This window comes from Siphateles boraxobius, unplaced genomic scaffold (genome assembly GCF_051911475.1).
Source record: "Siphateles boraxobius isolate OS27281-9 unplaced genomic scaffold, OSU_SipBor_1 12, whole genome shotgun sequence".
Lineage (NCBI taxonomy): Eukaryota > Metazoa > Chordata > Actinopteri > Cypriniformes > Leuciscidae > Siphateles > Siphateles boraxobius.
The window spans coordinates 6895010-7121193 of record NW_027508722.1 but is presented as its reverse complement, the minus strand read 5'-3'; the positions used below and the strand labels follow the sequence as shown (position 1 = coordinate 7121193).

General features: G+C 40.5%; 2 protein-coding genes across 2 annotated transcripts; both read right to left on the bottom strand.

The window, feature by feature from the left end:
* Positions 1–60979: 60979 nt before the first annotated feature.
* On the bottom strand, positions 60980–85905 carry slc6a3 (solute carrier family 6 member 3). Its single transcript, XM_077207145.1, has 15 exons — positions 85760–85905; positions 84477–84821; positions 82764–82895; positions 78544–78757; positions 77798–77936; positions 76374–76508; positions 72614–72717; positions 72268–72392; positions 70161–70273; positions 69841–69969; positions 69572–69671; positions 64793–64893; positions 64500–64667; positions 62483–62554; positions 60980–61348 (listed from the first exon to the last, which is right to left on the bottom strand). Exons 2-15 carry the CDS (start codon positions 84763–84765, stop codon positions 61325–61327), a joined length of 1845 nt encoding a protein of 614 aa, XP_077063260.1. The 5' UTR covers positions 84766–84821; positions 85760–85905; the 3' UTR covers positions 60980–61324.
* A 23221-nt stretch (positions 85906–109126) lies between these two features.
* On the bottom strand, positions 109127–190676 carry LOC143715591 (lysophosphatidylcholine acyltransferase 1). The gene is made up of 14 exons (XM_077207377.1): positions 190329–190676; positions 135968–136107; positions 128301–128515; positions 124681–124793; positions 122582–122642; positions 122119–122177; positions 119291–119325; positions 119004–119058; positions 116863–116945; positions 115798–115923; positions 114648–114801; positions 113720–113818; positions 113469–113610; positions 109127–112791 (listed from the first exon to the last, which is right to left on the bottom strand). The coding sequence occupies exons 1-14, from the start codon at positions 190440–190442 to the stop codon at positions 112631–112633; spliced, it is 1557 nt and encodes a 518-aa protein (XP_077063492.1). The 5' UTR covers positions 190443–190676; the 3' UTR covers positions 109127–112630.
* Positions 190677–226184: the final 35508 nt, after the last annotated feature.

Here is a 226184-nt window from a genome sequence, read left to right as displayed (position 1 = left end):
GTACAGACTGAAATGGTCAATGTTGAAATATGGGCTAATAGAACTAAAATCAAAGTAGTTAATTTTTACACCCCCTGTCAAAAGTTAACAAAAGTTATGTTAGAAGGTTTATGGGAAAGAGGAAATGATAAAGTAATAATATGTGGAGATTTTAATGCACATAGCTCACTCTGGAGCAGTACAAGAACAGATGAAAATGGGATGATCATTGAGGAGCATATGGATGAACACAATCTAATATGTTTGAATGATGGAAGAGGTACAAGATTTGATGTGGGCAGAGGAGCAGAGTCAGCTATAGATCTGACTTTAGTGTCAGAACAAATAGCAGGCAGGAGTCAATGGGAGGTTTTTAATGATAATAGTTTGGGAAGTGATCATTACCCTATTTGGATAGAGATGAGGGACCAACGTATACAATTAGAAGGTAATTGGTTCCCAAGATGGAAAATGAAAGAGGTTAACTGGGCACATTATAGTATGGTAGCAAGTGGAAAGTTGATGGGGATTATGTCATATTCAGGTGATGATGTTGAAGAATTTAACTCTATGATTACTGGTATATTGTATGAGTCAGCAGAGGAAACTACAGGTAAATCTACCGGGATGAGGAAAAAGAAAATGGTTCCATGGTGGTCAGAGGGGTGCAAAGAAGCAGTTAAGGCAAGGAACTTTTAAAGTCATTAAATCAAACTTTTAATAATTTAGTTGAATATAAAAAAGCACAGGCCAAAGCTAAAAGAGTAATTCATGAGGAGAAAAGAAAATACTGGAGAGACTTTTGTAGCAATATTGGGTCTGAAATCAAGGTTAGTGAGGTATGGGGAATGATAAGGAAAATGGGAGGTATTAGAAGGGACTTTGCATTACCAGTAATAAGAGGAGATGACATTGAGGCAGTAACTAATGCAGAAAAGGCAGAGGTACTGGCTAGGGCTTTTAAGGTACATAGTACACAGAACTTATCTAGTGAAGAATTAGTGTGGAGAGTAAAGGTGATTGAGGAAAACAGAGGAGTATTGGGGAGGAAAGTCACAAGTGAATGTGCAATTGATACAAACTTCTCATTATTTGAACTGAAAAGAGCTTTAATAGGTGTTAAGAGTACCTCGCCAGGGTAAGATGAAGTGTGTTACAAAATGATAGAGCAGCTATCAGATGAGGCTAAGAGTGTTGTTTTAATATTGTATAATAAGATATGGGAGCAAGGGAAACTGCCTAGCATGTGGAAACATTCTGTGGTAATCCCTATAGGTAAGCCTGGCAAGGATAAAACAGAGGTTAAAAGCTATAGACCAATAGCTCTTACATCCAACTTATGTAAAATTATGGAGAAAATGATTATCATGAGCTTAGGATATATAATTGAAAAAAGAGGAATGCTCTGCCCTCACCAAAGTGGATTTCGAAATGGGCGCACAACAATGGACCCAATTATTTGTTTAGAAAATGAAATTAGGAAAGCTCAAGTAAGTATAGAAGCTGTTTTGGTTATATTATTTGACATTGAAAAAGCATATGACATGCTGTGGAAGGAGGGGCTTTTAATTAAGTTAAATAAGATGGCCAAAGGTGGCAGGATGTTTAATTGGATTAAAGATTTTTTGAATAACGGAACTATAGAGGTAAGAGTAGGGATGGAATTTTGAAGTATATATCCAATAGAGAATGGTACCCCACAAGGAAGCGTATGTAGCCCAATGCTTTTTAATATAATGATTAATGACATTTTTGATGGAATAGATCAGAGGATAGGTAGAGCTTTATATGCTGATGATGGGGCATTATGGGTGAGAGGAAGGAATATTGACAACCTGAAGGTTAAAATGCAAACAGCAATTGTTAAGGTTGAAAAGTGGTCATATGAGTATCTATTGAAAAGACACAATTTATATGTTTTTCTAAAAAAAGAATGAATCCTACTATAGATCTTAAATTGTATGGGAAGCATCTTAAGCAAGTTGATAGTATAAGATATTTGGGGTATGGTTTGACGTTAAGGTAAATTTTAAAACGCACATTCAAAAAATTATAGATAAGTGCAAAAAAAGTATAAATACATTGAAGTGTTTAGCAGGGTTTAGATGGGGAGCTTCAGGAATGTCCCTAAAAAGGATTTATACTGCACTGATTCGGTCTGTTTTTGATTATGGAAGCATAGTTTATAGTTCAACAACTAAAACCTTAATGCAAGAACTAGATAGAGTACAGGCTAAGGCACTTCGGATATGTTGTGGTGCGTTTAGGACAACACCTATTCCATCATTACAAGTAGAAGTAGGAGAAATGCCTTTAGATCTAAGTCGATTACAACTATCCATGTCTTACTGGACAAATCTGCAAGGTCATGAGGAAACACACCCCACAAAGCAGGTGTTATTAGAATGTTGGGAATATGGGCGCCCATCATGCAGTTTTGGGTGGCATGGGAATACAAAGGCAAAGGATATGGAAATTGACAGTATTGCGTGTTGCAAAACGGTTAGCACATCAACAATCCCACCATGGATGTTTTGTTCTCCCAGGGTAGATCTGGAAGCTAAGAACATAATCAAATCAGGGATATATCAAAACGTTCAGCAATATATTGATATAAATTATGAAGACACAGTTCAAATTTTTACAGATGCATCGAAAGATCAGAATGGGAAAACAGGGGTTGCAGTTCACATTTTAAAATATAATGTTAATATTAAAAAAAGGACAACAGACCGTCTGGCCATTTTTACAGCAGAAATGGTAGGAATAATTCTGGCTTTACAATGGGTGGAAGAAGTTAAACCCAATAAGGTGATCATCTGTTCAGACTCAATGTTATCACTAGAATGCATTCAGAGTGGAAAGACTAAATGTAGACTGGATCTATTTGATGAAATTAATCAACTCATTTTTAAAATAAACCAAGAGAGCATAAGCGTAGGGTTTATATGGGTTCCTGCACACAGGGGAATAGAGGGGAATGAGAAGGCAGACATGATGGCAAAGGAAGCTGTTACATCAGAATTGGTTGAACTGGATATCAAATTAAGTAGGTCAGAAATTAAAAGTATTATTAAGGACAAAATTAACAGAATGTGGCAGGAGAGATGGGATAAGGAGGAAAAAGGCAGACATTTATATAACATACACAAAGAGGTTACAGCTAGTAAAATCAGTGGATTGGAAAGGCAGGAGGAAACATGGATTACTAGACTGAGGATGGGACATACAAGTTTAAATAGTGGATTACATATTATAGGGAAACATCAGACAGGAGTATTTACAAATTGTGGAGCAATAGAAAATGTAAAACATACTGATAGATTGTATACAATACACCAGACAAAGGGAAAATATGAAGAGAGCGGTAAAGAAAGAATTAACAATTAAAAATGTAATGCGTATAACCAGCACACAGTCCACAGTTAGGGCGGTTATAACTTTTCTTAAAGAAACCCAATTAGAATTTAGTTTTTTATTTTATTTTATTTTATTTATTTTTTTAAGCTGGAGGAGCTGAACACGCAGCGCCAGCTGAAGCAGGTTTTTATTTATTTAATTATTATTATTATTTTATGACATCCCAATGTGATCACTCCTCAGTCCAGTAGATGGCGGTAATGCACAATGATTGCAAACTGCCAAATCTATCGAAGAAGAAGAAGAAGAAGTTCATTCTTTGTGAGTTCTTGATGTTGTTTGTTGGTTGTCCTGTTCCCGATTCCGAGTTTATTTAATAAAGTGTGCTGCACGTGGATCCTGCTTCCTCCTATGTTCCAACCGCTAGTGGTGGGCAGATCGAGGCTTCGTGAAGCAATGAAACAGTTGAACTAAATGTGCCATATTAGGTGTTTCTCAATGTCAAGGAAGGATCCTCAGAAGCCGTTATTTCGAGGATGCTACGTCATCGACATCCGTCGAAGGACTGTTCCAATGTCGAGGATCCTCAGAATTTCAACCAAGGACTGAATCCTTCGTTCGAAAAATATCCCATACACAGGAAAGGATGCATATGTGTAGTCTTCGCTTCTCAAATCACCCACAATCCTATGCGCCAGCTTTGCTATCTTGTTCAAAAAATAAAAAATGTCAGACGTTAGCGGAGTCGGAGCAATAACGGGGCACTATGCTTGTACATTTAAGTTACCATACATTTGTTATAACCGTTGTACATATAAGTAAAGTTTAACGTTTAAATGCCAGTACAAATAACTACCGTATTGATATTACAAATTATACAAATATATACAAATTACGTTATTGATGGCTAACTGAACCGGACCTATCATTTAGCTTGGTTGCCGTCACCGGCATTTCTTTTATAAATAACTAGTTAAGTTGTACAAAGTAATTTAACATGATTAGCAGAAGAGAATTCTTTTAAAAGCATTTAAAATCGTAATGGCCCCAAACTTTTGAACGGTAGTGTACATCACAACTTTTTGATCTTTTTGAATTTTTGCAGCGCCAAAAGCGGACCTTTTCACTGACGTAATGACGCAATGACGCACTTGCTAGCCTGTTCCATTTACGTGTTCTCAGAATGCTAAAGAGGAGCCTCGCCTAGCCTCTGAAGGAAATTACTTGGAAGGATCGAGCCGTTATTTCGAGGATGCTACGTCATCGACATCCGTCGAAGGACTGTTCCAATGTCGAGGATCCTCAGAATTTCAACCAAGGACTGAGTCCTTCGTTCGAAAAATATCCCATACGCAGGAAAGGATGCATATGTGTAGCCTTCGCTTCTCAAATCACCCACAATCCTATGCGCGCGGCTTTACTATCTTTTTCAAAAAATATAAAATGGCGGACATTAGCGGAGTCGGAGCGATAACGGGGCAATATGCTTTCAAATGTAAGTATATTTACTTTACCGTACATTTGTTATAAACATAGTACATATAAGTAAAGTTTAACTTTTAAATGCCAGTTCAAATTACTACCTTATTGATATTACAAATTACGTGATGGTTAACTGAAACGGACCTGTCATTTAACAATTGTTAGCATGGTTGCCTTTGCCGGCATATCTTTTATAAATAAATAGTTAAGTTGTACAAAGTAATTAATTTAACGTTAATATTATAGCAGCTGTTTACCGGGGGGAGAGACACCGCGGCGAACGGATATCGGTGAGAAGCAAATAATTTAATGTTCAGAAGTGATAGCTGTGTAATCTTCTTTTTATTTCTTCCCCCGTCATTCACATAGGCTTATTTTGGAGAAGATGGGGTTCGAAGGGAGGGTTTCCCACGCCCAGGCAAAAAAAAGTGGGACAATTTAAAAACCAAGTACAAGGTGGGAGACAAGTATGGAAATAATTGTCTATGCACATTTTAATGTAACTTGTGATTTTTTTTTTTTTTTTTTAAGTAAGCCTTGAATGTAAACCTGACAGGCTTGGGCCTGCTTCCAGTAAGTATAGAAGCAGTGTAGTGTACAATATTACTAATACACTACCGTTCAAAAGTTTGGGGTCAGTGAGAATATTATTTTAATTTTTTGAGGAAAGAAATCAATACTTTTATTTATCAAGGAATAATTAAAGACATTTATAATGTTGCAAAATATTCTATTCCAAACAAGTGCTTAGGGCTGGGCGATATGGCTAAAAAATCATATCTTGGTATTTTTTGGTTAAATGGTGATATACGATATATATCTCGGTACTTTCTACGTTTTTCTATTTGGATAAAGAAAATGTATTTATTTAAAAAAAATGTTATTTCACATCCTGCTGAATGATATCCAAACAACGTTGATATTGAAGGATATGGAAACAAATAGGGAATGTAATGTAGGCTATGCAAAATATTATGTGCAAAAAGGTGGTTAAAATCCCATTACATTCTAACATTGTAACATTACAAACTAAAAACAAAAATAATGCTTTTGTTTTTAAAAATGACTAAAGGCTAAACTAAAAATGAAAATAAAAACAAAAGCACAAACTAATTATATTAGCCTGCATTTGATTACCCCATTATAATGGTCACTTTCATAAAAATATACTTGTAGTTTTAAAATTCCACATATGGCACATTTATTGTCTCCAACAACAAATATTTTAGTAATAATTATTGCGCTAAGGTTCTATTGTGCTCCATCTGTTTGGCGCGCATGCGCGCTGCGGCGCTCATTCACGGGAGCTTGAATTTTAGCGGAGATTCATTTGCAGAAGCTCGTCCTCTCCTGACAGTGAACTGGACATATTTGTTTGATTTGTTCGAACATTTACAGATGGAGAATATACCTGTGAAATCTAAGTTAAGCACTGAGAAAAGCACCACGTCTCAAACGCATTAAACAGCGCCAGTCTTTCAGTCACTAACAGTAGGCTATCTGTCCGAGCATCTGACAGGGCAAGCTGCTTTAAACCTTGTTAACTATCTTACCAGTTATTTTGAAGCGCTTAATAAGCTTGTGTCATGTTTAGGACAAATTGTACTGTTCTTTCACTGCTGGAGCTCACACTGCGTAGGCTACTCCACTATTTTTCAGATGTGCTCGTATCAAACTACTTTATCGATATAAACGGCATTCCATATCGTGGGGAAAAAAAATATCGATATATTGTACAAACTCGATATATACCGCCCTGCCCTACAAGTGCTGCTTTTGAACTTCATATTCATCAAAGAATCCTGAAAAAAAAAACTGTTCAACTGACAGACCAACAATTATTTTCAACGTTGATAATAATAATAATAATAAATAAATAATGTTTTTTTCTTGAGCATCAAATTCTCATTATACTGATTTGTGAAGGATCATGTGACACTGCTGGAGTAATGATGCTGAAAATTCAGCTTTGATCACAAGATTAAATTACACTTTACTATATATTCACATAAACAGCTGATTTACATTGGAATATTTAATACTATGACTGATTTATGTTGTATTTTTAATCAAATAAGCGCAGCCATGGTTAGCAAAAGGGAATTATTTTAAAAGCATTTAAAATCGTACTGACCCCAAACTTTTGAAAGGTAGTGTACATCACAACATTTTGATCTTCACTGTTTAAGAATGTAAGTGTCCTGCCACCGGTCAAGGGACAGAGGATGGCAAGGCGGCGGCAGCAAATTGGCCCTGGTTTGCCCTCATGGACGAGGCATTAGGGCAGTCTGCAGCAGTTTCACCCCCTTGCCTTATTGCCTCGATCCAAGTGGAAAAACCAGCGCCAAGCACTGCACAAGAGGTAGATGAAGGGAGAGATGAGGATGAGGAGAGAGTGAGAGACAGCAGCAAAGAGAGAGCAGGGCACAGAGGAAAGAAAAGGAGAAGGGAGCGAGAGGATCCAATCCTACAGCTACTTAAGGAAGATATTAAATACCAGAGGGAGGCAGATGAGAGGAGGGAAGCAGAGGCCAGAGAGAGGTCAAAACGCTTTTTTTTTTTTTTTGCTGTTGGAGAGGTTGGCAGAAAAATAAAAAATAAAGTCAATTAAATTGAACTGGTTTTGTCTTTGCCCCTTAATTATTTAAGTTAATATTAATATCCATTTTTTTTAAAACCATGTTCTTTAGACCAGGAAAAAAAAACTCGGTAACAAATAACTAGCATGTGAAGCCTAAAACAATGTATTGAACAATATTTTCACACTTATTTACGTTTTGTGATTAGGTATTCTAAGCTCTACAAAAAACATTAATTTCATCTTTGTTACATACATTTTATTTTATTTAAACATTTCTATATTGACAACTATATACATGAAGCAGCAAATTCATTTGAACAACATTCTCATATCTACAACTATATACAACAACTTAAACATTTACAACTATATACAAAAATAGTCATGATCAAGAGGTGCCTCGTGGAGTGCAGACACCTCGTTGGTCAGCGCAGCCCGCCAAGCACTCCGGCACTCCCCACCATCAAGCTCCACAGGTGGCTGGTTGTCCTCCTCCACAACCTCTTCCAGCACATCCCCGACACCAACACAAATGTTGTGCAGAATCACACATGCCGTCACCACCTGTGCACAAGGCAGAGCAAAAGGATACAAGACTGTTGAGATGTGAAAAAACATGAACACAGAAGATAGTGTGACTTTAGCAGTTGCAGAGCCGGCCCGAGCCTTTTGGGGACCCTAAGCAGAATTTGATTTGGGGGCCCCCTCCCACTACGTGGAGTCACCTGTGCTTGATGATTATTGACACAAATGTCATGCAATAATGATACATTATAAATTAATACAGTGAGGTTATGTATTAATACAAAATAAATACTTAATAAAAAATAGATAGCCTACTTAAATAAAAAAGTTTTAACTTTTACTTTACTCTTTTACTAACTCTTTGAAACTTCTTAAAACAAACTGTCTCAAAACATATCAAATAAATGATTTGCTAAAATAATGACAAAACTGAGAAATCAGAAACATAATAAGAGCAAGGGTTCAACAATGACAATTATTGTTGAAAACTGTAAAAATATTATTATTTCTCAACTGTCTCAATACAGTGTAACTGTCCTCAAAATATATATATATATTTTTTTGATTATTATTATAACAGACTTTGTTGGATTGTACATGACAGAATCCAACAAAGTCTGTTACTATAATAACGGTAATGATGTACTGGCGCTCGTTGTATATGTGTGTATGCAATGTATTTTCCCCCTCGGGGCTTGCCGTAGATAGGAATGGGTCAATTGCTGCATAAAACATACAGTAAATAATCATGCAAACATACAGAGCAAACATCTTGCTCTTTTTTTCTCCTCTTCTGTCATTTTCTTCTTTCTATTTTTGGCATCAGAGGGATACGTCCTTTTTTGTGACATGGCTTAACATTACCGCGACTGTGCGCAGTTGCGCACGAATTGTCTATGCACGCGCGAGGTGTCTAGATTATGCGCGTGACTTAAACGCTGGCAGACACAGCAGCAGTTGTAGCAGGCAGGTATATTGATCATGAAATCAGAATTTTCTTGTCTTTAATTATTCATTCATTCATTCATTCATATTAATTCATTCATTTATGTCACTTGTTTAAGTCATCTAAAAAATTTTTTTTCGATTTTTCTACTCGATTGGGGGGCCCCCTGGTGGCCAAAGGGCCCCAAGCAGCCGCTTAGTTCGCTTATGCCTCGGGCCGGCCCTGGCAGTTGTTAAGCATTAACTGTTATTTTGAGTGGATACTATGATTTGTTTAAGAAATTCACTACAGAAATATTGTAATGATTTATTACCTTATAGGGACAAACAGTGAATGTACTTCAAGTGCTTCTAAAAAGATGCAGGTTTTCATCATTCCAAATGCACACTCAATGATTGCGCGACCTAACGCGGGTTTTCATCATTCCAAATGCACGCTCAATGATTGTGCGACCTTTGGAATGATGGTAGTTAAACCTTTGCTCTGCCATGCCTCTCTGGCCTCTTATATGGTGTGATAAGGGCCAGGGGTTCCTGTAGACATGGGTATCCACCATCAGCTAGGAGAAAATACCCAGGCGGAGGTTAAGTTCCCCTAGTGTAGATGGGGCTGTTCTTGATGATGCGTGCATCATGCACACTTCCTGGGTAACCCACAAAGATGTCAATAAAGCGATTCTGATGGTCACAGACTGCCTGGAGCACCACTGAAGGGAAGAGCTTTCTGTTGTTATAATCGTGATCATCAGGGCCGCCGGGACATTTTATTCGTATATGGCAGCAGTCTACTGCCCCTGCTGCCTTGCCAAATGCTTGGTGATTAGCCAAGCAAGCAAAACCACCACCAACCACTTGGAGCTCCTCCTGTGTGTGGGGGAAGTGAACAAATTGGGGGAGCACATCCACCACCTCATCCACCATCCTGTGGATAACCCTGTGCACTGTTGGAAGAGGCATGCTGAAGACCCCAGAGACAACTCTGTAGGCTGAACCATTGGCCAGCCAGAACAGGAACACGAGTGTCTCCAGGGTCGGGCCCCATCCATGCTGCCTGTCGGTCTTCAGGGCCACCATCAGCTGCTGCATAGCCTCTGCCCAGCCTGAAGTCTGACCGTGTGTCCTCCCCTCCGTAGTACCGCTGCAGTACTGGCACTGTGGCATTGATGGAACAGTAGTGCCGAGCCTGTACAACATGAGGAAGAGAAGAAGGCTTAAGTATAATTTCAGTTTTGCCATTTATTTAATGTTTGTTAAACTATTAAACATATCGGCTCAACTGATTTGCAGAGGGGGGATTTAAAGCTGTTTCCTTTTACTGGTGATTCACCTTGTAATTTTTACTTCATATAGCTTTTTTTTGTTGCTCACATATTTTATCATTGCATGTGTTTTAACAGCTAGAATGTTGCTATAGACGCAGTTCTGTACACTCAGGCAATATAATTGTTTTTAAATCAATAAATTCCTTTATAAATCAATATTTGACAAAATATTGATTTAAAAAGGATTTTATTTATTTAAATCAATAAATTTGATTTATTGCCTTGCTATACATTATCCCTTACTTAATTTATTTATTTATTTCTATGAGGGCTGACAAGAAAATAAGGACTGTCAAGTGTGTTTAAACAGTGCGGGTCAATTTGACCCAATTTGACCCATATTTTACCATTGCATGTGTTTTAACAGCTAGAATGTTGATATGGACGCAGTTCTGTTCACTCAGGCGATATAATCGTTTTTAAATCAATAAACTCCTTTTTAAATCAATATTTGTGTCAAATTATTGATTTATTTGTTAGGTAGCCATGTAATAGGCAGGATAATGTATAGCGAGGCGGTTTTTATAGCGAATACAAACCCTTCAGGCTGATTCAAGACCCCCCTACCCCGCGTCCCGCGTTAGAGTTCGCGGGGTTGTATTCGCTATAACAACCACCTCGCTATACATCCCTTACTTAATTACTTTATTTATTTATTTATTTCTATGAGGGCTGACCAGACAAAATAAGGACTGTCAAGTGTGTTTAAACAGTGCGGGTCAATCTGTCCCATAACATAATGTATATAATTATTTTTACATTAATGATAGGAGCGTTAACGTTACTTACCATCCCACGCCTTTGACGGCAGAGGTGGCGACAAATGAACGTTCTCCTCCTGCGAGCCTGACGCTGATACCACACCATCTCCATCTCCATATCAGCAAAAATGCTGTACAACAACCAGATCAATAGCTTCTCCATTTTTAAAGCGCCGAAAGCGGACCTTTTCACTGACGTAATGACGCAACGACGTGCACTTGCTAGCCTGTTCCATTTACGTGTTCTCCGAATGCTAAAGAGGAGCCTCGCCTAGCCTCTGAAGGAAATGACTTGGAAGGATCAATCCTGCCAAGGAAGCATCCTTGACATTGAGAAACGGCTAGAAGCTTCATTTAGCCGTAGTCACGTGACATGGGTGTTTTGAATCACGCTTCGGATCAGTGTTTCGAAAAAATCTGCGCTTCGTGATCTGGTAAATCTTCGGAACGACTGTTTCGCGTCAGCCATCCCTATCAACCGCATCGTCACACAAGCAGAGGGACAAAATATGAATGTAATTTCACAATTTTTTACGCGTTTCCCAGTGAAATACTGTCATTAAGTTTTTCAAAAATCAAAAGCTTTTGGCATTATTTTACTTCCATATTAATCTTTTGATTGATACACTAAATCATAATTAAATATTCTAATTATTTTTATTGAGTAGCCTATTAAATACTATTTCACATAGTTTTACATACTGTTTTGTAAACTTATATACAGTGCTTTGAAAATATTGATTTATATAGAAATCAAATGTACACTTTTATCCACTACAAGTGGGCCAATTTAGTCCCAAGTAGTACTGAAATAGTACACTTATAAGTATACTACTAGTACATTAATATTAGTATTCTTACTGCTAGACTTCAAAATATGCTAGACGCAGCCGCTAAGTTCTTACCAGAACCAGGAAGTACGACCATATTAGCCTGGTTCTGTCAACACTGCATTGGCTCCCTATTAAACATCGTATACATTTTAAAATATTGCTGATTACTTACAAAGCACTAAATGGTTTAGCTCCCCAGTACTTGAGCGAGCTCTTAAAGGGTTAGTTCACCCAAAAATGAAAATGATGTCATTAATGACTCACCCTCAAGTCGCTCCAAGCCCGTAAGACCTCCGTTCATCTTCAGAACACAGTTTAAGATATTTTAGATTTAGTCAGAGAGCTTTCTGTCCCTCCATTGAAAATGTATGGACGGCATACTGTCCTTGTCCAGAAAGGAAATAACGACAGCATCAAAGTAGTCCATGTGACATCAGTGGGTTAGTTAGAAAGTTTTGAAGCATCGGAAATACATTTTGGTCCAAAAACTACGACTTTATTCAGCATTGTATTGTCTTCCGGTTCTGTTGGGGATCCGCGTTCAGTGACGCTGCTGATATTAGACGCTGTTGACGTGTGTCTGGTGCGCCCGAGCTTCGTTTACAGTTTGAGGGAGACGCACGCTGGAAACAAAACAATCTTCACCAACATGTCTACAGATTTCCACACAGAGGAAGACTTGCATTTTTTTGCCCAGCCATATTTATTTGAACCCGAATACACGGACGCACCAGATACACGTCAGCAGCTTCTTACGTCATCAGCGTCACTGCAGACTCGTGAACGCGGATCCCCAACAGAACCGGAAGACAATACAATGCTGAATAAAGTCGTAGTTTAGGTATTTTTGGACCAAAATTTATTTCGAATGCTTCAAAACATTCTAACTAACCCACTGATGTCAAATGGACTACTTTGATGATGTCTTTATTTCCTTTCTGGACAAGGACAGTATACCGTTCATACATTTTCAATGGAGGGACAGAAAGCTCTCGGACTAAATCTAAAATATCTTAAACTGTGTTCTAAAGATGAACGGATGTCTTACGGGCTTGGAGCGACATGAGGGTGAGTCATTAATGACATCATTTTCATTTTTGGGTGAACTAACCCTTTAACGCATTATAGTCCTTCACGTCTATTGCGATCTCAAAGTTCAGGCCAGTTGATAATACCTAGAATATCTAAATCGACTGCTGGCGGTAGATCCTTTTCCTATTTAGCACCAAAACTTTGGAACAATCTTCCTAACATTGTCCGGGAAGCAGACACAGTCTGTCAGTTCAAAGCTAGACTAAAAACACATCTCTTTGACCTAGCATTCACATAACACTCTATAGACTTCTATAATTCAATATTAGGCTGCTTAGATTAGGTCAGCAGGAACTGGGAACACTTCCCTTAAATCCTGATGTACTCGTTACATCATAAGAAGAATGGCATCTACGCTAATTTTAGTGTCTTTGTTTATCCCGAGGTTTTCCAGCAGCCTGCCGGATCCAGGCCGTTTCCAGATCTGACGAAGGATTTTCGCTGGACCTGATGACAATGCAGTGCTGAAGTGCCAACTAGCCTCTCCCTATGGAGGATCCCTATACCACTCTACAGATAAAGCGTTGTGGAATTTTTCGGTTCGCGTACCTACCCAAAGTGATAAGATAAAATAAAATTCTGCATCAAAATGTATAGACAAGACAAGTAGTTTGTTTAGGCATGGTTTGTAAGGAATTACAAACCTGCGCACATATATTCAAACGCACATAACTATAGAATCAATTCTTAATGCGCATGTGAACGCCATCAGCGTCTATCACAGGTTCACGTTTAAAGTCTGTTTAGAGAGAACGGTGTCGTCTTAGCGGCCCCTAATTTAATAACAAATGATTATTTAGACGGAAGTGAATCAATCCAAACTAACTTTAGCTGGAAAAAACATTCTTCAAGAACCACTATAAAACCAAACCAATCTCTGTTTCCTTAAATTATATCTTTATCTCTGTAAAGCTGCTTTGAAACAATCTACATTGTTAAAAGCGCTATATAAATGAGGATGACTTGACTTGACTACAGAGTGCTCTTGCTAACAGGTCAGTGGGAGAACAGACTACTCCACGGTAACACCTCTCTTGTTCTTACCTCTTCACTTGAGGCTGCAACTGTATTTGCTTAGCGTTCACTAATGTCTCACATTCACGTCTTTATATATATTTTTTTATTTTTTGCATTTACCAAGAAATATTTAATGACATCTATATGATGTCATGATGTTGATTTTAGATCATACTGTAATTTAAAACTTAGTTAGCACTGCATAATTATCATTGACCACAAGATGGCGAGATATATCAAACTAGATATGGAATGGCGGGCTGGAGTAACTCAGTCTCATAAAAAGACAGGTCGATTTGGTCAAGTTTAGCCATTTTCAAAAGGCTACATGTTAATTTGTTTAATAGTCAATCCAACCATGACATGTGGGGATGAGCTGTATCAGCTCAACATCAGATGGCTTAAAACCTTTGCACAGGACTGAGATGGCTTGGCTAAAGATGGCTAAAGTCCCTGACATGATATCTGCATTACACTTGTGAAAAAAAAAAAAAAACTATACCAAAATATATTTCATATACATTAATTTCATACTAAGTATACTACAAACCATTAACATATTTACTGACATATCACTTGAGACTTAATGATATAATAGTATAATTAAACTTTATTTGGAGTATTTCTTTAATGCACAATGCACATTTCTTAATATTAAGCCTAAAATGTTTTTTTTAATACCCCTATTAGTAAGGATAGTAAGGATTAAAATGCAAGATATTTAAATTTGACCTAAAGTATACTTGCAGTAGTTCCATTTTAGCACAATCAAAAATAGCTATCTTTAATTGGACCTCAGCACCATTTCCGGTTAACTAAAGTGCATTAAGTACAAAATGAGTTGCTCCAATTTGGCAGACTTTTAGTAAACCAATTTAGTATACAAAAAGTACAATTGCAGTGTATTTATAGTAAGTACATTAATATGTAAATATACTTAGCATAATATAAATGTATTTCAAATAGTGTAATTATAAAAAATAGTGTAAAGTGTAATTATTTTTCACTAGGGTATTCATTTACTCGCATTATATAGTTGGAAACCTATGAATTGCGGTCTTCTGTGGAACATAATAAAGATATTTGAGGGATGTCTCACATTTTTGTCCTATACTTTAAATTTTTTAGATAATTGGAATATTTTTTACAAGAAAATACTAGTCAAGTCTTTCTATTTCAAACTTACATGTTTAATTCAATGTGTCACTTGCTGTTTCTTTGTAATTATTTATGAAATGTAGTATGCACTATCAATTTCAGAGCGAAAATTGTTTCAATTTGTTTGTTGTGTCTGTTTGGTTTCAAACCTTTTTCAAAATATCTCATTTTGTGTTCAGCCTGTCCTATGCATGTTTTAAACCATTCTTAAGAAATAAACACATTTATATGTAAAGACTAAAACATCAGCTTTTCAGTTCAATCTAGTTTCAGCCTTTTTGTAAAGCTGTATATTATGGCAGATTCATACAGTACATCAGTCTGCTCTGAAATGTGCCCCTAAAACTGTTCAGATCAGCCTTAAATGATCAGGGATCTTGTTGAAAATAAACTTGAGCCACTTCTAACACTGGGATTACAATTATGATACAACCAATTTAGTTCACACGCCTGTGTTCAATTTGAATTGACCATTAGAGAACAAAAATATGCTTGAGTTAGGGTTAGGGTTAAAAAATATGAGTTAATATGCATCAAATCAGAGTGCAAAAGAAAAACAACAACATATGTGCTCAGTTTGTTAATTGGTAATGTGGGCATTAAGGTAATGTAAAGCTGTAGTATGTGTCTGTTCATGACTGAGAGAGGAACAGAGACTGAGGTGGGGGGCTTTGCACTTGTTTTTGGCCCTTGTCAAATATGCTTTTAGATTCAACCACCGCAACATGACATGAAATTTCGGGTAATTGCTGTTGTTTATTGGCTGTAGTAATCGCTGCGTTTACACCGTGTCCTTGTGTAGCCCAAAGTGCTTCATAATTGGAACTCTTTGACAACAGGAGTGCTGAGACGACACTATCTGAGTGGACACTGTCAGCACACACTGTTTTCCATACACCTCTACAATAATGTTTAGTCTTCAGAAACGGCCTGTGATTCCTCTCTCTAATTTAAACATTCAGTAAAGATACCTTTTTGGACATTAGAACGATTCAGTCAACTGATTCACCAGTGAAGAAGACAATTGATTCAACTGAAGCACAAATAATTGCAGTGTGGCATACACAGATGAGGAAAACAGTCTGAGACGTGAACTAGTTTTGCTGTAAATGTTCACCAGCCCGAGTAAGATAGTCCGTCCTGACTTCTTGTCAAACATGTCTTAACAGGACAACATTTTAATCTAAATTTAAAATGTAAATAAATTCTGTTAGTTTTCTGTTGTCATAATATCACAATTAATTGAACATGGAGGTGAATTTTAAATTATTTAATTCAATGTACCTGATGGCGTGTTTACTGGCACAAGAGCGGGACAGCCTGTCACTCACATGAGATTGACCATGAGCTAACAACAACCATCCAATCAATTCCCCATGGTCAAAAATTATTTTTTACTACTTTTTTGTCTTCTTCCAGAAGGCGCTTCACTCGGATATACAATGAAGACCAGGAGTCTTAAAGCTATAGTTAAATCAGTTGAGAATTTACTGAAGAGAAGGTTCTCCACACTTCCAAAAGCCTTAGAAATTAGTAAATAAAAATGAGTTAGCCTCAAACTAACTGATAGGTTAACAGTTCAGATCATTCTAGTATCTTCCAAACATGGAATTGTCGGTAACACTTCATTTTACAGTATGTGCACTTTCAATGTACTTACAGTTTTCTTACCACAAAAGTAATGAGCAGTGTAAGGTAACTACATGGGTTAAGTTAAGGTTTAGGGGTAGGTTGAGGGTTAGTACCTAGTTAGTGTCATTACTATAATAAGTACATATGTATGTTCATGCGAAACAGGACTGTAAAACAAAGTGCTACCGAATTTTCTTCTTTGCTCAAATTATGTTAGTATTATGAACTTATTTAATTTGATTCCACTAAAAAGAACGTATAGGGTACTAATGTAACGTCTCGGTTACGTATGTAGCCCTTGTTCCCTGAGTAGGGAACGGAGACGTTACGTCGTGACGACGAATGGGGTTTCGCTTAGAAAGGCTATCAACTTCGAGAATATAAAACGAGACAATGGCAGGAAAATGCCATGGGTCTGCGGAAATGGCATAGTGTAACTCGGCCCCACCTCGTGGGTATAAAAGAAAGGACGCTGGCAACATGCCGATATGTTTCTTCGCTGAGGAGACAAGACTGAACTCAGGCAATTCCTGCGGTACAGCGGAAGTGGCAGGAAGATGTAACGTCTCCGTTCCCTACTCAGGGAACGAGGGTTACATATGTAACCGAGACGTTCCCTTTCGTAGTCACTACGAGTTACGTCGTGACGAGGGGGTTCCCAGTCTAATCACACCACCTTCTCGGCTGTCTTCCAGTGCCCTTCGTAAGTCTGAGCTCCCTGTCGTGAGACTTGCACGGACGAAGGACTCCTACTTAACACAGGAATACCAAGGTACACTGGGAAGCATATCTCAGTGGAAATATGCAATTACTGCCTGCCCGAAGTGAGGACTTAGGAATACACATATGGCCCGAAGGGGGTAACATATGGAGAAACACTGGAGTATCCAGCTCGTAGGGTGGAATGTTTCAACTCCAGGGGTGGCAGGGTGGCTTGCCAAGGGAAAAACACATGATCAGAGAGGCTTACAGTGGAAATACACATGTGGCGGTCACCCAGAGGGGGAACCATGCACATGGAGGCATCTAGCCAATGCGAAAGCTGCCGGAGGCATAGACTCTGCCGTTGACGTCAGTAGTGCTGAAGGAATTTAGGGCTTCAGGGAAACTCACCTGGGAGGAGGATTGAGTCTCCTTGCTCCTCTCAGGAACCTGATAATCAGGTCATGCTTTCCCAAGGACTTACCTTCGACTGCGTCATGATGTGCGGCGATAGCGGCAACATACACTTTCACGGTGGAGGGAGACAGCCTTCGCTCCAACCCATCTTGCAGGAAGGAAAGCACGACACTGATCGGGCATTTTCTGGGGTCTTCTCATTGAGAAGAACACCAGTTGATGAAGAGGTTCCACTTCAATGCGTAGGCATGTCTCGTGGACGATGCTCTAGCGGAAGTGATGGTAGCCACCACCGCTGGTGGTAGGGTACTCAAGCCTGCCTCGTCCCATCCAGGAGCCACACATGGAGGTGCCAAAGATCGGGACGAGGGTGCCATAGGGAGCCCCGTCTCTGTGAAAGAAGGTCCTTCCTGAGAGGAATTGGCCAGGGAGGTGCTGTCGCGAGGAGTACAAGTTCGGAGAACCCGGTCCGGGTGGGCAAGAAGGCTCACTGGAGGAAACGCATACTTGCGGAGGCCCCGCGGCAAGCTGTGTGCCAGTACATCCGTGCCAAGCGTGCCCTCGGTCAGGGAATAAAACAGGCTGCAGTGGGAAGAGTCGTGGGAGGCAAACAGATCTATCTGTGCTTTGCCAAACTGTTCCCACCGACTGGGGATGGAGTCGCCATTCTCCAGGAAGAGGCTGAAACCATGACAGCTCGTCGGCTGCACAATTCAGGGTTCCCGGAATATAAATGGCTCGAAGCGACCTCAGATGCTTCTGACTCCATAGGAGGAGGTGACAGGCGAGTTGCGACATACGGCGGGAGCGTAGACCACCTTATTGTTTGATGTATGCTACTGTTGTGGTATTGTCTGAGCGGATTAGTACGTGTTGGTTCTTGAGCAGCGCAAGAAAGTGAGGAGGAGATCGCACAAACTGAATCGCATAGCCGAGCCTGACGGTTCTCGCGACCCAGCGGGACAGGTTGGGAAGCTATGGCAGAATGGCTTGTGGAGTGAAGAATATTCTTGGCTCCAAAGCGAAAACATATCTGCATGTTGCCAGCATCCTTCCTTTTACACCCACGAGGTGGGGCGGAGTTATGCTATGCAAATTCCTCAGACCCATGGCATTTTCCTGCCATGGCTCGTTTTATATTCTCGAAGTTGATAGCCTTTCTAAGCGAAACCCCATTAGTCGTTACGTTAGACATTAGACAATTAGACATTACGTTGGACTGACATCATGGGGTTTAGACTGGGAATCCAATCAACTCCAAGTGGTAACTAAACAAGCCAATAAACATTGGCCAGAGTCACATGCGGAGTCACACCCACCCTGACATAAGGGTATAAATATGACCGGCTTTACTCACTTCATTCATGTTTTGATGAGCAGCTGCCATTCAGCGTTGGTTCAGGGCTGTTGCAGAGGGTACATAACGTCTCCCTTTCCTCCTTCAGGGAACGGGGGTTGTATTCGTAACCTAGACGTTCCCATTTAGTCAGTCACGTTCGATGTTTAGTCAAAATGACGTGATGGGTTACCTATGGAACGCGCCATGTACAGCCACTAAACAATGTTATGAGTTTTGGAGATGTAGATGCTGGCAAGTGTCTGACTGCCGAAGGATTCTGGAGGAACTCGATTCAGGGTTTGCCAATTGGAGAACTCACCTGAAGATCAAGTAGGTGCTCGTATCCCCCCTTTAGAGGTGAATGGCACTGCAAGCGAGACATCTAGCCAGCCTTCTCGCACATTACCTATTTGTACCCAACACACAGGGAGAAACTGGCTCCACTCAGACATTGTAGAATCTTGCAAATGTGTTAGGTCTTGCCCACCCTGCAGCTCTGCAGATGTCTGCCATAGATGTGAGTGTATCCCTCACTACGAGGGGGCACGACTCGCCTTAGGACTGATACGCCAAGGCCATGACATCCACTATCCAGTGGGCCAACCTTTCCCGTATGCAGCCTTTCCCTTATGCTGACCTCCAAAGCAGACAAATAGCTGCTCAGAGCTTCTGAAGCTCTGCATGCGGTCCACGTAAACACTCAATGCGAGGGCTGGGCCTGCTTCCTCTGGAGGCAGTGCTTGCAAGTTCACCACCTGGTCCCTATAGAGAGTGGTGGGAACTTTGGGCACGTATCTAACAGAGCGGGCCCATACTCAAGACACGATTCAGTGACCAAAAATGACCACTGTTTTTAGAGACAGGATTTTAAGCTCAACTGACTTGAAGGGAGCTCTTTGTAGACCAAAATGGACCACAAAGAGGTCCCAGGAGGGGAATAGGCACGGTTTGGGAGGATTTAACCTCCTGGACCAGGACGTGCTTCCCCAGTGACCTGCTGTCAATAGCACCGTGATGCGCTGTGATGGCGGACACATACACTTTCAAGGTGGAGGGGAACAGCCTCCACTCTGACTTATTAGGACAGAGCTAATCAGGCATTTTAGGGGGCATTCCAGCCGGGAAGAACACCACTCAGCAAACAGACTCCCCTTCAAAGCGTAAGCGCGCCTGGCAGAGGGGGCTATAGCTTGAGTGATAGTGTCTACCGATGCCAGTGGTAGGCCACTTAAGTCATCTACGTCCTGTCCAGAGACCACACGTGGAGGTTCCAGAGGTCTGGATGCAGGTGCCAAATGGTTGCCCCATCCTTGAGAAAGTAGGTCCTTCATCAGGGGAATCCTCAATGGAGGGGCTGTTGTGAGGAGCATCATTTCTGAGAACCAGGTCCAGGTGGGCCAGTGAGGCGCAACCATCAAGACCTGCTCCTCGTCCTCCCTGACCTTGCTCAGTGTCTGTGCAAGCGTGGGAAATGCATACTTGACTTGAGTGACTTGGCCAGTGACTTGAGCTGCCGCTGACTCCAGAGGAGATAGCGGTTGAGTTGTGATATACGACGTGAGCGTACTCAACCTTGACGGTTGATGTACACAACAGTCGCAGTTTTGTCCGTGCGGACCAACACATTCTTGGCCCGAAGCAGCGGTCGACGGGCAAACAGCAATGACATTAACTCTTGGTATGCCAGAACAGTCAAGGTCCCATCCAGGAGCTTGCTCTTTTCCCAGTTGACCTGAAGCCACAGATGGCTGAGGTGCCTGAGCACCAGGTCCCTGTGTTCGCATACCTGATCCCGAGAGACTGCTATTTTATTGACACACTGAAGATTTTCCTCCGGGGGAAGGAGTGGTGCGTTCACCATCTCCTGGTTCAGAGCAGGTCCCTCCATCTCTGGGCCACCCGTCTCAGGGCCGGTTTGATGTATGCTTCAAGGTGGTCTGGACGGGCTGTGTTGCCTTCCTGTGGGAGGCTCGACGGAGTGGACGGGATGACATCGGTCGCCCCGGAGCCACTGCAGTCGCATGGGGACGCCATCAGCAACGAATGAGACACAAGGTGCCTCATGTGAGGGACACACACCAACATTCGGCAACTTGACAGCACATGGCTTGCTAGAGGAGGGGGAGGTCCGTGGGGGCTGGCCCGACGGAGAAGCTCCCACTGTAAACCTCATGTCTCCCAAAGTGTTACCCAAACCCGCAGCTCGGCTCTGAGAAGCTCCGGCAGGCTGGGTAACAGAGGGGAGTCGTGCCTCTGTATTAAAGAAGAAGAGTCGCGACCGCAATGCCAACTGCTCTGCTCCAAAGCAAAATATGAATGAAGTGTGTAATGCCGGTCATATTTATATCCGGACGTCCGGGGGTGTGTGACTTGGCATACAAATTTTACTGACCAATGTTTTATTGGCTCGTTTAGTTACCACTTGGAGGTGATTGGGCTCCCAGGCGAGACCCCATTACGTCAGTTCTACGACACCTGCAATAAATTTATAGCATAAAGAACATAAATGAATTCAAAATTAGTCCAACTGTAAAACACTGACACTGTACAACCGTTTTTAGAGCGCAGAGATTTCATCTTTTCTTTACATATTGAAGTGAGAAAACAACACAAGGATCAGTGTCAGTTGTGAGTTTATGCCATTAAATATTAATGGTCATTGTTTTACTCATGGCATAATTTTGAATTAATTTCTGCTCTTTATGCTATCTTATGCTCTTTATGCTATCGTGCTTAATTTTTTATTATGCAAAATTATGTAGTTACCGGTGCCATTACTTTAGAAGTGTGTGTGTGTGTGTGTGTGTGTGTGTGTGTGTGTGTGTGTGTGTGTGTGTGTGTGTGTGTGTGTGTGTGTGTGTGTGTTTTTCAGGTAAACCCTACATTATGGGGATAAATGTCCCCACAAAGATTGCAGTATCCGAAAACCTTGTCCTTGTGGGGACAAATAAACACTTCCAAATAGGCTATAATAACCTGAAATATTATTGTGTTCATTCATTTATCTTTTTCTGTTCAGTCCAATGCACCTTTAATAATATTTGTGTGAAATTAACTAACTTTATTCAGTAAAGCCTCAGTATAATCACTAGATCTGATGATGTTTTGCAGTGTTAGATAATTTGGTAATACTGCTCCGTCATTAATGAATAACTACACAGGAACAAATGGTAATGCACTGTTAACCATTCTAGTAACTGATATAGACTAACAAGACACTCTGATTAACGAATTAGTTAGTAATAGTGCTTACTAGAATGTGGTGGTTCCCTATTAGCAAATCAGTAGGCTAACTACTATTTTTTAATACCTCTCAGAGGACTACTAAAAACTACTATTTACAGGTTTATAATTAATTTTTATAAAACGTAATGTATAATAAATTAATTCTAAAGTGAAGATCATAACCCACTAGTAATGACTCAAGTATGACCAAATCCTTCATAAGGATTGGATCTGTATTCTAAAGTGAAAAGCATGATAACTCCCTAATATTAACTAAAAATCATTGTAACCTTTTGAAGTTGTTGTAAGGATTTTGATAGTAATGGCTCATGTGTTGCTACATACTTCTAAAGGAATTATGACTTCAGTAATTACTATGGAGTTATCATGCTTTTTGTACTTTAGGGTAAGTTTACATGGCAACGATATGTTTAAAACGGAGAAGTTTTTCCTTTGAGTTTTCGGCATACAAACGACACCATTGTCAAAATGATCCCCATTCACAAGGATCCATGAAAATGACTTAACGGAGAACTCCGGGCAATTTTTAAGTTAATCTTGATCGTTAGACCTTTGTGAGTACTGACTATAGAAAAAAAAAAAAAATAACCGGATTGGTGCTTGCTACGCGGAGCTGCGACCGCGAATGCCCAGAGCTCCCACCCAGCTAAAACGGCAGCTATGGGGGCATGGACATAGAGAGCGTTTTTGAGCCTCTTAACAGACACAAAATGCAATTAAAATGTCTGTCCAACATGAACAGGGACCCTTACATGTGAACAAGATACGTTTAGCAACTTAGCCATTGTTTCAACTCACCTAAATAGTCTTTTAGACGGCAAGCTGTAGTCTCGCACTGCAGTCCCGTGCTGTAGCCGGAAAAGGTAAACAATGAGCTTTATTTACAACGCTTATTTACAAAGCTTTAATTATTTCACTAGCTTCTTCGACTTGAATTGTAATTGTATTGTAATTGTATTCGCTGCAAATGCGGTAATCTTTAGCGCGTAGTACTACGGGAGTTTGCATATCAAGTTGAAGTACAACTAGCCACAACTGCAGAATCTCGAGGTCATGAAAAGGAAGACAATGAAAATTTAAGCTCTTATATTTTCGCATTCTGTTGCCACAATTTGGAAAGGCACAAACACGAACCATTTCTTCTTCACTTGTAAGCAACTCTGATCTTAACTTGTCGCACATGATCAACGCTCCTCCCACCTGGACATTGTTTACCTTTTCCGGCTACAGCACGGGACTGCAGCGCGAGACTACAGCTTGCCATCTAAAAGACTATTTAGGTGAGTTGAAAGAATGGCTAAGTTGCTAAACATATCTTGTTCACATGTAGGGTCTCTGTTCATGTTGGACAGACATTTTAATTGCATTTTGTGTCTGTTAAGAGGCTCAAAAACGCTCTTTATGTCCATGCCCCCATAGCTGCCGTTTTAGCTGGGTGGGAGCTCTGGGCATTCGCGGTCGCAGCTCCGAGTAGCAAGCACCAATCCGGTTCGTTTTTTTCTATAGTCTTGTCATTACAAGAGATATCGTGTTTTTCACTTTAGAATACTTATCCAATCCTTGTGAAAAATTCGGTAATACAACTTGAGTCATTACTTGTGGGTTACCATGACCTTTACTTTAGAATTACTTATAAATTATGCATTATTCATGTTAATTATGAACCTGTAGTTCTTAGTAGTCCTCTGGAAAGTATGAAAAAATAGTAGCCTACTTACTGATTAGCTAATAGTGAACTACCAAATTCTGAAATTGAGCAATGACTTCGAATTTTTTTATCAACATCCTGTTCATTTTCAAATTTTATCTTGAAGTTATAGTAGCTGTATTTATAAATGATAAAGTTGAAGAGCTGGAATGAAACACAAAAATGAAATGAAAATGAAACACAACCATACTGTATTAATTTTTAAGTACCAGAGTTCAACAGGTGTATCATATCCAGCTCTGTGCTCTTGATGGTCACATTTATGCCAAATTGTCTCATAAGTGTCAACAGCTGCTGATCAGCTTCAATCAATGACGGTTAGTGTTTCGTTTGCACGTCTAAATCAGCTCATTTATTTTCCTAATACGAAGCTTTGCCTACTTGACACCACTGAAGTGATCAGATTTTCTTATCTGTCCTCAGGTGTGTGTCTGCGTTCGTCTCCGGTTGGCTCACCAACGCTTGTCCTCAGCCGGGAAATCTTCCTCAGATTGAGGCTGTCGCACATAATCAGAAAGCAGGATTCGGGAACACGCAAGTCATCTCGATAAAGGCCAAAACAATTATTTACCCATAAGGTCACTGGGGCCTCTGCTTTTACCTTTATTAAGTGCTAGATGATTTGTTATGTAATATTCTGAACTTTCCTTCTAAGGGTTTATTGACTGCCAAAACGTCTCAGAAAATATGCCAGCCAGAAAAATGGAAACTTATCAACAATCAGAGACTCATTGTTCCGTTTCTATGAGCGCAAATGATTCAAACTTCTTAAAATCACCATGAAATCAATATTCAGAATTTATGACAATCTTGCAGTTGCATATTTATTCTAAAAGATTTATCCGTATATTATTATTATTATTTTTAAATGCATGTGTCTCAAAATCTTTAATCAAAATATCATATATCCTCCCTCTTGCAATGACATATCTTCTCTGATGATGTGTTTACTGGTGCAATAATGGGACAACCTGTTACTCACACGAGATAGCAATCTAATAGCAAACCAAATCCATCCAACCAGTTACCCACGGACAAAATCAAGTCCTGCCCTACATTTTTTCTTGTTCCAGAAGCCGTATATGTCACAATAGGGAAGAAAAAATACCACAACTTCCATTCCAATTAATGCTGACTTTAATGTGCACAAGTTTCCCTTGAGCGGAAGAGGTCTTTCCTGTTAGGCAGTATCTTAACAGTTGCATTACATTTGCATGCAATATTTCAGTGCAAAAACATCTTATCACAACCACCAGAAACAATTTGAATTAACACATGTAGACCTTGCTAGGTGCTTGATCTTTAATCTTTGTAATGATTATGACTGATTTTTGCTTAGTGCAATGCCGAAAAGTTGCTGTGTGGTGTTCTGCACCCCTAATAAGTAAAAAAAAAACTAAAAAAAACAGATCTTAAGTTTTATATACTGCTGAATAAACAGACTGAACCGATATTACGGTTTAACTGTTACCGTGTTAAGTCAGATGTGAAGCCTGTGCAATACGTCCATTACAATTAAACATTTGGTTAACACTTTATTTCGATAGTCCACTTTAGACATTCTACTAACTATAAGTAACTTTGCAACTACATGTCAACTAATGTCTCTGGTTACGACTGTAACCCTTGTTCCCCGAGAAGAGAATGAGACACTGCGTCGTCGTCGTGACGACACTTTGGGGAATGCCCCCAGCGTAGCGTATCTGAAGCATGAATGAAATCTGTCCAATCCTGATTGGTGCTGCGTCATGACGTAGTAGATGACAGCACAACCGGAAGATATAAAGGGACGCCGGCACACATTAGCTCTTTTGTGATGAAGCAAGTGCTCTGCCCGTGATAGTTGTGGCGACGAGACGCAGTGTCTCGTTCCCTTCTCGGGGAACAAGGGTTACAGTCGTAACCCGAGACGTTCCCCTTCGAGGGAACTTGCACTGCGTCGTCGTCGTGACGACACTTTGGGGAACGTAATGCCCACTATGCCACACCGTAATCACGCCCTCCTTAGTGTGAAGCTGGGAGACCAGGAACACTTTAGAACGCGAGCACTCTGGCGCCAGGCATCACAGGGAGTTGCAGACAGTAGAAACGTATGAAGGTGTGCGGGGTGGCCCACCCGGCCGCCTCGCAGATCTCCTGAAGTGAGACACCAGAAAGGAGGGCCACCGAGGAGGCCATGCTCCTGGTGGAATGTGCCCTCACGGCCATAGGTGAAGGCAAATTGCGCACCTGATAAGCCGTGGCTATAGCCTGGACAATCCAATTGCTGATTGTCTGTTTAGATGCAGGCAGCCCTTCCTTGGGTGAACCAAAGCTTACCAACTACTGGTCTGACTCTCTCCACTGAGAAGACTTCTCCGAATAAACCCTCAGGGCTCTGACTGGGCAGAGCAGGTGAAGTCTCCCCTCTACCGCCGTCCCATGAGGTGGAGGATGGAAGGCCTGAAGAACCACTGACCGTGCCGCACTAGACGCCTTGGGCACATAGCACGGTCTAGGATGTAAGATGGCCTTAACTCCGCCAGGGGCAAACTCCAGGCAAGTTGGCGTTATAGTTGGGACTCTGGAGTGAGCCAGACAAGTTGTATCAGCAAGTTGTGGGCCTCAAACGTAGAGCCAGATGGTGCTTTCCCAAAGGCCCATCACCTAAAGGCGAGTTGAAAGCCGCAATGGCAGCCACATACATCTTAAAGCCTTGTTTATAATCCGCTGACTGCGCGCGCACCTCTCCAAACAGACGAGGCGTTTATACTTGACGTGCTCGCCGTTGTGCTATTCTGTGAAACAACAGGGGACGACTCGGAGTTATTCTCCTCTAAACCACCAGGAATCAGCAGTGAAGAAGTAGTTTGCCGTTTATTAGTAGTTTATTAATAGCTGATTCATATTAAAAGAGTAATAAATGCAGTAGGTTTATTGTACTTTTTTGTACAAAGTAGTTAAACAACTGAAGCCTTATTAAAGAGTGTTTAAACCTTAATTTCATCAGCAGGGCTTACTTCTGCTATTGTAGGCATATTTTTTAAATGTAAGCAGTTACTTTAGACAAGTGCAAACTGGGTCCTTAATGCAAATGTGATCCTATTCACAAAATGAGAGGCTTTTATGGTCGCCCATCAATGCAAATGTCTCTGTGTATAGAAGGATCATAAACATGCTGGTACAGACGTACCAGTTCGGCCAGATTCGGCTCGAAGTCGTTCATCTTCGGATGCGGCGCCGCGCGCGATGTTACAAAAAGTGCCGTGCACACCGCCAGGCGAAATGGGGTCTCGCGCACCCAAAGCGCACGACCGCCCACACCGCAATGACATAATTTTGCCGCGCGCACCTTCGCGCGCTTGTGGACGGGTCGAGTATAAACAAGGCTTAAGTGTGGACGGAGTAAGACCGGCGGAGAAACGATCTTGGAGGAACTCCAGCACTGAAGCCACTGGGCAGTTAACTGGGTCCACCTCACGCTCTCTACACCAAGTGGAAAACACATTCCACTTCAGGCTGTACAGTCCCCTGGTGGAGGGAGCCCTAGAGCTGAGTAAGGTCTCAACAACACCTGTTGACAGGCCAGCCTCTAAGTACCGAGCCCCCTCAGGGGCCAGACCCAGAGGTTCCACAGCTCTGGCCTGGGTTGAAATATTGTGCCCTCTGCCTGCGACAGCCACGGGAGCCGTCCAGCAGTGCCACAATGTCCGAGAACCATACCCGGGTCGGCCAGCGGGGTGCTACTAGAAGTAGGCTAATCCCCTCCCGGCGGACCCGCTCCAAGACTCCCGGGAGCAGAGCGATCAGGGGAAATGCGTGCAGACGCACCCTCGGCCATGTCTGCATCATGGCGTCCAGCCCCAGCGGAGCTGGATGCCTGAGAGAGAACCACAGTGGACAGTGGGACGTCTCTTGAGACGCGAACAGATCCACTTCCACTGGGCCGAATCTCACGCACATGGCCTCCACCACCTCTGGGTGGAGTCGCCAGTCCCCGGGCCTCTGCCCCTGCCACGACAGGACGTCTGCTCCCTGATTTTGGTCCCCAGGGACATACATCGCTCTGAGAGACGACAGTTTCCCCTGGCACCACAGAAGGATCTGGTGTGATTGAATAGAGCATATTTTGGCTACTTGCTGATCGATTGCTGATCCTGATCGATTGCTCCTGTCTGCCTAGCTGCCTGCTGTGTTTTGTTTGCGTCGAGGCTGTAAGCTCCGTCTAAGCCCGGTATTAGCTTTGTATTAATTCTGTTTTGAACCATCATTTACTACCATTTCTAGTTGTTTATACTACTAAATACAGTTTAGACAACATCTCAGATTAACCTGACATCACTAGCTTCCGTTATTGTTAGCACAACACGCTAGTAACTCGCTAGCCTGTTAACACGCCACCCGTGCGCTCAGTTATTTATTTATTTTTCTCTCGCGCGCCCACGCCCCTGAGTTCATAAAAAGCCCAGGTGAGTAAGAATCAGTCAACAAACACGGTGAGCAATGTCTTGTCCTGTTATTGTCACCTGCAATTCATGTTACATGTTTAGCATAGCCTTCCCCGTCGGCAATATAGGGTTTTATGTGATAAATGCAAGGAAACAGTCAGGCTGACGGAGAAGATTTCAGAATTAGAAACACGCATCCAAACATTAATTGAGGATAGTAAGTGTGCTAGAGCTTTAGATTCTATTTTGGATGCGCCTAGCATAGTGAACTCTTTACAACTCTGGCCCCCTTCCTGTTCGAAGGAGTGATGAGATAGTTAGCAGATCGTCATCACTCAATGGCTGGCTGTCTAAGTGGTGTCCGGAAAATAATATAGAATTCATAGACAATTGGAGAAGTTTTTGGGGCAAACCTGACCTGTTGAAAAGAGATGGTATTCATCCCTCCTGGGATGGTGCTGCTCTTCTCTCTAGTAATTTGGCTCATAGTCTTAGAGAAAAAACATGACAATCTGGGGCTCAGGTCAGGAAGCAGACAAACTGGCTAAACCGACCGTCTGCTAGCGGCCTCGCGTCACCAAGGTCAGATAAATCCCATCACATAGAGCCTCTTTCACCTAGATATCATCATATAGAGACTGTGTCTGTTCCCCGAATTTGGAAATCCAAAAAACGTCCAAACCGATCTAAGGTTAAAAATGTAATTGATATTCAACAAATAAAAAATAGATATAATACAGATGAGCAAACGATAAAGCTTGGGTTGCTGAATATTCGATCCCTTACTTCAAAAGCGCTCATAGTTAATGATATGATTTCAGATTATAACCTAGATGTGCTGCGTATGACAGAAACCTGGCTAAAACCAGACGATTACATTACTTTAAATGAGTCCACCCCCCATGATTACTGTTATAAACATGAACCTCGCCTGAAAGGCAAAGGGGGAGGTGTTGCTGTAATTTATAGTAATATTTTCAAAACCACTAAAAAATCTAGTTTTAAATATACTTCTTTTGAAGTGTTGGTGCTTAATGTAAAAATATATAATGTAAACGATAAATCAAGTTTGAGAATTCTGCTGGCAACTGTCTACAGGCCACCAGGGCACCATAAAGATTTTATCAAAGAATTTGCTGACTTTCTATCAGAATTAGTATTGACTGCAGATAAAGTCCTAATTGTTGGTGATTTTAATATACATGTAGATAATGGAAAAGATGCAATGGGATTGGCATTTAGTGACATTCTTAACTCTATTGGAGTTAGACAACACGTTTCAGGACCTACTCATTTTCGTAATCATACTCTAGATCTAATATTATCACATGGAATCAATGTTGATGCTGTTGAAATTCTGCAGCAGAGCGATGACATCTCAGATCATTATCTAGTCTCATGTAAATTACATTTAGCCAAGGCTGCAAAGCCAACTCCGTGTTACAAGTATGTTAGACCTATCACTTTTGCCACTAAAGATTGCTTTAACAATAATCGTCCTAATCAGTTTCATCGTCTCAGCATCCCAGATAGCTTCTAAGAACTTGATATTGCAACAGAAACTTTTAACTCTCTCCTTTCCAGCACTTTAGACAAAGTTGCTCCGTTGCGCTTAAAGAAGATTAAAGAAAATAGTCCAACGCCGTGGTACAACGAGCACACCCGGGCCCTTAAGAGAGCAGCCAGAAAAATGGAGCGCAACTGGAAGAAAACAAAACTAGAGGTATTTTGGATTTCATGGAAGGAGAGCTCGATTGCTTACAGAGAGGCTTTAAAAGCTGCAAGATCTGCTTATTTTTCAACCCTATTAAAAGAAAATAAACATAATCCAAGGTATTTATTTGAAAAAGTGGCTACACTAACGATTTTTAACTTTCTTGTTAAAAAAACGCAACTTGATCCTACAGAACTAGTCAATTACAAACTCAAATCTACCTTTTCTGTCAAAGTTACTAGAAAAGGCAGTATCCTCACAACTATGTTCCTTTCTTGAAAGAAATGGTATCTGCAAGGATTTCCAGTCAGGATTTAGACCGCACCATAGCACTGAGACAGCTCTCATTAGAGTGACAAATGATTTGCTCTTATCATCCGATCGTGGTTGTATCTCTCTATTAGTGTTACTTGATCTTAGTGCTGCATTTGACACCATTGACCACAACATTCTATTAAATAGACTAGAAAACTATGTTGGCATTAGTGGAATTGCATTAGCATGGTTTAAATCATATTTATCTTACCGCTATCAGTTTGTAGCAGTAAATGAAGAGATGTCTTATCGATCACAAGTTCAGTATGGCGTACCACAAGGCTCAGTACTAGGACCGCTGCTGTTCACTCTGTACATGCTACCTTTAGGAGATATCATTAGGTAAAATGGAAACTCACCAATTCACAAAATTATCGGAATGCATAGTTGATATCAAAAATTGGATGACTAGTAATTTCCTACTACTAAATTCGGAAAAAACAGAGATTCTAATTATTGGACAAAAAACTTCCACACATAATAACCTAGAATACCGTCTAACACTTGATGGCTGCTCTGTTAAGTCTTGGTCGTCAGTTAGGAACCTGGGTGAGCTCTTTGATACCAATCTTTCATTTGAAAGTCACGTGTCTAGTGTCTTTAAAACCACATTTTTCCATCTTAAACATAAATCTAAATTACGTCATATGCTCTCATTGACAAATGCGGAACAACTAGTTCATGCGTTCATGACATCAAGGCTAGATTATTGTAATGCTCTACTGGGTGGTTGCCCTGAACGCTTAATAAACAAACTACAGCTAGTTCAAAACGCAGCCGCTAGAGTTCTTACCAGAACCAGGAAGTACGACCATATTAGCCCGGTTCTGTCAACACTGCATTGGCTCCCTATTAAACATCATATAAATTTTAAAATATTGCTGATTTCTTACAAAGCACTAAATGGTTTAGCTCCCCAGTACTTGAGCGAGCTCTTAACGCATTATAGTCCTTCACGTCTATTGCGATCTCAAAGTTCTGGCCAGTTGATAATACCTAGAATATCTAAATCGACTGCTGGCGGTAGATCCTTTTCCTATTTAGCACCAAAACTTTGGAAAGATCTTCCTAACATTGTCCGGGAAGCAGACACAGTCTGTCAGTTCAAAGCTAGACTAAAAACACATCTCTTTGACCTAGCATTCACATAACACTCTATAGACTTCTATAATTCAATATTAGGCTGCTTAGATTAGGTCAGCCGGAACTGGGAACACTTCCCTTAAATCCTGATGTACTCGTTGCATCATAAGAAGAATTGCATCTACGCTAATTTTAGTGTCTTTGTTTATCCCGAGGTTTTCCAGCAGCCTGCCGGATCCAGGCTGTTTCCAGATCTGCGAAGGACTTTCGCCTGGACCTGATGACAATGCAGTGCTGAAGTGCCAACTAGCCTCTCCCTATGGAGGAACCCTATACCACTCTAAAGATAAAGCGTTGTGGAATTTTTCGGTTCGCGTACCTACCCAAAGTGATAAGATAAAATAAAATTCTGCATCAAAATTTATAGACAAGACAAGTAGTAAGGAATTACAAACCTGTGCACATATATTCAAACGCACATAACTATAGAATCAATTCTTAATGCGCATGTGAACGCCATCAGCGTCTATCACAGGTTCACGTTTAAAGTCTGTTTAGAGAGAACGGTGTCGTCTTAGCGGCCCCTAATTTAATAACAAATGATTATTATGACGGATTATTTATCATTTCAATTAATTATTAAACAGCAAGCACAAACTATGCAGAAGCGGCAGCCCTTCCAGAACACTCATTATCTGAATTCACTCTCTCATTTTCATTCACTCCGTCAAGTGGACTATATTAGTGGAGTAATGTAGGGAATATGGAATGAGGTTATAGGGGGCAAATTCGAACACAGCATTTCACATTTACTAAGGTCGCACTGGATATTTAATACTACACATAATATATAGTGTTACTATATATATAATTTTTACTTCTTACCTGCTGGGGGCAGTATGACATGAGAATGTGAGAAGGCTCCTGTGTGTAGACTCACTGTTAATTAATTAATATATGGGTGGAGAGTATAAAAGTTTGTATTAATCTGCTCATCAGTACTTCATCTGGTGGAACATAGTTCTCCAGAGAAGTCTTTTGCTCCAACTTGATTTCTTTTATTTTGTTTATTCTTTATCAACGTCCATCACTCCATTGGATTATCTTCCCTTTATTGTTTAAATCCTTAGACATGGTGTTATATTTCTGTAACATAATTTTCTACTTAATAAATAATCTTCAAACAATTCAAGCAATTCATTTGCATGTGTGATCCTTAATATGTGACGTTAGGGAACGAGCTGGCCGTGACAATAGTCTACTACTATAAAGGTTTACATTTCTGGAGTGCAATACTCACACACTCATTGCGTTACACTCAAATCTACTAAATTAAATTTTTTTACAAACATTTTAGATTTGACTATAATTAATGATATATCTTTCTCAGCAAACATAAAAGTACTGATGACTTACATTTCAAAACTTTGAAATAAACTCTACAATAGGTCAAAATAACCATTGGTTACATTGTCCATTGTCCCACAATTATATATTTCCAGCAACAGTAATCACTTATCTGTCTTGTAAACACTGTTTTGTAATAGATTCTAAATTTCAGCCAAACAATTCTTTAGTCTACTACTCCATTCATTTTGCTTTGTAGAGTAAGTGAAGAATGTCCTTAGTTGCTTATTTTTTAGCAATTGTAGAATTAGTTCCCTTTCGAGAGGTCTCTCCTATTGCGTAAGTAGCTTACGCTATGGGAAAACTCCTTTTCTAGAGAATATTGAAGTCTTTATGTAAAACGCATTGCAGCTGCACAGCAGACAGCAATGAGTGAAGGAGCTCGGTCATTGGCTGTGCTGCGGCAACTTGCTCGAACCAATGACGGGGCGACTCTGAATGCGCGACCAATGAGCGCGCCTCGCGCCCGCGCGCGTCAGAGCCCGCCAAGATGGGCGTGGCCAAGAGCTATATATTGGGCGCCCCGTCATGAGAGTTCTTTAGATTTAATCTCCTTCAGCGAACAACTTCTTCGCTGAATCCTCCGGATTATTGAAAGCCTTCGCCGCTGTGGAAAAGCATACCAGCGGGATTGCTACGAGGACGTCGGCATCTTCAGCCGCCTTCGAACGCCATCCTACTGAGCCATCCGGCGCGCTACAAGCTACACGCAAGTATTTAGATCTGTTCGCCCCGCGACATTTGTAAAAGAGCAGATTTCTGAGGCGTTGTTTCAAATGCCTTCCTGCGCGTCGTGCAGGGACCTTCTTCCGGACGGGGATCGTCACATCATTTGCGCTCGCTGCCTGGGCCGGGACCACGCAGAAGCTGCTTTGACCAAGGGCGGATGCCCGGAATGTGACGACCTGGGTCTCTCCGCACTGCGGGCTCGCTTCGCCGCTTTCGCCGCGAGCGAGCCCATCGCTGACACCCCTCTGTTTGAGCCGCGTGTTAAGAAAAAGCGCCGCTCACAGAGGCTTCCTGAACCTGAGCTCAGTGACGTCACGCCGAGCCAGTCTCCGCGTGCTTCACCGCCGCTCTTGTCTTCCCCACCGCCGGTTCAGTTCACTCAGCCGGACCCACACCCCTCTAGCAGAGCGGTGGGCCTTGTGACTTTCGGCGCGTCCGAGGACGACGGGGGAGTAGATGACTCTTTGTCCATCGATGCTGCATCTGACGACTGGCCGGGCTCCACTTTTGACCCCGCCCCGTCGACGCTAACTAGCACGAGTGGGGGCTCCTCTATGGATACAGAGATTGTCCGCATCCTCTCGAAGGCCGTGGAGGACCTCGGGCTCGATTGGTCTTTTCCCGAAGAACCAACCCTAAGCCGACTGGACGAGTGGTTTCTGCAGGGGCGCCAGCAGGCCCCTCGGCAAAGGCCTTCTCCTTTCTTCCCGGAAGTTCACGACGAACTCACCAAATCATGGAAAGTCACCCACTCAGCGCGTCTGAAGCCTTCTTTTTCTTCGTCGCTCTCCTCTGTGGACGGCGCGAAGGAAAGAGGCTACGAGGGAACGCCGCCCCTCGAGGAGGCCGTGGCCAATCATCTCTGCCCGCCCTCCACCACCGGATGGAAAGCCAAGGCTTCCCACCCCTCGAAGTCCTGCCGCACTACTTCGGCTCTCGCTGGTCGCGCCTACGCCGTCGCCGGCCAAGCTGCGTCAGCGCTTCACTCAATGGCGGTACTTCAAGTGTTCCAAGCCAAGCTTCTCCGCTCCCTGGACGAGTCTGGCCTCAAACCCGGAGCCTTCAAGGACCTACGTAGCGCGACTGACATAGCCCTGCGAGCCACGAAGGCCACCGCCCAGTCTATTGGCCGCGCCATGGCTAATTTGACTGTTCTCGAGCGCCATTTGTGGCTGACTCTGACGGAGATGAAAGACGCGGATAAGGCCCCGTTTCTCGACGCGCCTATCTCTACCAGCGGGCTGTTTGGACCGGCAGTTAAAGGTTTCGCCGAACGCTTCACTGAGGCCCAGAACGCTTCACAAGCTATGCGCCATTTCCTGCCTAAACGCTCCAGCTCATCGCAGAGCAGACAAAGGCCGCCACAGCCGCAGCGGGCTAGAGCAGCCCCCACCGCCTCTCAGCCCGCGCATCAGACTGACGATCGACGCCGCTTGCGCTCCCACAACCGCAAGCCGCCTCCTGAGCGACGGGGTTCTCGGCCCAAGATTGTGCTGAACCCTTAGCCTCGAAAGCCTTCCTAGCCACAGGAATGAGAAGAGAGAGTGCGTGTCTCGCAAAAGCCGGACCACTCTCTCGGCAAAATCTCAAACATTACCCAGTCCCCGTACAGGTGGCTGGAAATGTCTATACAGCAGTCAATGGGCCAGTAACAGAGCTCGCTCACCTGCAAACAAACGCCGTTTTTACGGCGACACACAGAAAACACAAAAAGAGTCTTTTTCTGCCTGTGTCACTAAGGGTTCACATGTCCACAAAGTGTGCATTCCCAGATACTGTCAAAACAGTGCCAAATTCATTCCCAGCGCAGGCTGCACGCCCCATGAATGTAGATCACGTGCCTACGGTCATGTACGCACCACTACACACAAGCACTGTTCACACAGTTATGAATTCATCCCCAGTAAAAGCGGGAAACATTATAAAAGTGACGCGTGTGCCTACCACTGTCTATGCACCCCCACTTATAAACACTGTCCCTACAGTGTCAAACACAACCCCAGCTCAGGCTGCGAGTCTTACAGACATATCGCGCGCTGTTGTAATCAACCGCGCCTCTGAGAGCTACGAGCTCAGGCGATTCGCTGGCCGGGTCCCTACGTCACAGCGGCCCGCCCCTAGCCTGTATTCAGCCCATATCTGTACACAGCGGCATGGGAAAACATTCCAGATATGCCGAAATGGGTGTTGAATATAATAAAGCAGGGATACTCGCTCCAGTTCGCTCGCAGACCACCACGTTTTACGAGTGTTCGCATGTTCTACGCACCGAGGTGCGCAAATTAATCGAAAAGGGCGCTGTGGAAACTGTTTCCCCCTCTATGAGCGGGGCAGGTTTTTACAGCCGCTATTTTCTCGTCCCGAAAAAGGATGGCGGTCTCCGCCCCATCCTAGATCTCAGACACCTGAACAAAGCACTAATGATTCGCTCGTTCAGAATGTTGACAACCAAACATATCCTCGTGCAAGTACGCCCAGGAGATTGGTTTCTCTCAGTGGATCTGAAAGATGCTTACTTTCACATTCCAATAGCGCCTCATCACAGGCCTTTTCTGAGATTCGCTTTCGAGGGACAGTCTTACCAGTACACAGTACTTCCGTTGGGCCTGTCCCTGGCTCCCCGTACATTCACGAAATGTATGGATCCAGCACTTTCCCCCCTGAGATGAAGGGGAGTGCGAATACTGAATTATCTCGACGATTGGCTGGTCCTATCACAATCAGAGAGTCAGTTAATAACAAACAGATCTTGGATTATCAGCCATCTAGAATGCCTGGGTCTAAGAATCAATTTTGCAAAAAGTATACTATCTCCCAGCCAGAAGATTTCTTTCCTGGGAATAGTTCTAGACTCGATGCAAATGACAGTTCGTCTCTCATCAGCGCGCGCGCTCACCATCCGGCGCCTTGCAACATCATTCAGGGCGGGCGCGCGCGCCCCCGTCAAGCGGTTTCAGAGGATGCTGGGTCTCATGGCCTCAGCATCGGCCGTACTCCAGCTAGGATTGTTGCATATGCGTCCTCTCCAACGCTGGCTCAAGAGGCGCGTCCCTGCTCACGCGTGGCGTTCGGGCCACCTTTTAATCAGAGCGAACCACGGGTGTATAAAAGCCCTGACGCACTGGAAAGCCGCGGACTGGTACCAGTCAGGCGTGAGTCTGGGTGTGAACACAAGGAGAAAGATGATCACAACAGATGCCTCCAAAATTGGTTGGGGGGCCCTTTACGAGGGCAGGCCTGTCTCCGGCTTTTGGTCAAACCCGGAGAAGCGCCTACACATAAACTGTCTGGAGATGAAAGCGGTCGCTTTGGCTCTCAGGGCCCTGCTTCCACATCTAAAAAACGAACACGTCCTGGTCCGAACGGACAACATGACGGTAGTGTCGTATATAAATCGCCAGGGTGGACTCAGGTCGAGCTCCATGCATTCAATGGCCAGGAGATTCATCTTATGGTCCCAGCACAACTTGCGCTCGCTGAGAGCAGCGCATGTGCCAGGCACGCTGAACCAAGGCAGACATGCTATCCAGAGACAAGATTCTCCCAGGAGAATGGGCTCTCAACCCGCTGACGATTCAGTGGTTATGGAAAATCTTTGGCGAGGCGGAGGTCGACCTCTTCGCCTCCAAGGAGAATGCACACTGCTCTCTTTTCTTCACGAAAAGCACGGACGCGCTCGCCCAGAGCTTTTCCCCCGATCGCGATGCTGCCACAGGTCATCAGTCGGGTCAGAGAGGAGAAAAACGCAGTGCTCCTGATAGCCCCACTCTGGAAGAACCAAACATGGTTTCCAGAAATGATGCAAATGCAATCTGCACCATGGCCGATTCCACTGAGGCCAGACCTCCTCAGTCAGGCCAGCGGGATGATATTTCATCCCCGCCCCGATCTGTGGGCCCTTCATGCATGGCTCCTCAACGGGTTCCCAGGAACCTCACGAGTGGAGCGCTAAAAACCATCGCTGAGGCCGGGCGCCCTCCACGAGACTCTTATATGCCCAGAAATGTAAAGTGTTCAGTGACTGGTGTAACGCCGAGGGCCTGAACCCTGAAACATGCGAGATTACGAACGTACTCGCTTTTCTACAAGGGCTTCTGGAGGCGGGCCGCTCCCCCTCCACGCTCAAAGTATATGTGGCGGCCATCACAGCGTCACACGACCCTGTGATGGAACGTCCATTGGGAAGAAACGACTTAATTATTCATTTCCTAAGGGGCGCTAGGAGGATGAACCCTTCACGCCCCCCCTCAGTGCCGATCTGGGACCTAGCTACTGTCCTAGACGTTCGAACCACTCTGAACCGTGCACCTTAAGCAGCTCTCGCTCAAAACTGCGCTCTTGCTGGCACTCGCCTCGGTCAAGAGAGTGGGCGATCTGCACGCGCTTTCGGGAAGCGCTGCCTGCTTGGAATTTGGACCTAACTACTGCATTGTCGTCCTTAGGCCAAAACATGGGTATATTCCTAAAGTGCTCACCACTCCCTTCAGAGCACAGGTTATCTCTCTAACTGCGCTATCGTCTCCAGCAGACGAACACGACGCTAACCTACTCTGCCCCGTTAGGGCTCTCAGAGTGTATTTGGAGCGTTCTGCCCCATTCAGACAGACAGTACAACTGTTTGTATCCTTTGGCGGCCGTACGAAGGGTTCTGCCATTTCAAAGCAGAGAATCTCTCACTGGATAGTTGAGGCTATAGCTCTGGCTTATGAAGCCAAGGGACTTCAATGCCCCTGGGGAGTCAAAGCACACTCCACCAGGAGTGTGGCTTCTTCCTGGGCGTGGTCGAGCGGGATACCGATCGAGGATATTTGTGCGGCGGCAGGCTGGGCCTCACCGTCCACATTTATCAGGTTTTACAACCTACAGGTCCCAACATTGCATTCCAATGTACTATCAGCATGATGCTAGTAGAACTATGAGTTCGTATCTAGATTATGTATGTGCTTGTGTCACACTGAGCGCCTTCTGGCCGCTCTTTACTTTTTTCCCACATATAAAGCTTGCCTCTCCCGGCTAGTTGGATGATAACTTTGCTTTTTAGCTCAGGCACCTGCCTCTGGCTATCATAAGGCGAAGTTCAGCACGCACAGCGTTTTGCATGGTGTTCCCATAGCGTAAGCTACTTACGCAATAGGAGAGACCTCTCGAAAGGGAACGACTATCGTGAGTATTGCTTAAGCTGCCGTGCTTGTGCTTGGTTAGTTCGCTTCAGTCGTTTTAACCTAAAGAACTCTCATGACGGGGCGCCCAATATATAGCTCTTGGCCACGCCCATCTTGGCGGGCTCTGACGCGCGCGGGCGCGAGGCGCGCTCATTGGTCGCACATTCAGAGTCGCCCCGTCATTGGTTCGAGCAAGTTGCCGCAGCACAGCCAATGACCGAGCTCCTTCACTCATTGCTGTCTGCTGTGCAGCTGCAATGCGTTTTACATAAAGACTTCAATATTCTCGAGAAAAGGAGTTTTCCCATAGCGTAAGCTACTTACGCAATACTCGTTCCCTCCTCTCAGGGAACCGAGGTTACGTTAGTAACCGAGTCGTTTACCTCCAACATTGTCCAGGGTGGCCACAGTCTTTGAAATGCAGACTCTTTAATCCCATTCAGTCTGTCCATTGCAACTTCCACCACAGATGGCTGACCCAACAATAATAAGTCATCTTTGGATGATGGCTTTCTCTCCTTGGATAACATTGAACAGGTGAATCAGAGTCATCATCCTCACTCTCAACTGATGCTTGTTCTTCTGACTGCCCCACAGGCATCCCCAGGATACTCCTCCATTCGCTCATCTAGCATATCATCTACAATCTCCTCAATCCTCTTAGGCTCTCGTTCCCAATGCTGCTCTACACTTGGCATGAACAGTTCTGCTTCAGGGTTGAGACAAAGAGGATTCTGCCTCTATCTCAAGGAAGTAGGAAACTGTAACACCAGCTCACCATCTTGGAAGTCTTTGTTTTCTGACACATCCCTCTGAACTTCTCTCAAGCAGTTTCTGTCTTTTCTCCTTACTTTTGTCTTTCTCACTGCCTCTGGTTGTGGTGTTGGTTCTGAGTTGTCCAATGGCAAACTATCACAAGTGAGAAGTAGATTCCGATGTAACACTTTCATTTTACCTCCTCCTTCAGGTACGACTTCATACACAGGACTCTTTTCACTCCTTTTGACAATCACATACACTCTTTTTCCCAGTACGAGCGGAGTTTAACAGGTCCTCCTCTTTTGGATAGATTCCAAACCAGCACTCGTCCACCAGGCTGAAGATCTACACCATTAATTGTCCTGTCATACCCCTGTTTACTCCTTGAGGTTTCCCTGTCAGCTGTTCTGGAGGCAATCTCATAAGCTTGACGCATCTTCTCTTGCCAATTCTTCACAGACTCAGCATAATTCTCATTACCTTCTGTTGGCTGTAGGTTGAAAACCTACCTTCCTTACAGATTTCCAGATGTAAAAAGTCTAGACACTAGCTAAAATGGTCGTGTGGGGACGATTGAAACAAGAGGAGCTCTCGTGGCCTTGTGTGGATTCTTCTGCATTAAACACTCACATTTATTGGCAATGAAATGCTCTGTCTCACTCTGCATACTAACCCCAGCCAATTACGAATCAAATTCACTGTCCTCTCTACTCCTAAGTGACCCATTTCTTTATGAAGCTCATTGAATATAGTCTAGTGATACTCTTTTGGCAAAACAAGCTGATCTCTTCCATTAGCTTTTCTGTAAAGTGTACCATGCCAATTGATGTACAATTTTGGCCACTTTCTCAAAAGCATTTTCACATCTGTCGGCTCTGTTTTGAATACTTGTCTCGATGGTCTCCAGTTATTAACTTTATACTGTAGACCTCGACCGATAACAGGATCTTTCCTCTGACTTTCTAAGATCTAATTCAGTGAGAGTGGTTTGTCTGATGTAGACACAGCAGCATCACTCACCAATCTGGAGAGTTTGTTCTTGAGTTGCAGTAGTAGAGCTGCCTACCAACAGACTCTGAATAGACACACTGATGACTTCATGACTCACTCTTCCAGTGCACTGCTTCACGAATTGATCAATGTCCACTGGCGTCTGCGACAGTCCATCAGCGCCCGCGTTGCCAAAATCCTCTCAATAGAAGGCCATCTTTGAAACGCCTCTCGGGCATACAAATGCAGCTCCTATCTCTTTGAATGGGGTAACATAAAATGCTCCAAAACTGTTTGCCAAACTTACGATTGAATTTCATTTTTGAAATCACCTGTCTCATACATTTTGTTTCTAAATGCTCAAATCATGACAAAAAGCTAAATTTTTCATTGAGAAGGCGGGGCTTATTCACCATATTTGTCGTTGCACTTTTTCCCTTTCATAAGTAATGAAGTGCATCGTCTTCCTATATATATATATATATACATATATCTTGCCAGGACAGTACTTTATGAAGAAGTTGAAATCTGCCAGCTGAGCCACCCATCTATGGCCTGTGGAGTTGAGCTTGGCTGTGGAGAGAACATATGTCAGAGGATTATTGTCAGTATACACTGTAAAAGGTGGAGCATGGTACAGGTAGTCTCAAAAAAATTCACATATTGTCCACCAATTTACTGTTCTGCCACTGGTACAACACAGCCCCTCTTACAATGCATCACCGTGCAGAATGAACACTTGGGTGAGATCTGGATATCCTAATAATGCTGTGGTGGTCAGTTTGTCAATGAGAAAGTTCAATGTCTCTTGATGGCTTAGAGTCCACTATTTCAGTGTGTTTGATGGAAGACAACCTTTGCGTCGTCTGTTGATAAATTTTCCTCTTACTCTTTTCTCAACAGGAGATGCTTCCTCGGTAGGTGATGACAAAAGCAGGTTCAGGGGTTTCGCCAGACTGGAAAAATCAGGTATGTACAGTATGCACGTTAATATGAGATTAATCCAATTTCTATAATCACCTACTTTAGCTGGAACTCAATCTTTTAAGACATGCATGTGAGCCACATAAGCAGGATCCATGGTATATTCATCTCCTGACATGAGGCATCCAAGGAATCTTACCTTCCTCTTAAAGATCTCACATTTACCAGGACTGAGCTTTACACCATGCTGCTGATATCTCTGTAACACAGCTCGGAGGGGATTGACATTGTCTTCAAAATGTCTCTGGTTACGTATGTAACCCTAGTTCCCTGAAGGGAACGAGACGCTGCGTGACAACGCTTTGGAAACGCCCCTGCGTGAGTGCGTCATGAAGCACGTATGAAATCAGTCCAATGGCGAGACGGAACGTCATAGGCGGGTGACGTCATCGACCAGGAAACTATATAAGCACCCCAAAACACAAGCGCGTCAGCTTATGATAAGACTGAAGCAAGTGCGCACGGGCATGCTGGGAGTATGGCATAGACACGCAGCATTTCGTTCCCTTCAGGGAACTAGGGTTACATACGTAACCAGAGACGTTCCCTATCAGGGAACTCGAGCTGCGTGACAATGCTTTGGGAACGCTAATACCAACGTCGCCATACGAGCAAGTGTCCGTCGTGTGAAGTCAGAGCGCACATTCGGACGAAAGCACCTGCGCCCCTGGAGTGGAGCTGAAGTCGAGATGATAAAACTTCACGAATGTGTGCGGTGAGGACCAGCCTGCCGCATCACAAACATCCTGGATTGATACTCCTGACAGGATAGCCTTAGAGGCAGCCATACTCCTGGTTGAATGAGCCCGGACAGCCAAAGGAGAAGGCTGACCGGCAGACTCATAGGCAAGTGAGATCGACCACCCACTTGCTCAACCTCTGCTTAGATACTGGACAGCCCTTCTTAGGGGGTCCAAAGCAAACAAATAGCTGTTCACTCTTTCTCCACAGGGCAGCTCTGTGGGCGTACGCATCTAGGGCCCTAACAGGGCAAAGCAGATTTAGTTTATCTTGGTCCGACGTCAGAAATGGAGGAGGACAGAAAGCCTGCAGTACTATAGGCCTGACACATTGGTTGGTACCTTGGGAACGTATCCCGGCCTAGGGAGGAGGAACGCCTTCACCATGCCTGGTGCAAATTCCAAGCACGAGGGAGAGACCGACAGAGCTTGGATATCTCCTATTCTTTTTAATGAAGATATAGCCAGAAGAAAGATAGTTTTAAGAGTGAGGAATTTCTCAGAAACTTCTTCAATGGGCTCGAACGGTACTAGAGAGAGACCTTCTAGAACAACCGCCAGGTCCCAGGTCGGCACCCTCGTGCGAACTGCTGGCCTCAGCCTCAGAATGCCACGAAGGAAACGGGTTACAAGTGGGTGTCTCCCGAGAGAAGCACCACTCAAAGGGACGTGGTAAGCAGATAAGGCCACCACATACACCTTCAGTGTGGAGTGGGATAACCCTGTGGAGAAACGCTCCTGAAGGAATTCCAGCACTGCACCCACCGGGCAGTTAACTGGGTCCAGCTGGTGTTCTCCACAACAAGAGGTGAACATTTTCCACCTCAAGGCATATAATTTCCTAGTGGCCGGAGCTCTGGAGTGGAGGATGGTCTCCACGACCTCAGTCGAGAGACCAGATTCTATGAGCTGGGCCCCCTCAGAGGCCAAGCCCACAACCTCCATAGATCTGGGCGGGAGTGAAGTATCGACCCGCTCGCCTGGGAGAGAAGGTCCCTCCTCATCGGAATCTCCAGAGGAGAGCCGTCGAAGAGAGAAATTAGGTCCGCAAACCAAACTCGGGCCGGCCAGTACGGGGCTACCAACAGTAGACCGACCCCGTCCCGGCGAACCCTCTCCAGAACTCCTGGGAGCAGAGCAATCGGGGGAAATGCGTACAGGCGTGACCTCGGCCACTCCTGTCACATCGCGTCCAACCCCAGAGGGGCTGGAGGACTTAGGGAAAACCACAGTTGGCAGTGTGATGTTTTCCTGGATGCAAATAGGTCTACCTCGGCACGACCAAAATGTTTCCATAGGAGCTCCACCACCTCGGGGTGGAGTCTCCACTCCCCGGGCCTCAGCCCCTGCCTCGACAGGATGTCTGCCCCCTGATTCCGACCTCTCAGGTCTGGGAGGAAGTGTTTCAGAGCCTGAAACACCGCCATCATTTCTAGACAACCAATGAAGATGATGGTCCTGCCACTGACCCTGGGCCGAGCGACCACTCATGATTGCCCCCCAGCCTGTGAGAGAGGCACCCGTCGTTAGTGTTACATGACGACACGGTGCCCCCAACACAGGACCTAGGGGCAGGAACCAAGGTTCTTTCCACATAGCAAGAGAACGGAGACACCGTCGCGTGACCCTGATCTTGCGGAGCGAGTTTCCCCTCGGGGAGAACCCCTTGGTCCTGAGCCGTCACTGCAGTGGTCTCATGTACAAACGGAAGAACCCGATACTGGTACGCTTCGCCCCCGAAAGCGAACCTCAGGAACTTCCTGTGTTGTGGAAGGATGGAAATGTGGAAGTACGCCTCCTTTAGATCTATCGTGACAAACCAGTCCTCGGACCTGATCTGTGACACGATCTGCTTGAGAGTAAGCATTTTGAATTTGAGCTTCCCTACTGAGCGATTTAACAGGCGCAGATCTAAAATTGGACGCAACCCCCCATCCTTCTTTGGTAAGATGAAATATCGGCTGTAATAACCCAACTCTCTGCTGGGAGGAAGAACTCGTTCTATAGCCTCCTTCAGCAGGAGAGTTTTCACCTCCTGTTCCATAACCAGAGCCTGCTCGGGGCCCACCACTGTGGGCAGAACCCCTCTGAAGCGAGACGGGCGTGATCTGAACTGAATCGCGTACCCCTTCTCGATAGTCTGCAGGACCCAATGAAATACATTTGGAAGGCTTTTCCACTCTGCCAAAAATTCTACTAAGGGTACCGGTCTCTCGAGACTGGCCTCTGGAATATTTTGAGTGGCAGACACAGTGCCCTGTAACGGCGCACCGGCAGGGAACAACTGGTCTGACCACTCTAAACCGCTCTTCAGAGCGTGCGTCCCTCGGGAAAGCGCTCGCTGGGACCGTCTACGCCCCGGCACGCAGTCGGGTTTGGCAGAACGGGCCCCTGAGGGCACCGAGAGAGAACGGGCACTGTGTACTGCAGCGAACACCTTTCTCTCTTGGTGGGGACCACTCTCAGTACCCTGGCGTTTCTGGCGTCAGGGCTTCTTCTTCGACGAAGCCTTCCTGGCGACAATAACCGTCCTCAGATCGGCCTTGCCCCTGGAAGACCTCATCTGAGAGTGCCGCGCCTCGGCCCAGTCTTGCTGGGGAGGAGCACGAGACGCGACACTCCTTTTCTGTTGCGCCCGGTGTGAGGAGCTACTCGACGGCCGGGGCTGCTCCCGCCCAGCAGCCCCGGAGACATGAACACGTAGGGGGAAAAATTTCTGGAGCGCCGCCGCCTGCTTTTTCTCTTCCTGAAACCTCTCGATGACCGAATTCACTGAGTCACCGAAGAGGCCAGCAGTTGCAAGCGGGGCATCCAGGAGAAAAGATTTTTCCTTAATGTTGGATAAATTCAACCATAGGTGTCTCTCCGTTGCCACCATGGCTGCCATAGAACAGCCCACTGATTTGGCCGTCTCCTTGGTGGCACGGAGAGAAAGATCTGCTGCCTGACGAAATTCTCGAATTACGTCAGCACTAATTTCATCCCCCTCACTCATATCTTTTAAAAGGTCTGCTTGATATGCTTGTAATATCGACATAGTATGTAAGCATGCTGCCGCTTGACCTGCCGCCGAATAAGCTTTGCCCACCAAAGCCTAGGTATTTCTTAATGACTTTGTAGGCAATGCCGGTGTCTTAAATGACGATGCCGTATCTGGAGATAGATGGCTCGCTAGCGTTTCTTCAGCCTTAGGCATCGCCCCATAACCGTAATTCTTAGCCCCAGAAATATTTGAATAAACAGATGTTTGCTGGCTAAATATTCTGGAAGACACTGGTCTTTTCCATGACCTCCACACCTCGGTGTGGAGGTCAGGAAAGAATTGAAGACACCGGCGTGGAGGTGCAGCACGAGACGGCAGAAATCTTTCATCTAGTTTACTTTTTGAACGAGATTCCTGTCTATCAGCTGGCCACTCGATGCTTAATTTTTCTACAGCACGAGTGAGCACCTCCATAAGCTCCTCACTAGCAGGAGACTGAAGTGACAGGTCCCAAGTCTCTGCTGTATCAATACTTTCAACATCCAGATCCTCAGAACTGGATAATTGAAGTGATGGTGCCTCAGCCTGGGGGAAAGAAACCGCAGCGCGTGCTTCCACACCCGGATCTGAGGCACTGGATCTACCAGGTAAAGGCTGAGATAAGGCAGAGCCCGTCTCAATCCCCACTGATAGATCCATTTGCGATCCCCACGATTGAAGCCTCGGCAGCAGCGGGACCCGAACCGCGGGGAGCGCGCACCGAACCACTCTCCTTGAAGAGGGCTCGGCCGGAGCGGAGCGTTTTCATTGACATAAGCTTGCAATGCTCGCAACCAGCTCTCTCTCTCGAGAGCTGACTGGGCATGCTGCACTCCCATACAAACAACACACAGATCTTGAGTGTCCCCACCCGTGATATAACGTGGGCAGGCATGAACACACTTTCTGAACTGCTGTTCGCTCGCCATATTATATTTATATATCGTCTCTTTATAGTTTTTTTATATTTGAAAAACTCCTGCCTAGCAATTTCTAAGGACAGACAAAAACACTTTGAGACACAGACTGATATATTCATACACAGAACGCTTGCTGAAGACTCAGAAGCTGACGCGCTTGTGTTTTGGGGTGCTTATATAGTTTCCTGGTCGATGACGTCACCCGCCTATGACGTTCCGTCTCGCCATTGGACTGATTTCATACGTGCTTCATGACGCACTCACGCAGGGGCGTTCCCAAAGCGTTGTCACGCAGCTCGAGTTCCCTGATAGGGAACTAGGGCTATGGACAAGATTATTGTCAAGGTAAGGTTGACACACAACATCTCTAAGACCTACCAGACACTCCTCCATAATCTGTTGAAATTTGGCTGATGCCGAACTGAGGCCGTAGGTAGTCAAGGGTTTGCTTTCCTCGTCCAGGAACCCCTGGTGATATGCTTTTTCCTGATCCAAAACTGAAAACCAGGAACTGCCAATTAAAGAGTTCAGCATGTCCTGAATTCTTGGAATTGGATATCGATTAGGTACTGATTTTCTGTTCAGTTCTCTGTAATCATAGCCCAGTCTCAATGTCTCATCTTTATTTCTTACACAGACCACCGGTGATGCATAGGGTGACTGGGACTTTTCAATCCACCCATAATTCAGTAAGCACTCTTTTACTTCCTGATGCACTGACACATATTTTTTCTTCACAGGTGTGGCATCGTGAAGTGTAATGTGCAGGTTCAATGAGGGAATACAGTCAATGTCGTCCTCGTCAAAGGCGAAAGCATGATACTTCTCCCTCAACAACGGTCTCACAGTCTCTCACTGTGTCCCACTCAGATGATCCAGGAAGACTGGAGGATCCCATTGATGAGGTTTTTGTCTCTTTGAATCACGTTTACTCACATTTCCCTTTCTTTTACCTGCTGCAAATGTTATCCTGGTCTTTGCTCTCTGTGAAATCGTCCCTGTTTATCTGTTCTGTAGCAACAGATAAAGCAGACTTGAAGATGACTCAGGACTATTCAATGATCTAAGGTAACAGCATAGTTATTGGTGTTAGCAATCGGCACTGGTACAACTGCAAATCTGCTAGAGGGAACAGTAACTAATCCTTCTTCAATAGCGACCCCTTCTGGCAGTGAAGGCTCTTTGCTTGGAACTAAGAGTAGACATTGACATTTAAATTGAGACCCTCTATTGGTTTTAACCAATGCAGTCATGACTTGGTTAGCTGCTAAATAAATGTGTCTCTATCCCGTCTCCACAATACCCGATCACTTCCAGAATCTATAGACTGAATTACCTTTAGCACCAACTTTGCTGTCTTAAATGGCACAGAAAAAGCTCTACTCACTTCGCAGTTGGTATCTCTTTCTGACTTGTGGCCCCTCTTTTGACTGAGAACTGCTTCAATTACATTGAACCCTATCATAGGCTGTTCTGCTACATGTGGGTCAGTGGATACTAACATTGGAACCAGTAAAAATGGGGTAGCAGTCGAGTTTTGGCCTAAACTGAACTCAGCTTCAATCCAGCCCAAGAATGGTATGACAGTCTGGTTTGCAGCTAACCCAACCAGGGTAGTGGACTCCAGCAGTTTGTGAAGAGTTCTCACCGTTCGATGAGGTATGTTTTTTTTTTTTTTTTTCATTCCTCATTGATAACATTTGCCTGTGCACCTGTGTCCCACAAAACCTCCACATGAACTCCCTCCAGCAAACAGTGAACTAGACATTTGCTACCAATGTGGTTTATCAGTTTTCGATTTTGGTAAAGTGTCATTAACAACATTTTTCAAACCATTCTGTTTCACAGTCTGCTTCGAGTAATCGAGGATGACTTCCTGCTCAGCTACTGTTCGGACGCTCTCGCTTACTGCTCCGCACTTTGCTCTATCGCTTTTATATTTCTATATTTTATCTCCTTTTATCACCTAATTTTAACTTCAGCAAATCAGCACAGTGCTCAAACGCTTGGATTACTACAAAAAAAAAAAGCAGAATTATTTTATTCGACCAGCCTCCCACTGAAAGATTACATTCCGGGGAAGAGAAAACACAACTGCCTACATTCATAAGGATAAGAAAATGCCTCCTCTGGAATCTACTTGCTGCTCCAACTGCCACAGACTTTTACAAAGGATTGCAATTCTTGAAACAAAGTTAATTGCGGGACCACCAAACCAGACGGAACACACAACAGAGCTTCGTCATGGATGTCCTCAGCATACAGCCGGTGAGTCCCATGAATCTAGTGCTTCTCGACAGGCCATACTGAGTGTAGAGAAACAAGCCAATCGACTTACTAATCGATGGCACAAACAGGGTGCGAGACCCAAAGGCACTCGAGACATCAGATTGTCACGAGCATCATATATTACTGCAGTAGCATCCTCTACCTCAGATACGGCTCTGACAAGGACTGCAAACACTGGTCTCCTACCACCGCCTATACATCTTGAGAACAGATTTGAAGTATTAATGAATGAGGAATCCCCAAATTTGATGAATGTGATCGAACACAGACTGAATCAGCCAGTAGCTAACACTGATGCTAACTGGGGCTCAAGGTCGAGCAGACAGCGGCACTCAGCTCAGAGCGCAGCCGGGCCCAGGACTCTGATAGTGGGCGACTCCGTAATCAGAAACATTAATAGCAGGGATACAACAACGTGCTGCCTTCCACAAGCAACAACATCTGATGTAAACAGAGAACTTCAGAACATTCTGATGAAACATAAGACTGCAAATCGACTCATCATTCATGTGGGGAAGAATGATATTCATAAAGAGCAGTCGGAACTTCTTAAAAAGGATTTCAATGAACTTTTTGAAACACTTAAAAGACTGAAAGTTCAGACATTCATCAGTGGACCACTCCCAGCAAGAGGAACAAACAGGTTTTCACGGTTGCTTGGGCTTAATACATGGCTGCAAAAAACCTGCAATATAAAAGGAGTGAACTTTATTGACAACTTCAATCTTTTCTGGAGTCAGAGGCAACTGTTTCAACAGGATGGCCACCACCCAAACAAACTTGGTTCAAGAGTGCTAAAGGACAATATCTACTTCTCCCTCCATCATCCTTCTGCAATGTGTGCCAATCCACTCAACCTGAATGGCACACACACACCTGGATACAGTATGAATGACCACAGGATTTCACTTCAGCACCTGAATGGACATGCGGTTGACACATCACACAAGGACAGTGATAACACTACTCAGCCACAACAACCTCTGCTCACGGACACAATCTCAGCTGAGCCCTGCCCACAGAGCTCACCACAGACAGACTGTGACTTACTAGCACTTCTCCAAGATACAGCACCCAAGGACGACTTTCTGGAAAACACCCAGGGAAACCAGGACAGCATATTACAGCCTCCAATAACACCAGAGCAAACACCCCACTCACGGGAAACGTTATCTCTCTCTCCAGCATCTCCACTTCTGTGCTTCTCAGAGAAAATGGAACAACTAGTGCATGCTGGAACTAGACTATCCCACTCTTTTGCTGCGAGCCCCCAGATACCAACCAAAAAACGCCAGGCCCCACAACCACCAAAGCCTGCGGGCCCAGCTCGCCCTCCCCCTCCTCCTGTGAGAGCTCTTCGGCCTCTGCCACAGCGCCAGGGCCCACACCCTCCTCCGGCGGCTCGAGGTGAACCAAAAACAACTGATAACAGCTCTCAGTGATATGTGTCGGGTCCCCGCTATGATAACAATAACTTTCTCAAATGTTTACAGAACAAGCGGGAACCCAGTGTGCCTGTAACTTTTTCTATTGCTGTTCGATTACATGATAGAAAGTCTAAGGCCTTCAAAAGCCGTACAACAAACCCATCTAATCTGGTGCCTATTACACGACATACTAAGATTGTTGTGGGGACAAAAAGTAAGACTGTTAAGTTAGCACTTTTAAACATCCGCTCACTTAAAAATAAATCACTTATATTCAATGACTTAATAACCACATACAACCTGGATTTTATGTTGCTAAATGAAACTTGGCTAGAAGAAAGTTGCAGTGCAACAGTCCTCAATGAAACAGCCCCTCCTAACTTTACTTTTATGAGTGTCTGCAGAGCTGTCAGAAGAGGCGGAGGTTTAGCTGCTCTTTATAAAGATGTCTATCAATGTAAGCAAATATCATTTGGGGAATACCCGTCTTTCGAATATCTGGGTATTGTGTTAAAAGGTGCTCCACGCATTTTACTTATCATTGTTTACAGGCCTCCAAAATACTCTCCAGCTTTTGCTGAGAACTTAACAGAACTGCTATCAACAATTTCCTCAGAGTTTGACTGCTTTGCCATTGCTGGAGATTTTAACATTCACATAGATAATGCAGAAAACAATATGGCAAAAGAAATCAAAACTGTTTTAAAAACTTTTGATCTGACTCAGCATGTACATGGACCCACACATAATCGTGGACACACTCTAGATTTACTTATCAGTAAGGGTCTGAATATTTCATCAATTGTTATTAAGGATGTAGCACTGTCTGATCATTTTTGTATTTTCTTTGATATATTGATCTCTCCTGCCATTGAAGCTAGATCTGTGTCTGTCAAGAAGAGATGCTTAAATGAGAACACTAGTGTACTATTTATGAAGGCTATATCTTTAACACCAAGCTTATCTGCTGACTCTGTTCATTTTCTCCTTGATTCTTTTAACTCAAAAGTTAAGAGTGTAATTGATGATATTGCTCCTGTGAAAGTCAGGAAGAAGAGTGGCAGACAAAAAGCACCTTGGAGAAACTCAACAGCAGTGCAAAATATGAAAAGACAATGCAGAAAAGCAGAGCGCATGTGGCGGAAGACAAAACTTGTAGTCCATTATAACATCTACAAAGACAGCATCCATGCTTTCAATAAGGAACTAGGCAAAGCTAGACAGACTTTCTTCTCGAATATTATAAACAGCAATATAAACAACACGCGCACTCTTTTTGCTACTGTAGAGAGACTGACAAACCCCCCAAGCCAGATTCCCAGTGAAATGCTCTCAGTGAGAAAGTGCAGTGAGTTTGCTTCTTTCTTCTCTGAGAAAATCAATAATATCAGAAAGGTGATCAGCTCATCCTTGAGTTGCGCTGGGGTCAGGCAGATCAGACAACAGCCTGAGAAAGTAGCCACTATGTCTGATTTCGAAGAAATTGATGGCAAAATTTTGGAAGAAACCGTACAGCACCTAAAAACATCAACCTGCGCCCTTGACGCACTTCCCACATCTTTTTTCAAAAATGTGTTACACAGCTTAGAAGCAGATCTCCTAGAAATGGTAAATGCCTCACTTCTCTCTGGGAGTTTTCCGACCTCCCTGAAAACTGCTGTTGTCAAGCCCCTCCTTAAAAAGAGCAATCTGGATAAGACCATATTAAACAACTATAGACCGATCTCAAATCTTCCTTTCATAGGCAAGATCATTGAAAAAGTTGTCTTCAATCAGCTGAACAAATTCTTAAGCTCGAATGGATACTTTGACCATTTTCAATCTGGTTTCCGACCGCACCACAGTACAGAGACAGCGCTCATAAAGATAATAAATGATATTCGCTTAAATACTGATACAGGCAAATTATCAGTGCTGGTACTACTCGACCTCAGTGCTGCATTTGACACTGTCGATCACAAAATACTTCTTGACAGGCTGGAAAACTGGGTCGGGCTTTCTGGGATAGTCCTAAAATGGTTCAGGTCATACTTAGGAGGCAGAGGTTATTATGTGAGTATAGGAGACCATAAGTCTGAGTGGACATCCATGACATTCGGAGTCCCTCAAGGCTCAATTCTTGCGCCACTCCTATTCAACCTGTACATGCTCCCAATGAGCCAAATAATGAGAAGGAACCAAATCGCTTACCATAGCTATGCAGACGACACACAGCTCTACTTATCCCTATCGCCTAACGATTACAGCCCCATTGACTCCCTTTGCCAATGCATTGATGAAGTAAACAATTGGATGTGCCAAAACTTTCTTCAGTTAAACAAAGACAAAACTGAAGTCATTGCGTTTGGAAACAAAGTGCAAGTTCTCAAGGGGAACGCATACCTTCAGTCTAGGGGTCAAACAACTAAAAATCAAGTCAGGAAACTGGGTGTGTCTCTAGAGTCAGACCTTAGTTTCAGTAGTCATGTCAAAGCAATAACTAAATCAGCATACTATCACCTGAAAAATATTGCAAGAATTAGATGCTTTGTTTCCAGTCAAGACTTAGAAAAACTTGTGCATACTTTCATCACCAGTAGGGTGGATTATTGTAATGGACTTCTCACTGGCCTTCCCAAAAAGACCATAAGACAGTTGCAGCTCATACAGAATGCTGCTGATAGGATTCTGAGCAGAACCAGAAAATATGAACACATCACACCAGTCCTCAGGTCTTTACACTGGCTGCCAGTTACATTTAGGATTGATTTTAAAGTATTATTACTGGTATATAAATCATTCAATGGCCTAGGACCTAAATACATTGCAGATATGCTCACTGAATATAAACCCAACAGATCACTCAGATCATTAGGATCACAGTGGCTAGAAATACCAAGGGTTCACTCTAAGCATGGCGAGTCTGCTTTTAGCTATTATGCCAGCCGCAGCTGGAACCAGCTTCCAGAAGAGATTAGATGTGCTCCTACAGTAGTCACATTCAAATCCAGACTCAAAACACAACTGTTTGGCTGTGCATTTACTGAATGAGCACTGTGCCACTGTTCGTCCGACTGTTTGCACTGTATTTTATTTTATGTGATTATTTCTGTATTTTATCTTTTATTCTAAACTGTTTTAAGTATTCTGATTTCTTTTGATTATTTTAATTTCTTCTATGTAAAGCACTTTGAATTACCATTGTGTATGAAATGTGCTATATAAATAAACTTGCCTTGCCTTGCCTTGCCTATCTTATAGGCTACTGAGGTTCCTGACGCAGGAGCCCCCTCCCATTTCCCCGCTATTCTCTGGGTCGCCGACAACGGAAACAGTGTTTGCACTGCTCACTGACGCATCCTTGCAGTCTGTTGGCGTTTGCAGGTATTACTCGTTATATTCTGTCATCCACCTTAGGTGTCTACATTGTCTCAGTAACCATCTTATTAATTTCTAGGACTTCTGTTCTGCTTACATTTTTGTTGTTGCTCTTGCTTGCCGCTTAATTCAGTCGCTCTATCAGCTCTTCATCTTTGATTCTAGGGTTGCTCAGGTAAGGCTTAAGTTGCAGCTTCACAGCTTCACTTAAAGTAAGATAAAAAAATTAAAAAATAAAACTTACTTGGAATTTGATTCCTGCTTCCAGTGAGATGTGCACAATGTGGCCTGACAATTTTGTACTTATATATCAATATGACTAATAATAATTATTATTATTATTTTTTATTATTATTAGTACTGAAAAAAAATATTTAAAAAAAAGAAATGTTCACTATATTAATAAAATTTTCTCAGTATTTAAGAATAAATATAATAATATAGTAATTACAATAATAATAATTTTACATGAAAGAACTTATTTTATTGGGAAAATGTAGGTGGGCTATAACTATAAAGCACTAGAAAGGAGTACTTCAGTACACTACACTAGAGAAAAACATATGTATTATCATATATACTTAAAAAAAATCTTTTTTTTTTAACCAAAAATAGGGTGGAGGGAGCATTATTGAGCGCTATAAACATGTTATGTCTGTTTCATCCATACTTCAGGCCGGAGGGCACCATCGCGCAGAAAGTCCAAATATGCCACACAGAAGTAATATAACTTTTGACTTTCCAGGAAATCCCTGATATGGAGAAAAGCATCCAGCTACTATATGAACTATCGCTGTAGCTGAATAAAAAGGAAATAGAAACACTTTGACTTATAAAACATGAAGACAATAAACACACAACTGCGACAATATATGTTTTATATGTGTTCTTCAAGCCATTGCAGGTATTTTAATAAGCATAAAGTATATTTTAAATGCTAATCAACATAGCAATAAAAGGTTGTCTACCCGCCCTTATAATTTCATATTTCAACATGTTTTTGTTGATTTTATGCATTTTAGTCTGGCAATAGTTCAATTAGTAAAATGTTAACTAATGTAGGTAAGAATAAATAACTTACTCAAGTTCTTCTTCTTCTGAGGTAAATTCAAGGATTAACTTCAAGCTTTCTTAAGATATCTATCTCATGTCTGTGTGGAAAGTATTCGTTGAGTTTCAGTTCATTTTTGTAATGCATTTTAGAAAGAAGTTCAAAGAGATTGAGATGGCAGAAAGCACACCCTCTTTGTTTTCATTATTTTACAAAAGCACAAAGTATTGTTGTTATTGTGAATGTACACAAATAAAAATACTTAAGTACAAGTACATTGCTGAAATAACACTCAATTACTGATGTCAAAAATGTACTTAAGTAAAAGTACAAAGTACTCTTCTCAAAAGGTACTTGTTACTCATTACGTTTCAGCCGGAGATATTAAATTAATTACCAATATATTCAATCAAATCATAGATCTATGTAGAAAATACCTACTTTCAACAAAACACGATTTTGCCTTATTGACAAAGTACATGAATTGGTGGTCACGATACTGGAATTACTAACTTCAATACGACACCATGAAAAATATCAATATACAGTATAATTTTCGATACCATGGGGAAAACTGCCACATACTGTGCTTCCATATAGATATTTTAATATCTAAATGTATGTCCATCCATTTTGTCAAGGCAATCATTATTTTCAAGCTTCAAAAAGCACAAAACTCATTGTATCAGTAATCTATTTGAATGGAGCAGTTTAATTCAAGTCTTCTTAAGAGACACGCTCGCTTTATGCGATGAACAGATTTTAATTTAAGCTTTTGTTACATATTTAAACATTGATCAATTAACCATTAAAATAATCTCACTTAAACATTTGATCACGCAGTGTATTTGTGTCTTTACAATAGGGTAACTTTGTTGTAACCTGTAATACAATGTAGTGATGCAGTTAGACAGACTGGGGGAGTGGCTTGGCATGCAAATTACAATCACCAATTCCATTGTCAACGCACATAACTATAGAATCAATTCTTAATGCGCATGTGAACGCCATCAGCGTCTATCACAGGTTCAGGTTTAAAGTCTGTTTAGAGAGAACGGTGTCGTCTTAGCGGCCCCTAATTTAATAACAAATGATCATTTAGACGGAAGTGAATCAATCAAGACTAACTTTAGCTGGAAAAAACATTTTTCAAGAGCCACTATAAAACCAAACCAATCTCTGTTACCTTTAATTATATGTTTATCTCTGTAAAGCTGCTTTGAAACAATCTACATTGTTAAAAGCGCTATATAAATGAGGATGACTTGATTGTCTGTTTATCTGTCAAGGGTTTTTTCTGAAGTTTTACCTCTGAACTGTACCTATTTTAACTCTCCACGGCTCACGGGACGAGGAGGTGGAGTACCAACTATTTTTAAAGAACATTTAAACTGTAGGTGTCTGCCATCTTCCTCCTACTCCAGTTTTGAACTGAGTGTTTTTGAATTAAGTCTGAGTTATCCAGTGTTATGCACTGTTGTTTATCGTCCACACAAATATAACAAGGACTTTATTGATGATTTTTCGGATTTTTTAGCCGGAATCATGAATAAATACGACCGGGTTTTAATTGTGGGGGACTTTAATATCCATGTTTGCTGTCCCGCCAGGCCTTTGGCCAAAGCTTTTTTAAATCTTGTGGAGTCCTTTAACTTAACCCAGTTTGTCGTTAGTCCCACACATACATGTGGTCACACACTAGATTTGGTTTTGACATATGGATTGCCTATTAGTAACATTGAAGTCTGTGATGCCACTTTTTCTGATCATTTGCCTGTTTTATTTGAGATATGTATTTCTCGTGATTCCAAAGTGACTGTTCCACAACGTCGCTGTCGGGCGATAAACCCTTCAACTGCTCAATTATTTTCTGCAGCATTTATTGCAAATGAAGTTGATTATTCAATGCCCTCATGTGGGCTTAATACCGAAGAACTAACTACATCGTTCTTTTTCACTTGTCAAAATATTTTGGATACAGTTGCCCCTTTCAGGACGATTCGTGAAAAAATTAGAGTTCAACTGTGGCTGAATGCTACTACTCGAGCTATAAGGCTGGAATGCAGAAGGAAGGAATGCCGCTGGAAGAAGGATAAATTACAGATCTCATTTGATATTTTACAGTATAATTTGTCTAAATATCATAAAACTGTTAGATTAGAGAAATCAAAGTATCTCTCTAATGCTATCTGTAACAATTCCCATAAGCCAGCTGTGCTGATCAGTACTATTAATGCTATTCTGAACACTCCCCAAGCAAATAGTTTAGAGCCTTCTGCCGAGTTGTGTGAACATTTTTTACACTTTTTTTATTGATAAGATGGAGGCTATTAGATCTAATATATCCCCCCCCCCCCTTTGACTTTTTTATTTGTTTCCTCTGAGTGCCCTGCTGTTTTTGATCATTTTGTGCCGGTGTCTCTGGTCTTTCTGAGGGAGTTTTTGTTGAAATGAAATTATCCTCATGTTGCATGGATATTGTTCCTCCACGTCTTCTAAAAGACTCATTTGAAGCTATTGGTCCTACTGTTCTTGCGATTATTAATAGCAGCCTGGCCTCAGGAGTTGTACCTAAGTCTTTTAAACATGCATCAGTGGAACCAGTAATCAAGAAATCTAACCTGGATCCCACAGCCTTTGCTAATTTTAGACCTATCTCGAAACTTTCGTTTCTGTCTAAATTACTGGAGAAGGTTGTATTTGGACAATTGAATGCATTCATAGATCTACATGCTATCCATGAAGTGTTTCATTCTGGTTTTAAGTCCCAGCATAGTACGGAAACTGCACTGTTGAAGGTTTCTAACGATTTGTTACTTACTACTGACTCGGGGAACTGTGCGATTCTAATTTTACTGGATCTGTCCGCTGCATTTGATACCATAGACCATAAGATCTTGGTTACACGCTTAGAAACATGTGTTGGTATTGAGGGTACTGCGTTGGCATGGTTTAAATCATATTTGTCTGAAAGAAGTATCTCAGTTCGCCTTGGAGAATTTGCCTCCTCAATGGCTTCTTTTTCGTGTGGGGTCCCCCAGGGCTCCATTTTGGGGCCTATTTTATTCGCCTTGTATTTTCTCCCTCTAGGACATATTTTCAGGAAGTTTGGTATCTCTTTTCATTGTTATGCAGATGACACGCAAATCTATCTGCCTTTGAAAAGGAGAGACACTCCTACATTAGCGCCTTTATTACAGTGTCTTGAGGAAATTAAGGCCTGGATGGCACTGAATTTCCTAAGTTTTAATGAAAGTAAAACAGAAGTCATGCTGTTCACGCCGGGTGGCACTTATGAATCCCTACAGGTGGATCTTGGGGAATTTAATCCACTAGTGAAACCATATGTTAAGAATTTAGGTGTTATTATGGACTGTGATTTTAAATTGGATAAACAGATTAACTTAGTAGTTAAGTCTAGTTTTTTCCAATTGAGACAACTCACTAAGGTTAAATCTTTCCTGTCCTTTATTGACTTTCAAAGACTGCTTCATATTTTTATCTCATCGCGTCTGGACTATTGTAATGGCCTCTATGTAGGCATTAGTCAGGCCTCTCTCTCCAGACTGCAGAGGGTCCAGAATGCAGCAGCTCGCCTGTTGACGGGTACACGAAAGCGGGAACACATTACCCCTATTCTCTCCTCTCTTCACTGGTTGCCTGTCCATTTTAGGATTAGTTTTAAGATTTTGATGTTTGTTTTCAAATCTCTTAATGGTCTTGTACCGAAGTATCTGTCTGAACTGATCAAGCAGTATGCGCCGTCAAGAGCGCTTAGGTCTGCTGACCATTTGCTTTTAGTTGTCCTTCGGGTTAAGCTGAAGAGCAGGGGTGAAAGAGCATTTGCAGTAGCTGGACCAAAGCTTTGGAACAATTTGCCCTTGTACATCAGACAGGCTCAGACACTTGCAGCTTTTAAATCTAGTCTTAAAACCTATTATTACAGTTTGGCATTTGATGCTATGTGAGAGTTGTTTTATTTGCTTTTGTTTTATTGTTTTTATTTTTGTGTCATTGATTGTTTGTAGCAGTGATATAGGCTATAAGTGTACAGCACTTTGTCAAACACTTGCTGTTTTTAAAAGTGCTTTATAAATAAACTTTGACTTTTCTAAAACTCAGTGAGATCACAAGTGAGACCACATTTGTCAGTTGACATAACACAAAAATGATTGACATATAGGAAAATATTCTTTAGATTATTCAAATGTTCTTCACACTAAGACAAACAAGGATATCTGCTGAAAAGATCAGCTTAGGTCAGCATTTAAGGTAGGTTTATGCTATTTTGTTTGTGTGGTTCTGGGTCAGATGAAACACACTGTAGAAAGATGAGATGAGATGTATAAGTTATAATGTATAAGATCTATAAGATGAGAAGTTATATATATATATATATATATATATATATATATATATATATATATATATATATATATATATATATATATATATATAGGGATGTTTTAATCATATAAGCTATTTAAGACAGAATAAATGTATCTTTAAATCTGGCATGAAACGCAAGTTGTGATAGTCTTTTCTATATATTTTCTGTATATCTGAGTGAAGCAGCTTGCAAGAAATAATGAAGGGCGGGACTTGATTTTGTCCATGGGGAATTGATTGGATGGATGTGGTTTCCTATTGGTCAGTCTCATGTGCATGACAGGTTGTCCCACCCTTGTGACAGTAAACACATCATCAGAGAAGAGAAGAGATATTGCTGCAAGAGGGAGGGGAAGTTATTTTGATTAAACACAAATAAAAAATAAGGATAAAATAATTTATAATAAACACATTTTGTGGTGACTTTAACATCATGTTTAGGGTCCATGTTTGTAATATTATATTATGGCAGAATATATTAAGTCAGGAATTCAATCACCAAAAATGTAAGCTTATACCACAGATTTTCTACAGCCTGTGAGGGACAGTTTTAGCAAATGAGATTGCCAATAATAACACATTTTAGTTTGAACCTTGCTATCTAATGGTATTGTCAACATTCTAGATTCAATACAAGTTCAACGTTATTGACAACATCTGTGGCATGCTGTCGATTATCATAGACAAAAATTTTGTGCAAGATAAAATTATGTTTACACCAATGCTCTTTCAATAGAACTCAGTTCCAATTACAGTTGCATTTACTTTTGTGTCTGTTGCCATTTATCTACAGACTGACACCAATGTTTTCCTGTGGTCACTTACACTGTAGGAAGAGTTGGTTTTGAATCTGTTACATTCCTCTATGTGGCATAATAATGCTATCTAGTTCCTGCTTTTGTGTTAAAGGTCTAGAACATTTCATAACAAATGATAAATAGATTAGGAGACCAATATGTTTGAGGACATTTTTTATACTTATGTCATTTCAAAATAAAATAATTTGCAATGAGAATCCTCTACTGTATAGTAGAATGATGAATGAACAAAAGCCTGAGAATATTCTTGGAAATAGTTAAGATTTGTTTATAGATTCCGACATGATGGAGTTGCAGTACTGTATAGTTTTAAGTATCTATGATATACCCAGCAAACAAAAACTTGTTCTAAGAATGTGTTGCTAATGTTTATATTAGGTTTTGAAAAGTTTTTAAATGTTTCAAAAATATTTTTCTTGGTTATGCGAAGAATTAAGGGAACATTCAATTTTATAATTTTGCAAACATTATGAGAACGGTACTTTTGAATGTTCTGAAACAAGTAGTAACAGAAAAAAAGTTGTGTATACAGTAGAATAAAATGTCCTAAACTAAATTTGTTAAAAGAAACTTGACACTGGTTTTGTCCATTTCATTGCCTTTTTTGTAATATGTCAACAGCATGAAATCAGCACTTCTCTTCCACAAATATTGACTCCACAGAAGTGAAGTGTTTGTATTGAGAAACAATCAAATCCTTTCTCCTTTTTTCCCTTTTTTTTTTTTTTTTACATAAACACTCTTTATTAACATTTCAGTAGTTGACAAATTTCAGCAGGCACTGAAATCATTAAATTTAAAGACTTCAAATATTCGTAAAAAACGTTCATATAAATAAATCTCCAGTAGTATAGTTGTGGATGACAACATTCAGTGAGACAGAAATCCCATAAATGCCACTGTGTTTTGTTGTTTGGAAGATTCCCACAGCATGGAGTAATTGCAAAAATGTGTATGCAAATAGCCCACAAAAGGAGTCAGTGATTGACACATAGCATGTGGTTGCATGCAGATTAATTTTTCTGCAGTTCTGCAAACATGGAGCAATTGTTGGCACCCCTTAAACAGAATCAAAGTGACCAACGGTTAAACCTTATTGCAATCTAAAGTCTTCTGTGAAGAGAGCTCTTCTCTGGGACGTCATATGCATCAAATATGCATCTGATTGATTGATACTGTAAGCAAGCATGAAACTTATTGTGATCAACCTGAACTTGCTGCTCATTCATAAATGCATTTGCACTTCTCAGACACAAACAGGAAAGATTTATTTTTTCAATAGCACTATTTACACTTTTCTAAATTTTAGTGTTGCTAAAGATGTATTTTGTACAGTTCTTGACACTTCAATCACATTTATCAATAAGGCTCAGTTGTACTCTGATCACAAAAAAAGTAGTAATAAATGAACAATATAATTCAGTGGGGACAACATCAGATATCATAACAGTCATCATATAGTGAAGAGTAAAACTTGATACTGACAGATTGTCAACCACATTGTGATCGAAGTCACGAAACAGCCACATCCGATTATGTGAGAAAGAAACAACTAGTAATACACTTCTGTTGGCACTGACACGCATTGCTCTTGTCAAGCCAAGTCCTCCGGTGCCTTCGTAACCTCCATGTAGAGCGCCGCTCAAACCACCAGCCAGTGTTGAAGCTGTAAGAAACAAGTCATGTTCATGTAGAGCTTTTCACAACATGTGTCATTTTGAAGTTGCTTTACAGAAAATATGCACTCTTAAGGTGATGATACACAGGGCAACTTTTTGAGCAATGTTGCTGGGCAATCTTGCAGAGCGATTGTTGCTTGGGCACTTTCCCATTGAAAATGGGAATAAATTTCTATCTGGATAATTTAGATTGGTCGTGGGCCCTGTGTCTCATCTGGTTGCCCGTTGACGGCAACATTGCCCAGCAATATTGCTCAAAAAGTTTCTCTGTGTATCATCACCTTTAGGGATATTTTTCATGGCACCATTTTCAACTAAAAAAAAAAAATTTGTTGAAAATTAGTTACAAAGTGAAAGTTATTGAAAACTAATAACGGTTGTTATTTGTGTAAAGTACAAAAATGTGTGAAAAACGTCATCCGCATGCGTATTACGTATTCAGTCTATGGGTGCGTAATGTTTCTCCACAAATTAACATCACCAACTAATGGCCTGGCAGCAGAATACAGCGGTTTTAGTCATTTTCAGGGATCCGTGTAAACGGGGATTGTTTTGACAACGTTGTCGCCTCTATGCGAAAACATTTCCGTTTTTAGTACATTGTTATTGTGTAAATGTACCCTTACAAAAATTTTTATATACATTATATATATATATATATATATATATATATATATATACATATATATATATATATATTAGAACACTAGTGTTATTGATTAATTAAGTACAACTAAATCCATAAAATTATCTCATGACGCGAACCCCTAAAATGTTCTACATATGAAGCGTCTGAAAGAACCCTTTAATGTTCTATTTACAGTAGAATCTATGCTTTTAAGAGTGTGAAAAAAGACACACAAATCAAATGTTTACAGATGATTACTGAAGAGTTCTACTCTTATGGAGGAATGTCAGTGAGGCTAGAACAATCGCAGCATATCTGCACTGAGGATCGGACTGCCCCTAAAGTCATGTACTGTATCAGTGATAACGGTGCTGTAAAATGTCATGTTTAGCATAATTGAAAGTTCACCCATAAAATTTATGTAATCTTCCAAGTACACATGAAACAGCTGTCTGATTTTTTTCAAGCCGTGATTGTGAAAATGTGATCTTACCGTGAACTGCCGGACCTCCCCACGCTCCACCAAGTGATGTTCAGTCTCTGGAGTGATGGCATACGCCAGTTTCTGTCGAGATAATAGCGCAACACATTCGCACCGAATCATGGAAACAACAAGATGAATGCCAGGATGTTAATATCAACAATAATGCATTATAATTTCTGCATAGTGATGAATCTTTAGAAGTGGTTCAATTAGTAGTAGAAATTAGTAGGTTTAAAAAAGACAATGAATGTTGAGTAATATTATCGATACAGCTTTTCTGACACTATAGAGGGTATGCAATGATGTCACTTTCCCTGCCAGGCCATGCCCCCTCAGCCCGTATGAGTGGCAAAACATCCTGCAACATTTTTAGTTAGGGAAACTTAAAAAAAGGGGGAGTAAAACAAACAATTATCTGCTTAAATTGAAGACAGTTAGACTCGACTGAGTCTTACAACTTGCCAAAGAACCAGTGGTCCATTGACACTGACATGTGGCCAGGAATTGGGTTTTCATGACATTTATCGATGCCGGGGAAATATAAACCAAAGCCTGTGAACGCTTTTTCTGCTAAACACTATAAATCCAGATGATCACTGATATCAGTGTTATACTGTATATCGCCCAGCTCTTTAACTTGTTAAAGCACTTAGGCATTATAGACAGAAGCTTTCTGTAAACTGTGTAGTGAGAAGTCTTACTTGTCCTTACTTCAAGACAGGGTTTGATGGCGAAATTAAAGTGACGAGGACATCACTGGATATTCGGGACATTCCAAAATATTTTGTAGAAACTTTTAATTTTTTCTGGATAGCTGTTACCATAAGGCAAACGATGAGTTGCTTTGCTTTGCAAGGAAAACTGGTTTTGTCTAAGATTATCCAAACATCCTCCTTTGTAAAACACAAGGTTCCTCAAAATGGATGTTATATGTAAGAATATAAGATGGTAAATATTTAATTACAATGCAATATTGATATAAAATATAACCTAGGGTATGATTTTACCCCTTAAGGTATTTTATGGTTTCAAACATATCTGACACAAAATGGTAACTATAATTACACATTTCTGTGACCGGTTTCTAGTTGTTTCTGCTAATTTACTGATCTTTTTGCTTCTCTTTTCTGTAGCTTTTGGCAGTCTGTTAAAAGATAGCTTGATGAATCTATTTGTACAATCAATGTTGGAAAATCTGTTTGAACACTTTCAGTCTGATTTCCATCCATTACATAGTACAAAGAGTGCCATGGTAAAAGTTACCAATGATCTGTTGACGGCGGCTGATTCTGTTCTCTTAACTATGCTTATCTTGTTTGATCAAAGTGTGGCCTTCGATAACATTTCTGGTCATTTAATGTCTATTGGTATTACTGGTGTCCCTCTCACTTGGTTTAGATTCTATTTCTCCGGTCACACATTCGCTGCATTCAATCTAAAACACTGCCACTCAGTCTTTTTGCCACTCAGTGGGTGTAACCACTGCGACTCCCGCCTACTGTGACATCATGGAGCCCCAGATTTATTGTGTTCTTTCTTTTGTATTTTTTCCTCTCTTATCAATGCGAGATTTATCTGTGTTTACTTTTAATGTGGCACAGCTAGTAGTTCAAAATATTCTTGCCTTTCAGTTTGGTCATTTCTTTGTTATTTTATGCATGTAGTTACAGACAGCCATGTCAGAACTTAAAACTTAATGTATATTGATTTAATCACCCTCTATTGGACAAGAATTTTTTTTTAAACGATTGAGCTGAATTGATAATGACTCTAACTTTGTAACATCAGCAATGTTATTGAACTGAATTGAGCTGAATGATGACTTTGTTGTCTTCAGAAGAGCTGCTTTACAGCTGAAATTTAAGTCATTTCATAATTGATGAAGTTTGCATTATTGAGTTAATTATTTTACTTGATGCTACTTTGGAACTATCTGCATTTTATAACCTGCTATAAAAATAAATCTGACTTGATGTAATTCATTTCGATAAAGTTTTTTGGCATATTCACCGTATGGAATACTTACATCACAAAAGCTTCCAGGCAGAGAACAGAACTTATAAATGGCGTAGAGAGGCACCATTATCATAGACGATATCGACAGACACCAACCCACCATCGTAGCCCATGTGGGGAAATAATAGGAACCGTACTTGGGAGGGTTGAACGTTGCAAAGCTGATAACAACCATGAACTGAATGAAGGGAAGAGAAAACAAGTACAGTTTAATGCTAAATAAAGGAGTTTTCATGATACAAATGGCATTGAATTATTTGCATTGTTGTGTTATTAACAGAGGAATCATGATTGTGAACGTACCAAGAGGAAACACGGACTAACAAACTTCCAGCACAGTCTCCAGTAGAGGCCAGGCCTCTGTCCTATCATCTCCTCGATATCATCACTGAAGCGATCCACACCTAAAAACACACATGCTGGTAAATGTCCAGAAGGTGAAGCTCAAATTATTTAGTTTAGTTTATCCTTTATTCCATTTCAAATATTTATCTTCTGCTCTCCAAACTGTTGATACCTTTGAATCCAAACTAAAATCAATTTAGGTTGTTGGTTAAATATGAACATGCATGTCACTGATACTGCAGCTCCTACCAAACAAATCCGAGATATTGTCATGGCTGTGAGGTCAGCTGTAACAAAACGTAAGAATTTAAAATTGTATAATTTAATTGAAATCATCTATTTAAAGACTTATCTTCTTTTACATGTCAGTTCCATTTATTTCAGCAAAAAAACTTTTAACCGATATACTAAATTTTAAATATTTAAAAGGCACTAGACTACAAACACACATACAGTTGTAATGGTTTAAGTCCAATGATGAAGAAAGTACAATAACGACAGCCTTTATTAAACATAAGCCTCAAAAATCTCAAAAAAGTGTGCCATGCACAAACAATACCGGAAACAACAATAAAGTGATGCGAGGAACTTAAATACGCATGGTGATGAACTAAATGATGAACAGCTGTGATGGTTAATTTAATATCCATGGTAACTGATTATGGCGGCAAAAGGAGAACGAAGGAAAAGAGGCAAACATGTGATTGTCTCCAACCACAGTGACAATCAATTGTATCACTGGCATATTGTGAACTCTGATGTTTCCTTTCTCTGAAGGGCAGATCAGTGATACATTAATCTCGGATCAATGATACAAGACCGCTCAAAAGTTATACGATTTTTTCATATTTTTGAAAGAAGTCTCTTCTGCCTACCAAGGTTGCATTCATTTGATCAAATATACAGTAAAAAACAGTAATACTGTGAATATTATCACAATTTAAAATAACTGTTTAATATTGTAATATATTTTAATATGCCAGTTTTAATATTCCTGTGATGCAAAGCTGAATTTTCAGCATCATTACTAAAGTCTTTAGTGTCACATGATCTTTCAGAAATCATTCTTAAATGCTTATTTGCGGTTTGAGGAACATTTATTATTATCGTCAATGTTTGAAACAGCTTCATATTCTTGTGGAAATGGTTACACTTTTTATTTTTTAGAATCCTTTGATGAACGGAAAGTTCAAAAGAACAGCATTTATTTAAAATAGAATGTCTTTACTGCCACAGTTAATCAATTTAATGCATCCTTGCTGAATAAAAATATTAATTTCTTTTAAAAAAATCTCAATGACCCCAACATTTTGAATGGTAATGTACATTTAGAACATATAAATATTGATCATTGTATGCCAAAAATGGCATGTAGATTTCTAGTAGCCAGCGAGTTATGAAGGAAAACATAATACGTATGAAAATTGCCCCCTCTATCCCCTATACTTCATAGGCATACTTGACTTAAAAATTTTTTTAAAGGGCACGTATTATGCAAAATTCACTTTTACACGGTGTTTGAACATAAATGTGTGCTGGCAGTGTGTGAGGAAACCACCCTAGAATGATACAAATCCACCCAGTGTTTTTTTTACAATCTCAATAAATCACAAGCACTGTCTCAGAACGAGCTGTTCTAAGATTCGGCTCAATGTGACGTAGAATTGCGTAAGCCCCACTGACGTGGTTTGATTGACACTGTGGCTTTGGCATAGACCCGGCCCTCGGTGATCTGTACACCATCCTCCATTGTTTCAACGACAGCCGATGTTCTGACGATTTGTGCTGCCTTGTCGAAAATGTCTCCTAAGAAACATAAGTGTTCTGTTGTGGGATGTAATAATGTACATAGTTTTCACTGACTTCCGACATACGAGCCACTGAAAACGCAGTGGATGGATTTTATTTACGAAGGAAAGGCGCCACTTAAACTTCCAAAATACGTTTGTTTGCGCGAATCATTTTCTGACTGACTGTTTTGTGAAAGAGGATCAATTCAAAGCAGGTCTTGCCTCAAAGTTAATCCTCAAGTGTGGATCGTTGTCTACTGTTCGCGATCCAACGTCACCTCCAGTAGAAGTAAGTGTATTTTATGATTTTTGAGCAAATAGTAATTTCAGTCGATGTCAGCCAATTCAACAACAAATGCGGCTAAAGTTGTTGTCGTCGTCGTTGGATGTCTGTGTATATAATTCAAACCTTGTTTGTATAGTGTGTAACCACACGTTTATAAATATTTTTTTTAAAGATATTGTATTAAAAACTGTGCATGTTTTCTGTAAAGACAAGACATCAAAATTGCTATGTTTAACGTTATACAAAGGCCAGCACATCGACACGAAGCTGTAGAACGAGGGATATTGGCGTGCAGACAGAAACATCACATAAATGTAATTTTGTTTGTACGTAGCAAACGTTATCACAGTATTTGTGTTTGTAGTTTCAAAACATTGCGCCAACGTTATCACAGTACATTGTGTGTGTCTGTGTGTGTGTTGCACATCCATAATTGCAAAGGGGGCGCGATTACAACTCTATAAGTACATAACGTTAACGTTACCAAATAACCATTCCGAGACGTCCTGGTCCATTCTCATTTGTGTTTCTTCTGCCAGAGTCTCTTCATCATCTGGGTCTGATTCCGGTTCAAACATGTACGGCTGAATGCCATACAAAACAGCGGGTCTGTCATTCTCAGCCATTCCTATTCTACCGACTGTTTATTGCCATAGGTATGCAAGTTACGACATCATCCAATAGCAAGGCGGGGATATGCAGCTCATTTACATTTAAGGTGGTACACACCAAAACAGCTCTTTTTAAAACAGGCCCCAAAAATGACATTTTCAAATGGTTATAATAAATTAACCGTGGGGTATTTTGTGCTGAAACTTCACAAACACATTATGGGGACACCCGAGACCAATATTACATCTTGTAAAAAGGGGCATAATAGGTGCCCTTTAATACATGAATATGCCAATATTAAGTGACACCATCAGGTCATGCTTCACATGAAACAATATCACTTCGATTTGTGCACTTGTTTTTTATGAAAAAAAAAAAAAAGACAAACTGATCGAAAGCAAACTTCATAGTGGCTTCCGTGTAGATCTCTTGCTTTGTGAGTCTGGTTGGCCGCAGGGCTTTGATCGAGGCTTGATGTCTGAATGCAGTAGACAGCGAGAGCAGAGCTGTGTCACGAGCAGAGGGCCAAACGCACAGGTGTTCGACAGCAAACGGAACTTCCAAAAAGGCCACTGAAGCCTCAGGCTGGTTGGTCTTGGCCTGACTGACAGCATCAGACTGTGACCTGCTACCTCAAGATCCAGAGGTTCAAACATTGCTCTCTGATGCTGATCTCAGTCCGGAGCTTATGGAGTCACGCTGAAGTTCAGGTCTCCAAGAATCGTTTGTTGCCTTAGGTATGTTTGCAAAGTTCACATTCCTCCAACCACATGCCAGTCTGCCAAAAGCAAAGAAATGGCTTTTCGAGGACAAAGTCAATGCGTGAAACGTTTAGGGATTGAGTATTTGAAAATAATTTGTAACTGTAGTTACAATCGTATTATGGAAGCACAATAGTTTATGTCCACCCCTTAGCACAGTTAACCAAACGTCAGAGTATATTTGTAAATTGTAAATTCTTTAAGGGATAAATAACGGCTAAATACTAATATTAAAAATTCTTGAGCAATCCAATGTGGCTCTAGTTTCCACTTCAGACAGAGGCAAAAGCCTCTAGTCTATTTTGCACCAAAAGTGAAAATATCCACTCTGGCTAACCAACCAGATGCCATGGTAAAACATATCTGTTTTACATGGTGGCGATTTCGTATGAATTTGTACACTGTGTATTGTACGAATACATATGATTTTTTGGGAAAAAACATGAAGGTCCACCCCTGAACATAACCGCCACTGGGGTTGGATCGTCTTAAAACGTACAAATGAGATTCATACGAATTCATACAATTTAGTTATGATTCGCCAACATTTTAAATAGTTGAAATGTACAGAATAATATTTTATTATTATTATTATTATTATTATTAATCCAGCAGACCATCGTTCAGATTGTCAAAAAAAACAACATTGTATTCAATATATGCCACTACTAATAGGACCTGCCATGTGCACATGGTTATATCATAATAATACTAATCATAATTTCTGACTAACTTCTAATATTACTTTTGTGGTTACTGGTAAATAATCATAATTTCTCTTCATTTGCCCAAAAGACCATCATTCAGATTGGTATTATTAACATTTCTTGTAGCTCTTTAAAGACTTTCAGTAAAACCCAAATCTCTTTAGTGCTAGTATAGTCAGAGTTATTTTTGTACCATTGTGTTCCGATAATAGGTTTTATTATTATTATAAATTAGTTTTTATATTTCCCATTTTCATTTTTATATTTTTTTAACATGTAAACATTAGTTTTGTTATTTTAGTACATCGTGTTGAAACTAAATGAAAATGTTTCCTTGATTACAAGTAGATCAATATCGAGTTAAAATTGAATGGCAAATTCATAAATGTTTTTTCAAATCCTTGCGAAGAAGAATAAACCATTCCACATTCCAGACAGATATGAGTCCATAAGCCGCATATCAGGACCCCTGTGAGCCTAATGAGCGCGAGCGGCCCCGGAGCACAATCGTCTGAAAGCCCATCAGAGCCCTAATGCCACATCAGCTTCACTGGACATGTAAGAAGAGGAATCAGCCTCACCGTAGAACCAGGCGATGCCGATGGCCTCAATCAACACTCCAAACAGAATCGATGTCCCGGCGGCAAAGTGGTCCAACAGGGTAAACACATAGATGCCACCCTGGAGAAAGAAGTGAGATGAGACCAAATCAAAGAGAAGAACATGATCACGATGAACAGAGAGATTCGACACATTCGCCCCATAAGTCTTTGAGAGACTCTTCATAATCAGATGAAAAGATCATTAATTGAGAGTGGCCTCATTAAATGACTGTTTGCCTCTCACATACGTTTGTGACACAGATGAGAGAGATGAGGAACGTGGAAACTACGATGAAGAGCGTGAAGAGCTCTCGATGTTTGTGCAGGCATTTGAATTCGTCGATGAGTCCCGTGATCACAGACTCCATCCCTCCCATCTGAAAAACAGAGTTTACCAGGTGTACCAGGCTATGAGGATAGAACATTGTTTATTTGCGTCCATTCATCACATAATATATAGTATTAAGTAACACTGTACTGTACTGATACAGTAAATACATGCAACCTGGAGTTTTGTTTCAGATTGAGCAGGTAAGATGGACAGAATAAGTCTATCACATCGACTCACAGCACTGTCAATTCCTAAAGTGAGCAGCATGATGAAGAAGATTACAGCCCACACTGATGAACCTGGTAGTGTAGCAATGGCTTCTGGGTAAATAATGAACACCAGACCAGGACCTGGAGAGAAGCAAAAAGCAAAATTCAACACCTGTACATACACTGCATTAAAAACCGCAAAGAGCAGCTCTGAAATTACTGTATAAGTCTATAATTTAATAGAATATAACAATCATATCAATACAAATTATACACCAACACACTGTAAAATGATTTTACACTGAATATGTTGCATTATGTTTGAATAAAAAACTGAATGGAATCACCACATTTTTTATAATTACACTACAGTAAAAATATATGCATCTACTCATTCTTTAATTTTTTTTTTTTTTTTTACCATTTTCTACATGTTAGAATAATAGTAAAATGATGAAATAACACAAACAGTAAAAAAAAAACACTTCCCCACCTGGCACCTTCCCCTGGGATTATATTTAAACACTTGACTTGATTGAATGATTTTCCTTCACTATCTGAATTATATCATACATTAAAATACATTCAGCGAAGATGCATTAAATTGATCCAAAGCGACAGTAAAGACATTTATATTGTTATAAAATATTTATATTTCAAATATATTCATCAAAGAATCCGGAAAAATAACATATAACACGGTTTCCCCAAAAATATGAAGCAGCACAACTGTTTTCAACATTGATATGAATAATAAATGTTTCTTGAGCAGCGAATCCACATATTATAATGATTTCTGAAGGATCATGTCACACTGAAGACGGGAGTAATGATGCTGAAAATTCAGCTTTGATCACAGGAATAAATTACATATTAAAATATATCGAAAATACGGTTATATATATCGTACTGAAAATACAATACTGTTTTTTTATTTCTCATTTTTCAAAAACATAAAAATTTGACTGACCCTAAACATTTGAGTCATAGCATATATTTGTCAGAAAAAAATATTTTAGCATTTAGGCAGAAGTTTGTGATCCAAATTTTTTAAAGTTCAAATGAAAACATACATTAGTTTTACATTTGTTCCAGAAAATACGAATCAGACCAACAGAAATGTTGCTGAGAATCAGACAAATCGACATGTTTGGATTCCACTGACATTCTGCATCGCACACATCGATTTTGCTCTTAGAGAAATCATTCTCTGTCTCCAGACGCTGGTGTTTAGGAAGAGTATGTCACCAATGAACACCACCTCCAGTGACTCTGACACTTAAGCTTTAAAAGAGATCAATCAGGAATTCAGTTCCACGTGTTTATTTCACAGAGGACATGAAGCATTAAGCATGTATCTAATATATATGAAATATGAATAACACTGTTAATAATAGTATTATTACCTAAATAGTTTAAATTAAATTTTTAATATGCTACAGTATATTATTTAAATTCTGTAAGACACTAATGTCTTACTACTTTTTTTGCATTACAGTAATTTAATGTTATAAGAAATTCTTCCTATTATGAAAATTATGTAAACAAAACTTCGCAAATGTCGCCTAACTTTGGTCAGAAAATAGGCATCATGTTGTTCAGCAAAATGTAATGGTAACACTTTACAATAAAATTAAATTTGTTAACATAAGTTAGCATGAACTATAACTATACAATTGTTAATAATACATTGATTAATGTTAATTTTTTTTATGTATTCTTCATGTAATAATCTCATTTGTAAGTCGCTTTGGATAAAAGCATGTGCTAAATGAAAAAATGTAAATGTTAATTTATACAACTTGACATGTTAAAAATGTGCTACAAGTAGAAATGAAAATTCATAAATGCTGTGGAAACAATGCATTTAAGTCATTGTAAGCAATCACATGGCACTCTCAGAAAAAAAGAGGCATGCCTACAAAAGCTGAGGCAGTAGCCTTACCTTTCAATAGGTACACATTTGTACACAACTTATTTAACCCTAAAGTGTACATATTTAGTACCCTAAATGTACATTACTAATTAAATATAGCCTATATATTAGTATTTTTTGAATGGGTACCGCCCTAGTGACACCTTTTGTACCTTTTTTTCTTTTTCTGAGAGTGCAAAATATAAACACACTCACTCACCATCTGTGGCAACTTTATCTAGAGCGACGTTGTGCTTCTGTGACATGTAACCCAAGAAGGAGAATATGACAAACCCAGAGAAGAAGCTGGTCAGAGAGTTTATGGAGCTGGTTATGATGGCGTCTCTGTAACACAAACAAACATCGGTGGCTTTATTCTGTTCAGCCTGATATTGATGAAACAGTCGATGTCGAGATGAACATGCAAAAAGCCTCTGGGCTAAAAAGCATCAAAGGGGCTTTAATTCAGCAATTCAAAGTGTGAGAAAATGCGTTTGTGTGTCGCCTGTGAATCCCGTTGTGTCTGTTTGCGTTATTGCTCCAGTATATGACTCGACTTTGCTCACCTATAACAGTTGTTGCTGAATTTGTTGTAGCTGGAGAAGGCGATTAGCACACCAAACCCCACTCCCAGAGAAAAACAGATCTGCGTGGCTGCCTCGATCCAGACCTGCGACACAAAACGGCCCCGGCCGGCCGCACAAAAGGGCCCGCACAACAGCTATCATTAGAGATAATTGCAGGAAACTCATTCAGCAGAAAGATGAAAGACACTTGTGAATACAGGGTAATTTTGCAAATTGCTGCTGCACACATGTGTCTAATCTAATTCTGAAATTGCCGCTTTGAGGTCTCTTTGCCTAGTGGTCCTCCGGGAAAGAATCGTGGATCGTGGAAAAGCTTACTTAAGGTTGATAGTAACTTCACCTGCCGATGACAATGACATGAGCGATTCTTATGAAGTGTTCAAGAAATTGATTCGTAAACACACACACACACACACACACACACACACACACACACACACACACACACACACACACACACACACACACACACACACACACACACACACACACACGTGAATCTGAGTATGTGCTATTGACTGATCAAAACTATCTTATATAAATGCCACTGGTTTTCAAAGAGCAATAAAGAGCTGCTCTTTAATGCAATTATATGCATATGCTCTATTTAATGTAGACGTTATTTTTTTTTCTTACCATTTTTAGTTCCCTAAAGAACCTTTCAGTGAACAGTTCTTAAAATAACCTTTTTTTTTGTGTGTGAAGAACATTTTAAAAATACAAAGAAACATTTGCCTATTGGAAAGATCCCATGGATGTTCTTCATGCAACCATCAATGCCAATAAATAAACGTTGGCAACACTTTCCTTAAAGCCTTTATATATAATGCATTATAAAAGTATTTTTAATTTGAATGCTTTGCAATTCACCCTTAAAGCATTAAATGGCCTTGTGAACCACACTGTCACGGTCACCAGCTAGTCACCACCTCCTCACTACATTTCCCATCATCCTTCCTGGCCCTCACCTGCATGCACTTCCCAATCACAGAGATCGCTGTCACCTGTCACCAATCTTCACTCATCATCATCCAGCACTATATAACTCTTCCCACTGCAGTTCACCATGGTCTGGTCTCGTCGTTCCCTCAAAGAACACTTACCTGACTCCTTACCTGCACAATACCATACAGAACGACTTGTCTACAGTGATCTGCTTCCTTCATCCGTCTTCAGTCATCTGCCTCGATCTCCAGTTCAGAACCTGCAACAGATAATATGGTTATTCATCCAGATATCCATCCAGAACACTATATTCCTCAGTTACTCACCTGCTTCCATCTTTGCGATCACATACTTCTGCAAATAAACGTGTTGATCGCTTTACCTGTGTGAATGGTCAGTTTCATGACCGAAGACCAGACCCTAACCTTAAAGTATGGGCACTTCCCACATCCATCAAAACCCAACCCATCATATGATACACTGTTTCCAGGATGGCCGCCCGATCTAATTATATGTAAAAGTATTCCTAGAAATTTCACACCAGGTCAACTGGAAAGATGACATCCTAAAGAACGTGTTGGGGCTTGGACTGGACAATCCTCTGCACCAGCCAGCTTCAGCCCCAAAATCATGTTCATTCGCACAATACCTGGATCATTTGTTGTTGAGCGGTTTAGCCTTCACCGTGGGTGAGGCTGATGATTACATCGCCACTCAACCACAATCATCAGCCATCTTCCTCGCCACACCGCCTGAATGTCTTCACGTCATACAAAAACTGTTCAAGCCATGTAAGCTGCCTGCGCCTGAGAATTTGCCGCCGGTTCCTGAGCCCGCTTCAGCTCACCACCCTTCCAGGGCCTCGTCCAGTCGAGACCGGCCTTTCAGAGCCTCGTCCCGTCGAGACCACCCTTCCAGAGCTTCTTTACATCAACCCTGAGCTTCAAGTCATGCATGTCAGATCAGATCATGCCACATCAGAGCCTTTTCCTTTCCCAAGACCTGAGCGTAAGCCCATGACATCACCAGCCATCTTCCTTGTCACACTGCCTTCACGTCTTCAGGTCATACCTGCCGAGCCAGAGACTGTATAAGCCATGTCAGCCGTGCCTGAGAATTCGCCGCTGGTTCCTGATCCCACTCCAGATCACCACCCTTCCAGGGCTTCGTCCCGTCAAACCTGAGCTTTAAGTCATGCCTGAGCCCTCGTCCCCGGCCAAGATGGCCGCCGCCATGTCAGAGCCTATTCCTGTCCCAAGACCTGAGCCTGAGCGTAAACCCATAACTCCACCCAAGACAATTTTTGGGCCACGAAAGCTGATCCGCCCTGGCCGCCAGCGCTTTCCGCATCGCCCTGGAGTCTGCATACCCTGCTCACCCTCCTGATGAAGACTCCAGGACCCCCGCCCCCCCCTCCCTGGTTGCACGATCTACGGCACGATGACGCGGCTACTGGGAGGGGGGAGTACGGTCACGGTCACAAGCTAGTCACCACCTCCTCCCTACATTTCCCATCATCCACCCTGGCCCTCACCTGCATGCACTTCCCAATCACAGAGATCGCTGTCACCTGTCACCAATCTTCACTGATCATCATCCAGCTCTATATAACTCTTCCCACTGCAGTTCACCATGGTCTGGTCTCGTCGTTCCCTCAAAGAACACTTACCTGACTCCTTACCTGCACGACTTGTCTTCAGTGATCTGCTTCCTTCATCTGTCGTCAGTCATCTGCCTCAATCTCCAGTTCAGAACCTGCGACAGATAAGACACTTATTCATCCAGATATCCATCCAGAACACTATATTCAGTTACTCACCTGCTTCCATCATTGCAATCACCATACTTCAAATAAACCTGTTGATCACTTTACCTGTGTGAATCCGGTTTCATGACACACACTTATAATATATAATAATACTTATGTAGGGCCTTTAGAAAGTATGATGCATTAAAATGCATGACAAACAATTTCAGATTAAACAAGTCTGCAAATATAATAATGGATTTTAAATTTGGTAATTCTTTATGAAAACGTATAATGCATTGTAACCTACATTATGAATGTTTATAATTATTGTAGATAAAGGCTTTTAAGTAAAGTGTTACCACTTATTTTTTTAAGAATGTGCAGTTTCTGACAAAATTATCTATATGTCGATTTATTGTAATTGTTTTATTCCAAAATAAACATTTTATTTTAGTATTATGGGTTAGCCTTTTTATACAAATACTATGATTAGCTTTATATGCAGTCTATGATTTTTATTGGGATGCACTACCATTGAAAGTTTAGGATGTTTTTTTTTTGTTTTGTTTTTTAAAAGTCTCTTCTGCTCACCAAGGCTGCATTTGATAAAAAAAAAAAACAGCAATATTGGGAAATTTTACAATTTAAAATAACTTTTCCATTATAATATATTTTAAAATGTAATTTATTCCTGTGATGCAAATCAGATTTTTTTTTGCATAATTTCATGATCCTTGAAATGACCCTATCATTACATGTTGGTTTGCTGCTCAAGACACGTTTCTTATCAATGTTGAAAACGGTAGTGCTGCTTCATATTATTGTGGAAACCATGGTACAATTTATTTTTCAGGATTCTTTCATGAATAGAAAGTTCAAAAGAACGGCATTTATCTGAAACAGAAATTGTTTGTAACATTATAAATGTCTTTGTCACTTTTGATCAATTTACTGCATTCTTACTGAATAAAAGAATGTCTTTAATAAAAATCTGACCCCAATATTTTTAAATGGTAGTGTATGTAAACATATGTATGTTTATACCTGAGCATCACACAACCGCAGGAAGTCCACACTCAGGTAAGCTTTAATGCCATCCATGGCTCCAGGCAGTGTGACTCCACGCAAGAGTAGGACAGTGAGAACAACATACGGCATTGTGGCTGTGATCCACACCACCTGCAAACATATATCATGAATGTCACGTACAGCATCAATGTATCGTATTTATATGATGCTTAAACTACCAAACAACAGTCTATTATTCACTGATTTTCTGAAAACATATAAGTTGCATGACAGTTGCAAACCAGATTTTTGAAGAAATCATAAGTAGTGTTGTGATAAGTCGTTTGTCAGAAACGTTGATTTGTTTTGGGGTTTTCTTTTTGCGATGAGAACCATTAGTAACATTTTTAAACGATTGTCTAACATAAAATAAGTTGTACTTTTAATCTGTCCCACCTCAGAAGTCTCAGAGTCATACAAATGTGTAAATTATATTTTTTTATGAACTTTCATTTAACAAAAAAGTAATTGTTAATTGTGTTACACATTTTGTACAGAACAATGTTTCAGCACGATTTCCCCTCATTTAAAAACAAAAAAACATAATTTGGACACAGAAAAAAAACAGTAAATCAGTATTTTTTGCAATTTGTACAACAAAAGGTCAGATTGATTGCATTCAAGTTAATTTATTCTGCTCTGTATCAAATATCAAAAATATAAATGATTAAATATGAATAAATCAGTAACCTATAATAATGAATATATAATATGAAAAATACCAGTGTTTGGTCACAAAGTAGCTACTGCCTAACACCTACTGCTGCTACTGCCAAAACATACACAACACACAGCTGTGAGCAAATAAGACATGCTGCTGCTGTACAAAATAGCATACATGAATTACCCGCAGCAGATCTATACAGGTGGAGCTGGGGAAGCTGGAGAGTTTCTGAAAGTAACTGCTAACCGAAAATGCTGACCAGTATTTGAAGATTGAGCATGCAAGCTCACTGGCTACTGATACAGCAGGAAACAATCAGATGTGCCCTATAGAGAGTGATGTGATTGCAAGCAGATTGAGTTAAGGACCTGTCAGTATACGCCAGCCTGCGAGTTTCACAATAGAACTTTGTATTTAACAGGGTGGGGAAAATTTAAACTCTCATAAAATAAATATAAAATAAAAACTGCTCATATAATATTTGTTTTGGCCTCATGGCACTGATGATCACCATTTTCTGATCTCCTCATACTAAGTGAAGAATATCAATATACCAATTTTTGCTACACTGTTTGTGGTAAGTGCTAAAAGTGGAATTTTCTGGTTACCTGGTTTCCAAGTCTGGTCAGTCTGTTAGGGCAGGTTTGTTTTAGAGGGGTTTGTCCACTTTCACCAGCTAAACATCAGTTTGACAAGACCGCAGAGATATATTAAAGTTTGTGTAAGAAACTCAAACCTTTCCTGATGTCTTGACTCCTTTCCACAGACTGAAGTAGAGGACCACAATGACCACGGCCAGGCAGGCAGTGAGCTGCCAGCGGGGCAAACCCAGGTCATCTATCCCAGTACTCTCATGAAGGTGTAGCACTCCTCGCCTGGAAGTGCAAGAGACACCAGAGCAAATACTGATTGTAATTTTAACTATAAAAGACTGTAAAAAGGCTACAGTAGAAATCTGTTAATTGGTTAACAGTAAGTTCCAAAAGGTTTTTTAAATGTTTATTACATTATTTAGTGTCATGATGTTGTTTTGTGTTGTGTGTGTATGACACTGTGCGTATTCTGTATATTAGTATTCACTGTACCTCAGCTAAAGTCACTTGATTTGATTCATCATGTATTTTTCTTTAACCTCGTGTTATTATGGTGGATGTCAGTATATTATAAAGTTAAAAAACAGATTTTGTTGCCTTTCCTAATTCAGGAGAAAGGGGTTTTTGGATTTACTGTTGTTTGGATTTTTTAAATGTAATGTTTTTGTGTAAATTAAAGTTTTAAATTGTAAAATGTAAAGGTTGTTCTGTAAATATGTTTGCATTTTTACTGTTTTTTACAGAATTATTCTGTTAAAATTACATGTTTTTTTTTTACAGTGTAGATGAAGATTGTTTTTGCTGACTGAAGAGTAATGGTTGTAGAGGGGTTTCTCATTTATTTATGAAATGCTTTTGCAATGACAGCTTGTGTTTGTGCTGGCCGTACTCAAAATACTCGAGCGCCGGCGTGGCCTTATGCGTGTCGTTGAGCAGAGTATCGTTGAGGTCAGAGCAGTTGGGACTATTCCAGGTGTTGTTGCAGTGGATCCAGGGCAGTTCACTGGTGAACGATGAGAACAGGTAAAACAGAGCCCAGGCGATGATGACGTTATAGTAGAATCCCACATACAGGGAGATCAGGATTACTGTGAAGCCCACACCTGAGAAAACCAAGCAAACCTGACGTGAGTAAGATATCACTACTGTAAAGACCATGACTGCTTACAAAGTTATGTTTTGATGCTGGTGTGTAACTAATTTAACAAGCAAGATTTCCTTGATCAGCCTTATAATGAATATGCTGATCAATCAGATGTAGTAAGTTATTCCACCAGCTAAACCAGCACCAACCAGCCTAGAATTAATGGGTTTAAATGATCTTTGCATCTTGGGATATAAGATAACGACAAATGTAGGTTGTTGTCAAAAGTATTGTCAGCTATAATGTCAACACTTATTCGTTTTTAAAATCCAGATGAGAGAATCTTTAAACTGCACTGAAGAAAAAAAATATTGTAGGATTTACTTTGAAACACTTTTCACTCAAAAAATGCTAGTACATTTTACGAACAGCAACAAAGAAATGGCAAGTAGCACATTGAATTTAACACACTCCAATAATCTTTGTTTCTGTAACGTGTAGAGTCCAAAAAGGAAGAAGAGGAGACGATGAAAGTACAAAAAAGGTAATACTTATTAAAAATAAAACAAGCAACATAACAGTGAGAATTAAAACTCAGTCAACACCAGACAAATGAAGACAAGGAACTGAAGGATATAAATACACACATGATAAAGACTTGAATGCAAACAGGTCCCCAAGGGACGGGGATGGGGGTTCTGGAAGAGGACGAGGAGCTGGTGAAGGGCTGGAAACCGTCAGGTAGGGATACGCGAGAGGGACCGGGGAGGAGCAGATGGTAGCAATACCCAGGGAGGAGTAGATGATGGCAGAATCCAGGGAGGAGCCGATGGCATAAGGATCCAAGATGGTGTGCATAGGAGTAGCCGCCAAATTCATAGCGGAGTCGAGGAAAGGAGGAGCTATGTTGGAGGGACCATGGCAATGACGGACGGAGATGGAGTCGTTGGCAGAGTGGACCAGGCCGTAGATGAAGAGCTGACGTGGCTGAATGATTCTGATGGCTAAGGAGACCACGGTGAAGCCACCATGATGAGCATTGGAAGTGAAGCCAAGGAGCCTGAGGACTGAGGTGTCAATGTGGAGACTGAGGATGAAGGAGGAGCCAGATGGGTAGAGGGACTAAGCGTAGCTGACGTCCTGAAAGAATATGGAGCGACGACTGAACAATCAGAGGCGGAAGGGCGAAGGTTCTGGGTGAAGCCAAGGGAGGGGGAAGCCAAAGCTGAGCTTGTGAGTCAACTGGCCGATGTGGTGTGAAGCAGAAGGCGGAGCTATGGGAACCTCTTGCCAAGACGGTGCTGGCGACCGGAGGATCCGGGTCAGGGTCAAAGAGCTAGCTGGATTGTGAAGAGGGGGCGGGAGAGGGAGGCTGGGTTGGTGCTCTGCAGGTAAAAGTAATTCAGAGTTGGGCAGGACCAGCGACGACGAATACACAGGGGACTCTGAACTAGGGGAGATCAGTAAAGACACAGTCACAAGAAATTCTGGGCTGGGCGAGATCTGCGGTGACGAGAGAAAAAAGGAGACTTCCTCCTCTAAACTTTCCAAATAATTATACTCCACACAGACCAACTTTAGCTCACCCTCAGCGGTGGGATGGTAGGTGGGGTCCTTGTCCATACTCTCATAATCCACCAGGCGTCCCAAGTCCTATGGTCAGACTCTTTATGGGGTTAGGGCTCCAGGGTGATGGCTGGCACTGTCCTCTTTTCAGGTTCTGGCTCTCTCATCGTGACAGCCTTGAGCTCCTCGTCTGCGGTGGGCTCTGGCTGAATGTCCATGTGAGTGGGTGATGGCTGGCTGGGCTATGGAATTGGCGACATGATGATGGATGTTGGGTGGGGCTGAACGGTCGCGCTGTTCTCCTCTTCAGCATTTCCAAAGGAGGATTCGTCCACCCAGAGAGCAAAGTTGATGTACTCCACTAGACACAAACAGGGATCCCCTCTGGACATGAGGAAGTGAATGTCCTCGTCCAGCCCACACCAAAACCCTTCCATGAGCGTGAAGTCATCGCACATTGCTCGGTGGCAGATCAGTGAACTCCACATAATCTTCCAAACATCAGCCACCAGGGAAAATAAAAATAACTCCACCACACAGTCCAGCGCAGCTTTGATGGCAGCAATTTCCATCTTTCTTCTCATACTTTAAGTCTGGTGTTCTATAATGTGTAGAGTCCAAACACGGGGGGACCGAGCAGTGCTACCGTTACGGGTGGAAGAAGTCGGGATACACTACCTGGTGTAAGTGCGGATGGTATATGCCGATGCCTGAAGTCCATCTGCTGTCAGGAGGCTGATCTGAACCATGTATTGCGTGGTCACTCCAGCATCACCATGGTGCGTACATTTAGCATACAATGCCGGGAGTGTTACACCAGGGAGTGTTCGAGAAGTGACATAATTTGGAAACTTAAAAAAGCAAAACAAGTAAATCCATAGTAAATAATCATAGTAATAATATATTATATAATGTAATATATGAAGTATAACGTTTTTTTGCTACACTGTTTGTGGAAAGTTTTCACTTTTTAAAATGTCTAGGTCAGTCTTTACTCCTGAAGAAGTTCCTTGTAGCATCAGTCAACCAAATTGACAGAAGAGGTGCAATTAAAATGCACAATAATCACTAAAACAAAACAAAAAGCTTCCGGGTCTCTGTGCATGAACTTAAATAAGACAGAGTTAGTTTCCACTACCATCAAACCTCCATTGCCCCTTCAAACTGAGTTCTTTGTCTTAAAGCAAACAGCAGGATTCTCCCGTTATATATTAGCAGCACATGTGTGATTCCCGGCATCGATCCTGAGGAAGCAAACATGTTGATCAGCGGTAATTACAGTAATCTCTCATGAGTGGCAGGCTTACAGAGAGCCAAGCTTGTGATTAAAATGTCCGTCTCCTTCTCTCTCTCCATCCGCGATATGCTTGACAGCCCGTTACGGATACAGAAAACAGGCGTATTTAGGAAACAGATGATGGCTTTGTCACCATGCAGAGTGTGTTCAAAGTCAAGCATTAAAAACTGTGTTTCGATTAATAAACTGTTTGAAAATAATATATGGTGTTCGACATAGTTTTTACGTTTCAAGCTGATTATATTTAAGATTTTATTTTGAAGAGCCACGATTTACCAACTTGAACTCCAACATGCATGAAAAATAAGCTGCATCAAAAACAACTGATACAAATAAAACAAAAAAAGGTTCAGCAAAGAGCCATCTTCTTCACATTTAATTATTTGGTGAAAAAAAAGTCCTCAATGTGACTACATTTTCTTCAAATCAGCACATTAGTTTCTGGAATTTTGAAAGCACATTCAATCTTAAAAATAAATTTCATTTATTAGCATTGATGGTTCCATGAATAAACTTTAACATCCATGGAAACTTTTCATTGAACAAAAGGTCCTTTATGGTGGAAAAATATTTAAATTAAGAAAAAAAATTGTTCTTTTAAGAACTTTTCACTGAAAGCCTTTTTGGGGAACTAAAAATGTCTGTTTGATGACATCGCTGTAAGAACCTCCTTTTGAAACCTTTATTTATAAGAGTGTAGATTATTTTCTAAGGAATTAGAGAAAAATATAGAACGCAATATAGATAACATTCTTTATAGAAACTTATCATCACATAACATGTTTGTATTTATTTAGGAACAGTGCCAATCTGAGAGTGAAGGTCACATAGCTAATATTTTCTGAATGCTTGTGTCAGGCCACCGTCATCATGTGAAGTGACGCAACATTTGCGATCCACCAACAACTGAAGTCTGGCAGGCAAATTTCATTCTAAAAGCCAATTTTTATGTCTTCCATTTGACTGCAGATGATTTCAGCTTTAGATAAACAGCACCTGTCTAGAGTTTGCCATGATGAGTTCGTTTGGGGGACACAAACACCTTCTGCCTCCAGAGCTACTGAACATCTGATCAAAACAGCACTGTCATCTTAAGATGTAAACGTGCCAGCTCTATAAAATTACACAATAAACGAGAAACAACAGCTAAAGGTCACGTTACCTTTAAAGATAGGACAGATCTTCCAGACTCCTGCTGCTCCTTCACGGTTGTACTGGCCAAGCGCTAACTCCATATAGAACAGCGGCATCCCGGCAATCACCATGAAGAAGAGGTACGGCACCAGGAAAGCACCTGACACAACCACAACCCAACCAACCAGTTATAGAGTATGAAACCTTCTGAAATATTCATATGTCAGAATAAGAGTCAAGTGATGAAAATGCTGAAATCACACAAAATGGAAGTCTGGGAATGATGCCATTATGAAAACATGTGACAAATGAAAACTCTCTTATATCCGATCTTCTTCTTTGTCTAGATTCACTCTGGACATTCATCAACCAACTTTCAACACTTTAAAAGACTAGTGAAGCATGTGTGATAATGTGTGATAAGCACTTCATGATGCTTCTATAACTTATTCAAAATAATAAAAATAACAACTAAAAGTTTTTATGGATATGTCTATATAGTTTTGGTTACACTTTATTTTGATAGTCCACTATAAATCTTCTTGGTAGCAATTTTGCAACTACATGTCAACTAACTCTCATTAGCGTATTAGTAGACTGGTTTAGATTAGTAGAATAGGCTGACATGTACTTGCAAAGTGAAGATATAAAGCTACAGTCTACTAATACTCTAATGACTCCTAGTTGACATGTAGTTGCATAGTTACGTATAGTTAGTAGAATATCTAAAGTAAGGTAGCCCTACCTTTGCTTTTATTCATTTAGTCATGTTATTCATTTAGTCATTTAGCAAACAGAAATCATTATTTCAGTTTGCTATTTTAGTAATTCAATTTAAATTCAAAATCCTCCTGCTCAATTTTAAATCTCTGCACAGCTTGGCTCCCCCTATCTCTGTAACCTGTTCCACCCCTACACGCCGACTCGCTCTTTACGATCCTCTGACTCTAGCCTTCTCATCGTCTCTCGGTATCGCTTAGCTTCAATGGGGGGCAGATCATTCAGTGTTGTTGCACCCAGACTATGGAACTCTCTCCCCCGATCACTCTGTTGTGTTAATACTATTTCTGAATTTAAAACTATGCTCAAAGCTCACTTATTTTCTGAAAGTCACCATTTTTAAGTTGTGCTACATTTCGTTGTGTCTGATTGTATTCTGCCTGTACGCTGCCCTGTCTACATAATTCTCCTTTACTATACTTTTACTCTCATCTACCTACTGTTGTTTTGTTTGTTATCATTGTTCATTGCCATTATTGTTGCTTGTTCATTGTAAAGCGTCCTTGAGCATTGGAAAGGCGCTATATAAATAAAACTTATTATTATAATTGAAACTAAATCAAAATGATAAATGTTGCTTTGGGAACTAGTTAAAGGTTTTTTTTTAATTTATTATTATTACTTTTTCCCCCAGTTAAAGTTAATTGTAATTCAAGTAACAAGAGGTTTTTATTTTTTATAATGGTTTTAGTTAACTATAATAACCCTTGTCCAACTGGTAATGTACATTGAATTCACAATATTGGTTTATCAAGGTTTTGCAGGCTCAATATCATTATATGTTAACATTTCACTAAACATTTCTCTTCAACGACTAATTCAGCTGTAAATTGCTAGTAAATCTATATTCCTCTACAACTATAGGTTTAAATCAATTTCCGCCGCATGGCTTAAAGAAAAAAACAAGGGCATCTCAGACTTCACACCTATTTTAACATTCAAAGACGCCAGTCTCTCTCACCTCCTCCGTTTTTGTAGCACAGGTAGGGGAACCTCCAGACATTGGCGAGATCCACAGCGAAGCCAATCACTGACAAGAGGAAGTCAATCTTTTTGCCCCAGGTCTCCCTCTCCTCCCCTGATGGGTGAGTCTGACCGCTGGGACTGACCAGGGTGGAGGAGGTGAACTGAACTCCATTCTGCTCCTTCACCAGGATCAGCTCCACCTCCTTGGGCCCCGCGGTGCTGGAGGGTTTAACGGGGGCGATGGTTGAGGACATGAGTGTGACTGCGAGTCTGCCTCTTGGCATGGGGCGCTGGGCAAGAGTGCAGAGGATGTAGAGAGACCTCGGATGCAGGAGCCTCTCTGATGGGATGAGGAGAGTGCAGTGATGGACGCGGTGGAAAGCGGGATGATTAGAGAGACAGAGGGAGGAGCAAATCAACCATGTTGATACGAGATCAACCCGAACTGGATGGCGCCCGCTAAAACCCGTTTAATGAGTCGGTGCAGGCTGTTAAATAAGCTAGACTGAAGCAGAGGGACCTATTCAAAGATTAACAACCAACATTGTCACATTTAGATCCGTTTAATGAGATACTCATTATGTTTTAATAAACATGTAATAGATGATTCATTGCTGCCATAATCCTTCTAGTAAATTCTAAACATGAGCTTCTACTGAATTAACTGTTTTTTCTCTAATCAAAACATTATTTAATGACCAAATCAATTTGTTCCACCAATGAAAGTCATTTTAAAGATCAGATCATGTAAATACCTTACAATTGTGCAGTTTTACTGTTTACAAATAATATCATATTTGATAAATGATGACTAAAATGAGCTTGAATCTGACATATGATAAATAAGGAAATTAAACAAAGTATAGGGAATTATTATGATTCAAATATTGAAATTAACACTATTTTTTTTAAGGTTCAGTTTATATAAAATATCTCCTTGCAAGTGTTTACAAATAATGTTATTATTTGATAAATGACGACCCAAATGTGCTTGAATCATTTGAAATAAAATAAATAAAGACATTTTACAAAATATTAAGGTAATTATTATGAAAATTCAGAATAGTGAAATTTAAAAAATAAAACCACACGAATTACATAGTTTGAAGCTAAATTTCTCTGACAAACTCAATTGCTGCTCACATAAGATCACAAAATAGTACACAAGCTGTTTTAGTCAAATACTGACACGAAAAAACAGCACTTGTTGAGCTTCTGAAATATCTGTCCAAACATGAAACATGCAATAAAAACACAAAAGCACAGGAAGAATCGTACCTTCAATTTGGGGTAAAGCACTTCTCCAAAAAAGCGTCTTACTTCATGCATTGATGATCCACGTCAATGTGTGAGATAATTATGGCCATTATTTGTCAATGCAGGCGTGAATGAAGGAGGGACGGTGATGAGCAGGGACGTGGTCTTTCTCCCACACAGGTAGAAGCAGACACACTTCCACTGACCACAGGAGATGAAATATGAAGGATGAGCACCTTCCCATGTCTCCTCCTCCTTTTCTCTGACACCTCCTCATTCTGCTCCTTCATTTCAATAAACATTCTCAAATCAGAAGCAACATCAGGACATAATGATTCTTGTTTTCAGAGAATCTCTTGCATTGCATTTTTTTTTCATGTTTCAAGTATAAACCCTTATAAAACAATTGCTAAATGCTTAAAACAGTAAAACAAAAACAAAAACAATAACTCATGTTCATTTCTCAGCAGTTGTTCTTCTAATTTCAAAACAACTAATGAAGTTTTGATAAGGACACTGTTGTAAATTGTAAATAAATTGTGAGTGGTAAGTTATAAATTAAACATATTATTGGAGTACATTTTACGAGAAATTACTATTTCAGTTTTTCTACTTCAAAATTTCAGGCATATCGGGCACAGTTTGAAACGAGGAGAGGAGACACGTGTGAGATTAAAAAGGATCAATGTCAGAGGATCAGGCTACTGTCTCAATGTCTCTATTTGCTCTCCATAGAAACTCAATGCTGTCAAGGAGAAACAACTGAGACATTGAATAGATCTCAATAGCTCCTTTTACAAATAAATGGGGTTTTATATATTTTTGATGTGTGTGGTTTGATTGTGACGATGTGATATTTCAAAGCATTTATCTTGGCCTGAGGCTGATAATTAATCATCTGAAGCCGACATCTGCTGAAGTAAGACAACAGTTTGGCTCAAGCGCAGCAAATAACAGATCAAACAGAGAGTTATCATCTTACCCTTTCAAAGATACACAAATCCACCACCCATTATGTTCCACACTAACAGCCATGTCCAAACAAAAGGAAACTCCTGATAAAAGAGGCTGCAACTCTAGCACTTATGATGATAAGAAAAAAAAACTTGTGAAATCTCATCAAAAAATATCAAATATTATTAACTGACCAAATTTAGGAAAAGTCTCGGGTTACGACTGTAACCCTGGTTCCCTGAGTAGGAAACAAGATTGCGTTCAGTCAGTGTTCACAGTCTGTGTTTAAAATCTGCTCCAGTCATTAGAAACAGTCTGTAAGTGTGTTCAGTTCAGTCTTAGAATTTTCAGCTAGTCATTAAGTGTGTCCCAGGCATTATTTACGCCCAGGTGATTTATGCCAAAGAGTTGTCTGAACGTATTTCAGAGACCACGAGCCGAACAGCTTTATAAACCATCGCCCCCAAACCTACAAGGGAAGCGTCTGTCTATAGCGTTTTGCGACAAGATGATGGCCCCAACATAGGACCTCGGGCCCAAGGGTGTGAAATAAAGAATTACAAATACTTACATTACTGTGATTAAATAGTGCATCCTTATGGACATTTCTGTCTTTTTCAGTTTTTTTTATCACTTTTCCTGTGTTAATGCTAACTGCATAAAACTTTGCACAGGTGTGTATTTTTATTGGAATTTTACTATTTCACCGCCATTTCCTTTAAAAAAATCTATTTTGCACTAGATACAAAAAATACTTGGTAACATTTTACAATACGGGTGCACTAATATGCATTAATTCATGTCTAACTAATGCACAGATAATCATGAGTTAATGTATGATTCATGAAGAACTAAACCATTAATTAATTCTTACTGCATCAGCAACTAATTAAGAGTCTATATGATTAATAGATTAAGTAATACATGAATTGATATTAATTCAATGTGTCATTGTTTATTAATTCCTTAATAACATATTTTATTAACTAATAGTGTAAATTAATGTGTTAATTACCACAATTAGTCAACGCTATGCACTTCAACTACCAGTTGTCTGCTTTAATTAATCATTAGCTAATGATTTGCAAAGGTATCATTATGTTATGACTTTACTTGTTGAGGCACATCATTATTAACTAGTCATTTAGTAATTGTAGTAATTTACACATGAATTTCCCCTAACGATGAAGTAATTAATCATGTATTAATGTGTACCTGTATTATCTGGAAGTTGAAATACAATGCTTTGGCTCATTCTGGAAATTAACATATTAATTAACACTATTAGTTAAAAAAAATGAGTTATTAGGGAATTTATTCACAATTACATATTTAATTAATAACAATTCATGTATGAACTAATACATTAACCATACAGACTCTTAATTAGTTCCTAATGTGGTAATCATTAATGAATAGCTTAGACAATCATTAGTTACACATTAATTCAGTATTATCTGTGCATTAGTTAAGCATGAATTAATGCTTATTAGTGCACCCGTATTGTAAAGTGTTACCAAATACTTCCTCTCAGACCCTTTTTGAACAAAAATGTCCACATTGAAACCCATTAAAACTGCAATTTTTTATCCCAGGGCCATTTAACTTAATGATGCAATCTTTTTAAAGAGGCTTTCATTCTGTTGGCAAGGCTTCAAAATTCTAATTTTTACTATTTTTTACCACATGGTGCCATTTTTTCAGGTTTGGCCTATAAAGCAAATAATCACTTTATTCCTGTTTTCTGCTTCGGCATATTATAGAGCCAGTTGGATAAATTATGCAAAGATAATTGTGTGGGTGTGTTGTATGGAGGTCTGAGGTGTGGTTTGTATGTGTGTAATAAAAAAGTGTGTGTGTGTGTGTGTGTGTGTGTGTGTGTGTGTGTGTGTGTGTGTGTGTGTGTGTGTGTGTGTCTGTGTGTGTGTTTGTGCGTGCGTGCTTGTAATATTGAGAGAGAAAAACTCAACTGCAAATCTAAAATCCAATCACCAGGAGGTCTGAGTGTGGTTTGTATGTGTGTAATAAAAAAAGTATGTGTGTGTGTGTGTGTGTGGTTGTAATATTGATAGAGAAAAATTCAACTGCAAATCTAAAATCCAATCACTGTATGCACCCAGTGGAGTTTTGCTGGCATCCAACAGGAAAAATCTGTTACTGCACCCAAACAAAATCTTACCGAAAGATGATTTTTTTTAGATATCATCCTCAAGTTTAGAGCACAACTTGTTTAGATGTATGTCTTTGATTTTCTACCCGTTTTAGAGTTCAACTTGTTTCATAAAATATATATTTTATATAAAATCATGTTCATAAATAATTTTCATAAACTTAAACTTTTTTTTTTGATTTACTTATTATTTTTTTACTTCAGAAAAAGGGTCTTCTTTAAAATGAGACCAAACTTAAGTCTGTGCTCACAAGCTTTAAATTTGAATGACAGTTTTTTGTTTTTTGACACGGACATTTTTGTCCTCTATGGACCTATGTATAACTTTTTTTAATTGATGCACAAGGGCTAAGTAGTTTTGTCATGTGAAATTGTACTTTTAAAAGTATTTTTCTACTTTGATCTTTATTAGCCTACAACATAATTGGCTAGGGAGAGAGTCATCGGACTTGTGACTCCTGTCAAATCAAATGGAGTGTAGAAAACTTTAACCACAGCTGTATATGGCACCAACTGCTGTTAATCATGGCTGCTGTGGAAGCGCATCCTTCAAGCATCAATTCAGTCGCGAAATCATCAGCATTTAATTCTTCCTCTAATTTGAAGAAACATGTTAAGGCACATTTCTGATTTCATATATTCATATTCAGATCATCAATATCTGTTGTCATCAAGTGAAAACGAGCTGTCCGCGCACAAGGGAGAGACACAGCTGTGCAGAATGCACGTCTCTCTGTGTTCAAGTACATAAATTGGGAGTGGGAATTCCATGCATTATGAATGTGCAACTTGCAGGAGTTATTCCCAGTTCCGGCTGACCAAATCTATCCAGCCTAACATTGAATTATAGAAGTTGATAATGTGTTACGTGTATGTTAGGTCAAAGAGATGTGTTTTTAGTCTAGATTTTAAACTGACAGGGTGTGTCTGCTTTCTGGACAATTTTAGGAAGACTGTTCCAAAGTTTTGGTGCTAAATAGGAAGAGGATCTACCGCCAGCTGTCGATTTTGATATTCTAGGTATTATCAACTGGCCGAAATTTTTAGCAAATTGTGTAAAAGGGAGCAAATGCAGTGTTGACAGAACCGGGCTAATAGGTTGTTTGAAGTCACGTGACTGTGTTGACGCGCGAAATTCAGATGGAGGGCAGGAAGTGAAGAACGTAATGGACGAGATTGAGGAAAGTCCGTACTGTACTACTTTAGACTCTATTACAAAAGAAATATATAAACAAAAAATCTAAACATATGTTGGACGTGATCCTTACGTTATGAAGAGGACCGATTTTCAACTGAATTGAAAGATTTGCCTGCCACTGAGGCGGTAGATATCAGCAACTACCTCGTCTCACAGACATACTTTGACTTAACAAAGTTCAAAGACTGGTACGTTGCACAAACAGACACATAAGCTGTATTAACTCAGCTTTGACGAAGTGATCACTGACACACACGGGCATTTTCCCATTCGGCTCCTCCCGACCGCAGACGTAGGTTTGCAAGGCAATTTTTCCGATGTTTTTCTGTCAATTTCTTGTATTTTCCCCCCTTATGAATAAAAATTTTTGGTACACGATAAAAACTCCTCGTGGTTTGATCGATTTGAGCAACCATAAACGACGCAAAACATAGGCATTTTGAGTTTATTAAAGTGATTCCTAAATAAAGAATATCACTTCCTGCCCTCCATCTGTATGTATCGCCATGGCAACGCATTGACGTGACGTCATGTGAAAACAAGCTATATGGTCATACTTCCTGGTTCTAGTAAGAACTCAAGCTGCTGAGTTTTGGACCAGCTGTAGTTTGTTTATTAAGCATGCAGGGCAACCACCCACAATAGCATTACAATAATCTAGCCTTGATGTCATTAACACATGAACTAATTGTTCCGCATTTGTCATCTAGAGCATATGTCGTAATTTAGATATATTTTTAAGATGGTAGAAAGCAGTTTTACAAATACTAGAAACGTGACTTTCAAATGAAAGATTGGTATCAAAAAGCACACCCAGGTTCCTAGCCGACGACGAAGACTTGACAGAGCAGCCTATTTAATAATTTAAACCATGCTAATGCAATTCCACTAATGCCAACATATTTTTCGAGTCTATTTTTAAAAGAATGTTGTGGTCAATAGTATCAAATGCTGCACTAAGATCGAGTAACACTAATAGAGAGATACAACCACGATCGGATGATAAGAGCAAATCATTTGTGACTCTAATGAGAGCTGTCTAAGTACTATGGTACGGTCTAAATCCTAATTGGAAATCCTTGCGGATACAATTTCTTTCTAAAAAGCAACATAGTTGTGAGGATACTGCTTTTTCTAGTATCTTTGACAGAAAAGGTAGATTCGAGATTGGCCTGTAATTGACTAATTCTGTGACTTTATATATGCAGGAGGCAGACGTGCATGCATTATAGTCGAATCCCATATAATTTTGCAGAAGTTGCCACGTTGCCATATTGTCTGAAAGGTGTATCAGTCTATCGAGACTGACCTCTGGTACCATAGGAGTAAGACATTTGGTACCCTGAAATAGGGTGATCAGAAGTCCCGAAAAATCTAAGCTGTTGTCCCGAATCCCAAATCCAGCCCTAAAATTATACTAAAGCAAAATCTTGATTAGTTATTGTCTGATAAAACATTAAAAACTGTCCGTGGAGGTTGAGAGAGCGCAAGTCGCAGCAGCCCCAAGCTCAGTGAATGAATGTGCAGGCAGCCAGTCATAAAGGATTGATTGATTTGTCTCGTCACTGTGTGCCAAAAAGTACTTCGGCAATGAACAATGACTACATATTAGACTACACCCCAACACCCCCCAACCCCCAAGCCCTCTGGAAGGGTTGACTGTGCATGTTCCACTCCCAAACAAAAATACAAAATTCGTGTGAGTCACGAGCCATAATGTAGTGCAGACATGGATCCACATGCTTCTTGAGTTGTTTGCTTGCCAGCTTTCCAACCTTTTTCTTTAAGACAAACAAAAAATATATAAGACTCAATAATTAGCACTTCCTGAAGACAAAGAAACTGATGACGTTCAATGCAGGCACCATTTTAGTCATGCAACGCATCATTTCTCGTCATATGACTCCTGGCAGGCAATAGAATTAGTGTGATTTTACATGGGCTTCAGAGACTGGTCACACGGAATCGTTCCCATAGCGTCAACAACTTGACGCAGCATTGAGATCCCTCAAAAGGGAACTGACAACAACATATGGGATATATGGTTATCTATTAATTTGTGTTAATAGATAACCAAACTCAACATTCAAGGCAATATTCTAAAAGCTGGTTTCACTGTTCTCTGTTCTCCTCAATGGTTTGTTTGGTGGCCCGTCATCTTGTTGATATCAACTTTCATGTCTCAAAGAGAAAGACCTGTCCAAATCCGTTTTGTCTCAAATTCACAAACGTGAATATACTCCAAAGTCAATACCAGAGATGTAAATGGAAAAGATTTCACCAATGTAGCACCTCAGAACAAATTAAATTTACTTTTACAAGCATAGAGTCAGTTATTTTTCTTTACTCAACTGTTGTAAACTTCTTCCTTCTTCAGTGTAGAAAAACTCAGAAGCGAAAACCAGGAGACTTATTTAAGCAGGATTCTTTATTTGCTGTAGTCTGCTCCGGACCCAAGTCAAGTGAAGTCTAACTAAGGCAGTATACATTGAGTTCGTATATACATTTCAAGGGGGAGGGATTACATTGTGATGTAAATGAGCTGAGACAACGAGAACAGGAAAAGGCATAGACTTCTCGTACTGAGATGAGACAAATGGTCTCAGTAATAAAATAACAGGTGTTCAAACTTGCTCAGCATGACTCTTCCCCCGGTAAACAACGAGAACAGGAAAAGCCTAGCCTTCTCGTACTGAGATGGGACAGTCAGGAATATCCCGCTGAGAACCCCTACCGTTTGCAGAGATTTCCTGGTCTCATCATTTCTAAACTTTCTCAATATAAAATACTATTGTATTGGCAATCTAAATTAAACATTTAAATAAATTTGTAATCCTACATTTCCCCCTTTGAGAGTTCTCAATAACTCTCACAAAATACAAATTTAGACACTTAAAAGTTAAATTCTTGTAACTTGTGATCATTACAGGCTCATGCTTCTGTGTTGCTGTTTCTGCAATTGCATGCTGACACAGAAACAAACATGCAAATTTAGGGTCCGTTAAGTTCTTAAGGGTAATAGTCTTTTCTGTTTGGGACTGTCATTTCTTTGTGAGGGGCGTGAGTCATTTGTTGAATGAAACACTTGATACTGTGGACGCATAGATAGTACGCTATTAGAAGAAATAACAGCAGAATTGCTATTTCCTTTATCCACAGCCAGGGTTTCCCAATCAAGTTTCCGAACCATGAAAAATGTACTTCAGTCATCTGGTGTAATTTTGCTGAAAGATCAAGAATGTCTTGTTGGATTTTGTTCAAGTTCTCTGTTGGATCCATTAAAACCCGGTGCAGCACTCAGGTCCGATGATGATGCAGGCTCCTTCCGTTGCTAGAATGTAATCTAAGGCCACTCTGTTCTGTAAGATCATTATCTTGTGCGAAGCGAGAGTGTCTGTGATGTTACTGGTACGACAATCTTGATCATGTTGATGGATGACTGAAGGTTTCGTATGTGAGTCTCTGCGTTGTGTATTTTTTTCTTTTTCTTTTCTTTATCCTTTTGTGATAGTTGGCTCGGAAGAGGGTCAAGTTGTTTCTTGAGGTTTTCTTGTGGCTTCATACGCAGATGACGAGGTCAGTGCGTATGGGTCTCGGGAAGTCATCAGTGGTATCTGCACAGAGTAAGAAAGAAAACAAAAGACAGGAGAGCAGTATTTGGTCAAACACTAGGGTTGTAAACTTCCGAGTCTGCTAAGCAGTAGAGCAGTATTTGTTCAAACACTAGGGTTGTAAACTTTTTCTGGGTCTGCTATTGTCGTTCCATCTCTCCCTATTTCTTAATTCCTTTGACACCTAAAGAACAGTGAGGTAAGGATGGACTAGGATAGGGCCTATGAGGGAAGTCTTCACCCCAGGGTTAACCCCCGAAGCCTATTGCATTCGGTTCTTCCCGGGGCTCCTCACTGGTTCTGTGTCCTAACCTATCCCTGTTGGTGCAGGAACAACCTTACAGTGTGACACATGAGTCTAGGTTTTTCTTCCCTGACACAATACTGCAGCTGCTGTAATCAACATCACTTGATGTGGCCCATTTCACTTTGGTTCTAATGGAGGAAACGTCTTTGTACAGATCAATTATTCATTCAGGAGGCATCATTTTCTTCTGTGCTGCACTACCTGAACACACTTGTACAGTTGCATAGAAACAAGACTGTTTAGCTGCCATATAAGCAAGAGCATTACCTTTAGCTTCTGTAGTATTAGTTGTGAGATGTGCTTTCACTTTGATCACTGCTAATTTCTTTGGAAGTTTCATGGAAAACATTAGATCTTTCACTAATTCAGCATGCTTAATGGGGGATCCAGCAGAAGTTAGAAACTGTCTGGTTTGCCAAATGACACCAAAATCATGAATTACCCCAAAAGCATATCTGGAATCTGTGTAGATATTAGCAACTGATCCTGAAGCTAGCGTGCATGCTCTTGTTAGGGCTACTAGTTCTGCAGCTTGAGCTGAAAAATGATCTGGAAGACGTCCTGAAGCTAACACTTCCGTGGTGGACGTTACTGCATAACCTGCTCGTCTGTTACCTTTTTCTTTTACTTCACTCATAGGTGTATATGTAAGCGTAACACAATCGTGAGTATTTTGTCCTTCATCCTCTAACAAAACTTCAGTCATAGCAGACATCATACATGAGGACGGATTCGTGACAGGTGCACGTTGTAAAACAATGTTCGGCATTATTGTGGACACTGCATGAGGGCTTTTTTTACGTTTACAGTCTGACCTAACACTATTAATGATGAAAGGCCTGTGCTGTAAAATAACATTTAAGGCTGTGAGTCTACTTTAACCAGTGTCCCCCAAAGAAAAAAAACTGAGATAGTCACTTTCCTTTTGTTCTATTAAACAAAAACAGAAGTTTTTTATCTCTGTTGCAAGTTAGTGGGGAAATAAAGCACTCACAGCCCAAATGGTTAACGCGTCAACCAGCTGCCCCAGTTTAATGACGAGGGGACGGGCTGCTTCAGAGTAGCAAGCAGACTGAGTAGGAGCTGAGTAACATTGTTAACTTGTTTAAAGTTCTTTTTGTTTTTCCTACACTCTTTTCCCCAATGTCCATGTTTACCACAATAATAACAACTACTGCCCTCTCTCTTAGGACATTTGCGTTTCTGTTGATTCTCTGTGTTGACCTTAAAGGATGCTGCTGCAATTTTTACTCTTGCCTTGACATCAGAGTCTCTTTCCCAAGTAGCTAACCTCTCCAAGTTGTTTTGTATGGTTCTAGTGGACCATGTTAAGTCTAAGAAAGGCAATGCTTTTCTATGTTCTGACAACAGACCATCAAACCATGTGCGAACTAGGGGACCATTATCTTCTAGCACCTTCTCTGAAGTGTCAGCTATACCACTGTATGCTGCTGCTGACTGGCAAAATCTTTGAGTGTACTCACTAACAGTTTCACCCTTCTTCTGTAAAGAACTAGTGATCTTCGACCAGTCAATTTTAGGTCCAACAATGTTCTTCAACGCTTTCAGAACTCCCTCTCTCAATTCATCTTTTCTGGCATGTTGTAGTTCAGAAGTAACAGCAGACTCAAAACTGTTGAATTCAGATTCAGTTAGAATTTGTGACATCAGCTGTGTGACTTCTGCCAACGACATGTCGTAAAGACGCATTTGACTGATCAATGCCCTTCTAAATTCAGAAACATCAGTGCGTACTGAAGGTAAGCTTTGGGATAGTCTTTCTATGTCTCTAGGTCCGAGTACTTTGGCAACAGTTTGGTTTTGGACAACAGAAGAGTTGGTAGGAACACTTTCAGTTCCCTCAATTCCCTGAGATCTTCTTGCAACACAAACCTTTACTGAATCTACAGGCTTATCAGTTACTGATGGGATGTCTACATCTGTTTCAAAGAATGCTTTTAAGTCAGGATAAGTTTCATCTGACTGTTGGTCTTCTGAGTCACATTTGGTTGAGGCCTTGTTATGGCCCACCTTAGTGTGCATTTGTTTGTTCTGTTCTTTTAATTTAGCTATACACCTAGATTGTTCTTGTGCAATGGATAAGCTAAATTCCCTATGGCAACAGATTATGCCTTTCATGTTTTTCTTTCTGATACATGCACCTAACACCTTCTTGCATTCTTCAATAGACCAAATCTTATCTGGATGAATCTCATATTTCTGTGTTAGTTCTTGTCTTACTTTTTCAGTGACTATTAGATCCATCTGTTCTCCTAACAGTGTTTTAAATTCGCTATCTGACCACAAAGGATTAGCAAGACCACCTTTTTTAGTTGTGGAGATTAGTCTAGCACTTTTCTTAATCATTTTGTGGATTTCTTTGTTACCACACAAACAAACACTAAACTTCTCTGATTACAGAGGGTACGCTTGTTAACACAAATCAACTATTGTTAAACTTCCTTGTTACCAACACATCACATTTAACTTCCCTGCCAGAAACAGAGGATGAAACACAAAATATTAGCACGTTACGCTAATCTTCCCTGAAAGAAACGGAAAGGATCTTTCACCTTCCTAACTTTTTAGAGGATAAAACAAAATTACTAGCATGTATTGCTAACTCTTCCCTGCCTGAAACAGAGGATCAAACTTTCCTCTCTAAAAGAAAAACTTTTAAAAGGGTAACCAAAATAAATAGCCTGTAAGACTACCTCTTCTCTGCTTGCACAGAGGCTAACAATATTTTAACTTGAATGCTAAAATCTTCCCTGTCTGCACAGAGGATACCAACAACTTCCCTGACTATTCAGAGGATCAAACTCTCTTCTCTAAAATAAATTTTTTAGAGGGTAACACCACAAGGTAACAAACAACAAAACAAATAATTAGCAAAATAATACTAATCTTCCCTGCCTGACACAGAGGATATCTTTTTAACATGTGATGTTAAAAACGTCCCTGCCTGAACAGAGGATATTTTTTCATCTTTAAAAGACAACTTTTAAAGGATAACTTTAGGTAATCAAACACTACAGCTGTCTGATAACTCTTTCTCTGACGGCACAGAGGATAATTTTTACTGGTTTTTCAACGGTTCTTTGAATGGAGTGAAACTCACGAAATTATTGTTGTATGGAAAAAATTCCGTCTGGAAACTCAGTCAGAGATCTTTGTTGAGCTTGGTTCTGGAACTCAGTTAGCTTTGTTGAGATCTTTGTTGAGATTCAGTTCTGGAACACAGTCAGCTTTGTTGAGATCTTTGTTGAGATTCAGTTCGCGAACTCAGGCAGCTTTGTTGAGATCTTTGTTGAGATTCAGTTCGCGAACTCAGGCAGCTTTGTTGAGATCTTTCTGGATTCAAAAGATTCAGTCTGGAACTGGAAAGTCAGATCTTTGTTGAGATCTTTGAGCTTTGAAGTTTCAAAAGTTCATTCTTTGTTGAGTTTCAGTTTCTCCATCCGGGTCACAGGGCACCATCTGTTGTAAACTTCTTCCTTCTTCAGTGTAGAAAAACTCAGAAGCGAAAACCAGGAGACTTATTTAAGCAGGATTCTTTATTTGCTGTAGTCTGCTCCGGACCCAAGTCAAGTGAAGTCTAACTAAGGCAGTATACATTGAGTTCATATATACATTTCAAGGGGGAGGGATTACATTGTGATGTAAATGAGCTGAGACAACGAGAACAGGAAAAGGCATAGACTTCTCGTACTGAGATGAGACAAATGGTCTCAGTAATAAAATAACAGGTGTTCAAACTTGCTCAGCATGACTCTTCCCCCGGTAAACAACGAGAACAGGAAAAGCCTAGCCTTCTCGTACTGAGATGGGACAGTCAGGAATATCCCGCTGAGAACCCCTACCGTTTGCAGAGATTTCCTGGTCTCATCATTTCTAAACTTTCTCAATATAAAATACTATTGTATTGGCAATCTAAATTAAACATTTAAATAAATTTGTAATCCTACACAACAGATAACTCTCATACAAAATGTATGAGACATACAAAATGTGCAGAGCAGTGGGTCCTGAGGATTGGAGTTGTGAACCACTGACATAGAAAACATGCCGTAATATAACCTGAGTGTAAACATTAGCCGCATTCATCGTGAAGCGTGCAATCGATTTGCAAAGATTAATATTTAAAGGTTAATAAAACGTCACACTCACTTCTTCTGGAGGTGCAGCAGGAACACGAATAGTTGGAACCGATTCTTTTTTCAGGACCAGCTTCTTAGCAAAACCAGATTTACACCAACCCTTGTTTATAAAGATGTCTGGTGAGAAATGATTTGCGCAAACATAAAAGCATTTAGTTGGGAATATTCCCTTCAAAAATAAAACTCAGCCACTGCGTCTTCAGCGGTTCGAATTTATGAACATTAAAATGACTGTTGTGTTCCTTATTACACCCAAGAACAGAACACCACAATCGCTTAGACGCCATTCTGCTCCAGTGTATCAACAATGGCGGACTACGATGACAGCTCGCTCAGGGCGGGTCTGTGTTGAAACGCTGCTGTCAGTTATCAATCGTGGGAGGGGCGTCCGGTCTAGTGATGTCACAAGATTGAACGGCTCAATTTGAGGCAGGGGAAAACATATAAAGAGATTAAAACAAAAACACTGGATGGATTTTTATCATTATATGATGGTTGTGTACAGGCACTGCCAACACACATTTCAGTAAAATCAACTTGTAAAAGTACATGTACCATTATATGACCCCTTTAAGGTGGGGGAGGTTGGAATATTAAATTGACACAGTAAGGAAATTGTAATTGTTTTACCCAGTATTTAGTCTCTGTGCTTAACATTATAATTGCACATAACTGCCCTGTACTGTATGAGTTTGATTAGAAAGATATTCTGTGTTCTTTTGTGTTACCGATTTGGTATAAACCCCCCTTCTTCAATCAATGGTATATTCCTCGCATGTTGCATTCTTCAGTTTACTGGAAGCACTCTGAAGAGAGGTATGTGTCTCCCTTAATGGACAACTCAAACAAGGTCTTAGAGCATATTAAAAATAAGTTACGAGGAAATCAGAACAAAATATGGTGGTAATACTGTTGGTAACCCTGTTGTGTGTTAAATAGACGGTTCTTAATGTTTTAATATAGTACATATACTGTATAGCTTTAAACGTGCGATTGTGTCATATTTCTATGAACGGTATAACATCTGAAGTATCAGTTAATGCCTATGTTAATTTTCATAAGTATGAGGACATTTGTTAATGTTAATCTAAGTTTCACTTAATTCCATTTTGATGACACGAGTGGTTAATCTGTGCTGCACAGAGTAAAATGCGCTCCAGTAATCAGCGGTGCATTTTGGGTAATGTAGTTCATGACTTAAAGCATGTTATGTGTGTTGATCAACTGGAACTGTGAATTGTTACTTTGATATTGTAAGTTGACTGCATATTAGAAATATGGGACAATGTACTAACTGAATTATGTATTTGTAGATTGTCAAAAGCTCCTCCTTGAAGTGCCACCTTACTGTGGTGGAAGGGTTTGAGTGCCTGAATGATCCTAGGGGCTATGTTGTCTGGGGCTTTATGCCCCTGGTAGGGTCTCCCAAGGCAAACAGGTCCTAGGTGACGGTCAGACTAAGAGCGGTTAAAAAAAACAACCCCTTATGACAGAAATGCAAACGAGGACCGTGACTTCGCCCGGCATGGCGCAGCTGGGGCCCCACACTGGAGCCAGGCCCGTGGGGCCGCCCTCCCGTGGGCTCACCACCGGCAGGAAGGACCGTAAGGGGTTTGTGCAGAGTGGATCGGGCGGCATTCGAAGGCGAGGGCCCTGACGACCCGATCTCTGTACACGGAAACTGGCTTTGGGGATGTGGAACGTCAACTCGTTGGCGGGAAGGGAGCCTGAGATTGTGCGCGAGGTTGAGAGGTACCGACTAGAGATAGTCGGGATCACCTCCATGCACAGCTTGGGCTCTGGAACCACACTCCTTGAGAAAGGATGGACTCTCTACCACTCTGGAGTTGCCCATGGCGAGAGGCGGCCGGCTGGTGTGGGTTTTGCATATAGCCCCCCAGCTCAGCCGCCATGTGTTGGAGTTCACCCCGGTGAACGAGAGGGACGCTTCCCTGCGCCTTCGGGTCGGGGATAGGTCTCTCCCTGTCGTTTGTGCCTACGGGCCGAACGCCAGTGCAGAGTACCCGGCCCTCTTGGGGTCTCTGGTAGGGGTGCTTTAAAGTGCTCCAACTTGGGACTCCATCGTTCTACTGGGGGACTTCAATGCCCACGTGGGCAGCGACAGTGACACCTGGAGGGGTGTGATTGGGAGGAACGGCCCCCCCGATCTGAATCCGAGAGGTGTTCTGTTATTGGACTTGTGTGCTAGTTACAGTTTGTCCATAATGAACACCATGTTCAAGCATAAGGGTGCCCATCAGTACACGTAGCACCAGGACACCCTAGGCCGGAGGTCCATGATCAACTTTGTGGTTGTTTCATCAGACCTCCATACGTATGTCTTGGATACTCAGGTGAAGAGAGGGTGGAGCTGTCAACTGATCACCACCTGGTGGTGAGTTGGATCCGATGGCGGGGGAAGAAGCTGGACAGACTTGGCAGACCCAAACGTACTGTGAGGGTCTGTTGGGAACGTTTGGCCAAGCCCCCTGTCAGAGAGATCTTCAACTTCCACCTCCGGTGGAGCTTCGACCAGATCGCGTGGGAGTCTGGAGATATTGAGTCCGAGTAGACCATGTTCTCCCCCTTCATTGTCAACGCGGCCGCTCGGAGCTCTGGCCGTAAGGTTTCTGGTGCCTGTGGAGGCGGCAATCCCCGAACCCGGTGGTGGACACCGGAAGTAAGGGATGCCGTCAAGCTGAAGAAGGAGTCCTATCGGGCCTGGCTGGCTTGTGGGACTCCTGAGGCAGCTGACAGATACCGGCAGGTCAAGCGGACTGCAGCACGGGTGGTTGTGGAGGCAAAAAATTGGGCCTGGGAGGAGAAGCAGTGACCAACGCTGTTTACAGTGGAGGTGGGCAGTTGTTGACCTCTACTGAGGATGTCGTCGGACGGTGGAAAGAATACTTAGAGGATCTCCTCAATCCCACCGACACGTCTTCCATTGAGGAAGCAGAGGCCGAGGGCTCGGAGGTGGACTCGTCCATCACCCTGGCTGAAGTCACCAAGGTAGTCAAGAAGCTCCTCGGTGGCAAGGCTCCGGGGGTGAATGAGATCCTCCCTGAATACCTCAAGTCTCTGGATGTTGTGGGGCTGACACGCCTCTGCAATATCACGTGGTGGTTGGGGACAGTACCTTTGGACTGGCAGACCGGGGTGGTGGTCTCTCTTTTTAAGAAGGGGTACCGGAGGGTGTGTTCCAACTATAGGGGGATCACACTTCTCAGCCTTCCCGGGAAAGTCTAGGCCAGGGTACTGGAGAGGAGAATTCGGCCAATAGTCGAACCTCTGATTCAGGAGGAACAGTGTGGTTTTCGTCCCTGTTGTGGAACACTGCACCAGCTCTATACCCTCTCCAGGGTGCTGGAGGTTTAATGGGAGTTTGCCCAACCAATCCACATGTGTTTTGTGGATTTGTAGAAGGCATTCGACTGTGTCCCTCGCGGCATCCTGTGGAGGGTGCTCTGGGAGTATGGGGTCCGGAGCCCTTTGCTAAGGAGCAGGAGCTTGGTTCGCATTGCCGGCAGTAAGTCAGACTTGTTCCTGGTGCATGTTGGACTCCGGCAGAGCTGCCCTTTGTCACCGGTTTTGTTCATAACTTTTATGGACAGAATTTCTAGACGCAACCAGGGGCCGGGGGGTGTCCGGTTTGGGGACCACGCGATTTTGTCTCTGCTTTTTGTGGATGATGTTGTCGTGCTGGCCCCAACAGACCAGGACCTTCAACATGCACTGGGACGGTTTGCAGCCGAGTGCAAAGCGGCTGGGATGAGAATCAGCATCTCCATATCTGAGGTCATGGTTCTCAGTCGGAAAAGGGTGGCTTGCTCACTTCAGGTTGGTGGAGAGTTCCTGCCTCAAGTGGAGGAGTTCACGAGTGAGGGACGGATGGAACGGGAGATTGACAGACAGATCAGTGCAGGTTCTGCAGTAATGCGGTCGATGTACCGGTCTGTCGTGGTGAAGAAGGAGCTGAGCTGCAAGGCGAAGTTCTCGATTTACCGGTCAATCAACGTTCCTACTCTCACCTATGGTCATGACAAGATCCCGGATACAGGCGGCCGAAATGAGTTTTCTCCGCAGGGTGGCTGGGTGATCCCTTAGAGATAGGGTGAGGAGCTCGGTCACTCGGGAGGAGCTCAGAGTAGAGCCGCTGCTCTTCCACATCGAGAGGGGCCAGCTGAGGTGGCTCGGGCATCTGTTCCGGATGCCTCCTGGACGCCTTCCCAGGAAGGTGTTCCGGGCGCATCCCACCGGAAGGAGACCCGGGGAAGACCTAGGACACGGTGGAGGGATTATTTCTCCCGGCTGGCCAGGAAACGCCTCGGTGTCCCCCCGGAAGAGCTGGAGGAAATGTCTGAGGAGAGGGAAGTCTGGGCATCTCTGCTTAGTGTGCTGCCCCCGCGACCCGGCCCCGGATAAGCGGAAGAAGGTGGATGGATGGATGGTTGGATAGAGTGTCAATCCAAACAGATCAATCCAGAACAGATTGTAACACTGTCCCATTTTATGCTTGCAGGAGTTGTTGCATTCATTTTGTTGTTGTTGTTATGCATCTTATTAAATGGAACAATTTCAGATACTGTAAAGAAAATACATCTTCTAATATGAGTTTGCGAGAAGCACTCTGAAGAGAGATTGTCAATCCAGAACAGATGATTGTAACACTGTCCCATTGTATGCTTGCAGTAAACACGCAAAAGTAAAAATGTATTGCTGGTGTTTCTCTTTATTTGGCGCTGATCCTGTGGTGCGTCCAGAGCTCCGCTATACTTGCAAAGCGGGAACTTCCAGGTTATAAAACCTCATAAATGTGGACGGTGAGGCCCAGCCGGCCCATGACGAGGCCATGCCTCTCGTGGAATGAACTCTGATGCATATGGGACAATGGAGGCCCTTAGACTCATAAGCCGGCGAGATAGCATCAACTATCCAACATGACAGTCTGTGCTTTGTGACCGCGAGATCTCTGGTGTTAGCCATCAAAGCATACGAAGAGCTGTTCTGACTGCCTGAAGGGGGCAGAACACTCCAAATAGACTTTGAGAGCCCTCAAAGTAGATTTGCATCTCTTTCGTCTTCTGACGAGGGAAGAGCTGACAGCGAAATGACTTGCACTCTGAACGGAGTCGAGAGCACTTTAGGAACATACCCGTGCCTTGACTTAAGGATAAATCTGGAGTCGTTGGGCCCGAATTCAAGGCAGGAAGAACTCACTGAGAGTGCTTGCAAATCACCCACTCGCTTGACTGATGCCAGTGCTAGCAAGAGAGCAGTTTTGAGCGAAAGAGGCTTCAGGTCAGCAGACTGAAGTGGCTCGAAAGGGGTCCCTTTCATGGCCTCCAGGACCGTGGAGATGTCCCAGATAGGTACAGAGGGGGGTCGAGGCGGGTTTAGCCTTCTGTCCCCCTTGAGGAAGCGCACAACAAGGTTGTTTCTTCCCAGTGATTGCCCGGCAACATGAGCGTGAAGTGCTGCTATGGCCACCACATATACTTTGAGCGTAGAGGGGGTGTGACCCGCTCTTGCTTCAGTAATGGTATTTAGCACCCTTTCTAGAAGGTTCCCGGATACCCGTTCAGGGGCCATACATGGATGGCCCACAAGTCGGGACGGGGATGCCAGATCGTCCCGTTCGCCTGCGTGAGGAAGTCTCTCCTCAGTGGTATCAGCCATAGGGCTGATTCCAGCAGCTGAGTCAACTTGGAGAACCATAGCTGGTTCCTCCAGAGAGGGGCTATCAAGAGCACGGCACACTTGCTCTCCCTGATCCGTTCGATGACCTGAGGTAGCATCGTGATCGGAGGGAATGCATACAGCGGGCGGCTTGGCCAGTTCTGGGCCAGCGCGTTTCTTCGGAGAAAAATACTCGGCAACGGGCGCTGTCTTCTGAGGCGAAGAGGTCAACCTCTGCTTCGCCGAAGATGCTCCATATCAGCTGAACCGTTTGTGGGTGAAGAGATCATTTCCCCGGGAGGACATTGCCTCTGGATAGCATATATACAGCCTGGTTCAGAATGCCTGGCACGTGTGCCGCTCTCAATCGCCAAGAGGTGTTTGGCCATGGAGTGCAGGTTGCTCGACCTGAGCCCACCTTGGCGATTTATATAGGAAACCACTGACATGTTGTCCGACCGGACCAAAACGTGGAATTTATGACTGTCCCCACTCTGGCTGGGAGACAATGCGCTTTTTGAACCATTTATCCTGAGACCCAGGCATTCTAGATGGCTGAGGAGCCAGGATCCGCGAGTTATTAACTGTGCCTCCGATTGGGCTAGAACCAGCCAATCATCAAGGTAGTTGAACACTCGCACTCCCCGTTGTCTCAGGGGGTGAGGGCTGCGTCCATGCACTTCGTAAACATACGGGGTGCTAGGGATAGACCGAATGGTAGGACTGTGTACTGATAACCCCTCCGCTTGAAGGCAAATTTTAAGAATGGCCTGTGATGGGGTGTTCTGAATGTGAAAATAAGCATCTTTCAGATCCACTGAGAAAAACAATCCCCAGGGCGAATCTGGATGAGGATTTGTTTGGTTGTCAGCATTCTGAATGGACATAGCATACGCATAAACGCTTTGTTCAGGTGTCTGAGATCTAAGATGGGCCTGAGGCCGCCATCTTTCTTTGGAACAAAGAAATTGCTATTGTAAAAACTCGACTTGCTTAGTGATAAAGGGAGTGGCTCTACAGCCCCTTTCTCCAACAGCTTCAACAGAGAAGCCATGTCGCTTCTCACCGATGTCTCGACAACAGCTAGAAAGTGCGGGGGTCTGCGAGTCTGCAGGTTATTCCAGAGGCGGGATGAAGCAACCGAAAAGGCACGATCCCCTTTGGACTTCAGACGAGATTTAGGGATCTGCTGTACAGCCAAAACAATCTTTGTTGCATTAATTTCCTATTATCACTGTAAAGCTGCTTTGAAACAATCTGGGTTGTAAAAAGCACTATAAATAAAGGTGACTTGACTAAACGGTGTTCTCAGGACAAGAGTAGCCTATTTTTTAATCAATGGCAGGTTGAGAAAATGGTTGGGATTTGTTCATTACATTTTTACAATACGTTTGACATTTTTGTTAATGAATTTTGTGTTTTATGTGACAACATGCCCTGCTTTTGTATTATACAAAAGCTTTTGTATTATATGCTTTTGTATTATATCTTTTTTTTTCTAGACAATAACAGGTGAAATGTTCTACAGCTTTTTTGTAGTCAAAACTTTGAGGTTTGTAAAATATATAATAAATAAATAATCATAATTAAAGAAATCTTCACTAGAGAAAAAAAGGACAACTAGCCCCAGTGTCCTCAACATACTTTCCTCAGTACCTTTATAAAACATAATGTATTTTGTAAAATGTAACACCAACAACATAAAAAATAATTTGGTGTTTAGTAAACGGCACAGGCGTCTTGTAATTCATATCCCACCATGGCCTTTGAACAAATATTATTATCATTAGTGGCTGACAGGGCTAATTCAATAATCAACACCTTTCAGATATTCATTTTGGCACACACCACCTGCTAACATGATAAAACAGATTGAATGTTTCATGTGAATTTTGAGAATTCACATCTAATAATGCTGATGGAGTCGCACAACGCTCTGCTTCTGAATGATGGTGAAGAAAAAGAAAAAAATAATTTGTCATAACAAAGCAATGAACTTATATGAATCCTATATGACATGAGTGGGGATATGGGAAAGGACAGTCATGGTCCAGACGTCTTTCTCACAGACGTTGCGCCATCATAGAGATGGACAATGTGGAGATTCCACAGGCTGACAGTCATCAAGACTCACTGGTTTTAAACAATCCTCAATGGAGCTTGTTTCCGCTGCACAACGGGCTGGCTCCAATTAAAAGATCATTTCATCATCATTTGATGAAAACGATACTCGGTTACTAACGTAACCTCGGTTCTCTCTAGAGAGGGAACGAGTATTGCGTAAGTTTAGCTTACGCTACGGGAAAGATTCATCTTCTCGAGATACTGAAGCCAAAAAATTATCCTTAATTTTGTATACCTTGTCAACGCAGTGCAGCAGCTAGCAGACCTAGAGCAGGCCATCTTGCGTGCTCATTGGCTGCCCTGCGGGCAACTGCTGCAGCCTACCAGGGAGCCCGGCGTGACGTCACGCCCAATGAAGGGAGCCCGCGCCTTTATAGCGTCACAGCCCGCCAGATAGGCGTGGCTTAGCGTATAAAATAGGGGCTGTAGGCTGAATTCTCTGGTTTTTCGACTCTTCAGCGAGCTCTTCGCATCGCTGGATTTGAGAGAAGTCACCGCCGCCGTCGAACAGCGAACAGCCAGCCTAGGACAGCGCTGAGGAAGCCGGCCGTCTTCGCCACCTTCAGCCATCCGTGCGAGCTACGCTATCCGGCGACGTATCCTTTTTGCCTTGCATATTATTCTAAAAGAGCAGCGAGCGTCTTTTTAAAGATGCCTCGCACTTCCTGTGGCTCGTGTAAAGCCCCGCTCAGCGCCGGAGACCGCCACCTGATCTGCGCTCTCTGCCTGGGCCTGGAACACGCAGAGCTCGCCCTCGCGTCCGGGGGCTGCGAGCTCTGTGAGGAGCTTCCGCTGTCGACCCTGCGGGCTCGACTCGAAGTTTTCAACACCACAGCAGTCACTCCGCCCCCTGTGGGACCGCGCAGAAAGAAGCGCCGTTCCCTGAGACAGCCAGAACCTGTGGCCACAGCGACGCGCTCGCCGGAGAACCTCCCTCGAGCCTCGCTCTCGCCTTCCCCACCTCTCCTCACTGACGCGCAGCTGCCGTCGCTTCGGAGGATGAGTCCGAGGGACACGTCAAGAGAGACTGCTGCTCTATCCTGGCATCAGACAGCGAGGAATGGTCGCTTCACTCCGCCACCTCGTCAATCCAGGAATCCACCCGTACCCGCGCTGGAGCTGACGCGGAACTTATGCGCCTGCTGACACAAGCTGTTGACCGTCTCGGGCTCGAGTGGTCGCTGCCGAAGGAACCCGCGCCGAACAGGCTCGACGGCTGCTTCCTTCAAAGTCGCTGCCGCGCAGTTTCAGAAACTAGGCCCGCTCCATTCCTGCCGGAACTTCATGCGGAGCTGACATTCATGGAATACACCGTTTTCTGCTAGACTTCAGTCACAGGCCTCCGCGTCGCTCTCCCGAGTGGACGGCGCCGCCGAGAAAGGGTACACAGCGATTCCCCCTGTGGAAGAGGCGGTCGCAGCGCACCTTTGCCCGCCCTCCGCGAGATGGCGGTCACGGTCAGCCCTCCCGTCTAAAGCCTGCAGAGCCACTTCCGCCTTGGTCAAGGTACCGCCTTCTCTGAGCGAGTCAGGCTTTTACAGCCGATATTTTCTCGTACCCAAGAGGGACGGAGCCTTCAGACCTATCCTAGATCTGAGATATTTGAACAAAGTGCTTGCAAAAAGACCGTTCAAAATGCTTACGACCAGGAAAATCCTCGCGCACGTTCGCCCGAGGGACTGGTTTATTTCTCTAGATCTGAAGGATGCCTATTTTCAGATTCAGATGCGGGCGCCCTTCATTGGGCGTGACGTCACTCGTCTTCTGTGAGAATAAGAATGCGGAGGAAAAAGTTGTTGTCAATAAGTGTTCTTTTACTATTCATCAGAGCTACTCTTGCATAGTTGAGAGAATCAGAAAACACAGTGAAGACCTTCTGCAGTCGATGCTGTGCTCATCTGCAGTGAGCAGCTTCACCCATCATTCATCTCAAATTATTCAAATAAATATCATAAAGAATTACTTAATATTAAAGTCTGCATGAAACAGACGTCTTTTCTTTCCTATTGTGACATAGGCCTTTGCAAGTGAAACAGCTTCTGAAACAAGAAAAACTGTAGGGCGGAACTTGATTTTGTCCATGCATGGGGTATTAATTGGATGGTTGTGGTTTGCTACTGTATTGATCAATCTCACATGAATGACCAGTTGTTTTTTAATCATTGTAAAAAAAAAAAAGTAAAAAAAAAAAGATGCGCATGGATAAATAATTATGGCAATATTTTATAAAAAAAAAATCAGAATGGTAAATTTTGATATCTTGGTGACTTTAACAAGGTACATTGTGCTGTATTTTTACAGATTTATCTTATCTTATTTTATGCACTTTAATGTGTTTAGATATGAGTTTAGCATGCACAGGATGATGATGATGATGCATTAGCCAACGTGATAAGGTAAATAAATAGAAATGTTTGATAATTTAGTAATCATGGCAAAGTGCTAAATTATGGGGCAAAAAGTCCCTGCTGTGCAAACTTTTACAGAATGTATACAATGACCAGTCACTTTAATATATACACCTTGCTTGTGCTGCATGGGTTGGACCTTTTGCCTTAAGAACTGCCTTAATTCTTCATGGCATATAGGGTAACACTTCAGAATACTGTTCCATCATTAACAAATAACTGCATAGGAACAAATGAGTAGGCTAATGTAATATCATTCTAGTAACTACTATTAACTAACAAGAAACTCTTGATTAATTAACTTGCAACTAATAGCACTCAGTTAAATGCATAAGTTCCCTATTAGCTATTCAATAACTACCCTTTTCACACCTGGCAGAGGACTACTAAAAACTACAGGCCCATAATTAATGTGAATAATGCATAATTAATTATAAAGTGATGATGATGGTAATCTACTTAGTAATGACTCAAGTATTATCAAATATTTCAGAAGGAATAACTAATTATTAATACACATTGTAACTAGAAATCAGTAAGCTTTTTGTGATTATATATATATGTATATATATATATATATATATATATATATATATTATAACACATAATATATAGATAGACATCAAATCAATTAAAAATATATAATTTTTATATGTCAATCTGAACCCAAACCATCCATGTGGAAACATCCTCTTCACACCATCTGGTCTGAACTCACCACTCATGATTCCTCTCCTCTAGAGGGCGACAGCGTTATTGAAGAAAACACAATCAGAGAGATGTAGTCAAGTGTCTCTTTTTATTAAAGAGTCAGAATGACAAGTCATTTCATTGCATTCAAAACAGACAAGCCCAGGTATCTTGTAAAAATGACTCTTTTGATACATTACAAAATAAAAGTCAGGGCAAAATAGAAAACAGACCTAAAACATCTACGTCAGCTGGACGGGTGCAGAGGAGCCATCAGAAAGACACATGACCTCAAGGAGTTCAGTCTTTCTTCTTCAGCTCGGTGAAGGACACACCGTCACAGGCAGAAGAGACATAAATACAGAACCCTTTACAAACACAGAGAAGAGCAGGTCTTCCTGTGAGGTATTTCAAATAAACCATACGCTTACAAAATAAAGTTACACGCCAGAGATGCTGGGTCCTCATTTCATATAGAAAAATAAAAATAAAAAAAATCCATCTTAGATCACTGCTTCTGCAATGGTGAGAAAGGAGACTGGGATCTACTCTGGTCTGAAGCAGCAAACATGTCTGATTGTTACATATGATTTATTAAATAATATTCTGACCATTTCAGCAAATAACCCAAACCATCAAAGATTATAATGCCTGCGGTTGAATCTCAAGAGAAAACATTTGAATACTAAAGAAACTATTAAGATTTTTTTGAATTGTGACATTTTCATGACAATTAAAACACATTCCCCCTCCAGCCATTTGACTGTTTTACTTTGTTATTCTCATTAGTCACGAGTTAAATGTGTTTAATAGTCATGAAAATGTCACAATGAAAATATGCTTCACATTCCCCCTCCAGCCGTTTGACTATTTTGCTTTGATATTCTCATTAGTTTTAATAAATTTTCATAAATCAAAGGCAATAACCATGATATATTATTTAAATTCTAAAATACTTACATTTCTAAACAAATTAATTCAGCTGGATTATGATAATGAGAGTATGTGTTTGATAGTCATGAAAATGTCACAATGCAAAAAAAAAAACAACAACCTCAATTGTCCTTATAAAAATAGGCTTCTTATTCTTCACTGAAGGTATTTAGGGTGAAGATGAACATGTTCTTGAAATGATTCATGAGATTCACCTCTATACACACACAAATAACAATGATTCCCATCAGAGAAGATAGGAAACTAGTTTAATGTCCATCAGGTCCAGAGCGAACCCACAATCCCTTTCTCCTCAATCCGTTTTCATGTGTGGTCTGTACGGGTAAATATTGATACAAAGCCACTGTAATATCATAACCAATCACCTGAACATGCACACCAGCATACCGTCACATAACTCATGAAAAGAAGAAGGCTTAAAAATCTAAAGTGCCAGCACAAATAAATGTACATCAAAATTTGGAAAACATGGGGGGAAAATCCATGAGAACTGGACTGAGCCAGAGAATCGACCCATCATGTGCACAAGACTGTACATCAGGGTCGAGTTCCTTCGCTCGCCAATACTGAAGTATGATGCACATTTGACTGTTGATTGTGATGGATTGTCAATACATTCTCTTTTCCTCCTTAAAACTACATTGAAATTCAAGGCCAACAATAATATGTAATGTGTATAGGACAAAAAGCATCTGTAACAGCAATAATTACATACATAAAGCCATCACCAAGGAAAACATCACAAATGTATGTACAAAGGAGCTAATCTAGTTAAACCAGGTCAATCTGAAAATAACACTTTAGATCACAGATCTTTCATGGCAGTGAGAAGAAATCCTTTTATGTATAGCAAAATTCACAAAATGCCCCGCACTCGGAATATTCAAAATACATTTCAGAAGTGTTTTTTTTTTAAAAAAGGTGGTGACATCAATAAAATATTGCTTTGCCGTGGTGTTAAGTTTAGTTGAGAACTAACAGTGAAGATTTCACTAGAAAACTAAAGTGTGAGTCAAACAGATCCAGGATCTTGTAATAAATGCAGATGTCTAACCGTACATGCTCACGAAACGCTGTGGGCCGCGACTAAAGATTGAACTGATACTCATCAAGAAGTCAAATCTGTATCCTTCACATTAGCTAATCAATCATTAAAAAAAAAACCTTATAAAAAGTAAGAATAATAACAGTATCTTTTAGCAAAATAAACTTTTGAAATCTTTGTGGCAAATTAAATATTTCAAGACCAAAATTTAAGAAAACGACTGCATATCACTTCACTTCGGCCTCATTACGTGGTTCAAAAAAAGAAAAAAAAATCAATTAGGTCGATGTTTTCAAACAATCACAGGCACCATTTTTGTGAAGAACTGTCCATTTACCACAAAACGTCATTCATTAGGGATTCAATTTGACATTAGTTGGACTCCGATTGTTTGTGTGAAGAAATGAAGGAAGACTTTACTTGATGCAAGATGCAGATAAACATTAAGAGAGAAACTCTACTCTAAAACATTAGAAAGAGACTTTTCTTGGTCGAATTGTTGGACATGATGTCAATTTTTCACTTGCCTCTTGAGTGAAAAATAGAAAAATACAGGAATACGTTGTCTATCAAAAAGGTAAACACTCCATTATATATACTATATCTTATGAATAACATTGTTCAGATTCCTGATTCTCTAACTACGCCACAGTTATTATTCTGTATTTGGTCCATATAAATGTAAAATGTTTTGTTTATTTCAATACCTAAAGTAAATAAAAATAAAACGTAAAAATGACCCCCAAAAACCAAAGCTGAAACAGCCTGACTGAGACGTGCTCATGGATTAAATTGGTAATTGGATGTCCAGAATTTACAAAAGTACAGTGTAACTTACTGTACAAAACGATGAATTAAAAGAACACACACACCAAAAACAAACAGATAGCCACTTTCCCGCACCCCTGAGCTAAGGGACGAAATATTAAGGAATAAAAACTGACTCATTTCGATTTAGACCAGCACTTAATCGGTCGTATTTTGCACCTCAAATCTGATCCTCATAAACATCCAGCAGGAGGAGACAGAGCTCAGATATCTGTCACTGGCACTCAACGACCATTTTAGTCAAACACTGAGTAATACTGCTATCAAGCATCAAGCCCATGCAAATACTTATGAATTCATAAAGGCATCTACAGTCATGAAACAGAAAAACAAAGATGTGGACGGTTGAGACTGAAAAAGAGAGCGCAAGCCAACAGTGAAAACCGCTTCTATTCCGTTAGTGACTGGGTCTTTATTCGCTTGTTTGCATCCTTTTTCTCCCGTATTTAAAAAAACATGCAGTCGGTCAAGTATCACTCGCACAAATAGATCACCCAATGAGAATGAAATTAGTGATTGGCTTTCAAGTAGTTGTTTTACAAAAAAAAAAAGAAAAAAAAAAAAGAGAAAGAAAAATCCCTTCAATTTGCTCTTAAAATAATCATATTAAGAAAAGTTCCCGATCTCAATTGACAGAAATGATGCTGAGGGGAAGAGAAAACCGGCAAGCGTGAAGTAACCAATCAAATGTCACGGATACCAAGTGGTAAACTTTGCAATGCTGCTCCGCGTTCGTCCTCTTGTTCTCGGGGACGTGTAAGATGGGCTCAGTCGAGTTTCTTCTGAGGAGCGTGGTGGTCTCTCGGGCTGAAATCAGCGCAGAAGCCGTTGGCGTGAGGAGGGGAGCTGCTGCCGAATCCTGCATTGTCTGAGTAGAGGAACTGCTCAGCGAACTCAGGATGCTCCTCCGCAAACTCCCTAAAGCTCTCTGCCACCAGGTGGCATCAGAAGAACAACCAGAGTCAGAGTGGGAACAAACATGTTTCTAAAGAACATGATGGTTCAAATGTTCCTGTTAAGGACGCCTTGTGGAAGTTATATCAAAAAACGAATCAGACTTTAAAGATGTTAATGCTATTCATCACTAAATGATACCAGAATGAAGCACGAGCCCTCCTGACACACTACAGGCAGGAGTTACTACTACACTCAGCTCTAACACATGAACATTTACTCACTGTACAACTACAAAAATGACGATAAAAATAAAATATATATTAATATTGTAACATTTTAATGTTAAAAATGAGCAAAATTTAAATAATTATTACATTTTTGGGTTTTATTTCAATTGAACCTTCGCACCCGCCCTCCTTAGTTACTGTTGTTACGTCGACAAGTCATGGCGCTGTCACGCCACACATCATGTTCTCACGCAGTGAAAAAATACATTGCGAAGCAAAGAGGATAGTGACGTTGTCAGATCGCCTGCCAATGAGTCTCCTGGTGAAGGGTAAATTAATCCTGCATATCTAAACTGACGCGGTAACTAGAAGTGTCAAGTCATAACAATAACCTCACTAATGAATCATTCACAACAAGACAAGATACAAGAATAAAGAACGCAAACTGAGACTTTCATACAGGAATGAATGGTTCTCTTACCGAAAGTGATTTTGCCAGTGTCCTCGTCATCGATGGCTCTGAACAGACTGCGGACTTTGAGTTTTCCAACGCCCAGCGCCGTCCTCAACACACACATCAGCTCGTTCTCTGTGATCGCACCGTCCTCTTCTGCCTCAAACATCTGAAAGCAATGCATACATTTCATCTCAGAGCTGAGCATCATCAGTGCAGTGATCAATTACTCCATAAAACTTGGCATAACCTATTAGTTTTTAAGAGAAATCACACACCTTGAAGGCCAACCTGATGGTTTCAATCGTTTTTGCAGGCCGACACACCACAGAGAAAGCGATCACAAACTCTCGGACATCCACTGAGTTGTCTTCATGCTGCTCAGGGAGAGAGAAAAGAAGGACCCATTTCATTTTATTGAACATGACAAACAGCTAATGTATGAAAAGATGGAGGGAACAGCAAAGCATATGCAAATAAATTTCACGCTAGGCAACTAAATGACTGTTGTTTGATATATTTCACTTGCCAGTGAGTTACGTTATATATGTTAAGGACAGATATATTTCCACTGTGTGTCGTGTATTACAACTGTTTTACACTATAACGAGCCATTCAATATTCAAATAAAATGAGAATACAGCGAACTGGACCGCAAAAAGTTGGCATTTCGTCTTCACAGTGCACTATTCCAATTGATATTAATGGACTCGCCACATTCTCAGCTCCTTTCTTACAGTCTCTTGGCTGAAAGGTTTCTTACTTGGTTTCTTTCTAGCACACACTTTCAAAAAGAGTGAGAAAGTGACACGGTCTTATTTTTTTCCTAACAGAATTGAACTGGAATTGTTAATTAAATTAGCTTTTCACATTAAACTAAGCCTTTGAGACCAAGCACCAATGCGCAAACAGCAATCCCTGAATTTGTAAAAATTTCAAAGACAGAATTGGTTTTCTTAGTAACAGTATTGGTATTATTATTAGTAGTATTTAGTCTTTTTGTACAAAAACATTAATGTCTCAAACATACCAGCCATTCATTCTTTAAGTTCTGTTTAATATAACAAATGCATTCATACACTGTTTCCACTAAAATGCTCGGTTTTTCTATTAATTCAGTTCAGTTGTTATGCTTTCAAGTAATTTTGTGATGAGAAGCGGATTTAGAAAGTGCCATACAGGCTATATTTCATAAATGATATTTACCTCGTCAAAGAGAGCAAACATGTCTCTGAGTACGTCTGACACGGGCAGGTCAAGGAACTCGGCGAAATCTTCAAGACTCAGTCTCTCGCCCTGGAGTTTATGAGCCCTGTTCCCATAATCCTGCAGGAGCTTCTCTGAGTTCTCACGCTTCAACCTGAGATTAAACATTTACACACTATCAGCACACAGATGGAGGAACAAACCTTAGCCACATCGGTCGGTAATAGGGCCCTTTGGTTTCAGTGGATGGGAATCGCAAAATCCAGTCACAAAAATGGAATTTACAGTATGACGTGATGTGACAGAATTTGGACTAATAAATCAAAAGTAGGGGTTGTATAATTTAATCTGTCTAATATGGCGATATGGTGTAGAGCCTGTGAATATTAAAGTGAGAAAGACTGCTTTGAAATCGGAAGTGTGCATGTTCAGCACGTCTCAGAGTCGCTTCACCAGCATTCTACCAGTTCTTTTGAGAAGACTATCATCAGATTCACAAACTCAAAGCTCTTCATGACAACCCAACAACATAAAAAGAAATTGTGACAGAAATATATTACTACTGTACAGTAAAATATTCTTCTCAAATTAACAATTTTTCTTCCATGTTTTCATTTCAACAGTCTATTTCTGTTGTGCAGCACTCTGCAAAAAACAAAACAAGGAATTGTTACATTTTCATTCGATTACATTGAAAACATTATTGTATTGTTAATGCCTTTATTTAATAACCAGTGTTTTGATAATAATTTGTATTAAATCATAAATCCAAAACATTAAATCTTTGATAGGGGCATTTTACTGTAAAAAAATTATAATAAATTATTCAATGAACTTTTTAATTTAATTGATTCGATTATTTATGATGATTAAAATGTATTAAACCAATGAAACAAAATCCAGAAAAATATTAAAAATGTGTCATTAATTCAAATGATAATAATACAATGGATTTCATAGGGCCTTTTAATAAACAGTTTTAGACGTCCTTTTTAATTACAAACATTTCATTTAACCATTAAAACAGAATTTACTCAGAAAAAACAAAACAAAATTTGGGAAATTTAAACGGATTTCATAGGACCCTAAAAATGATATGTTTGTTATACTTTGAATAAATGGTTTCGTTCAGTGCTGTAATGAGACTCACCCCAGACTCCGGACCAGTTTAGCAAACTCCAGCAGACAAGTGTCCACGGGCAGCTTGATCTGACCCTCAGCCATGGCTAACTGACAGTCTTCAAACGAGTAGTCTGTCACAGGGACCTGCAGGGCCCTTCACACACAACACATCAGTGTTGACACTCGCTATCATTTCATTCAGGCACATTATGCTCTTCAGAACTGTTTTAGAGAAACCTCAAAATAAGGGTGAATCTCACAAAACCTGTCATAAACATGCTGTCACATTTCTTCCCCATGTACAAAGTAAAAAAATCTTCTATATATAAAAAATTGTTCTAGGACTATTACTTTTTTTTGTTGCTTTGTTTACGTTACAGTTAAACACATTGAACCTTCTCATCTCAAAGACTTGAGTCTTATGTAATCTGCAGTATTCACAATATTGAATCTCATCACTGTAACTGCAGAACAAAGATTTTTATATAAGCAGTATAAATTAAGGTATTACCACCATCATACATAAATACTTAAGCTTTTAATAATAAATCTTTGTTTTTCCCTGCATTACATCATGCAAATTAGGGGGATGTCCTTAATTGTTATATTAAAAGAATGTAATAATTATGTAACAAACTGTATATGGTTATTTAAACACCATTAAGGACATTTCTTTTAACACCATTAATGCATGGATTTATTTGATTTGGACTTATTATTTAACTTTCTAAATAATTAAATTTAATTTAAATGCAGTAATGAGTAAACATCTTAAGATTTCTGTATATCAATTTTTTGTAAAGTAACAATGGTCCTAAAAAGGGTTTATATTCTTTATACTATATATGAAATGGCGAGATTCTTCCATGAAGGCCTATTTACAACTAAATGAAAAAAATAAAAAATAAAACTATTTGCATAGACTTGTGGACAGGTCACATAATTTAACAGGCTAGAACAGGTTATCTAACTTTAATTTCCAAACATTTATGTTTATACACAAAAAAATATCTTGCGATAACCCCCCCCCCACCCCCAACAAGTTGACAGACAATCCAGACACAGATCTACAAGAGGAGAGCTCAGATCTTACTTTGCCATCAAGCGGCGCACATTGTTAGCGAAGAGCGCTGGATTATTCTTCTCCTCCTCTGAGGGCGAGTATATGGGCAGATACTGAGAGAAAAGAATAGAAAACCAGTCAGCAGTTTCCTGGAGACACGTCTGTGCAAATCCAGGTCAAGTGAAGTCCAGGCTCAGAGATGCTACCCAAACAAATTCACGACAAGCTTCACTTCCAGCACGATTCAAGCTCCGGAGTGCGAGCGGGAAAACGAGGTCACTTCACTCCCATAATGACAGTGGAAGAATTTACATGCATCACCTCGTCCCTCTATACCACTCATTTTTTTCATTAAGAAGCTATGAATGTGGTAAAGTGGCTTTAATTACGAGTCTGGAGAATCTGCAGGACTCTCAATTGAATAATCAATAAGGAAAGACAAAACAGAAAACTTTTTTCTTTTCTTTTCTCTATTAAACTGATGACATGGTTTTCTGTAGTTAAGTTTTCTGTACTGAACTGTGACTTCAAAACCGAGATACAGGTACGTACCAAACCATCATGTTTGAGATAATATATATATAGATATATATTCTCACATTATCACAGTTTATTCTCTATAGTTTAGAAAAGAGTAATAAAATATGACAAGAACTCAGAGTTATAAAATCAGTTGATATTTCACTAGTTTTGGCAATTCTTCTGTTAGCCTGTCTCACAAATGAATTAGGTTAAATATCTGTCAGCTGTTAAATTTAAGTACACAATTAGATAATACCAATTTAGGTCAACCAATAAATTTTGTTTAATGCTTAATTTTGTTAAGTCTGTGGTGTAAAAAAGTTGCATTAACAATTAAAGAAAAACAATTAAGCAAAACATGGTAAGGTCAATAATGTCTGAATAATTTTTGGTCCCATATTTCTGTAAATTTTACTGGTAGTCCACTGTATGAATAATTTTTGGGTATAATATGTCAGTTTACTTTATTTTTCCTAACCTCAAATCTGTGTCTGAATCATTTTTGCTTTGACTGTATGTGTATGTGTGTGTGTGTGTATATATATATATATATATATATATATATATATATATATATATAGGGGGAGGGGTTATGCAAGCATAGACAAATAGAGTACAAATAAATTAAGGTCTAACTGTAGTGTATTCAGGTACAGACATGTAATAATTAGACCTAAATGTGTTTACTGTATAAATTAAATCTGAATTTGCCGAGACGAATTTTTGACATAATGCATTAGACGTTTGACATAATTTTGTATGTGTCTGTTCAAATGTACGGCAATGCAAGAGGAATCAATTTCGCCGTGCTCTCCGGGGTGTGAGGCTGTGCTGTACCGAATTGATGGTGAACTTTTGATGGTGAAAGCAATTAAACTGTGGGGCCTGGTCTGTACGGTTCACGGATCCACTACGATCGGTTTAACCCTTAGCACAGAACGAAATATTGAGCGTCAGTGAGTGTCAGACTGAGCAGTGAGAGAGTGATCTTCGACAGTAAACTGATGCCTCGTTCTATTTATGACAATGAAGGAAAAATGCTCTGCAACTGGCGCTTTGTCACATCTAGTATAGACAACCCTTAGCTGTTACGAAGCGGCGCTCGCGATGACGGTCGCGTCCGATGTAAACACGGTGTCAGATTTCAATAGCAGTCTTTTTGCGGTTTAATATTCATAGATATTAGTCCATATCAATGTTTGATTAAATGTACAGCCCTATTTTTAATTTATTCATCCAAAATTTGCCAAATTCACTGACATTCCGTGTTTATACACGAAATTTGATTTTTATGACTGAATCCATACTGATTAAATCCACTATACACTCTAGTAACCCCTCACAGCACCCAGCCACATGACCTCATGTCTACAGATGACAAAAAAAGTATATATATATATTTCTTTTTTTTGGTCATCTGTAGACATGAGGTCATATATATATATATATATATATATATATATATATATATATATATATATATATATATATATATATATATATATATATATATATATAGAGAGAGAGAGAGAGAGAGAGAGAGAGAGAGAGAGAGAGAGAGAGAGAGAGAGAGAGAGAGAGAGAGAGAGAGAGAGAGAGAGAGAGAGAGAGAGAGAGAGAGAGAGAGAGAGAGAGAGAGAGAGACTTACTTCAATCTGAAACTCATTGTGAAACTGACACAGAGTCAACCACAGGATCTTAAATCTGCAAAAGAACAAGGTACACTTAGTGACATTTCTTGATGTTTAACATTTTATTAATTTCTCTTCTTTATAACACTGTTTTTTTTCTAGAGTTCTGCATTTCAGTCTGGTGTTGGTCCTTTGGTGCTGCAGATCCAGCTTGACCACTCATTGTCATACAGTACTGCAGCTATGACGGCTGATAACAGGCAGGCAGTTCAATAAAAACCTCTGGTATGAAATATGGCACTTACGCTCCAGGCCCCTGCCACGTCCAGGTAATAGTGTCCTGTCATGGGGAAGAAAAACATTAATCCATCAAAATACAGCTCTGTAGTGGATACCTAACCTTATGAAAGCTTGTTTCCACTGTGAAAAAAAAAAAAGGTAATTGTGACTTTTTCCCACCCAATTCTTTTTCATTATTTTAATTTGGGACTGCAGATATAATTTAACTTTGTAGCTTATTCTGGGGCAGACATTGACCATCCATTGTCCATGTTTAATTAAATTAAACATGCGGTTACAAAAGTAATTGATGATATACTTGTCGCCCTTGATAGAAAGCAATTCTGTGCATCACTTTTTCTTGATCTATCGAAAGCTTTTGACACAGTGGACCATGCTGTTTTAAAGCATAGGCTACTTTGTCTGGGATTGTCTGATTGTGCAGTTTCCTGGTTCATGAATTATCTAAGTGACAGGACTCAGTGTATTAAATGTGATGGTCTATGTTCTGCATTAGTGAAGGTCCACAAGGGGGTGCCACAAGGCTCAATATTGGGTCCTCTCTTGTTTATTATGTATATAAATGAACTGGGCCACAATGTGTCGGATGCTAATATGCATTTCTATGCTGATGAAACGATTATTTATTGTTTTGGATCGTCCCCAGCTAAAGCGGTTGCGTCTTTGCAGAAAGCTTTTGATGTGGTTCAACACACGCTTATGCAGCTTAAACTGGTTCTCAATGCTGATAAGACCAAACTGATGCTGTTTAGTAATACTAAGAAGGTTTCTCAAGTTCCTCCTCCTGTGTTCACTTTGACTGGAAGTGTCATAGAGGTGGTTCATTCTTATAAGTACCTTGGCATTTGGCTTGATGATGCTCTCACTTTTAAACCTCATATAGATAACCTTGTGAAGAAACTCAAACTTTAGCTGTCCTTTTTCTTTCTAAATATATTTTGTTTTTCTTTTAAAGCAAAAAAGCAGCTAATCACAGCAACATTTTTATCTGTCTTAGATTATGGTATCCTGGTATGCAGGACCGCTTCAGTAAAATGTCTGCATAAGATTGACACTGTTTATCATGTGTCTCTGAGATTTATTACGAATTGTAAAAATTTGACCCATCATTGTGAATTATATTCCAGAGTGGGATGGCCATCGCTGTCCAACAGGAGATCAGGGCATTGGCATATTTTTATCTATAAAGCCATGCTTGGTCTGTTGCCATCCTACATCAGTAGTTTAATCACATGGAGAAGTGTTGCTTCTTATTCATTGCGATCAAATGATCACTTGCTGCTCTTTGTTTCATTTGCCAGTACAGAACTGGGAAAAAGGGCTTTTGTTTACTCTGCTCCTTCTGCATGGATTTTTTTGCAAAAAGACGTGAAATTATCAAAACTTATTTCCTTAAATGCTTTTAAGTCCAGATTGAGAGAACCTGAAATGACCTGTTTAAATTGTAAATGTTTTTAATTATTTGTGTTGTATGAACCTTTATAAATGTAATTGATTGTGTTTTTGCTGCCTCTTGGCCAGGACTCCCTTGAAAAAGACGTTTTTAACCTCAATGGGACTTTCCTGGCTAAATAAATGTTAAATAAAAAATAAAATAAAAAAATACATTTAAATTTTTGCAATTCCTATTTTATATCTCATGATTCTGCCTTTTTTTCCTTAGAATTCTGCATGTCAGAATTGTAAACTCGGTATTGCCTTTTTTATTCCATAGTGGAAACGCTTCAACACAGCAGACCAATAAAAATGATTTACAGGAAGCTCCCCACACAGAATAAACAGAATACAATCATAGAGGTTTGAAACTACATGAGGGTGAGCACATGATAGTTTTCATTACTGGATGGCATTCTTTAAAAAAAATAAAAAAAAATATTGCTTTAATGGCATTTGTTTGTGGACGTGCAATTCCTTTAAAGGGGAACTTTTAATGCAACATTACTTTTATATTGTTTTTGAACATAATTATGTGCCTGCAGAGTGTGTACACAACCAAACTCCCAATTGTGGTAAAACTCCATCCACTCAGTTTGTTATTTTCCCCATAAATCTGAAACAGTGTCTCAAACTGAGCCATTCAGGAATCTGCTCCAATGTGACGTCCCATTGGAATAGCCCTATTAGATTAGCTCTTCCTCTGAGTGAGGTGTACACAGTCCGCCATGTTTATCTCCTCGCCAGAGAATTAACAGTAGCATTCAAGTAAGACGTGTACTATTATTAAAGCAACGAAAGTAATTCAAATAGAGTGATTTTCAGTTTTTTTTTTCTTTTGTTGTTTGATTCATATTTACAACATTCAACAATAGGTTCAGTATAGTACACTACTTTCATTTTAATACACAGATCTAAAATGTACATGCGATTTCTCTCTCTGCTGTTTACACTCACAGACACAACTGACTGTGTGTATGTGAACTTTGTGTGTATTTGACAGTTTAAGCGCAATAAGATGCAAAAGAGAACTGAAAGTCTGCCGTCTGACAGCCAGCTTTCTGTGTGCGTGCGCTCAGAAAACCATATACCAGATTTTTAAACAGATATGGCTTTAAAACACATGCAAATAATAAACGTTCATGATGATGAAAAACTGCAATGTCACAAGAGCGTGACCACGATAGAGATGACAATCAAAACCAAACAGATGCTTAGTTCGTTTTTGACAGAGTATCCAAGGCACGAGCTGTAAAGGCACAGCACTATTCTGGATAGGGAGGTGGGAAGCAGCGGCTCATTTGCATTTCAGATACATGGACGAAAACAGCATGTTTTTGCTTCCACTCAAAAATGATCATATCAGATATTGAATCAAGAAAAAAGTCAAAGGTCTCACGAGCTGGTTTGGGTAGCGGATCACTACAGGCTGTACAGGAACTGCTGGAATGAACGCTCCTGAATCACACAAACCAACAACATCAGCACATAATGTTGTACTGCACAATTGTAATGCTCTAAAGACACAAAGGTTGCATTTGCATAAAATTAGCATAGAACAGACACTGAACAGAAACCCTAGAAAACTGATTAGACATTTTGTGGTTCCAGAATCAGGAAGAGGTTTATTGCCAAGTGAATTTTTCTTGTTAATGAAGCTTCCAGGGCACACATAAATACAACAAAACACATAATACAATTAAAGAATAAAACATATTTTTAGTAAACAAAGTATAAAGACACAGTTAGGTTAAGTAAGAATAGGCAAATTTACATAATAGTAACATATTTACTGTATTATGGATAATATGAATAAACAGGGGTGAATTTACAAGATAATAAGGGAGCAAGAGCACACACACCTGGTTTGAACGTGATCAGACAGGATCTATTGGTGCACGTCCCCTCTGGAAATATCATTATCTGGAAGACACGCACATTTTCTTATTGGTCCACAATTATTCATTATTTCACTTAATCACAGTATGTGAAATGAAGACTCTCCAATACTCTAGGGAAATTATTTTAAAAGAAATGCAAACTCACAATGGCCCAATCATATAACTTTAAAATATTAAACACACAATGCTTACAATTATAAATCATCATCAAAGCAGCACAGAGAAAGGGACATTGAGTAAATCTGAAATCATTTCACTGCTAGAATTTAAGTGGATGTTTGTGTTAAATTGTTTTATTTGATAATTTTCTCCCCGTGTCCTCGATATCACATTCCATTATGTTAGTTTTTTTGTAAAATGCATTTTAGAAAAGATGTTTCCTTAATGACATCATCATGCAGGAAGTGACATCATTTTAGAGGGAAATCAACACCAGAAGCATCAGTAAGTATTATCAATGGATCTGAGGTTTTGTGCTGTTAGTTGGTTTGTGTCTAAAACATTTAGCGTGCACTCTCACTAGTGCAAGCTCACTAGTCTAACCTACTAGACTGCAACACTATGACACTAAAAACACTATGCGTGCACTCATTAGACGTGTTTTTGTAAAATCAGGGTCATACTTGATAATGTCAAATGGTACATCATCAAAACAACAATCACAATATAATCGTAGACGATATACAGTATATCGCACACCCCCATGGAAATATTGTACCAGACCAGGCTGATTGAGAGTTGGTGGTCATCAGGGTTTAAAATTAAAACCTGCCAAATGCAGGTAAAAATCAACTGAGGTAGGTAACGCTGTCAAATCCAATTTGGCGTGTTACTTATTATGTTTACTCACTTTGCTGGGATAGTTTGTGTAAGCCAAATCTGCGCAGATTTAGCGCATATACTCAACTTGTGAGTCATCATGATGTATTAAATACAGTGTATTGTGCAGAATTGGCTCATATCTAGCTTACTTGCAAATGCCCAACACTACACAACAAATAATTGCGCGCTTGTTCCATTTGCATTAAAGCAAAAGCGGAGATTAAAAAGCATTTGGTTAACAGAAAAGACATTGTTATGTTCCAACATCCTACTTTTTTTAATGTTGTCTGTACTGTATTGATATCAGAGCATGAGCGGAGCGGTAATACTTCCTCCTGAGCGAAGAGCGCCTTTTTGAAGATTGCGTTCCGCTCGCTCCGTCCGCTCAGCGCCGCTCGCTCTACTCAGAATGCCCTATTGTGATTTGGTAGTTCGTGAATCGGTGAATTAGCTAAAGCAATAGTGGGTTGGTTATGGAGTTCAAATATTGTTTTAAGGAAGTTGCGAGCCTTATGCATAACATGCATCTTGTTTGTGTGTGTGTGCGTGCGTGCGTCCGCGCGTTTTAATATGCCTGTATTGCAACTGCAGTTATGTTCACGGAAATAAAATAACGAAAATCAAATATACCTTTTCAGTTATTGCATTTAATAAGCAAGTTTGCCAAAGGGCTAGACATGTTTTTTTATTAAGTTTATTTAATGCATTTAAATGAATAAAAAGAACAGACTTTTATTCAGAATCACCCCGAAATAACTTATATTTACAATCCTAGCTACTGTAAATGATACATTTATTCCAGATATTCATTACAAAGTACAAACAGAAAGCAAGTAGCCTACAGAGACATTTTATGTCTGAGCGGGATCTGAGCGGGATTTGTTTTACCGGTGAGCGTGAGCGATTCATCAGTGGAGCGTTCGCTTAGGACGCGAGCGACTGAGTGGAGCGCACGCGCATAGAGCGGAATATTGAGCTGAGCGTCACACCGCTTCGCTCACATGCTCTGATTGATATGTCCATCTAAAATACATCAGTGATGAGGATGAAAGAGGAAGGGAGGAGACGGTTGGATGACAGGATTTTGTTTGAATAAGAAATATATTATATTGTTAACATAGTTAATCTGGTTTATTATTTTTGGCTAGAAGAACTTCTGAATGGCAGATAACTTAAAAATCTAGTAGCCAAATTGGCCGGCGGGTGAAAAAGTTAATTTCAAACCCTGTCGGTCATACCTGAGGCCACTCTCCTCCTGAATGAGCTCTTCTCTTGATCTCTTCCACCGTCTTCCGTCTGGAGTCCTGATCTGATCGCGACACAAACACAGGCCGGATGAATTTGATCAGAGCTGGAGGAGGGAGAGATATGATCACATGGGTCACATGCACAGGTTCAGAAGGTCACGCAATGCTGTAAAAACTCATCTGCCCTGGTGCGATGGCTGTACAAAGGTTTTTAAAGGTGAAGAGCTATTTTTACTTTCGAGACTTTAATGAGCTACTTGATTGCAGGATCTGATTCAATGACACATTGAGGACAGTGTTAAATGAAACAATATCGGGTGAATCTCATCAAAATGGTCAAGATTGTGCATAATAAGCAGAGAGAGAGAACATTGTGTTTCCCATTACAGGGTGAATCTCACAGAAAATGGTGTCATTCACCCCAAAGGTGAAACTTTGCATTAAGAAAAATATGTTTTTTAGGGCTGTTATGAATATCTTCATGCATAAACAATGACATGATGATCATCTAATTAATGAAATATATTTATTCAAGACTAAAATGAAATGTTTTCACATCAAACTGTTTGGAATTACATATGCTTAACTGTCATGTTCATGGTTTACAAACCTTAGATTTTATTATATTAGTAGTCGGTAGATATTGTTTATTTTTTAATGGCCAAAGTTGATATCTTAGATAGCAGGGTGGCCGATGGCCGTTGTAAAGCCGATATATATATATATATATATATATATATATAGACATACTTTATATTTATATGAATTCATATTTAATACATTTGAAATAAATAATTTGAAAATGATTAAAAAAAAATCTCTAAATTAAACAGAATTACTTTAGATGGCAACTTCTTGATTCTGTAATCGTATTACAGTATTTTTCACAAATAAAGAAATTGTTGGAAAATATATAAATAAAAGGAAGTAAACACTGTAACCAACAGGGCAATCAGTAATCTAAGTCGTGCGCACCTGGAGTCATATTTTTTCAAATGAAGACAACACTAATTTACTTGCAATAAAAAAATGACATGAATATGACATTGAGGGAAACTGAATTGAACTGTTTAAAATCAAGGGTTTAAAGTTTGTTGATCGTGCGTCTCTAGTGAAACTGAACTCTCCTGACCACATTCAATTTACACAAACTGACCGTTAAACAAAGTAACACGTTCATGCGGGCTACATATGTGCACTTCAGAATATCTGACAGCTGGATTCTACAAAGTCTGCAAGGTTTGCGAAATTAAATGTTTAATGTCATATTAGAATGATTTCTGAAGGATCATGGATCTCATATATTTATATTTTTTATTCTTATAATTTGTAGTATTATGTTTCTTGTTGTATTTGTATATGTCCACTGGAAGCCTCAGTACCAAAACAAATTCCTTGTGTGTGCAAGCACACTTGGCAATAAAGCTCTTTCTGATTCTGATCATGTGACACTGAAGACTGAAGTAATGATGCTGAAAATTCAGCATTGCATTACAGGCATAAATTACATTTAAATTATAATAATATTTCAAAGGTTTTTACTACATTTTTGATCAATTAAATGCAGCCTCAATGAGCATAAGATATTTTTCAAAAACATTCAAATCTTAGTTAATTATTCCAAACTTTTGAACGGTAGTGTAAATAAATTCATGACATTTGCTTTATTAATTGAAGCTTTTCTTTGCCTCTCTCTGTTCAGTTATGTTGAGCCGTCACCAGGTCACACTCGAAGCTTCCTCTTTCACTTCCCTACAGCTGCTGCTGAAACTCACAGTCAGATGAGACATCAGTCTACAGAAGCACTGCAGGGAACAGGAGCGTGAGCTCTGGAGGTGTGTGGAGGAAGAGCTGATGATGATGATGATGATGATGATTGAGATCACTGCTGAGTGGGAGAGCAGATATGGACGCAGATCTTCACTATCCAGGGATTAAGCTGCAGCATGAGGCTCAGAGTCGCCCGGCTGATCAGGGACTTAACGCCTACACCAAAATTAGCATGTACTAACCAGCTTCATCTAATTGCCCGGCTCTCAAAGGTGCATCATATAAACTATAAGCACGCAAAGATGATGCCTGTGCCATGTTTAAATGTGACTAACCCTTCTAAATGTTGCCGTTTTTTAGAGACCAACAGATATATATATATATATATATATATATATATATATATATTTTTATTTTATTTTTTTTTTCTTATATTTAAGCATTTTCCCATAATCTAGTATCGGTTTTGTAATATCGGATTCACCGATAAATGGTGCCTTATTGTGGCTGTTTTGAGAATTTGTGCGCCAGACCGCCATTAAAGCACTGCGTCTGAGGGGAGATGAGTCAACAACAGTGTACCCTCCCTTAATTAATCAACTTTATTTAACATATCTTATTTGTGCATTAATGGTTATGTTACATAAATGATAAAACAGCGCTCTGTCAGCAGGTATATCATAATCTGGAGACCGACAAAAAACATTATTAATGATTCTGATAACATGCCAGCTGAACTCGGTAATTGTGATGATCTATTCGCTGTTTTGTTCATTATTCTGACAATGTTTGCGTATTCCTGCGAATATTCCAGCCTGTTACATTATATTCACGCTTTAGCCTATCAAACAACACATAAACCTTTTTGAAAACTGTAGCTTAAAACGAATGCTTATATTTATGGGGAGTTGATGGACTCCCCTGTCATTTATGCATGTTCTCCATTTGAAAACACTAGACTTTATAAATTGATTTTGCCAGTTGTTAATATGCTGCTGTTATAAATAAAAAGATGCAACAGCAGTAATGTTTTTTATATATTATTATTCAGGCGGTTTAGAACGTTTTATGCTTTTTTAACTTTAGAATTATTTTTACATGCTATTCATTACCATTTTGTTTACCTTATCAAAGATTTTATTTAAAAAAAGACACTTAAGTGACAGTGAACTATGTACTATATTTACTATATTTTGAACTTTATTTTGACAGCACTGAGAACGCCAGCCCCGAGCTCCCATTCTTAATTTTCATTAGTTTACCATTTCAGTTTCTAAATAAATGATCTGACATAACTGTTAAACAAAAGGAAGTAAATGATGTACAGAAAAAGTATACAGTTGGTTAGCGTTTACTTAGTATTTTAACAATTTATTTTATGAAAATTACTAAAGTAGGATTACAGAATAAAGAAGTTGCCATCTAAAAAATATGAGATTTAATTTTACATAATTTTTATCAAGTTTTTCCATATAATCCATTTTTAAATGATTTATTTCTAATTAAGCAAACATTATATAAAATAAATATTAATTTAATTTATGCATTTAAAATAAAGATATCATATATCTGTTTATTTTTCTCATAAGATAGTGGCCATAAAAAAACTATATCAGTTGACCACTATTTTATGTAGTATTTTCTTATTTAAAAAAAAAGCAATACTTAATTTCCTAAAAAAAATATTTGTAAAGTTCATAATGCCTTTTATAAAACAACATTGACAAGTCAATAAACTCTAGCTGACAATGATAATGAGAACAGGCTGAATGAATGAGAAAAGTTTTTCTGTCCTTTTTTGTTTCACTGCCTTTAAATAACAGATTTTTATGCACACTTACTTCCCCACACAGGAATGTCTTTGCTCTCCGCTTTCATCACAATCGACGCCATGGTCATGGTGACGGGAATAGCGTCGAAATATGACGAGTGAGGGCCGAGGGTGAGGATGGGCGCTTCGGCGGGCAGAGCCCTTCTGCCTTTAACACTGATCCAGTGGAAGCCGCCCGCGAACCACATGACCCGCATGATGGTCTTCAGCACCAGGTCCACCACCCTACAGAAGAAGAGCGAGTCTGAGATCAGACCACAAGCAGCGTCATTCAGACGAAAGGTTTGGGAACATCAAGGTGGATTCGTTTCATTAGTACGAGTGTTGTCTAAACACCAGTGAGCTGTATGTGAACTGTTATGTATACTAGGTCTGCACCACACTGTGGAAAAAAAAGACTTGTTTTTTTGGTTTCACTTTATTTTGATGGTCCCTTTAACACATTCTGCTGACTAAGTAACATTGCAGCTTCATGTCTACTAACTCTCATTAGAGTATTAGTAGACTGGTTGGGTTAGGGTTAGAGTAAGTTGACATGTACGTAGTTGCAAAGTTACTTATAGTCAGTAGAGTGTCTGTTGGAGGAGCATCACAATAAAGAGTTTGGAGATATGAAGCAGATAGTCCACTAATACTCTAATGAGAGTTAGTTGACATGTAGTTGCAAAGTTACTTATAGTTAACAGAATGTTCAAAAGGGACCATCAAAATAAAGTGTTACCGAATTTTTTTCACCAGATGAGTTAAATAGCTCTATTTGGAAAACTTTCTTTTCACTGGTTTCTTTTTAAAGACACTCTGCATTTTGCAGAAGTGAAAGCATTTTTAGGCTATTTCACATAAGTTAAATTTAACTGTAAAAGCAAATGTACTGAACCAAGCATTTTTTTATTTCCTAGAAAATTTTACTAAATAATTTGGAACTTTAAAATCCCTAAAAATAAATCAAAGTCATTTGTGTAACCAAGTTGTGTTCCAAATATGAAGTTGATATCATAAACATTGAGCCATGCAGCTAAATGGTTTCGAAGAACCATTTCCATGGTAATGCAATGACCAAACGAATAATACCTAATCTATGATGGTTACAAAAATTTGTTATATGGGAAAAAGCAATAAAAAGTGTGCCAGGTGTTGACACTGACAGTTAAAAGGCTATAATAAAAAAGCATATAGTAACAATGCTATTATACTGATAAAAAATAAAAAAAATAAAAAAATAATAATAATAAGTGAACTGTAAAATCAAGCATTTCTTTTTGGCAAAAAATAAATGCATGGGGGGTTTCAGGATGATATACAGACCATAGTAAATGATGCAGAACATTGTATTATAAGCAGCTCACATGTAAATGAACACAGTGCCACATGTCACTCTGAAATACGCATTACGCAGCAGTGCATTCTTTTTATTTTTTATTAAAATGACAGCCTTTGCAATTACATAATCGCACAAAGCCATATGATATTGACCTTATTTCGATATGTCATGAAGAGCTAATCTATACAGTTGAGTTCCTTAACTATAGACATCAGGCTCTCTCACATATGTCAGGCAAAGTTCAAAGGCTTGTGGTACAATGACCATGCACCACACAACACTTGTGCATCAGCACGCACAGTACACATGCATCCCTGTCTTCCTATGAATGTGGTTCGAGTGCTCAGATCATTATTGATAACCATATTACTACCACGTTTAAATGGGGAGCAAACATTATGTTGCAGTGCAGACGGGCACACGCTCAGACACCTGTGAGCCCAATCTGAGGGGGAATGGAAAGCATTACTTAGTCAGGTTCTGCCCACAGGAGGGTGCTTAACCATCTCACAGCTCAATAACACACACCCGTTTCATTAATTAGAGGTTATGTGAGGTTATTAGTAGTTATTAACTTTGCTGGACGTAATTAGCATCTTTAAAAAGAGTGTTTAATTAGATGCTGGATCTAGAAAGAGGATGTTTCCCAGTGGGCATCTTGAAATAGACATTGAAAGGACAACAGCATGTGTATGTGTGTGTGTGTCATTGAGGCTCAGTGTGACAAGATCTATTGGCTCGTATTGGCTAGCAGTACGGTACGGTACAGTACGGTTCGGGTCAGTAAATCCAGCTAGCGTTTCCACCGCCAACAGTACCCTACTTGATAGGCGTGGTGTTTGCCGGAAAGAAGCCATCAACGTCATTTTCGCGCGAAGAAGAAAGCGACAAAGTAAACACCAACGGATGGCATACAGCAGATCTTGTCCTTGCTTCTCGGCATGTTTGTCACAAGAAGACAAGCGCCGACATTAGGCATTTCTCAATACCAAGTATGTAAAGTTCTCAGCAGAAGGACTCCCGAGGACGCGAGTCCGGTAATTCTCCAAATGGAACAGCGCATTCGTGAAAGCGTCACTCAGCTCACTCTGCATGTACATTTTAGACAACAATAAAACAAAATATGTTATAAAACACCACTCTGCCTCTTTTCGTTTTCATTTAAATACATTTTAAACATTATAGGCATACAAATGTGGTTCAGGCAATGTATAGACCTGATTATATTATTCACTGCATGTTTAATGTTAGCCTATTTATAACAAAACGAAATATAAAACACAACCCTGCATCTTTTCGTTTAAATTTAAAAAAAATATTAAACATATTCCAGGCAAAATGTGCATTTGTACAAAGTTTGCAATAAACAATATTACAGTGATAATCTTGTAATAAAAAAAAGACAAAACTCAACCCTATCTCTCTTTGTTAAATTTCAGTTTTGTCAATAATAGCCATTATAAAATTATAAGTAAAAGGTAACGTTACAAGAAGCTATACAATTAGAAATAAAGCAAACAATTCAGTCAAATATACAAATTCAGCGCTACTCTAACGTTAATGTTACAACGGAAAAGTTATAGCCTATATATATGAAACTTCACTTAGCCCTCAGCCAAAACGATTGGCCAGGGAACGAATTATCGATTCACGAGACCAAAGATCACCCGTTAGATATACACAAGACGAATTACCACTACAGAGTCAGCGGCAAATGTCAGAACGACTAGCCGAGGAAAGGCTGTTCCAGGCGGGGAACATGAGCGCCGAGCGCCCGGTGATCCCTGGAATGGATCAAATTATCATAAATCATTAGAAATAAACCGCAGATTTGAGCTTTAAACAACTACATTCTCGCCTCAAAAACTCTTAAAACTACATTTCGTGAAAGAATAACCGTAGTATTATATTCCAACTGTATATTAACAAATGGCACTTCTTATGTTGTCATTCCCCTTGTAGCACGCTCAAGTGATGATACTCTGTCAACCAATCAGCGTTCTGCAGTGAGTCTAGCTCATCCCTTTAGTACCGTACCACTGTGCTAGGTACCCCAACGGAAGTGTACCCAAAAAGTGGTACGGTACGGTTCGGCTTTTTGGTACCATTCACAACTTTTGACAGTGGAAACGCAAATAATTGCGTACCATACCAAACTGTGCCTCATATCTGCATTACACACCTCAGCTGAATATATACACTTATGTTCAAAGATTTGGGGTTAGTAAGCAGACATTAATACTTTTATTCAGCAAGGATGCATTAAATCGATCAAAGAGACATTACATACATTACTAATTAATTTATAATAATTATATACATCTTTACTGTGACTTTTGACTAATTTTTTCATGCATCCTTGCTGATTAAAAGTTACATTTCAAATAGAGCCTGACCGATATATCGGTCTGCCGAATTTATCAGCCGATATGAGCCTGTCACAGATATATCGGTATCGGCATATATGCCGCCGATATGAACTTTTTTTACAGAACATGTAACGCGGATAAAATGCTTATAAATTGTGTAACTACGTAGTTCGTCCAGCAGAGCGTGCTCCATTGTTTGCTACTGGCGAACCAGGTCACTGTAGTGACAGCAGCCAACCCTTTCACTTCAGTAATGGGGTCTCTTCAGACACGGTGTAAGATGTGCACACACATTAGCTTCCACTCCACTGATAAGGTATGAAACATGGCTAGCTACCTAATGTAGCAAACGAGTATGATAAGCTTGCTGTGAGAGTAAAAGATGGGGATAACGATTATTTACTTTATAGTGTCTCAGCTGGTGACAACGTAGCATTAAATCACCATTCAACAGACTCAAGCCACCACCGCACTGCTAACTAGTTAGCAACTTACCTTTAAGACACCGCTTGACTGCTGCTGCCTGAACAAGACAACGGACGCGAGTGGTGCGATGCGACAAAAGACAGTTGAACCCATTGTAATCAGTGATGTTGTGCGAGTGCGAGTGACAAATCTCAGACAGTAAACGGATGCCTCGTTCTGCTTTGTAACAGGGGCTTTGCCTCGTCCAGGGTAAACAGCTGTTGCGACACGAGCAACAACGCCTGTGTCCGGTGAACACAGTGTTAAAGCCCATTCTGCCTATAACGCTACGTTACAACATCAAGCAATATTCCAATAATATCATTATAACAATTTATATAGGGCTATTTTGCATAATGAGTAGCTTCACGTTTAGTACATTTTGCTGACTAAATTAAAAATGTTATTTAAGTAAAAGTACTATACTTATGTAATTAAACGTTTTCAGTGTGGTATTATTACTTTTACTTTAGTAAAAGATCTGAGTACTTCCTTCCTTCACTGGTAATAGAAGATAACAAGGTTTTGCCAATGACACTTTTGATATATTTATTGATACAAGTTATTTATTATATAACGTGCCTAAATAAAAAGACAAAGTCATTACTGGAGATTATGCAACAGTATTTAGAATATAATTTAGAATAGAGCATGCAATGCAAACTAGTTTGGTTACAGCTCAAATGTACCATTCTCATTCAATCATTCACCCTGCCTCCATTACATATCTGTTACACAAGTGTTTTATCACAACATTTGAGTGATCATTGTAAAAAAAATGTTTATATATATACTTTTGAACTTTATATACATCAAAGAATTCTGAAAAATAAAATGTACCAGTTTCCACAAAAATATGAAGCAGAACCACTGTTTTCAACATTAATAATAGTAAATCTTTCTTGAGCAGAAAATCATCATATTAGGCCTTGTTTACACTGCAGGTCTTGATGCCCAATTCTGAATTGTTGCCTATATCTGATTATTTTTGACCGTTTGTTTACACTTTCTTTCAATTGTGACCCATATCCGATTCATGTGTTTACACTCGGCATACTATCTGAAACGTTGCGCATGCTTAAAGGGGGTTCTTGCACAAATGGACGAACGCGAAATATGCTTGATGCTAGCTCTGCGATATATGTGAAGTTCGCCAAACATCACCATGATTTTGAGGCGGAGGAGGACGAAAGGATTATGGCAGGACATAGGTCTAATCAGGTACAGTACATAGCAGAATGTACGTACTGTACCATGTACGGGAGGGGGGGATTTTTTGGTGGTGTAAATATATTTATTCTGAAGCAATATTTTCAGATTTTACATACTTAAATCTTCATATTTGTGATATTTACCCCAGAGTGTTATTTATTTTTATAAAGAGAATTTTTATTACCTTATTAAATGCATGCATCATATTTCATGTCAAATTCTTAAATTTGATCAATAAATTCATTTATAATAACAAGACACTATAGGGCTGTTAACCATCAAATTAAATAATTTGCACTATAAAATTACAAATGCAATAAATAATGTTATGAGATTGATGTTTTAAATAAATGTTTGAATATACAAAAAAAAAATGCAACTCTTAAACATGAAACAAAACTGACTTGTTCATGTGCAGGCAAGTGACTGCCTTAATTAGTGAATCATTGAGTCATTCATACAAAAGATTTGTTCAAAACGCTGAATCATTCAGTAACAAAACACCGCGCTGCTGAATATTCCCTTTGGAAATATTTTCATCTGTGAAATAGAACAAAAAGAACGCGACGTTGTTCCCAGAAATGCACTACCCATTATCAATCGCTGTTTACATTGAATGTAATAAAATCACAATCATTCTTGCGTTTCGATGCTTCTCTGGTTATTTTCTGTCACTAAAGTTAAGCTACTTGTCCGGTTGGGCGAGTAAAATTATCTTTCACTTGCCCTTTCAAAAATTCCCCTTGTCCTGGACAAGCGGTAATGTCGAGCCCTGAGTTCAGTCATGGTGTTTTGTGGCGCTGTAAAGCGGAACGTGATCGGTTCACAGCGATGTGTGTGACTGTCACTCCTCATTAGAGCGCCAAAAAAATATCACAACAGCTTGAAAGACGTCTATGGTCTCACTCCAGTCTAATTAGCACATTCCCAATCATTATTGTGAAGTTTTCTACACGTTATGAGTTTCCATCAGACTCGCGTGGTAGTCAGGTGTCTCATCCAATGGCGAGCTCAGTTGACACTGTGTGCTTCAAGATTCTGACGCAAGTGCTAAGATTCCGATTGGCCAAGAGAAAAAGTGCTAAGATTCCAATTGGCCCAGAGAAATGTCAATTAAAAGAATTATCCAATAATGTTTCGCAGTCAACCCCCCCCCCCCCCCCCCCCAAAAAAAGACCTCTCCGGTTCTACACGAATCACGTAAATGACCCAATTGACCAAGAAAACGGCGATTGTCACCGAAAAGCGACAAGTTTGCCCGTCTGCCATCATATGCACCTATAAACTATTTTTGGCGTAAATGGCACAAGAAATACAATTCGTGCTATAGATGCACACGTTCATGAGATCGTGGCAGGCTTTATCGAGGAGCAGTGGGTCTATGGCATAATTAGCAGGCCAACCTTTGATATGTTGTGTCAACGTGTGTCCACATTCCTCTCCTACCACAACACAATGTTTGGTCGGGCCATCCGTCCCTTTGCAGATGTGCGTCGTGGTTTCTCTCGTCATTAAACCGCGGATACATAGCCTAATGCCTCAGAAAATCCGATCTGCCTGTTTAAATGACAGTCGCATTGGCACATATCTGATTTATTTCCACATACGAACGAGGCCTGAAACACATCTGATCTGTCTCACATATGAGCAAAAAATCGGAATTGGGTCACATTTCACTGACAGTGTAAACGAGGCCTTACAATGATTTCTGAAGGATCATGTGACACTGAAGGCTGGAGTAATGATGCTGAAAATTCAGCTTTGCATCACAGGAATACATTATATTTTTAAAATAGATTGGCATATAACAATTTTTTTTAAATGTTGATAATATTTCACAATATTACTGTTTCCACTGTATATTTCTGATCAAATAAATGCAGCCTTGGCCAGTATAAGATACTTCTTTGAAAAACATCTTACCAAGCCCGAACTTTTGAACAATGGTGTAATATTTATTAAAGTAGGCATGCTTTCATACTAATTTGAAAAACACTTTTTTTTTGCACTAGCATTCAGTGGTGCAGAAACAGAGAAGCTGCTTGCTGCGATTGTGTTATGCTGGTCTCATGCATCACTTGTGTATTGGACATCAACTTCCTGATTTATGAAATAGAGGATCTCAAGTCAAATTCATCTCACCACAAACAAATCATAAACACTACAGCAAGATACGAGAAGGAAACATACAAAGAGTGCGTTTTTCAATTCTAAAATAGTAATAACTGCAAACGCTGTAGCTGTTTGTCTTCAGTTGTTCTCGCTGTAGTGTTTATCAGTGATTCGAAATAAAGGAGAGGAGGTGTTTACTTTCTCCATAAGCACTGCGGCTCCACTGTTGTCTCGGAGCGGCCCACAGACGCGATGAAGGCAAACGGCCAGGCCAACAGCATCATGAACGCCGCTATGAAGAGCCGGATGGGGAACACCGTCACTGTCATCAAACCAATCTGCAGAGAAAATGACACGCACACAAACCTTTTAAAGGAACCACTTCTAAAGAGCAGAAAAATGGGTCACATTGTCTGTTAAAGGCTCACAAGGGGTCAGATCTTCATATAACATTTGTTTGAGTTAATTTTTATGGAAGCATATACCCAACACATAAGAGAAAAAAACCTGTTGTGTTTAATCATAATTATGACGTAGTAAGTTATAATTATCACACAAGTCAAAATTATGACATTAAAAATTAATATTACCAACTGACATACTAAGTCAAAAATATATGTCATAACCAGGCACGGATTTAGAAAGCAGAGGCCGATGGGCACAAAATCATGGAGGACCCCCTAAAGACACAGAAGCTTCAACAGGCCATATTGGCTGCTAAAACTGTTTTTCTTTAGTGCACCATTTTGCGCTGTGACGTTTATATTTGCAGCGGAACGGTGGATGTGGCTTTGAAATTGAGTGCATTTGGACTTGTTGTTCTAAAAGGTCTGTAGTTTTCAGAAAGACAAGATAACGCCTTAAATGACGCCCTTTCCACCATGTCGATGACCGCGCTGTGTATGAAGTATCCTAGAGCCAAACCGATAATGTATTTTTAAGGCCAATACAAATATTTAGTGATTTAAAATCTGATACATTGGCATATATATATATATATATATATATTATATATTGTGGCGAACAGGACGGCCGAGGGACGTGAGAGAATGGCGCGAGGCCGGTGGTGCGATTGATAATGAGCAACACCTGTGAGCACACCGGTCTCGCATCTCTCACGGAGGAGCGGAAGCATAAAGGAGGAGCGACGACGTTGATGATCGAGAGAGGAACAGGCCTGATTTTAGTTGTGTTTTTGTATTTGTGTTTTATTTTAGCCAGCAGTCGTCCGCGAGGGGCTGCTGGCCGTTATGTTTTAGTTTGGGTAAGCCAGCAGTCGTCCGCGAGGGGCTGCTGGCGGTATTTTAGTTTGTTTGTTTTATTTTAAATAAAGTTTATTTTGATTGTTCGCCGGTTCCCGCCTCCTTCTTCCCTGAACATTGCTACACTGGTGCCGAAACCCGGGAAGAGGGAGGAACGCGCTGTCAGAGAGTCCTCGCCGCTGTGGGGAATCCGCGGTGTCATCGAGCATGGTGCGCGAGTCGCCGCCGCTCGCCGTGGGCCGGAGCCTGCTGCCATCCGCCAGAAGGGGAGGAGCAGGGAGCGGGGGACTCGCGGCCATGGACGCTCGAGGCGGTGCGCTGGAGAGAGTTGCCGGTTGGACGGTCGAGCTCGCTGCCGGCCGCCTGTGTATTGGAGGGGCGGCTGCCATCCGGGAGGGAGAGGAGGAGTCGCCGCCGCTCGCCGTGGGCCGGAGCCTGCTGCCGTCCACCAGAGAAGGGGAGGTGCAGGGAGCGGGGGACTCCTACCGTCTGCCCAAGGCACCCGAGGAGCCGTCGCCGTCCACCGGGCGGCGGAGGAGCGTCGAACCGTCCACCGAGGGCCATCCAGCGTCACCGCCAGGCACCGCGGAGGAGATCGCCCAGCTGGTGGGGGACCAGATGGCAGCGCGTTGTGGGAACCGGACCATTTTTTTTTTTTTTTTTCCTCTCTCCCCTCTCTCGATCTGTCGCTCCTCATGCTTCCGTCTCCATTTCCCTCGGCTTGTCGGTCCATACCCCCCAGGGATCGCCGCCGCCGGGGGGGGAGTAGGCACAGGCTCGTGGGTACCCCCCGGCCTGTGAGGGGCGATGGGGGTATGTGGCGAACAGGACGGCCGAGGGACGTGAGAGAATGGCGCGAGGCCGGTGGTGCGATTGATAATGAGCAACACCTGTGAGCACACCGGTCTCGCATCTCTCACGGAGGAGCGGAAGCATAAAGGAGGAGCGACGACGTTGATGATCGAGAGAGGAACAGGCCTGATTTTAGTTGTGTTTTTGTATTTGTGTTTTATTTTAGCCAGCAGTCGTCCGCGAGGGGCTGCTGGCCGTTATGTTTTAGTTTGGGTAAGCCAGCAGTCGTCCGCGAGGGGCTGCTGGCGGTATTTTAGTTTGTTTGTTTTATTTTAAATAAAGTTTATTTTGATTGTTCGCCGGTTCCCGCCTCCTTCTTCCCTGAACATTGCTACATATATATATATATATATATATATATATATATATATATATATATATATATATATATATATATATACAGGGATTAAAGTGAAAAAAATTCTTCTGACTGAAATTTTCATATTCCTTTAACTTTATTTAAATAGTCGAGACCAATAGCGTTTTAAGGGGAGATGTTTTAAACCGCTTTAATATTGCCAGTTTGTGTATTTTAAAAGCTATTTTAATCTATGAAAACATTTTAATTAGCTTGACAAATAATCAACCATCTACATAACTTTTCAGTGCATATTTTTATTTATCTTATAAGACCAAAAAATGCTAAATATATTAATATATAGTTTGTTCCATGGCAAATCGTTTTGGCTGAGGGCAAAGTGAAGTTACATTACTTTATATATTTAGGCTATTTAACTTTAACTTTGTAGCCTATTAGAGAGCTGACTTATGTTTGACTGAATTGTTTGATTTATTTCTCATTGTATAGCTTCTTATAGCCTACCTATTAGGCTACTTATACTTTTATACTGGATATTATTGATCATTAAAACTGACATTTAACAAAAAGAGACAGGGTTGTGTAATGTTATATATTCTAAAATATTCTTTATGTATATTTTACTATGCATTCTCTTTACTGTTTGTGTACATGCATAATAAAATAAAACGATACAACCCTGTCTCTGTTTGTTAAATGTCAGTTTTAATGATTAATAATGTTTCATATTTTTTAAATGAAAACAAAAATAAGCAGGGTTCTGTTTTATATTTCGTGTTGCTATAAATATATGCAGTGAAGATAATCAATGTTCGTTGCCTGAACCACATTTGTGTGGCCATTAATATGTTTGTTTATGATAATATGTTCATTTATAAATGAAAAGAGGTGTTTTATATATATTTCGTTTGATTGTTGATGAAAAGAGGCAGAGTTGTATTTTATACCATATTTTGTTTTATTGTTGCCTAAAATATACATAAAGAGATAACCGGACGCGCGTCCTCGGGAGTTGTTCTCCTGAGTCGAACTTGGCAAGTCCGAAGTTTGCGTACTTGGTATTGAGAAACGGCCAATATTGACCCGCGTTCTGTTTTCTATCATGCGCCGTGCACGTTTGCGATGATGTAATATGAACACAAACGCACCAGGGTTGGATAGAATCAAGTTGAGTTTGAAACCAGACCAACGCTGCGGGGGGCGCCGGGAACAAACGCGCTCGGATTCGGGCCGCAGCAAACCAGCTGTAGCCTGACATGCACGTATCCAAAAAGATTGATTGAGTGAACACGGAGCAGTTTTTCCGTGAGCAGGAATTGAAAAGCCGGACTGGACCATAAGCGAAGTGATTACAGAATGCTTAGAGTGGAGAGAGGAACGTGCTTTCGCTCCAATCCAGGCTTTATCACATCCCCCTCCGCAGGGTGAATACACCTCGTCTTTCCTTCATTTAAGACCTATTCAAACTAAAATTAAGACATTTATCACACTATTTGAGAAATGAAGCCTATTTACGGCCTTAAAATTATGAAAAGTGAATTTAGGACATTAAGGAACATAAGGACAGACAAGAACCCTGCAATTGACGGAAATCCGTCATAGACTCGCTGCAATTAACGGAAATCCGTCGTAGCGACGGAGAACTTTAATCCCTGTATATATATATATATTTTTTTTATCCAGAAACATGTAACAAAACATAAACAGATTTGTAGTTACTTATGAGTGTTAAGTGTTTGTTTTATTGTCACAACAGAACAGAGGAACATCAAAATATATTATAAGTTCTGATAAATACAATCTATAAAAATACAAACTTAAGATATGAAACTTAAAGTCCTTTGAACAAAAACACAACAACAAAAGAAAGCACAAAGCCTTTCTTTAAAGTTAATTTCGTTTTGTATTAATTGTATCAATTTTAATCAATCTGGATTTAATAAATAAGAAGTAAATATATAATCAGGATTCAGGACTTATTAGCTGCACGCCTGCAGTCACAACCTCCACGCGGTAACTTACATGACAGAGGCTGGTGTAAGAGCAATCAATTCTGTAAATTAACCTACACTGCGCAAACCAAAAGTAATATACCCAACGGATGAAGAAGGGTTGACTCTCCACAGAATAAAATATTCATTTTATTTAATTTTTCGTGTTCGCATTTATGAGGAAAAAACAATGTTTCGACGTGACAGCTCTCCGTTATGGACGTGACCGCTCTGAAAGAGGTACTTAAAGTAAAAGACTGCTTTAAAACGTTTTCACATAGACCTCAAACAAAAAGCACAAAGCCTTTACCCTCATGTGGTGTTCGGGTCAATTTGACCCGGAGAAGATTTTCTTTTTCCCGAAAATACTAGTTAATGTAATCGCTTTGGACTGAAACTTAGTGACTTTGTTCCCAAACGGTATAACTAAATCTCTTTTTTTTGTTGAAAATTTTCTTTTTTTTTTGTGGGGGTTTTGTTACCTTAATACACTTGTGGTGTTCCCGGTCAAAAATGACCGGCCTATAAAAAATAGCTTATAAGTCACTCATTATACCATATTTTATGTGACTATGTGCCATATTTTTTACAAAACAAAAGTTTCAAAACAAAATTCCTGGTGAAAATTTTAAGTTGACTAGTGTGATCAACAATACCAATTTTTTTCAGATTTTATTTAATATTTCCAAAATTATTCAAAAATGTTTTAAAATTTACTCAAAAAATGAAATGCCTACTCTCAAATAAATGAGGCCTATGATTATTCAGATGCAAATCAAAATATAAAACCAGTCCTAATTGAAAGAGAACATGTTGACAAAAAGATTGAATCCAAGATTGGGTGAAAATATGGTATAATGAGTGATTTATAAGCTATTTTTTATAGGCCGGTCATTTTTGACCGGGAACACCACAAGTGTGACTATGTGCCATATTTTTTACAAAACAAAAGTTACAAAACAAAATTCCTGGTGAAAATTTTAAGTTGACTAGTGTGATCAACAATACAATTTTTTTTCAGATTTTATTTAATATTTCCAAAATTGTTAAAAAATATTAAAAAAATTACTCAAAAAATGAAATGCCTACTCTCAAATAAATGAGGCCTATGATTATTCAGATGCAAATCAAAAAATAAAACCAGTCCTAATTGAAAGAGAACATGTTGACAAAAAGATTGAATCCAAGATTGGGTGAAAATATGGTATAATGACTGATTTATAAGTTTTTTTTTATGGTCCGGTCATTTTTGACCGGGAACAACACAGGTGTTATAGGGTTTTGAACACCACATGTTAAAGTGAATTTCGTTTTGTATTAATTATATCTTCATTTTAATCAATGTTTCACCAACCAATTCCCAAGATCCGGGCATCTAATAATCAGGGTTTTTAATAAGGGGAAAAGGTAATAGATAGGCCTACATTTTGAGGCGGTCAAACTGGTAATGCACGTCAACAAAGCGCTGATGCTCAGGTTCATCTAAAATAGCAAGTCTGGATGTTGTGCTAAACTCCTCTTTACATCACCGCATGCGCAGGCGCCGCCAGGCTTACTTTCGTCGAGCCGAAAAATAGAGATGGTTGGAATATTAGCCTACTCCTAATTAAATCCTCTTGCTGTCCTTCTCCCATTTAGCTTTGCGTTTTGTGGCTCCGCTGCTCCACTGTTTTTTATCCATGTTGTTTGTTTTTTTGATGTCCTCAACTCTCTGTTTTTCACACTATCTTCTACCGCCTGTTTTGCCGCTATCAACAGTTTCCGCGGTAAGCTGACTCATCATCATCCGACACAGCATAAAAACTAATCATGATACTTTTTTGTGTATAAATAAAACTAATCATGATACTTTTTTGTGTATAAATAAATTGTTGTTTACACACATACACACAATCACACATGCATTAATTAATTTTAATTTAATAAAAAAAGTAAAAAAAAAGGATGATGCCACACAGTTAGTGGCCCCCTAGAGGTCGGAGGCCCCCGGGCACCGGCCCAATCGGCCCGGTGGTAAATCCGGCCTTGGTCATAACTCATAATTGTGACAAAAACTCAAAATTACTAAAACACATCAAAACTATGACATACTACTAGGAAAACTATGACAGTGTAAAAAAAAGTATGAAATTACGATTGTAAATTTCAAGTTTTTAATGTCAGTTTAAACTTTTTAAAGTAATTTTAACTCCTATGTCATAATTCCGACTTTTCATCTTGTGTCTAGGGCTGGGCGGTATATCGAGTATGTACAATATATAGATTTTTTTTTAACGATATGGAATGAGGCATCGATACAGTAGTTTGATACGAGCACATCTGAAAAATAGCGGAGGGCGCAGTGTGAGCTCCTGCAGTGAAAGAACATAGTACAATTTGTCCTAAACATGACACAAGCTTATATTAAGTGCTTCAAAATAACTGGTAAGCTATAGTTAACAAGTTTAAAGCAGCTTGCCCTGTCAGATGCTCTGACAGATAAGTTGCGCTGTTTAATGCGTTTGAGACGTGGTGCTTTCCTCAGTGCTTAACTTGCATTTCACAGGTATATTCTCCATCTGTAAATGTTAGTTAGTCAAACAAATATGTCCATTTCACTGTCAGAAGAGGACGAGCTTCTGCAAGTGAATTAAAATTCAAGCTTCCGTTAATGAGCACCGCCGTACGCATGCGCGCCAAACAGACGGAGCACAATAATTCTGACTAAAATATACATATTGCTGAAATATTTGTATATTTTTTATGAAAGTGACCATTATAATAGTGTAATCAAATGCAGGCTAATATTATTAGTTCGTGTTTTTTATTTTATTTAGTTTAGCCTTTAGTCATTTTAAAACCAAAAGCTTTTTAGATTGTAATGTTACAATGTTAGAATGTAATGTGATTTTAACCACCTTTTTGCACATAATATATTGCATGCATAGCCTGAAATGGAGACGGCAGAAACCAGCATCCTGTTTGTTTTCTTTAATTTACAAAAGTACAATATTTAGTTTTGATTGTGTGTACCCTTTAGTTTATAATGATGTTGTAATACTGGACAAACTGGAAGAACTGGAAGAGAGGGCAACTCTCTGAGAAAACAAAGGAAATTCACATGTGAACTCTCTCTTGTGAAGTTTAATTATAGCATCACGATTTGAGACACAAGTCTCTCCTCAGAATACATCTCTTTCCCTCTTACCCCACTCCCTCTCTCATGCTGAGATCACCAAAATTCACCCAAAAAGTCTATATGGTTTGATGTGAATAATTTTCATACAGTATTATACATTTGGTATCATTTGAAATGTCTCAGTGCGACTGGTACAAATGTCGCATTCCCAAAGAAGTAAACCAAAAGGTAATAAAGTTTTTAAAAGTTTAGAGATAACTGGCACACAGAGGAGGGTGTGTCTTCCAGGCAAATGGCATTCTGCTACCAAAAGGTGTAAACTCTGAATGCAATTTCCTATTGTTAGCAAATGTTTCCATGTGAAAGAAGTTTCTGTCTATATAAAGAAATGCAACAAGAGGCTCAGGGTGATTTGTAACTCAAATTAGCCCGTCATGGTGAATGTATGCGGGCACTCCGCCTCATGTATATTATAATGTCAGGTTCGCATCTTCTCTGATTATTCCAGAGCATTTGATGTTTTTTTATTTATTATCTTTGAACTGATTATGAAATTGGCATGATACATTTACCTAACATAATAAATAGTTACATATGATTTTATTCCGACTGACTCTGAAATTGTTTTCCCAAGTAGATTAAATGAATTTGTATGTTACCACAAGTTTTGTGTCAGATCAGTGACAACTAATATTTGGCACTAATTCAAGTGTACGTGGTTTGCAAAGACAAGAAGTGAAATTCCATTTAGAACAGCAAAAAAATGCTGCTTGATTAATCTAAAATTGTGTGTCTCTTACCTCTGTTTTAATGCGACCAATCTCAGGTATATAGCCAATTACCTCTGTTTGGTGACCAAAATTGACGAGCTTGTGATCGTGAGACCCGCGTTAAGAAGGCGTGAGGACCTTAGAGCGACATAGCTTCCATGAATGGGTAAAATAGGAGTAAAGAGTTAAATAGAACAATCAAATGTATTGCTGAACTATTATTATTGACCAATGGGCAATCTAACCTAAATTCGAGGTTGTGATAGAATGGATTCAGATATAAAATGGAGTCAGATAAAAGCTTAAATGGAATTAAATTATTTTGCCACACGGAAAGACAGTAACCCGTTCACCCATTCTATTGGATCCCGCCATTGGGCCGATCTAGACGGCCTTACAATGTCTTAACTTTATGACCATAAATTACATTTCGAGTTGTTTTGCGCTGTAATAAGGAACTTATTCAAGTGATCACGTAGGCACATCATGGACACACACGTTTACTTTACTATCTAAATTGTGACATTCCATAGACGTAATGGTTTTTATACTGTACACACTAGGGTTGCACGGTTAATCGCAATTAACATGAAATCACGCTTAAACCGTTTTTTGCAGTTATTAAATCGGAAAGGCTGCAATTATTTGTTATGCGCTGCTTGTCAGTGACGTACGGCTCAGTGATCAGTAGTAAATGCTGCTCCATCTGAAAGCACTGCGAGTTAGAGTCGCTTATAATGTGAATTTGAAAAAGCAATACAGGCCAAACATCTTTCCACATGAGAAGCATTTATAAACCTCTTGTTCAACAAAGACAACATCTAAAAAAATCAATCAAAGCTTTTCAATCATCTGTTTATTCAGCCACAGAGAAAGTATGATACTGTGGCGAGCAGGATGAGGCCGAGGGCCGCGAGAGAGCATCACGAGGCCGGTGGCGTGATTGAAAATGAGTGACACCTGTTCGACGCACCGGCCTCGTTACTCTCACGGAGGAGCGGAAGCATAAAAGGAGGAGCGACGACAGTGGAGATCGAGAGGCCAGGCCTGGATTTTATTTAATGTTTTGTTTTATTGTGTGTGGCGGCAGTCGACTGTGATGGACTGCCGTCTTTACTTTTGTTTTTGTGTTTGTTTAATTATTTATTATTAAAATGTTTGCCGGTTCCCGCCTCCTTCTTCCCAGGTTTCAGCACCAGTGTAAGTGCCCCTATTATGCTATTTTAAAGTTTCCTAATGTTGTTTTGTAGTCTCCTAAAACAGGTTTACATACATCAAAGGTCAAAAAACTGTTTTATTTCCTCATAATATACATTTGCACATCACCACATTTTCAATGATTGTCAAACGACTCGTCAGAAGAATCAATCTCTCTAAATCCCTCCTTTCCGGGAGCTACTCTGCTCTGATTGGCAGATTGTGATTGATTTACCTCGTACTAAAAAAAATAAATAAAAAAAAAATAAAAAAAAAATAATAATAATAATAATAAAAAAAACCCCAGACAGGGTGAACCTACAGATACCAAGTTTAGGAATAGCTAAACGACACACCTTTACCCAACCCCCCCCCTTCCCCCCCCCCCCCAACCTACCCTTTCCCATACCCCACCAATCCACCATTTACCTAACACCTACCCTCTTCCCCCACCCTTACCCACCTCCTACCTATTACCTACCCCCTACCTACCCACTCCCCTTTCCTTCTTACCTAACACCTCCCCTACCCCCTCCCTAACACCTACCCTCACCCCTACCCCATACCTAACACCTACCCCCTACCCCTTCCCACCTAACACCTACCCTACCCCCTCCCTAACACCTACCCCTTTCCCATAGCCCACACCTACCCCAACCCCCTTCACCCATCTCAGTCCTACCATTACCTACCTAACACCTACCCACCTCCTACCCCTACCCTTACCCCTACCCCGTACCTAACACCTACCCTTACCCCTACCCCGTACCTAACACCTACCCCTACCCCCTACCCACCACCTCACACCTATACCTACCCACACCCCCTAACCCCTACCTTACACCTAAACCTACCCATACCCCCTACCCAACACCTACCCTAACACCTACCCCTACCCCCTACCTTCCCACCACCTCACACCTAAACCTACCCATACCCCCTACCCCCTACCCAACACCTACCCTCACCCCTACCCCGTACCTAACACCTACCCCTACCCCCTACCCACCTACCCATACCCCCTACCCCCTACCTTATACCTACCACCTAACACCTACCCTTATATCTACCCTCACCCCTACCCCATACCTAACACTTACCCCTACCCCCTACCTACCCACCACCTCACACCTAAAACCTACCCATAGCCCCTACCCCCTACCTAACACCTACCCTTATCCCTACCCATACTCATTCCACACCTCTACCTCACCCAACCCTACACCCTAAACCTACCCTCTCCCTTACCCTACCCACTGGCACCCTTCCCTAAGCCCCTTTATTACACCTAAGGAATTACCTCGACCAATCAGAGAACAGAATTGACGCAGATCACATTTTAAAAAAAAATAAAATAAAAAAATAAAAAGGAGCCCAGATCCAAAAGATATTCAAAAAAATAAAAAAATAAAAAAAAATATAGACACTACCCATTCCTAATAAGACCCGAATATAAAAAGAAAACATTAAGATCAATATACAACCAATCGGAGAGCAGCACTACAATAAACACCAATTGGGATCCAACAAGACACAAGCCAACCACCTTAAGACCTACAGTCATAATTGAGAACCAGATTTTACTTCAATAACACTTCCAAACTGAAAAATAAACCAGAAATTAACTCATAAAACTATCAACCAATCGGAGCACAGAACCTGATTGAAGCCAATTAAAACCTGAGGAACTTCCTGAATGTCCTATAACCTAATCCGGGTTAATCCCAAGTCGGTAGGGGAGTTGGAACGGTTTCAATAACCCACAATTAGGACCTTCCACCCATAAAACACTCTGCTTAAGGCGTGGACCAATCAGAATCAATTAAAGATCAAAGAAAACCAATTAAGGACCGCAATTAGACCAATTAGAGACTTTCCCTGGCGAATTTCCCAAAAAAAAATATATTGCCAGAAAGGTCAGAACCGGCTCTAAAATATTCCTAAGGGAAATCACTTAAAACTAGAAAGATAAAAAAAATTTATATTACTCACCGTGGACGAAACAATCAAACCTCGAAATATAACCCCTAGGGAAATAGGGATAGACTCAAGGGTAGATGCTCCCAACGGTCGTCCTTGGTAAGGATAATGTCGGTTTGGTTCTTGCATTTACTCTAGGGGGGAAGGCTGGTAGAAGCTTGATGTATCACCTGATGCATCCGCCAGTCTGAACCCCGACCTAGGCTCTTAAAAATCCGCCCATTTAATATGGTGGACGGGGGTCCTAGGGATGCCCGCAGGGGCCTCTTGTGGCTTCTTGACTGGGTCTCACGCCTCTTTATGGGGAGGGCTAACGATAGTTTCGGGCTCTCCTGGGGCATTGGGACTTGGTTTTGAGGAGACTGCGGAAGCTCTGGAGGTTTCCACGGTGGACGTTTGGTGGCCCCCGGTTTGCTAGTGGGTACTGGACTTGTCCAGGGCCCATGGGTGACCGGGGGCCGACGGATACACTGGGGTGCCTCCGAGGGGCTCCTTTGGTTTTGGGGCGGAACACCCAACAATGGCAGGAAAGGCGGAGGGAATCGCCTCACTGTCGGGTTGGTGACCGTATCCCGGGGACCGGGGAGCCCTGACAGGGTCCCTCTGGTTCTCTCAAATGGGAGGACCAGGGGACCCCGGGCGAAATCAACCCATGATAGGGGGGGGTGCGGCTCAGTGTGGCCGAGGACCTTTGATCCGGGTTGATTTGGGCAAAGGGCTCTCAGGGAGGCCCCCGGTTATCCAGGCTTGCTTGGTGGCCGGGGACTTTCAGGGGAGCCCGCTCTCTGGCCTAGCCGGGGAAGGCCCCAAACCAAAGTCAGCCAGAGAAATCTGGAACCAGTTAGAGGTTCAACTGACTTGGGTAAGGAGATCTGAGGATTCCCCGGATGGAAGGCCCCAGGCTGACATCCGGGTCTCCAAGGAACTCCCGCTCTGTACGCAGAGTATACCCCAAGATGAGACCTATAGTCTGCAGAGTCCTTCCGGGGGACCTGGGTAACCTAACGGTGTCAACAAAGGGTCTTTCTGGTGGAGTGGTAAGTATCCAGCCCCCCTGTACCTTCGGGCTTGCACACAGGGAAGGTGACCTAGGGCATACAGGTCTTAAATGGGTGCCCATTCTTTTATGGCAATTTAGGCCACCCACACAACAGCACATTGGCACCACAACACCTCTGACACACTGATACCTAAAGAGTGTTTAGATAGGAGAACCAAAACGTTAAACGACCATCCTAAACGAATGAACGAAATTCAAAATCCTTTTAATCGGGAGAACCGGAACGTCTAACATTTCTAAAAATTCTCAATTCATAATGCAGAATCCAACTACAAATGCCTTGAGATTCTAGCAAACACCCGCTTAGTGATTGGCTATGAGACATTAGCCAGGGATTGATCACCCTGGCGGGCCGCCTAAGGGGAGAGTGTCTGGTTGTTGAAAGGCCGAAACACTTGAGGATCCTAAGGTACACCACTGACGAAATGTCTCAAATATTTCTCTCACAAAAAAACTTTTGAGGGAGTAGGTACTTATTCTGAGTTTCAGATCCAAATATAACGGATAGAACTAGGTCTAACAAAAATCCACAAAGATTTATAGGGGCTCCCAGACCGGAGTACCACTCACAGGTATAGGCAAGTTCTAACAGACGTAGGCCAGTGCATCTCCTCGGTCTCCCTATTCCAAACCTTCTTGAACTCCGTTTAAGTAAGGGGGGAGCCGTTGTAACATACCAAAAACCTAACCTAGCCAGAGCTGTCGGAATTGGTCTTGCCTCTATGCAAATGAACTAATAGACCTCTTTCTACTCCGTTCCTTTACAGACCCACTGTCCTTTCAATTGCGCCAAGAAGATAGACCGAAGGGAGCATGTCAGTCGAGCCAAACTTCAAACGTCTAATTAGGGAACTATATGCCTATCTTAAAGCAAAACATTCAAACAAAAGCAAAAAACAGGATAAGATTGAGGACTTTATCCAAACTCACTCTAGAGATCGCTGGGAAGAAGCCTGGCAAATAGCGATCAAATGGGCCAAACATTATTTAAAGAACTTTCAACAAACCATAGTTGAACAAGCCTCACTTCAAGTTACTAAATACATGAAAACACCAAAAGTACAACCCCAAATTACCATAAGCTCTGACTCACCCGAAACAATCATTAACCTTTCGAGAATTTACACTTTATCCCCAGAAGAAAGAGCGGTGCTGGGTCGGGGTTTATCCTTTATCCCCTCACACCTAGCTAAATGTAAGGACAGACTCACGATATATGCGGAATTAAATAACTTCCACCAAAAAATGGAGAAAACACTCTTTTTTGGAACCGGCAGCAATCCAAAATTAGCAACCCCCTTTACGGAACGATCAAATTGGAAACCACCACCCCAACAATTACCAAACAAAATATGGGACTTCTTTGATGAAAACGAAAAGCAACTTAAAAAACTTACCTCTAAACCACAAACACCAGAACCAAATGTGTCTTCCGGCGAAATAGGAGCACTCAACTCTCTAGCCCAGAGACCAGACTTAATCATTAAACCAGCAGACAAAGGTAACGCGGTGGTTATCATGGATAAACCCGAATACATACAACAAGCCTTACGCCAACTAGGAGACAATCAATACTACCAAAAAATCCACAAACCGATCTATCCGGAGACTATCCCCAAGATTAGGGAGATATTAGAGAGAACGGTCGGAATAGGATTTCTAGAACCTAAACAAATGAACTTCCTGCTAGGAGAACATAACCCTAGACCTAGAAGATTTTATCTCTTACCCAAAATCCACAAACCCAAGACGGATTGGCCCACCCCACATATGCCCCCGGGGCGCCCCATAGTGTCAGACTGCGGTAGCGAATCATATAGGATAGCAGAATATATCGATCACTACCTAAAACCTATCTCCACCAAACACAATAGTTACATTAGGGACACGTATGATTTCCTTAACAAAATCAGGACAACTCAGTTCCAAACTGAGGTCATCCTCTTCACAATGGATGTAGTGAGCCTCTACACCAACATAGAGACTGAATTGGGTCTTAAAGCAGTCCAAGAAACCTTCCAAAGGTTCCCAGACCCCTCCAGACCAGATAGGACAATTCTGGAATTACTGGAAATTAGCCTAACTCGTAACGACTTTGAATTTGCGGGTAAATATTTTCTCCAAACAAATGGTACAGCGATGGGCAAAAAAATTGCACCGTCCTACGCCGACATTTATATGGCCAATTGGGAAGAAACAGCCTTTCCAAAATGTACCAAAAAACCTACCACCTACTTTCGTTACCTGGATGATATATGGGGTACCTGGGAACATGGAGTCCATGACTTCCAGGAATTTATCGATACCTTGAATAACCATCATAACCGGATTAAGGTTAAAACTACTATTAACACTACGACGGTTAACTTCCTGGACACCACGGTCTTCAAAGGTCCAGACTTTGACACCACCCATATATTAGACACAAAAGTCCATTTCAAAGAAACAGACACACACTCCTTATTACATCAGAAAAGTTTCCACCCCAGACATACCTTTGAGGGTATAGTGCGGGCACAACTCACCAGATTCTCGAGAATCTGCTCAGGAGAAAAAGACTTCGAAGAAAGCAAGAAAACATTGTTCAGGGCACTTAAAAAAAGGGGTTACTCCAAAACAAAACTCAATGCCATTTACAAAAAACATACCCAGACACGAACGAATCCGATCCCACAACAAGACACGGATAACCAGATTATAGTCCCCGCTATCTTCACCTACACACCACTGTCGGTCCACTTAAATCGCAAAATCAAAAACAATTTCACCAGAACTTTCGGATCCGAACAAAACATCTCCATAATTTCGGCATATAAAAGGAACCCCAACCTTAAAGACATTCTGGTCAGAAGCAAACTATCTACCAAGACTCCCACACAACTAATTCACAAGCCCAAGTTAATAAGAAAAATAGGAAACACCATAGCGTACCCCATTCCAAAAATACCCCTCAACTATACCAACTGTGTTTACTTAATAACGTGCAATAAGTGCCAACTACAATACGTAGGACAAACAAAGAATTCAATAAGGAGTAGACTACATCAACACAAATACAATGTTCGCAAGTCCCTTAGAAAAAATAGGAACCAAACATTAATCAAACACTTCCTTAGACACGGAGTCACGAATATACGTATACAGGGTATAGAACATAACTCCCAATGGACAGAACAACAGAGGAGAAAAACAGAATGGAAATGGATTCAAAAATTAGACACCAAATTCCCGAAGGGTCTTAACGAACGACCAGAACTCAAAAAATTCAGAAAGTAGACCCTCGATTTTCAAATACGGCACACTTACACGATGTGTCTCCCTGGCCGGGTCTCTTTCTTCCCTGACCGTAGGGAGGAGAGACCGGGCCTAGGGAATGGACCAAATGCCCAGACAGGCAGGGAAGTGGGTGGCCCAGACAGGTCTAACACTTTCTGGTCCATTAATGCATATCTCGTTCCAACTACACGATGTAATTAAAATGTCCCAGATATACGAGTTCGTCAAATTAACCAATTATATCCTGTCTCTAGGACAGTCCAAAAAGCACCATGACATCACCGGACAATTTTGGAAAACTAGTGAGGGCCTTCTACGCGTTCCTCAGAGCTTACCACCACGAAAGAACCCTTAGGGAGGGTGAAGAACGAGACGCAACACCACGCCGACTACAACATGTCACCAATTTACTCGACCGAACCATCCGACCGGCCCTCTTGGGTATGAACCAAAAAACCCAGGATCTAATAACGGGCAACGCCCATAATTGGCTACAGATTGCAATAGAGATCCTCAAGATACATTATACGGAATGCCTGACCCTAACCAAAAATCAAATCGCTAATACCTCAAGAGATCGATGGGAAGAAGCCTGGGCGGTGGCAATCAAATGGGGAAGGAAGAACCTCAAAACTCTAAAAGAAACCACTATAGAACAAGCGTCCCAAGCGGTACACAAATTCATGACCCCAGAGAACCCAGCCACTACTGAGAACCCAACAGAACCCACTGGGTCCGTCCCCAAAGGGGATACCCACAAAGAGCCAACCGAACCCACCGCGTCCAACCCCAAAGGGGACACCCGTAGAAAACTCACCGAAAATAAAGGGGAAACTGTAGAAGCCCCGGTCCAGAAAAAGAAAAAACCAGAAGAGCCAGAGGAGGAGGAGATTTTTTACCCCACGGTAGAAAATACATTCCCTGATACACTTACCAACACCATCGAAACCCAACCCCGGGGTAGCTCAACAGAAACCACTGAGCTACTACCCTCCAAACCCCAGAAAGGGCTGGTATCCCAGGGGTTGGGCCTCTTCGAACGACACGTATGCAAGAATAACAAATACAACAATTGGTCCCTGACTCCCAAGAGACCCATCCTTTTCTTGGGTGACTCCAACCTTTCCCGGCTTCCGTTACTAAATCTGGAACAAACACAAGTTGTTAGTTATCCGGGTGCGAAGTTGGCTCATGCGTACCACATACTGAAAAACAAAACAACCACTAATCTAGACACCCAACTAATAATTCTAAACTTTGGACTCAATGATAGGGAACAGGGCAACACCACAATACTCCAGAAGACGATCGAAAGACTACAGGGAACCATCAAAACCACTTTTCCATCAGCCACCGTTTTCTTTCAAGTAATTAATTACAGTAAAAAATTACCCACTAGAACCCAAGAAAACCTAGACTTCTTGAACAAGATTCTAAAAGAAAGAACAAGATACATTCCTCCACTTCCTACCAGTCAATTCAAAACGACGGAGGACAACATCCATTGGACACCAGAAACAGCACAGGCCATGACCAGACACTGGCTCAACTACTTGAAACTAGACAAAACACAGTAGCAAAAATAATTAAAAAACTAAGAAGAAAAAGAGACTAAAATGAAAAAGATAACCCCCCCAAAAAAATGAAGGACAGAAAAAGAACAAGAGGTTGAATTTTCTAAAAAATAATAAAATAAAAATAAAAAATGATAATACTGAAAAAAAATAAAAAAAAAATAAAAAAAACCTCGTACAGCACGCACGTTGAAAAAAAAAAAACACCCATTGCCATAACGTCAGCTCTGCGTGTCCTAAACTAAAGACAGTAACGAACAATGACGTCGATTTTACCATCTCAATGCGACCGCGAGTCCGATGACGAAACATTGGAAAAACTATTCAATCAACCCGAACCTCCATCACAAGGACAACTTGAGCAGGACATTTCTCAGTGGTACATTATTGAATTGAATTTAATGGCTTTATTGTCATGTACTTTACAATACAACGAAATTAGGAACTCTCCACTGGATGCATACAATAAATAAATACAACAGATTAGGGCTGGGCGATAATTCGATCACGATACGGGATCGCGATCAAATTTTGAACGATTTCGATAATATGCTTGGGACATATTATTCGATATCACATGAAAAAGTAAGTGCAACAACAACAGTAGAGTCTGCCGTATGCCGGTAGGACACGCCCACTTCTCAGCGAGCAGCGTGGCTACAGTAAACAGAAGGAGACTGAGAGAGAGGGAGAAAAAGTTGGAAAAAGGAGAAAAAATGAGCAAAACTGAAGTTGAGGACAGCGAAAATAATGCAGAACGTGAAGGCGACATCACTACATCACTCGAGACCGAAGACATTGTTGAAAAAAAAGGTAACACAACGTAAATTGTGTGGACGTGGTTTGGATATGGCAAAAACGACCAGGAACAGTCGAAGCCGGTCTATATGCCGGCGGTTGGCCAGGACGGGGAAAATACAACCAATCTTTTCCATAACCTGAGACGGCACCACCCCAGTAAATACTCTGAGAGTGTGACTCTGCGGACTCAAGCTGGCACCTCCAATAATAATCAACTGCAGACCTATCTCGGCACGACACCTCACACACAGCAAAGCAAGACCACTACGTCGCCTGTTAGCATCGCTAGGGAGCGGCTCTGTTAAACAACAATACATCCAGTCATGCTTTGCAGCCAAAAAAATCAAAGAGGAGCAAAAATATATATAACGAGCGCTATTACTTATTGCCTCGCTGAATGTTTCAGTAAGTAAAAGTTTGTATTATTGTATAAAGGGAGATGACTCATGTTAGCAATTACAAATGAATACAACCTTTTATTTTTGCATTTTTCAATACCTCCAAAAAATCTCTGGGAGGTAAACCAGTATAATAGTATTATAGTGGTTTAGTTTTTGCATTTATTTTGTCTTTGTTTAGCACTTAAATGTGTCAGAGGGTGTGACCCACATGTTTACTTAGTTGGGTTTTGTGCTGCCTCTACAAATATTTGAGATTATTATGATTTAATAATTGTGTTTTAAGTTGTTTAAATAAGTTGTTGTTGTTTACAAAATCAAAAAATGTAAAATATATTGAAAAGTGACCACTGACCAGTCACTTACTAGTTTGCACTTGTTTGAAAGTATATAAAACTGTATGAGTGAAAGAGCGCTGCTCTGAATTTTATTTTGCCAGTTGTGGGCCCTGCTGCTCTCTTGACCAATGGAAAGATTCATACAATGTGGGAGTGTAATGTGAATCCTTTGTCTGCCTGAAGACCTTAACAAAAATATTTTGTGCTCATTATTGGAAGGTATATTGTTTAATTTGTTATGTTATTAAACTTTATTGTTAAGTTTCAGTGAATCTCTTATTTCTTCAAGCTTCAGGATATCCCTTACACTGGCAGCATCTGCAAAAACTACATATCGTGATAAGAATCGAGATCGATCAATATGGAAAAACATATCGTGATAAAAAAAAATTCCATATCGCCCAGCCCTACAACAAATCATAAAAAACAGTAGTAAAACAGAATTAAAACAGTAATCACAGTACAGAAGGTGACAGTGAGTGACTGGGTTTGTCTAACTACATTTGTTTAGGGAAACCATTGCATTTGGGAAGAAGCTATTTTTAAATCTGGTGGTGCTGGATTGTATAGACCTGTGAGATTTTGCAACTGTAATTCCTCACCATCAGCATTAACAAGTGCATGTTCATCAACAAACCGATTATTTATTTACCCAGTATTTTTCTAATATATTGCGGTGAACACGTGGAAACTGTATCAATAACAGTGTACGTCGGGTTGGGCGATATGACCAAAATCTCAAATCACGATAACGATATATATATATATATATATATATATATATCACAATATAGTACCTTTTCTGTAAATTCAATCAATTAATAGTTTATATATTAACCACATGGAAAATACTTTCTTTTAGTATAATATATCAACCAAAAGAATAGTATATTATATATATATATAGTTTAAAATGTAGCAGCAATCAAGGCTCCGAACCGGTTCAATGAACAAAAAACAAACAAACAAATTTTTGACAGGAACATAACCAGAAACGGAAACAAAATCAAATTTAATCATTCTGAACAGACACACTTATTTGAAATGGCCATTAACCGGTTAATAACGTTATTTTATCGTTCTGTTAAATATTTTAATTTGCCAGTCAACCAATCACAAATTCAAATAGTACATATTGAGCAAATGTGATATTGACACTACTATCCAGCGTGAGTGAAACGCCTGCGCTCAGCTGTCAAGTCATCATAGGTAAGTCGCAATGGCAATGCGCTGGCGTTAGTTTTCCCAAAGAATGTATAGGCTATGTCACCAACTGTTGAATAATACATTTCAGTGAAAATAAATAGCAGGTAAAATGCAACATTTTGTTTTTTGAAACCAGCGAAAATTGCTGGATAGTGTAGAACATGGATTCACACAACATCACACACTTAAAGCGGTTCTGTGAACTGAGAAAACAGAATAAAACGAAATATATAAAACTAATATATAGGCCTATACGTGAAATATAGGCTATTTCCCTTAAATAATTACAGATTAACAAAACGAAAGGAAACATTTTGCTGAGCTTCGGTTCATTGCGACGGGGTCCAAAGTTCACGGAAACCGAGACGGCAGAAAACGGATCGTGCTTGTTTTCTTTATTTTACTAAAGCTTTACAGTTTTGAACCACTTCTTGCTTCAATCACTATGACCATAAATTACAGAGTAACAGGTTCCTCAGAAGGACAAAAATTCCCGTGATTGCTCCGACGCCTCACGTGCACACGTTCTACCATTGCTAACTTGACATCGCAGCATGTTCATTATCAAAATAATATAGTCAACTAGGCCTGCACGATAAATCGTTATAAAATCGAACTCGATTCACCCTGTTCACGTTTTAATTTTTAAATGACTTCGATTTAAAAAAATAAATAATTTTATTTTGGCCTTTATTTTGAAGCGTGTATAGCCTACACAGTGTGACAAAGAAACACTCATAACACAAAGTATCATGGGGATAAAAAAAGAAGGCTGTCTATGAAGTAAATGTGTCTTATTAGTGGAATATTAAACACAATATAGTAACACTGTGGTGCGCGAGCATTAGAAACGCGCAGTGGATTGAGCGTGCAGCGTCACAAACGCGCGAGCTGGTCGAGCACATCCCTTTAAACAGACATCAGTGGAAAGTTTGTAGTTCAGTCGGGTCAATGGCAAAGAAAATTAAAACGAGTAATCTAACGTTAACTCTCTGGGGTCGAGAAACGCGCCGGCGCGTTTTGCTGTTTTTTTTTCACATAGCAGCAACATAGACTTAAAATACTCCGTCATTTTTGGTCATATAAATAAAATCAATACATGATTATAAACTATAGAGGGTCTTCTTTTTTTGTGTACACTCACATTAACATCAAAACCGTGTGCTTTTGTAAAATGGAGAAAATAAACAGGGTGTGCTTTCTGCCTCTCTGTCTCCGTTAAATTTTTTTCTGGTGCAGGTCTCTAAACTTAAACAAAGCTCAGCGAATACTATTCACACAAGCATGAGCAAAATATCTTTATAATCATTTAAGTTTGTACTTTTAAAATATCTAATTCAAAACTAAAATAAATATTCTCTGTTTATGTAATCTATTAAAAAAGAGAGAGGTGTCAGCCGATCTCATTATCGTTCTCTTAGCTCATTATTCTGCTAATCTGACACGCCCACGGAGAGCGCGCGGTATTCAAACGCAAATGATCTGAAGCAAAACATGCAAAGTGTCAACGCCCCTCATAAACGCGATAACACAACAAATGTAATCATCAGATTAATGTAGCCTACTATTTCTTCTTGCGAGGCTGTGTGAGGAGTAATCCTGGGACATTTACCTCAGAACATGTGCTGTTTTTTTTCATTCCGAGGAGCAACGGATCCATCTGATAAGTAAGTTCTTTATTATTATTGTTCTAATCTCGATATCATAGTGTATGTAAACCGCAAAAAGACTGTTTAAATATGAATCGCGTCTGTGTGTGAATGAATGAACTGAACAGTTTTTACCAAACCCTATTACTATACTGAGATGAGTGAAAATCGACTGAAATATGTTGAAATAACGTTAAAATGTCTTTGTATTAGCAACGTATTAAACTGCAAATTAATATTTATGCCCTAATATAGGCTCATAAAAACAACAAACGATATGCCTATGTTACAGACGAAATATGAAAGACAACATTTTGTTGACTAGTTTTGGATATATTATTAACTGTTTAATGTAAAATATGCTACTGCCACATTGAATAAGCTTTTGTTCACCAATTTCTGCTCAAATGTTATATATTAGGCTATGTTTGTTTTGTCAAAAATAGAGTCATCAAGTAGGATGCTATTATAGGGATTTGTTCCAATGTAGGCTTTATTCAAACTAATGAATCCTTAACTTTGAAATATGTATGATAAAATGTATACTTTAGTTTTTACAAAGAAATATGAAATATCCATCTGAGAAGTACGTTTTTTTATTAGTGTTCTAATTGCGATATCATAGTGTATGTAAACCGCAAAAAGACTGTTTAAATATGAATCGCGTCTGTGTGTGAATGAATGAACTGAACAGTTTTTACCAAACCCTATTGCTATACTGAGATGAGTGAAAATTGACTGAAATATGTTGAAATAACGTTAAAATGTCTTTGTATTAGCAACGTATTAAACTGCATATTAATATTTATATGCCCTAATATAGGCTATCATAAAAACAACAAACGATATGCCTATGTTACAGAAGAAATATGAAAGACAACATTCCGTTGACTAGTTTTGGATAGATTATCAACTGTTTACTGTAGCCTAAACTATAGACTACTGCCACATTGAATAAGCTTTTGTTCACCAATTTCTGCTCAAATGTTAAATATATTAGGCTATGTTTGTTTTGTCAAAAATAAAGTCATCAACTAGGATGCTATTATAGTGTTTGTTCCAATGTAGGCTTTATTCAAACCAATGAATCCTTAACTTTGAAATATGTATGATAAAATGTATACTTTAGTTTTTACAAAGAAATATTACACTTGAAATATTGTTATTTTAATTGTAACCTTTTTAATAAAATAGCAAATAATATATTTACAAGGTAGATGTAAACAAAATCTTAAAAGGTCAATATAAGCCTTCTCTTCAAATTATTTGTATTGTGTTTTATAAGTGACAAATTTGGGGAGAGGATACATATCCAAAACTTTCTGAAAATACAGTATGATAATTAACTACACAATTACTAGAAATGTTCACCTTGGATATTATACAATTTGCAAGCAAAAATACAAGTGGAAAAATACTATTTTTTTATAGATGTTTCCAACTGTGAACCAATTTTGTAGTATATATACACATTTCTTTTCTTGTGTCCTTGTATTCTTTCTTGTGGCTCAGTGACACACCTGTGAAAAGCTCATTATGCAGGCTCATTAAGCAGGTCTTTTGTCTTCACAGGTGTGAATCAGAGCATTATACATGAGTCACGCCCATTTCGCATATTGCCTTTCCAAACAAAAAGTGTTTTACTAAATTTAAATCAATGTATTGTTTTATGTGAATGATTTGGAAGGATGATTTTCAGATCATTTTGAAGCAAAAATCCTAGGCGAGAACATCTATTAGTCAAAGGTCTTGTGGACACATATTTAGTATGTGTTTTGTGGCCTTATTTCAGAGACTTTAAGTTTTAGTTTTTTCAATAACCATGCATAAACAATATTCTCTCAAAAATACAAACATGTACATACATCTTGCTAACATATTATGGTAGCCCTGTTTGTGCTATATAGAGTGAATTTACACCTTTGCCATTAACATGTTTATAAATAACCTTTAAAAAGCACAAATGTTAGAGCATGTCAGAACACCTCCAGGACCCCAAAAACACATAGGACCCCAGAGGGTTAACTGACGAGAGAGAGAGAGCGCACTTCTGTTGAATGCTCCTGATCGTTCACGTACTGGATGAAAACTAAATCGTATATGTAAGTAAAGTAAAACATGACCTGTTACCTGATTTATGTAACGAGTGGTTCTCTACATTATTACTGGACGTTTGCAGGTCAAGAAGTTCAATGAACGCAAACATCCAAAGTGTGCGCACCGCAAACCATTTATACAAAATTATGTAAAAATGCGCGTCTTGGCGAGTATCCTAGTAAAGTCGGTTATATCTCAAGTGAATGTAAGTCAGCCATGTTCAAATGGGGTCCGTGCGTTCGGTCTTAAAGGGGCAGGAGTTTAATAAAGCTGCTGCTGTGTTTTCATATTCAAACAAAGGACAACAAATTACTCACTGCTCTAGACTAAATAGTCTACCCTTTTCAACTTTGCAAAAATATCCATCTATATTTAATTTATACAGTAATGAATATGCAATTTTTTCACATTTGATTACTTTATTCAAATGTATACTGATCTACTCTAAAAACACGGTTTATTTCATTTGTAGCTTTTCTTTGTTCTATTTTTGTATTTATTTGTCCTATTTGTAATTCGGTTATTTGTTCTTATTTTGTTACTGACTGCTTCCTTTTCTTTAATAATGTTTTAAATTAACATAAATTGGGCTGGTAGTTTTTTTGTAGCATCAAAATTGGATTAAATAACTGCTATTTCATTGGTGTCTAAACATAAGTCCATTGACCCAATCCTCAGCACTGAGCACTGCTGGAGCTGCTCTAAATATGTGCTGTGCTATTAAATGAAAGATAAAATATGATAGAGTGATAGAATGAACAGGGACAGTATCAGAAACAGAAGCATTTTTAGCAGGATTTTTAGCAGGATTAATTAAGCATGAAAATATCTGAAGGAAATATTTATTTGATGAACAAATTAAACCCAACTCATATGATTTATATTCTTTTGGTTTATCTACTAATACATTTAAAAATTACAAATGCAGTGAAAATTCAGGGATAAGTCTAGGGCTGAAACGATTCCTCGAGTTACTCGATTACAAAAATTCCTCGAGGCAAAAACTCTGCCTCGAAGCCTCGTTAAATTCCTGTGACGCGCACTATACGTGCGGCGGAGGGATTTGATTGTTTCACACGGACCGTTTATTCACACGGACCTGTTCAGGAAGCATATATTTTGAATTTAGTTGGCGCGATGGCGGAGAATAAATATGTAAATAAACAGCAGAAATTGTCTAAAGTGTGGGATCATTACACACTTAATTCACTTAAAACACTTAACTCGCTGAAACAAGGTAACGTAGTCTAAGCCTATTGATGTTCGCTGATTTTAATCCCATACTGTATTTGTAGCAATGTCGTGATGCGGTTTGACTAGATATGATTTTTAGCTTTGATGACATTTTTAAGTAGTAAACGTAACTATCATGTTCAATTGCAAGAGAGTATAGCCAAAAAAAGAACCCCTACACACACACACACGCACGCACGCACGCACGCACGCACGCACGCACGCCAGTCAGACCAATTGCATCAATGCGCCACATATGCTTAAACTTTTATGTAGCCACGCAACAATAATTTCAGCATGCGTTCACTGTACACACCGGGACGTGATGGAGGAACAAATATTGTATTGCAGTCTTTGCGAGACCTTGTTTATATTTCACGTCTGCCAAATAGTTACAGACAACAACAAAAAAATAAAGTCCCCAGCCTGTTGGTTTTTAATAAAGATTCGGAGTACTCATTTTTCAGTTAAAACGCACAGGAAAAAAAGTGCATCAGCTTTTACTGCGTGTTCAACAACAAGTCACGTTACAGCTCTTCTTCAGCGTTAAACTACCAGAATACACAAATATGCTTAGATGCTTAGAGTGGTTATATTATAACATCTTAAAAAATTCACATATGAGATAGCTTTATAACTTGCATACTATATAACTTATATAACTATTCTGTTAATAAAACACACACACACAAAAATATCCGATTACTCGATTAATCGATCGATTAAGTGCTAGATTAATCGATTACAAAAAGAATCGATAGCTGCAGCCCTAGATAAGTCCTTACAATCCAAAAAAGTAGTGCTTGAAAAGTCCTTGAAAGTCCTGGACTTTCATTTTACAGAATCTGTACGAACCCTGATTACACTTCATGAGAATAACATAGTGATATCAATTCTAAGCTAAAAAATTGTGATTCATATTTTTCCCAGAATCGTGCAGGCCTATAGTCAACCAAACATATAGAAAGTTAACCAAACCATGTTCATGCTAAAGAGCCCCTTGTTTAGGAACGAGCTCCTCTGTGTTCTGGCTGGTCCTGCTCGGGTCACCCGGTTGTGTCACCCCTTCGCTCGTTATGCTGTTATTCACGTTTCTGTCTGCATCCCCATGGCGGCGTGTAACATTGCAGTCATCCAAATAATTAAAAAGTGTTGCCGTAAACAATGTTTTTTGCGACACTACGATATAAACGATAGAGCATAATATAAAACGATAGACTTTTTATATCGTCCATCGGCATCCGATATATATCGTCATATCGCACAGCCCCAAGTGCACGTATGCAATGTATACATTAGCCGAGCTCTAGCGTGAATGACTGATGTGACATAAACGTTGGGAAAACAAATCTTGCCCCATGCTTAATCTTTCCTCAAAGTAGTGAGAACGACAGACAATTAATAGACACAGTTATAGGTAATAGTGGCCCACAACTGATTAGCAGAAGTATTAATAATGTGAATAAACCAGTTAGCAGGAGACCTAACATTACACAATCTAAAACTCAAAACTAAGTATTTTGAACACCATCTTTCAAGAGCAAGCGGATTGTGAATCCTGCATTGAACTCCGAGATTTGAGAAGCAGTTGTCAGTAAAATAAAGGGAACACAGCTCTTTTTTAAGATTAGAAAAACAGAAATGTTTAGGATTATACTGCTGTGGTAAAGGTGAATTCTTAACCATTGATTCTTCGCATGCTCGTCCTTGGGCAGTGAAAAAAAAATGGTTTTACCTTCACATTGTAGAGAACAGCATTTTCTCGACATGATGCTATCCAGTATCCACAGGAATTAGCTGTAGGTTTGAGGTTCAAGTTTTCCCTTGTGTCTGCACGCGCAATAAGTAGGCGGGCAATATGCTAATGTTTCGTCTTGACGTCGCAACGAAACGGCTTATGACTCGTTTGAAAAAGGATTCATTTATTTGACTCAGAGTAGACTCTTACTTTTGAAAGACAATAACTTTATATATGGTGCACTTTCAGATTTAAAACTTTGCAGGATGTTTTCATTCACTTCGATCTATGTTACACACTACATGAAAGGTAATTTTTAAAAATCCATAATAGGGGCCCCTTAATCAGTCAAAATTGTTACTGCCAGTTAACGGTTAATTATGAGCATACCTACATCAGGCCAGCGCAAGAGCACATGTGAAGTATGGCCAGCCAGACCACGCACTGACCAAGCACTCACAACTGCGTTCACACACGTCAAGTATGTTTCTGGCCTATGGTTCATAGTGAGGGTGGAAAATAATCACTCGAAAATAAATTGACAAATGAAACAACTTCACTAACATCATAAGTGGATCTCAGAAAAAAATAATTTAAAATTAAAGGGGTCATGACATGCAAAATCAAATTTGCCTTGATCTTTGAACATAAATATGAGGTCTTTGTATCATTATAACATTTTGCAAACATTCTTGAATATTGATATTTTGAAATACTTTAAATGGTGAATTAAAACCACCAGTAGGTGGCAGCAAGTCACTGTTAAAGAGTGAGTCATTGAGTTTTAGCCTAACTGATTCATTTAAATGGCTGATCCATCCAGGAACGAAGCAGTTGACTGACTGAGTTCTAAACTGCATACTTCCCTACTATATAGCAGGCAAAAAGCATTAGAAAAAACGAATAGTTTCTCTGAAACCTTAGTATTCATAAAACAGTAGGCAAGAAATACCTGGGTGGTATACTATATAGCGCGATTTTGGTGCGTATGCTAATGTCGCATCCGAATATGCCTACTTACATCTTAAAGATGCTTACTAAATGTCTATTTAACATCTGACAGGAAAATCTTGGATAAGTATTGCAGATGAGCACAACACAACATGAAATAGACATCTGAGTGAGTAAGTGATGCATTTGTGCAATTGTGGCATTCATTGTTGGCAACGCGGTTTACCACAGGGATTGAACAGCACGAAGTTGTATATGTGTGAAGGTGACTTGACGCTCTCAAGAACATTTATTTTATTAAAAGTTTTATGAAATGTCAATTCAATTTATTAAAGTCCCCCTGTAGTCAATAATTGCATCCCTTAAACTCATCTTTGATCACCAATATGACATATTTAAATGTTTTTTCCTGTGAAAAAAATGGTCTTCATGCCTTAAAATAGCTTGAAATGTAGCTCTACACTCTTGATTCATTTAGCGGATACATTAATATGCAAATTAGTCTCGGTTCTCCAATTACACAAGATCTGATCCACTCGATCAACTTGTATGTTTGAAACAGAAACTGATTCAGAAGATGAGGTGGAAGCGTGAATTATACAGGGTCATCTAAAAGTCGATAAATCAGAATGGTAATGCCTTTTATGTATTGCTCTCTACAATGTCAGACACATACCGGTAATTAATATGATTAGCCGTTTGCTCGACCAAGTTATCAAACAGCTAATAATGTGTTGCTAATGTTAGGCTACACAAACCTTGTTCCCGTTGGCCATCTCAAAGTCAGACATGAGCAAATTCAAACTGCATTTTTGAGACTGTCTTTGATTCACTGCAGTTTAAGGAGAAAATACTCAGCAATGGCAATGACTTATTAATTTTCACACGGTTTGTCTTAAAGCATATTAAAAACACCACACAGACATATAAATGTCACACAGTGGGCCTTTTAAATGTCCCTGGCAGCAACAGTGTGCTGATTTGTTTTGGGAGAGGGGGCATTTATAACTTTTTTAAATGTTTTGGGAGAGGGGGCATTTATAACTTTTTTAAATGTTTAGTAATTTAACACTGATTTGATATGAATCAGTTGATTTAACTGACTAAAACATTTGGAAGAGTAACTCATGTATTTTCCACAGAAAAGGCTGTTGGCAAATTGTGTGATTGACACCAGGGAACCACAATATTTGCTATGGTCGATACATTTAGTTTCCCTGATAAAGTCTATACCTTCTGTCTGGAAGCAGGTTAGATGCCAAGACAAGACAGAGACATTAAGCCATCTTACAGATCTTCCATGAGAAGGTGTGACATGGGACGCATTCCACAGATTACAACACAAATAAATAAAAGCTTTATTCTGCCCTCAATCCTAAAGTGACCAGGCTGATCCGCCGCCTTATCAAACAGAAACACGTCTTATCAGCGGAGGGGTATTATGGGATATCTCCAGTCAATATTTATCTTGCTCTTATCAGCACTCAGCTGCATTTGCACACTGATAGTTTTCAAAGTGACCAATTAACATCACTAGTGTTGTGAGCACTGGAAGATATTAATGGTTTCCAATGAGCCGCTTTATTTGAGTTGATCACAGACCAACAGGCTGCCAAATCCCATATCAGAGAGTAGAAGCGTGGGATGAGTGTGCGCTAAAAATACATGGCGAGAGCTCAGGAATCAAAGTTTTTGCTGATTCCACCAGCTTCATGCCGGAAACATAAAAACAAACCTGCCGACCAGCCGTGAGCTCCTTCATGATGTCATTTACTCACCTTACAACTCGTATTTGTTTTTGTGTAGAGCACAAAGGGGAGAGTCTTTGATGAATCGTTGTATTTACAGCAGTATAACACTGATTAATGTTGTTGTTGAAAACCACAGCTCGACGGTGTGAGCAATTCACATTTGCAACGACTAGTAGATTTGACCTAAGACAAAGGCTTTTTTAATGCTTATTGGAAAATAAGAAAAAAAAAATGTATGGGACAGTTCATATCAGACTGTATTGCCGATCTAATGTTATTGAAATGTGAGATCTTATCCAGAGGGATGGGCGATATGTAAAAAAATATTATTGATAATAATCGCCTTAAAAAAATATTGCAATAACCAATTATATGTCGTCTACCCGAGCCCCGCCCCCTTACTGTAACGTCTGAAAAACGTAAGACAAGGGAGGCTCCGTTTCTGAACTACTAATCGGAACGCAAGAACAACTGTACACAAACGTACCAGCCTTGTTTCTCTACACCTAGATATGGCGAAGGGAATGTGGGTTTTTTTAATTCCAAAGGCCAAGGGAACTTTATCAGGATGCATAGTATCCTGGATCCATGAAATAACTGGCCTTTAAAATTGAAAATCTGCCTGCCTCTATGCAAATTTAACATAGGGGTGTCCTGACTTACACACCCTGTATTTTAAAGAACATTTATTTATTTACGATAAATAAATACACTTTATTGTTATTTGTGTGTTATGTTCGAAGTTGTGCATTTAAATAATGGAATAAAAGTGCACTGGGATAAAAGTTTATAGTTTGGGTACAAACACTGTTGCCTACATTAGAGATTAAAAAAAAGAAAAGTTAATCATCTTTTGAAAGTATTTTGACAATTGTATGTAGGGGTGGACAATATATCGGTAGACACTAGGGCTGTGCAAAAATATCGATACGGCTAACTATCGCAATATTTGTTGTTCATTTCAGTGTATCGATATTCCAACCTCTAGTATTGATACTTTTTTTTAAAATCATGTTTTAAACGGATTTAAAAATAACGTTAACATTTTATGGGATGAATATAGTATCAAAATGATTAACACGTGCAAGCACACTTATCAATGAACATGATACATGTTGCAGAAATGTTTTATCCATGCCTTTCAACTTGCGTGTGCGAAATTCAAAATTGAATGAATGTGTAGCAATTTGTACAAATAGAGACATTTTTGTGAATACAAATGTTTTGCTTTTGTATTCGTGTATCATAATTTGTGCATGCAACAAAGAAGATGTGCATGTGTGGATCAGGTGACGCGCGTGCATTCATTGAGTTCTTTTCTGAGTCGATCTCATGTGATTCATTTGGATTTTGAGACTTTCTTTTCGCTGTTTTTAAGCATTTCACAACCCACACACAAACAACTACAAATGAATAGGCCTGGTGCTAATTATTAATGTGTGCACAACAACCCATTTATTTGACAAATTCACAAATGTGCGTCGCTACATTTTAACTAATACAATACAACTTGTGTGTGCAAAATCCAGAATCACATGAATGTGCAGCATTTTGTACAAATAGAGACATAATTGTTAATACAAAACCTCAATTTTGTATTAATGTAGGCCAGAATTTGTGCATGCAACAAGTAAGATGTGCATTTGTGGATGAGGTGACACGCGTGCATTCATTGACTCGTTTCTGAGTCGATCCTATTTGATTCATTTGGATTTTGAGACTTTCATTTCGCCGGTTTCGCCTTGCACGATCCACACACACTGTCTGAGAAAACCTGCTACCACTAGATGGCAGTATTCTGCTAAAACAGACAACGGCAGCGTAATCAAGCGTGATCCCCATTTAAAACGCATAAATAATGTGAGTGATATTAAATTGAAGCACCAAATTTAGTACACAATATAGGCCTACTACCTTATTAATAAAGCATACTTTTATAGAGGCAATCAGATTATGAACAGCTCACATAGAAAACCATTATAAACGCTTCACGTGCAATAGCGCATTGCATGTTCAATAAAGTGTATCGGCTACTGAGTTTTAATATCAACGTCTTACTGCATTGACGTTAAAGGGTTAGTTCACCCAAAAATGAAAATTAAGTCATTAATTACTCACCCCCATGCTTTACCAACCCCGTAAGACCTTCGTTCATCTTCGGAACACAAATGAAGATATTTTTGATTAAATCTGAGAGGTGGATCACTGCTACATAGGCTGCCAGAGGGAATGAAACTTGACGGCCCAGAAAGTCATTAAAGGACATGTTTAAATATTCCATGTGCCTACAGTGGCTCAACTATAAGTTTATCAAGCGACGAGAATACTTTTTTTCCGAAAAAAAAACACATTAATAACGACTTTATTCGACTATTCCTTTTCTTCCTTGTGGGCCTGAGACGAGAGTTCAAGAGATTTCCACGACGCATGCGCGAGAACTGAGAAGAGGACATTCTTCTTCTAATACTTCTTGTTCAGTTCTCGCGCATGCGTCGTGGAAATCTCTTGAACTCTCGTCTCAGGCCCACAAGGAAGAAAAGGAGTAGTCGAATAAAGTCGTTATTTATGTTTTTTTTTCGGAAAAAAAGTATTCTCGTCGCTTGATAAACTTATAGTTGAGCCACTGTAGACACATGGAATATTTAAACATGTTCTTTAATGACTTTCTGGGCCGTCAAGTTTCATTCCCTCTGGCAGCCTATGTAGCAGTGATCCACCTCTCAGATTTAATCAAAAATATCTTCATTTGTGTTTCGAAGATGAACGAAGGTCTTACGGGGTTGGTACAGCATGGGGGTGAGTAATTAATGACTTAATTTTCATTTTTGGGTGAACTAACCCTTTAAGCTTTTTCGTAATAATAGGCTCTATGGGAGGAAAACTATATAGCCTACAGACAAGAGCCTATATGAACTCGATGCGCAACGTTTCACGTTAATGGCATTTCCTTCCTGAGCCTGTTAAAAAGAAAAAACTTAACATGAAATTTCGCAGTTGCGGCTTATTTTTTTTATGACTACACATTGTAGCAAACATTTTCAAAACAGAACAAAACAGACATTTTTAAATTCCAAAGCTTCAAGCTTTGGAATTGGAAAATGTCTGTTTTTAAATGTTAAAAGACGATTTTCGCAAGACATTTGTTTTCCCTTTACCCTTTGCATGCCACTGTTATATAGTCTTACTATAGCACGATGAGTTTTAACAATATGCAACCATTGTATATCGACATTAAAAATTAATTGAAAATCACGTAGGCTACTACGTGTATATAGCTGCATCCTACATGAGAATGCTTTGATCCGCTACCACAGCTCATGATGCACAAGGGAACGTCTGTCAATTCCACTATCTGCGTTAAAACGTATACTTTTTTTATTAAAATAACTTTTAATATTTAAAAACAGACATTTTCAAATTCCAAAGCTCGTAGAAGGTTCCTGTGAGGCTTACAAGTCAAATGTGGACAATACTTTCCTTCATGTAGCCTATGCAGCCTGTATTCTGCAGAAAAATAATGTAATTCACCAAAAGGGTTTTTTTCATGTTCAAAATGGTTGTAGTATTTTCCTAGTGACTAGACTGGCTTACTACAGGTGAAATTGTCCCAATACCTCCCTTCATGTAGCCTATTTACAGTGAATGATTACTTTTTTCTAAAAAAAATTACTGTAATTCACCAAAAAGGTTTTTGGTACTACAGATCAGTAATGCAAAATCTCAACTGACTATCACTAGGAACGTACTACAACCTTTGGAACATGAATAGAAAAACAATTTACAGTAATTATTTTTTTGTTACTGTTCAATCGAGATATTGGCTGGACATACAGTAGGCTAAGTCAGTCTGTCCACTAGGCATTTACTATAACCTTGGTATCGTTCATTAGAATGAATTTTTTGACTGTGAGTGAAATTTGCAGATGGTCCCTTTAGAAAATGTAGCGAATATCAAATCTAAAACTTACTTTACTGCGCTCTCGGACCGGTTGCTCTCCCCTACCCATGCAAAGTTAAACGCAACTGCAGAATTTCATGTTAAGTTTTTTCTTTTTAACAGGCTCAGGAAGGAAATGCCATTAACGTGAAACGTTGCGCATCGAGTTCATATAGGCTCTTGTCTGTAGGCTATATAGTTTTCCTCCCATAGAGCCTATTATTACGAAAAAGCTTAACTTCAATGCAGTAAGACGTTGATATTAAAACTCAGTAGCCGATACACTTTATTGAACATGCAATGCGCTATTGCACGTGAAGCGTTTATAATGGTTTTCTATGTGAGCTGTTCATAATCTGATTGCCTTTATAAAAGTATGCTTTATTAATAAGGTAGTAGGCCTATATTGTGTACTAAATTTGGTGCTTCAATTTAATATCACTCACATTATTTATGCGTTTTAAATGGGGATCACGCTTGATTACGCTGCCGTTGTCTGTTTTAGCAGAATACTGCCATCTAGTGGTAGCAGGTTTTCTCAGACAGTGTGTGTGGATCGTGCAAGGCGAAACCGGCGAAATGAAAGTCTCAAAATCCAAATGAATCAAATAGGATCGACTCAGAAATGAGTCAATGAATGCACGCGTGTCACCTCATCCACAAATGCACATCTTACTTGTTGCATGCACAAATTCTGGCCTACATTAATACAAAATTGAGGTTTTGTATTAACAATTATGTCTCTATTTGTACAAAAATGCTGCACATTCATGTGATTCTGGATTTTGCACACACAAGTTGTATTGTATTAGTTAAAATGTAGCGACGCACATTTGTGAATTTGTCAAATAAATGGGTAGTTGTGCACACATTAATAATTAGCACCAGGCCTATTCATTCAATCCAAATGAATCAAATGAGATCGACTCAGAAAAGAACTCAATGAATGCACGCGCGTCACCTGATCCACACATGCACATCTTCTTTGTTGCATGCACAAAGAATGATACACTAATACAAAAGAAAACATTTGTATTCACAAAAATGTCTCTATTTGTACAAATTGCTACACATTCATTCAATTTAGAATTTTGCACACGCAAGTTGAAAGGCAAGGATAAAACATTTCTGCAACATGTATCAAGTTAATTGATAAGTGTGCTTGCACGTGTTAATCATTTTGATACTATATTCATCCCATAACATTTCATTCATCCCTTTGTGTGTCAAACTAGATCGCTAACTCACTGTCTAGAATGCTAACAGTTGCCCGTCATATACATTAATATGGCCAATGTCTCAGAAGTAAGTGGGAGTGAGCATGCTATCATCCACTCGCGAGGCAGAGGCGCTGAGAGGCAGAGGCGCTGGCGCCCTCCTAGCAACGGCGATACGGGCTCGTGCTTAAAAACGTCACTGCGTCCGCGGGAGATGGCTTTAAAAAACGCAGACACCAACATCAAGAAATAAATAACTAAGGCTAACATTACAAGAAACATCAAGGCTCGAAATCAAAGCCATTTTGGTCGCATATGCTCCTGAAATATAATCTGTGCGACCTACTGTAAAAATATATTAGGGCGCTGACTACTACGCGAAATTTAAAAGGCTGATTTGACGTTTACTTGACTGACAGGACAGCTGTTTCGGTGGTTGCCTAGCAACATAAAAAACGCAGCGTACTGCTCGTTCTGTGTTATCGAACCTGAACAACGCGTGTGATCGTCTCCATAAGAAGATGAAACAAACGCTGACAGATTTCTTTTGTAAGCCGTCACCTAAAGAGGTGGAACACGCCAATGCAGATGGTGAGAATTTTTATTTTTTTATTATTAATATTAATACATAGCTTATTTAGTTTTATATAGCAATGATTAATATCATCAATTGCTGGCTAAACTATCCATCATCTGCTGGAACATTTATGGATGTACAAGACCAAAACAAACCAATTATGTGGCTATTTAATATGAACGTGAATGACGCAATCTTTATGTTCACCTCTTCATTCTTGATGATGCTGGTTGTATTCTGGCCCTCATGACCTCTGAGTCTGACCTAGGACTAGGTATAAATTAAGTAAATTTGCACAATGATATGCTATTAGGCCTAGACCTAAATTGTTAGGTCAAGTGCAAGACAGCAACACCAAGTGATGAGAGTTGAAATGTGAAGGTATTTTGTTGCTTTGATGTTTATAGTTACATTTGTTTTGGGGCTGTGGTGGCAGATAATAATATCTGATATTCTTTCCACTTACATCTCTGTTTTGGTTGTACTGCCAGTGTTTCTTGATCATAATTAAATGGTTGATTCAAAGCACTGAGCCTTGTTTGTATTTGTGGTTTGTTTGTAATGTTCAATTTTACATTTTACCTACGAGGTGTGGTGGTAATTATCTTACTGTTGTGGTCCACCACTTGGAGGAATGTAAAGAAAACACTGTAGTGTTAGCTGTCTCAATGTGTGTGTATGCCAGTTCACCGTAGTTGTGTATGGACCATATATGGCACTAAATACATTTTTAGTGTGTGGGGGGGGCTTACACAAAGAGCAGCCTAGGGGCCCCTGAAAACCTTAATCCACCCCTGTAGACGCCCTATTGGCTGCTGGAGCCTACGGCAACGGCGCCGCCATATTGCGGAGGGCAACTTTCTCATACTTCTCATTGCGAGAATTGAGAAAAATGCCTGTTTCGTGTGCTGCTTGGGGCTGGACAAATCGCCACACAACTGAAAACAGGTCTCGAGGAATTATCTTTCACAAGCAAGACTGAACATTTGTTTCTGGTTGTATTTGGTCATGATATAATTAGTAATAGTAACGTCCAGAGGAGAAAAGCCGCAAAATTTAAAAATACTACTGTTATTGTGTCACGAAATGTAGTTTTAATAGCATTTCAGTCGACAATGTAGTTGTTTAAAGCTCAAATATGTGGTTTATTTATAAAGATAGCGCCTATTTAAACATTTGATCTGACGGTCTCGGAGTTGAGATCCAGGGATCAGCGTGCGCTCAGCGCTCTCATGTACCCCGCCTGGAACAGCCTTACCTCGGCTAGTGCTTCTGACGTTTGCCGCTGGCTCTGATGTCTCTAGTCTAATTAATTATATCTTCACAATTCTTATCCAAGAATAAAAAGCCAGATAGCCTACATGACAAGCCGCAGAGTTGACAGTTCCTTATTTAAAAAAAATGTTTTATAAATCTGTCTAGCTATCGAGATTTTAAATAAATAGAGATGGAACTTTTTGTACACCACGTATACGTTTATCAAATTAAAATCAAAAATTACAAACCACTAAAATCAGTTGATAAATGTAATTTTCTTTTTTGTTTTTATCCAGAAAAACCGCAGCTCACCGTTTACTTGCATTTGATTACAGTGCAGTCTTGCCCTCCGCAAAATGGCGGACGCGTTGACGTATCGCAGCAACGTTCCAAAGCGGCCAATAGGGCGTCTATGTATTTATTATGTCTATGGTTGTGCGTGCTAGGGAACGTAAATGCGCCATACGTCATTGCGTCGCTATATCATTGATATCGCGATATGACACTTTTTTATCATGTAAAAATGTATACCGGTATAATCGTGGACGGTATGATATGGCAGACCCCTACACAATATACACTTCATACATTTCAGTGTTCCCTGTTCAGTGACACTGTGCAATTCAAATAGCTTTGCTAATAAATTGGAATGGACGTTTTTTATTTTATTTTTATTATCAATATAATGCGATAGCCTACATATACCAGAATACCTCAGTTGGTACACAGCAAGTTGTATTTTCAGCTTCATTATCTTTTACATTTTTTTTTTTTTTTTTTAAGTATTGCAATATATAACAATATGTATCGTATCGCAATATATATCATGATGTATCACGATATGTATCGAACCGAGAGGCCCTTGCCGATACCCAGCCCTAGTAGACACGATTAATAAGTAGACATTTTTCAACAAAGATTTTGGACTATCGCCTCAATTAGGGATGGCGAAAACTAAAAAAATTCTTGACCGACCACGAGCCTCATTAGCCGGTTGAAACCGGTTAACCGATTAGTTTAAAATATGCTACGCTATTTAAAATAACAGCCATTTCGGGCCGCGCAATTTCGCAACTCTGTCGCATCTCTCTGCCGCTCTGCCTCCAGCTCACACACACACTGCCCCGGCGCCGCCCTTCCACTCACATCACTTTTTTTAAATCCCCTACAGCGCGAAACATGAGTCCCGCAAACACGGCGCCGAGGAGCTTGTATGTAATCGGAGGACAAATAGCTCCTTATGTCCGAAATGGTTTGGGTACAAGGTGATCGCGTTAAAAATAAAGGCGTTAGTCTAGCGTTAGAAGCTCATTTGAAACATTGCCGCCGCTCATTTAAGAAAATGACAGCTCCGAAGAGACGCCGCTTAGGTTTGAGGTAAGTTAATGCTAACAATAATAGAGAAAGATGATGGTCATCATCACCTTATCTGTTACCACTGAAATGTAGATGTAATGTATTTCCAAATGTAAGCCCAGCAACTTACATCTGTGTCATTATTTTTGGTGAAATGGTCCCACACACTACTTTTCTTTGCACGCTTCATCGGTTAACGTTGATACGGTCAACCATCGGTCAAACGGTCATCGGTTAACATTCCTAGTCTCGATCGCAGTTACATGTGACGTTGCTGTGCTGTGCGGTCACAAAAGCTTATCCTTTGCAAGCGTTTTGAAGCATAGCCGTTTAAAAACAGGTGCTTTTCTTTCCCTCTAAAAATGTGCAAATGGCTTCACATCACCACATTACATCGCGCCATAAAAATTTACGTTAATGCCGTTAATGACTTGAAGATGAAGGCATTTGTATTTTCCCCTTAAAGAAATCATAATAAAAAGTACCATGGTGGTATAATAATGGTATCAGATGATATATTTTTTTCTTTTTTTTTCCTTACAATGAAACATCAATATTGTTTGGACCCAATCTTTTTTTTGTGTCCAACAGAATAAAGAAGTTTAGTTAGGAAGTTAGACATCAACATCAGGACAGGGTGAGTAAATGATGACAGTAAATGCCATTTTTGGGTGAACTGTCCCTTTAAAGACACATCCTAGGCTGACCACTGCCTTATTAGTTGTCTTTAAGTGAAGACTCATTCTGCATCATCTGAAACCTGTGAGTCATTTCCTGCACACAACGTCTTCAGTGCTGTGTTCACGCTCCTCACTCAGTGAGTCTGTCAAACCTGTCGAGCATGCAGGTGACGCCACCTGTGCTGAAGCCACCTCGAACTGAGATAGATCCACATATCGACATGAAGAACCATCTGGCGTCACTGGGGAATCAACCACCTGGAGCGGAAAACCAAAAAGACAGTGGAAACTAGATCTGCACAATTAATCATTAAAATATTGCGATCTTGATTCAAACACACATGCGATCTTATTCCTAAATGACAAAACTCTCTCTCTCTCTCGTGTGTGTGTGTGTGTGTGTGTGTGTGTGTGTGTGTGAAACACTTAGCGCTCTCTCAGTAGGTATGTAACGATACACTTGCAACCGGTTGAAAATCGATAAAAATGTGTGACGATTCAAGTCGGTTGAAATGTTAAACGAATCGCAATACACGTCTTAAGCAGGGGCGTTTACTGTAGCCTACTGTGAAGTTGTGAACCTCGCTTTACAGGCACAATAGCAGCAAGCACACACTGGCGCGAAGCTAGTGAGTGTTTTCACTTCATTCATGGAACTTGAGCTTGTGTGAGCCAAGCTCAACTTCTATAGGAATGGACTGAAAACGCTCGGTTTGCTCCGCTCGCGACGCGCCAGTGTGTGCCTCACTGGTGTGCACGCGCCGTCAAACACATGGCGACGGCAAGCGCAGATATTGACTCATCAAATCGGAGGTGTGGTGGCATTTTGACTTTCCGTAGACTAATAATCATCACCACTGTGAGAAGCACAAGTCACCTCCGTTTTCATGTAAAAGGCATTAATACGACAAGTGCGAGAGCCACGGAGATCACAAGGTGCACCAGTGTTTCCGTGGCAACCAGGTGTTGTATTTATAATACGATCTTTCTCTAAATGTGTACATGGATATATATTTTTTTATATATATAATTTATTGATGGTTATGGCATATTTTTCTAAATGTGTGTTTTTTTTTACTCTTGCTAGTGTAATGATACAAATTATAACAAAATTAAAACCCCTCTAAATGTGGTACTAATTTTACATAGTCTTTTACTTAGTGTGGGAAGGTACCGTCCAACCTCTTGACCAGACAGACAGAAAGACTGAGTTGAAACAACCTTGAAGGGATTTTTTTTTAAAATTTCAATGTATTCTTTTTATTTGACAAATATATTTCAAAATGAAAAAGAAATGTGCAGCATTTTGTTTGAGAAATAATAAAAGGGACACTTTTTCATTTATAATTTCTTAAATTAATCACTTGTTAAAAAAATCGTGAGAAAATCGCATCGTGAAACCAGAATCGTATCGCATCGTGAGTTGAGTGAATCGTTACATCCCTAGCTCTCAGCTAAGCGACAGCATGCCGTGCGTCTTCACACTACAGTTTACAGTACGTCAAATACACTGCGCATCTAAGATTTTAAACATTGACTGTGAACACTGACTGAACGCAGCTGTCTCTGACTCTGCACTAGGGTTGTCAAAAAGTACCAACTTCGGTGATGAACTTGGGTGTGCACCATAAGTGCTAGTGTGAAAACACCCAATAACTTAGATAGGAAGTAATAAAAATAATGTAGTGGAATTTTTATATATATTTTATATATATATATATATATATATATATATATATATTAGGCTTGGGCGGTATCCAAATTTTGATACCGTCAAACCTCCTCCCTATTTTACCGGGGTATACGGTATTATCGTGACTAATTAAAAATTATGACATAAGGCTCAGACAGCGTCACAAAACTGTTGGCTTGTGCCTACACCGTTCAGAAACTGAATACCAGATCGGGTAAAAAAATAAAAAAATAAAAAAATTTCAAGGCCAACCCGTGCACGTTGTGTCTGATCCCGGCTGATGGCATTAAATGTAATATGAGCCGTAGCCCTATTTAGACTTGACTATTTTTAATACGTGGGCCGTTATAATATGATGGCGCCAAATAATTTTTTAACCCAGGTGCTGAGGGGGTGGTAGATATAAATACTATTTATAAAGAGCAAAAAAATGGGACACTTAATATTATTTATTTATTTTAATTATGACAATTAAAGTATTCATTTTATTAATTAATTTAAATTAAATTAACAAGCAACAAGCAAGAAGTGCATTTGTAAATCCGGTGACACGCGTCCATTGATTTTTATTAATACAACTTTTCTGTCAGTGTCTGCTGCAAAGATTAAGTTGACGATCGCCATCTCCAAGTGAACGCACATATATAGAGAGAAATGCAAATCATGGATTACATAATCAGAAGGTATAGGCTAGCCTTTTTCTTTTCCTCTTGAATTGTTTCGTTTAAAGAAATTGACGATTGATATCTCCGTAGTGAACGCGCCTATAGAGAGAAATGCACATCATGAATTAATCCGAGAGTATGCTGCCTATATTTCTTTGCCTTTTGAATTGTTTTGTTTAAAGAAATTGACGAATCGTCATCTCCATAGTGAACGATAGAGAGAAATGCACATCATGGATTACATAATCAGAGAGTAGGCTAGCCTATTTCTTTTCGTTTTGAATAGTTTCGTTTAATGAATTTGATGATCGCCATTTCCGTATGAACGCGCATAGAGAAATGCACATCATGGATTAAATAATCAGCGAGTGGCCTATTTTTTTTCGTTTTGAATTGTTTCGTTTAATGAAATTTCAAGCTTTATTTAGATACAGGCCTATCTGTCATGTCTGTGAGACATACACTGAGTTTCGGTTAATTTATGATGAGATTTCAATGCAAGTGACCGCGGCGCGCCAGCGCACGATCATGTCATGATTATGTTGTCTGCTTTATTTGATTCTTATTTATTATTGGTTGATAAAAAAATTATTAAAATTAAGATACAATTTATACAAAACGAAATTCACTTTAAAGAAAGGCCTTTTACAAAATGAAACTTAATTAAGTGGTCAATGTCTGACTCCCGATGCATCCCATCTTACTCGTGCTGTTCAGTTTTCATTATCAACGTAAAAAAAATAACATTATAATATTTTAACAAATATAAACCAATGCGCTTATTTAATGAACTCGGGGCTTAATGCATCCTCGCAGCAGTGAGTGGGTGGTTGTTTCGGAGATGCGACATTAGGTTAGAGGTGTTTCCATCTCTCGCGGTCACCTTTTTTATTTTTTAACATTTACAAATTGCCTCGTCAGTATTTACCGCCTCTCCCTTCTCTCTCTCTCTCTCTCTCTCTCTCTCTCTCTCTCTTTCTCCTCCACACTGTCACATGATGACAACTACATAAGCATTTTTAGGCATTGAATAAATTATATTTATATATTATATATAAGTGCCGGTAATGACGGTATTGAAACTGATACCGTTGCTATTTTAAGACCCCGCGGTATACGATATTACCGTAATACCGCCCAACCCTAATATATATATATATATATATATATATATATATATATATATATATATATATATATATATATATATACATACACACACACACACATATATATATATATACACACACACATATATATATATAAATAAAAAAAGAAAAGAAAGCTTATATATATATATATATATATATATATATATATATATATATAAATATAAGCTCTCTTATCTTTTTTCCCCATATATATATATATATATATATATATATAAATAAAAAAAGAAAAGAAAGCTTTATATATATATATATATATATATTAGTGCTGTGCGTTAAACGCGTTATTAACGGCGTTAACGCAAACACATTTTAACGGCGTCAATTATTTTTATCGCGAGATTAACGCTCTTTTTGGCCTAGCAAACTTTGTATTTTTTTCACATGCTGTTGCAACAACTAGTAACGTTAGAAAAACTACAACATCACACCGGATAGCTAGACCGGAAACAAAAGGCACGCCGCACGTACTTGTTTGGGCTTGCGCGCCGGCCAAAGAGTAGTAGGCTAACGTTACGTTTTGAGTGGATGGCGCGAGACGCCGATCTAGAGGCGTGCACTCTCAACGCAATAGAGTGCGGCGCGGGACTAGATTTGATGGCCGAGTGCGAGGGCGGGCTCGAGCGGTAATGCACTCACTCTGTGTGCGGATACGGGAAGATAAAACGATTCGCGGGACTCCCGCAAACTAGAAATATCTATGAATAAAACATAAAAACTAATACATTTTTATTCATATGTTGCAGAAAAGCAACAAGAACAACTAAAACAAAATAGAAACGATTTACAGGCCAGAGTTTCTTTTTATAACATGTTTGCAGCGTTGAGGGATGTAGCCAATCACACACATATGTGTTGATGTCTTGCACGCAATGGCCAATCAGAAGCATTTAAAATAGACTCCCCTCACCGCTCAAAACAGACTTTTTGTTCAGTGCTGAATTCGGTATGCTGGTAAATCCTCAAATTATAACAAACAAAGTGTATATATTATGAAAGATGCATTGTGCAGTCAGCTTCATTGATAATAACAGATGTGTGAGATTGCGATGAACTGATGTCAGCTTTTTAGGAATTATTAAGGGAGCGCACTTTGCGCGCATTCAGTCATGCCAAACCATGCACGCAGTAGCCTGCTTGCTTTTATGTTATAACAGTGGTTTGTGTGTTAATGCTTTAATAACAAATAATTTATCAGGAGCATTTATGCTGATGTGTATGGTGGCGACACGTAGGCGAAAGTATTTGGAGGTAGCCTACAAAAAAAGAGTGTATTTGCGGGCGGGAGCGGGACAAAAATGTTGCGGGCGGGAGAAAGTAACATAGAAAGTAGTTGAGAACGTCAGTTAGAACGACCCACGTATTAAAAAAATTGACGGGTTTAAAACGGGCTCGGGCTCATAATTACAGTTTATGTGTCGGGCCGGGCCGGGCTCGGACACAATGCGCACGGGCTCGGGTCGGGCTTGATTTTTTGGGCCCGATCTAAGCTCTACAATGGATGAATTCAGACAGAAGCACATGGATACCACAGCTAAGAACAAACTTACTGCTGATCCACTTTTCCATGTTGTTAAGAGCATTAAAATTAGAAAAAATAATGAGACAAATAGAAATCAAGGGACATTTAGAATAGATAAAAATGTGCGATAACTATGGCATTAATGCGATTAAATATTTTAATTGTTTGACAGCACTAATATATATATATATATATAAAGAAAAGAAAGCTTATAGTTACAGGATAAATAAACATAGAAATACTTCAAAATGCCAAGCCGAGTATTCCCGTGGCGTAAACACAGTAGAAGTAGCTACTCTCTCTCTCTCTCTTTCTCTCTCTCCGTGATGGTCAGAGCGATTCCGAGCGAAGTTCCGTCTACAATGTTCTTCCGCAAGACACGTGCAGTTTATTTATTGACGAACGTAGACCTCACGCGCATTGCACACTGATGGTGAAACGCGCCAATTATGAATTCACGAATTAAGGCATAAAAATGATAAAAATGGTCTCACGAAACACAGCGCCCCTTCCTCCTACGTCTTTTCAGCAGTTATATTTTCCTCTGTCGAGTGATTACTCTCATGATCGCTAGACAGAGGAAATTATTATAAAATGCAGAAGGTTAGGAGTGTGAGATTTCTGCTTTTTGTTACAACTATAAACTTTGATAACGAAAAATCTGTATCAGTTTATTATAATACTCTAATCTTTTAAAATGTAATGCATACATTTGAATGTTTAATGATTTTTAAAAGATAGAAAGATGATAATAGATAGATAGATAGATAGATAGATAGATAGATAGATAGATAGATAGATAGATTCAAATGTAAATAGATAGACTGTATATAATTCAAATGTAAAATGCTTAAAATTACAGATTAAAATTACTGTTCAAAATCCATGAAAATCCTGAAATTTGGCAATGATAATTAATATATTACAGGTATTTCTGCTGCAACCCAGAAAGCATTTGCTAGCCTTGGTCCATTAAAACCACTATTCATCAGCATGCATTGATTAATCCCATGGCATGTAGCAAAAAACAAACAAAAAAAGTGCGACCAAATCATATGCTGGTGCGACCAACTGAGAAAGTTGGTAGCACCAGTGCAACCAGTGGAAAAGTTAGTCTGGAGCCCTGTTAATGACAGAATTTTCATTTTTAGGTGAACTAACCCTTGAAGACTTTCACACTTTTCTTAGTGTTATATCTGGGATTTTCTAACTGAAAAAAAGGAAGCTTAACAAATATTTTTGGAGTCAAACTCTCTTAGTTAATGAGTATTTAAAACTATGTAAAGGCAAATCACACTTGCTGAATAATCTTTAATGGAAAGTACAGCCTAAATTTGAAAAATAAAATGTCTGTTGTTGCGCGAGCAAAAGAAGACATGGTAGTGATTTGGAGTAGACTCCAAGAGTCGATTCCTCGACTCTCAATAGCCATAGTGTATTTTTTAAAAAAACATAACGTGTGGTTGTTTAATTTTGTTACAGTCTATGGTTTGACATCGGCCGCATGCAGGCGGGGAGGAGCAGGAAACGGAGATATGAAGTTGCACACTTTGTGCTTCTCGTAATGACGCTCGCGCTGTGTTTACTTTATTACAGCTGAAGTGAAACAAATGCAATATTTGTCAAATACACAGAGGTTACAGATACTTTTCTATGTAATACTTTAGCACTGCTTAATACGGTGTCTGTCAGTACAAGAATAAAGTTCAACAGAAGTCTATACTATCAATGAAGTGGGGTCTACATTCTTTTTATCAGTTTTATTTTGATAAACATAACATTTAGCCTACTGTTATGAAAAAACAGATTTGTCGATCAGAATGTCCCATCCAGTACTGGAGTGGGAAAGTTTTTATTTTTTATATAAAAACTTGAGAAATGCTCCTCTCCCCACCCACTGTTAAAGAAAATTATAAAACACTATGACTACAAGTTCATTTAGCAAACACTTATCTAAAGTGATTCAAAAATGAGAAACATCCACAATTTCAAGTTTAATGTATAAGCTAGATCAGTACACAAGCTAAAATAGAGGTCAAATGTTTTTTTTGTTATGAAACTAACCCACATTCAAGTGTTGTTGATAAAAAAAATGATGAAGCTAGAATAAAACTGTTATTTTTGTTTAAAGCAGAGGGTCTTTCTTTTGATATATTAGATATTCAAATATGCACACAACATATTGTTGGGGCCAAGAAACTTATGTAAAACTACTCGGTTACTCACGTAACCTCAGTTCCCTGAGTTAGGGAACGAGTATTGCGTAGCTATACGCAGTGGGGAAACTCCTTTTCCTCGATTTACTGAAGCCTTTATGTAAAGCGCATTTGCAGCTGCACAGCTAGAACATGAGCGTCTGGCTCGCTCATAGGCTGCGCTGCGGCAACTGCACATCCAATGGCGCAGGCGCCTCTGACGTGCAACCAATGAGATAACTCTGCGTCATACACGTCAGAGCCCGCCAAGGGGGCGTGACCTCAGTCTATAATAGCCCCCGAATTCGCCATTATAGCAGGTTTAACGACTGAAGCGACAACTTGCCATGTTACCATAGTGCGGCTGGCTACGCAATACTCGTTCCCTAACTCAGGGAACTGAGGTTACGTGAGTAACCGAGTAGTTCCCTTTCGAACGGTCACTTCGTATTGCGTAGCTATACGCAGTGGGGACGCCATGCAAAACGCCGCACTGAGTAACTGGCTGTCACTGCAACTCAGGACCCCTGAGCGTACAGAACAAGCCATAACCGCATAATTTATGTAAAAATAGACCAGACACCGTCAGATCTCCGTAGTATACATCAGTAGAAATACCCAATATACTACACCAATGAACCCAGACTCTGTCGGGGTTATTAGTATACGAACATATACCCAGTCAAGTGGGTTTATATATGAAATCTTAACCAGCTAAAGCGGGTTGATATCTGTTATGGAATATAACCGGCCGAAGCGGGTTTTATATATGTATGGAATTTATATATGTCATATAACCGGCCAAAGCGGGTTTTGTATATGTCATATAACCGGCCCAAAGCGGGTTTATATATATATAAATATAACCAGCCACAGCGGGTTTATGTATGAACTACAACCGGCCAGCAGCGGGTTTCATGTATATATGTGAATGTGATTGTGCACAGTAATATATGACAAGACCGGCCACCCACGGGTCTTAATCATACCGAAAGCACCTTCGCCTGCAGGGAAGGCACTTCCATATTATAAAAACTCATAAATGTGGAAGGCGAGGACCAGCCGGCCGCATCACAAATATCACTAATGGGAATGCCAGATGACCAAGCCCATGACGAGGCCATACCTCTGGTTGAATGGGCCTTGACGCCTATAGGGCAAACTTGACCCGCTGCGGTATAAGCCATAGAAATAGCATCCACTATCCATCTAGACAGTCTTTGCTTAGTGACTGGATCCCCCTTGGATCTACCACCAAAGCAGACAAAAAGCTGTTCTGATTGTCTAAAAGACGCAGAACGCTCCAGATAGATTCTCAGCGCTCTGACAGGGCAGAGAAGATTAACCTCTCCATCCTCTGCAGAAGGAGGGAGGGCTGATAACGTCACCACCTGTGCTCTGAACGGTGTTGAGAGCACTTTAGGAACGTAACCATGTCTGGGCTTGAGGATGACTCTGGAGTCATCTGGACCCCACTCCAAACATGCAGGGCTCACAGAGAGTGCCTGCAGATCTCCCACTCGCTTGATAGATGCCAAAGCCATAAGGAGAGCGGTCTTCAGCGAGAGGGGTTTTAGATCAACCGATTGGAGCGGTTCGAAAGGTGGACCTTTCAGAGCCCTCAGGACCGTGGAGAGGTCCCAAGATGGCACAGATGGAGGTCTGGAGGGGTTCATTCTCCTAGCACCTTTAAGGAATCTGACGACCAGGTCGTTTCTTCCTAGTGACTGGCCAGCCACCAGAACATGATGTGCTGCTATGGCTGCCACATACACTTTGAGCGTGGACGGGGAGCGACCCGCATCCAGCAGCTCCTGTAAGAATGAGAGAACTACAGATATCTCACATGACTCTGGGTCAGCCTGATTTTTCGAGCACCAGCTGGAAAAACCCGACCATTTCGAAGCGTAAAGGCGCCGAGTCGACGGGGCCCTGGCTTCAGATATAGTGCTTAAGACCTTCTCAGGAAGGTCTTTGGGTACCCGTTGAGGGGCCACACATGGAGGGCCCATAAGTCGGGTCTCGGATGCCACAATGTCCCGTTCGCCTGTGTGAGGAGGTCTTTCCTCAGTGGGACAGGCCATGGGATTGTGTCCGATAACTGAACCAGTTCCGGGAACCACGGTCTGGTTTTCCAGAGAGGGGCCACCAGAAGGACTGGGCACCCGCTCTCTCTGACCCGTTTGATGACTTGTGGAATCATCGAGACGGGGGGAAAGGCATAAAGGGGACGGTTGGGCCAGACATGGGCCAGCGCGTCCCTGTCCTTCGAGAAGAACAATTTGCAGTGGGTGTTGATTCTCGAGGCGAATAGGTCGACTTCGGCCTCGCCAAACACCTTCCATATCAGACTGACCGTCTGTGGGTTCAGGGACCACTCGCCGAGGGGAGTGTTGCCCCGTGAAAGCATATCCGCGCCCACATTCTGGATGCCCGGTATATGCGCTGCTCTCAGAGAGCTCAGGTTGGTTTGTGCCCATAAGAGGAGGTCTCTCGCCATCGCATGCAGGTTTCCTGACCTGATGCCCCCCTGGCGATTTATGTAGGCCACCACTGATATATTGTCTGTGCGGACTAAAACGTGGTGACCCCTGAGGTTCGACAGAAATGCTTTCAGGGCCAATCCAACTGCTTTCATCTCCAGGCAGTTGATATGTAAGCTCTGCTCCGTGCTCGACCAGAGGCCGGATGCAGGCATGCCCTCGTGCAGCGCTCCCCAACCCAGGTTGGACGCATCTGTAAGAACCATTTTCCTTCTGGAAATTGTTCCCAATGTCACCCCCTCGTGGTACCAGTTCTGCGCTCGCCAGGGAATCAGGGTTCTTAAACAACCGTGATTTACCATAATGCGCAGGTTGCCTGACTGCCATGCGTGAGTTGGCACACGCCGTTTCAGCCAGTGCTGCAGCGGGCGCATGCGCAGTAATCCCAAGCGGAGTACTGGCGATGCTGCTGCCATGAGACCAAGCAGTTTCTGAAATTTCTTCAGTGGCGCGTGCTCGCGCGCTCTGAAAGTGCCTGTAAGCGCTCGCACTGAGAGCGCGCGCTCTGGTGTGAGTCGCGCTGTCATCGCTCTCGAGTCTAAAACTGTACCCAGAAAGATCACACTCTGGCTGGGGGTTAGTTTGCTTTTTGACACATTGATTGTGAAACCCAGGCATTTTAGATGGCTGAGAATCAAATCCCTGTGAGCTAATAGCTCGGTTCTCGACTGTGCCAGCACCAGCCAGTCGTCGAGATAATTTAACACACGCACTCCCTGATGTCTCAGGGGAGAAAGCGCTGCATCCACACACTTCGTGAATGTACGGGGTGCTAACGATAGACCGAACGGCAGAACGGTGTATTGATAAGCTTGGCCCTCGAAGGCGAATCTCAAGAATGGCCTGTGACGAGGGTTTATCTGAATGTGAAAGTAAGCGTCTTTCAGATCCATTGTGACAAACCAATCCCCCGTGCGCACTTGCGCGAGGATATGTTTGATAGTTAACATTTTGAACGGCCGTCTCATGAGAGCTTTGTTCAAATGTCTCAAATCTAGAATGGGTCTGAGACCGCCGTCTTTTTTCGGAATCAGAAAATAGCGGCTGTAAAAACCCATGTGTTTTAGCGCGGGGGGGACTAATTCTATCGCCCCTTTTGCTAATAGATTCTGTACTTCGGTGCGAAGCACGTGACCCACGTTGCTTCTCACCGAAGTCTCGAGAACCGCCTGAAATTTCGGGGGTCTGCGAGCGAATTGGAGCGAGTAACCTCGCTTTATAGTGTTTATGACCCAACTCGACACACCGGGGATAGCTTGCCAGGCTAGAACACGTGTGGCTAGGGCTTGACACACTGACTGGGGCTGGTCGCCTAATGTAGGGGGACCGGATACCCTTATCATGTGATTTGTGCATACATTGAGTATTGGACTGACTGTACAGGCATTCGCGTGTGGGGAAGTCAGTGTTACAACAGGGGAGGGGCCGCCTAGTGAAGGGGGACCTGATACCCTTATATTGTGATTTGTGCACACATTGAGTATTGGACTGACTGTACAAGCATTTGCGTGTAGGGAAGGCAGTATTATAACGGGGGAGGGGCCGCCTGATGAAGGGGGACCGTGAACCCACGTGTTGTGTTTGTGAAACATACTCTTTTTGTGCTTTATATGGGTCGCCGTGAAAACGGCGTTTGTTTGCAAGAACGCGCTTACTGTTGCGGGCCTGTCTGCAGTAATAAAATCCCCAGCCACCTGAACTGAACAAGGGGCTGTGGGAAGTTTTGTTGACTTCTTCGAGGGTGGTCCGGCGAGTGCGGGACCCGTGCCCTCTCTCTTTCCCCTGCATGCTAGGACGACTTTGGCGGCGCTGTGTGAGGCGCGGCGCTTGGTCTGGGGCCTTGGCGTCGGGGTAGCGGGAAGCGCTTGGTTGCTCTCGGCTGGCGCTGGGCATCAGCCGCAGGGCGGGGCTGAGAGGCCTGCTTCGTGGGCTTTGTTGGCCGAGGCGTCGGCGGGGCTAGCTTGTGAGCACTCGACGCCGAGCTAGAGCGCTTAGGCAGGAAGTGACGCATGGCCTGGGACGCTTTCTGTGCCTCGGTGTATCTTTCTGAGAACCCCTTCACTGCCGGGCCGAAGAGGCCGGTGCTGGATACTGGGGCGTCGAGGAACTTTGTTCTCTCCGCGTCCTTAATGTCGGTGAGGGTAAGCCAGAGGTGGCGCTCGAGCACGACCAAACTCGCCATATTCCTCCCGATAGCCTGCGCTGTGGCCTTAGTAGCTCTCAGGGCCAGGTCTGTGGCGCTCCGAAGGTCCCGAAAAGCCTCAGGGTCCGGGCCAGCCTCGTCCATAGACCGGAGGAGTTTGGCCTGGTAAACCTGCAGCACGGCCATCGTGTGCAGGGCCGATGCAGCCTGACCGGAGGCGGAATACGCGCGTCCGGCGAGGGCTGAAGTGCTACGGCACGGCTTGTTGGGATGCACAGCTCTAGTTCGCCAGCTAGCAGCTGTGTTCGGGCAGAGATGAGCGGCCAACGCCTCTTCGAGGGGCGGCAACGACTCATAGCCTTTTTCCGCTGCTCCGTCCACGGAGGAGAGCGTCGCGAAAACTGCGGGGCCTCGTGTGGAATAAGGAGTGCGCCAGGCCTTGGTAAGCTCCTCGTGTACCTCAGGAAAAAATGGCGCTGGCTTGTGACGAGGGGCCTGTTGGTGCCCTGGCAGAAACCAGCCATCCAGCCGACTTCGAGGGGGTTCAGCGGGCGCGGCCCACTCGAGCTCGAGGTCCGCTACGGCCTGCGTCAGGATCCGAAGCATTTCCGCGTCGGAGTTAGTCCTGGTAGCTGAGGCGTTGGGCGTTGGCTGGGAAGCCATGACGGGGTCGAAAGAGCCCGGCCATTCTTCCTCAGACGCAGCGATAGACAGGCTGTCGTCGTGCTCGCTAGGCCCGCCGAAGGAGACAAGGCCCGCCACGTGGGGGGGGCGCTGATCTCCCTCGAACAGGACCGGAGATGAACGGGTTGGAGAGAGTGAGGCACGCGGGGACGAGGCCGGCGTGCGTTCACTAACATCCATGTTCTCCGGCTGCCGTTGGCTGCGGCGCTTCTTCTTCCTTGGCTGAAGTAGGGCCGGAAAAGGAAGCGCGGGAGAGGCGGCGTCGCCGTCACGGGAGAGGGCTAGCCGATTTCGCAGCACGGAGATGGGCATGCTCTCGCAGGCCGCACATCCGCCGGCAGATAGTGCATTCTCCGCGTGGTGAAGTCCCAGGCATGGAATGCAGCTAGCGTGTTCGTCCGCCTCGTGCAGCTTGCATCCGCACGTGGCGCAGGTCTTAACACGATGCATTTGAACAACGCTCGTACAAATAATACAATATACAAGAGCAATGAAAAGGATATCGCCGGATAGCCACAGGAGAGACGGCGTCAGGAGAAACACGGTGAAATGTGTCGTCTGCTGAACTGTAGCTGGCTCAGGCTGAAGGCTTGTTCGACGGCGAAGGCTCAATAAATGGTCAGAGACGTGAAGTTTGTCGCTGAAGGAGTAAAATCTGCTATAATGGCGAATTCGGGGGCTATTATAGACTGAGGTCACGCCCCCTTGGCGGGCTCTGACGTGTATGACGCAGAGTTATCTCATTGGTTGCACGTCAGAGGCGCCTGCGCCATTGGATGTGCAGTTGCCGCAGCGCAGCCTATGAGCGAGCCAGACGCTCATGTTCTAGCTGTGCAGCTGCAAATGCGCTTTACATAAAGGCTTCAGTAAATCGAGGAAAAGGAGTTTCCCCACTGCGTATAGCTACGCAATACGAAGTGACCGTTCGAAAGGGAACTGATCAAAAATGCTGAAGGTGGCTGGCACCTTTTTTTCAAAAACGCTGGCGGGGAAAGAGTTAAATAAAATTATTGAACGTCTTGGGAAAACATGCTTTAAATTAACACTTAAAACACTCAGGATTAATGACAGATGTAATAAAGATTAGGACACAGAACGCAATTGCTTCTGCAGGAAAAATCTAATGCACTGATAGCATTTGTAAACACTACGATTATATCAGTATATCATAAAGATTCCTCAAGGAGCCGAGAGCGGAATTTTTAATTCACATAATAATTTTACGCACACATTCCACAAAGCTGAGTAAGCAGTACAAAAGCACATAATTACACCCAGCATGGGCAAAACGATGTGTTTGTGCTACTAATGGCTCAACGTGACGTTCACTTAAAAACCTTTTGAGGAACAAGTGGGTTGTAAATCAACACAATCATTACATAAGCAATAACTGTATACTTAATATGTGATGATGTTGTTGATGTTAATTTAAACACTGACATCTACACAAAAGTCATAACACCCATGCCAGTGCAGATTTATTGCTTTTCAAACATACTGGGTTTCAAATGTCTGAAAACATATCAATCTGTGGTTATAAGAGACGATCTCTGAATGAATGACAGGGTTTCAGGAGGAGTCTGTCCAACACAAAAATAACACAAGAAGACTTGAAATACTTAAGATAACACAGTTGGATCATTCAATGCTTTCAGTCAATAATATTGACAATTATATTTTCCTATTCTCAAAACATTCTCACAGGATAGGATGCTATTAGGGGTTAGAAGTGAAGAAAAGGGATGGAAGTTAAGTTTTAAAGCTGCCCTTGTGAATACAGTCCAAGTGAGGAGAAAGCAGAGATTTCTTGAATAATTCATGGGATATTGTTCACTGTACAAGACAGCAAAGCCAAGAATCTGCACATGATAAGACTAAAAGTGCCCTGGCCACAGAAGGCCTTGTGATATCAGTTAAATCACTATAAAAACATGTAGTGTAACAAAACTTTCCTGACAAATGAAAACAAAGCAAGCGTGAAAACTGACTATCGCAAAGACTGATTATTCAAAGTTGGTGTGTGACAAATAATACATTCTTGTCTTAAATGGCCCACAACCCGAGGCTTCAAGATCTCTCGTTTAATTGGAGAGCTGAAGAATTAAAGGATTTCAGAGGCATAGATCCCAGAACAAAAGCCTTCAACACTGAGATGCTAAAGGATCCTGGAGAGGTCAATTCAGCCCATGTTAATTGCTTGGCAGTCCCAGAAAAGACTGCTTGTCACACACCTTTACATGTGCTGATGCAGACTGAATTCACACATTACCATGAGAATCAGCAGATGTTTTAGGGTTATAGTAATAATGCATAAATAAATAACTAGTCTTTTTTCTCTCATTCTTGGGAAGGTATAGGGAGTTCTGAGATATATATATATATATATATATATATATATATATATATATATATATATATATATATATATATATATATATATATATATATATATCAGGGATATATAATATATATATATATATATATATATATATATATATATATATATATATATATATATATATATATCAGGGATATATAATTTTAGGGAGTCCGATTATATTAAGGTAAATACAGCATTAACTTGATTTCAGGAACTTATCTTTACATCCAAGACTCTGAAACCTGTTTTTTTTTTTTTTTCATTTAAAACTTGAATTAAAATGTTTGATGATTTAAAGATGAAAATCAAGATCCCGCTGGAAAAACATGATCATCAGCTTTAGTTCATGTAGCCTAGCTCCAGTGCTGCTGACCAAAATACTGAACCACCTCTCATTCATGTTCCACTTCCACGTTTCACTAAAATTGTAATGCTGAATATAAGTTTTAAAAAAAATGCATTCAAATTGAAAAATTGCACATTTTAATCAGTGATCTTTGCTTAAAAAAACTGCAACTTGTAGTTTATTGATAGAGCCCTCCATGAACACACATGGACACATCTTCACCCTGCAAAGCTGATTATGTGTCAAGCAGCTGCCATCTCTACACATACACAGGATAGATAGATAGATAGATAGATAGATAGATAGATAGATAGATAGATAGATAGATAGATAGATAGATAGAATGTTCTAAGTGATATGACGTATGATGGATGTTGCACACACTGGCATGTTATAAACTCCAGCTGATGGCGCAGATCAGCGAATAAAACAAAAGCCCGTTGATAGCCTCACATGTGCTGAAGAGCGCTTCTGCTGCAGCAGCTGAACATGCATGATTCCTGAATGCTGATAGGCTCCTCGAGACTGAGTGCAACATGTAGCACAGGAAGGAAACTCATCTGAGCAGGCCAGAGAGGAACATCTCATGGCCTACGTCCCCATCCACATCAGCGCACACAAACGCAACACATACCTGGAGCTTCTGGACGGGCGTGAATCTCAAGTCATGGACGAACGGGTTCCTGAATGGAGGAGGCAGCTCGCGCTTCTGTCCTCCATCCGCATGTGTGCTCTTGATCAGCCTCATCCTCGAAAAATCCCAAACAATTACAGTCACCGAACCGCCGTGGTATCCGAATCTGCGTCCTTTAGGCCTGCGGATTCCACTCGAGGGCGTTATTATCTATCAGTCCTGGAGCGTTGAGGGATTAGGAGGATCATGTATTTGAAGAACACTCCTCTTTCCGTGTGCGCAACAGCAGCAGTCAGTCCCGCTGGATGTCATGGAGGGACAGAATCCTGCCGGTTGTGCGCATGCGTGGGCCCGCTCCTCCTCCTCTCACGCCATAAGATGCTCCACTGTGATGTGACTACGCATGCGCAGATCCTCCATCCGCTTCAATGGGCGGTAAAGGTTGATGGTTAACAGTTTCCAAATATGAGGGACCCCCATCGTACAATTCAAAAGGCATCTATATTTTAAAAACACCCAATTTTTACACTGAAAAATATTATATTAGAAATCTACACTTCATTTCTAAGTTACATTAAATATATTTTTTTTTTCCTGCCCACTATATGAATGTACTGTAAAATGTATTTGTATGTTTGTTTGTTTGTTTAATTGCTTTTTAGATATTGTTTAATTTCAATCACATTTTTATTCATTTCAATTTAAAGTTTAAATTCCTATTAGTATCTGACAGACAAATGGATAGCAAAACAGTATACGGAGGGGGAAAGATTCGAAGCATCAAGTGTGTCGAAAACAGCGCCATCTGGTGGCAGGTCAAATTATAGTAGCCATGTTTATGAGTGCGCAGAGCCGTTGTTTTATCCATTCAGCACAAATAAAAGCCTGACAACGCTAAATATTCAGTTTTCTGATAATATAATTCACTTTTATATTCACAATGATAAAATATCAACAGAGTTGCTTGATGCAAGTAAATGTTGGTCTAAATATTTTTATGTTTTCTGTGCTGTTTATGTGTCAGAATATATGATCATGTAACATAGGCTATAGAAAAATGTACATTTGGATAATGGACTTTTTGCTTAAAAGGACCATACATGTAAGGGTCAGAACAAGTTATTCTAGGATTTATTTAACAGATAATGGGACCCCACAAGGCAATGATTGGACAAGAAATTGATCAATCAGATGATGGTGCCTTGTGGAAAAGGGGAAAAAATGTAGCATAATGTGGAAAGTAGTATGCAAAAAGCAGATAATGAAGTGAAAGGTTAATCTAAGTTTTAGATTATCAGATAATCAGTAAAACTAAAGTGATATGTTTCTATAAAAAAAGAACAAATCTCCAAACATCGAACTGAAGCTTTGTGGCCAGTTGTTAGAGCAGGTTCCTTACAGAATGGATGGATTCGAAACTAACTTTTGCATCACAAATAAAGAAAGTAACAGATACATGTAAAAAGGGAATAACTATTTTAAGATGCTTGGCAGTGGTAGATTGGGGTGCAACCCGACAGGAACTGAAAAGAGTATATCGTGCAATGATAAGACCAATGATAGATTATGTCAGACTAGTATATGGCACCAGTATCCCTGTTAAAGAAAGTAAGTTGTATTCAATCTAAGGCACTAAGAATAGGAAGTGGGTCATTTAGCACATCACCAGTCTCAGCAATGCCGGTGGAAACGGCAGAGAAGCCTTTAGACCTCAAGTTAAAGATGGTCAACTGATGTTCTGTTAGAAACTCATCCAAAGAGGTAATAAAAAAATTTGGGAACATGTATATGTAAATTACAGTATTTTGGATGGAATACTGATACAGATGCCAAGAAGCTAGGAATTGATAACATAAAAACAAGCTCAACTGTAGTAATACCTATAACACATGTTCCAAATGCATATGGTAGATCTGCAGTTGCATTTTAAAATAAGATGGAAAGGTGTAGGCCTATGCCTAAAGAAATAATCAATAACTGAGACAAAACTATTTCAATAGTATTCAAATATATACGGATGGGTAAAAAAATCCAGACTCTGGGAATACAGTAGCAGCCATATATTCCTTATTTTAAATACAGCATTGATAGAGATTACCCAACCATGTATATGTATTCACAAAAGAAATGATGGCAATTCTATTGGCTACACAGTGGGTGAAGAAATTCATCCTATAAGTGCAATATATGTTCAGACTCATATTCAGCATTAAACAGTTTAAATAGCAAACAATCTATATTATGTGAAATTTTGCAACATTTATATAATTAATCAAACAGGAGTAAGAGTTGAATTTTATGGATACCCATGTAGGGGTAGAAGGGAATGAGGTGGTGGATAAAGACAGCATATAGAAAAGAAGGGAATGACATAGAAATTCCATTAAGTAAAACAGAAGTAAAAGGTAGGCTATTATTAAAACAGCAGTTGGAAACATGTGGCAAGAAAAATGGAGCAAGGAGTCAAAAGGGAGACACTAAGCATTCAACCTGAAGTGGGGAAAGAAAGAAGGGAAGGCATGGAAACAGAAGAGAAGATTGTAATCAGGCTCAGGACATTCTAACCTAAATTATTCCCTGCACATTATAGGAAAAAGTGAGTCAGATTGCTGCTATTACTGTGGAATAACAGAAACAGTTGAACATGTGCTCTTACACTGTGAGGCATAGGCTAAAAAAGAGAAAGAAATCAGCTTGTTGAAAAACTAAGAGATATGGAAATGAATATCAGTTAAGAATATATTTCAGAATGCTTGTATGAAGCCCGCGTTGGTCAGTGATGGTGTTTCTTTCCACAGGCTTTGGCGCCCTCTTGTGGCTGGTCATAGTCATTGACAGTATTACAGTTCAATAATATTAGCCACAAGAGGGCGCCAAAATATCGTGTTGGCGGAGGGAATTGTTTCCCTGTAGATTGTCTAATTATGTTATCTTAATTTTTGCTCTGTGAGAAAAGTCCTTCTCTATAAAGAAATGTACACATTTGCGCAAACAAGCCTCCAGACCCTACATGCAATTAAATAACCAATAATTTGCTTGTATGCCTTGTGTTTGTAATATAAACTAAAAAATACAGGATGCCATAATGCCATAAACAGTTGTAAATAAAAAATTGAAAGTCCTAAATTTCTCTAAATTTAGATACAACAGAATCTTAAAAATATGATTTATGGAATTTATGGAATAATTTATCAAAATATTTACTAGATATATTTAAGACTTATTAAAGCACTTAATTTGGATGATTTGTGCTTGTCTTCTTATCAAACTGCCCATTACGTGCCATATGGTGTTATAGAACATTTTTGTCTTTAGACAAAAGAGAGTCGTTTAATAGGATCCTGTCATAATTTACTCACCTTCATGTTGTTCCAGACTGTTGTGACTTTCCTTCTCCTGAATGTTTCCTGCACAATGAAACAGAATTGTTTTTGTACTGAAAAAAAAGAGTTTTTTCAACAATGTTACATTATGATTAGAATCAAACCTGAACAGGATGTTACAAAGAGAAACATCTTTGAAGGAGTCTTTAGAGTTTATCATTTATTTCAAACATCTGTGTTTCATATAATTCTACAAATTTAAAGTGTGCCATTTCATTTCTGTCTATGTGTTTTCTGTGTTGTTTCTGATTTAGAGGATGAATTTTGTCCATTTTCTAAGTGGGGTCTGACTCCGCTTAGAAAATGGACAGAATTAATTTGATTCTAATCATATAGTTTATAGTTTATTTTTCAGTACAAAAAATGCTATGACAAAAAGTAATTCTTATTGTTATAATTGTGATTTCATCCTATGTAGATGTGAAATCAAAAAAAAAAAAAAAAAATTGTGAAAAGATGTATTTTAGTTAGTCAAATAGCAAATAGCAAATACTTGAGCTCTGCAGCCATCTACTGATTAAAGTGATAATTTGTTACTTTTAAAACAGCATTTTTCAACACATGGGCAAACATCTTTCACTAAACCATGTCAAATTATCCATGTTATCCCCATGAATGAAATTTAGAAATGTGAGTCTTTATAAAGTAAATTTTGCATAAAAAGCTGTTTTTGTATAAAACATTTTTATTTAATTTATTTATATACATTTTAATCCTTCAAGAACTGCACAAATGTGGAGTAAAAAGATGAATAAACTGAGTAAAATTACATTTGTTTGCCTGGGGCCTTGGAGACCCTAAAAAGCACAAGTGTGACTTTTTTTCCCCACACACTAACATAAAAAAGATATCATTCCAACTGATTATTTTATTTGTAGATATAGAAAAGGTTGACAACTGTACATATTCTCATGCCATTTGGACAAAGATAAATACATTTTTATTTTTTTATTTCAGTAAACGTCAAAAAGACCCTGAACAGCGCACACGGGTCAAGTCAAGTCAAGTCACCTTCATTTGTATAGCGCTTTTAACTATATAGATTGTTTCAAAGCAGCTTTACAGTGATAATAGGAAATTAAAGTAACAGAGATTGTTTTGACTTTACAGCAGCTCTAGAATAAAGTTATTGTCCAGTTAAAGTTCGTTTTGATTGATTCACTTCCATTGCAAAGATCATTCGTTATTATATTAACAGAAAACCCTAAACGCGCTCCGGCCCGCTCGCCCGCACAACAGCAGTGTCTGGCGGCTCGAGAACGCAAACCTTAAAATAAGTTCCAATGTGCAAGCGTTGAAACATTTTGAAAAACGTTATCATCTCAGAGTAAAGTTCAAAAAAGCGAATCTGTGAAAACGCTGACGGCGTGCACATGGGTATTACGTTTAGTCTATAGGTATGCACATTTGAATATATATGTGCAAAGCGTGTAGTCTTTATTTACAACTTGACCTCAATTCAAAATACAGAATTTTTTGTCGCTTCCGCATATCCATGTGAACTGAAATCATTTTGACAACGTTTTATAGGGAAGGAGGCCTTCACAGGGACAAATGTTAAGACAAATGAATTTGTTGTTTGTTGTGTTTTCATATTCAAGAGATTATAAACTAGAGATGCAGCTTTTTTGGGTTTGCATTGAATGTTCTTCGACTTTTATATATAATAAATTTGTTTAAGAATAAAGATTGATCTGTTGAAAGCGGTTATTTTGTGTTAGGTGCCAAATGTTCTCCTCCAATTCAAATTTGACATTGATGAGGTGCATACAGTATATTTGCCCACCGGCAACTATAGTTGCAGCACATTGAAATACGATTTAAAAAAAACAAAAAAAAAAAAACTTGGGGAAAATAAATGCAGGACATGCACACTTTTCTTTCATTCTTTTTTTTTTTTTTTGCTTGACAAAATGGCACTCAAACCAATCAATTCTGATGGTCTTCAAAAAAAAAATCACACTCGTGGTCTTCGGGGTCTATTGGACCCCAGACAACAACATTTAATTTTGTAACCGAACAATATTTTTTTTTTAGCAAATATAATTTTACTCGGTTCATTAATGTTTTTACTCAACATTTGTGGAGTTTTTGTAGAATTTATGATTTTAAAAAAAATTCTATAAATAAATAAATAAATATTTAATTAAATAGGATTTTTTACAAAAAAACAACATTTTATGTTAAATACACTTTATAAAAGACCCAGATCTCTAACTTTCATTCCTGGGGATACCATGGATAATTGTACAAGGTTTAATGTAAGATTTTTGCCCATTTTTTGGAATATACAGGTTAAAATTTGTAATAAATCACTTTAACCACTAGATGGCTATAGAGCTCCATTATATGCTATTTGCTATTTGAATTACTGAAAGATATAGTTTCTAAAGTTGGATTCAGTTGGATTCATATCTAAATATTATAAAATCACAATTATAACAAAAATAAAATAATTTTTGTCAAAATTTTGAATTTTTTGTACTGAAAAAACACAGCACACACAAAAACAACAACAACAGTGAAGTGCCAAACCTGCAGACAGGGTTGGAGCAAACACAGGGTGTGTGTGTGTGTGTACATTTTATTTTTATTTTTATGTGTACAGTGTCACCAATTTATTTTTGAGGTGGTTCTTCATTTTGTATGATTTTATTTGACAAATTATAAGACTTTTTATAGCCTTACAAATGTATTTCTGTGTGTGTGTGTTTGTGTCTGTGTGTGTGTGTGTGTGTGTGTGTGTGTGTGTGTGTGTGTGTGTGTGTGTGTGTGTGTGTGTGTGTGTGTGTGTGTGTGTTTGTGTGTGCGCACACATTTTCAATGCGTTTAAGTGTTACCAATTTATTTTTCTGGTGGTTCTGCATTTTAGATTATTTTATTTTACAAATGATAAGAGAACAGTTTTTATAGTCTGTATGTATTCCTGTATAAATGTATTCCTCTTTATGTGTGTGTTTGTGTGTGTGTGTGCGCCTGTGGTGAGCATGATAATTTTGGATTGTCGATGTTTTTTGCATTGTTGGAAGTGTGCCACTTTATTTCTGTCATTTCTGTCTATGTGTTCTACGTTGCTTCTGATTTTGATGATGTTATTTTGTCTATTTTGATTGCGGGGTCCAATAGACCCCGAAGACCACGAGTGTGACTATTTTTGTCACGCCAACATAAAAACACATATCATAAAAAAAATTTTTTTTTTGTTGTAGATCTAGAAAGTGTTGAGAGCCGTAGAAAGTTTCAAACCATTTGGACAAAGAGAACATTTTTTTTAATTTGAGCAAAAGTCATTTGGGGTCCAATAGACCCCGAAGACCATCATAGGGTTAATCTTGACTTGGGAAGGAACCAAGGCAAAGTGTGTGAATAGTACTAGATTTTTACTAGATTTTTACAATTAAGTTCAGACATTAAGTAAGGTTATCTAAAAAAGTGCTAGTTATAAAAACTTTATGAATTTACAGTGCAACTTAAAATAAAGGTATAACCATAAATTTGCTTCCACATTATATATAAGTATAGCTTTTCCTTGTGTAGCATTTGTAGTTTACTGTGGTTCATCATGGTCAGGCAGAAAAGTAACTTCCCCCTATTATTGTTGTGATGATTGTGACGATGAGAGAGGAATTGTATCCATGAAACATCTTGAGGACATATTATTACAATCTCATTGTGCACAGACATGTACTCCTGCAGTTGTGAATTTTGTGCCGCAGTGGTGCAGTGACTGCAGTGATGGACATCTCTCTGAGCCATGGAAATATTACTGCAGAACATGTTTCTTTACTCTTGTAAATGAGAAACGGATCGGACAACCTTGCTAAAACTGTTCTCAGTTGCTGGAGTGGAAAACATGACGCTATATTGAGTTATAATATCATATACAACAGACTTTACTCGCTCGTACGCGCACAAGTCATTGGGTCGGAGCGCCGCGGCGTGTTTTCGGGCCCATATTTGTAATTGCGTGTGTCAACAGCAGTCACCTGTCACACCGTGTCCCTCAACTCTGCCTTGAATTTCCGTGGAGACAGTGCTGTCGCTCCTGCCCTCGGGTCGTGACATTTGCATCTGGTAAGCATCCAAAAGGCTGCGTTCACGTCGCAAGAGGACGACTGTGGAAAAAAGCCCCCTCCGTCCCTCTCCCAATGCCGCAGGAATTAAAACGGAAGAAATGCAATTTAAAGACATGAAGTAAACAATCACCTAACACTTGTTTCAAGCAGGGACACAATTTCCCGGGCCTTGTCCAATTCCGTCGTAGCCCGGGGCGCCGTGTGTTTTTTTTTACATGTGGTTCTACACCACTGATTAGAATGGTAATGCAGGAGCAGAATCAATCCCTATGACATTTCACACAATCAAACATTGTGTTTTATATACTGCAGCACTTCTGTTTCCCTCTCAGAAACAAACTCGAAGTCTCTCTTTGCAAATCAAATGCATTACAACACAATTACAAGAGACGGGCGACAATTACTACTTGTGCAACACAAGCAAGCAGCATCTCGAAGATTCTGTATTCGCCATGCTTGTCCCATAAATTAAATTCTAAATTTGGCTATGTTTTATTATCTATAGCTTACTAAACACGAATAATAAAAGCATTTGTTTCATAGAGAAAGATAATATGAACTTTTAAGCCTAACTGTGCAACTTCATTGCAGAAAAAGGAGAAGCAATTACACATTGCTTTGTCTTACGGTACAAAAACATTTAGCCATGGAGTGAGTTTAAATGTATTATGCATTTTGGAGTAAATTCTCTTGCAAAGATATACTATGGTTGGACAAACCGTAAATTTAATGGTATATTTTTAAAAGTGTACTTTGATTTATAATCTGCGACTGAATAATTACCTAAATAATTGTGATCTGAAGCACTTCAGAGAATACTTCAGGGATAAAGTGTATTTGAGTCTATTCTGCACACTGAAGTGCTGATCTGACTGAAAAAGTTGGTTGTTGTCTTACTATATCACCAGCAAGTCTTTGTTAACATGACCATATTTTTTAGCTGTGCCATAGATTAATTTCACATGATTTTTTTGCTGCAATTTTGCTGCAATTAGTTATAACAACTTAAAATTTGTTGAGATAAATTAAATATCATAACTTAATGAACTAAACTAAAGTTAACTAACTTAATATTTTTAAGTCAAGCACGAATATGTTCTTTTTTAAATTGAAACAACACATTATTTCTTATTCTAATGTTGAAATTTAAGTTGTGATAAACAGCAAAATTTTACAATGCAGTGAAAGTGCAAGAAAAATGTATGGAAGCTTGTTTCCGAGTTTATATCTTGCAATTCTGACTTTTTTTTTTATCTCGCAATGAGTTTTTCTAAACCCTCAGTTGCAAGGAAAAAAAAGTAAGAAATGTAAGATAAATAGTTGGAATTACCTTTTTTTCTACTAGGCAGTAACAAGCTACCATAGAAATGTATGGTCAGGGAAAAAAAGCAGAATCTGCCAACAGAACAATGGGATTCATTTACTAAGTGTCATTTACTGAGTGTAAGAATGTATGCATGAATTTGTGTGTGAAATCTCAAATTTTCAGAAACAAATTATTATTCACCATAACTTTCATATAAAAAAAATGAGGTTACACTTTATTTTGAGTCCACTTTAGACATTCTACTGACTATAAGTAACTTTGCTACTACATGTCAACTAAATCTCAATAGAGTATTAGTAGATTGATGTAGATTGACAGTAGACAGTTAGGTTATGGTTAGATGTTATAGTCGGTCGAATATCTGTTGGGGGACCATCAAAATAAAGTGTTAACAGATATCAAGCATGCAGTTGACTAATAATCTAATGAGAGTAAGTTGACATGTAGTTGCAAAGGTACTTATAGTTAGTAGAATGTCTAAAGTACATGGACTATCGAAATAAAGTGTTACCAAAAATGAATTTTATGCATTATGCGTATTTTATGCAAATTACCTCAGCTACGCAACCACTTGTTAATATGCCAAATTAATTAACATTAGAACAAGGTTTAGAAAATATTGAGATGCATATGCATGTTGTGATCTTTGTGAGAAGTTCTCGTGCTTACAAATACAAAACAATCAATGGAATTTGTGAAAGAGAGTGAATCAATCAATTGAATGATTTTTGCAATAAAAGATGGATTAAAAATACATTAAAATATATTTTAGATTCTTCAGTTTCATACATATACCTCTCTTACATGATCACATGATTTTTATTTCTTTTCAGGATTCATAATAGACCAACAAATGACACATTACACAAAATGGCACATTAAATTGCAGAAGTGGAAAGTGCAAAAACACTAGATATTGCCATTGTACTGTTTCCAAAATTCCAATTCGCTGCGAAGTGGATTTTTGTATTTTGTTTAAATTAGTGTATTGGTTTTATAAAGCCACTAATCCAATAACTCTATTTCATTGATAACATAAATGGGAGAAACAGAAATAGGAGAAACAGAAGTTCCAGCCTGTAGGGATGTTTGAGAGCTGTATTTTCGGACATATTTCTGCTTCAGCTGCATTATACTGAAGCCTCAGGCCACAGTGGAGCACCAGTGACAGAAGAACTGATGTTGTTTCACAACAGAATGTTTTTACCAGCCACAGCTGGATGTCAATCAAACCCGGCCGTGTTTCCAACATATCCAAACACAAATATGAACATGCATTAGCTGCAAGAAATGCAGCCTCAAGGGGGGCATGTTGAATGGCATGTGTTTCCTGCTTTTATGCTGTAGTTTCACACATAATGTGTGTTAACAAATAATGTTCTCACACAATAAAGTTGAGCATGGGAAAATGAAGATTTTAAAAAGTACAAAACAAACTAAAAAGGTTATTGAATGAAGAGGTGAAGTGTGTCACTTTTTGATGTTAAAATACCTCTTATACAAAGTCAATGTATTACTCTGGAGCAGCAGGAAAGCAAGGTGTGAAATATAGTGTATGTGTATCATAACAACTCTCTGAATAGTTTTAGCATGTCATTGAATATGGCAATGTTAATGTATTTGTCTTGGCCGAGTTTATTCGCTACGCTGCTGCTGTTGATTATTTCTGATGCTGCTGGATAAAAAGACAAACTGTACATAAATCCTGAATTATATGCAATCCAGTACTAGTTTACAGCAAACAATGAACCAGAATCCTCTGGTGCTCTTCGTTCATTTTTTTTTCACAAATTTTTTTTTTCTCGGAATGGTTCGTAACTTAGTAAAGGTTTTGGCACTTTCTATGTGAACTATGTGACTTCAAACAGGTTAAATGGTCCTGAAAAAAATAGTCACACTTGTGCTCCTCGCGGTAATTTTTTTTTGACTGCATTGGAAATTAATGGGATACGAATTTCTTGTGAAAACTTTTGGTACTGCGGCCAAACCGAATCTTGCTGAAAGCTCATTTTTTGAGATATCATTCTCAAATTTTTTATCACTTGCTTAGATTTATGGCTTTGATTTTTTCACAGTTTTAGAGTAAAACATGGTTTTGAAATTATATATTTCATATAAAATTGAAAATAGTATTTTTGCACATTTTTCATAACAATAAACGTAAAATTCTGTAACTTTTTTTAAATAAACTTTTTTCACTTCAGCAATAATCTGCCGTGTGTCGTTTTTGAAAAGAGATCAAACTTAAGTCTGTCCTCTAAAGCATTCAAGATTTACAACAGTTTAAGTTCTAATTTTCAGGTCTTTGCTCAAAAAGTGAATAAATGGATTATAAATAGAGCATAAATATAATGTAGTACTATACAATCCCCTCAAAATACAAATTATTAAATAAAAAATATTACTGAAATAATATATAGTATTTTTTTTTTTTAATTGAAAAACAAAAATCTGTCAATTTTGACCACGAAGAGAACAAGAGAGTTACATATTTAGCAAGCAATCATCTCGGTTACTAATGTAACCCTCGTTCCCTGAAGGAGGGAATGGCAGACGTAACGTCGACGTGACGACGTAATTGGGATCACTTCAGGGAGCCCTATCATCTTAGAGTGTCTACAGAACGAGACAATAAACGTTGGTGTGCGTGAACGTCGTAACGTCGATTTAACGACATAACGGCGTAATAGGGATCCCTATGGAAAACGCCACGGTTGCTGCCACATCCAGCGCCCTATGCAAGTCTCTCAGACCCCCAACTGATGGGGCGGAAGGCCTGCGTTTAGGGAGTTCAACTGCTGTTCCGTTATACCCCACACAGTGAACTCTTTGGATAACACTGGGAAAGCGTGCCTTTCCAGGGGAGAGGGATGCTGCGGAAGCCACATCCTGCCCGAAGGGAGGTAACATGTGGAGAATACACATATGGACTGGCTGGACGGTGCAGTGCAGCATACGGAATGTCACTGGGATGGCTCCAGCCTGAGAAGGGGGAGGCTACGCCACGCAGTGACGGCAGAGTGGACTCTGCCAAAGGAAATACACGGGCTCACCGCAGGGAGCCTGTCGTAGAAGAATACGCATATGGAATCGCCGCAGGGATCACCACATATGGAACCCAGCCTAGCACAAGTTACAAAGGCACTAGTCCTGGTGTCGGACGCTCCGCAACGTCCGACTGCCGAAGGTGTGCAGAGGAACTCTACAGGGTTCGCTTGAGTGGGGAACTCGACTGGAGCAAAAAAGCAAACGTATCCTCTCCATGTGGAGGGGAGTGGCGCAGCAAGCTGACACTAGAGCAGGAAGTTCGGTGTTACCGGCTGGTTGAAGCGAGCACACAGGAAGAAACCGGTTCAACACGTAGGCTATGAAACCTAGCGAATGTGTCAGTGGGCCATCCTCTGCTTGGAGACAGCCTTTCCTTTCTGCTGGCCTCCGTAACAGACGAAGAGCTGATCTGAGATCCTGAGGCTTTGCGTTCTGTCCACTTAAAGGCACTGAGCGCGAACGGGACAGAGAAAAGACTGGGCTGGGTCTGCCTCCTCCGAAGGCAGTGTTTGCAGGTTCACCACCTGGTCTCGGAATCTTATGTATCTGGGCTAGGGTCTCAGGATCACGTGAGAGTTAGCCGGGCCAAATTCTAGGCACGATTCGTCGACCAAAAATGTATGCAGGTCCCCTACCCTCTTGATGGAGGCCAATGCAACCAGGAGTACTGTTTTACAGGACATCATTTTTAACTCCACTGATGGCAAATGCTCAAAGGGTGGTCTCTGAAGTGGCGAAAGGACCAGAGACAAATTCCAAGAAGGTATAGAGCGCGGGCGAGGAGGATTTAGTCTCCCCCTGCTTTCTCAGAGACTTACCTACAACTGCATTGTGATGTGCGGCGATAGCGGCAAACTACACTTTGAGGGTGGGAGACAGACTTCGCTCCAACCCAACTTGCAGGAAGGAAAGCACAGCTCTGATCGAGCAAGTTCGGAGGTTCTCCTCGTGAGAGGGGGCTCTAACGGAAGTGATGGTGTCAACTACCGCTGGGGGTAGGTCACCTACAACCTCGGCGTCCTCTCCAGGAACCAGACATGGAGTTTCCAGAGGTCATAGGTTGCCCCGTCTCTGAGAGAGCAGGGTCCTCTCTCAGAGGAATGGGCCAGGGAGAGGCTGTCGCGAGGAGCATCATTTCCGGGAACCAGGTCCGGCTGGGCCAATATGGCGCAACTAACAAGACCTGCTCCTTGTCCTCCCTGACCTTGCACAAAGTCTGTGCAAGAAGGCTCACTGCGGGAAACGCATACTTGTGTCAGAGCATCCATGCAGAGGGTCCCCTCGGTCAGGTATAGAACAACTGCCAGTGAGGTTGATGTATGCAATGGTCACAGTGCTGTCCGTACGGACCAGTACATGCTTGCCTAGTAGCAGCGTTTTGAAGTGGCTCAGCGCAAGATGTACTGCTAACAACTAGCCCCGTCCACAGACCTGAAGCTGCATGCCCGTTGTACGTTGCCCTCCAGCCAGTGGCAGAGGCATCCTTGGAGACCACAGAGTGCCTGGACACTTCTTCTAGGGGAACACCTGCCCGCAGGAACGAAGGTCGTGGAGCCAGTGTTGGAGTGGCCTCATATGAAGCAATCCGAGAGGCGTTACCGTGGCTGCAGATGCCGTATGCCTGTATGCAATATGCGGTCTGTGTCGAGGGAGAATCAAGACATGAAAGTATGCGTCCTTCAGGTCGATCAGAGACGAATGCATTTGAAAGTGCGTTTCTGAGTAAGCATCTTGAAAGGCAGCCTGGGAAGGAACCGGTTCAGGACACGCAGGTCCAAGATTGGCCATAACCTACCGCCTTTCTTGGGTACAATGAAGTATGGGCTGTAGAAGCCGGTCTTCATATCGGCTGGAGGGACTGGCTCGATCGCGTCCTTCGCCAGTAGGACTGCGATCTCTGCCCTGAGCACAGAGGCATTGTCCGCCAGAACATGGGTGAACTGAATGCTGGTGGGGCAGCACGGCAGAATGCAGGGACCCGACTCGGACGGCATGGCGGCCCGAAGTGGGGTCTGAATGTGTGGTGCAACACGTACCTGCTTCCATGGAAGGGAAGAGTGAGTATGCGGAGTGTTGGATCGCCATGGCATGGACGGCAGAAGCAGCCTGTCCACAGGCTTATAAGCCTTTGCCCGAAAGACCGGACGAAAATTTACAAGCCTTGGATGGGAGGCGTGCATTACCACGCCAAGAGGAAGCGGACACTGGTCACAGATGCATCGCAACGGTACGCTCCACTGGCGGGATATCCACATAGCTGCCCCGCCGTCCAGGATGGTGAGGGGGGAGGAGCCACTAGGACGGCTTCTGGGACTATAGGGTGTTGTCCACGTCTTAATAAGCTCCTCATGCTCCTTCGGAAAGAAAGCCACCGGGACGGCGCACTGAGAACCAGCACGACCCGCCCCGAGAAACCAATCGTCCAACCGAGAAGGTTTGGGACATGGTGGCGGGTTCCACACAAGCCCGACCTTCTCGATGGCCCGGGAAAGCATAGACGCCCATTCTGGATCGGACTCGGGCAACTTCACTCCCCGAAGGGGGCAACGCAGCCGAATCCTCATTTCCAGAGGACTGAAGCTCCCCCTCCGATGCTGCGACTGACATCTTTTCATCAGGAGGAGCTCCAAAAGACACGACTGGTCGTCCATGAGAAGGACCAGCACGCTCTTTTGGAGGCTCCATCGGCAGCAGCACTTGTGAGGTGTGAGGTGCCCACGGAGATTGTCTCAGGGGGGAAGCCTTCACGGCAATCCTCAGATCACACTGGCCATGCTCAGAAGTCTGTCTATTCTGAGGTCCAGAATAGACACTAGATCGGGGCATAGGCGAGGGGACTGCACCTCCCTTGAGGTAAGCGAGTCTCGATCTAAGCGCTGCCATTGTCATATTCCCACAATGGGAACATGAAGTATTCACAAAAGCTGCCTCAGCGTGCTAAATGCTCAAACACGAGAGGCAACTATTGTGGGAGCCTGCTAGCGCCAGGGAACGACCACATCCAGAAACGCACAAGCGGAATGACATCCTGAAAAGGACGCAGGATCACGCTTGTGTTGCTCTTTTGTGAAAGAAAAAATACTCTTTTATGAAAGACTCTCACAGTGCTGAGGCACCCAGCGAATGGCCGCAGTAAACGTTCTGTAAACCTTATAGGAGAAACACCCACTGAAACTGACACAGAAATAAGCTTGCAGTGAAAACAGCAGTTGTGTGAGCCAAAGCTCACGGCCACTCGCTGATCGCACCATCACACCAACACTGAAGAGATAGTCTGAAGGAGTCTCCAACACAGTAGCAGTCTTGTAGATTTCAGAAGACAAACAGAAGCTCAACTCCGAAGTGAAAGACAATGAGTGACGAGATGCACGCATTCCAACGTTCAGTGGCTCGTTCTGTAGACACTCGAAGATGTAGTCTGAATGATAAACTTTTATGATCCCTGAAGTGATCCCAATTACGTCGAACGTGAGCGACTGATAGGGAACTCATTCAGCAGAGGCCAATCAGCTTGTGTCATGCAGTAATGATGTGATTTCTTGCAGATTGCATGTAATGGTTGGTTCTATATATTAATCTCTGACATTAACATAACTGATTTTCACTGCTCTGATACTGACTATTTTTTTTTGTTAATTTCGAAGAGTTATTTTTATATTTGCTGCTTAATCTGTTAAAAATAATGAACACAATCAACACAGCTATTTTTCCTATACTTTCTTAATCTACGTTAATGTTTTAGCCTATATTCTTTTAGTTATCATCATATGCTCACACTACTTGGACTCCATGAAGCATAAGAGAGAGTGGTCGAAAGAGGATGGTCCGCATGAATCGCTAACATTTTCTGCTTTTGACACCATCATTAGGACCAAGCTCATGTCTTTTACCTCCATTTCATGAAAAGCATCTAAGAATGAGACTGTTTAAACATTTATCTACAGTCCTTTAAAGATTGGAGTAATCCAAGCACGAGTCTCATCAGTGACAGGTGCTCTGCATTTCAAACAGACCCCCTAAAAACGATCTGCTGGCTTTGAAACTCAGTCTGCACTGCTGCAATACATGTGATGAAGGGCGGTTCAGTAACCAGAGCCATGATGTTACACTGGCGAGGCTGTTGTCGGACAAGAGAGATCTTTGTGGTGAACACAAGTGGTTGGCTGTGCTGTGACATACCCGTCTGTTAGCCCAATCCTGCCTCCAAAACACCTGCGCTGTGTAATTTTAACCTGCTTAGACATGGCAAAGCAAGTCTGACAGATAAAAGGGCAGTAGGTCTCTCGAAGGCCCTACAGGTGTCATGGAGAAACATCTCGTCTGAGGTCGGATGTGTGTCAGTGTTGTGTGTGTCTCTTAGGTTCCTGCTTTCAGTTTTTGTGATGTGATATTCTGTTTTTTTTTCTTCACTGTTTCTTCTGACAGTGCGAAACTGGGGATACTTCAAAAGGTTTTCACTAGCACTTAACCGAGATAACAGATTTTTATCTAGAACATAGATACTATTTTGAACTATTTTCAAAGACAACAAATATTGTGTTAGCACTTGTTATACTATTGCTCATTCTTGAGATTAGTGATGTGCTGAAACCTCAAGCACTGAGTATTTGAATAAGTTGGGTCTGTGTTGTCCTGCATTGTTTGTGCTCTAGATATGAATGATTCCTCAAATCAAATTTTGTTGAGGAGAGAGTGACTTTTTATTTTCACCTTGCAGAACTTAAAACAGACCAAGCAATCTTACATTTCATGAAGGGATCCAAGTCAATGTTATTTTGTCTTTTGTGACATTTGAATAGTTGTATGTTCACTTTCACTCCAGTCTTAGTGACTTTCGCATTTGTTGTAAGGAGAAACTTGCATTTGAAACTTAGTTAGATATAATGAATGTTTTTAAAATTAAGAGAATATTGTGCTCTATGAGAGATGAAAGAAAACGTACTCGGTTACTAACGTAACCTCGGTTCTCTCTAGAGAGGGAACGAGTACTGCGTAATATCTTACGCTATGGGGAAAACCTCTTTTCCACGAGATATTGAAGCCAAAAATTATCCTTTAATTTTGATTAATGTAAAACGCTGTGCAGCAGCGTGCAGACATAGGCAAGACGGCTTGTGCGCCTATTGGCTGCCCTGCGGCAACAGCAGCAAGCCTATCGAGAGAGGCCCTGCGTGACGTGACATCCAATGGGGGTGCTTCGCGCCCATTTTGTCGCGTCCCGCCAGAATAGGCGTGGCCTTGGCCTATAAATACGCTCGACAGGCTGATACAAACTGGTTTTCATCGCTGAAGCGAACCAGCGCTATTGTATGCACGGCAAGATACGCAGTACTCGTTCCCTCTCTAGAGAGAACCGAGGTTACGTTAGTAACCGAGTACGTTCTCTTACGAGAGTATCTCTCATACTGCGTAATATCGTACGCTATGGGGAACACAATGTAAGACGCCGTGCGTACTGGGATCCGACACCAAAGTCCCAAGGGCAGTAGCCCGGGGCTCATATAGTGCATAATCACCGTAGACTCACAGAGAGTCGGAGAAGAGAGGCTACCAGCATCATTCCCCATGAAATAGCATCCCATAGGAGCTAGTTATGTCAACAGTATATCCCGCAGACAGGGTGAACGCGTTCAGCCTGAACTGGGCAAAAGTACGGGCTATTCAACACCCATGGAGCTGTTCCATCGATCAGTGAGCGATACTCAATCAAAACTCAGCATTCTGCGCCTGCGCAGCGGGACAGATAGTACTGAATTCTAGACCGACAGCAGCTTGGCCTGTATGGCGGGAACCTCTAGGTTATAGAACCTTATAAATGTAGATGGCGAGGCCCAGCCCGCCGCCATACAGATATCATGCAAGGAAATCCCACTAGACCACGCCCACGAAGAGGCCACGCCTCTCGTGGAGTGCGCTCTGACACCCAAAGGACACTGCAGGCCCTTAGAAGTGTAAGCCAGCGCTATGGCATCGACTATCCATCTGGATAGGCTCTGTTTTGATGCGGCCAGTCTCTTGGAGTGTCCGCCAAACAAAACAAAGAGCTGCTCGGTCTGCCTGAAGACAGAAGAGTAGGACACATAAGCTCTCAGCGCCCTGACGGGGCAAAGGAGATTAGCATCCGCCTCCTCATTGTTCACCGGGAGGGCGCACAGGGAAATAACTTGGGCTCTGAACGGTGTGTTGAGGGATTTTGGCACGTACCCGTGCCTTGGTTTGAGTATGACTTTTGAGTCATTAGGCCCAAACTCCATACAGGACGCGCTTACTGAAAGCGCTTGTAAGTCCCCCACGCGCTTTATTGAAGCAAGAGCCACAAGAAATACCGTTTTGAAAGACAGGTGCTTCATGTCTGACAAATGGATTGGCTCGAATTGGGCACCTTTCAGGGCTTCCAGAACCGTAGAAAGGTCCCACATAGGGACTGAGGGAGGTCTGGAAGGACTCAGCCTCCGAGCTCCCCTGAGGAATCGCACGACGAGGTCGTTTTTCCCCAGTGACTGGCCAGACGTCGGTTTTGCAAACGCCGTTATGGCCGCCACGTATACTTTGAGCGTGGACGGGGTTCTACCCTTATCCAGCAGCTCCTGAAGGAAGGAGAGCACTTCCGTAACCCCGCAGTCTACGGGTGAAAAGCCCTGAGCTTGACACCCGGTAGAGAACACTGACCATTTCGAGGAGTAGAGCCGTCTAGTAGACGGGGCCCTAGCCTGCGTGATCGTGTTTAACACTCTCTCCGGGAGTTTAGCGGGTACCCGTTGATGGCCCACATATGTAGGGACCATAACTCCGGGCGAGGATGCCAAATCGAGCCCTTTGCCTGAGAGAGGAGGTCTCTCCTCACCGGTATCGGCCACGGGGCAGGGCGTTGTCTACTGCCAGCATTTCTAGACAGTTTATGTGTAGGAGCTTCTCCCGTTCTGACCACTGGCCAAAGAACGGTCTGCCCTCGAGCAGCGCTCCCCATCCCGAGGTGGAGGCATCCGTGGACACCACCATCACACTCGAGGGAGTCCCCAGACTCACGCCTGACTGGTACCAGTCGGCTTTTTTCCAAGGTTTCAGAGCCGAGACGCATTTCCTGTCGACCCTGAGGCGAAACAGACCAGCGGCCCAAGCCCCGGGCGGAACTCGTGCTTTCAGCCATAACTGCAGTGGGCGCATGCGAAGCAGGCCCAGCTGAAGTACTGAGGATGCTGAGGCCATGAGGCCCAGCATTTTCTGAAACCGTTTGAGCGGGACTATAGAGCCGCGGCGGAAGGATTTCACGGCGCGCTGAATGTTCAGTCCTCGCTCCGGCGACAGACGTGCTGTCATAGACAGCAAGTCCATCACTGTTCCCAGAAAAGAGATTTTCTGGCTGGGAGACAGCGAACCCTTCGCCCAATTGACTGTGAGACCCAAATTCTCGAGATGCTCGAGTAAAACGGTCTTGTGTTCTATGAGCTCTGATCGTGATCGAGCTAGAATCAACCAGTCGTCCAAGTAGTTCAAAATTCGCATGCCCTGAAGTCTCAGGGGTGCGAGAGCCGCGTCCATGCACTTTGTGAATATACGGGGTGCTGGGGACAGGCCTAACGGTAGGACTGTGTATTGATATGCCTGGCCCTCGAAGGCGAATCTCAAGAATCGCCTGTGACGTGACGCAATCTGTATTTGGAAATAGGCGTCTTTCAGATCTATTGACATGAACCAGTCTCCCTGGCGCACGTGCGCGAGGATTTTGCTCGTTGTCAGCATTTTGAACTTGCGTTTCAGAAGCGCTTTGTTCAATTGTCCCAGATCTAGAATGGGCCTGAGACCCCCGTCTTTTTTCGGTACCAGAAAATATCTGCTGTATACACCCCCTTCGCTCTGAGCCTGAGATAAAGGTTCTATGGCCCCTTTGCTCAGTAGTTTCGCTATTTCGGTTCGAAGTAGATGAGATACTTCGTTGTCCACCGTGGTTTCGACACGTCCCGTGCAACGGCGGGGACGTCGAGCGAACTGTAGCGAATAGCCTCTCTTTATAGTGTTCAACACCCATTCTGATACCCCGGGAAGCATTGCTCATGCATTCGCGTGGATAGCTAGAGGCAGAATGATATCCGGGCTCTGGCCGCGGCACAGCGGCGGCTGCAGAGCTTCGGTGTGCTGAGACATGAACATTGTGTTTAAAGTGTGCGAGGCGGGGGGCGCGCCGATCACGGCGGGCAGCCTGTTCGCACTTGCTTTCTCTATGACAAATTGTGGAGAGAGAACGAGCGGGACAAACCCCGTAGGGTTCAGCGCGTCTGTGAGTGAATGTGGGCGCGGGAAGCCGGGAACATTTACTGCACTGAAAACACCGTCGGCTTGCGCTGTCTGAATATGTGTTGGTTTCGTTTTTACAGAAACCGTGGGACACGCACTGTGTAGTGTTTGTGGGCACTGTGTCGTGGGCACATTCACTACGTTTGCACAATCGACATGAGTCGATTTTATTTGTGCTAGCCCTGAACTGTGGCGGGCTGTGTCTGTGTGTGGGAATGGGCACTGTGACGTGGGCATTCTTACAACACTCATAACACCATCGGCTATGGCCGGGACACCAGAAAATACACTCTTTATTGGATTTATCTGGGTCGCCGTAAAAATGGCGTTAATGTGCAGGCAAGCGGGCTGTGGTACCGGCTTGTTTACTGCGAAATACACTGGAACAGTCACATTGTTTGGAACTGAACGAGCGAGAGGTTTCGGTGGAGTCTGGCCGCGGCGAGACTTAAACACTGTGGGTCTTAGCTGACTGTATGTGTGTTGGTTTCGTTTTACAGAAAACGTGGCACATGCAGTGTGTAGTGTTTGTGGGCACTGGGTTGTGGGCACATTCACTACATTTAATGCACAATTGAGATGAGTCGATTTCATATGTGTGAGCCCTGCACTGTGGCGGGCTGTGTTTGTGTGTAGTAATTAACACTGGGCTGTGGGCATTTTTATTACACTCATAACACCATCGGCTGTGGCCGGAATACCAGAAAATACGTTGCTTATATGATTTTTCTGGGTCGCCGTGGAAACGGCATTTGTGTGCAGGCAAGCGGGCCATGGTACCGGCTTGTTTACTGCAAAATACACTGGAACAGTCACATTTTCTTGGAACTGAACGAGCGAAAAGTATCAGTGCAAGTCTGGCCGCGGCGAGACAAAATTCTATCTGCTGCGAGAGCTGGGATCGAACACGGGTCTCCCGTGCGATGACTGTAGGTTTCGCCACTGAGCCACAGGGGGAAACGACAACAGCTTAAAATAGCTTGAGCACATAATAGAGCGTCATCACAGTTTTGTGTGTGTTGGCGTTTGTTTGCAGGCGTGCGTGTTATACAACAGGCTCATTGCTGCAATATTGACATTTTCAGCCGCTCAAACTAAGAGGAGCTGAGAAATGTTTGAGAAATGGAGATTGGTCCGGCCTCGGCGGGACTAAAAATACACTCTTTCCTCATTTCGCCGGTGACGCATGCCCACGGGGGGCGGGGGCGGGGTAGCTTTCCTATAACGTAAAGAAAGCTGGCCGCGGTTTTGATGCTGGCCCGTTTCCCTGACGACTCGCGGGCAGAAGGTGGAGATCCACAGAGCTCGCTCAATCCTCACTGTCCAACGCGGGGATATAGCAGCTGGCCTCCTCTACAGATGCAGCTATCTCGTCGTCATTAATGGCGGAAGCGGCGGCGCGCGGCGGCCGTTGTCCATCAGTGAGCGACTCGATTAAAGCAGAAATCCAACATGGCTGCCATATGCATCTAGCCCATTCTCCACTGTAATTCGATCTCATGCATAATACAGCGTAGTGATTGGATTAAAAGACTTCATTCTCATGAATAATACAGAGAACAACTCAGAAAGAGATGATGTAGATGCGTACTCTCCAGCTAGGTCAGCCAATCACCACTCTGAACGCATATACATTACTTTTCATGACTCTGGTTCAACTTTGCTTTTTAAATCGGAAGAACGAAATGGCTACAAAAAAAGAAAGAAAGAAATAATTAAATAACCACTTTTACCTTAGTAATAAACATAATGGGCACTATTTTAACAATCTAAGCAGATGGTCTAAGGCACACAGTGCAAGTGCACTTAGGGCTTGTCGGAATCCACTTTTGCTAGTTTTACGATGGGAAAAATGGTTGTCGCGACCGGCATATGAGCTAAAAGGGTTGTCCCTATTCTCTTAATGAGTAATGGGTGTGTTTTGGGTGTAATGTGCAATAAACCAATCAAACCCATTCCCTTTAAAAGCCAGTTGCGCTCGCGCCATAGCGGATTCGCTGTTTAAATGGTAAAATTTGCAAGCGTAAAAACTGAACACTTCTCTAGCGAGGAAACAGATATGCTCATGCGCGAAGTTAAAGCGTGCAAGCAGACCATCTGCGGGACAAAATGTACCCGTGCTGTGGAGCTGCATATTACTAACGCGCTCTTTAAATAACACAAAAAATATTGCGCCATTGACTTAAGACCAAGTTTCAGTTGGTCAATGTCAAAGTCTATTCCAGTTGCCTCAGAATAGCACATGCCAACAACGCGCCTGAACACACCTCGTCTTCAGACCAGCGTGCACAAATGGGTGCACAAATTGGAGCAAGTTGAAGTTCAAGTTCAAAGTTTATTTGTCAAATACCAGTTATAGTTTATACAACGAGCAGTGAAATGTAAGTCTGGTATTCCTATAGACTGTGTAATAAAACCATACCCTAAATATTATTTAAAAAGAGACCAACCCAGGGTTTCGTGACCCTTTAAAGTGTACTTTTTCTTTTTGTAATTTTTAGTGTGAACACACTACTCTAGCTATTTATACTACAAAACGTCCTAAAATAGTGTTATAAGTATGTGAATTGGGAAGCACCCACAGTCGTAAAGTTGGCATGAAACGGGGGCTGCGATCATCTTTTCTTCCGTCGTGACGTATATCTGAGTAAAACAGCTTCTGGAACAAGAAGAAATGTAGGACTGGACTTGATTTTGTCCATGGGAAATTGTTTGGATGGTTGGGGTTTGCTGTTGGTTGATCTCATGTGAGTAACAGGTCGTCCTGCCCATGTGCCAGTAAACACGTCATCAGAGAAGAAATGCTGCTGCAAGAGGGAGGGGAAATTATTTTGATTGAAGATTACGAGGAACATGAATTCAATCTTATGTGCACTGATAAATTCATTTTTAATAAATACAGCAATATTGCATTAAAAAACAAGAATTGTCAAGTTTTTATGGTGATTAACATAACAGTTATGTTTATGCAACTGGCCCCTCATTTGAGGGCATTGACTCGCGGAATGCAAATTGATGAGCCGTTGTGATGTTCAACACCTGCTAGGTATCGACGGGGCCGAGTGTTAGCTGACAGTGAACACTGATCTCCACCTCCGTCTAAAGCCGATAAGAGTCTCAGCAATTGACCCGAGCATCATTTGTTATTTTAAGGTTATCTAGAGTTTTAGTCCTTGACGAAGCTCTTGAACGCATCTCCACTCGCCATTCCGTGACTCTCACACATCCCGTGGTGCTTCAGTGGAGTGCTTGATTTGAAATGGTCAGAATAGCACTTGTTTGGTTGTTTTGTATGGCATCTTATCTGCTGATGGCGACTTCATAGAGTTCAATTAGCTTTCGAAGATTAGAAGGGCTTCAGAAACGGAGCTCTTGAAATAAAACAATTATCGTGGAAGCCGTTATCGTCTAAGCGTGGTGTCGGGCTAATTGTTTCAGTTGCTCTCTGCCGGGCGATTTGATCTGAACGTCATGCACTGATTTAGCAGAGCTCAAATGCGCGACTACAAGCACAATTAACAACACCGCAAGCAACACAATCAGTCAGTGTAGGCAGCTTTGCCATAATTAAACCCTGGCATCAAAGGCTAGCGGCCGGTTCTGTCAGCAGACGGCCCAATGTCAAACACGACAGAAGAAAGTCTGAACAACCACAAATGCTTGCTCGACAAGCCAGATCAAAAAGACCGCAACCAAACCAGCCCCTTTGATTGGCTCGAGTGGGTCTCACTGCCGTATTTGTTCCTTCTTATGTTTCCAGGAAACGTAGGAAGGTGCCCTTTCGCATCACTTTGTCCGTCAACATTGCGACAAATGCACGCTGCTGAAACTGAGCAGCAGTGTACTCTGACCCAACCATCTCACACAAAGAATGCCTGCTAGAGGCAGATGCTGTTTGGTCTAATGCGGAAAGCATCTGTGGTGATGAGTGCCGTATCAAAGTGATGAAATTCCTCGTGCATTTCCTCCTGCAGGCTCAAGTGTCTCAAACAAAACCCCCCTTTTATATGGCTCTCAAGGGCCGTCTCACACTTTTTGTTTTTTCTCTCTTAGCCACTCAGACCAGTAAAGATCAGTGACCCAAAAGCCCCTTCAAACCCCAAACACCCTTGTAATTGGTAAGTCAATGAGACCGGAATGGTAAACACACAAGGGTCATTCATATATCAGGATTTTAGGTTGAACAGCATTGTTAAACCGCTGAATTAGCAAAACATGTGTGCAAAATGTCCCATATAGAGGAATGTAGGGGGGTTTGTAAACCTGTCACTCACTTTAAAACCAGATTTAGTCTCTCTTTGAACTTTAGGATGGTATAAGCACTGCATTCTAAAGAGTCTTACATTAGAATGCAGTGTTTTAATAGCAAAATATTTTCTATAATGCAGCTGCAGTGCTGCCAGACACCAGATGGAGGAGCTCTAGTGATGTTCTACCAACATTCGGGTGAGTGAGTGAGAGTAAGAGCCACAGATGGAGACGGTGAAAGACCAAATATCTCATCCAGGCATCACATGTCAAGCTTTTTCACCTCACGGGTGACACTGAAGTTAGGCTTCTGAGGACAGAGAAAATACAAAACCAGATGATCAACAAAGCAGGAGTCTGCCATTCATCGTATATATATATATATATATATATATATATATATATATATATATATATATATATATATATATATATATATAATTCAAATAAGGATAGCCAAGAAAAAAAATATATACAATAATTTAACTCCAAAATATGAAGTAGAAATTGAGTAAAAAGTAATAACATGTTTTTTCTTAAAATAAAAATAAAGAACGTTTTCAATGCCACTGTTCAAAAGTTTGGGGTTGGTAAGATATTTTGTTCTCTTATGCTCATCAAGACTGCATTTATTTGATCAAAAACACTGTGAAAACAGTAATATTGGAAAGTATTATTTATTACAATTTAAAATATCTGATTTGTATTTTAATATATTTTTAAATATTTGTATTCCTGCATTTTCACCATCATTACTTCAGTCTTCAGTGTCACAAGATCCTTCAGAAATCATTAAATTATTCTGATTTGCTACTCAAGAAACATAATATCAGTCAAAAACAGTTGTGATATTTTTTTGTGGAAACAATATTTTTTTAATACAATTTTTTTGTAACATAAATGTCTTTACTCACTTACAGTAAACATTAATTTACTTTAATGGGAAAATAACTATTGCTCAAGATTACATTCTCATATTTCAATATTTAAAATCTAACAACAGTGGATTCATTGTGCTTCTTAGCTTAAATTAAAAAAACATAATTTTTCCTGCTGGTCCAGCGAATGCATGTGCAAGTTCTGAAGTAAACAAACAGCGGTTCGGTTTTGTAACTGTAAGGTGACACTTTCTGCCAATTTGAGTGTTACAGTTTCTCCCATTCATATGTACCATCTTCTCTAAACAGTCTCTGCAGTCTGCACTATCTGATCCTGAGGGTTTAAGTCTGAGTTGTCATTTCTTGTTTTCTTGCCACATGCCAATTTTAAATGTAACAAAAGATTTATTTTTCAAATAAATGCTGTTCTTTTAAAATTTCTATTAATCAAATTTTCTATTATGGTTTTAGGTTTCCACAAACATATAAAGCAGCTCAACTGTTTTCAACATTGATAATAATAATAAATAATAAATGTTTCTTTAGTACCAAATCAGCATATTATAATAATTTCTGAAGGATCATGTGACACTGGAGACTGGAGTAATAATGCTGAAAATACAGCTTTGCATCACAGCAATTCAAATTTATAAATTGAATAAATAATCCACTCAATCACTCACTCACTCATCATATTCTACATCTCTCAATCCTACCCCATACTTAAACTTAACAAGCCTTATCTTACTAACTATTAATAAGCAGTAATTAGGAATTTATTGAGGCAAAAGGTTTAGTTAATAGTTAGTTAATAGTTCGAATTGGACCCTAATCTAAAGAGTGAACATTATTATTATTACTATAAAACAGCTATTTCAAATTGTAATATTATTTCACAATATTTAGTTTTTACTGTATTTTTAATAAGATAAATGCAGCCTGGGTGAGCAACTTTACGGGACCCAAACATTTTGGTCATTTTGTGTATATTCATCATCATCATCATCATCACCCGCAAAACACACACACACACACACACACACACACACACACACACACACACACACACACACACACACACACACACACACACACACACACACACACACACACACACACACACACGTTTGTTTTTGTGATTTGTGAGGACATTCCATAGGCGTAATGGTTTTTATACTGGACAAACTGTATATTATATCCCCTTACACTGCCCCTATCCCTAAACCTACCCATCACAGGAGACATTCTGCATTTTTACATTTTACAGTTATTTACAGTCGCTAGGACACATTTCTCAATACTTAGGTCACTTTTTCAAAACTCTTCACACAGTGAGCAAAACAGAACTATATGTGGGCTAAACTGTGGATCATTTATCATTGCTTTGGCACAAAATGCATTCAATGACTACATCTTTCAAATTACATGAATTGTTTTCTAACTTCGATACAACAACCACCAAAACTCTGTGTACTTACAGGCCAATTTGCACATACTTACATACTGCTTTCAACTATTAAACTTATGTTCAAAACAATAACATATTACAAAACCGAATATGACAGCAATTTGCTACATTTCTACAGTAATATTGTAATGAAATATATTTCGAATCTAAAAATGAAATGCTATAAAAACAATTGGACAATTGGACCAACCACAGCTGATTCCTATTGTATCTGTATCGGTGAATGGTGTGTACAAATTCTTGTATTTTGTAATTAGTCTGTGCAAAAAAACAAAACAAAAAAAAACATAAAATATATTGAGGCATACTGCATCATGTCTGATTCATTCCAGTAAAATATATTGCAGTGAATTCTAAACAGTAGAGAGGTGTGCTTGTTTTACAGAAGAAAACATTGTATAATGCTACCTGTTGTTAGTGTTTTTTAGGTCATTGTTTTGTGGGTGACAAAGTGTGTTTGTTGTCTGTCAACCTTTGCTAGTGTTCTGGAAGAATATGTTGATTTGAGACATGTATGAAGTGATATGGTAGTTTAAGTGCATTTTGAAAGTGAAATGAACTGCTGTGCCGAGCTGAAAGTTGTTTTGGAGAACTGTGTGAAGAGTTTTGAACAAGTGACCTAAGTATTGAGAAATGTGTCCTAGCGACTCTAAAAAACTGTAATAAAACACTGCTTAGTATGTTTTTAAAGCCATTTGAAATATGAGGACTCATGAAATGTCCTCATATTTCACGTTCAAGTTGTAATACCAGTGTAATACCCATGTCATTATACACATTTGTGTCCTCACAAATCACAAAAATAAACACACACACACACACACACACACACACACACACACACACACACACACACACACACACACACACACACACACACACACACACACACACACACACACACACACACACACAAACACGCACACTCCTCAACCCTCATGTAAAAAAAAAATCAAAATCAAAACCCTTCTACTGAAACATAAGAAGTAACCGTGTGTTTGTATCGTGAATGTAAGGGCTCAGACTCACTGTAGACTGATCCTGTCTGTGATGTGTGACATAGCAGCGTGTATCTGGCTTGCTGTTACAAGTCTAAGGCTGTGACACGAGGGATTCGCTGTTGTCCACTTCTTACAGATTACACAGACTGTGAGACAATGGTATACAAGCTTATTCTTGCTGTTTGTTTGCCAGAGAGGATGCAGAAAATAATTGCATGCTGGTAAGGGTTAGTCTATCTTTCTTCTCTCTCTCTGTTCCTGGTTATCGCAGGCACAGGAGACCCTCTTCTCCAGGGCCGCAAATGCTAATCATCAATCTCACTTGCATGCAACGTCTCTGTTTAAAAGCTGATAGGACCTCTGCAGAGACGCCGCTGTGGTCACGTTCTTATCAGGGCCTGAATGTGTTTTCCTCCAATACTTCATGATGTGGACCTGAACGGCAGATCATTTAATACATCATTTGAACGGGAAATGAATATGCCTGGGGTCAAGGTTTGCCTTGTTAGTGTGGCCACTTTGATAGGGACTCTCCAATATTACACCAACCAGTGATATTCCAGCTGATAAAGTGATTTAAATCATTTCAGAAGCCACCCAACTAACAGAAATATGTTCTAAGAAAATTTAGCTGTTAACTGGGCAGTCTTTAATTCTCTATATCAGAATCCTGATGAAAGTTTTACGTGACATGTTTGATTCAGGTCTCTCTTTAAACAAATTTTGGCTCACTCAGTAGCCGTGAGAAGTGACATGGCTATAGATCGGGACGTTTGAACAACAGGCACATCAGGGCTGTTCAATGACTCGACAGAACTCGCTATTGATCCGCTTGATTAATCAGCATCAAGCTCGCTCTGCTCACTGTCCTTGTTCTCCGATACGGGTTCTTTGGTGTAACTTTAATGTGGAGAATAAATCAGACCTGGGAACTGGAAGCAACATCATTACTGTGTCGGAAATATTAACCCACAGGTAATGGTCAATATGCTTTCATAAGGGAACTATTATTAGGCTTATTATAAAGCGTCATCTTCAAGAGTCACTTCAACCAGAATTTTACCATTTCATTTAAATTCTTCTTCTACAGTCGTTCATTGTTTGTTCATGTTAGTTCACAGCGCCTTACTTATGTCAACAAATAAAACTGATTAAAATTTGATTTTAATAATGCATTAGTAAATGTTGAAATTAACATTAATTTAGTTTAATAATGCAGTAAAAGTCTTGTTCATTCTTAATGCATGTTAACTAAAGTAGTTAACTAATGTTAATTAATGAAACCTTATTGTAAAGTTTTACCATAATATTAATAATATCTGTAAGGAATATCAAACATTTTCTCCATGGTTTCATTTTAACAGTAAACATGGAATTTTTAATCAAACAAAATTTGGGGAAAAATGAAACAGATTTTATAGACTTACACTTTTAATAAATTGCTGTTAAATTGTCTAACTTTCATGGTTTAAATTTTTTACAAATGCTTTTGATTACTAAAATGTAATTTAACCATAAAAAAAGAAGAGAAAAATAATGAAATCCTAAAAACGAAATTTGGGAAAAAAATAAAACTGGGAAACAATTTCATACCAGCAAGGCTTTGCATGGCCTCTTCCTCAACAAGCCGTACATTTAGAGGTGTCTACAGAATGAGTTACCTGCTAGATTTTAATACTTTTGGTTGGGTTTTGTTCTAATATGAACAATAATTCTTTATAATATATGCACTAAGTTATAAAAGCTGCCTGAACATGCACGCCAACTCTAAAGAATGCTAGTTTGTGCATTTGTGTCTGTGCACCGGTGCGTTTAGTTTATATTATGTTGACACTGGAGTTGAAGAGACGCACAAGTTACACTCCAAACGATCAAAAGAACCAAACTCTCCCTCCTCACCAGCAAACAAATTTTCCACTTGAAGAACTTTCCACTCTTAGTCTTACTGAGACTTTAATCTGGGTCCTAATAACTCAAATGAGGTTAGTTTACTTTAACAAGTGCTCCACAAGCCTAAAGACTGTGTTGAAACTGCTGAGTAGGCTATTATAATAAAAAGAGGAGCTTGTTCACAATTTAAATGCATAATGTAAGTGTAAATATGAAGCTTTGAGAGAGGAACAGACCAAAACGTCCATGGAAGAAAGCATGTCATATGAGTTTTATATGATTTTATGTCATAATCTTGATTTACTCACTCTCATGTTGTTTGAAAACTGCACTAGACTCATTTCACGTAAAAAAAAAAAAAAACACCATCAAAGTATCGGTCCATTTGACCTGTGTGCTATAAGTCTTCTGCAGTCAGGGCCGTAGTTGGGGCATCCAGGTGCAGGTTGTTGCTTTGGGAAAGAATGAATAAAGAATGTTATAAGTTTCATACAATTTTATATCACCAATATCAAAGTGTGGATAATGGATCATCATGAGGAATAGATCACAAACTGTTATTGAACTCAAGAACTATGGAGTGATTTGCTGAAGAAAAACTCAAGCTTGATTCATGAGAGTAATAAATACATTCCAGATATTGACCTGGAAACTGACTGTGTGTGTGTGTGTGTGTGTGAGAGAGAGAGAGAGAGAGAGAGAGAGAGAGAGAGAGAGAGAGAGAGAGAGAGAGAGAGAGAGAGAGAGAGAGAGAGAGAGAGAGAGAGAGAGAGAGAAACACGAGTGAAATCGCACATGTAGTCGCTGTGTTGTGGGTATAGCATGCGTTCTCTTGTGTAGGGCACCTGTGCACCTGTTGAGCCCTGGGGTCCAGCTTAACCTCAAATCACGTCACTAACGCTTGACAGAGATGTAGATAAAAAAAGAAGCACAAGGCAGCTGTAAGTTCTCCTGATGTCTCTGTCTACAGTGTCCCTTTGCCCTACCGTCCATCAAGAGGATGAGTGTTCAGTCACAAGAGTCTCATATTCACAAACACAGCTGAATGCAGTGCTTTGGGTCAGATCCAGAGTGGAGTGTATGGCTATTTCTGACATGTTGGGTATATATAATGTATATTCTAAACTGATATTTAAAAGGGGCCAGTTTATTGATTACAGTTTACAATAAGGTTTAATTTGAACTACACTAGTAAACATGAATGAACAATTATTATATAGCATTTGTTAATCTTAATGTTAATTTTTAACAATTACTATACAAATCAAAAGTTGTATATGTTAACATTAGTTAATGCACTGTGAGCTTACATGAACAAGCAACGAAGAATTGCATTAACAATGATTAATACATGATGTACAAAATGCATTTATAAATGTTAACGAATGAGACCTTATTGTGAAGTGTTACCAGTTTATTTCTACTCTCCTTTTCTTGTAAACCATACCATATGACAATAAAATAAAAATACTAGAAATTGTCAGTTAATCAGTGGTAATTAAACATACAGTATTTATTTTATTTGATTAATTACTAAACAATGTCATGGTTAAGTCATTATTAGGGGTGTTCGATTCCGTAGGAATCGATGGAATCAACTCCAGAATCGTCTCAATTTACTCCATTTACCTTAAGTCAAAACAGGGTCAGCAATAAGAATACAAGATTGCCATAATTGTAAGAGTTAAATAAACAAGGAACGTATTCTTAAAATAATGAATCTAAACGGTTGGGTGAGGGTGATAAGCGCATTGTCTTCTTGTAATAGTGCAAAAAGCTGCTTGGACAGGAGAGTTCAAGATACTAAAAATAATATCTAGCCTAAATACATACAACAATGTAACCTTATTAATGTTGTGTTTATTTATTGTATTACTACTTAAATTAAACCACAAGGATGGCAATGGGCTACATTGTATTATCACATTGTAATTTACTTTTATTTTATTTTTGTAAAATAAGCGGCATGAAGCATACAAGTATGTGACTGTGACGTTGTTTGGCAGCTCTAGCCTAGTGATTTCAGACACAGCAATGACAACAAGAGTCGATTCCCGTGTTGAAATCGACTCCTACACTAGGAGTTGACTCCCCATCACTAGTCAATATTGTTAATTTTGCAATGAAATTTTGCATAATTTTACAATCATGGAAACCATCTGGCAATCAATCATTTATTGGTCTGTGTTCCCATTTCAGGGTTAGCTAAATCCATTATTGCAGGGTTCCTCAATTCTTGCACTGGAGGGCCAATTCCCTGCAGAGTTTAGCACCAACCCTGATCAAACACACATGAGCAAGCTAATCAAGGGCTGAATCCAAAAATAGGGCATTATTTGAGAGAACAAAACCATAGTGGATGTTGTTGAGTGCACTCATTCAACCCCATATTGCACCGCAATAACGAGTGTACAGCCGATGTACATTCAACGGCTGTCCGAATTCGCTCACTTGTTTTCATTCACTCCTTCAAGTGAACTGTATTAGCAGACTAACGGAGGGAATAGTGACTGAGGGTTTAGGGGGTTATTTCGGATTTAGCCATGATTTCCAGGGCCACTTGAAAATTACAAGTAGGTGAGTTTGATCAGGGTTTGAGCTAAACCGGATTTGAGGAACCCTGCACTATTGGGTGACATCTAGTCGGACTAGTTGACGAGTAAAATTATTTGTCTTGAACACTGCAGATTCAAAGCACTGGAAAGAGCTTAGACAGCAGCCACATTTAAGAGATTTTACAGTGAAGTCCCTTTTTAGTCAATGTCCATCTAATCTGATAGTTGTCACTGTGGCTTCTATATTGTAAGGTCCTTGGGTGAATGAAGAGTATGACGGAAGACGAAGATACAATATAGCAAATGTTTTTAATTCAAAATAGAAACAATCCCAAAACAACAGTACAGTGTGCTAGTGCACAATTTATTTACAATAACCAGAAAGACAAGCGTGAGAGGGGAACTTAAATACACAGATAATGACAAGGACAACAGGTGACGGTGATGAGGCGCAGGTGCAGGTGATGATGACAGGGGATACTGGGAAGTGTAGTGAAGACACAGACGAAGAAGGTGGTGAATGTGACATACAGATTGTCGCACTGGGGGGTGGGCATCCTGGAGTCCGTGACAGGAAGGAGGACCGGGTGCAGCAGGACGGACTCCAGGATGGTCCAGGCGGCCATGGCGGAGCAGACTGGTCAGGGGCCATGGCGGAATAGGAGACCACCCCTCAGGCGGCCAGGGCGGCGCAGGACGTGCAGGCGGCCAGGGCAAAGCAGGACGTGCAGGCGGCCAGGGCAGAGCAGGACGTGCAGGCGTCCAGGGCAGAGCAGGACGTGCAGGCGGCCAGGGCGGAGCAGGATGTGCAGGCGGCCAGGGCAGAGCAGGACGAGCAGACTGCCAGGGCGGAGCAGGCCCTAGGGGCGACCACGGCGGTGAGGACCCTTCGGGCGGCCGTGGCGGTGAGGACCCTTCGGGTGGGCCTACTGCCCCCCCCAAAATAAATACTTGGAGTGAGTGACGGACTCTGGACAGGACGGAACCAGCGTGAAGGGGTCTCTGGGCTGGATGGAACCAGCGGTGAAGGGGTCTCTGTGCTGGACGGAACCAGCGGTGAAGGGGTCTCTGGGCTGGACGGAACCAGCGGTGAAGGGGTCTCTGGGCTGGACGGAACCAGCGGTGAAGGGATCTCTGGGCTGGACGGAACAAGCGGTGAAGGGGTCTCTGGGCTGGACGGAACCAGCGGTGAAGGGGTCTCTGGGCTGGACGGAACCAGCGGTGAAGGGGGCTCTGGGCTGGACGGAACCAGCGGTGAGGGCTCAGTGCAAAAGTCTGTTAAATCCCACTCCATCGGATTCTGGACGAGGACCAGCGGTGAAGACTCTGAACTGGATGGGACCAGCTATGAGGGCTCTGGCGGGCCGGCGACTGAGTTCCGGATGAAGGCGGGTGGCGTGGTGAAGATGGGTGGTGTGTGTGATTGAGTGGTGATGTCATCCTCAGCCTCACCAATGGTGAAGGCTGACCCACTCAACCACAACACATGATCGAGGTAACAGGCGGAGTTTCCTGGAAAACCCGCTGCTGGGGCTTGCTGGTGCAGATGACGGTCAAAGCCCAACCAAAAGATAGATTTAAAGGTGTCACCTGACCAGCTTACCTCAGCAGAGAGTTCCAGGAATTCGGCGACGTAATCCTCTAAAGACCGACCGTCCTGGACAATGGTAAGTAGTGAGTGAGCTGGGTTAGCCGGGATGCGAAGAATCCCCATGCTGACTCTTTTTTGGGCTGGTTATTCTGTAAGGTCCTTGGGTGAATGAAGAGGATGACGGAAGACGAAGATACAATATAGCAAATGTTTTTAATTCAAAATAGAAACAATCCCAAAACAACAGTACAGTGCTAGTGCACAAACAATAACCAGCAAAGACAAGCATGAGAGGGGAACTTAAATACACAGATAATGACAAGGACAACAGGTGACAGTGATGATGATGATGATGATGATGATGATGATGATGATGATGATGATGATGATGAGGGTGATGAGGGTTAGGTGCAGGTGATGATGACAGGGGATGCTGGGAAGTGTAGTTTAGACACAGACAAAGAAGGTGGTGAATGTGACATATATGAAGAAAGTCATTCATTATTATCTTTCTTAATTTGACAAACTTTAATTATTTGCTGTGCGGTGCAAATAGTGAATCAGATCAATGAATGTTTTATGTAATTTTTTATAAAGTTTTTGAGGAATTCCTAGATTAAAATATCTCATATTGATCGCAAACTCTTTCTAAGGAACAACATATTAGTTCTACCAGAAAGACTCGGGAGATATAATGATGTAACAAAGCATTAATTTATTGACAGCCCAGCAAGCAATTATTTATAAAGTTCTTTGGCGTAGGCAGCGTCCATAGTTCATAACTCGAGGGTAGCGGATCTGCATTTCCTGCCTGAAGACGAAGGCAGGGGTGCAGCCTACCCCCCCGGGAGGTATAGACAGGACCATCCTGGTGGTGGTGGGGAGAGTGGAGGTATTTGTCACGTCAGCATCTGCAAACTCAAACGTGTAAGTACCGATCTTTTATACAGCGAATATAAGGACATGATTGGATAGATGTGAAAGTAAAAAGTGACATAGCAATTAAGTCTTCCTGGAAGAACTTATGCTAAAGCTTTCATTGACTGTGTTTACATGCACACTCAGAATGCAATTACAATGAGATTCAGGCAACATTGCGATTATAAATTACCTCATGTAAACACAATACTTTGATCAAATTGATGCAATTAAGCTCATAATCGTAGTAACCACAATTATAGTCCAATATGTGGCGTATGCCGATTCAAATCACAATAAACAGGCAAACAGGCATTGCAATGAACACCTTAATTAAGCTGGACTATGACGCTATTTTCTTCTTTGTTGCATTATTTTCCTGTTATCTCTGTAAAGCTGCTTTGAAACAATCTATATTGTAAAAAGCGCTATTTAAATAAAGGTAACTTGACTTGACCTTAATATGCTATTCACAACTATTCCCCTCTGACTGTGTGAAAGTGCTTGTGATGTACATGGATGTTGGTGATGTCATGTGCAGATTCATAAACATAGTGGTAAAGAAGGCATCACATTTTTGGGGTGCTGAAGAAACTGCGGTCATGTTTACAACATAGTGCAACATAATGCAGATATTAAGCATGTCACAGAAAAAAACCCAATAGGCCTAAGTCCAGACATGTGTTTTGATTTTGACGTAAGTGGATTAAAGCAGTGGCCAGTAGCACCTATTGTATGCAAGTATTTTATTTATGCTGTGCATCGGGATGTGCGAATAATGGTGACAAAAATAACCACAACTCTTAACGAGTAATCAGAATAATGAAAATTGCATTTAAACAGGAGTGGAGAAGTTTGCTTGTGTCATCGTACTGCGATTAGTTCACCTCAAAATGAAAATGTCCTTATAATTTACTCACCCCAATGCCATCCAACATATCCATGTCTTTCTTTCCTCAGTGGAAGAGAAATTAAGTTTTTTGAGGAAAAAATTTCTGGATTAGGATTTCTGGATTTTCTTCGAATAATAGACTTCAATGACAACCAGCGTTTTGAAGTCCAAATCAATGCAGTTTCAAAGGTCTTTGAAGTGCTTTAACGGACTGTGTACGATTGCAGCTGAAGAGGGTTGTCTTATCTCGCGAAATGATAGGTCATTTAAAAAAAAAAATATATATATA

Coding starts and splice junctions, on each gene's coding strand:
- LOC143715591 (XM_077207377.1), bottom strand. CDS start 190,442: ATGAGGCTGATCAAGAGCACACATGCGGATGGAGGACAGAAGCGCGAG. Junction 122,178..122,581: donor TCTGATCACGTTCAAACCAG/GTGTGTGTGCTC, acceptor TGTGTGATTCAG/GAGCGTTCATTCCAGCAGTT. Junction 113,611..113,719: donor CCATCAGGTTGGCCTTCAAG/GTGTGTGATTTC, acceptor CATTGCTTTCAG/ATGTTTGAGGCAGAAGAGGA.
- slc6a3 (XM_077207145.1), bottom strand. CDS start 84,765: ATGCCAAGAGGCAGACTCGCAGTCACACTCATGTCCTCAACCATCGCC. Junction 69,672..69,840: donor CTCTCATCTGTGTCACAAAC/GTATGTGAGAGG, acceptor TTCTTTCTCCAG/GGTGGCATCTATGTGTTTAC. Junction 64,668..64,792: donor TTAGTCCGTGTTTCCTCTTG/GTACGTTCACAA, acceptor CCCTTCATTCAG/TTCATGGTTGTTATCAGCTT.